Source organism: Rana temporaria, chromosome 8, assembly GCF_905171775.1.
Source record: "Rana temporaria chromosome 8, aRanTem1.1, whole genome shotgun sequence".
Taxonomy (NCBI): domain Eukaryota; kingdom Metazoa; phylum Chordata; class Amphibia; order Anura; family Ranidae; genus Rana; species Rana temporaria.
Window position 1 is genome coordinate 67,129,353 of NC_053496.1, and position 288,358 is coordinate 67,417,710.

The 288,358-nt window shown below is 43.3% G+C and overlaps 1 protein-coding gene across 5 annotated transcripts; it reads left to right on the plus strand.

Moving 5' to 3' along the window:
* Positions 1–114,975: 114,975 nt before the first annotated feature.
* On the plus strand, positions 114,976–243,419 carry FGFR2 (fibroblast growth factor receptor 2). 5 transcript variants are annotated; one of them, XM_040361957.1, is made up of 18 exons: positions 114,976–115,300; positions 164,668–164,880; positions 176,608–176,874; positions 178,218–178,298; positions 181,203–181,372; positions 193,040–193,163; positions 207,031–207,221; positions 210,689–210,836; positions 216,532–216,737; positions 218,838–218,989; positions 219,961–220,082; positions 223,481–223,591; positions 225,596–225,786; positions 227,602–227,724; positions 231,510–231,580; positions 232,680–232,817; positions 240,800–240,905; positions 242,073–243,419. In XM_040361957.1, exons 2-18 carry the CDS (start codon positions 164,736–164,738, stop codon positions 242,232–242,234), a joined length of 2,508 nt encoding a protein of 835 aa, XP_040217891.1. In that variant the 5' UTR covers positions 114,976–115,300; positions 164,668–164,735; the 3' UTR covers positions 242,235–243,419. The 5 variants fall into 5 exon arrangements, with proteins under 5 accessions (XP_040217891.1, XP_040217893.1, XP_040217892.1 ...); XM_040361959.1 differs by having other exon boundaries at positions 216,532–216,731; XM_040361958.1 differs by lacking the exon at positions 210,689–210,836 and adding an exon at positions 211,839–211,983.
* Positions 243,420–288,358: the final 44,939 nt, after the last annotated feature.

Below are 288,358 nucleotides of genomic sequence, written 5' to 3' on the forward strand. Positions count from 1 at the left end.
GCCGAACTGCAGCTCTCTGTGTCCATTCAGACACTGAGTCGCGGCCTTACCCCCACCTTTCTCTCCTCATTGGCTCACTGACTTTGATTGACAGCAGCGGGAGCCAATGGTGCTGCACTGCTGTTTTAGCCAGTGAGGAGGGGAATCCTGGACAGCCGAGTCTCTCATGCAACATCACCGGATCTAGATGGGGCTCAGGTGAGTATTAGGGGGGCTGCTGCACACAGAAGGCTTTTTTATCTTAAAGCGGTTGTAAACCGCATAAACTTTTTTTTTTTTTTTTTAAACCTGCAAAGCAAAAGGCATAATCAGCCAGTATGCACCGCATACTGGCTGATTATGAAATACTTACCTCGGAACGAGGTGAGGAACACTTACCTGGTTCACGCCGAGCGAGATGTCATCTTGCTTCGGCGTGTCTTCTGGGTATCGCCGCTCCAGCGATGTGATTGGCTGGAGCGGCGATGACGTCACTCGCGCGGGAGATTTAAATTCGGCAAGGTTCGGCGGCTGCCGGTCCTTTAGCCGAGGATCCCCCCTGCACATGCGCCGCTGCAATCAGCGGCGCGTTGCGGGGGGAATATCTCCTAAACCATACAGGTTTAGGAGATATTCTTGATACCTACAGGTGAGCCGTATTATAGGCTTACCTGTAGGTAAAAGTGACAAATAAGGGTTTACAACCACTTTAATGCATAGATGCATTAAGATAACAAATCTGCCTTTACAACCACTGTAAAGATTATCTGTGCCATTCTGTTGCTCAACAAGATCCCATAAAAAAGACCTGGTTCACACTGGTACGATTTAAAATGCGATTTGAGATGTCAAATCTAATCTCAAATCGGCGGTATTTGCCGGCAATTGTCGGCGATGGCACCGTCCTAATCGGTGCGACGCCGCATCTGCGGCGCTGCACCTATTTCAAAAAGTAGTTCCTGTACTACTTCGTGCGAAAACAGACTGGGGTAGATTCAGAGAGAATTTACGCCGGCGTATCCATAGATACGCCGCGTAAAATCAAATCTGCGCCGGCGTATCTACTTTCTGTATTTAGAAAGCTAGATACGCCGACATTAGCCTAAGATACGACTGGCATAAGTCTCTTACGCCGTCGTATCTTAGGGTGCATTCTGACACTGGCCGCTAGGGGCGCTTCCGTTGTTGTCGGCGTAGAATATGCTAATTACCTAGATACGCCGATTCACAGACGTACGTACACCCGGCGCAATTTATTTACAACGTTTAAGTTAGACTTTTTCGGCGCAAAGTTGCTCCTGCTATTAGGAGGCGCAGCCAATGTTAAGTATGGACGTCGTTCCCGCTTCGAAATTTGAATTTTTTACGTTGTTTGAGTAAGTCGTTCGCGAATAGGGCTGGACGTAATTTACGTTCACGTCGAAACCAATACGTCTTTGCGTCGTCCGTACAAAACGTCAATCACGTCAGGTCATCATACATTTACATAAAACACGCCCCCCCTTCCACATTTGAATTACGCGCGCTTACGCCGGCCCTATTTATGCTACGCCGCCGCAATTTACGGAGCAAGTGCTTTGTGAATACAGCACTTGCTCCTGTAAGTTACGGCAGCGTAGCGTAAATACGATACGCTGCGCCGCCGTATCATTGAGCGCCCCTACCTGAATCTACCCCACTGTCTGCAAGGGCCTTGAGGGCTGCGCAAAAAGTGCCAAAGGGCTGCAGATTGGACACCAGGGTTCCAACCCTTCACCACTCTATCCCAAAAAAAGAAGAAAAGAAAACACTTGGCTTTAGTAGACTTTAATTATTCATATGACATTTTCAGTTTCTAGTTCTCAGGGTTGGATGTTCCGTGGGATAATGATGTTTACTGAAAGATTAATGTAAGCTGCGGTAGACTTCATATTGTAAAGCCTGCTATGGTCAGTTGGCTTTGTAAAGCTAGCAGTTATGTAAAGTGTATAGGTGTAAGTCATAACTTGCCTGTATATTCTTTAGTGACATGTATGGAATGCTGTAGATGATGGGTATGTATTCACCATTCCAAGCAATGAACATTTTTGAAAGGAAGCACTGAGACTGTAATTTTACACAACCCCTTATATAAATACCAGATTCCCGTGACTATCATGTTGACCCCTCTGGCTTCAAAACTGTCTGGACCAGGGAGTGATGACCATCAAAAGCCAAGCAACTAGATTTTCAGATGGAGGTCAGCCATAGTGACCTATATGTTTTTACACTGTACACTATGCACCTGTAGTATTTACAGCGAGCTTATGGCACATTTAGTGCAAGCTTATGGCGCATTTACAGCGTGTTTGACAAGCATTTATCAAAAATCAATGAGTGGCAAAAACACTCCCCCCTTAATACAAAAAAATCACTTGGATGGCACCCGCGGTTCATTTTTTAATGTGTGTGAAATGCATGAAAAACACATGTTAATGCTATAGGTGCATTTGTCTGCTATAGGCGCATAGGTTTGCTGAAAATGCCCCCCTTGGCTTATACTCGAGTCACCTTTTTGCGCCTGATCTCCCGGACTTTGGGGACCCGGTACCCAAACTTGGCGCACATATAGCCCTACTCTTCCTCTACAAGTGTGCAAAGTTTGTTGTCCTAGGGATCTACGGCCGGGGAGCACCGATTTTCCAAAGTCGGGTACCCCGTACATAGACTCCCATGTTAAACGGTCATTACTCCGGTAACTTTTGGGACCCGGTACAGGCACACATGTAGCCTAGGGTGACCACATTTCCATACAGCCATTCAGGGACACCCCCCCCCCCCCCCAGCAAGCAGCGGTCGGTGACATCACAAGGAGGCAGTGCCGCCATATGACGTGGCCGAGAGGCCCCGCCCCTTACCTATTTAAGCATTTGTTTCATGTATGGAAGCCCAACATTGCAGCCACTTAGATTCACAGAGTGTAATTGTTCTTGCGATGTTGGGCTAACATACATGAAACAAATGCTGTTTATATCTAAGGCACTAAAGTTGTATATAAAACCCTGTACTTTATACCACAAAAGAAATACAAATGACACAAGGGATCTGGGGTAAAAACTGCACATACACTGACCTACCCGACTACTACACTGACCTACTGTACCTGATTCCTACACTGACCTACCTGACCACTACACTGACCTTCCTGATCCCTACACTGACCCAATTGATTGCTGCATTGAAATACCTGACCACTACACTAACCTGATTCCTACACTGACCTACCTGATCATTACACTGACCTACCCGATTCCTACCCCGTCCATTGGGGGAGCATGTCAGATCCTCAGCTCTAAGGGACTAATGCTGGGACCTGTAATCCTTCATTAGGAGGATGAGGCCAGTGGCAGACTGGCAGTGCTGGGGGCATGGGTTAAGTGGCAGTGCTTGGGAAGGGATGGGATCACTAACTCTCACTTGCTGTCACCTGTTAGTGTCCATTTGGGAGGGGAGAGGGGCTTGGTGAGGGTGGGAGAAGGGGTGGGAGAGAGAGAGAGAAGGGGTGAAAGAGAGAGAGAGAAGGGGTGGGGGAGAGAGAAGGGGTGGGAGAGAGAAGGGGTGGGAGAGAGAGAGAGAAGGGGTGGGAGAGAGAGAGAGAAGGGGTGAAAGAGAGAGAGAGAAGGGGTGGGGGAGAGAGAAGGGGTGGGAGAGAGAGAGAGAAGGGGTGGGAGAGAGAGAGAGAAGGGGTGAAAGAGAGAGAGAGAAGGGGTGGGAGAGAGAAGGGGTGGGAGAGAGAGAGAGAAGGGGTGGGAGAGAGAGAGAGAAGGGGTGAAAGAGAGAGAGAGAAGGAGTGGGGGAGAGAGAAGGGGTGGGAGAGAGAAGGGGTGGGAGAGAGAGAGAAGGGGTGGGAGAGAGAGAGAAGGGGTGGGAGAGAGAGAGAGAGAGAGAGAGAGAGAGAGAAGGGGTGGGAGAGAGAGAGAGAGGGGGTGGGAGAGAGAGAGAAGGGGTGGGAGTGAGAGAGAGAAGGGTGGGAGCGAGAGAGAGAGAAGGGGTGGGAGAGAGAAGGGGTGAGGTAGAGAGAGAGAGAAGGGGTGGGGGAGAGAGAGAGAAGGGGTGATGGAGAGAGAGAGAGAGAAAGAAGGGGTGATGGAGAGAGATAGAGAGAAGGGGTGGGAGAGAGAGAGAGAGAAGGGGTGGGAGAGAGAGAGAGAGAAGGGGTGGGAGAGAGAGAGAAGGGGTGGGAGAGAGAGAGAGAGAGAGAACGGGTGGGGGAGAGAGAGAGAAGGGGTGATGGAGAGAGAGAGAGAGAGAGAGAGAGAGGGGAGAGAGAGAGAAGGGGTGATGGAGAGAGAGAGAGAGAGAGAGAGAGAGAGAGAGAAGGGGTGGGAGAGAGAAGGGGTGATGGAGAGAGAGAGAGAGAGAGAGAGAGAGAGAGAGAGAGAAGGGGTGGGAGAGAGAGGGGGGTGGGAGAGAGAGAGAGAGAGAAGGGGTGAGAGAGAGAGGGGGATAGGAGAGAGAGGGGGATGGAAGAGAGAGAGGGGGGGGGGGGTGGTGAGTGAAATTGAACCCCTAAGCTGGCCTGCAGTCCTTCCTGTACCCCCTGTCCCAGCCCCTGTCTGTGGGTAGGTGTGTGTGATGTATGCACCTACCTCCAGACCATCCTTGTCCTCTCTGTCAGCCTTGATGATAGGCACAGCTGGAGCAGACGTTGGGGGAAGGTGTGCAGGCTCTGGGAGGATGTCACTGCTGCTCAGGTCTTCTCTCACTCCCGTGCTGTTCCTTCCAGTCAGCCTCCTGCTTCTCCCCGGGGCTCCACTCTCTGTTGTCCTCAGGTGATGATGCTGCTCTCCCTCTCACATCAGATGCTGTGTGTCCCTCTCTGGTATGTCAGGGGCAGCCTCGGAGCTCAGCTGCTTTGGGTCCCAGGAGGCAGACAGAGCAGAAGCGCGGAGGAGGAAGTGAAATCCTCCCGCGCTTTCAGTTCTGAACAGAGGGGGTGCACTGCAGCTGTGATGTCACTGGTTGCTACAAGCCAAGCGGCTGTAGCAACCAGTGAGCACAATGAAAGTCAGGTGGAGGTGGTTCTGCATGCCGCAGACAGCGCTACCGCGGCTCAGACTCTGCTGAATTCATAATGACTTTACCCAGTGCTTCATTCCGGGACATTGTATTGTCCCGGAATGAAGGCATCCGGGACCAGGGACACAGATGCCAATTAAGGGACAGTCCCGGGCAATCCGGGACACGTGGGCACCCTAATGTAGCCCCAGTTCTCCTCTACAAGTGTGCAAACTTTGCTGTCTGGGGGACTTACGGCTGGGAAGCACTGATTTTTCAAAGCTGGGCACCCCTTCTATATACTCCCATGCTAAATGTAAGTCTAGTCATGGACACAGTGAGGCATGGACACATTGAGGCACAGTGAGACATGCAGATGGACACCCTAGGGCAGGGGTCTTGAATTAAAATTCAAGGAGGTCCGGTCACTAAAATTTTCTTTGGGCCGAGGTCCGAATCTCAAGTCCCCATTTTTCCCCATCACAGCGCCCCTTTATATCAGGTGCCCCATCACAGCGCCCCTTTATATCAGGTGCCCCATCACAGCGCCCCTTTACATCAGGTGTCCCCATCACAGCACCCCTTTACATCAGGTGTCCCCATCACAGCACCCCTTTACATCAGGTGTCCCCATCACAGCACCCCTTTACATCAGGTGTCCCCATCACAGCACCCCTTTACATATAGGGGTCCCCATCACAGCACCCCTTTACATCAGGTGTCCCCATCACAGCACTCCTTTACATCAGGTGTCCCCATCACAGCACCCCTTTACATATAGGGGTCCCCATCACAGCACCCCTTTACATCAGGTGTCCCCATCACAGCACCCCTTTACATCAGGTGTCCCCATCGCAGCACCCCTTTACATCAGGTGTCCCCATCACAGCATCCCTTTAAATCAGGGGACCCCATCACAGCACCTCTTTACATCAGGTGTCCCTATCACAGCACTCCTTTAAATCAGGGGTCCCCATCACAGCACCTCTTTACATAAGGTGTCCCTATCACAGTGCCCCTTTACACCAGGTGTCCCCATCACAGCATCCCTTTACATCGGGTGTCCCCATCACAGCACCCCTTTACATCAGGTGTCCCTATCACAGCACCCCTTTACATCAGGTGTCCCCATCACAGCACCCCTTTACATCAGGTGTCCCCATCACAGCACCCCTTTACATCAGGTGTCCCCATCACAGCACCCCTTTACATCGGGTGTCCCCATCACAGCACCCCTTTACATCAGGTGTCCCCATCACAGCACCCCATTACATCAGGTGTCCCCATCACAGCACCCCTTTACATCAGGTGTCCCCATCACAGCACTCCTTTACATCAGGTGTCCCCATTACAGCACCCTTTACATCAGGTGTCCCCATCACAGCACCCCTTTACATCAGGTGTCCCCATCACAGTGCCTCTTTACATCAGGTGTCCCCATCACAGTGCCTCTTTACATCAGGGGTCCCCATCACAGAGCTCCTTTACATCAGGTGTCCATATCAAAGTGCCCCTTTACATCAGGTGTCCCCATCACAGCACCCCTTTACATCAGGTGTCCCTATCACAGCACTCCTTTAAATCAGGGGTCCCCATCACAGCACCTCTTTACATCAGGTGTCCCTATCACAGCACTCCTTTAAATCAGGGATCCCCATCACAGCGCCCCTTTACATCAGGTGTCCCCATCACAGCACCTCTTTACATCAGGTATCCCTATCACCGCACTCCTTTAAATCAGGGATCCCCATCACAGTGCCCCTTTACACCAGGTGTCCCCATCACAGCATCCCTTTACATCGGGTGTCCCCATCACAGCACCCCTTTACACCAGGTGTCCCTATCACAGCACTCCTTTAAATCAGGGATCCCCATCACAGTGCCCCTTTACACCAGGTGTCCCCATCACAGCATCCCTTTACATCGGGTGTCCCCATCACAGCACCCTTTACATCAGGTGTCCCCATCACAGTGCCCCTTTACATTAGGTTTCCCTATCACAGCACTCCTTTACATCAGAGGTCCCCATCACAGCACCCCTTTACATTAGGGGTCCCCATCACAGCGCTCATTTACATCAGGCATTCCCATCAGAGTGCCTCCTTACATCAGATGTCCCCATCAGAGTCCCCCTTAACATGAAATAAGGGTCATACTGATGGGCACATTTTATGTTAAGGGACACTCTAATGGACAAGTTTTATGTTAAGGGACATCCTGATGGGCACATTTTATATGAAGGGGCACTCTGATGGGCACAAGAAAATGTGCCCCTTAACATAAAATCTGCCCATCAGAGTGCTCCTTAATACAAAAAGGGCCCATCAGTGTTGCTCTTAAAATAAAATATGCCCATCAGAGTGCTCCTTAACAATAAATGTTCCCATCAGCATGCCCCCCCTTAACATAAAATAAGGGTCACGCTGATGGGCACCTTTTATGTTAAGGGGTACTCTGAGGGGCACATTTTATTTTAAGGGGCATGCTGATGGGTATATTTTTAATGTGCACACTGATGAGCATATTTTGTTAAGGGGCACACTGATGGACACATTTTGTTGTGCCCATCAGAGTGCCCCTTAACATAAAATATACCCATCAGCATACCCCTTAAAATAAAATGTGCCCATCAGAGTGCCCCTTAACATAAAAGGTGCCCATCAGCGTGACCCTTATTTTATGTTAAGGGGCATGCTGATGGGAACATTTTTTTGTTAATGGGCACTCTGATGGGCATATTTTATTTTAAGGGGTACGCTGATGGGTATATTTTATGTTAAGGGGCACTCTGATGGGCACAACAAAATGTGTCCATCAGTGTGCCCCTTAACAAAATATGCTCATCAGTGTGCACATTAAAAATATACCCATCAGCGTGCCCCTTAAAATAAAATTCGTCCATCAGAGTGCCCCTTAACATAAAAAAAAAGGTGCCCATCAGCGTGACCATTAATGACAGCACAATAACAAACAAATCTGCCCATTAGTGACAACTAATTAACTTGTCACATACCTTGCATGCTGCGCGATAAGGAGCATGCAGCAGGGGGCGGGGCACACACGTGACGTCACGCCCCTACTCGCGGCCCGTGACTGCTTGTCTTCTCCGCTCTCAGCGTCACTGGTTGCTGGGGAAACCCGCGGCCCCAGCAAACCAACGCTGAAATTTAAAATGATAATGGCGGTCCGGGCAGAAGCGCCACCCGGGCCGGACTCGGACCGCGGGCCGCCATTTAGTGACGGCTGCCCTAGGGCCTAGGCTTATACTTGAGTCAACAAGTTTTCACAGTTTTTTGTGGTAAAATTAGGTGCCTCGGCTTATATTCGGTCGGCTTATGCTAGAGTATATACGGTATATGTTTTTGCTCCATGTATTTAGCGGTTTGCCTGGACTTTAGCTTTAAAACCGGCTTGTGGGATGACATTAAATGTTGTACAGATTAAAAAATAAGTATTTTTTCCAACCAGACTAGATGAAAACAATGTTGCTGTGTTGAGGCAAGTCTGAAACATTTATGTTAGACCCCTTTCATACTGGATGAGTTTTTCATGCACTTTAGCACTTAAAAATAGGAAAAAGCCTTATCTGCAATCCCAGTGTGAAAGCCTAAGTGCTTTCACACTGGGGTGCTGTGCTGGACGTCAAAAGTCCTGCAAGCAGCTGCTTTGAGTATACACCGCTCCTAAAGTGCCCCTGCTCATTGAAATCAATGGGCAGCGCCTGCAAAGCGCTGCTGCGGCCGCTTTTAACCCTTTATTCAACTGTAAGCGGGGGTTAAAGGTGCCCGAAAAGCACTACAAATATGACACTCCGCTGGCAGTGTGAAAGGGCTCTAAATGTACTTTTTTAGATTTTTTTGTACATATAATCAGTAATATTTGCTTTTTATTTATTTTTCCTAAAGAGCTTGTTCCCACTAGCGGTTGAGGATCACTAAAGTCCCGCCCGCGGTTAAGCTGCATTTTTACCTTCCTCCAGCCATTCCCCCTTTAGCTACAGGGGCAGTTTCCAGGGGTGTACACATGCTGCAGCAGAAATTTTACCCAATCACTCTGCAAGAACCCCACGACCGCTTAAATGCATGCAGCTGTGGTGCGCTAGTGCGGGGTTCAAGCAAGGGGTAGACGCAGGCGGGGAGGAGGCCATATACAACAATAGACTTGCAGCAAAAAAAAAGGATTATTTTGGTGTGCAGGCCCTGAGCTATTTTTTCAAGTGCACAGATGTACACAGGTTCTTTCTTTAACGTGGTCTTTGATGACGTGTCTGACGCATCCGGTAAAACAAGAATGTGTAAACGAGGCTTTAGGCCTCATTCACACGGGTGTACCTATGCTGAACGGATGTCTTGGCCCATACAGAATCCACAGGTGTTCCATGCATCACCAGTGCAGGCAATCCAATTCATATCTACTGGAATTCAGCAGCTGCACAGACACACACCCGCACAACTGTTAAATTGGGACCACTGGCTGTGTCCGTGTAGCCACTGCATCCCACTAGACATGAATGGGACTGCTTGTACAGGGATGCATGGAACACCTGTGCAACTCATGCAAGCAAATATGGCCCTTCACACAGGTGTATGGACAGGTACGTCCATGTAGGCTTAAAACAAAAGGTAGTACCATACTGTAACAATTAGACCCAGTTCACACTGCTACGACTTCAAAGTCACGCAATTTTGAAGCCAACATCCCAGCGCAACTTCGGCATGACTTGCATATGACTTCTTTAACAGAAATCAATTCAAGTCGCACCAAAAGTAGTGCAGGAAGGAACCCTTTTCTAAGTCGGAGCAACTCAAGTCGCTCCAATTAGAACTGTTCCATTGCACTTAATGTGGAGCTTGTCATGCGACTTGTGCTCTCAAAAGTCGGAGCGCATGTCGCACCAGTTTGAAATCGGTCTTAGTATGTGTAGCAACCGGTACACACAAACCTGCTAGATTCACGTACAGCCGCCTATCTTTAGGTCGGCGTAGCGCATCCCATTTGCACTATGCCGACGTAACATAGTGAGGCAAGTACTGTATTCAAAAAGCACTTGCCTCCTAAGTTACGTCGGCGTAGCGCAAATGGCCCGGCGTAACCCCGCCTAATTCAAAATAGGCAGGTAGGGGGCGTGTTGTATGGTAATGAATTCACGATTCATTACCATACATGTAAATGAAGCGCCGATTGTACGGCGCATGCACGCGCATGCTCAGTATCACGTCGCAAATACTCCTTGCTTTCGACGTGAACGTAACCTACGCCCAGCCCCATTCTGAATCGGCTTACGCAAACGATGTAAACGACGTGAAATTCGACGGCTGTCCGACGTCCATACTTAAAGCGGGGGTTCACCCTTAGAGGGCACTTTTTCCCCTTAGATTCCTGCTCGTTTTCTCTAGGGGAATCGGCTATTTGTTTTAAAATATGTGCAGTACTTACCCGTTTACGAGATGCATCCTCTCCGTCGCTTCCGGGTATGGGCTTCGGGAATGGGCGTTCCTTCTTGATTGACAGTCTTCCGAGAGGCTTCCGACGGTCGCATCCATCGCGTCACGATTTTCCGAAAGAAGCCGAACGTCGGTGCGCAGGCGCAGTATAGAGCCGCACCGACGTTCGGCTTCTTTCGGCTACGAGTGACGCGATGGATGCGACCGTCGGAAGCCTCTCGGAAGAATGTCAATCAAGAAGGAACGCCCGCTCCCGAAGACCCATACCCGGAAGCGACGGAAGAAGATGCAGCTCGAAAACGGGTAAGTACTGCTCATATTTTAATACAAATAGCCGATTCCCCTAGACCGAACGAGCAGGAATCTAAGGGGAGAAAAAAAAAAATTTAACAAATGGGTGAACTCCCGCTTTAACATTGGCTGCGCCATCTTTTTGGTGGTTTATCTTTACGCCTGAAAATGCCTTACGTGAATGGCGTATCTTACATGCGACGGCCGTGCGTACGTTCGTGAATAGGCGTATCTTGATCATTGCATATTCTCAGCGTAAATCGACGTACACGCCCCTAGCGGCCAGCGTAAATATGCAGCTAAGATACGACGGCGTTGGAGACTTACGCTGGTCGTATCTTAGCAACAGAGAAGCGTATCTCAATTTGAGCATACAGCTTACAGATAAGACGGCGCAGATTCGAACTTACGATGGCGTATCTACTGATACGCCGTCGTAAGTCTTTATGAATCCAGCCCATACTGTTTTCTTTGTAATCTCCTTAAGGAAGCTTCCCTCATTTTTCTATGGATCTCATTCATGAAAGACAAAGTACAGCTCACTGGATATGTCGCCCACAGCAACAAGATTACAGCTGTCATATTTCTAGTGCAGTTTATACAATTATTGAGTATGGGTTTTGTTTCTACAAATGCTATTTTAATAAACATCCCCAGTTCTGTCAGGAAGGAGCTCCTGCCTTGTTTGCAGTGTTTGAAAGCTGTTTTGAGAGGAAAAGTACACAGAACGTTCCTGAATGGCGGGTGTGTTCAGTCAGTGTAAAGGTTTGCAGATAGTGGATGATAATTGAACTTTCCTACATATTGTGTGTCTCCAGAAAGATCCTGTGCTTGTAGGGGCAGCGTTCCCCAGACAGACTGATATGAATTAGGTGTGACTGGGATATGTCTGTGCAGGAAGGGTCCCCCCTGTCAGCCTCCAGAGTGATGAGGTAATGTGTAGCAGAAGCACCCATCAGCCATAGCTAAAAGTGGAGGGGAGGATACAGAGGAGCTCTCATGAAGAGATGAAGTTATTCTTGGGCCTAAGGACTTTTTCACACCAGTATGTTGTGGTAATGCATATGCCATTAAAGTGTGTAACATAAAGGCAGCATATTTATTTTGACTGGGCTGCAAATGCATCAAAAAACAGACACACAGTGGTTTTTACAATGCAGCACGTCGCAACACAAAGGAGGTTCACATCTGTGAGTTGCGGTGTGCTACAATGTATATGATTTGTGGTGTAATACCTAGGTGCATTGGGGGCCCTTCAAAATTAATGGGATTGCATTGCACTGCACTTAGCTTTGTGCATTACTGCAAACTGTGGCAATATGCAGTAAAACTTGCATTTTAGGGGGCCTTAACACCACTGAGGAATTGGAACTTTCTCTGGCTTCAAAGTGCATTCAATTACAAAAACACAAGAAAAAAAAAAAGGCCTAACATACATCAATAATTCATCCCTGGTCACATACTGCCATAGGCGGAAGTACCGCTGAGTGCATTGCCTAATCCTGTCCAAACAAGGTAAGCCTGCTATAATGTGCAAGTATGCTATGCTCCTGGGGATCCACCAGCCACAGCCCCCTCCCTAAAACTGGGACCGGAGTGCAGTAGTACTATTAGCTTAATGTTTCCAGCCCATGTACCTTCTACCCAATGTCTCTGCTACTTACTGAATTTAACTAGTCACGGGTAATAGTGGCTCATCATAGACTTCTATGGCAGGGATTACTTCCTTAGAAAAAAAAAAACAGGAGCGGAAGGCAGAGAGCACAGTCCAAGTTTCAGGAGCCATAAGAGGAGTTGCATCTTAGAAAGGACAGCAAGGATGTAAATGTACGGTAATTACAAATGTCCTCTAAGGCCCCATACACACAAGAGGATTTATCCGCGGATACGGTCCACCGGACCGTTTCCGCGGATAAATCCTCTCAAGGATTTTCGAGGATTTTGATCCGATGGAGTGTACTCACCATCGGATCGAAATCCGCGCCGAAATCCCATCGTAATGACGTGTCGCGCCGTCGCCGCGATGATGACGCGGCGACGTGCGCGACGTTGTCATATAAGGAATTCCACGCATGCGTCGAATCATTACGACGCATGCGGGGATTGATTCGGACGGATTGATCCGGTGAGTCTGTACAGACCAGCGGATCAATCCGTTGGGATGGATTCAAGCGGATAGATTTGAAAGCATGTCTTCAAATTTTTATCCGCTGGAAATCTATCCCAGGGGATAAAAATCCGCGGAAACAGATCCGCTGGATTGTACACACCAGGGGATCTATCCGCTGGAGCCGGTCCGCGGATCAATTCCAGCGGATGGATCCTCTCGTGTGTATGGGGCCTTACACTCAAGGTGAAAAATGCCCAATTCCCCCCTGCACAGGCTGAAAAGGATGGAGCATACATGCACAGAGTGAGCCACTTCCAGTGTAATCATCAGGCCCAGGCTGTCATTTTGACAGCCCAATACTGCAGGGATCACCACAAAGGCTATCCTTGTTTAACTACTGGAGCTCTTCTTTAATCCCTATTCTGCCTGGAACATCTTTGCAGCAATAGAATACAGATCTAACATTTAAACCACACAGGGCACTCTTGCCAACATACTTGTCTCAGTTTCTGATACATTGTCACCCCTGCCAATAGTCCATGCATTACATGGTCCTGCACAGATCACACCCACGTCCTGTGTAGTCCTGGCACTAAATTATGCTGGAATTACCCAATTGCTATACCCCTAGTTAATACCCAAGGTCTGCACAGTGAGAGCCACCCAGGGGCGGACTGACCATTCAGGAACTCGGGCACTGCCCGAGGACCCCATGCCACTAGGGGGCCCCATCAGGGTTGCCAGCCTCAGTAAAACCAGGGACAGTATGTAAAAATCAGTTTTTTTTTTTTTATACATCTGTCCCTGAAATGTCCCTTACTGACATCCTTGTGATCTAAAAATCCCAAGATTTTAACTGCCCCGCCTCTCCAGAACCTTCTCAGTGTATGTATACTGTATGTGTGTGTGTGTGTGTATACTGTGTGGCCCCATAATCTCCTATTGCCCGGGGGCCCCATGAGTTGTCAGTCCGCCCCTGGAGCCACCATTTATATCCATCCAAAGTCAAGGTTTTGAGCTCAGACTTCCACACCCTGTGACAGGTCACCCCGCCAATGGCTAAGCACTGCTCCCTCCGCAATGTTGCCAGAGCCCCAAGCAGGGGAGAGGGGCATGGTGTACAGAAAGTGCAACTGAAAGGCTATGTCACTGGTGGAGTTTGCAGAGAGAAATAAATTCTATGGCGAAGCATCTTTTCACTATTGCAATTACTGCCATTGCGAACAAAGGGACCAGTTTATTCTTAGGCACAATCTCTCAAAACAGGGACTGTCCCTGGGCAACAGGAACTAATGGTAACCTTAAAGCGGAACTTCAGTAATTTTTAAATTTTTCCATCTATTAAATCCTCTGCCCTTGTTGTTTTAACTTTGGATAGTAAAACATATTTTTTCTGTTAGTAAATACCTTATACAGTCCACTTCCCGTTTCTTGTCTGGTAAAGCCTAGGCTTAAGACATCATACACAGCGCTCTCTCTCTCACTCTAGTGAGAGTTTGCCAGGAAGGGAGGGGGGGGGGGTGAGTCATAAGAGGGCCAATGAGAGCTGGAGAGCTGGAGGTGTGTCTCTGTGTGTCCGTGTAAATCCAGGAAGTGAACAGACAGCAGCTTCAGCTGCCCACAGTTAAAAATGGATACAGCCAGACCATACAGCCAGACTCAGTGGAGGGATATTCCTGCAGAATATCTGGCAAGTACAGAAACTAATATGCAAAGTGGTTGGGGGGAAACTTCAGAATGGCAAAGATGTTTTTATTACAGATTATGTGAGCAGACTGCAGTTCCTCTTTATATATACAGTGTAAAAAAAAGTTACGTTAAGGGAAATTTATGGTCACAGCTTATACTTTTTTTTTATGATAGTTCAACATAAACTTACTTGCAAAATCTCCTTTCATGCTGTGTGTTGCATGTCTGCTAGTCATCTCTTTCTAAACTTCCAGGATTCCCAGCATGCTTTGGAACTTCTCCTCTGCTGTTTACTTTCAATTTAGAATTTCTCTTGCTGCCAGCAAGCAGTGATTCCTGTACTGACTCTGCCTCCTGAAACTCCTCCTCTGAGCACCTCTGTAGCTCAGAAGGGCAGGATCTGTGAAATGTGTGACACAGCAGTGCATAGCTACAGGCAATAGTAAGTATGTGTCATAGAAATTTAAAGTGTTGGTTACCCTAAAAAGAAAAAAAAGGATCGTGTTCCTTTGAAGCATGAATAACAGCACAGTGCTTGTGTGGTGTAATTCCCCCCCCCCCCCCAATCACCTAAAATACCTGGCTGATCCTGCCTGGCTATGGCTGCTGAGCCCTGACACAGTGGTCAGTTTACATGCCTCCATCATCTGTAGCTCTCCTCTCTACTCTCCTGTGTCCTCCTCCCCCCTCCCCTCCCTGCCTGTCAGCTGTGTGTGTGAACCGTCCCTCCCCTCCCCTTCTAGTACTGTTCCGAACTGTGCAAACATTACTGCTCACAATCACTGCCAGCCCCTCTGCCAGTATAACCTATAGTATATACTGTATACCGCTTTGTAAAATTCACCTTCTAAATACCTTATTCCTTCTTCCCCATCAGCGGTCACATGAACGCACGTCACTGTCTTCCTCCGATGTATGCACTACAGGGAGGTCAAGTGACTTCCCAGCAAACGTCAGAGGGAGATCTCAGCCCCTCCCTCCCAGTACATACATTGGAGGAAGAGAGCGACTGGTAGTTACGCGACTGCTGATAGTAAAAATATTTAGAAGGTGAATTTTACAAAATGGCATACAGTATATACTATAGGTTATACTAGCAGAGGGCTTGGTAGTGATTGTGTTCAGTAATGTTTGCATAGTTTGGAACAGTACTAGAAGGGGAGGGGTGTCTCACACACAGAGCTGACAGGCAGGGAGAGGAGGGGGAGGAGGACACAGAAGATACTACAGGTTATCCTAGCAGAAGGGCTGGCAGTGTTTGTGTCTGCACTGCCTTAATAACCCCTTTAAGGAAGTAAATGTGTGCGGATCTTCACAAAGTAAATTTACAAAATTCAAGATTGTTTAGATTAATAGAAGTTTGCTAGAAATAAATGAAATGAATATACAAATGAACGAATATGCCTTTTGAGTTTTGGACCAAATTGAATTAAAAACAAATAAACATTTCTGCTAATATTCCTCTGTATAATTATCAGGATGAGGTGGGTGTAGTCTGGAGTGTAGCAAAATGATTGGAGGTGTTTAAGGCACCAAGATTTGTGTGCCTATAGGCTCCTTTTACATAGATCCTGGCTGGGTCTGATGGGAAGCGCCACAGATTAAATTGCATTACCTACACAGCCAGCTATGCGTGTTATGTTGTTTTTAAGTCTGTGCCTTTTGTGTTAATGATTATAATTGCAAATAAAATCTGAAGTAATCAGTGTGTGCACAGTGCCAGCAAATGTACATTCTGAACTTCATCGTAGCTATAAAAACTTCTCATTGTAGCTACATTAGATTTTGTATTGTGATTTATGAAAACTGGAGCCACAATGGAAATGTCTGTAAAAACTTAAAGAATATATTTTTTTTATTTTAAGGAGAAAAGCAGAACGTGTAACTGGATTTGTCTTTGCTGTTGCTTTAAAGGAAAACTCTAGAAAGTGTTACAACTTTTCGGGAGGTAAGCGTATTCTGTAAATTACACTTTTAGCTGTAGCGTTCTTTGCTGAGAGCACTACTGCAAAATGTACGTTTTGTTGGCAATTCACTCATTGATTGTAAGCTTCTGGTCCCGGGGCTAATATGTATGAACATGGCCGCCATCAGGAGGAATTACACAGCTTCAGGCATGGGCCCCCTGGAGCAAAGAACCGGGGGGGGGGGGGTGATGCTGCCGCCTCAAATTGAAAAGCAGGGGGGCTGCCGTGAATTGAGAAGCGGGGGAGTGTCGCCACTAATTGAGAAAAAAGGGGGGTTGCCCTGGGGGACCTCTGGGCCCCTTACAAAAAAAGAGAAATAAAAAAATATATATAAAAAAAATAAAATTATTTAATAAAAAATAAAGGGGGATTGCCTTCCGAGGCCCCGCGGACCTCCGGGCCCTTTAATAAAAAAATATATATATATATAAAAAAGGGGGGTTGCCATCCGGGGCTCTGGGGACCTCCGGGCCCCTTACAAAAAAAAGGGGGGTTGCCATCCGGGCCCCTTACAGGTGTACTGCCTGTACCCCCTGATGTATGAAGTATGAACTGAGTAGGTTTTTCCCATAGAAGTCTATGGAGCCAACCAATTCAAATAACACAGGAGACCTGCAGCCAGTGGCTGGGATAGCAGCAGTGTTTCCTAGAAAATAACATTGTGTATATTGCAAATCACAATTGCCTCCCCGAACTCTGCTGAATAAAGCTTTCTGGTGTTTAAAGTGAATCTGTTTTTCATGGTAATCGGATTCCTTCTTTCATATTGGTTATTTTAAACCACAGCCAAACAGACCCCCTGCTTTGCAGCCCTTTCTATTGTCAGAAATTGAAGGTCAGTCATATAGGTCAACATGAAACTGTTTCTTTTTTGTACACAACTACGACTCTTGGGGCCAGATCCACATACATGTAGGTCGGCGTAGCGTATCAGAGATACACTACGCCACCGTACCTCACCTGGCGCATTTTCGAATCCTCAGCGATTTCGCGCCGTAAGTTACGGCGGCGTAGTGTATTTCTGGCGGCGGATTTCAAATTGGGCGGGTTGGAGGTGGGTTTCATTTAAATGAAGCGCGTCCCCGCGCCGAAGGAAATGCGCATGCGTCGTACAGAAATTTCCCGCCGTGACGTCATTTTTTGAACTTAGACGTGAGTTACGTCCATCCCTATTCATGGACGACTTACGCAAAAAAAAAAATTCAAATTTCGACGCGGGAAAGATGGCCATACTTAACATGGCAATTCTATCTATACGCCCCAAACCAGCTTTAACTATACGCCGGAAAAAGCCGACTACAGACGACGTTAAAAAATGCGATGGCCGCGGGTACGTTCGTGGATCGTCGTAAATCGCTAATTTGCATACCCGACATGGAAAACGCCACCCAGCGGACGCCGAAGTATTGCATCTTAGATCCGAAGGCGTACGAAGACGTACACCTGTCGGATCTAACCCAGAAGCCGTCGTATCTTGTTTTGAGGATTCAAAACAAAGATACGACGCAGGAATTTTTAAATTACGCGGCTATCAATAGATACGCCGGCGTAATTTCTGTGTGGATCTAGCCCTAAGCATGCAAGTAGATGTAAACCGACATACTAAAATATTTTACTAAGATAGGAAAGAAAAGCTCCAGCCGTGCACAGCGCTGGATTGATTGAGGAATCGTCAATCCTCTGATAAAGCCATGTGATGCGTGGCAAAATGCGTTAGATGGGAGTTTAGTGATGTAGGAGCCAAAACCGTAAGTAAGATGAGATTTTAGCTGTCATGAGCTGGAGGTTTTCCCTAAATACCTTTTACCGTTTTTGTGAAATGTAAGTGTCATCTATATCTATTAAAAAAAAATGTGCTGGTTATTTTACCTACTACTACACTATGGTGGTCCCTATGTGGTTTTGAGTACCCACGGTATCTAAGTCCACTCCTTTTTGAGTTTTAACCAATTAAAGACCAGGCTTTTTTTAACAATAATTTTTTTTTAATACTAGAAAATTATTTAGAACCCCCAAACATTATATATATATATATATATATATATATATATATATATATATATATATATTTTTTTTTTTTAAAGAAGAGGTCCTATATAATACATTGGTGGGTTTTGCAATTTTTTTTGCACGGTATTTGCGAAGCAGTTTTTTAAACACAATTTTGGGGAAAAAATTTATTTTTTTGCATTTTAATGCAAAAACACAATACATAACCCAATTTTTCTTGTAAAATATAAACATGTCACACTTTAAAATTGCGCATTCCTTTGAAACAGGGACAAACAATGTACATTTTACTATTAATAGGGGATGCATTAAAAGCCTTTATAGGTTACCACTTTAGATTTACACAGGATGTCTGGTGCTAGAATTACTGCTCATGATCTGACGTTCGCTGCGATATTTCACATGTGTGGGACAATCGCTGTTTGCATGCGTGTGGGACCAACACGCACGTTCACCTTTGAGCGCTAGCGCGGGGGGACAGGGGCACTAATTTTTTGATAATTTTTTTTACACTGTTGCTTTAATTTAAATTTTTTAATCACTTTTATTGCTGTCACAAGGAATGTAATCATCATTTGTGACAGCAATAGCCATGTTACAAGTACTCTTTATGGAGATATCTGGGTCTATAAGACCCCACATCCATCCTCTGCCCTTGAAAGCATTTAAAACACCAAGATCAATGTTTTTTAATACTTTTGATTCTTAAAAAATGGCGCGGTTGACAACCGGCTAAACCGGAAGTGGTGTCATGGGTATGTTTACTTTGGTCAGTACCAGTGTGCAAGGGTATATTTGCTTTGGAAGAATTAATCGCCATTAATGTTGGGTGTCCTGCAATGTGGATGTTGCTGCATTATGTAAAACCATTTGTTTATTCTTTTGCGTTTTAGAATGGGGTACCGCAAGATTGTGCAGAATTTTAAAGGGTGCCTTGACTAAAAAAGGTTGAGAAACACTAGTCTAGGATACCTCTCTGAGATGGAACAGAAGCCACATGTGTGAAAGGAACCTTATACTAATTAGAAATTGCATTTTTAAACCCATTGTTTTTTTTTTTTTACTACTGTATATATCTGCACTGAAGAGATTTCCCATCACTTCTTGTCAAAATGACAGAATGGGACAGGAAGCAATGAAAAATCGTTCTAGTTGGGTCAGAGAGTGATAAGTATGATTTCTCATGTTGTCACAACATGGTTGCACAAAGTTATGTACATACTTTGCAGCAGTTTGCATATATGATTAGTAAAGTCCAACTTTAGTCAAAACAATTTTAGTAGATTGGAGAAGAGTGATAATATTTTGTTCAAAACTAAAGGAAAACATATGGCTGTAGTTTGACTTTATTTTTCATATATGGAAAGGAATGTCATGTATATAGAGTACATATCTATTTATCATGCAGTATGGTACATAAATGGCTTGTGACATAGATGGAGAGGGTGAAAGTATATGTATAGTCCAGCCTGTTTCCCCCTGATAATCAGGAATTGCTTCCTCTAATTGTAGCTGCCAGTGCTTACAATAAAATATAGTCATTGCTTGGATTAATATTGTATAGAGACAAAGATCTATATTATGACTCATTCCTGGGCACATGAGCATTACCTACAAACGCCCAAAGAATTACACACATCGCCTAAAGGCATAGTCCACCTTTTGCAGAAATGAGATTAACGCATCCACATAATTCAACTAAAAAATGTGGGCGTGCTCGAAAGTCAAAGGAAACTACTACTATCATACAATAAGTTAAAGGGGTTGTAAAGGTACAATTTTTTTTTCCCTAAATAGCTTCCTTTACCTTAGTGCAGTCCTCCTTCACTTACCTCATCCTTCCATTTTGCTTTTAAATGTCCTTATTTCTTCTGAGAAATCCTCACTTCCTGTTCTTCTGTCTGTAACTCCACACAGTAATGCAAGGCTTTCTCCCTGGTGTGGAGTGTCAGGCTCGCCCCCCCCCCTTGGAGTACAGAGTCAGGGTGCTCTCTACGTTGCAGATAGAGAAAGGAGCTGTGTGTTAGTGGGCGTCCTGACTCTCCTGTAGTCCAAGGGAGGGGACTGTGTGGAGTTACAGACAGAAGAACAGGAAGTGAGGATTTTTCAGAAGAAATAAGGACATTTAAAAGCAAAATCAAAGGATGAGGTAAGTGAAAGAGGACTGCACTAAGGTAAAGGAAGCTATTTAGGAAAAATAAAAAAATGGACCTTTACAACCCCTTTAATAGTACCTCTCTTTCTATAGGATGTACTCCCTATATATTACTCCTATACTAACTGAAAAGTTATCCTAGAGTTAACGGTACCTATCTATCTAAGGGATTTATTCCTTTCCATATCATCTATACCAATGGTTTTCAACCTCAGTCCTCAAGTCCCCAATAGACCATGTTTTCAGGCAGGGACGGCCTGTCCATTAAGGGCGCACGGGCGCCACCGCCTCTATCCACACCACCTCCTATGTGGTTATTGAATAGATTCATGCATAGCTTGAATATATCCACGGCCGACGTGGCCACCCCCTATTCATGCGTCCAGACCTTTTCAGGACGCCGGGTGCATGAATTACAGCATTGGGGGTGTTTTTTTTAAGCACCTGATTAGAGCCATAGGCTCTGATCCCACCCAGGTGTGTTAGAAAAGCAAATTAATATTTTCTTTTCTAACAATGAATCGCCTCTCCGCCAATCAGGAAGCGCGAGTCTAATACCCATTTCCCGATTGGCTGAAAGGTCAGGCGATCCTATTGGACGCTTAGGAGGAGGGGCGGAGATGCAAGGCAGAAGCCGCCTTCATCTCAGAAGAGGACACAGTAGACACTGCCAGATGTGCCCACCAATCCCCACTGCTGTGTGCCCGCCGCCGATGGGGTACATGTCAGTGGACTGGCACACAGCAGGGGGGGGGGTTTGAGGTGCCACTGTTTTAAGTGTAGCGCCTGGTTACCTAAAAGGTACCGGTGCTAACTCAAATTTAGAGAGGGATCAGAGTGTTAACTGACTCTGATCCAGTCATTATGTTAAAACTGGTCTCTGTCTCAGCTTGGATGTGCTGTGGGCTGTCTATTGTTACTGGGGTGTAGTTCCTACCCCAGGGCGATGGGTGGCAGCAGTGGACTCAAGGTTTGGGTGCTTTTCCCCAGCAGACAATCAGGAGGGTTGAGCCTCGCTGTGCATGCTGGGGGAGGGTATTTATGGGGCAGACGCCATTGTTCTGGGTTCTTCTTTGGAATGGGCACCCACCTTTAGGGTGACTGCGCATCACGGCATAATGGCCTTCCAGGCTGGCGTGCGTGTGCCATGCGGTGTTCCTGTTTCCTGGACCATGTTGGTCCGGAACATTTAAGATGTGGCAGGGAGCCCAGTAGTCGACTGGGTTCCCAATCCTGAAGATCCCAAGCGAGTTAGCTGTTCGGTGGGGAGTCCATCTGAGGGGAGCCAATGAGAGGCTGGTGATCCAATAGGGTCTCGACAAACCACCGGGGATCAAGGTAGCCAGACACTGAGAAACTGGTCACCTCTCAGTCGGTACCTGAAAACTATCTGAAGAAAAGGACAGGAAAAGCGCCTTTAAGTTATCTGGTTTAATTGTAATAACAGGTGCAGGTATCCAACACTTACATTTAAAATAACAGGAACAAGGATTGAAGTGATGGTAGTCAGATGGAGCCGGGCTGTGCCTGCAATCTGTAAGAATCTCCGCTCAGAAGCCGGGGGAGCCGAGTCTGCAGTCGTATGAGAGCGCTGTTAGACAAGCCGCTCGTCTGCTGGGTGGTGACGTCAGAGGGACGGTGGCTGACAAGGTTCACAAAGGTACACAACGCGTTTCAGAGCGTGCGCTGGTCTATAGAGGGTCCTGCGTGCTCCTTTCTCAAGTGACACTTGAGAAAGGAGTGCGCAGGACCCTCTATAGACCAGCGCACGCTCTGAAACGCGTTGTGTACCTTTTGTGAACCTTGTCAGCCACCGTCTCTCTGACATCACCACCCAGCAGACTAGCAGCTTGTCTAACAGCGCTCTCATACGATTGCAGACTCAGCTCCCCCGGCTTCTGAGCGGAGATTCTTACAGATTGCAGGCACAGCCCGGCTCCATCTGACTACCATCACTTCAATCCTTGTTCCTGTTATTTTAAATGTAAGTATTGGATACCTGCACCTGTTATTGCAATTAAACCAGATAACTTAGAGGCGCTTTTCCTGTCTTTCTTTTCTTATGTATGCTCGAGTTGACTTCACTCTTGGAGAGCAGCCCTTGGTTACCTGTTGATATCTGCCTGGTGAATACATCTTATCGGCATGGACTCTTGTACTCACTTTTATGGACTTTAACATTTAATATTATTTCATGAAATGCTGCTGTCATTATACCCTTGCATCTATTTCTCATGTTGATTATCCTCAATGAACACCCTGAGCGCTGTAATCTTGTGTTATTTTTGAAAACTATCTGAAGGAGATCCAGACGCAATTCTATCAGGAGGATCATCTCTGTAATCACAGAGAGGGCCTGTGGCAGAGGCTTTTCCCTGAGTCCATTTCAGGAGGGTCTGTGGCAGAGACTTTTCCTACAAGTTTTAGCAATACCCTGGCCCCTAGGTCAGTGAGAGTGGGCCTGTCCAGGTACGCTATACCCACTCTGGCTAGAGTGGCGAATAATACAAAGTATTGTTGGAAGCAGGACTGTTTCCCTATTGTTGTGCCTAAATCTGCTACTTCTTCTTTTATTTCACCTCTACTCTTCATCACAAGTTTTAATGTTTTTACCCGGCTGGGTAATAAAGAACACAGCAAAAAGACACCTGTCGTGGACATTCCGTTACTGCTATATGCACCCAAAACAAACCAGCAGCTCCTCCGGGGGTAGTGCTACATAAGGTTTTCTGTTACTTTGCGCAGCTGCTTTAAATCAATATCTATGGGGACGTGGTCTGGAGCTACATGGAGTAGGACGTGCTGGGTGAGAGCTCCGCTCGAGACTGACCCTTTCTATCCAATACTGGGGGATATTTACCCGCAAACCTGCCACAGACTTACCCTGCACTGCCCTCGCTGCTCTGAGCCATCATGTCTCCCCTGAAAAAGACCGGCGCCCTCGCTAAATTGGACAAATACCGCCATGGAGAGCGGGACCCGGAGGAGGAAGATGGCGCCGCCATGCTCCCTGAGGCTGAGGAGCGTCGCTCCGGCGATACCGCTCGGGTGCTGGAGGCCATAGCCGTATGTCAGACCACCCTCACCTCCAGGATTAAAGAGGTGAAGGTCGACATATCTCACATCCGCCAAGATATGCACAAACTGCGGGAGTGGGTGTCTGAGGCCGAGCGCCGTGTTGGCCACGTAGAGGAAGGCCTGCATCCACTCCAAGTCACTGCTGAACAACTACAACACCAGCTCAATGCGGTCCTCTCCAAGCAGGACGACATGGAGAATTGCCTTCGGAGGTGCAACTTACGTTTCGTGGGGCTCCCCGAGAGGTCGGAGGGAGCGGACCCCCCCACGTACCTTCGAGAACCTACTGGTTAAAACTTTTGGCAGGGAGGCCTTCTCCTCCACCTTCATAGTGGAGCGCGCTCACCAAATTGCTGCAAAGCCCCCACCTGCTGGCGCCCCGCCGAGGACCTTCATTGCTAAGCTCCTGAACTATCGTGACCGGGACGCTATACTTTGACTCACCTGTGAAAAGGGCAACATCCCCCTTGGCAATACAACCGTCGCTGTGTCCCCGGACTTCTCCGCCGAAATTCAAAAGAAAAGGGCGCGCTTCACGGAGGTTAAGCGGCAGCTTCGTGTGCACCATCTGCCTTACGCGATGCTCTTCCCCGCGTGGCTCCGGGTGGTGTGTGACGGGAAGGCGCAGTTTAGTTAGCATGGGGAGGGGAGTCATTCGAGTTGTTTGAAGGTACAGTTGGCCTTTAGGTCCACTTTAGACCTATGCAAGGCGGTAATGTGTGTTTCATAATGCAATACCTCAATGCAAAGTAACACAGCCCTCAACACAAGTATAGTAGGTGCCAGCAGACCTCAATGCAAGTACCTCTTGATGTGTTGCCTTAAGGTGCAGGTCTGGTTTTTCTTACTGTGCATTGACAGTCCATTCTTGGTGAACTAGCAACATGTGTAAAATACCACACATTAACATCTATGTAGTAATACACTACATAGGAATGATAATGGAAAGGGGGCCTTGACAGTTTGATATGTACTGCTGGCCACGTGATGTGTGGAATATGAGGGGGGGGGGGATTCCCAATATGGCAGGCACTATGTGCTTTCCATATGTTTCAAGAAACTTCCAGCTCATGAAATCTGAGCTGCTTTATTATGTTTTAGATCTCAGCAGATATGTTTTAAAGCAGTTCAGAGTTTAAGAAGTTGGACACTTTTTACTGTGAAAAGAATAGTCATGCTATATATGGAAAAACACATCTATAATTACATTATGATTGATTTTAAAGGGTAAGGAAACTTTTAAACAGCATTTTCTGAACATTTTCTTACAAGCACCCTTAAATGCACTCTGCACTATTAAAGCTGAACTCAGGCCAGGAGAAATAGAATCTTATTTGCAAGTTACTAGCTTTTTTTTTTTTTTGGATGTTTTTTCACTAGTATTTCTCTCCCAAACAGTTCTATATGCAACTCATTTATTGTATATTGCTGTTTTTGTGACTGGGTGCTGCTGTTTTCTCCCAAAGGAGAAATGGCTTTCAGGTGCGTTTTGTTTCCTCCCTTGTGTAGTTTCCGAAGTAGAGTAGTGACATGCTTATGTCATCGCTCCTTATGTGGGTGTGGGCAGGTACCAATCCACACAGCACCGGATCACTACCTGCTCACAGCCTTTAACTGGCAGCTGTCCTAATGACTGCTCACTAGGGGTGGGCCAAACAGAACTCCCGCTTCGGTTCGCACCAGGACATCTCAAAAGGCAAACATTTCTAGCGAACATGCGAACTCTATTAAAGTCTATGAGACACGAACATGAAAAATGAAAAGTGCCAATTTTAAAGGCTTATTTGCAAGTTATTACCATAAAAAGTGTATGAGGACCTGGGTACTGCCCTGGGGGACATGTATCAATGCAAAAAAAAGTTAATTTTTTTTTTTAAAGAAGCAGTGATTTTAATGATGTTTAAAGCAAAACCATAAAAATTAAATATTCCTCTTAATATCGTGCCTGGGGAGTCCCCTTAGTCTACCTTTAAAGTGGTGCATCTGTGCGGTGTATAGAACATGCCGCAGTAACATGTTGCTCCATCTATCCTATGGGAAACACATAGGGCTAGATTCAGGTAGATTGGCGCATCTTTATACTGGCGTAGCGCATCTCATATGCGCTACGCCGACGTAACTCTGACAGGTAAGTACAGAATTCACAAAGCACTTCCTCCCAACGTTGCGCCGGCGTAACGTAAATTTGAAGGTGTAAGTGGGTGTGACCTTATGCAAATGATGGCCTCAGCGTGGAGCAGTGGCTTACGCCCGGCGTATCATCGACGGAGCATGCGCAGTGACGTGGACGTATGATCGCTTCCCTGTGCGCATGCTCACAACTACGCTGGCCCAACTTCCTGGGATATGCCGGCCCACCGGCTTACGCCGAATGCATAAATACGCCCAGACATGCGCCCGTCTGGCGCAAAATTACATCCTGCTTTTTCCCCCCCCTGAGCAAGGTAATTTTGCTGTGCGATGGCGGCTGCTGGAACTGGAGGCAAGGAGAGGAGGAAAAAAACTTTTCCGAGGAGGAGAAGGCTATCATCGTTGCAGGGATAGTCGAATATGACAAGTACCTCCATGGTGCCCTCAGTCAAGAGCCTCACAGTGGCTGTAAAGGCCAATACGGCTGCCATTGCGGAGGAGGGGAGGCACAGGAGGTGCCAGCATCAGCAGACCACCACTCGCCAGCTGCAGATGCAGGCAGAGACCACCGCGGTGTTCACCCACATAGCCCTGGCATTGGAGGGCAGGCAGCCAGAACCTGCCAGGAGTGGCAGACTTGAGGATGAGTCTCCTACTGATGCCCCACCCCCACCTGAAGTTGCCCTCAGGCAAGTGAGGAGCCAGAGACGTGGCACCAGGCAGAGCCTACGACGGGGCAATTGAGTGCCTTTTTTTGATTTTGTTGGCTCCGGTGAGGAGTTTTTTTTTAAATTTATGCTCCGGTGAGGATTTTTTTATATTTATGCTCCGGTGAGGAGTTGTTTTTTTTAATTTATTACTGCACACGGTCAGTAGTGCAGGCTACAGTGTGACTGGTGTGTGAATGTGGGGGTGACATACCTGCCAGTAAGGTATGTCACCCTGGGTCGTCGGGGAGAAGTTATCCCCACGACCGTGTGAATGTGGTATGAATGGTCAGCGACACCATTGGGGCCTTGGCGCGGCGTTGCTGCTCCCAAGTCCTGCATGGTGGATTTGGGCTAATCCAATGTGAAGTGGATGTGGTGTGTGTGAGCTAGGGACCACAGTGGTGTGCATGCGTGCATTCTCCTTGTGCCATGATGAATGTTTGTGTTTAACATGCAAAGATGCCTACCACCAGGCATCTGACTGCTCTTCCCTCAGCAGATGGGCTAGCCTCGGTTTGGGGGGGACTGTGTGGTTCGGGGGTCAGGTCATCACGTATGTCAATCTCCAGACCCTTTCTCATGGCGTAGTTGTGCAGCACGCAACATGCACCGATGATCTGGCACACGAAGTTTGGGGAATACAACAGGGCCCCCCCGGACGTGTCCAGGCATCGGAAACTGGACTTCAGGAGGCCAAATGCGCGTTCCACCACTGCACGGGTACGTATGTGTGCATCATTGTATTTTCTCTCTTCTCTGGTTTCGGGATTCCGGAATGGAGTCATGAGATGGGGCCCAAGTGCATATGCAGAGTCACCTGGAAGGGAAAAGACAGGAGGATGTTAGTCTTGCATGTGCCCCTCGTGATGTCAGCATCACGGGGTCGGACAGTCATGCCTGACTCCCATGTCACTCACCAACCAGCCAGCTGTTCCCGTACACGTTCTGTTCAAATTCTGTTGGGATGTTGCTTTGACGGTATATGTAGCTGTCGTGGCCGGACCCTGGGTGTTTGGCACGGACGTGCCATATGAGTCATTGGGCATCGGCTATCACCTGTACGTTGATGGAATGCCACTGCTTCCGATTGCGGAATATGTGCTCTGTGGCACGGGGGGGCCGTAGTGCCACATGTGTGCAATCAATGTCCCCCACGGTGCGTGGGAATCCTGCAATCATGTAAAAATCCCGCATTGCCTTCTGCCGCAGGTGCTTATGGGTGGGTTTGATGAAGTGGTGGGACATGCATGTAAGGATTGCGGGGATAACCTGGTGCACGCATCTGCTCATGGTAGATTGTGACATCCCAGCCACGACTCCACTTGTACGCTGAAAAGATCCACTTGCAAGGAAATGCAGTGTGGCCAGTACCTTGACCAGTGGCTCCACTGCATGTGAGCGTTGTGTCTTGCTGGTGATGTCATCATGTAGGGTTGTGGCTAATTCCAGGATGGCTTCAGGGCTGAATCTGAAAATGCCAAACACCTCCAAATCACCCATGCCAAAGACGTTCATGCACGGCTGCCATGTGTTGTCCTGCAAGTGTGGTTGCTCAGCTCGTCCGTAACAGTGCTGCTGCAGCTATGCTCTAGCTGACTTGTGCAAGTCTGGTGCAAAGTTACCCCTGCTTTAGGTAACTTTAGGCCGGGCGTACAACTTACACGCACCGCACGTAGCCTGCGCCGGACACGCGTATGTTCGGGAATCGGCGTATCTCCCTCATTTGCATATTTTCATAGCAAATCAATGGGTGCGCCAGATGCGTTCGGCGTAAATATGCGCCTACGATACGCCGGCGGAGGAAAGTTACTTCGGTCAGGAGAAGCCTATTTTCAGGCGTATCTAGTTCTGTGGGTATGGCGCAAAGATATGACGGCGCACATTTAGACTTACGCGGCATATCTCGAGATACGTCGGCGTAAGTCCTACCTGAATCTAGCCCATAAAGTGTATATGAGAGGCAGAATGATAGGGGAAAAGGCTAAAAGGAAGAGAATCAGGCAAGCCCAGAAACAAACCCTACAGGAAGGAATTCAGGACCTAGAACAGAAACATAAAGAAAGACAGGAAGAACAAACTCTGATACTATTAACTGGGAAGAGAGAAAATCTATGGGAGTTAATGGAACAGGAAACGAAGTGGGTATTTGACATGGGAAATGGGAAAAACTTATAGTTCGGAGGGGCACAGGAGGACAGGGGTTATCGAATATATATAGGATATTGATACCGTCAAGGGGATCGGAGACATGGAAAATATTAGAAAATTGGGAATTAGAATTAAATCAATTCATAACCGAGGACAAGAAGAAACAGGTATTTGACTATGTCCATTCTACATCGATAGATGCAAAAGTGAAAGAGATGAACTATAAGCTTCTAACTAAATGGTACTATGTCCCAACAAAACTCCATAGAATAAATAGAGAGACGTCACCCCCATGCTGGAGAGAATGTGGGATGGAGGGAACTCATGCCCACATATGGTGGCATTGCCCCCTGATACAGGCATATTGGAGAGAGGTATTAAGTCTGATAAAGACGATTAGTGGTCTGGAGGTTAAACAAGACCCCTGGTATTGCCTGTTTCATAATACTAGGACAACAAGGAAAAAATATAGAATGTCTTTGGTCCCTTACCTATTGAATGGAGCAAAAGCATTAATACCAAAGAATTGGAAAGAAAAAAAAGCTCCATCAATAGGGGAATGGCTAAGAGAGATAGATAGAACTAGAGTGATGGAGGAGCTACTGTCGATTCAAAATGAATGTAGGTCAAGATATGATAAGATCTGGAGAGGTTGGAGGGAGTTTAAGGAATCAGTAGTCTATCTTGATAGAGTGGGGTAGGAGGGGAGAATAGGTTCTTTGCCCTTGTCCCCCCTATAATTATTCCCCCCCCCCTTTTTTTTCCCTCTTCTTTTTGTTTTCTATTGTTCCTCCCCTGTTTTTTTTTTCTTTCCTTCCTTAGGGCAGAATGGGCCCTCACATATGATTAGGCTGGGAGCCTATTATATATATATATATATATATATATATATATATATATATATATATATATATATATATATATATATATATATATATATATATATAATATTTTAAAAAAATCCTCTTTTAGGGTAGATTGGGCCCTCACATATGATTAGGCAGGGAGTGGGAGCCTATATAATTGTGTTATATATGTATGGGTATATGTACAAAAACACTTATCACTAGAAATTAGTTGGTTATGGAACTATCTTACTGGCACTAGGTTACCCCCTTTTTCTTATTTTTCTTTGTGTATTTTAATTTTCTTATTTATTTATCCCGATTGTTTCCTTTTCTTTTTTTTTCTCCCCCCTTGTTTTTTTTTCTTGATAAATTCTCCCCCTTTCCCCTCCCCCCCTTTTTTTTTAATTATAGACACATATCAGTAGCCACATGCACTTTAGAGAGTATCGAGTGTAGAACTTGAGAACCCAAACACATAATTTCCCTCCCCCTCCCCGGGTGAGGTTTTTCTTTTTTTTGCATCATAGATACAAATCACTTTGCACATGCACTTTAGTGAATATTGATTCTAGAACTCTAGATCTTAAACACACAATATATTAAAAAAAAAAATTTTTTGTGATAGACATATATTATTTTGCATAAGCACTTTAGAGAGTATTGAGTATATCGCTTCCCCCTTCACCTTCTTCCCCCTTTTCTCCCATCCCCCCCCCTTTTTTTTTTGCTCTTCCTTATCCCCTTCCCATCTCTTTCTTATAGGGATTCCCCTAGCTAGCGATATAGGCTATGGGGGCCATAGGACGAGATAGATTTAGCTAGATTCAGGTAGGGCGTCCTAACTTTAAGGCGGCGTAGCGTATCGTATTTACACTACGCCGCCGTAAGTTAGCGAGGCAAGTACATGATTCACAAAGTACTTGCCTGCTAAGTTACGGCATCATAGCGTAATGGCGCCTAATTCAAATTTAGCTGAGGGGGCGTGTTTTATGCTAATAGGGCTTGACCTGACGTGATTGACGTTTTTTTGGAACGGCGCATGCGCCGTCCGCCTACATATCCCAGTGTGCATTGCAGCAACGTACGCCGCACGGGCCTATTGGTTTCGACGTGGACGTAAATTTCTTAATTCCATATTCACGGACGACTTACGCAAACAACGTAACATTTTCGAATTTCGAAGCTGGAACGGCGGCCATACTTTAACATTACTATTCCAACTATTTGATGGAATATCTTTAGGCCTGATAATGCGTTACGTAAACGGCGTATCTGTACAGCGTCGGCCGGGCGTACGTTCGTGAATAGGCGTATCTAGTGATTTACATATTCTACGCTGACCGCAATGGAAGCGCCACCTAGCGGCCAGCCTAAATATTGCACCCTAAGATAGGACGGCGCAAGCCGTCGTATCTTAGATAGGTTTAAGTGTATCTCTGTTTGAGAATACACTTAAACTTAGATCTGTGCAGATTCCGAGTTAGGTTGGCGTATCTACTGATGTTCAAATCAAACTTGCGTTCGAATCGAACATCAGGCCCATCCCTACTGCCCACTAAGTTAGTACAATACTGTCCTTCATAGTCAGTGCATTCCCATTTGCAGGATATGTATTTCCTATTTGTCTTCAAGAAGCAACTTGTGTTGTGTGCCACCTGCCTAAAACCTTCCCCCTTCCTAGAGCCCAGGCACAATAAACTTTATTAAAGGAGCAGATGACATCAAATAGGAGAAAAACCATTACGAAATTAAAAAATAAAGCAATCATTTTTTGTTCAATTAGCGTGTTGAACAGAAAAAAAAAATTCTAATTCCACCCATCCACACATTTGATGTGCATGGGGAATTGCTGTACTATTGTGTTCTGACTCCCCACCAGCACTCATTGTTCAGGAAAACCCTGACAGGCTGGTTGTACAAAAATTGATTGGTAGATTTAATAGAGAAGAAAAGTTTGGGAACAACTGCGCTAAGACGAAATCAAAGATCGGATTAATAAGCAGCAATTAAATTGTGTATAAACAAAAATATGTGAAAAGAAAAAAGGATAATTGCGCTAAACCGAATAGTATAAATATATTAAACAAATCAGTGGGGCCTCAGCCCAAGTGCATATGCTATATATACCTATAATAACACTCTAATATACAAACAATTGTGTTAATCACACAAAGTCAGGGGGCCGGAAACCACCTAACCTTGCGTAGGAAGGTATATGGGACTCTCGGTGACACAATGCTAAGAGGTTACTGCTACCATAAGCATCACATCACCACGGAGCTCCCACAACCAAAATAGTGAACCAAACCACTGAAGTGATCAATAAAGTCCATAAAAGTCCAAAATGAATCGAGGTAAAGTGATAAGTCCAAAAGGTAATCCCAATGGCAGAAAAGACACCCGTGTGAACTGCGGAAGTGATGATATTAGGCACCATACGTGAATCCACCACCAATCGTGCAGCTGCTTACCAGAAATCAGGGTCCTGCCGGACCACTATCAGCATATCATTCAACCATGAAGCTTTAAATGAGTAGCGACTCCTCCACTGGAACTAGAAACTGGTATATCCGTAACCGTACCAGGCTCAGCGGTGGGTATAAAAAACAAAAACAAAGCTCCACATAGCATAAAATCTGGGTGATTTATTTTAAAACCAAAATGTAGCAGGTATACAACTCACATTTAAGTCGATAAAAAACAGCATTGGCCTGTAACGCCGGCCGGACGTATCCAGGAACAAAGCCACTCGTGTATAGCGATGAGGGGGATGGCATCCGCACGTCACTCGCTCCGCCCGACGCGTTTCGTGAAAGAATCACTTTGTCTCAATGCCCCTGGACTTTTATGGACTTTATTTATCACTTCAGTGGTGATGTGATGCTTATGGTAGCAGTAACCTCTTAGCATTGTGTCACCGAGAGTCCCATATACCTTCCTACGCAAGGTTAGGTGGTTTCCGGCCCCCTGACTTTGTGTGATTAACACAATTGTTTGTATATTAGAGTGTTATTATAGGTATATATAGCATATGCACTTGGGCTGAAGCCCCGCTGATTTGTTTGATATATTTATACTATTCGGTTTAGCGCAATTATCCTTTTTTCTTTTCACAGATTTAATAGAGAGTTTTTGTGCCCCGAGTTCAGCTTTAACAGAACAAAGTAATAATGTACATCTGATCAGTATATCGTTTTATAGGACAAGAATTTTTTTTTAAATATATATACACAATCTATAGACAAAATATCACAAAACAAAAAATTATCTTAATAAATGAAAGAAATAAAAATGGCTAATAAAATTGAAATAAAACCAAAAATAACTGTCAAGTTATAACTGACATAATTTGCAGATGGAAGTTTATTAATTTAATCTGCAGATGAGTGAATATAAGTAAATACAAAGTAGTGCTACTTTGTATATCTCCGATTTGAACAGTGTTAACTGCTGTGTCGGATGGTCTGGTTTTGGCAGCAGCAGCAGCTTCTACTACATCTAACAAACAAATGGAATTAAACTGCTTGGTTCCCAGTGCCTACCTTTTTGACAGTGTGCCTCTATCACTGTCTTCTTCTATCTTTTTTTTCTACATCTGTATTTACACAAAAATTCCCCGCTTCCATTTTGAGAGCCAGAAATTGAAAAGTGAAAGTGGGGCCTCGATGCAGATTTTTGGGTGTGTGCCGCACACCCAGTGTTCACAAGTAGTTAAAGTGACACTGTCTCTTTGCCCATGCAGGTGACTTTTTAAAAGGGAAATATATTTGGGATTGAAATTGAAAAAGTATGTGCCCGCTGTGGGATAAAATCAAACACAAGCTGTAGATATGTGGGCCTTCTGCTGACAAATTTAGAAAACATAAACAGAAAGATAAGACAACGATCAGTATTCATACGAAGAAAGTTTTTTTTTTTTCGGGGCATAAATTGCACTGTGAGATTTACAGGTCAGATACTACAGAAAAACTCTTTCAAGCCCAACTATCACCAAAACATTTGTTTTATTAAGCTTTGGATAGTGTAGGAAAGTGTTGCAGCCTCTGTCATATTTTTGTTGCCTAAAGTCTCCTAAGATGGATCGAAATTTGGACAGTTCAGCAAGGACTGGCCAAAATTCAATCCATCTATGGGCAGTCTGGTTGCACAGAAGGTGACCTCTCGATCAACTTCTGTACTACCAGCCTGAAAAATAATGCTCGATCATTGCCACCGGCGATAGCAGGCAGTGCTGATAAGTATATTCTGATGCGCTGTTTGAACAAAAAGAAAATTAATCATACCTGCCTTAAGTGTTCTTGTTGGGAAGGTTTCCCCTCACGTCCTGTCCTGGAAAACTCAGAGCATAGACGGCAATAAAAAAAGCTGACAAGGTTCCAACAGGGCGTGGTCATGAGGTTTTGTTGACAGAAATGGGTATCTTCAATAAAAATATATATAATTAGTTATTTTAGTGAAATAATTGTTACCTCAAACACAGAAGTGTAACTACGAATCATGGGGTCCCATAGCAAAATTTAAAGGAGGCCCTCCAGCTAACTTTCTCTGTGCCATCTGCAGTGTCAACTGGGACCATACCTATCAGGGATCTTAATATAACGAATGCCTAAAGCAGTGGTCATCAACCCTGTCCTCAGGGCCCACTAACAGGCCAGGTTTTATGTATTACCTTGGGGAAATGCAGACTAGAATACGGCAATCACTGAGCAGCAAATGATATCACCTGTGATGTATTTCAGTTATCTTGCAAACTTGGCCTGTTAGTGGGCCCTGAGGACAGGGTTGTTGACCACTAGCCTAAAGGATAGGCTGTTGGTGAGCTTTCAGCCAAGTCGGAATGCTACTAGGGAACAGTACCTTTGGATAAAACATATACATACAGTAGTAGTAGCAATAAAAGTAACCATTGTTATATTTTCTTTTTCATACATCATGGGACACAGAGTTAGGCTAATATTCATTACCTACTGGGTTATACTTCATCTCCAGGTGAATGGACACTGATAGACCAAAGGTCTTTAGACAGGAAGTGATCCCCTATATAACCACTCCCATACTTCAGTTTTTTACCAGTGTCTGCAGGGTGGGTGGCACGTTTGTTTGAGCTCTCTGAGCTCCAGGTCTCTAGTCCAACAAATGGTTCTTAAATGAATCAAGGGATTGAACAATCGGATCAATTTGACACAGGCTCTATATGCTTAGATAAATGGTACTTGAGCCTTGCAAAGAAGACTCAAGATCCTGCAAGGTTTTGCCTGTAATACGACGTTTTGGCGATGAACCCTGCAAAGTGGAATCCTGGACACCACAGCGCTAAGTAATTCCTGCAGAGTGCTGTACAGGTCCAAGGGAGTGGACCCTAAACATGAAAAGGGTACCCAGTCCTTGAAGGTCCTCAGGTGACAGAAACCCGCCGTGATGGATGAAGATTAGGCTCTTAGTTTCTAAGCTGCCCTGCACCTGGACGGGTAAGAGAAACCCCTATTTTTTACTTATTGTGATGTGTCCCAGTGATTGTAAGCTAGCTAGAGGCTGGACACCGGTGTGTGGTGACCATACAGGGGAGTTTTGAGCTAGCTGTGCGTGTTTGCAAAGCGCACTTTTTTTGCTTGTGTCTGGCTGTTTTTACCTGTATGATAGCGCTCTTATCTAAGCTGTGTATGCCAAGCATGCAGTACTTCCAGAAGGCAGCTGTGGGTCACAGAGAAGGCTCTGAACCAGGCATTTGCAGCAGTTGATTTCTCCTTACCCGGGTCACGTCGGTCATCAGGTGTTGCTTGGTGGGCTAAAGGTGCTTAGCAGGATTGTTTCATCAGGGGCTTAGTGAGCCCAATTAAAGGGTCTCCCTTCTGAGGTGTGTTAATACTACACCCAGGTACTCTCTTTTTGTGGCTTATAAATGTCTTCAAAAAAGAGGAGCGGGACTAACACTGCAGGGAAGGGCACATCTATGTCGTCAGTAGTTCCTGATGAACCTAGTCGTATCCCTAGTGTTGTATCCCCTGAAGGACCAGAGGCTTCCGGCAATCTGAGCCAATGCGCCTATCTGGTAGTGTGCCTACAGTCAACGCTACTGCTTCATCCTTTATCACCAAGGATGAACTGTCCTCGGCCATAGCCGGGTTAGAGCACAGGATTGCTGGCATGATTGCCTTTATCCCACAGGGTGGCAAAAAACGTGACAGATCCCCCTCCCCGGAGCCTCCTAGTTTGAAGCAGGAATGCGTTGAGGATGGGGAAGAGCTAAAAGTTTAGGATTCTGTGAAGGGCCTGGGGGATGAGTCTGCTTCTGAGCAATCTGGACAAGAAGATATCCAGTTGATGTCTGCCTCTCAGTGGCAGAGGCTTTTGATCCAGACTCTTACAGAGATGGTTCGTTCTGCCTTTTTAAGTTGCCTCTTACAGAAGTTACTGAGCCTCCCTGGTCCTCTTTGGGGTGCCTGAGGCCTCAAGCTGAACAGGCTTTCCTCTAACACCCTCTGTTGGAACAGGTGGTGTATGCTGATTGGGAACATCCTGACAGGATTTTGTTCCTCCTAATGCCACGTACACACGATCGGAATTTCCGACAACAAGCTCACATCGAACATTTGTTATCAGAAAATCCGACCGTGTGTATGATCCATCGGACATTTGCTGTCGGAATTTCCGACAACAAAAATTTGAGAGCTGGTTCTCAATTTTCCGACAACACAAGTTGTTGTGGGAAATTTCAACCGTGTGTATACAATTCAACACACAAAAATTCTACACATGCTCGGGAATCATTGAACTTAATTTTTCTCGGTTCCTCGTAGTAATGTACGTCACCGTGTTCTTGATATTCGCAATTTCCGACAACATTTGTGTGACCGTGTGTATGCAAGACAAGTTTGAGCTAACATCTGTCGGAAAAAAATCCACGTTTTTTTACCTTTTATATTGCATGGATGAAAGGTTTGTTGAGAAGTGGAGCATGCTAGCGGTAGATGCAGCAGACTCTTCCTTAAACATGAACTTAACTTGTCCGGTAGATAACACACAGGGCTTGAAAGACCCTGTTAACAAGAAATTGGAATCGTTATTAAAGCCTTCCTTTTCTTTGGCCAGTTCAGCTATTCAGCCACCTGTTGCAGCAATTGGTATCTGCCAGTCCATAAAGGAAAGGGTCAGACGGCCTGACAGGCCTAACCGGGAGGATGATCTGGCTGAAAATAAGACAGATATTTCTTGAGCGCTGTGTTTTGCTGTTGATGCCTTAAAGGATTCAATACAGCAGGTTTCCCGTTTTGGCTCTCTGTTATGTACATATGCGGAGACTGTTGTGGCTTAAGAACTGGTCAGCCGAGCTTTCTTTGTAAAAAGTTTTGAGCAGGTTTTCCCTTTCATGGGGAATGTTTATTTGATGATCATTTCGACAAATATATCCAAAAGAATTCCGGAGGGAAGAGTTCTCCACTTCTTGTGAAGAAAAGCACCAGACGTCCCTAGTTCAAAACCTCAGGCACTGCTTCCTCAATTGTCTCAGCGCCAAGGCGGTTCCGCCACCAACAGAGCATAAAGGGGTATAAAGTTCAGGATATACAGCTTAGCCTCACAGATCAGGGTAAACAGCTCAGCCTCACAGATCAGGGTATACAGCTCAGCCTCACAGATCAGGGTATACAGCTCAGGGTATACAGCTCTTCCCACTTCAGGAGAGGAGAAGGAGAGCCCCGCCAGCTGCCAATTCAGCAGAGTAGGAGGAGGAGAGCCCCGCCAGCCGCCATTCCAGGAAAGGAGAGCCCTGCCACTCCAGGGGAGGAGGAGGAGAACCCCGCTACAGAGTGGTAGGTGCCGCTGGAACAGCCACGGGAGGGAGGTGGCAGTGCTAAGCTGTATACCCTAATCTGAGATTCTGTACTGTATACCCTGTGCTGTATACCCTGAGCTGTATACCCTAATATGTGAGGATGTGCTGTATACCCTGAGCTGTGAGGCTGTGCTATATTCTCTGAGCAGTATACCCTGAGCTGTGAGGCTGACCTGTATACCCTTGGCTGTATATCCTAATCTGTAAGGCTAAGCTGTATATCCTAATCTGTAAGGCTGAGCTGTATACCCTAATCTGTAAGGCTGAGCTGTATACCCTGAGCTGTATACCCTAATCTGTGAGGCATAGCTGTATACCCTGAGCTGTATGCCCTAATCTGTGATGCTAAGCTGTATACCCTAATCTGTGAGGCATAGCTGTATACCTTGAGCTTTATACCATAATCCAGTGGTCATCAACCCTGTCCTGCAGGGCCCACTAACAGGCTAGGTTTGCAAGATAACTGAAATACATCACAGCTGATATCATTTGCTCCTCAGTGATTGCAGTATTCTAGACTGCATCTCCCCAAGGTAATACATAAAACCTGGCCTGTTAGTGGGCCCTGCAGGTCAGGGTTGATGACCACTGCAACCTAATCTGTGTAATCAGTGAGGCTGAGCTGTATACCCCAATCTGTGAGTTTGAGCTGTATACTGTGATCTGTGATGCTGAGCTGTATACCCTGAGTTGTATACCCTGATCTGTGAGTCTAAGCTATATACGCTGTCCTGAGATGCTGGGGCTGTATACTTCTGACACTATGGGTGGAATACAAGGGATAGAATGGGTGGATTCTAATTCTATAAGGGATGGGGCTTATGAGAAGTGGGGGGGTCAAAAGGAAGGGGGGGTCTGTCGCCCCCCCCATCCCAAATCTTCACCAGCCACCACTGATAAGTGCTAAGCCACTATGCATTGTAAACATAGGGGCAGGGATGCTTGTGACAATATTGACCTTATACGGCTATTGTACAAAATAAAAGCCTCATGTGCCTTAAAAAAAAGTATTAGGTAGGAAAATGAATCGTAGAATTAGGCTAAAGTCACAATTTCAAGATATTAGAAGACTGATACCGACGCAAACCAAAGCACCTATAGAGCTATTGCACGTTCTGATGCATTTTATGTGCATTTAAAGCATGTAAAAAAAAAATGCACCCCGAACGCCCTCCAAGTATTTTCCTGCTGCGTCACTGGTAGATAAATGCTTGTGAAACGCGCTGTACCAGTACCTGCACCATTCACACCTCGTGTTCCCACGCACGATTTTGTGTGGGTGATTTTCACGTGATTCTGCATGTTACACATAAGGCAGCCTATTTTCTTCAATAGGCAGCCATATGCGCATTTGTTGCCCAAAAAAAGCTCCTACTCTTTTTTGGGCGACAAGCTTCACACGATTTTAAAAGGTGTGTTTTGCTGTGATAGCCGCAACACAATCGTGGCAAAATTGCACAAGGTTTTGGGGGTGCCCTTTAAAATGAATGGCACCCAAACGCCCTTTGCATGGTTTGCAGAAATTGCCATGCGACTTGTAATAGAAGGCAGAATCGCCCGCAAATCCAAATCACCAAGTGTGAACTGGGCCTTAAAGGTAACTTCTGAAATAATAACTCAAAAAGTGTCCTCACCTGCCCTCACCTAGAATTGCACTGTACTTTCCCTTTAAGCGTGATTTCCTTATACAAATTCAGCCTAAAGGATTTTTCCTTTGCTTGTGTAGTAACTTCCCTGTATACATTTGTGAATGAATCAAGGTATTGGGCAAATGGAGGCCACATTGAAACCCGTGTTCTAGTACTGGAAATAAACAGACAGACAATAGGGAGTGTGTTAGGCTTCACATGTACTCTAAAGTACATCAATCTGACACTGAAAGGACAATAGAGCTAAAACAATACTGCTATAGTCCCTCCGTACTGGCAGAATGGAGACCCTGCACTGACTGCCACAAGCTGAACTAAAGACCTAGTGTTCAAAGATTCCTGGCGTTTCTTACAATAACTGCTACTTACCTTGCAGGCTAATTACCAGAACCTACAGTGATTCAACTCCTGTTGCTACTACACCAGAGCTCAGCCTGCTCCTGTTTTCTCAGAGCAGTCTCTTAAAGCTGAATTCCAGGTATGGATGAATTTTATGTCATTCTTACATTGGCCCAGATTGGACCAAAGTAAACATGCATGTTTTATACCTGTGGGATCCATGTGGAAGCTTGAAATCACTGTAGTAGTTGTCATGGTCTTCTGGCTGCAGTGCTGAGTGGCTGCCCTACTGCCTAGTAAATACAAGGGGGTCACTCGCTCAGCACAGGTGCCATTCACAGAACGCCTTGCATTTTACTTAGTAAATGCAAAGCATTATCGGATTGGACGAGGTGGAGATTGTAATATCACTGCCCTGCCCCTCCACCATCCAGTCAGAGAATCTCTAAAAAAATGCATTGCATTCTGTGAATGGTGCCTGTGCCAAGTGAGCGACCACCTGTTGTTACTTTGCAGCAGGGTAGCTGCTTGGCTATTACTGTAGTAGCAGCGACATTTACTCTTTAAATACCGTACACTACTGAATGTTGCAATTGTGAAGTTTTAAGAGGTGTTTACTGAGGAGAGTATTGAGGCTCAAATAACGATTCCTGACAAACATTGGCTTGTAGCAGTAAGGCCTGGTTGACACTGCCACGACTTCAAAGTCGCTCAAAAACCTGACATTCCAAAACGTCTTTGGCATGACTTGCATAGGACTTCTTTAACAGAAGTCAATGTAAGTTGTGCTGAAGTCGGACAAAAAGTAACGCAGGAACCTTTTTCCAACTTAGAGCGACTCAAGGCCCTCCTATTAGAACGGTTCCATTGCGCTTCATGGGGTGCGACTTGTGATGCGACATGTGCTCTCAAAGTTGGAGCGCATTTCGCACCAGTGTGAATCAGGCCTTAACCACTTCAATACAGGGCATTTTCACCCCTTTCCTGCCCAGACCAATTTTTATTTTTCAGCGTCGTCGCACTTTGAATGACAATTGTGTGGTCATGCAACACTGTACCCAAATGAAATCTTTGTTTTGTTTTTGTTTTTCCCACAAATATAGCTTTCCTTTGGTGGTATTTGATCACCTCTGCGGTTTTTATTTTTTGCGCTATAAAGAAAAGAAGAGCGACAATTTTGAAAAAAACACAATATTTTTTACTTTTTGATTTAATAAATATCAAAAAAAATGAAAACGATTTTTTTCCTCAGTTTAGGCCGATATGTATTCTTCTACATATTTTTGGTAAAAAAAAAAAAAAATCGCAATAAGCATATATTGATTGGTTTGCGCAAAAGTTATAGCATCTACAAAATAGGGGATAGATTTATAGCATTTTTATTTTTTTTTTTTTTATTTTTTTTATTTTTTTTTATTTTTTTACTATGCCGGCGATCTGCGATTTCTATTGTGACCATGACATTGTGACGGATATATCGGACACTTTTGACACATTTTTGGGACCATTCACATTAATACAGCGATTAATGCTATAAAACTGCACTGATTACTGAATAAATGTGACTGGCAGGTAAGGGGTTAACACTAGGGGGCGATCAAGGGGTTAAATATGTTTTCTAGGGAGTGATTTTAACTGTAGGGGGAGGGGACTCGCAAGGGGAGGAGACCGATGTGTGTTCCTCTGTACTGGGAACACACATCGGTCCCCTCTCCTCTGACAGGACATGGATCTGTGTGTTTACACACAATAGATCCATGGTCCTGCTGTGATCACGGGTGCCCGGCGGACATCGCGGCCGCCGGGCACACGCAACAGGTCCCGAGCGATGCCGCAGGCGCGCGCGCCCCCTAGACGGCCGGGGAAACCGAGGACGTCATATGACCTCCACCCGGAGGGAGAGAGGGTTCCTGCTGACGTCATTTTACAATGACTCGGTAAGGAAATGGTTAAAGTGTTACTAAACTCAGAACCTGCATTCACTATATCTGGTTCCCACTGTACACACAACATGGAAATGCAATTATTTTAGCAAATACAAACTGATAAATACCTTTTCTCATCAGCAGTATATGGCAGCCTTGTGAATTCTATCCGTTCCTAGTAAAGATTGTAGGAGGAGTTTTCATTCTCCCCTGATCCTCTATCTGGGCATGTCTGGATAGTGCTGATTGGCCCTGTACCGCCGAGCACATGCACCCCCCCAAGAAAAATAAAAAAAAACTCTAGCCATACACACCAAACTGAGCATGTGCAGCCTGTCCCCTGGCTCTGTAACTATCGGAGGAAAAAGAGGATGATGCAAATGATTAACCCCTTAGGTCCCACAGTGAGTATAACAAGCATGCTTTACTGCATATACAGACTGAATTTACTGTTGTGGGTTTAGTAACACTTTAAGCTGGCCATACATGGCTCAGATTTTGACTGACTCCTGAGGGTGACCCTGTCAGCATTGCCCAGCCCCACAAACTCGACTAAAAGGTCAAAGCAGCCAGGTGGTAAATTGCTGGCAAACAGTCAGGCCCGTCGGAACAGGAGAGGCAATGCAAGCAATTGCCTGGGGCCCCGAGCTGGAAGGGGGCCCCCAACTAGGGTGCCCACGTACATTGTCCAGAATAAAAAGAACACGCACGCTGACTTCTGTAGTCTATGGCTGCAGGGAGATTGAGTGGATCTGTCAGGTTGATGTCGGGATGGGCGGGGCCAATATCGGGAGCTCCGCCCCTTTGTTAGACAACCCAGAGCATAGTGAGTGGGAAGTACAGGAAGTGAAGGTGCCTAGCAGCTGACCAGTGTCTCTCTCCCTCTGCCTTTATGCTACAATAGCAGCCGATCCCCAGCCTGGTATTCTCTCCCTGCACTCAGCTCAGTGCTGTGATGTCAGCTCTCCTTCCTGCATGATCTTCTATTTACCTCGTAAGTTTGTTACTCCTCCCCCTTCTAGATACTGGTCCTGCTCACATTCTCCCTTCTTTGTCCCAGTGATTGTGCCCAGAATATGTCTCCATGCAGTCACCCCTGTGCTCTCCTTCTGTTTCACATCACAGTGGATCTCATTCCTCCAACTCACTGTCCCAAAAAGCCTGTGTATTGTTTTCTACTATCCTCCTGACTCAGCCCATCTTATCCAGCATGGCTTCTCACTCTCTTCCAGTGTCATTCTTCCTCAGTTCTGATACAAATCTCCCATCCCCCTATCTAATGTAACTTCTACTCCCCTCTACACTATCATCACCCCTTACACCCCCCCCCCATCCCCCTCTATACATCCATGTATCACACAGCCCAGACACCACTATGTAACCCTTCACTGACTGATCTGGTTAATGTGTCCCATGTTCTATCACCCATAGCTTAAATCTGTCATTATAGGAATCTGAGCAATAGTCCAATTGTATCCATAACTCCAGATCAGTCCTATTCCCTCACCTATAATAACCTCCTCGCTGGGCTCACATGTGTGCGATCACAGACATCGCATGGGATTTGCACCGCATTTCTGTGCACATCATATGCAATGTCTGTGCAATGCAAATTCAGCCATTCAAACTGTATGCCTGAAATCGCATTTACACCAGAATGGTGCAGGACTCTTTTTTTGGTCCTCACTGAAATCAGATCTCATGGGTGTGACACTTCTGGGTGTAAACACCCATGCGATCCGATTCCTGCACCATTTTACAGTTTACACAGCAATCTGAGAACCAATCGGGGGGTGTCATTGGCTTTCTATTGACACTCGCAGCGGTTCGCAGATGTCAGTGTGAACTGTCTGGTGCCATTCGGGAACCTGCACAGGATTCGCAGGCTTTCTCACATCACACCAGTGTATACCCAGCCTTAATCATTTCACTAGAAGGTTAGTATAGGGATCAGGTAGGTCAGTGTAGGGATCAGGTAGGTCAGTGTAGTGGTCAGTGTAGGGATCAGGTTGGTCAGTGTAGGGGTCAGGTAGGTCATGCTGGCATTATTATGCTTCCCACATTGCTTTTATTTATATTTTACCATTTTGTGATCACTTTTATTGGCTATATTTACACTGATTTGTAAGATATTTTTATAAATAAAATTCATTGGTTGATCTACACCCGGCTGTTGGTTTTCTGCTTGCTGTGGTTCTGCGCTGTGCGTGCGGGGGCCTCCATATCCATTTTGCTTGGGGCCCCCTAATTCCTTCAAACGGCCCTGCAAACAGTAATCACAGCCAATTAATTACAGGAAAGGAGGAATGGATGGAGGAATCTAGCTGTGTATGGCTAGCCTAAAACAGATTTTTTTGTGAAAATAAATGACTGTTTTAGGCTTATCAAACAGGCAACTTTGCTGCTAGCGATCCTGCTGATGGCAGCTTGTTGACATCGCCAGTGGCAAGAATGCTAAGAGGCTGCCAGTTTGTCCCTATGGAATTGTTTCCTCTGTAGCTGAGGCAACTAGATCTTGTTCCCATCGCAAAGGACCGAGATTCAGCAGTATGCGGGTCAGAGACACAGTTACATATTGCTGCGTCTGGCTACAAAGGGAGTGCATAATTAGTATGTAGCCAAACAGCTCTGGGCATGGTTTGTTATAGATACATTCATGTCCCTTAATGTGAACTGAAGTGGCTGGAATTCGCAGGGCATTAGGTAGGAGAACTTGTTAAGGAGTGAGACCAGACTTGAGATTATGGTCATACATTATACAATTTTCTTGTACAATTTTCCTTTAGATTTACTAAAACATATAAGTTGAAGTCAAACCTAAACACTTTTGATTTGTATGCATTCAGGCAGGCCCTTGCACTACATAGTTGAAGGTAAATGTAAAGGAAATTGAATAAGAAAATGGTATAATATATGGCAAACTTTTTTATTGTTTTGATTTATAGTGGAGAGAGATGAGTACACCTGTCAGGTATTTATTGCTCTTCATGCCCCAATAAGGCCGGGTTCACACTGGTCCGACAAACGCTCTGACATTGGGAGCTCATGTCGCATGACGTGTGAAAATCAATGTTTCCCTATGAGAGCTGTCTTAACTGGTCCGACACATGTCGGTCCGACTTTGAAAATGCTCCCTGTACTACTTTGGTCCGACTTTGATCCTACTTCAGCCTATTGAATATCATTGAAGTCGTATCAAAGTCGGAACGCCGTCTTACATGATCTGACTTTGGCATGTGACTTGTGCTCTGCTGATCTTGAGGGGGAACTCCACACCAAATTTTAAATAAAAAACAGACATGGGTTCCCCCTCCAAGAGCATACCAGGCCCTTAAGTCTGGTATGGATTTAAAGGGGAACCCCTACGCTGGAAAAACGACGTGGGGTCCCCCCAAAATCCACATCAAACCCTTATCCGAGCACACAACCCGGCCGGTCAGGAAAGGGGGTGGGGACGAGCGAGCGCCCCCCTCCTGAACCGTACCAGGTCGCATGCCCTCAACATGGGGGGGTGGGAGCTTTGGGGCAGGGGGCACCCCCCACCTCAAAGCACCATGTCCCCATGTTGATGACATGGCCTCTTCCTGACAACCCTGGCCATTGGTTGTTGGAGTCTGTGGGCGGAGAGCTTATCAGAATATGGGAGCCCCCTTTAATAAGGGGCCCCCCCACCCTAGGTGAATGAGTATGGGGTAGATCGTACCCCTACCCATTCACCCGGGGGAAAAAATGTCACAAAAAAAACCACACTAGAAAGGTTTTTAAAGTCATTTATTAGGCAGCTCTGGGGGTCTTCTTCCGACTTCGGGGGTCTTCTTCCGACCTCAGGGGTCTTCTTCCGACTTTGGGGGTCTCTTCTTCTGCTCTCCGGTGTCGTCTCCACGCTCTCTTCTTCTCCGATGCCTTCTTCCTTCTGCTGGGCTCCTCCGCTATCTTCTTCCAGCTCTTTTACTAGCACCGGCCCGGTCTTCTGAGTGCCTGATATTGGCAGGGATCCAAGTCGGTTCCCCGTTCATTGAAAGTTGGACATATGTCGGCTTCAAGTCGCAGGGCAAAGTCGGATCCAAAGTAGGACATGTTTTTTTTTAATCAATTAATCGACTAATTTTGATTAATTATAACCGTAATGTCGTCATCTCCCCCACTGTAATATCCACGTCATCTCCCCCACTGTAATATCCACATCTCCCCACATCAACCTCACTGTATATACGATTGTCTTCTTGCTTAACACTACACAAGCAGGCAGATCCACGAGCAGTTGAGGCGGGTGATGATGACGTCAGCGCGCCGCTCACCTAGGCCGCCGCTCCGGAGCTAGGCCGAAGCCACGGCCTTTCCTATGGGCTCAATTTGTGGATCGCGTGGTGTGCTGATCCGCGGAGAGGTGAATACCGATCAAAATTATTTTGATCAACCAAAAAAATTTAGGATTAATCGAGGAATTTATCGTTAATTTCCGCAGCCCTATTATTATTACTACTAGTAATAATACAAATCTTTTAATAATAGCAAGCCTTCAGATGCGGTCTTGATTCGTTTGAATGTCATTTAAGGTGATGCTCCAGTTTTTGAACTTTGCTAATGTTCTCCATAAATGTTGTGTAACACATAGCACACACACAGCACAGACAAGATGTGTTATGCTGTCAATGATGGATGTCATTAGCCATCTGTCATTGCAGGGGCATAAAATTTGTCACATTTGAACATTTAGGGACCTGGCATGTCAAAGATGTTCTGCTTCATAAACAGCTATGTTCCCTCTGCTTTGTTGTTTTAAAAAAAGATGCCAAAGTTAGCAATGCTCAGAGTGGGGAGAAGGGTGGTGGTTGTCAGTCAGTGGGAGACTGAAGAGAACAATGCTGAGATATCTTCCCCACCCCTCACCCAGCAGCACAGTCCCCCACTTTGGAATCTCAAACTGCTCTGGAAATCTGACTTTTTATGGAATAAAAACCGATAGACTGAAATGTTTGAAATGTTTCTTATGTAAGCTCGGGAAACACTTGCCAGCCTGGTACAGAAAGTGTCATTCTGTTCAGACCTTAACTGGGTAGTGCCCGTTACTGAATCTTTAAGCTCTAAATAATGGGAAATTGTAATTGCAGACTTTGAATATTTGAACAATACAATAAGATTTCAAATGAAACTAAGGTTCATCTGTTAATGAAATATAAAAAGCAGTGGTGACGTTGCAAAGTCCAGTTTGTCGAAGCTACATCTGTGAAAGTGTTCTTATAGTGATGAAATCCAAATGTGAATATATATGCACCAAAAAAAAAAATACTAATCTCTCAACTAAAAGCATTTACGTCAAATAAATCGTTAACATTTGTGATCCAAAAGTAGTGAAACAAAAAAAAAAAAACACTTTGGGCACTCAACCCAAAAGTGTCACAAACGTAATGTGTGATTAGAAACTCTTAAAGGTTCATTCAAGTGTCCACAGATATCAAAGCGTTCATAAAAATTCATCCAAATGCTCTTTCAGTGTTACCCAGTGATTACCACATGCAAAAATGTGCTTACCGTCAGAATTTTACATATACAGTGGATGTAAAAATTCTGCACACCCCTGTTAAAATGTCAGGTTTCTGTGATGTAAAAAAATTAGACAAAGATAAACAAATTCAGATTTTTTTTTTACACCTAATGTGACCTATAAACTGTACAACTCGGTTAGATAACAAACTGAAATCTTTTAGGTGAAGGGTAAAAATAAAATAATATGGTTTCATAAGTGTGCACACCCTTACACTAAGACCCTTTTCACACTGAGGCGCTTTCCAGGCGCTATAACGCTTAAAATAGCGCCTGCAAAGCGCCCTGAAACAGCCGCTGCTGTCTCTCCAGTGTGAAATCCCAGAGGGCTTTCACACTGGAGCAGTGCACTAGCACAGTGGTCATCAACCCTGTCCTCAGGGTCCACTAACAGGCCAGGTTTTATGTATTACCTTGGGGAGATGCAGACTAGAATACTGCAATAACTGAGCAGCAAATGATATCACCTGTGATGTATTTTAGTTATCTTGCAAACCTGGCCTGTTAGTGGACCCTAAGGACAGGGTTGATGACCACTGCACTAGCAGGACGGTAAAAAAAAGTCCTGCTGACATATATTTGACTATATTCATAAGGGGTCCTTGAATATTTTATCCCAAGAGAACGGTTTTAAAATCTATTCTAGGTGGTACAGAACTCCTGATATAATTCATAAATTTAACTCCACCTTTATGTTGGCACTGTGAATCTTCCCAAGGAACGCTTCTTTGCATATGTTAGGAATGTCCTTGAATACAACCTTTATGGAAAGAAGTACACCGCCTGGTATCCCTTATTACGACTTATAATCCTGATTTTACAGCTGCTCAATATTTACTACATCACGCATCTTTACCTCATTTAACATACAAACGATCTATCGTATTACATCTTATTAATGCTGCTAAACTTTGTATACCAATACATTGGTTACGTAAGGTAGGAAGCATTGCTGAAATTGAAGAATTAATTCAGCAAGCCAGGGATTCTCCTAAAAAATTTCATGAAAAGTGGGCTTGTTGGATACACTTTACGAAATCTACAGAATATCACCTTTTAACCTCTGCTTCAACGTAGCTTGACCTGATTGTAATATCTTTTTATAATCCATTTCTTGACTCCTGTCAATTTTTTTTAAATCCTCTTTCTTTTTATCCTCAATTTCTCTCCTCTTCCCCCCTTTTGTTTTTTGTTTTTTTTACCCCTTTTTATCCAGGTTTTCCTTAAATATTTAGTTTTATTTTATTCTTTAATAAATATCAATTTCTGTATTAATAATGATCACAATCATATACCCTTTAATGTATAAATGTATGTTTGTTTTCATCAATACAACAAAATCTCAATAAAATCTTTGAAAAAAAAAAAAAGTCCTGCTAGCAGCATCTTTGGAGCGGTGAAGGAGCAGTGTGTGTACCGCTTCTGCCCATTGAATTTAATGGGCACTGCAGCTATACCGCTGGGCTCTGCTACATTCTGCTCTTTTGCCAGCAGGTCTTCTCCTTCTTTTGATGTTGACGCGACACTCTCTCCAGCTTTAATGCTGTGTGCGTGGTGTGCAACGACTTATATTGGCATTGGGATTGGTCACCAGGTGATGTCATTCGGTGACCCCTTTCCTTATGACGTCACCACCCGGGGCATGTTGGGACAGTGAAGTCATAAGGGGGCGGGGTCACTGGACAACATCACACGGTGACCACGCCCCATGCCAATATAAGTCGTTTGCACACCGCGCACATGGCATTACAGCAGGAGAGAGCGTCGCGTCAACATCGACGTCAACAATGGCTGGTAATTGTAGTAATTTGCATATCATAACCTAAATGTTTAGAGTTCATGCAGACAGGTTCCTGGTTGGAATACATACCAAGCACCAACGTGTTGCAAAGCAAGAGAGCTAACCACTCTAGGTCACTGTGCACATTTTGTGTGACTAATTGGCATAATTGCAGGTTATTAATTGCCTAAAAAAAGTGGTGGCTGTTATTTTGAAAACATGAGCAAACAGCAGGGTTCCCGGTTTCATTTTCACAGTGCATGTTGAGAATCAAAGGCTAAATCTCATTGGCTACCATAGGTCTTATTTTCTTTAGTTCCAATAGTAGGTTCAGCATTTAGGTACACTTTACATTGGCTTTATAACAGGCATTTTTTACAGGGATTGCCACATATAAGTGCAGTAAGCAGCATGTGGGCATTAATTCTGATAGTTGACACTTTAATATTGAAGTCATAGGTTTGGCAACCAGTGCCTGGCACATAAGCAGTTCATAGCTGACAAGTGTGCTTGTTTCTGTAGAACAGTCTTCCCATTGTGAAAATGGTCCCACAACGCCATGTCCTGTTGAATGTATTGCCAGTTGGGAGAGTACATGAGTTGTTGTTGCAGATGGCATGCAAAATGTATTGCCATGTTTTCCTTTAATATGTAAGCGTCTTTAGAATTTTTCCAGGAACGCTGGCAACTATAGCAGTGACTCCTGCATGTTGGATATGTTGAACACAATGATTTTGGAATTTGGACACTGTTCTAAGAATCGGCTGCCCAGTGCCTTGCATGTGGGTGACAGCGGGTGTGGCAATTTATTAATTGATTGAGCCATAGGTGTTAGCACAGGCAGCTTGGGCCGCATGATGTAAAACGTGGGATAATTTTCCAACCTGGGAGCCACCAATGCATTATTCAGCTGTACATAGTAATCAATGGCTGTATATGGGAATATACTGGTACTTGGATAAACACACAGGGGCAGATTCAGATAGAGATACGACGGCGTATCTCCTGATACGCCGTCGTATCTCTGAGATCCGACGGTCGGATCTATGCGACTGATTCATAAGAATCCGTTACGCATAGATCTCCCTTAGATCCGACAGGTGTAAGTGACTTACACCGTCGGATCTTATGCTGCAATCTCCCGCCGCCGCTTCCATTTGTATACGCGACGAATATGCAAATGAGGAGATCCGCCGATTCAGAAACGAACGCCTGCCCGTCGCTTTTTTTTTACGTCGTTTGCGTTCGGCTTTTTCCGGCGGATAGTTACCCCTGCTATATGCGGCGTATCCTATGTTAAGTATGGCCGTCGTTCCCGCGCCGAGTTTTTAAATTTTACTTTGTTTGCGTAAGTCGGTCGCGAATACGGATGGACGTAATTTACGTTCCCGTCGAAACCAATGACGGACGTAATTTAAGTTCCCGTCGAAACCAATTTAGCCGGCGGCGCATGCGCAGTTAAATCGGCGCGGGGACACGCCTGATTTAAATACTACACTCCCCCTAGCCGCGGAATTTGAATTTACGATCCGCCGCCGCAAGTTTCGAGGTAAGTGCTTTCTGAATACAGCACTAGCCTCTCAAACTTTTGCGCCGGCGGATTGTAAATCAGATAGATTACGCGGATCTAAAGATCCGCTGATTTATCTGAATCTGCACTGATCAGTGTCATATGGGCCTAAGCATCCACATGCACAAGGTCTTTATCAAATAAGAAAAATAAAAACACCAACCAATGTTTATCGAAATACAGATATTTTTTATTTCAAATACTTTATTTCTACCACCAAGAGCGAGTCCAGATTCTCATAACAATCATATATAAACAGTTACATAACAGATATATCAAAATACTAAATCAAAGATTAATAATCATATCCTTCATAACATCCTCCCTGCACCCCTAGGGAGGATATCCTGCCGATTTTGCATCGAGTGGGTAGACCACCTCCAATCACTGTGTCTGGGATCGCCCTATCCATTTTCCATTTTCTCAGTATGAACAAAAACCCAAAGAAGGCAAAGAGGAAAAAAAGAAAATTCTTAAACAGGGGAGAAAAGAAAGGGGGGGAATAAGGGTAGGGGATACCCTGGGTAGGCGATGGGTAACTAGTTATTAACTATTTTAAATTGTACTACATATAACTGACCTTCATGAATTAAGCAGGAACAAACCTTCTTCAGAAGCAATAAACCTATTCCACTGTCTCCATACCTCCGCATACTTTTCTTGTTGGTTTTGTGCTGAAAGTGTAAGATCTTCCATCTTATTTATCTCTTCCACTTTATGAAGCCAACCTCCAACCGTGGGAGATAGCGTATTTTACAGATATTTTTAGCTACTCCAAAATATGTAAAATCCCTAACCCATGGAGTCATTTAAGAACAGTTGCCCCAAATGCACAACTATTTGGAAAAATACAAAAACCATCAATTCAAAAATGATATGAAATGTTTACTATATATACCCTTCAAATATATTATCATGTTACACATGTTTTGTTGTCTGTTTGTATTTAAATAACTCACTCCTAAGCTAGGGAATGCTCTAAGTAGTTGGTACCACCTTTCTTCTTAATGCTTTAGCCTCCATTCACCATGTACTGTATTCTGCTAGAGCCAGAAGCACTATGATTCTTTGATTTATCTGTTATGATCTGCACCTGTTTTGGATTTACCTTTCTATGATCTTCAAGATGTCGTTTGGATTGAGCTACTGTCTGCTAATTCTACCAAGACTGCAAGTTACAGCTATCTCCCTACAGCTGTATCATTTATAGAGATGAAACTTGCAGTGCTTAGTTTGGAGAGGCAAAACAACCTTGCTTGCAATTAATTATTGCCAAGCAAGGGCAGACAGGGTCTAAATAGTGTGATAAGTAGCAACTATAAATAAAGTTCTTTTAAATTTCAATCATAATTGTAAAATACACAATGCAATCACATAGACTATCCCACAACACACATTTATGATTTCTTGGCAATGTTTTAGAGAATATGAATGATAACACAAAAACATTTCTTTCACTCATTGTCATTGACATTTTATGAGGATAGTTGACTTTAATAGCTATTCAAACCCCTTTGTGTAAACTTGTGTGCATGTTATCAGGCCAAAATCACCAGGGTATGTAAACTTTTAATCAGGGTCATGTGGGTAGTTTCTGTTATGATTATGTTTCAAAAAGAGTGAAAAGATTTTTGTGTTATCATTCATATTCTCTAAAAAAGGGCCAAGAAATCATAAATTCTGCCAGGGTATGTAAACTTATGAGCACAACTGTATGAATTACAACACCTAAATACAAAATCTATCAATACAAAATAAAGGAAACAATAACGGCAGCCACATAAGATATATAAATAAATAGATAGTGAGCACCCATGGTCAACTAGTCACAAGGGGGCCATACATGTATCGATTTGTGATTGCAAACAAGTGATTCTTCATCATTTAAAATACCAAATGATGCAACGCATGTGGTTTTGGTTGAAATAATTATGTATTAGAAATGATCTATTGAAAATGATTGTTTAATTGGTCTATATTACAATCAGTTGTCTGACACACACACATCTACTTGCCAATATTGCAGTTGATCGAAATTTCACTAATTTGATCTAATGGAGGGTCTGTGGTTGTGACTTTAGTCGCATCAAATTATCAATTTAATGATCATATCAATACGTGTGTGGCCAAGGAAGAACAGCTGCTATTTATTTTATAAACAGTTATTAATATATACCACTTTTAGTTGCAATAGTCACCAGAGTTAGGCTGGGTTCACACTGGAGAATGCAGCAGCTCACAGCAGGAGTCCGGTGTGTCATCATTCGCCGTTTCAAATCCGATTTCATCCCAAATTTTTGGCTGAATTCGGACCTGAAACGGACCAAAAGACTCACAAAGCTCCTGTGCAATTCACACCGGAGCCACTGCAGGGATGTGTGAACTTGCTCCATAGAGAGCCAGCCACAAACTCCTGCTATGCAAATTGGAAGTGGAAAATCCACATCCAATTTGCAATAGTGTGAACCCAGCCTAATTGGAGGGTGGAATTTTCCCAGCAGGGGCACATACAATAAAAACATGACAGGGGTTCTAACACTTTAACACTATTCAAAATTATAAAAAAAAAGCTTTGGGTTCGATTTTAGAATAATTTATATAATAATTGCAATTATAACTTTTTCCACAACCCCTTTTGTAAAACCCCAATACTGCAACCATTTGACCTTTGTTTGGCCCCTAAATGGACCAGAGTGTTGCATCCCTGATTTAGAGATTAGATGGTTATCTGATATTTTATTGCAGTGGATGAAGAAATGATTAGTTAAAGCCAAGTGTAATACAACATTCAGGTCTCACTTAATATGTTTTGGTCGAGTAATTTTAGGATAGGGTATTGTTGTTTGTTATGTATTCTATTCCATTTGATTAATTCTTTCCTTTTTGTCTTCTTGCTTTTTCTTTAACTTGCACATATAAACAAACAAGGACTGAAGCAATGTATGCCTCAGTGAATATAGGCTAAAGGGATAGTTTCCATCTATTGTGCCTACTCTAAAGACTCTTGAATACCCAAACATGAAAACAAAAGACCAGTCCATTACAGTATACCAGAATCCCCAGTGCAATCTGAAATGCCTCTTACATATTAAAGACTACAAGTGTTCTTGGTTTGCAGATGACATGAAAGTGAATAAAATTCACTTTAAAAACATGAATACATGGAATAGATCAGCTCTTGCATGAAACCTTGGCATAAACCTTTGGAAATTATTTCATGTGCGGTCTGTTAATGGTACCATTTGTAATCATATAATCAGAAGGAAGAACAGAGTGTGAGGAAAGAACGTCCTTTCATTTATTTATTTGTTAATTGTTATATTATTATAAAGGCCAATAGCAGTTGCATTTCATTTACTGACATCAATTAAATTAATGAAATTCATTTAATGAAGTAAATGAAAACAGGACGAATGTCAATTGTAAATGGCAGGACAGATCCAGAGGCAAAGTAATGTTCCTAAATGAAAAAACCTTTCGGAGTATTTTTTGTTGTGTAGAAACTGAGCTTACTCTATACATGGAATACATATGCCACAGTCTTGTACCCTAAAAATATAATTGCAAGTGAGAGTCTCACAGACACATATAAACCTCAGCACAATATTTTTTTAATATAAACACTTCAATTACCTATGCTTTCCTGCAGACTGAACACTGTATATAACAAGTATTGTGTACGCGCCAAAGATTCTAAAAATCAATCCCAGCTGCTCTGTTACAATAACCCCTGATATTAGAAATGTATAAAATTTGCAGCTCTTAAAGTGTTCTAAAAAAGCTTATGTGACTAGCCTGAATCTCACAGTTCTGTATACTTCTCACTTCCATATCATTAACACTTCCATATTATTTGGTGCTAGATAAAGAACAATCCTATGTAATCAACGAAAATTCAACAACATAATCCTTATAACCATAAGCAAAGATGCTAAAGATGTGCAAAGTTGCTAAATCAATAATCCAAAAAGTGACCTGTGCAAACTAAAACAACAAATGACAATATGATAAAGTGCAAAAATCACACACTGTGCATTTATGAGACATGTCCAGTGCAAACAATCACTTTTGCTTAAGCCAGTTATTATCAAATAAACATTTTACTTGATGACCATAGGCGTGCGCACAGGGTGTGCCAGGTGTTCCTGGGCACACCCTAATCACCCTGTGCTGGGCAGATTTCCCCTGCTGCTTGGTTGCGAGAAAGAGACTTAGGAACCTCTGTCCTCAGTCCCTTTAGACCCCTGATATTTCACCAAAGCCCAAAATGGGGCACCAATTTTTTTTGTAAAAAACAATAAAAAATGATCGTATAAAAATATTATAAAAAATGTAATCATGAAAAAGAAAAAAAAAACACTGACATCAAACTCTGCCCTACTGACATCGACCTCTGCCCTATTGACACTGTCCATTGCCCTATATATTTATAGGACATGTGTGTTTGTGCTTTAGGGTGCACACCCTAATGCAGTAGGCTGCGCACACCTATGTTGATGACATCTGAATAATGAAAAGCGGGGCTAGGTATGTGATGTAATTTCGCACAGAGCATTCGCTCGCATCCAGGAAGTGCTGATGGAGCTGGCATTGTATGACAGAAAATAAAAAAGCACAAAGTGGGGTACTGGAGTTGGTAGAACCACACAAATAAACTTGAAATAAACAGCACTTACATTTTAAAAAAAAAATTGTCTTGCTAGGGATAGATGATGGATCACCATACAGTAGCCTGGATGCATGCAGACATGGGGATCTGGCTAATTACAAAGCAGCAAAAGACAGCACCATAAAGTGGTGTACTGCCAGTATGAACCAAAAGGTGGGCAGACCGGTGGTGTCTATGGCCAAAATCAGAGCGGTTAGCTGTCAAAAACATGCACTTATGTTGTGAATGGGTGGAGTGGGCGGGCCTCTATGCATATTAGGGGCCCAGGCCCCCTTTATCAAGCTGGTCTAGCTGGATCTGCTTGACTGTAGTCGTGTTTAGACATGTTTACATGCGTTTAAACATGTGTTTTCAATACAAACACAGGATTTTTCATGGGCAGGGAACCAACTCTGCTCTGTTTTTATTTTTTATCTAAATACGGTGGCCACACATGCACAGATCTGAATGGCTATATTAGTTTGTATGGTGTTGCATACAGATGCGTGCAGTACACTGCATTTTTAATGGTCATGTGAATGGACCCTTAACTGTAAATACCTTATTTTTTTTTATTTTTTTTTATTCACCAGTCTATAGGCAGTATGCCTGTGCTGTGCATGCACCAGATCTTGTTCCAAGATGGTGGCTCAAGAACAGAACGGAGCAAGGGGAACTTCACCTGCAAGAAGACAACACTGGACTTTATCGACTAATGAGTATGTATTTTTTTTCATTTGCATACAGGGACATGTGTGTGGCATTTACAATGTACACTACATTACCAAACGTATTGTGACGTCTGACTTTACACGCACATCAACTTTAATATCATCCCAGTCTTAGTCCAAAGGGTTCAATATTAATTTGGCCCACCCTTTGCAGCTATAACAGTTTTAACTCTTCCAGAAAGGCTGTCCACAAGGTTTAGGAGTGTGTCTATGGGACTGTTTGACCATTCTTCCAGACTCGCATTTGTGAGGTCATGCACCGATGTGGAAGAGAAGACCTGGCTCGCAGTCTCCACTCTAATTCATCCCAAAGGTGTTCTATCGGGTTGAGGTAGGACTCAGGTCAGTCATGTTCCTCCACCCTAAACTCAATCATCCATGGATTTATGGACCTTGCTTTGTGCATTGGTCCAAATCATTTGGTGGAGGGAGGATTATGGTGTACTGTTGCTTTTCAGAGGTTGGATTTGGCCCCTTAGATCCAGTGAAGGGAACTCCTTAAGGCTTCAGCATACCAAGACATTTTTGACAATTATATGCTCCCAACTTTGCAGGAACAGTTTGGGGATGGCCCCTGTTCCAACATGACTGCGCACCAGTGCACAAAGTAAGGTCCATAAAGACATGGATGAGCAAGTTTGTGGTAGAGAAACTTGACTGGCCTTCACAGAGTCCTGGCCTCAACCCAATAGAACACCTTTGGATGAATAGAGTGGAGACTGCAGGCCTTCTCTTCCACATCAGTGCCTGACCTCACAAATGTGATTCTGGAAGAATGGTCAAACATTCATATAGACACACTCCTAAACCTTGTGGACAGCCTTCCCAGAAGAGTTGAAGCTGTTATAGCTACAAAGGTTGTGCCAACTCAATATTGAACCCTACGGAGTAAGACTGGGATGCCATTAAAGTTCATGTGCATGTAAAGGCAGGTGTCCCAATACTTTTGGTAATATATTGTAATTTAGGATAGGTAGGGTAAAATTCTTCTTGAACTTCCTCCCTTGCCTGATGTTATGTTCGGCCGCTAGGAGCAATGACAAAATATCCAGAACCTCAGGGTATGGGGAAGTATTTTTCTGGAGCTCGGTGATTGGCCCAACGCTGTCACATGAGGGTAGAGAATTAGTCTTCGGTAAACTCCAATTAGAAAACTTGGAGCCCAAACAGACTTCCTTTCTTCTATCCCCATGGCTGAATGGAATGACATTGGAGCAAAGAAAAGAACAATATGTACTGCTGAGGCAAATTAAGTAAGCCTGTTGTTTTGCCCTGCACAGGAAAAGCACTGGCTCACTTTAAACCAGGGATGCTACAGATGCCTAAAGAGATCATTTACAAATTTACACATGAAATATAGTAATCAACCTATGGAACAGCTAACACATAAAAATGTGAAGGTCACTTAAAAAATGTCAACTACTTCAAATCTCTAACTTCAGCATTATGTGCTGGCAACTAAGGGGACAACTGAAGTCTCATCTGCTGTGCAGATATAAAAAATATATATAAGAAGTAAGAATTACAGAAAATTAGGCAATCGTTATCTTAGCCTCTGTTTTTTAGCATCTGAAATCAATACATCTTTCTTGCTTATTGCAAATTCTAGCTGCCTTATTCTAGAGCAGGACAGAAGACTCAGTCAGTTGTTATTGGCAGCACAGACTTCACGTTTTATGCACTTATGCTGGCAGACCCTACTTTGTATCGGTTGTATAATTCAATGCCCGATCAAAATTATCCAAAACACATGGGTTTAATGGAACTGGCTGCAAAATGAACTTGCTGCATGTCTGACAGAGAAAAGTGTGAGGTATTCAGCTACTGGGAAGTGATAGGAAACATCAATTTGCTTTGACATCTTATTGGTTGTAATACCAAGCTTGCGAGCTAGATGCTTACAGATGGAACAAGAGTGGAATAAACTGTTGTCCAGAAAAGTCTGCCATGGATGAGCAGATTGGGTGTTTTTTCCTGTTTGTGGGTGCCATGGTTTGTACCAGGTTAAGCCATCTACGATGAATCCCCAAATCATCTAGGGGGAAATAGAAGTGGTAATGTATGATGAGAAGTGTTTATGTACACCAATATGGCCCCCATACAACCATATTTTAAAAATTACGCCTATATAATAGCCCCCTGCTGGAGGAAGAATCTGCTGTGCTGGACTCTGTGCTGACAACCTGATTGGCTCTGATCTGCTGCCCCCACCATTTGCTGCCTTGCTTCACCTGACTGCTGTAAGCCACGCCCCCCTCCATAGAGGGCTTTTTCTGTCATGGCGTCACCACATCAGTGATCCCCCTGCTGGAGGAAGAATCTGCTGTGCTGGACTCTGTGCTGACAACCTGATTGGCTCTGATCTGCTGCCTCCGCCATTTGCTGCCTTGCTTCACCTGACTGCTGTAAGCCACGCCCCCCTCCATAGAGGGCTTTTTCTGTCATGGCGTCACCACATCAGTGATCCCCCTGTTGGAGGAAGAATCTGCTGTGCTGGACTCTGTGCTGACAACCTGATTGGCTCTGATCTGCTGCCCCCACCATTTGCTGCCTTGCTTCACCTGACTGCTGTAAGCCACGCCCCCCTCCATAGAGGGCTTTTTCTGTCATGGCGTCACCACATCAGTGATCCCCCTGCTGGAGGAAGAATCTGCTGTGCTGGACTCTGTGCTGACAACCTGATTGGCTCTGATCTGCTGCCCCCACCATTTGCTGCCTTGCTTCACCTGACTGCTGTAAGCCACGCCCCCCTCCATAGAGGGCTTTTTCTGTCATGGCGTCACCACATCAGTGATCCCCCTGCTGGAGGAAGAATCTGCTGTGCTGGACTCTGTGCTGACAACCTGATTGGCTCTGATCTGCTGCCCCCACCATTTGCTGCCTTGCTTCACCTGACTGCTGTAAGCCACGCCCCCCTCCATAGAGGGCTTTTTCTGTCATGGCGTCACCACATCAGTGATCCCCCTGCTGGAGGAAGAATCTGCTGTGCTGGACTCTGTGCTGACAACCTGATTGGCTCTGATCTGCTGCCCCCACCATTTGCTGCCTTGCTTCACCTGACTGCTGTAAGCCACGCCCCCCTCCATAGAGGGCTTTTTCTGTCATGGCGTCACCACATCAGTGATCCCCCTGCTGGAGGAAGAATCTGCTGTGCTGGACTCTGTGCTGACAACCTGATTGGCTCTGATCTGCTGCCCCCACCATTTGCTGCCTTGCTTCACCTGACTGCTGTAAGCCACGCCCCCCTCCATAGAGGGCTTTTTCTGTCATGGCGTCACCACATCAGTGATCCCCCTGCTGGAGGAAGAATCTGCTGTGCTGGACTCTGTGCTGACAACCTGATTGGCTCTGATCTGCTGCCCCCGCCATTTGCTGCCTTGCTTCACCTGACTGCTGTAAGCCACGCCCCCCTCCATAGAGGGCTTTTTCTGTCATGGCGTCACCACATCAGTGATCCCCCTGCTGGAGGAAGAATCTGCTGTGCTGGACTCTGTGCTGACAACCTGATTGGCTCTGATCTGCTGCCCCCGCCATTTGCTGCCTTGCTTCACCTGACTGCTGTAAGCCACGCCCCCCTCCATAGAGGGCTTTTTCTGTCATGGCGTCACCACATCAGTGATCCCCCTGCTGGAGGAAGAATCTGCTGTGCTGGACTCTGTGCTGACAACCTGATTGGCTCTGATCTGCTGCCCCCACCATTTGCTGCCTTGCTTCACCTGACTGCTGTAAGCCACGCCCCCCTCCATAGAGGGCTTTTTCTGTCATGGCGTCACCACATCAGTGATCCCCCTGCTGGAGGAAGAATCTGCTGTGCTGGACTCTGTGCTGACAACCTGATTGGCTCTGATCTGCTGCCCCCACCATTTGCTGCCTTGCTTCACCTGACTGCTGTAAGCCACGCCCCCCTCCATAGAGGGCTTTTTCTGTCATGGCGTCACCACATCAGTGATCCCCCTGCTGGAGGAAGAATCTGCTGTGCTGGACTCTGTGCTGACAACCTGATTGGCTCTGATCTGCTGCCCCCGCCATTTGCTGCCTTGCTTCACCTGACTGCTGTAAGCCACGCCCCCCTCCATAGAGGGCTTTTTCTGTCATGGCGTCACCACATCAGTGATCCCCCTGCTGGAGGAAGAATCTGCTGTGCTGGACTCTGTGCTGACAACCTGATTGGCTCTGATCTGCTGCCCCCACCATTTGCTGCCTTGCTTCACCTGACTGCTGTAAGCCACGCCCCCCTCCATAGAGGGCTTTTTCTGTCATGGCGTCACCACATCAGTGATCCCCCTGCTGGAGGAAGAATCTGCTGTGCTGGACTCTGTGCTGACAACCTGATTGGCTCTGATCTGCTGCCCCCACCATTTGCTGCCTTGCTTCACCTGACTGCTGTAAGCCACGCCCCCCTCCATAGAGGGCTTTTTCTGTCATGGCGTCACCACATCAGTGATCCCCCTGCTGGAGGAAGAATCTGCTGTGCTGGACTCTGTGCTGACAACCTGATTGGCTCTGATCTGCTGCCCCCGCCATTTGCTGCCTTGCTTCACCTGACTGCTGTAAGCCACGCCCCCCTCCATAGAGGGCTTTTTCTGTCATGGCGTCACCACATCAGTGATCCCCCTGCTGGAGGAAGAATCTGCTGTGCTGGACTCTGTGCTGACAACCTGATTGGCTCTGATCTGCTGCCCCCACCATTTGCTGCCTTGCTTCACCTGACTGCTGTAAGCCACGCCCCCCTCCATAGAGGGCTTTTTCTGTCATGGCGTCACCACATCAGTGATCCCCCTGCTGGAGGAAGAATCTGCTGTGCTGGACTCTGTGCTGACAACCTGATTGGCTCTGATCTGCTGCCCCCGCCATTTGCTGCCTTGCTTCACCTGACTGCTGTAAGCCACGCCCCCCTCCATAGAGGGCTTTTTCTGTCATGGCGTCACCACATCAGTGATCCCCCTGCTGGAGGAAGAATCTGCTGTGCTGGACTCTGTGCTGACAACCTGATTGGCTCTGATCTGCTGCCCCCACCATTTGCTGCCTTGCTTCACCTGACTGCTGTAAGCCACGCCCCCCTCCATAGAGGGCTTTTTCTGTCATGGCGTCACCACATCAGTGATCCCCCTGCTGGAGGAAGAATCTGCTGTGCTGGACTCTGTGCTGACAACCTGATTGGCTCTGATCTGCTGCCCCCACCATTTGCTGCCTTGCTTCACCTGACTGCTGTAAGCCACGCCCCCCTCCATAGAGGGCTTTTTCTGTCATGGCGTCACCGCGTCCCGCGGTGGACGCGCAGCGGACGCGCCGCTGGCGCGCCGGAGGCGCGCCAGAGGGAAGCCCCTCTGTGCCCCTCCGTGCCCATACTGACCAGGAGGGCCAGATTATTCCAAAGGAAGGTATGCCAGAAAGAAGAAACATAGGTAAGATCATTTATACTCATACCTATTTAAAAAGTCTAAATAACAATAATACAGGGCAACTATCTGAAATGGCCAAAATCACATGTGCTCAATTTGGACTGGCCAAATTACCACATCCCTGCGAAAAACTGTCAAGACAGCTAGCCTCACAAGCTGATGTATTCCCTCTGGACACAACGGGCACCTTGCCCCTGAGCCCCCCTATCCCTATTGATACCATCCCAAACAAGAAATTAAAACCCCCTACTGAAGAAATCCTGAAACTGAGCTATATAAACGCCAGGTCTGCTGTGAAGCACGCCCCGGACATTTATGATATGATTACGTCTGAGCACCCTCATTTATTCTCTATAACCGAGACATGGTTCGGTCCGGGCTCTGAAACAATTTTTGATGAGCTTATACCAGACAACTACAAAATTTTGCATAAAAATAGGGTGGGCAAAAGGGGAGGTGGTATTGCAGTCTTATATGACGAAAAATTATCTTGTACGGAGCTAGTTTTTCCTTCTCCAAAAACCTTTGAAAGTCTTATCATTAAATGCTCAGTCAATCCTTGCTCATCATTTACCCTGGTCACTATATATAGACCTCCAGAATATAGCGGCCATTTTGTCAAAGAATTTAATGAATATATTATGCAACTAACTGCTAACCAGGATAAATTAATAATTCAAGGAGACTTCAACGTTTGGTTAGAGCAGACTGAAGAACCACACGCCAAGGACCTCCTAGAAGACCTGGAGGGTATGGGGTTCGAGCAGAAAGTTCAGGGGCCAACTCATATCCTTGGACATCAGCTTGACGCTATACTCTCTAATGATCTTCAAGTCACAAATCTATCTACAACAGTGACAGGATGGACGGACCACTATCTATTAAAATACACTCTGCCAGACTTAGCCCCCAGAAAAAATACCTCAGGCCCCCCGATGGAAAGATCAAAGCCTTTCCGAAAACGTACAAAAATCAGCGATGAAACCTTTCATTCAGCCTATATTAACAGCCAAGGCAATTCAGAACAGAAGTTAGTCGACATTGAAAATGATTTGGAAAAATTAGAACAGGCCATGGATGCATTTGAACAAAAACTAATAAACACCCTTGACAAAGTGGCGCCCATCACTACGTCATACAATAGGCCTAGGAAATCTAAATCATGCCCTTGGTATTCATCCTCACTGGGAGAGTTAAAATCCAAAAGACGTCAGCTTGAACGCAAATGGATCAGAACTAACCACCCGCAGGACAAATTGGCCTACAGGAACCAGTGCAGAGTGTATAGCAAGCACGTAAAACTTCAAAAAAGAAGCTATTATAATGCCCAAATAGCCCAAGCTATTAATAAAGAGGCTGAACTATTCAAAATCACATCCAGCCTCTTTAACAACAAAAAATACTTTTCTTCCATACCATCTTCAGATAAAATGTGCTCCAGCCTTCTTCTGTCATTTGAAGCCAAAATACAGAAAATCCGGACATCTACCAACCAGGCTATGCGACCCTTAGACCAACCAATATCATCTGGCTTCCATTCAGGTCTTATGCGATTTACAGATACTACCCCTGGGGAGATACTGAAAATTATGAGAGACTTAAAAGCATCATCATATCCGGATGATATCTGTCCCGGGTGGCTCATGAAGGCCAATGCAAAAACATTGGCCCTGGACATTTGCAAAGTTATTAACCTTTCTCTGCAATTAGGCATCGTCCCAGGAAAAATGAAGCATGCCATAGTAACACCCCTTCTGAAAAAGATGGGTCTAGACATAAATGACCCGCTCAATTTCAGGCCCATTTCCGCCATCCCCTTCCTGGCAAAAATCCTAGAGCAAGTAGTCTTCAGGCAGCTACAAAACTATTTTGAGGGGGGTAACCTCTTCCATGACACCCAGTCGGGGTTTCGTCCGGGAAGAGGAACCGAGATATCTGTGCTGGCCATGCGAGAAAGACTATTGACAATCCGTGACGCAGGGGGGTCGGCAGCCCTGATTTTGCTAGACCTCTCCGCAGCATTCGACACTGTCGACTATAATATACTGTTGGACAGATTAAAAAATCTTTTTGGTCTTAACGGGGTGGTCCTGAGTTGGATACGCTCGTTTCTCCATGAGAGAACACAATGTGTCAAGATGGGAACACACCGGTCTACCCCAAGACCTCTGACATGCGGAGTTCCACAGGGGAGTGCTCTATCGCCACTCCTCTTTAACTGCTATGTTCGTCCTCTTGCTGACATCATCCAGAACAATAACTTGGAGTGTCAGCTTTATGCCGATGACACACAAATTCTGGTTGATTCAGCAAGAGGACCTCAGCAGCCAGTTCAGTTGGCGAAATGCCTGGTAGAAATACAGGACTGGATGGCTGGCAATAGGCTTGGACTGAACGCAGCTAAAACTGAAGTTCTATTAATTGGTCCTACTAGCCCCCTATTGCTGGCTGCTTGGCCTCTGTCTTTCGGACCCACACCCATTCCAGCCAAGCAGGTAAAAAACCTAGGAGTCATAATCGATGACACCCTCTCGTTTGTTCCCCACTTCAGAAACATCCTGCGGAATGCCAATTACCATCTAAGGCTCCTCAGAAAAGTAAAACATCTATTCACCCAAAATAACAGATCACTACTTGCCCAGGCTTTTATCCATTCCCGGTTAGACGGGGCAAACGTATTCCTATTGGGTGCCCCGCAGAAATGGGCCCATAAGCTTCAGGTGGTTCAGAACCACACTGCTCGCTTTGTACTCGGTCTAGCGAGAAGAGACCATATTAGCCTGGCCAGGAGATCACTTCATTGGCTCCCTATCGAGCAGAGAGTGATCTTTAAAACGCTCTGTATCTTCTTCCGTGCATACTGGGGACAGGGTCCCAAGTACTTACACAGCTTGGCGGTGCACTATGAACCCTCGCGCCCATTAAGATCCAAGACCCAACATTTAGCCACAGTCATTCCATCTAAACTTTCTTCCATGGGAGGCAAACGACTCCAGAGTAGGGGTGCCATGCTGTGGAATGCCCTCTCCTTGGAACTTAAGATGACATCTAACCTGCTCCTCTTCAGAAAAAAACTAAAGACGGAACTGTTCATCCAGGCCTATGGTTAAATTTATATTCTTTTCCCTCTTACAGTCCGCCCCCTCATTGAAGGGGCCACTTGCCTCTCCAATAACTATGATGTCCTCTACCCCTCCTCTAGTATCCCCACTGTTCCTTTTTTCTTTTATATTTTTTCTCATACACTTCACGGCTCATTCCTCTTGCTCCCCTAAGGGCTGGATACCCTTTCCTTTTACCGCCCTCTCTTCTCTTTTCTCTCTCTTCTTCACCACGGATTGATTCAAAGTTGCATCTCACCAGCGGCGCTTAGACGCTCACTTCACAGTGGGCATTTGGCGCCTAATTAAGCTCAAAAATCAATCAAGTGAAAATATCCCATCCTGAAAAGTTAAAGGGTAACTCAACTTTCGTGGGGGGAAAAATAAAGAATAAATAATATAGCGTATACAATTGAATCATAGTGAAGTCATATTGTAATTGAGTGTTGTTAAAAATTACCTTTATTTTCAATCCAAATGTAATAGAAGGGAAAAAGTTGCGCTACTGGTAGAAAGAAAATGATTAGTGTAGCTGCCTGCACCAACAATGAGACAATATTGTGTACAAAAGTGAAAAGAAAAAAATGCGGCGCTAAGTTTGATATAGTACAACCTATAATCAAAAGAACAAAGTGTATGGGGACATGGAAGTGTCCCTAGTGATAGTGAATATCACTAAAAATGTGTAAATAAACAAAAACAACTAATAGCAGCAATATGCAATGACAGTGTAACCATTCCTAGATAACTGTGTGCATATGAATGTATCACAATGGACTGGACAGGATGGTTCAAATCAAAATAAGCCACAAATAAATGTGAAATAGTTCAACACACAATGGTGGGATAACATCCCATAGGGCCAATGAACAGAAACGTCCCGCTGTGCGACTATGCTGAAGCATTTGAGATGAGTTCCATCATTTCAGAAGTTTGGGAGCTCATTGGTGGGTCCACTATACAATCCAGAGATAGCCAAGACATGTAAGAAATGGATACTCATACCAGACATGTTGGACACACTCGCCAGCTGCGGTATGTCAGACAAGCATAAACAAAATCATCAGGATGATGATATCCACAGGGAAGGTGATAAAACTTCAGGGCTATCGTTGTGGTTCCACGTCCTTGGGTCTTATATATCCAAGATAAAGTAAGCAGCGATGGAAACTCTTCATAGAGGGTAGTAGGAGAATGTACTCATATAAAGGAACGTGCAAAAAATAAAAAGAGGCTTTTCCCGACGACGTCCTTTTGATGACAAAACGCGTAGGTGTGCCTTAGCTGGAACGTCATCACGCATTACCCACGCAATTACCGACGGAGACACGCTACACGGAGCTCAGTAGAAGGGAGACGGCTCAGAGGAGACGCCGCTTCTTTTATATATACACCACGCTTGATTGCCTTCTTAATTGTAAGTGCATTTTATTCTTTGATAAAACCGCTTTTCACACGGTATTACACTATGGGATCCCCCCTTATTTCTTATTCCATGTGAGTCTGAATCCAGCACACCCCTATTGGAACGAGCTTAATGGATCGATTCCCCCAGCACTCTCATCTAGAGATAGTCTGTCCGGGAAGACTTAAAATATCCCTGTGCCTGCTATGACCACTGTAACGGTGGTCATACATTTATGGTAAGGAGACTACAACACACAAGTTGATGGCCTTTTGGTGGTGGAATTCCGTTCACACGAAACTTATTTCTGCCACAGATCACTTCTTATGAACTTCATCATTATTAACCTCTTCTTGGATTAATTTTGGACGTTGTTTATTCTTATTCATTTATTTTTTATATGTTATCAATCATGTTATATTCATGCTGATTAATTTACTGCCACATATATATTGTTTCACTTTATCACTTGCACAGCGCTTTACCTGGGTTGTATGTTTGTTTTTACTTTGGGTATCTTATGCCTTGTTTCCACTGAACGGAACGGTTCGGGTCAGTAGATTTGGAACAGTTTAGAACGGACCAGTCTATTCTCGTGAGCGTTTCCACTGCAAATCGGACCGTCGGGACCATACAGGATTTAGAAAAAATGCCTAGCACGTCCACCAATCAGTGTAATGTATTGCATCTCCGCCCTAATGGAACCGTTCCATTTTCTATGGCCCCACATCTGAACCCAGAATGGTCCGGTACGGTTCAGTTTTATGGCACACTTTCATAATGGAAACACCCAAAATAGCGTACCGAACCGAACCTTACCGAACCGATCCGCTCAGTGGAAACGAGAGTATTGGTACTAGCAGCTCTTTTCCACACACATGTGTGGTCTTCTTTCAATATTATTCTGATTTATTGTTCGCGCAGTGTTTTTTCCTTCTTTTAGAGGGAAAATCTTTTTGTTTTTCTCTTTTAAGCTACATGCATGTTCAAGGTCAGTGATTCAAAGAGCCAGGTAAGTAGTATTTTAAAAAGAAGGTCAGCATTGACAGCCCTATATTTCTTCCAGTACAGATTTTCTTTAAAATGGAAATTACCCCTAGGAAAGTTGGTCTACAGTGCAGTACTGGGATATACACTTGCTCTCAATAAGCAGCCAAAATGTAGACTGAAGTAAATGGAAACAGTGACTCACTATGAAAAATCCAAAGGGTTAAGCAGTGTTTATTTGAATTGGGCACCTCTCTCTCCACCGCACACACAGAATAATAAAAAAAGACCTATTAAAATATTATGACATTTCAGCAGGAAAGCTTTCCCTGAAGTAAGGAATTATGGGTACGTTATTAACCTGTATCATTCGTAAAAGAAGTTCTCAACAGCTAATAAGGAACTACAAGCCTCAGCCTGCCTAGCCAGCCGTCGGCAGTAATTCTAAATCCCAAACAATACAAATGAAATCATTCTCTGCGGCTGTGTTACCTGAGCTGGTAATTATCCCGCCATAGTGTCAGATGCATCAGACTGTGAAAAATATGATGTCAGGGGCTAAGATATAACATGCTTGTTATTTTAAGTCTCTCTTCAGAATTATTTAAACAGGAGCTGCTTTATGTTAAATGGCAAATACTCCTGTCATTAAAGAAGGGGAAAACATTATTTATTGAGTGAGAAAAGCATAATTATATTCATGTACAATATATATGTTTTTAGAGGTGGGCATAAAGTTGTAAAACTTATTTACTTGACAAGAGTTCACGCTGAGAACAGATTATTATCTTTTTCATTTTTTTAATGAAAGTTATTGCACTCTTTTACTTGAAGTCAATTATTTGTTTTTCGATTTTTAATCTGCTTCTATTTTGCCTTCCCAGCCCCATCCCTTCAACGAGCTAATTTCACCTTTAGGGAAAACCCTTCTATTTTCATGATATACCTTATTTTAGACCCAGTAATGTCATCGCTGGGTCTCTGTGCTTCTCTATACATTTTTTATCAGATAATGGCTTGTGGGGGGGGGGAGTGGGAAACAGGAATATGCACCAGGAGTATGCACCAGATATTCCAGGTGCATTTTGCGTTTTTCAGTACACGTTTTTTAACATTGAAGTCATTGAAACCCGCCGTTCTTTTGAATGGCAAGAATGTTTTCTCTGCAGGAAACACTCTGCCGGGAAACCCGAAGGGAAAATAGAGAGCAGGTTTTCTATTTTCCCGTCGGGATTCCCGGCTGTTTTCCTGACGGGAAAACTGCTAGGGAGCATACACACACAGCCGGGATTCCCAGCCAAATGCTCTTCTGGCAGTTTTCCTGCCGAGAAAACCGGTCATGTGTACGAGGCTTAAAGCGGAGCTCCACCCTAAAGTGGAACTTCCGCTCATCGGAACCTATCCTCCCCATCCGGTGTCACATTTGGCACCTTTCGGGGGGAGGGGGTGCAGATCCCTGTCTAAGACAGGGATTTGCACCCACTTCCAGGAATACAGTCTGTGGGGACCTGCGGGCAGTACGTAATTTACCATCCCCCCGTTGTGTTCTGGGAAACACACGGCTCCCAGAACACAGCGGGGACCAATGAGGGTGCCGCAGGTCCCCACAGACTCACGCATGCGCCGTAGGGAACCGGGCAGTGAAGCGTTGCAACGCACGATTGCTTGTCTTCTGTTGCTGACGTCGCAGGACTCCAGGACAGGTAAGTGTCCTAGTATTGAAAGTCAACAGCTGCAGTATTTGTAGCTGCTGGCTTTTAATAAAAAAAATTACGGCGGAGCTCTGCTTTAAGGGCTTGTTTTCGCTATTTAAAGTATAATTTTAAACCCACATCATTAAAACCTATCAATAGATGGTGTGTTACATGCTGTTCATACTCATTCAATCACTATGAGATTCATTTTCTGTGTTCTGCAAAAAAAATGGTTCATCCTGCTGTTCTCTGTCTCCCCCTTCTGTCCATGTCCCCACTAAGGTGAGGATTTTGCAGAGCAGCGTTGACACTTAGTGCACATGCTTAGTTTCCCATGTGTTTTTAGGTAAAGCATGTCCTCCCTATCACATCTGAGCAGCCCATGTGACTATAGAGTCAAACATGTGGGTGTATACACAGTGGTAAATACAGCCCACTCCCTCCCTCCTCCTCCATGCCCACTAACCAGCTAAACACAATGGGGGCATGATATTACATGGAGATTGATGGAAGCCTCACCTTCCTGTTATTCTAAGACACAGGCTGGAGGGGTATGACTGGCATAAGTTCACCCACACCATTTTATTGCCAAAAATAATAATGATTTGTTTTCAAAGATACAGTATATTTGTATGAGGATTTTAAATAATTTATTATTATTAAATATTTATTTTTACTCTGTATTCCAAAGCCAATTTGCAATAGTGTGAAGCCAGCCTTCAATTTTGAACATGTGACCAGCAGTAGAAGACTAGAACCTCCTCCTTATGTTTCCCTGCAGACAGGCTGGAAAATATCTGGGTCACGACTCACGTGACAGCTGTATATAGGTTAGGAAAAAGGTACTTCAATCTTTATTTTTATTAAAATAATTACAGTGCCATTATCCACATACAGAAATAGAAGGGACATTGTAACTTTTAGGCTGCATTCACACTAAGGCGTACAAAATCGCGGCGTTTTGTCCCGCGAATTGCGGCGACAAATAGCAGCGTTTTGTACCGCGATTTGCGGCGACAAAACGCCGCGATTGTGAATGCAGCCTTGACCCCCTCTATGGAGATGGTTCACATCTCCTATGCCGAATGCCGAAAGCCGCCTGAAAAAAGGTCCGGGACTTTTTTTCAGGCGGCAGGCGTACGTCGTTCGGCGTGGAGATGTGAACCATCTCCATAGAGGTGCATGTGTTTTCGTCCCTCTGGCGTCTCGGGGCTGCTGCGACGTCACACTACAGGCGACAAAACGCCTAGGTGTGAATGGGGGCTAACAGTGTGTGTTTAGTATCACTTTAAATTGGAAGCAAACTCCTATGCATCATTTGTGTCTATTGGTAAGCCTATAATAAGGAGATATTTACTGTACATGCAGCCGGTTATGTCATTGGCATATGCACTCTGAAGGAACGACCACCCGGGGGGGATGTCCTTGCGGCTTCGGCCACTCACATAGCTGGAGTCTGTGAAACCGGAAGGAAGACTGGGTAAAGATGGCAGCTGTGACAGCTCGCCACAGGAAGGCGTTTAACTAACGCTTTAGGACAAAAGTTGACTCTAGGGTCACTATACACAGTAGAATCTGACCCTACACTGTTTGTACAATCAGCTTTACATTTACCAAACCCATGTAAAACGAGGACCTAACTAAACTATCCAATTAATTTGTATCTGATCAGGCAGGCCCTTTCAATTCATAGTTGTTTGTACAGCTAAAGGAGATGGTACAATCAAATTGTACTTTGTGGTGAGCTTTAAGTCTGGTGGTGCTTCTAGCAACTACCGTTTTTAAAGCGGAGTTTCACCTGTAACACCCTGGAGTTGCTCCTCAAAAAATTACTTGCCAGGAATAATCCTCTTGGCTAAATGTTAGAGATTAATTGATTTCTCCCTAAGTTTGACCTTGTTGCACTCTTCGACCACTAGGTGGCTGGGTACCTGGTGGTACTAGATATGAGAAGGGCATTGCAAGGTCGGATTATGGGTATATGTGGCATCTCAGCCAATGGGCAGGAGTTTTCTTTAATTTCCTTGGCCTGCTGGGAGAACCTATATATTCGGATGGAGTCAGGTGATCGGTGTTCTGTGCCACCTGGATGGCTGTCTGAGTGGACGTGTGTTGTACTGCCCAGGCTGCTAGGCCAGAGATTGGGCCTAGCCTGGGCACATCTGGCTGCTAGGCTGTCTGAGGGCCTATTCAGAAGCAAAAGTGATGGTCGGAGATCCTGTCGTGGTCAGAGGTAGAAGGGAAGCTGTCGCCACTTAGAGACCAACCACCTTGTTACCAGGGACCACAGTGAGTAACTGAAGCAAGTACCAGAGCAGCATTCTCACCAACCGGGGATGGTGAAGAATTGGGAAACTTCAGTGGGTATCAAGCCAGGGACCCAGCCAGCAGAGGTGACACTTGCAGAGCAGCCTTGTGTGTCAAGCCATGGACCAAGCAGGCTAGTGGGGTGAAGCTTGAGAAGTATCTGTAGTGCCAAGCTAGGGACCCAGCAGAGAAGCAGGGTGATGCTTGAGGAAAATACTAAAATGCAGATTGGAAGAGCTCATGGGATTCGGGGCAGTGAATCATCTAGTCTAGTGAGAGAGACTGGGAGCTCAGTGGGCTGAAGAACTACATGGAGTGATTGTACTGGAAGTAAAGAACTGTTACGCTTTGTGTTAGGAACTGTTAGGATGATGACTGTCTCTGGCACTGGAGGTTCTCATTAGACCGAAGGAGGCCTGGGACCTTGCAACACACCCAAAAATTGAACTTCCGCTATAAGTACTGGTGACCACCTGACATGCCACATCTGACATGTCATTTTTCTTTGGGTGGTGGGGGGGGGGGGAGCGGATACCCAGTTTTGACAGGCACCCAGCTCCCACTTGCTCTCCTGGCACCTTAGCGCTGGAAGGAAGTTCACCTCTCCCCCCTCCATCTCTGCAATCTTCTGAGACACGTCACAAGTCCCAGAAGATTGCCTGGCCATTTACAATGCGCAGCGTGGCTCGTCCGGGTGTGAAGCCACAGCCGGGCGCCCACCGTTACAATGCTGAAACTGCGGAGAGGAGGTGGAGAGGAGCATGGCTTCGGACGCCTGCATTGCTTTTTGTAGCTGATGACTTTTAATTGGGTGGAACCTCACTTTAAGCTGGTTGCCTGTCTCCCCCCCCCCCCCATCCTTAAAGAGTAGCTCCAATTTTATTGATAAAAAACACACTTCCCTCTGGGTGATGTATGTACATTGCAATGGGTTTTTACAAAACCTGTTATCGATTTCTACCTTTTGTTATTATGAAGGAATAGCTGTTTGTGTGTGTTGAGTGAATCTGCATGGGGGTGATTTTATAATTATCAATCAGCTGCTGCACCTGCAGGACTCTAATGAGGAAATTGTCAGGGACTGCATCCCTTTTAGATGTGATTTCTCTTAGGCCCCTTTCAGACGTCCGCTCCGCCTGTCCGTTATTACAAGTCCGTTAACGGACTTGTAATACATCCCTATGGGATCGCGTCCGTTAGCGGATGGAGCATCCGCTAACGTCCGCGTCCGTCGGGATCCGGTTTTCGGACGGAAGAAAACCCTATTTTTCTTCCGTCCGGCGGAACGGAACTGATGCAGACGGACAGACGGTCCGTCTGCATCCGGTTCCCCATAGGGCAGAGCGGAGCTGAGACAGGGCGGTCTCTGCTGCACTGTGTGCGGGGACCGCCCTATCCTCCGACAGCTCAGCGGGGATCCCCGCTGAGCCGACAGACACACGGAGCGGACCCAGAAACGGTCCGCTCCGTGTGAAAGAGCCCTTAGGGAGTATGTCACCAAAAATGAAATTTTTGTTGCAGAGGATGCTCAAAATCTGATTTATGTCTTAGTGTAGACTTTTGGGAAAATCAGTGAGCCAATGACACAAGCAGGAAATTATATTTCTAGGGAATGTTCTGTACAGTACACCTTCAGGTAGCCATATTGCATTTTACAGAGAATGACAGTGCTGCAGATTGAAAAGAAAAGATATGTTGTAATAACATTCAATTACACTATGGCTTGTGTTTTCATTTTATATGCTATATTATTATTTTTTTTATTTGCTTATTTTTTCCCCCCACGGAAGTGGGGTTACCCTTTGAATACATACCTTTTTCCTTAGTGCTGGTTCACACAGGGGCGACTTAGCCGCCTGACAAGTCGCGATCCATTCTGTACTATGGAATCGTTCTAATAGGAGCAACTCAAGTCGCTCCGATTTTAAAAAAATGTTCTTGTACGACTTTGGGGCGACTTGCATTGACTTCAACACAGAAGTTGTTTTGCAAGTCGCCTCTGAAGTCGTGTGCAGAGTCGCGCTGCAAGTCATGCTTCCCCCAGTGTGAACCGCCACTAAAGTAGGGTACCACCGTTTGTTTTTTAACCATGGCCAAAGAAGAGTTCTGTGTGAAGTAGAAATTCTGTCTACTTCTTGGGAAGAAACAGGCACTCAGGCCTCGGTTTTACTGATCTGGCTGTTTGCTGTGGGTGATAGAAGTGGTAGCAATCTGATCAATATTCCTATTGCACACGTTCCTGGTAAAATGGCTAAAAAAAATCGAGTGGAGAAGTGGTAGCAAGGCATTGGATGACAGGACTCTAGGGCACCCCTTGTCAGGAGAGAGGTTTGCATTTTGGAAGGACATGTGACCACAAAAGGGACCAGCTGATCTAAAGTGCTTGTCAATAGAGACACAGTTCTCAAAAATAATGGCACAATATACTGTATGGTCCGGATTCTCGCAGAACGGCGCATAGTTATGCCGAATATACGCTACTGGGTTTCCCCGGCGTAAGCCAGCGTAGGTGGAAGTGGGCGTGAGGCATGCTAATGAGGCATGACCCCATGTAAATGAAGGAATGAGCGTCATAAAGATACAATTAACCTACAGCGCATGTGCCGTCCCGTGGACGTATCCCAGTGCGCATGCTCAGAATAGCGTCGGAACGAACGCCTAAGATACGTCCAATCACTGCCTACGACGTGAAAGTAACCTACGCCCAGCCCTCTTCACGTACTACTACGTAAACAACGTAAAATACGACGGCTGTTCCCTGGTCCATACCTTAACATGACTTACACCTGCTTTATGAGGCTTAACTTTACGCTGGACGTACGACTTGCGTAAACCACGTATATTAATCCGCCGGGCGCAACTACGTTCGTGAATCGACGTATCTCCCTCATTTACATATTTGCAATGAGGCGGCCAGCGTAAATATGCGCCCAAGATACGCCGGCGTAGGAAAGTTACGTCGGTCGGAGGAAGCCTATTTTCAGGCGTATCTAGTTCTACGGGCACGGCGCATAGATACGACGGCGCACATTTACACTTACGCGGCGTATCTCGAGATACGTCGGCGTAAGTGCTACGTGAATCTGGGCCTATGTTCCTATAGTTAATTGATGAGCACTGCAATATTGCAAAGATAACAAATCTTCATTGGATTTTGAATCTGCCTATACTGTATATGGCCCATCTTAAGCCTCGTACACTAGTGTTTTGGATGAAGGGTCATCCGTGTTTTTTGTTTTTTTTGCATGTTAATCTCCATATCATAAATAAAGAGGCTACTAAAGTTACAAAACTTCTTGTATGACAGAATAAAGTTATGTATTGTGTTGTATTCTATTTTTGGACAAAAACTGTTCTGATTAAACGAAAATTGTACAACCTGGTATCATACGAGATACATTTTCGTGTTCGTCCCTTCTGATAATTTTTGGACCAAAGCTGTGTACTCACGATCAGATTATCTTACGATCACTTCGAAGGTTAGAAATTTTCGTACGATTTTCTGATTGTGTGTACTAGGCTTTACACAACTAGATTGAATCAGAAGAAGCAACCCCTCACAATGCACAAATGCCCAGACTCTGGCTGTCCCTTCCTGGCAAGAACGCCATCTTTCATGTCACATCTTTGCCGTTCCCAGGGAGAGAGGGAGAGGATTAATTGTGTATTGTCTCACTTCTGATGGCGTAATCTTGTGTGTGTGTGTACAGAGGAGGGAGGATAGGCTTGGAACAAAAGAATGGTTGGGACGGTTTCGGAGTCTCTCAGTGCTGCCTGGGAGATGCTTTGCGTTAAAGCTTCTATCAAGACAAACACTTTGGCACACGAAATATCAGTGCTGTGAGGCTGGAGCCAGAGCCACAAAGACCCTGAGAACATCCGTTTGAACACAATATAACAAACCAATTCAGAAAGAAAAGCTGTTTTCCTCTGAATTGCCTTCACCCCTCCACTGCCAGAGGGTTTAGCAGTGCCATTCAATTCAGTGGCTTGTCAAACCCCTTTGGCAAGGGAAAAAAATTGGGCTCATCCACCACTTAGCACTTCTTGGTATGCATTATGCATCTTCAAAGATGTCTATAAAATTCACAGTATAACACAGCCCATATTTGGATCAACTAATGTTGTCATTGCAGTCATGCTAGATGAAGAATAAAGGGGGAATTAAAATACAAGCAAATGTTATTTTTCACATATTATAATTTTCATTATAAATGCTTGTTATACCACTCTGCTGAATACACTGTAGGGTTATATGTGACAAACCTAAGGCCGGGTTCAAACCTTTCATGCATTTTTGTTTTATAAACTCTTTTTTTCTGTTACTGAAATGCATAGTATATGTGCATTGTCATTCATTCTTAATGGAACTCCAAAGCACATATACAGTAGAACCAAACCTACCTACGCTATAGAGCAGTGGTCTCCAAACTGCGGCCCTGGGGCTGGATGTGGCCCTTTGCTTGCCTCTATCCGGCCTTGGGGTCACTGTTCTATCCACAATTGACACTAATGATGGGACACTATTCCTCCCACTGACACCAATGATGGGGTGCTATTCCTCCCACTGACACCAAGGATGGGGTGCTATTCCTCCCACTGACACCAAGGATGGGGTGCTATTCCTTCCACTGACACCAAGGATGGGGTGCTATTCCTCCCAGTGATATTAACAATGGGGTACTATTCCTCCCACTGACACCAAGGATGAGGCGATATTCCTCCCACTGATAAACAATGGGGCACAATTTCGCTCTTTTACAAAAAGGATGGGGTGCTATTCCTTCCACTGATATCAACAATGGGGCACTATTCCTCCCACTGATGCCAAGGATGGTGTGCTATTCCTCCCACTGATATCAACAATTGGGCACTATTCCTTCCACTAAAACCAATGATGGGGAGTTGTTTACTTCCACTGAAGCTGGGGAATTTTCTACTCCCACAGGCTACAATCTGGCCCTACTAAAGTCTGAAGGACAGTAAACTGGCCCTTTGTTTAGAAAGTTTGGAGACCCCTGGTATAGAGCATCACAAAGCATTATTGTGAATACCCTCTGCATTGTGGTATGCTTCTTTGCTGAACTAGTGCAGGTACTGATTTATTTTTGTGTGATAAGGAGTATTGGGAGCCCATTTAAACTGGTGTAGGGACTCTGCCTTAAAGCGGAGTTCCACCCAAAAGTGGAACTTCCGCTTAATCCACTCCTCGCCCCCTTACATGCCACATTTGGCATGTAATTTTTTTGGGGGGAGAGTGGGGGCTTCAGGAGGAGTCGGACTTCCTGTCCCACTTCCTCCTTCCGCCGAGGGACTGCATAGGCGAATAGTCTAATCACCTCTTGGCAGCCCCTCCCTGTAGGCGATCGCCTGTGACACGTGACAGGTCCCAGGCGATCGCCTGTCCAATCAAATGGCGCAGCGCCACTCGCACATGCGCAGTGGGTGCCCGGCCGTGAAGCCAAAAGCTGTCACGGCCGGGTGCCCACACTTAGAATGAAGACGCGGGCCCGGAGAGGAGGGGAGAGGAGCGGAGCCCCGGCCGGCGCGTCGCTGGATCGTGGAGCAGGTGAGTGTATGTTTATTAAAAGCCAGCAGCTACACTTTTTGTAGCTGCTGACTTTTAATAAACATTAAAAATTAGTGGAACACCCCTTTAAGCTGAAGTGTCCCTTTACTAAATGTAGTGTTATTACTGGTCTGTAGTTGGCCTTCATTCTGATTGTCTACCTTTTCTGCTCTGTAGGTTTGTACATATTTGGCTTGACCCTTTAAAGGGGTCTTGGTTTCCTCGACACTTGATTGGTGAGGATGCCACAGCGAAAGGATCTTCTTTCTTAGGCCTTCATTCAGACAGGGCTTGTTTTGAGGCGTTTTTTTTACCTCTGACATGAAAAATGAACAAAGCATATCTTCTTTGGTTGTGAGTGTCACCGGCGCAAAAGAAAATAGAATAAAATAAAATATAAACCGTGATCTGCTGCAGTACTGTGTACCCTAGGTAGGGGTTAATTGTGCATAAGGAAGAAAAATTTTATTGCGCTGATCTAATTATCCAGAGGGTTTAATCTCTGGAGGTGTGGACTGTGGACTGATATAATACACCATCAACCATATGTGAGATATATATCAGGGCCACGATGTACCCAATATTGGGTGTAGATAACCTTAAATACAAACAATCTATAAACATATATAAATTTAAATTGTGCAAGTGTGATACAGTAATTTTAAACTTAAATCACAAATATGAATTGGTGTATCGGCATACACATCAATCAATTTGCCACAGTGCTCCTGTGAAGAAAAATGGCTATTATTACTACTACTAGCCAGCTAAATGGTGAAAACAAACAATGCAGAAAAAAATATATATATATATATATATATATATCTGAAAAAAAATTCCAGAAGACAAACACACACTGTGCGATGTGCCAACTGCACCGTGAATTATCCAATATCTAATATTGGAAACAAATAATCCCCCCAAAAAATGTCAAAAAATAAGATAATTATCAAACAACCAGTAAAATGTGCAATGTGCTAGCTGCACTGAAAATAGTCCAATGGCAGGCAATCTTGCTCTTATACAATAGGTTCCAGTAAACAAACGTCAGCTCTCCTGACGACGCAATAGCGAAACGCGTAGAGGCTGTCTGGACACACACACAGAGGGTGAAGCACACCAGCATGCAAGGACCCCTTGTAGCAACACATACGGAGAAAAGCGGGGTACGCACACCTTCTAGGACGCCATTTAAATGCTGGTCAGCGGCTTTTAACGGTTGACACTGCCAAAGACACTCAGTGCCGGTCAGAGGCACTTTATATTGTAAGTGTTATTTTTTACCTTTTTTTAAATAAACATATTTTAATATACTACACCATGATGAGCCCCTTGTTTTTGAGGATTTAAGGATACCTTGTAAAACAGAAAAGGAGGCAATACCGACTGACGGACAAAGAAAATACACCACTTTGGGGCCTAATATTATCTGGGGTCTGGTGAGTGTTGAGTTTAACCATTGGTGATGGTGGCACATCTTTGTCGGGTGGAAGAGATAGCGGCACTTTTCTGTACACAGCATTACCAACATTGAACCTTTTGTTTACTGGAACCTATTGTATAAGAGCAAGATTGCCTGCCATTGGACTATTTTCAGTGCAGCTAGCACATTGCACATTTTACTGGTTGTTTGATAATTATCTTATTTTTTTACATTTTTTGGGGGGATTTTTTGTTTCCCATATTAGATATTGGATAATTCACGGTGCAGTTGGCACATCGCACAGTGTGCGTTTGTCTTCTGGATTTTTTTTTCAGATATATATATATATATATATATATATATATATATATATATATATATATATATATATATATATATATATATATATATATCTTTTTCTGCATTGTTTGTTTTCACCATTTAGCTGGCTAGTAGTAGTAATAATAGCCATTTTTCTTCACAGGAGCACTGTGGCATATTGATTGATGTGTATGCCGATACACCAATTCATATTTGTGATTTAAGTTTAAAATTACTGTATCACACTTGCACAATTTAAATTTATATATGTTTATAGATTGTTTGTATTTAGGTTATCTACACCCAATATTGGGTACATTGTGGCCCTGATATATATCTCACATATGGTTGATGGTGTATTATATCAGTCCACAGTCCACACCTCCAAAGCATATCTTCTATAGTGTGTAGTTCTAGAGTGAGTGCGATTTCTGTCTGCATCCTGGTTACTCTGTTATCTGCATGAATCACACCAGGTGATTGAGGGGGTGGGTAGGTCAGCTCCAGCACACTGCCTATGATTGACAGCCTCGCCTGTACATATTTGCCATGAGAGTGTGTAGAGGGGGGTGCGTGTCACTTCCCTCCACTCGGGTTTCAGATTACACTCAGCTCTCCTCTCTGAGTGGAGCAGTGTGTGGCATTAGATCTTCACCCCCTGCCTGTGGAAGCTCAGAAAAGCTGTATAAGCTTATATAGGAGGATTTGTTTCATTTCTGGGTATCATCTGAGCTTAGTCACTTCACTGGGTATATGTAAGGGTTTACAACCACTCTAAAGGTTTAATCACTTGCTGTCCAGCTTACATATACAGGGAGTGCAGAATTATTAGGCAAGTTGTATTTTTGAGGATTAATTTTATTATTGAACAACCACCATGTTCTCAATGAACCCAAAAAACTCATTAATATCAAAGCTGAATATTTTTGGAAGTAGTTTTTAGTTTGTTTTTAGTTTTAGCTATTTTAGGGGGATATCTGTGTGTGTGCAAGTGACTATTACTGTGCATAATTATTAGGCAACTTAACAAAAAAAAAATATATACCCATTTCAATTATTTATTTTTACCAGTGAAACCAATATAACATCTCAACATTCACAAATATACATTTCTGACATTCAAAAACAAAACAAAAACAAATCAGTGACCAATATAGCCACCTTTCTTTGCAAGGACACTCAAAAGCCTGCCATCCATGGATTCTGTCAGTGTTTTGATCTGTTCACCATCAACATTGCGTGCAGCAGCAACCGCAGCCTCCCAGACACTGTTCAGAGAGGTGTACTGTTTTCCCTCCTTGTAAATCTCACATTTGATGATGGACCACAGGTTCTCAATGGGGTTCAGATCAGGTGAACAAGGAGGCCATGTCATTAGATTTTCTTCTTTTATACCCTTTCTTGCCAGCCACGTTGTGGAGTACTTGGACGCGTGTGATGGAGCATTGTCCTGCATGAAAATCATGTTTTTCTTGAAGGATGCAGACTTCTTCCTGTACCACTGCTTGAAGAAGGTGTCTTCCAGAAACTGGCAGTAGGACTGGGAGTTGAGCTTGACTCCATCCTCAACCTGAAAAGGCCCCACAAGCTCATCTTTGATGATACCAGCCCAAACCAGTACTCCACCTCCACCTTGCTGGCGTCTGAGTCGGACTGGAGCTCTCTGCCCTTTACCAATCCAGCCACAGGCCCATCCATCTGGCCCATCAAGACTCACTCTCATTTCATTCTTGAGATATTTCTTGGCCCAGTCTTGACGTTTCAGCTTGTATGTCTTGTTCAGTGGTGGTCGTCTTTCAGCCTTTCTTACCTTGGCCATGTCTCTGAGTATTGCACACCTTGTGCTTTTGGGCACTCCAGTGATGTTGCAGCTCTGAAATATGGCCAAACTGGTGGCAAGTGGCATCTTGGCAGCTGCACGCTTGACTTTTCTCAGTTCATGGGCAGTTATTTTGCGCCTTGGTTTTTCCACACGCTTCTTGCGACCCTGTTGACTATTTTGAATGAAACCCTTGATTGTTCGATGATCACGCTTCAGAAGCTTTGCAATTTTAAGAGTGCTGCATCCCTCTGCAAGATATCTCACTATTTTTGACTTTTCTGAGCCTGTCAAGTCCTTCTTTTGACCCATTTTCCCAAAGGAAAGGAAGTTGCCTAATAATTATGCACACCTGATATAGGGTGTTGATGTCATTAGACCACACACCTTCTCATTACAGAGATGCACATCACCTAATATGCTTAATTGGTAGTAGGCTTTCGAGCCTATACAGCTTGGAGTAAGACAACATGCATAAAGAGGATGATGTGGTCAAAATACTCATTTGCCTAATAATTCTGCACTCCCTGTATAAACATCTTGCACAAGTGGCTATACCAGTATCATGGTCAACTGCAGCTATGATCCTGGTACAGATTTTTTTCAGCTGCCGATCGCTGTCCGGTAAAAGTGATCCAGGTGTCTTTACAGCTGCCAAATCTCTCTCTGTTCACACCCGCACTCTGTGGACTGGATGTGGTTGTAGGAATTGCACCTGTTCCTGCACCCGCACCGGCAACCAGCAGCCAAATCATGCTGCTATTACGAGATGCGTGGGGTTGCCATTCATTTTGAATGGTACCCCCATGTATCTTAGCCCATAGTGCATTTGCAGGGGGGGCGCAGGGAAATCACATGGTCAAAATAATCATGCAGTTTCCCTGCGGCTGCATTTATAAAAAATTGTGGGGTGGTCTGAAGAAGACCCAACAGCTTCTTATGGCCACGTACACACGATCGGAATTTCCGATGAAAAAAGTCAGATGGTGTGTGGACCCCATCTGACTTTTTTTCCGTCGGTGTTTAGAAATAGAACATGTTTTATTTTTTTCCAATGGAAAAAAAAAAAACAATAGGAAATTACTAACCCACGCATGCTCAGAATCAAGTCGACGCATGCTCGGAAGCATTGATCTTAATTTTTCTCAGCTCGTCATAGTGTTTTACATCACCGCATTTTGTACGGTCGGAATTTGATCTGACAGTGTGTATGCAAAACAACTGGAACAGAATTCAGACGAAAAATTCCATCGGATTTTAGGCCATCGGAAATTCCTATCGTGTATACGCGGCATTAGACTCTATGCCTTGGTCCTTTTAAGAAGTTCAACTCCACTGAGAAAACGGGCATGCTGAGTGGGGATAGATTTCCGTCCAGGACATGCAGCAAGTCCTCTCTCTCTGGCTGCTCCTGTGCAGTAGCCCCCAACAAATCTGAAGGTAAAAGCTTTAATCCGAGCCCCTCTTTGAAAAGCAATTTTTCCAGTTAGGCCAAAAAATATTGGCAGAAGTGGAGCTGTTGGCCATAGCAGCCAAACAAGATTATTTGTTGGAAATATGAAAAAGGATTCTGGTTGCTAAGGGCATCAGCTTAAAGGGTCACTAAAGGAAAACAATTGTTTTGCTGAAATGACTGTTTACAGGGTATAGAGACATAAAAGTTAACTGATTCCTTTTAAAAATGATTAAAAATAGATTAAATTCTATCATATAATGTGCCTCTAGTTTAACTTTCGGTTTTAAACTGGTTTCATGTTTATGTGAAATAAAGAGACCCACAGAACAAAAACAAACAAATCCAGGGCAGTGTTTTGTTTTTAAAATGAATCTGATTGGTTCTGAGGAGTTTTAGACACACAGCTTAGACCACAGTGAAAAGCTGCCATGAGTATTTTCATAAGGAGCCAGACAAGCAGGAAGTGTGGAAATCACAGCAGAATTACAGCTACTTCAAAGCAAAAACGAACAATGAGGACATGAAACCAGTACTGCAGTAAGGTAAAGGAAGCTATTTAGCTAATAAAAAAATTTCCTTTAGTGATCCTTTAACTTTTGTTAGTTTTCTTTTTTAGATATTGATTTATCTACAAAGTTTGCTTCCTATGCATCAATGGTAAACAAATGTACATTTCCTGAGAATCACTCTGTTAGGCAGAGAAAATCAATCTGGAAAACCTACAATCTGATCTGTGCATGATCAATGCAACACATGGTAGGACCAGTAGTGAAACTAGCACTGTTTTCTGGCGTAATCTATCACAGTAATCATCTGTGTTGCTTAGCCATTTATAATAATTAAATGCATAGACTACATTCTTACAAATATTGATTTAAGGTTTTATTAGTTTACTGTATAATACCTAAACATAAAGGTATTAATAATAACAATAATTTCCTGAGGTCATAGTAATAAAACATGAATACTGGTAGTTATAGGTTCCTGCAATCTACACATTGCCCTTTTCTTTAATTAATAATGCAGTTTTAACAGAAGGCAAAGACAGGCACACTAGTAAAGTGATTTGGTGAAAAGGTAAATAAATAAAGTCTAGCTCAGTCCTGTTCCTTTGTTAAAATACACGGAGGAGGGAGTTGGAAAAAGAACCAGCTCACTTTAACAGGCTACAGGATTGTACTTCTCCAAGGACACTGGCTTTACTGGAACAGCGTGTATAATCACATTGTTGATAAACAGCTACCTCCCACCTAGTCATTTTGTGGCCCACAGATTTTCTAGACACCAATACGAATAGCGCTATATACTGTACATGTGTATGTGTGTGTGTGTGTGTGTATATATATATATATATATATATATATATATATATATATATATATATATATATATATATATAAAGTGAGTACACCTCTCACATTTTTGTAAATATTTTATTATATATTTTTGTGACAACACTGAAGAAATGACACTTTGCTACAATGTAAAGTAGTGAGTGTACAGCTTGCATAACAGTGTAAATTTGCTGTTCCCCTAAAATAACTCAACACACAGCCATTAATGTCTAAACTGCTGGCAACAAAATTGGGCCCAATTAGCCATTTTTCCTCCACTGTGTCATGTGACTCGTTAGTGTTACAAGGTCTCAGGTGTGAATGGGGAGTAGGTGTGTTAAATTTGTGTGGGTGTAGGTGCAGTGGTAGTCAGTGGAAAAGTGTGTGTACAATGACAGTCAGTGGAGAAGTGTGTGTGTACAATGTCAGTCAGTGGAGAAGTATGTGGGTGCAGTGGGGGTCAGTGGAAAAGTGTGTGTACAATGGCAGTCAATGGAGAAGTGTGTGCGTACAATGGCAGTCGGTGGAGAAGTGTGTGCGTAAAATGGCAGTCAGTGGAGAAGTGTGTACATACAATGGCAGTCAGTGGAGAAGTATGTGGGTGCAGTGGGGGTCAGTGCAAAAGTGTGTGTACAATGGCAGTCAGTGGAGAAGTGTGTGTGTACAATGAAAGTCAGTGGAGAAGTGTGTGTGTGTACAGGGCCGGCCTTTGGGGTGTTCGAGCTGTGCGGCTGCACAGGGCGCCATGGGCAACAGGGGCGCCGTGCGGCCATCACAGCTTGCAGAATGTGAGTCGCAGTCAGTTACTCACATGATCATCACAGGAGTCCGACTCCTATGAGTCACAGCAGCAGGCGCTGCCAGGTCTCCCAGCGCGTTGCCAGGTCCCCCTGCCCTGGGACTGGGTGAAGAGCAATGCATCGGTTGCGGCACCTGAAAGAAATGGCTGCTGCCGCCCCCGACAGGCACACTGCGCATGCGCCGCCACTGCACGGGAAAGCCAGAAAACGCTTGGCGTCTAAGCGCCGGGCGGCGCCATTTTTAAATGCAAAGCCGCACCGTCCACCGAAAGGTAAGTCAGTTTAGGTGACCAGGGGGCGAGGGGTGAAGATGGGGGGCGCCACAGGATTAGCTTGCACAGGGCGCCTGAACACCTAAGGCCGGCCCTGTGTGTGTACAATGGCAGTCAGTGGAGAATTGTGTGCGTACAATGGCAGTCAGTGGAGAAGTATGTGGGTGCAGTGGGGGTCAGTGGAAAAGTGTGTGTGCAATGGCAGTCAGTGGAGAAGTGTGTATGTACAATGGCAGTCAGTGGAGAAGTATGTGGGTGCAGTGGGGGTCAGTGTAGATGTGTGTGTGTACAATGACAATCAGTGGAAAAGTGTGTGTGTGTGTGTACAATGGCAGTCAGTGGAGAAGTATGTGGGTGCAGGTGGGGGTCAGTGTAGAAGTGTGTGTGTGTGTGTGTGTGTGTACAATGGCAGTCAGTGGAAAAGTGTGTGTGTGCAATGGCAGTCCGTGAAAATTTGTGGGAGTACAGTGGTGGTCAGTGGAAAAGTGTGCAGGTGCAATGGCAGTCGGTAGAGAAGCAGTGGGTGCAGTGGAGGTCATTGGGGATTAATAACTGATAATAATAATCAATGAATACTTGATTAATAATCAATTGGTTAAATAAGGCCAGGTTCACATTTGTGCGAATTGCATGCAGTTTTAGACGCATTTATGTCGGGGGCGCGGCCGCCCCAGAAATGTGTGAACTGGCTCCATTGAGAGACGGTCACATTCACATGTCATGCAAATTTGACTGGCTCTCAATGGAGCTGGTTCACACATGTCTAGGGCGGCTGTGGTTTCCAAAAGGGTCCTGTGCATTTTTGGATCCTGTTCAGGTGCGAATTCAGACACAAATAAAGGGCCTGATTTGCACCTTAACCCGGTGACTAGGGTTGCCACCTGTCCGGGATTCACCCGGACAGTTTGGGTTTGGAATCATGTGTCTGGGCTTTAGATTGCCTGAAACCCGGACACATTATTCAGACTGGACGATGGCTTCCCAGCAGGGTTGCTGGCTGCAGTTGTCTAAGCCAAGAGTGACTGTTGCACTCTCTTTCACACTATTTTTCTAAAGCCAGCTCTAACAACCCCCCCCCCCCCAAAAAACATGCACAAAGACAGGAGAGAAGAGAGGGCTCAATCTGCACCTCTTCCTTTTTGCCCCTATCCCTCTGTGTCTGCCCACATGCCAATCCCCAGTGCTGTGTCTCAGAAAAGGAAAGTGTGGGCTGGAAATTTGAAGTCCATCAGCCTCAGATACATCTGAATGAGAGGTGCTGACTGCCAATGGGTGAGTGAGCACACCATCCATCCCTGTCTGTGACTGAAGTCTCCCCCTACTCTCTCCTGCCTGCCTGTACACTAAGGTAAATCAGGGTTCTCAGAGCACCCCTTACATCAGAGTTCCCCTTTACACCAGAGGCCACAGTGTTCCCCCCTTACATCAGAGTCCTCTCCTACATCATAGTTCTCAGGGTCCCCCTTAAATGGGGGTTCCCAGAGCATCCTTTATGCCGATTACACACGATCGGATTTCCGATGGAATAATATCCGATGGAATTTTGCGTCGGAATTCCGATGAAGCTGACTTTCATCAGTCTTGCATACACATTATCCGACTAAATTCCGACCGTCCAAAATGCGGTGATGTACAAAACGTACAACGGCACTATAAAGGGAAAGTTCAAATCCAACGGCGCTACCCTTTGAGCTGCTTTTGCTGATTTTGTGTTACTGCGTGTTAGTAAAAGTTTGGTGAGAACCGATTCGCGCTTTTCAGTCTCCCTGCTTTTCAGATTGTTTTCTGGTGTTCAGTTTGTGCTTGTGGGTTCGTATCTGTTTTACAGTGCGTTCATGTCCGCTCGTTTCTGGTATTCAGGTCATTCTTTATAGGCCTTGCTGTTCCTCAGTGCGTTCTGTTTAAAGTTCGTTCTGACCAGCCGACCGGTTTAAAGCCATGTTGGAAGTACGTTCTCATTGTAGAGTTCGTGCTGCGTATGGGCTTGGTGTTTTGCGGTTAATACTGTAACCCAAGCTCAGTCCATGAACAGGGCGAGGAGGAGTTCATGGACCTAGAATTGGTTGCTCCAGCGGGGCCAATTATCTCATATGCCTCTGCTGCGGGAAATCCATCAGAATAATCCTGATGACTTCAGGAATTATCTCCGGATGACGGACCCCGTTTTTCGCCGTCTGTTGGATTTGCTGTCCCCTTATATCACGAGGCAGGACACTGTGATGCGCCAAGCCATCACTGCCAAGCAGAGGCTAGTGGCCACATTGAGATACCTGGCAACTGGGAGAAGCCTGCAGGACCGTAATAGCAAAATATATGTATAGTTTATACTATAAAACAAAATTGCTGTGTGCCGCAAAAGTGTTCGGGTTTGACTTGAAAAAAAGGTGGCAACCCTACCGGTGACCAGAAATTCACCCGATCCAGGGCTGCAAACCATGGCTGCACATATGTGAGCCTGGCCTAAATAATTTATAATTTAACAATCAACATTTGTCAGGCAAGGTGGTGCCAGCAGGGCCACCCACAGAGTGATTTTTTGCTGATTTAGCATGAATGTGCCAAAATGTGAGATGTCTATGGTAGCTTTAGGTCAAGGAAGTTAACCAATGTTAGGATAAAGATAGCATCGCAACTGTTGTATTCAAGGCCCCGTACACACGACTGAACATGCCTGCTGAAACTGGTCCGCAGACCAGTTTCAGCGGACATGTTCGGTCGTCTGTACGTCTGACTGGACAATTTTCCGGCGGATCGGACAGGTTTCCAGCGGACAAATGTTTCTTAGCATGCTAAGAAACATGTCCGCTGGAAGCCTGTCCATCGGACATATTCGGTCATCTGTACGACTTACCTGACATGTCCGCTCGGCCGAAAGCCCTCGCATGCGTCAAAGTGATTCGACGCATGCGTGGAAGCATTGACCTTCCAGGGTTGCGCACGTCGCCGCGTCATCGTCGCAAGGACGGCGCGGCCACGTCACCGCGTATCCTGTCCGTAGGGATTTTGGTTTGATGGTGTGTACAACCATCAGACCAAAATCCGGCAGCGGACATGTCCAATGAAAACGGTCCGCTGGACCGTTTTCATCGGACAGTCCGTCCGTGTGTACGAGGCCTAACAGGTAACAAAACTGATATTGTGTTTATCCCCCAGTTGGGTGAATTATGCACTACTTTGTTATAGCTTTTAGAGACTCCAACATCATGATTCCCCAGAGCAGTTTGTGTATCTGTTTTTCCCACAGTGACAAAACAAAAGTGTTTTCTCTTTAGATTTCACCTCTGTTTGTTCTGTAATAATCAGGCTCGTTGTCGTGTAAAGACAGACTTTGGCTTTAGGGGTTCCCAAGCGATATAAGGATCAATCATTCGTTTTGGGTGTAACTGGTCTTGAAAAATACTAAATAATTATTGCTGGATACATGTTACAGATTAGAGAACAGAATGCTGTACTGGTAGTGTGATTGTGCTGTAATTTCAGTGCCAGTAGGAACTGTGCAAGCTGCACAATGTACTCTACCATAATGATGCTTAGAAACCAGCCTTCTAATTAAACAATCTTACTATTATAGATAATTAAAGCACTTTTACATTTGTTTCCAGTGTATCTTGAAGCTAAACCTGATTCTACCATTTTGTCATAGGCAGGCAGACTAGGTGTTCTATTGAAATGCTAATAAACTGACATTAAAATGCTTCACACTGCTGGGGCATCTAGTCCACTTCCACCTCCGGGGTGTCTGCACAGGTAGCTCATCGATCATTTGATCATTTCCAGTTCTGTAATTGTCACCCTATTTTGGTAACAGTCATCCAAGGCTAGCCATAGGTGACCTGATATTTTTAAGCAAAGCTTTCTTTTCTGACACAAGCACGGCAGCATATATGTATGGTAGGCTCCGCCCCCCTACCCTATTCCAGGACAGGTTATACTATATAACTGCAGTGCCTGATTACTTAGAAAGCTGCTAGTTACATTTAGAGAGGGATCAGAGTGTTAACTGACTCTGATCCAATTATTATGTTCAAACTGGGTCTCTGTCTCAGCTTGGCTATGCTGTGGGCTGTCTATTGTTGCTGTGGTGTAGTTCCTACCCCAGGGTGATGGGTGGCAGCAGTGGAGTCAAGGTTTGGGTGCTCTTCCCCAGCAGCCTATGAGGAGGGTTCATCCTCGCTGTGCATGCTGGGGAAGAGTATTTATGAGGCAGATGCCATTGGTCTGGGTTCTTCTTCGGAGTGTGGCATCCACCTTCAGGGTGACTGCATGACGTCGCCCCGGCGTAATGGCCTTCCGGGCCGGGGTGCGCGTCCCACGCGGTGTTCCTGGTTCTGGGACCATGTTGGTCCGGAACATTTAAGCTGTGGCAGGGAGCCCAGTAGTCGACTGGGTTCCCAATCCTGAAGATCCCAAGCGAGATAGCTGTTCGGTGGGGAGTCCATCCGAGGAGAGCCAATGAGAGGCTGGCGATCCAATAGGGTCTCGACAAACCACCGGGGATCAAGGTAGCTGGACACTGAGAGACTGGTCACCTGTCAGTCGGTACCTGAAACCATCTGAAGGAGATCCAGGCACAATTCTTTCAAGGAGGATCATCTCCGTGATCACAATCACAGGGAGGGCCTATGGCAGAGGCTTTTCCCTGAGTTCACTCCTGGAGGGTCTGTGGCAGAGACTTTTTCCTACAAGTTCGAGCGAAACCCTGGCTGCCAGGTCAGTGGGAGAGGCCTGTCCAGGTATGCTGTACCCACCAGGGCTCAAGTCCTGCGGGAACGCGTGGGAACGGTTTTTCTGCACTTTTTTCACAGCAGGAACGCAGTTCACTTTGCAGGACTATAGCAGCCGAGAGCAGCAGAGCCACCCGAGCCAATCGTTCACTAAGCGGCGATGCCCAGCTCGAGTCACTGTCAGGGGCAGGCGAACCTTAGTAATCCTTTATGTTACTGGCCTCTTCCTGTATATGGATTCATCAGGTAGTGTGCGGGTATTCTGTCACTTCCTTGATGCAGCAATGTCTCCTGGGAGCTTTTGTCATTGTTCCCAGGAGACATTGCGGAGGTCTGCCGCGAGTTATCGCGGGATTTAGAAAGAACTTGCGGTTTAGTAATTATGCATATGAGCGTATCATTTTTTTTTTTGGTGGGGGAGTGGATCTTGGGTGGGAGTTCCCACACTTTTTCCCACAGGACTTGACCCCTGGTACCCACTCTGGCTGAGTGGCGAAGAATACAAAGTATTGTTAGGAGCAGGACTGTTTCCCTGTTACGCCTGAGTCTGCTACTTCTTCTTTTACTTCACCTCTACTCTTCATCACAAGTTTTAATGTTTTTACCCGGCTGGGTAATAAAGAGCACAGAAAAAGACACCTGTCATGGACATTCTGTTACTGTTATATTCACTATACACCCCTAGGACGGCGGAGCAGCCACAAGCTAACGTGCCACCCAAAACAAACCAGCAGCTCCTTCGGGGGTAGTGCTACAAAAGTAAGTCTCCTCCCCTAGGAAGTATTCTCCTTTTTTTCCTCACTGCTCAGCCGGTTAAGCTGCTGCTAAGAGCAAAAAAAATGTACCTTACCTTGCCAGATTCATCTGGCCAAGCCGCACAAGTTCAAGCCTCTCCTGTGGCGACCCTGCCGCTATACAGACTGTAAATCTCCTATATGGTCAATACACCCTTTAATCAGAATCAGTGCTCCCAACATTTCAGGGAGAAGCATCAGCAACAGCTCACAGTCTGGACATTGGATCCATCCTAAAATCCTACATAAAATTGACAGCCTCCTTTAGAAAAACAGATAATTTCTTCGTCATTCCAGGAGGAAGCGCCAAGACGTTAGCATCGTGGCTGATCATGGTCATACGGAGAGCTCATGTTGCAAAGGGTCTGGAACCCTCAGGAGAGCTAAAGTATGGCGGCATCGTGGGTGGAATTCAGAGGAGTCACCCCAGAATTGATCTGTAGGGGCCGCAACTTGGGCTACCTTCAATACATTCTAAAGTCACTATAAAGTGGACCCCGCAGCCTTAACTACAGTGCAGTTTGGCCAATTGGTTTTGGAGGGGTCTAGCTACTAAAAAAATATATATATATATATATATATATATATATATATATATATATATATAAAATAAACACTTCAGCATTACCCACCCTTGTCATCTGGTGAATGTTACATCCCATACGTATATGTTGTCATGCTTGTGTCAGGAAAACTGAACATTTTATACTTACCTGATGGTAATTTTCCTTTCCCGATGCAAAAGCATGACAGTGTATAAGTCCCTCCCTAAAGGCTTCACAGTGATGATAGGCTACGAGAATACTGCCTAGGGGAGGCGACTCACCTATATAGTATAACCGGTCCTGGAATAGGGCAGGGGGGTGGAGCCTGTAAAACATAATCTCATATATTTATAAATTTCTACTTTTTTTTCTGGAACTGTAACTCACTGGACCTGCAAGCACTGGTGTGAACGGTGCCACTGGAAACCATATAACCTACTTTCCATTCATTTTGTATGCAGAAAAAAAACACACTGGACTGCATGTAGTGTGAACTGGATCTCGTGCCAGGAAACAGGATACAATAAAGTTGCTACAAGCAAAAAAAGCAATCTGAATTATGAGAAAACACAATACAAATATAGATTTATTTGTTAATGTTGATTGCTAGGTAAGTTGAAAATGCATAAAGCGTGTCTTTTTTCACACAGGATGTTTATAGTCTCATTGATCTTTTTTTCTCTCGAAATTGTGACATGTGGGTATACCAAGGGAAAATCTGGCCATATACTAGTAGAATTTCATAAAAAAATAAAAAACATTTTTGGAACATTTATCTGATTAGTGTGTATAAAATCTTTTTCGACCATAGTGATGAGAAAATGCAAAGGGAAGGATGAAAAATGTTTCTGGAACAAACTAAATTCTAATGCCACGTACACACGATCGGAAAATCGACAAGAAAACCGTGGATTTTTTTCAGACAGAATTTCGGGCTCAAACTTGTGTTGCATACACACGGTCATACCAAATTCTGCCCGTCAAGAACGCGGTGACGTACAACACTACAACGAGAAAAATTAGGTTCAATGATTCCAAGCATGAGTCGAATTGATTCCAAACATGCATGTTTTTTTGTACGTCGGAATTGCATACAGATGATTGGAATTTCCGACAAACTTTTCCCCGTCGGAAAAATTGAGAACCAGCTCTCAATTTTTTCTTGGCGGAAATTCCGACAGAAAGATTCCGATGGAGCATACACACGGTCGGAATTTCCAACCAAAAGCTCACATCGGACTTTTCTTGTCGGAATTTCTGATCGTGTGTACGCGGCATAACTGTGAATGTTGTTTTTATTCAGGAGAAATCGTACATATTGTAGTGGGCATGTTCTAGGCACAAAAAAAGCTCAGGATGAAATTTTTAAGGTCTTTGGAATAAAATGTGTAGAATAAATGATGGCAGGACAATTTTTTTCAGAATTCCTGTATGAATGTTCAAACTAAATTCCACTTGTGCATGGCCAGTTTAATGGTGTGTACACACGGTCGTTTTTCGGCATGAAAACAAACAACGTTTTTAAAAACGTAATTTAAAATGATCGTTTGTGGGCTTCACATCGTTTTTCGGCTTCTGAAAAACGACAAAAAAAAAAATCCAACATGCTGCATTTTTAAATGTTGTTTTTTAAAATGTTGTTTTTTAAAATGTTGTTTTTTAAAATGTTGTTTTTCGGGTTGTAAAAAATGATTGTGTGTTGGCTAAAACGAAGTTTTAAACCTGCACATGCCCAGAAGCGAGTTATGAGATGGGAGCGCTCATTCAGGTAAAACTACCATTCATAATGGAGTAAGCACATTCATTACGCTGTAACAGACAAAAAAGCGTGAATCGTCTTTTACTAACACGGAATCAGCTAAAAGCAGCCCAAAGGCGAATAGAACTTCCCCTTTAGAGTGCCGTCGTACGTGTTGTACGTCACCGCACTTTGTTCATCATTTTTTTTAAACAATGGTGTGTGGGCAACATCGTTTTTAATGATGAAGTTGGAAAAAAGTCGTTTTTTGGACATGCTGAAAAATTTTGTTTTTTTTCATGCAGAAAAACGACCGTGTGTACGCCGCATAAGTCTTAAAAATTCTAGCCTTATAAGTTATCTAATTTCTCCATTTATAAAACTGCAATGCCCAGCACTGCTAGTGTTACACATGGGCAGGGAGCTAGATGTTCAGTTTGCCCTGGCTGTAAATAAATACAATGGATGATGGCTGGGATCTCAGTTTCTGTAAAGACTGTGAAATGTGAAATCAGCAGATATAATTCTTGCATTTCATCACTTGACACAATGCTGCTGAGTAAGCAATCTAGCCAGAAAATGATCCTCATGGTGAAACTGGCCATAAGCTACAATAATGACAGGTATTATCCAACTGTTTGCCTCCATCCCTACTCCAGTTTGTTAGAAAATCAGTCTCACTTGTAAACAATTGTATTGCATGTTATTACCATTATTAGGCTCTGTTTTCACTATTGCGAGCTGTTGTGTGACTTGACACCTGTCAAATCGCATGACAAGTCTAAATCCATGTATTTCAATGGTCCCTGTTCTAATTGGTGGGACTCCAAAAAAGGTTTTTGCACTACTTTGTTATGACTTCGGTGCGCCTTGTTCTCGCATGGATCACACCAGTCGCATGACATTGCATCAAACATCGCATTGCAAAGTCGCACTGTAAATCGTGCAACTTTGGGTTCTTAATAGTGGAAACCTAGCCTTAGCCAGAATGCCAGTTTTTATGAACCTCTCTGAATTAGTTTAGCGCATGTAAAGCACCTGAAAAGCGCCTCCCAAGCCTCCCCAGTGTGAAAGTCCGAGTGCTTTCATACTGGGGCGGTGCGCTTGCAGGACAGGAAAAAAAGTCCTGCAATCAGCATGTTTGGGGCAGTGCAGGAGCGGTGTATACACCACTCCTAAACCACCCCTGCCAGTGAAATAAATCGGCAGCGTTGCCGAAGTGCCTGCAAAGCGATTCGGCAGCAGCACGTTTTTGGGTGCTTTTAACCCCTTCTTTGGGGTTAAAAGTGCCCGCTCTCGCACAGCGCCAGTAAAGCGCCGCTAAAACAAGTGGTGCTTTACCGCTAATGCGGCCCGCACCCCAGTGTGAAAGGGGTCTAAGGGCTTGACTTACTTGGTTTTGTAGGCTTAGCCTTGCTGACCCTCCGATCTTCTGTCCAATGAAAGTGCACTTATTAGTTACTATGGTGCTCCCATTAAACAGGGCAGGGTCGGATTCAGATTCTAATCTCAGGAGGGACACCACCAAAAAATGTGTGGGCAATTTGTAGGGTATATGCAGCCAGGTGGAGATGAGGACATGGTGGGATCAGCCAGGTGGAGAGCAGGACAGGGTGGGAGCAGCCAGGTGGAGGGGAGGACAGGGTGAGAGCAGCCAGGTAGAGGGGAGGACAGGGTGGGAGCAGCCAGGTGGAGGGGAGGACAAGGTGGGAGCAGCCAGGTGGTGGGGAGGACAGGGTGGGAGCAGCCAGGTGGAGGGGAGGACAAGGTGGGAGCAGCCAGGTGGTGGGGAGGACAGGGTGGGAGCAGCCAGGTGGAGGGGAGGACAGGGTGGGAGCAGCCAGGTGGAGGGGAGGACAAGGTGGGAGCAGCCAGGTGGTGGGGAGGACAAGGTGGGAGCAGCCAGGTGGAGGGGAGGACAGGGTGGGAGCAGCCAGGTGGAGGGGAGGACAGGGTGGGAGCAGCCAGGTGGAGGGGAGGACAAGGTGGGAGCAGCCAGGTGGAGGGGAGGACAGGGTGGGAGCAGCCAGGTGGAGGGGAAGTTCTTACCTTGGAGGGTAATAAAAGAACCACCACTAGACAGCCTCATGGTATTTCTTCTCCTCTCTTCCTATTCCCCCTCCCGCTCGGCATGCTGGGGGCTGCAGTCCTCTCAGGAAATCATCATGGGGCCTGCTGGTATCCCTGACTACATGTACCATACTGCTCTAGTTTCTAGTTTACCAGCCATTGGCTTTGAACATAGCCAATAGGAGCAGGCATTGCCAGGCAAATGCTCGGCTCACTAGTTTCTCAGGGGGGGGGGGCAATTGACCCGTTGCCCGCCCTGGATCCACCCCTGAAGCAGGAAGTGTCTGTAAAGTGTAATGCTTTAATGTACACACAGGCCAAATATCAGGCGACTTTGGCCGATTCAATAAAAACCGGCCGGCATTCGACAAGTGTGTATGGAAGCTGGTCCAACAGAAGCTGGCTGGCTCCTGTCGAAGGGACATGACCGAAAAAGGTCTGCCAATCCTCATCCGATCAGTTCTCTCAGGCAATGGCTGAGAGTGCTGACCGGTGTGTTCTGGCAGGGGGGCCTTCCCCTGTCAGAACACAATAGCTCATCGGGGGGAGATCACTGCACTAACATTGCATAGTTAATACAGCAGCTCCTTCCGAGCGCTTCAGGGTAATAGTGTGTACCAGGCTTTAAACAGTGGCATCTGCTGTTACTCCAAAAGGGTAAACAGCTCTGTAAAGCTCACCACACACACACACACACACACACACTACTATCTGATTGTACAATCCCCTTCTACCTTATAGATCTACTGGCAACTATGTGGTACCTGCCTCATTGGATACAGATAGATTAGATCGTTTTGGCAGGTCCCCATATTACATAGTTTTGATAAATCTAAAGTTGATTGTACAGATTGTAATATGTATGGTGACGCAAGAGACACAAAGGATACTGTCTGGACCAGTGTTCTCATTGCTTAATGCTCGGAGCTGGAATCTTTCAATGCGGAGCTGTCAGTACATGGAATAGAATTTGAGACAGTTTCTGCCAGGACACAGAGGAAGGTCAGTTTACTGTTAGAGCTTAGTTTATTGGTTGCACTAAAGTAAGGGCACATGTAGAATTTAATAGACAATAAATGATTTTCTATTGTATATTATTTGCTGCTTTTATATTTTATATTTTCTCTTTTTTTATTTTACCTGGTGATCCTGTCAGCACGGGTGCTTCCTGTTGTAGAGTGACAAATCTGTTCCTCTTTTTTACTGCAGGAGCAGCGCTGTCATCCTGTTCAGTGCGCTTCCAAGAACTATAGGCTAAACTGTCGGACACGTTAGGTCCTTGTTTCCATTCGCACTTATGTGTTTTGTTGCACAATTCCAAAAGCATAACAACATTCAAGATGAAGAATCTAGTTTTTCTCAATGGGCCCATTAACACCTCAGCATTGTGTCACCTGTCACATGAAGCTTGAAAAAAGTACTTTAGCTTCTTTAGGGCATTAATAACCCCCATCATCCTTAGCCTAGCCATAATAATTCCCAACACAGGTATCAGAGGACACATTAATAACCTCCAACACAGATATCAGTCAACCAATTAATAACCCCCAGCACTGATGTCAGTGTATGCATTAATAACCCCCAACGCATGTATCAGAGGACACATTTATAACCCCCAAAACAGATATAAGAGGATCAATTAACAACCCCCAGTAATGATGTCTGTGGACACATTATTAACCCCCAGCATTGGTGCCAGTGGACACCATAATAACCCCCATTACAGGTAATAGAAGATACATTGAAAACCTCCAGCATTGATGTCAGTCGATGCATAAATAATCCACAGCACTGATATCAGTGGACGCATTAATAACACTCAGCATTGAGGTCAGTGGATGCCATAATAACCCCCAACACTGGTATCAGAGAACGCATTAATAACTCCCAGCATTAATGTCAGTGGAAGCATTAACCACTTAAGACTCGGACCTTTAGGCAGCAAAAAGGACCCGGATAGTTTTTTACAATTCGGCACTGCGTCGCTTTAAATGACAATTGCGCGGTCGTGCGACGTGGCTCCCAAACAAAATTGGCGTCCTTTTTTTCCCACAAATAGAGCTTTCTTTTGGTGGTATTTGATCACCTCTGCGGTTTTTATTTGCGCTATAAACAAAAATAGAGCGACAATTTTGAAAAAAAATCAATATTTTTTACTTTTTTCTATAATAAATATCCCCCAAAAATATATAAAACATTATTATTTTTCCTCAGTTTGGGCCGATACATATTCTTCTACCAATTTTTGGTAAAAAAAGTCGCAATAAGCGTTTATCGATTGGTTTACGCAAAATTTATAGCGTTTACAAAAAAGGGGATAGTTTTATTGCATTTTTATTAATTACTACTTTACTACTAATGGCGTCGATCAGCAATTTTTTTTTGTGACTGCGACATTATGGCGGACACTTCAGACAATTTTGACACATTTTTGGGACCATTGCCATTTTCACAGCAAAAAATGCATTTAAAATGCATTGCTTACTGTGAAAATGACAGTTGCAGTTTGGGAGTTAACCACAAGGGGCGCTGAAGGGGTTATGTATGACCTCATCTGTGTTTCTAACTGTAGGGGGGTGTGGTGTGGCTGTAGGTGTGACATCATCGATTGTGTATCCCTATTAAAGGGATCACACGATCGATGATGCCGCCACAGTGAAGAACGGGGAAGCTGTGTCACACACAACTCTCCGCGTTCCTCAGCTTCGGGGACCGATCGCGGGACTCCAGCGGCGATCGGGTCCGCGAGTCCCGCGGCCACAGAGCTTCGGACCGGGTCGTGTGCACGCGCGACCCCACGGCTGGGCTTAAAGAGCCACGTACATGTACGTGGATGTGCCCAGCCGTGCCATTCTGCCGACATATATCGTCGGTAGGGGGTCCTTAAGTGGTTAATAACCGTTCACACAGGTACCGGTATTATTAACCCCCTCTCCAACATTGGTGGTCAGTGACATTGAAATTTAACCCCTCCCATGACCCCCACAAATGCAGAAGGGGGGTGGTGGGTTAAAATTTCACTGCCATCAGGACCAAGGTGGGGGGGATGAGGGGGTCAACTTTCACTTCCATTGACTCCCCCCTCCTCCACCTGCATTGGTGGACATGGCAATGTTACCCCTCCCTCAATTCCAGCCTGCTCCAGTCCCATTTCTCTAGTGCTATAGTGCTGGACAGGGAGCAGGAGCAATGAAATCAAGTACAGTCAGCTGAGCTTATCTCAGCTCACACTCACTCCTGGTAAGCTAATATCTCCCTCTTCCATGAGTGCAGGCAAGCGGGCAGCTGGACAGACAGGCGAGCGGGTTGGCGGTGGTTCAAGAAAGTGGGCGGGCGAGCAGACTGTGGGCTGGATCTCAGAACCTGGCCACATCCCCATCCCACCCACACAGCAAGCCGCCTACACCAGAGCCAGGAAAAAGGTGGAGGAGATCCAGTCCCGAAGCCGGAGGGAGGGGACAAGCAAAATCCTCTTTCCAGCGACCATCGCAGTCTTCGCTGTGTGCTGTTCAGAATGACGGGAGAAATGGCAGCATCAATCCTGTCATTCAGGCAGCTGGAGAGCTGAGCACTCATCGGCTCTCAGCGCTCCCTTTACAATCGCCCACAGCTTATTTCCACTCGCCAAATGCAAGCATGCAAGTAGAACTTTTGAGGGCTGCTTTATAATACAGGGACAATTAGGGCACTTGCACATGGGCATCATAATTTACTGATGTTTACTTGGAAACTTGTGATGCCTGTGTGCAAGGGGCCAAAAACTGTGCGTAAAGACCTGATGTCTGTAATGTTGAGTATAGGCGAGAAAAAGTACGTAAGCATTTAGACGAGTACAATTCTTCTTCATTGCCAGTATTGTAATATACTCATTTATACTTATGTAAACATGCTTATAGACGCGTAAACATGTGTATGCTGGTAAATTACTGAACTCAAATGAAAAAAATCCCATTCTTGTTTTACTGCTCTGTATTTAACACTGTATTACTGAACTTTACTCAACTGTGTGCAATGTCCCCAAGACAACAATGCATCCAATTTCAGATCAATAAAAAACTCAGAATTTTTTATTCCCATGTGCAAAAGGCCTTAAAGCAAGAGTTCACCCGAAAAACTATTTTTAACATTAGATTGAGGCTCATTTTGTCAAGGGGAATCGGGTGTTTTTTTTTTAAATCGAAGCAGTACTTACCGTTTTAGAGATAGATCTTCTCCGCCGCTTCCGGGTATGGGTCTTCGGGACTGGGCGTTCCTATTTGATTGACAGGCTTCCGACGGTCGCATACATCGCGTCACGAGTAGCCAAAAGAAGCCGAACGTCGGTGCGGCTCTATACGGCGCCTGCGCACCGACGTTCGGCTACTTTCGGAAAATCGTGACGCGATGTATGCGACCGTCGGAAGCCTGTCAATCTAATAGGAATGCCCAGTCCCGCAGCCCATACCCGGAAGCGGCGGAAAAGATCTATCTCTAAAACGGTAAGTACTGCTTCGATTTAAAAAAAAAAAACACCCGATTCCCCTTGACAAAATGAGCCTCAATCTAATGTTAAAAATTACGTTTTTGGTTGAACCTCTAGTGGTTCACAGTGGTGTTTACATGTGCTGAAAACTACCAGCATCAAGAACCAAGGTTCTGTGCTTCTGCCTGGGAACGTCCTTGGAACATTCCCAAAATAAGCCTTTCTAGCTGTGGGGCACCCTGTGTCCCATCTCACAGCTCGACTTCCTGAGAGTGATTATTGTGAGTGAAGACTGTCCAGCCTGCAGTTCCAAATGTTCTTTTCCAAGTGACAGAGACATGCCCTTATATTCAAGGGAAAGCTTCAGGCTTCTTCTGTCCTGCAATCTGTCAGAGCAAAATAATTACCAAGCAACTGGTAATGTTTTTATTCAATGTTTTTAATTACAAAAAGCTTGCCAAATGAAACAAGGAGTATGCATTCATTTAGGTGTAGTAAAGCACTGTGAATGCATTTATATTAAAATCTAATGTAATCAATCTGACAAGTTGTCAGGCGGGGAAGTGACACGATTAGCTTTGTAAAGTAGGGATCTATTATCTGTTATGCCGCGTACACACGACCGTTTTTAATGCAGCCGATGATATCATCGGCACATGCGCTCTGAAAGTCTGGGGAGTGACGTCATCTCAACGGTGATATTGCGGTGCAGGAGGGCTTTGTTCTAAGATAGACATGTGCACACTGAAATATTTTGTTTCGGAAATTTCATTTACGTCCGAAAAATTTAATTATTTAGTTACTTCCGAAATTTGTTTTTATTTATTTTGTTTCGTTAAAAAATGCATTCGTCCGAAAATCCGAATTAATTAAAGTCAAATCTGTCATTAACCACTTGCTTACTGGGCACATAAACCCCCTTCGTTCCCAGGCGAAATTTCAGCTTCCGGCACTGCATCGCTTTAACTGACATTTGCGTGGATGTGCGGCCTTGGTCCCCAAACAAAATTGACGTCCTTTTTCCCCCACAAATAGAGCTTTATTTTGGTGGTATTTGATTTCCTCTGCGGTTTTTATTTTTTGCGCTATAAACAAAAAAATAGCGACAATTTAAAAAATATATATATTTTTTTTACTTGTTGCTATAATAAATCTCCCATTTTTTTTAAAAAAAACATTTTTTTTTCTCAGTTAAGGCCGATACGTATTTTTCGACGTATTTTTGTACAAAAAAACGCAATAAGCGACTGGTTTGCGCAAAAGTTTTAGCGCCTACAAAATGGGGAACAGAATTATGATTTTTTTTCATTATTTTTTTTTTACTAGTAATGGCGGCGATTTGCGATTTTTATTGGGACTGCAATATTGCGGCGGACGTATAGGACACTTTCGACACAAATTTGGGACCATTCACATTTATACAGCGATCAGTGCTATAAAAATGCACTAATTACTGTATAAATGTGACTGGCAGGGAAGGGGTTAACACTAGGGGGTGAGGAAGGGGTTAAATGTGTAGCCTGGGTGTGTTCTAACTGTGTGGGGGGAGGGGGGTGACTGGGGGAGGTGACCGATGCTGTGTCTCTATGTACAAGAGACACAGATCGATCTCCTCTCCTCTAACAGCACGTGGAGCTCTGTGTTTACACACAGAGCTCCACGCCCCTGCTGTTACCGGCTGTGTTCCCGACGATCGCGTGTACCCGGCGGACATCGCGGCCGCCAGGTACACGCATCGGGTCCCCAGCGATGCGGCGGCACAGTGGTTACCCGCCGTGCGCCCCCCAGTGGCGCGCGCGGGCAATGCATTTCAAATGACATCCAAAGACGTCCACTTGGCACCTGAGAACCGCGCTGTTGACGTCTTTTGTCAATAGCGCGGGTCTTAAGTGGTTAAAGGCTTATGGTGTCTGTCGAATGTTCTAAGAAGATTCGATGAAGCAGCTAAACTGTACGACGCCGCAATCATACATTTCAGGTCGAATGCTTAGCCCACAAGCTATAGTAGAGTTCTAATGTTGTATTTATTAATTATTATTACTAGTCAACCAACTTTAGAATTCTTCTATAGCCTATGGGAGGAGCATTTGACCATAAATGTCCGCTCGTGGTGATCGTATGTTTTTAGCTGCTTCGTCGAATCTTCATGTCTCTATATTGTCTAATCTTTTCTCTCTATGTCGACTCTTTTCTCTCTATGTTGAATCTTCATGTAAATATAATGTTGAATCTTTTCTCTCCAAGTCAAATAATCTCTGACTAATAGGGTTAGGTTAGGCACATTCAACAGCAAATTCGATAAACACAGATTGCTATTGTCACCGTCATGTCGAATCTTCTATCTGTATCGAACTGTTGTCGCAACAAAACGAAAATAAAGCATTTTTTATGTTGGATCTTTCGGATTTCAGACTCGGCACATTTGTTATCGTTTGTTAAAATGAACGCGAAAATCCCAGAAATTCGGACGAAAATGCATTCAGACAAAAACGAATGCACATGTCTATTCTGAGGTAAGTTTCTTATTATGTGCTATTATGTGATGCATACTACCGTGTTTCCCTGAAAATAACCCCGGGTCTTATATTAATTTTGGCAACAAAAGACACAATAGGGCTTATTTTCAGGGTAGGTCTTACCATGTAATGTGCTGTCTTCTCTCCCCCTCTTCCTCTCTGCCTGTCAAGAATCCCCAGTGTGAACGGAGTTAAAATGCTTGTAAAATCCTATAATTTACTATATTACAGTAGTATATAATGTACAATGTGTGTGTTTATTTAATATAATTGTGCCAAATATCTTTGTATAAGCGCCGCTCTGCACTTCAGTGACCCGCTGGAGCTCTCTTCCCCGCAATTATGTTACAGAAACACACACATTGTACATTATATACTACTGTAATAGAGTGGATTATAGGATTTTACAAGCATTTTAAACTAGGGCTTATTTTCAGGGTAGGGCTTATATGGCAGCCCTCCTGGAAAATAACGCTAGGTCTTATTTTTGGGGAAACACGGTAGCACATTATGACATTGGCTTGCAGGATTTTTTTTAAGCACCAGCAGTCACTCCTGAGATGTGTGCATACCTGGTAACCAACTGCATGAAACGTCCTACGTTTGTGCTTGCCAACAAGGGTTTCTCCACCAAGTAAGTCATGTTTTGCTTTGGGATCAAATACTTATTTTACTCGCTGAACTGCAACTCATTTTATAAATTTGTATCATGGATTATTGGTTTATATTCTGTCTCTATTATTTAACATAGACCTATAATAAAAATGATAGACCCTTAATTTCTTTGTAAGTGGGCAAACTTACAAAATCTGCAGGGGGTCAAATAATTGTTTCCCCCACTGTAGTATAATACAAAAAAAAGTTGTAAGTACAATGAATTTACACTTTTGTAAATATGTGTACCTTGACTTGTTAACCACTTGCGGACCGCCGCATGTACATTTACGTCGGCAGAATGGCACGGACAGGCACATTGGCGTACCTGTACGTCCCTGCCTAGACGTGGGTCGGGGGTCCGATCGGGACCCCCCCGGTACATGCGGCGGTTCCCGTGGCTGTCCGAGCGATCCGGGATGAGGGGGCGGCTGTTCGTTTTTGTCCGCCCCCTCTGGATCGCTCTCAGCCAATCCGCGCGCTCCCCCTGTGTGTCACTTCCTCCTCCTCCTGTGTAAACACAGGAAGAGGGAAGTGATGTGATCTCTCCTCTCTGCGGTATTTTCAACCGCCGCTGAGGAGAGATCACATCACACAGTGAGTCTGCACAACACTACACTGACACCAGTACACGCAGGCACATTTAACCCCTTGCGATCACCCCCCTGTCACAGTGTCACTGAATGCAGTGATCATATATGTACTGATCACTGCATTTAGTGTCAGGCCCCGTACACACGACCGAGTTTCTCGGCAGAATTCAGCCAGAAACTCGGTCGGAGCTGGATTCTGCCGAGAAACTCGGTCGTGTGTACACTTTTCAGCGAGGATCCCGTCGAGGAACTCGTCGGGCCGAAAAGAGAACATGTTTTCTATTTCCTCGTTGTTCAATGAGGAAAGTCGGCCCGTCGAGCTCCTCGGCGGCTTCCACACTGAACTCGCCGAGGAACTCGATGTGTTTGGCACGTCGAGTTCCTCGGTCGTGTGTACGGGGCCTCAGTGTGACAGGCAGTTAGTGTTAGGTCCAGGGTAGCCCCCGTACCCCCCCTAATAAAGTTTTAACCCCTTGATCACCGCCCTAGTTAACCCTTTCACTCCCTATTGCCAGTGTCACTAAGCGATCATTTTTCTGATCGCTGTATTAGTGTCGCTGTTCCCGCTAGGTAGCTATTTTTTTTTATTGCGATTTTTCTTTACTAAAGACATGTGGCTGAATACATTTTGGCCTAAATGTTTGACTAAAATTGAGTTTATTTGATTTTTCTTATAACAAAAAGTAAAAAATATAGATTTTTTTTCAAAAATGTCGCTCTATTTTTGTATATAGCGCAAAAAATAAAAATCGCGATCAAATACCACCAAAAGAAAGCTCTATTTGTGGGAAGAAAAGGACGCGAATTTTGTTTGGGAGCCACGTTGCACGACCGCGCAATTGTCTGTTAAAGCGATGCAGTGCCGAATTGTAAAAACCCCTTGGGTCATTTAGCAGCATATTGGTCCGGTCCTTAAGTGGTTAAAGGATTAAAAAACAACTTTCAGATATTCACTGCCCTCCTTTATAAAGCCAAATTTGTCAGAATGTGGAAATGAATAGTGGCAGTTTGGCTTTGGGGAATTTTAGTGACAGCAGTGAAAAGATAAGAGCAGGTTTGGAGGATGTCTGGAGTTGTGTGTAATTGGAATGCTTTTACAGCCTGACAATAAACACCTATTTCATTACCAACAGAGGAGCAGAGGAGAGTCTAGTTAGTAGCAGATAAGGATCTTGTGTAATGATATCTAGGTCAGTGGGGACCTGGAGGCAAGGAGCTAGCGTTCTGATTATTATTACTAAACATGTCCCTAGATATTACACTCCAGGGTACGTGCCGAGCTTTCGCTGAACAATAGGGCTTTTTATTTACATTGTGGTCCAGGCAATTTAAATAGAATAAAGGATAATAGTATTGCACAAGGACAAGTTGCATAATATCCAGTAGCAATATTTTTGTCACTGCTTTATATTGTTCTATCTATACACCAGGTGGAAAAAAGGATTGGCCGGTATACTTCCTATTGCTCATCGGCGCTTCCCAAATGCCCTGAAGCTGATGACACACGGATGATTTTCTCGCAGCGATTACCCTCTCAATTTGTCACTAAGAAAATCATGAAGATTTTCTATGGGATTATTAAAGGGGTTGTAAAGGTACAATTTTTGTTTCCCTAAATATCTTCCTTTACCTTAGTGCAGTCCTCCTTCACTTACCTCATCCTTCCATTTTGCTTTTAAATGTCCTTATTTCTTCTGAGAAATCCTCACTTCCTGTTCTTCTGTCTGTAACTCCACACAGTAATGCAAGGCTTTCTCCCTGGTGTGGAGTGTCGTGCTCGCCCCCTCCCTTGGACTACAGGAGAGTCAGGACGCCCACTAACACACAGCTCCTTTCTCTATCTGCAACGTAGAGAGCGTCCTGACTCTCCTGTAGTCCAAGGGAGAGGGCGAGCACGACACTCCACACCAGGGAGAAAACCTTGCATTACTGTGTGTAGTTACAGACAGAAGAACAGGAAGTGAGGATTTCTCAGAAGAAATAAGGACATTTAACCACTTCCCTACCGAGTCATAGTAAAATGATGTAGACGGGAACCTTTCGTCCTTCAGACTGGACGTCATATGACGTCCTTGCATTTCCTGCCACTAGGGGGTGCGCGCGCTCCCACTGCATTGCTCAGGACCCGGTGCGTGTGCCAAGCGGCCGCGATGTCCGCCAGCACCCGCAATCATGGCAGGACCATGGATCTGTGTGTGTGTAAACACACAGATTCATGTCCTATCAGCGGTGAGGAGACTGATGTGTGTTCCCAGTACAGAGGAACACACATCAGTCTCCTCCCCTTGTGAGTCCCCCTCCCCCTAAAGTTAGAACACGCTTTAGGGAACATATTTAACCCCTTAAGCGCCCCTAGTGTTAACCCCTTCCCTGCCACACATTTACACAGTAATCGGTGCAGTTTTATAGCACTAATCGCTGTGTAAATGTGAATGGTCCCAAAAATGTGTCAAAAGCGTCCTATATTTACGCCGCAATGTCACGGTCACAATAAAAATCGCAGATCGCCACCATTACTAGTAAAAAAAAAAATGCCATAATTCTATTCCCTATTTTGTAGACGCTAGAACTTTTGCGCAAACCGATCAAATACGCTTATTGCGATTTTTTTTTTTACCAAAAATGTGTAGAAGAATACGTATCGGTCTAAACTGAGGGAAAAAAAACTTTTTTTTTTTTAATTATGATATTTATTAAATCAAAAATGAAAAGATATTGTGTTTTTTTCAAAATTGTCGCTCTTCTTTTGTTTATAGCACAAAAAATAAAAACCGCAGAGGTGATCAAATACCACCAAAAGAAAGCTCTATTTGTGGGAAAAAAAGGGCGTCAATTTTGTTTGGGAGCCACGTCGCACGACCGCGCAATTGTCAATCAAATTGCGACAGCGCTGAAAACTAAAAATTGGTCTGGGCAGGAAGTGGGTGAAAATGCCAGGTATGGAAGTGGTTAAAAGCAAAATGGAAGGATGAGGTAAGTGAAGGAGGACTGCACTAAGGTAAAGGAAGCTATTTAGGGAAAAAAATTTACCTTTACAACCCCTTTAACTTTTACAGCAATCTCTATGCTTAGATACAAATCACTGAAGAAAAACACTTTTTCAGCCTAGGTTCACACTGCTGCGAATTCAAAATCGCGGTAAAATTTAATGTAAATCGCGGCCCGAAATCGCAAAAAGTAGTAAAGGAACTACTTTTTGAAATCGCAGATGCGGCGTCGCACTGATTAGGACAGTGCCATTGCCGACAATTGCCGCCGATTTGAGATGCGATTTGACATGTCAAATCGCATCTCAAATCGTTCCAAATCGTACCCAGTGTGAACCAGGGCTCAATGGCACAACTCAATGCTGTAGCAAATCACCATTGACTCTAGTGATTAAATCACTATCTACAAATTGCTGTTTACAGCTGGCATTTGTGATTTGTAACAGCAATTCATCTCTAACAAAATCACCTGTGTGTCAGCTAATAGTGGTCATACCCCCTTCCATAAATGATTGATTGATTTTCCAGTTGATCTCTTCTAAGGCTTGATTCACACCTTTGCATTTTTAGTGCATTTTGCAGATTTTTACCACAACCCATTTAACATGGTTTCCTATGGAACACGTTCTGTAGAGGAAATCTGCAAAATGCATAGGTGTGAATCCAGCCTAATAGGAATAATCGACTTATATAGGTAGATTCAGAGACGTTGCCTTAACTTTGCGGCGGCGTAGCTTAGCGTGTTTAGGCTACGCCGCCGTAAGTTAGCTAGGCAAGTACATGATTCACAATGTACTTGCCTGCTAAGTTACGGCGGCGTAGCCTAAAGCGGGCGGGCGTAAGGGCGCCTAATTTAAATGTGTGTAAGGGGGCGTGTTTTATGTTAATGGGGCCTGACCTTAAGTTTTTGATGATTTATTTGAACTGCGCATGCTCCGGGCGCCTACATTTCCCAGTGTGCATTGGGGCCAAGTACGCCACACGGACCTATTGATTTCGACGTGGGCGTAAACTACGTAAATTCCCATTCACGGACGACGTAAAAATTTCGAATTTCGACGCGGGAACGGCGGCCATACTTTAACATTACTATTCCATCTATTAGATGGAATAACTTTAGGCCTGATAAGGCCTTACGGAAACGGCGTAAATGTACTGCGGTGGCCGGGCGTACGTTCGTGAATCGGTGTATCTACTAATTTACATATTCTACGCTGACCGCAATGGAAGCGCCACCTAGAGGCCAGCCTCAATATTGCAACCTAAGATAGGACGGCGCAAGCCGTCCTATCTTAGATATGTTTAAGCGTATCTCTGTTTGAGAATACACTTAAACATAAGTCGGCGTAGATTCTGAGTTAGGTCGGCTTATCTACTGATAAGCCTGCCTAACTCTTTCTGAATCTACCTAATAGTCAATAACTGCTTCGGTCAATATACCACAGGCAGGAAAATGGATTTCAATCAATAGTTAACCACTTGCCGCCCGCCAATGACATATTGACGGCGGCAAAGTGGTTGTCTGATCCTGACCGGACGTCATATGACGTCCTCAGGATTCTGAGCCGCTGCGCGCCCCCGGGGGCGCGCATCGCGGCGATCGTTGTTGCGGGGTGTCAGTCTGACACCCCGCAACACCGATCTTGGTAAAGAGTCTCTCACGGAGACTCTTTACCACGTGATCAGCCGTGTCGAATCACGGCTGTTCACGGTGTAAACAGGAAAAGCCGTTGTCGGCTCTTCCTCACTCGCGTCTGACAGACGCGAGTAGAGGAGAGCCGATCTGCGGCTCTCCTGACAGGGGGGGTTCGCGCTGATTGTTTATCAGCGCAGCCCCCCCTCGGATCGCCACATGGACCACCAGGGATGCCCACCCTGGACCACCAGGGTGGGCAAAAAAAAAAAAAAAAAGTCTGTAAAAAAAAAAAAAGCATTAAAAAAAAAAAAGATGCCAATCAGTGCCCACAAATGGGCACTGACTGGCAACATAGCTAAATCAGTGCCGCCCCAGTGTCCATCAGTGCCACCCCACATTGTCCATCAGTGCCACCCTACAGTGTCCATCAGTGCCACCCCACAGTGCCCATCCATGCCCAGTGCCCACCTATCAGTGCCCATCTGTGCCACCCATAAGTAGCCATCAGTGCCACCCATAAGTGCCGCCCATGAGTGCCCATCTGTGCCGCCTATGAGTGCCCAGTGCCGCCCATCAGTGCCCATCAGTGCCGCCCATGAGTGCCCATCAGTGCCGCCCATGAGTGCCCATCAGTGCCGCCCATGAGTGCCCATCAGTGCCGCCTATGTGTGCCCATCAGTGCCGCCTATGTGTGCCCATCAGTGCCGCATACAAGCGCCGCCAATCAGTACCACCACATCTGTGCCCGTCAGTACTACCTCATCGATGCCCATCAGTGCCATCTCATCGGTGCCCATCAGTGCTGCCATATCAGTGCCCGTAATTGAAAGAAAACGTACTTATTTACAAAAAAATTAACAGAAAAAAATAAAAACATATTTTTTTTCAAAATTTTCAGTCTTTTTTTAGTTGTTGCGCACAAAAAAAAAAATCGCAGAGGTGATCAAATACCACCAAAAGAAAGCTCTATTTGTGGGGAAAAAAGGACGCCAGTTTTGTTTGGGTACAGTGTAGCATGACCGCGCAATTGCCATTCAAAGTGCGACAGTGCTGAAAGCTGAAAATTGGGTTGGGCGGGAAGGTGTATACGTGCCCTGTATGGAAGTGGTTAAGATGCAATTGCAACTCTCAATCATAAATGATCGGTTGTATCATGTAATCTCATAATCTGATTATCGAAATATCCTAAGCATAAAAAAAAGTATCTTGATGCTGCAGACTGATGCAAAACGCTTCCTGCTGATTGATCAGATCTGAGAAAACTGATTTGAAATTCAGTCTAAAGGCTTGTACACACAATTGTATTGTCATCGGACAAAGCGTAGGACTTTTGTCTGAAGGGCGTTTGTCAGGAACTTGTATTGCATACAAACAGCAAAGAATTGTTGGCCAACAAACACAAAACGGCATGTTTTTTCAGCTCTTTAGCGCCCCCCTTTGGGCAACTTTGACTAATGTTGTATTTTGATGAGCATTGCTTCTGAACATGCGTGTTTGTACTTTGGAGAACTGTCCGATAGACTTGCGTACACACGATCGGATAATCCGACAGCACACATTTGTTGTTGGAAAATTTTAAAGCATGTAATCCAACATTTGTTGACGGAAAATCCGACAATTGTCCGATGGAGCATACAAACGGTCAGATTTTCCGACAACAGCCTGCCATCACACAATTCCCGTCGGAAAATCCGATCGTGTGTATAAGGCTTGATGCTGTCATTTGTATAGAGCAAGAGCATCTCAGGGTTTCCTTTTATTATGCAGAGGTATCTCAATGTAGGAGAAGTATCTCAATGTATCCTTTTATTATTGTATCCTTTTGTTACTTTTGAGTAATTTTTGGCACAATATCTCAAACATGCAGAATAAAGACATTTTAAACTCTAACACTCAGGACAAATTTAATACACATGACATATAAAATAAAAACCAAAAATGATATTTTCTTCTACACAATTCAGTGGTAATTTAACCCCTTCCTTACCGGGCCATAATAATATGACGTCGACAGGAACCCTCCCTCCCTCCGGGTGGACGTTGTATGACGTATTTTCTTCAGGGCCATCTAGGGAGCGCGTGGCACTGCTCGTGACCCGGTGCGGGTGCCTGTCGGCCGCGATGTCTGCCGGGCGCACGCGATTGCCGCCGATCACGGTAAGGCCTGAATCACACTAGTGCGTTGCGTTTTGGAGCTCCGTTGTCTTTGCGAATTTCTCTATAAGGTGTTCTGCAGATCAACTGCGTTTTAGCTGCGGATCAGGTCCAAATTTGGAGACCTGGGAGAGGGGAGGGGGAGGGGGGAAGTGTATTGAGTTGAATGAGACAAATACTGAAGAGAAATGAACACATCTGCGAATTCAGCTGCGTACCGCAAGACATAAAGACCCGACACGGTTTGGAGGCAATGCACAGTGCGAATGCATCGCACATATGTGAACCAGCCTCATTGAAAACAATGGATTTTGAAATGTCCTGCGAATTGGATGCGGTTTAAGCCGCACTCAATTCGCATAGGTGTGAACCTGGCCTAAGAGTGTGGATCAGTGTGTGTAAACACACAGATCCACCTCCTGTCAGCGGTGAGGAGACTGATGTGTATTCCCAGTACAGAGGAACACACATCGGTCTCCTCCCCTTGTGAGTCCCCCTACAGTAAAAATCACTCCCTAGGGAACATATTAACCCCTTCAGTGCCCCTTGTGTTAACCCCTTCCCTGCCAGTCACATTTACACAGTAATCAGTGCAGTTTTATAGCACTAATCGCTGTATAAATGTGAATGGTCCCAAAAACTTGTCAAAAGTGTCCGCAATGTCACGATCACACTAAAAATCGCAGATCGCCGCCATTACTAGAAAAAATAATAATAATAAATTTAAATGCCCTAAATCTATCCCCTAATTTGTAGATGCTATAACTTTTGCGCAAACCAATCAATATACGCTTATTGTGATTTTTTTTTTTATTATGTAGAAGAATATGTATCGTTCTAAACTGAGGAAAAATTGATTTATTTATTTTTTAAATTGTGATATTTATTAAATCAAAAAGTAAAAAATATTGGGGCAGATCCACAAAAGGATTACGCAGGCGTATCTCTTGATACGCCGCGTAATTTTAAATTTCCCGCGTCGTATCTTTGTTTTATATCCACAAAACAAGATACGACGGCATCTGGGATCGATCCGACAGGCGTACGTCTTAATACGCCGTCGGATCTTAGATGCAATTTTTCGGCGGCCGCTAGGTGGCGTTTCCGTCGAAATCCGCGTCGAGTATGTAAATTAGCTATTTACGGCGATCCACGAACGTATGTCCGGCCGGCGCATTTTTTTACGTCGTTTTCGTTCGGCTTTTTCCGGCGTATAGTTAAAGCTGCTGTTATGAGGCGTACTCAATGTTAAAGCGGGAGTTCACCCATTTGTAAAAAAAAAAAAATTTCTCCCCTTAGCTTCCTGCTCGTTCGGTCTAGGGGAATCGGCTATTTGTATTAAAATATGAGCAGTACTTACCCGTTTTCGAGCTGCATCTTCTTCCGTCGCTTCCGGGTATGGGTCTTCGGGAGCGGGCGTTCCTTCTTGATTGACAGTCTTCCGAGAGGCTTCCGACGGTCGCATCCATCGCGTCACGAGTAGCCGAAAGAAGCCGAACGTCGGTGCGGCTCTATACTGCGCCTGCGCACCGACGTTCGGCTTCTTTCGGAAAATCGTGACGCGATGGATGCGACCGTCGGAAGCCTCTCGGAAGCCTGTCAATCAAGAAGGAACGCCCATTCCCGAAGCCCATACCCGGAAGCAACGGAGAGGATGCATCTCGTAAACGGGTAAGTACTGCACATATTTTAAAATAAATAGCCGATTCCCCTAGTAAAAACGAGCAGGAATCTAAGGGGGAAAAGTGCCCTCTAAGGGTGAACCCCCGCTTTAAATATGGCCGTCGTTGCCGCGTACAATTTTGAAATTTGTACGTCGTTTGCGTAAGTCGTTCGCGAATAGGGATTTGCATAGAATGACGTCACCGTCGTAAACATTGGCTTTTTCCGGTTTCATTTTGCGCATGCGCACTGGGATACCCCCACGGACGGCGCATGCGCAGTTAAAAAAAACGTTGTTTACGTCGGGTCACGACGTATTAACATAAAACACGCCCCCATTACATCCATTTGAATTCCGCGCCCTTACGCCGTCAGAGATACACTACGCAGCCGTAACTTACGGCGCAAATTCTTTGTGGATTCGAAAAAAATAAATAAGTTGCGGCGGCGTAGTGTATCTTAGATACGCTGCGCCCAGCGTATTAATGCGCCCAGGTACGTGGATCTACCCCATTGTGTTTTTTTTTTTTAATTGTCGCTCTTCTTTTGTTTATAGCACAAAAAAGATGATTAAATACCACCAATAGAAAGCTCTATTTGTGGGGGAAAAAATAATAAAATTTCATTTGGGTACAGCATTTGCATGACCGCGCAATTGTCATTCAAAGTGCAACAGCGCTGAAAACTAAAAATTGGTCTGGGCAGGAAGGGGGTAAAAATGCCCAGTATGGAAGTGGTTAAACATGTATTTAAAAAAAAAAAAAAAAAAAAAACCAGTAGATCATACAATTTTTTTAGTTTTTAAAAAATAAAAGAATTTTTTTTGTTTTTATTATTAGACTAGAATTCCCATTTCACAGCTATAGGTGCGGCCAATTTGTTTTGTACATAAATTCACTTCCTCAGTGACAGGGTTACAAGATGCCCACTATTTCCATAGGATACAATGTAGGGGCCAATACACTCTAAAACATAATGAAGTTTGTAAATAATGTTTTCACGTGGCGCAGAGATTATTGCATGAACGCACACGCCCCAACCACAAACATTACTGAGCACTTCCATGCCATAAGTAAGGTTAGCAGATAGCACAAAATCAATACTAATATACGCTCCAGCGGGAGAGCGTTCAGGTGAAAGGATTCTACAAGAGGGAAAGGCATAGTGACACGCAGGATTTAGTACCCCCCATTAAGGTTGCCCATAGATGGCGCTTTGTTTTTTTGTTTTTAAATCAGACAGTCAATCTCCTATAGATTTACCACCATGATGTAATATGAGGACCTACCTAAACTATGCATTCCATTTGCATCCAAGCAGACAAACCCTTGCACTACATAATTGTCGGTAGATCTAAAAGAGATTGTACTATTCCATGTTATGGTTCATGGTCCACTTAAAGGGGTACTAAAACCTTTTTTTATATATAAAAAATAACAAACATGCCTATACTTCGCTACTCTGTGCAATCGTTTTGCACAGAACAGCCCATATCCTCTTCTTCTGGGGTGCCCTAGGCCCCTCCTCTTGACAGTGGGGGGGGAATGGATGACCCCACGGAAAGCCGCTTTTCCTGGGGGCACCCATGCGGCCCCCCCCCACTCTTGTGTCACTGGATTTGATTGTCAGCAGAGGGAGCCAATGGTTCCTGCTGCTATCAATCTGTCCAATAAGGAGACAGCGGCTGGAGCCACTGCGTTCTTGAGGCTTTAGGCTAGGTACACACTGCTGCAAATTAAAATTCGCACAGGACCCTTTTTTCCCGCAGCTTATATTCGCAACAAACTAATGGAAAACAATGTTATTTTAATGACTTGCGAATTTGAGCAATTGCAACGGCTCAAATTCGCAAAAGAATTCGCAGCAGTGTGAACCCAGCCTAACAATCACTTTAAGGCTAGGTTCACACTGCTGCGAATTCAAAATCGCGGTAAAATTGCGATTTTGCCGCGATTTCGGCCGCGATTTAAGAGACATCTGTGCAGGGTTCAATGTAAATTGCGGCCCAAAAATCGCAAAAAGTAGTACAGGAACTACTTTTTGAAATCGGTGCAGCGCCGCAGATGCGGCGTCGCGCCGATTAGGACGGTGCCATTGCCGACAATTGCCGCCGATTTGAGATGCGTTTTGACATGTGACATCGCATCTCAAGTCGTACCCAGTGTGAACCTGGGCTTAGGCTAGGTTCACACTGCTGCGAATTCTTGTGCAAATATGAGCCGTTGCAATTGCTCACATTCGCAAGTCATTCAAATAACATTGTTTTCTATTAGCGCCGTTCACATCAATGAGTTGCTAATTTAAGCTCCGGAAAAAAGGGTCCTGTGCGAGTTTGATCCGTGTGCGATGGGAATTCAGCTCTATAGACTGGCATTCCCTGAAATCGTGGCAAAATCACGATTTTACCACGATTTTGAATTCGCAGCAATGTGAACCTAAATCACGCAAGCGATTTTACCGTGATTCGCCACAATTTTAGGCAATACCAGTCTATAGAGCTGAATTTGCATCGCACACGGATCAAACTCGCACAGGACCCTTCTTTCCCGCAGCTTAGATTCGCACCGCACTGATGTGAACGGCACTAATGGAAAACAATGTTATTTTAATGACTTGCGAATTTGAGGATCGCAATGGCTCAAATTCGCAAAAGAATTCGCAGCAGTGTGAACCAAGCCTTAAGCTGACAGTGGTCCATCTTGGGCCAACGTTAAGAATATGCAAACTCCATGTACATATTGGGAGTTATTTACTAAATACAAATCCACTTTGCACTTGGAATTAAAGTCGCTGTAGATCAGAGGGGGACATGCAACGAAAATAAAAAACACCATTTTAGCTTGAACATGATTGGATGATGACATCAGCAGAGCTTCCCCTCATTTCATATTTACCCCTTAGATTTAGAGCGACTGCCCTTCCAAGTGCACTTGCAGTGCAAAGTGGATTTGCCTTTCGTAATGAACCCCTATAGTCCTGGCTGGGATTATAACTGAGAACCCCAGTGCTGCAAGGCAAGAAGTGCCAATCGCTAAGCCCCTCTTCACACCAAGTGCGACTTGTGTGACGTGAGTTGCAGCGACTTTGAAAAAAGCGCCCTGCACTATTCTTGTTGCGATTTCATGTGCGACTTGCATTGACAGCTGTGTTTGAAGTCGCACAGATGTCAACAAGCTACACATGAAGTTGCACTGATCGGGGGCTGAATCTGGGCTTTAGGCTGCATTCACATCTGCACAGAATGCGTGAAAAAAAACGTGCGTTACACTTATTGCTGCCATTTGTTGTCACTGGCACCCCAAATGCGCACTTTTTTTTTGCATGCATCAAAAGCATGGATAAAAAATGTGCAAAGCTCAATGCCCAAAAAGGTACGTGAGCTTATTTGGCACGCTTGTTGCTTGTTGAGCATCCCATTGAAATATATGGGCTGTCCTATACATCGGGCATAGGACAGCCGGGCAGCATCGGGCAAACATTTTCATCCAAAGGATTTTCGTATCGTTTGTACACAACTTTCGACAGCCGATTACGACTTTTTGTACGCAAATTCCCGAAAATGTTTCTCGTACGGGAACAGAACTAACGATTTCATTTTAACGTGTACCGTTTTCATACAAGAAAAATCTGAAAATAAAGGGCCAGATCCACGTACCCTGGCGCATATTTCCGTCGGGCGTAGCGTATCTAAGATACACTACGCAGCCGTAACTTACTTTTTTTTTTTTTTAATCCTCAAAGAATGTGCGCCGTAAGTTACGGCGGCATAGTGTATTTTTGGCGGCGTAAGGATGCGCAATTCAAATCGATGTGATGGGGGCGTGTTTTATGTAAATACATTGTGACCCGACGTAAACAACGTTTTTTTTTTGAACGGAGCATGCGCCGTCCGTGGGGGTATCCCAGTGCGCATGCTCGAAATTAAACCGGAACAAGCCAATGCTTGTGACGTCATTCTACGCAAATCCCTATTTGCGAACGACTTACGCAAACGACGTAAAAAATTCAAAATTCGACGCGGGAACGACGGCCATACTTAACATTGAGTACGCCTCATATAGCAGGGGTAACTATACGCAAAAAGCCGAACGCAAACGACGTAAAAAAATGCGCCGGCCGGACGTACGTTCCTGGATCGCCGTATCTAGCTAATTTGCATACTCGACGCGGAATTCGACGGAAGCGCCACCTAGCGGCCGCCGGAAAAATGCTCCTAAGATCCGACGGCGTACTAAGACGTATGCCTGTCGGATCGAGCCCAGATGCAGTCGTATCTTGTTTTGTAGATACAAAACAAAGATACAACGTGGGAACTTTGAAATTACGCCGGCGTATCAATAGATACGCCAGGGTAATTCTTCTGTGGATCTGGCCCAAAGAGTGCGCATGATCAGGAACAATAAAAAAAAAAAAAAAAAAAAATGTGTTCATTGGTTCCGATTAGTAAGTAAGAATGGAAGAATGGAAGTTCCTGGAAGAAAAGCCTCACTTTCTTGTCACTGCGGCTGGTAACCAGAAGAAAATGGAATGTTCTGAAAAGAAAACATTTCAAACAAATTCCTGTTAGTGTATGATGAGCCACTGAAGCCACTATCATGACCTTCTCCTTTATTAGGGGTCCAGAGACAGGTGACGTCACAGGGAGCTCCTCTGACGTCACCCAGGTAATGTAGCTCACCTCCTCCTTGCAGCAAGAAGGGGGAATCATAGGGGAAGGAGATGGAAAATAGAGAGCCAAGGCACACATAGCATAGTAATTCCAATCCAAACAAACCATCCCTGTGTGCAGCGATGTGTGCCAGAGAAGGGGAGGAGGGAGGGGATGGGAGGGGCGCCGGCAGGAGGCGGGTGATGGGATTGGTGGAGGGGAGGAGTAGAAGGTCAGCTTTCAGGCAGGGGGGGTGTGTCTTGGGGAGGAGTAAAGGGCTGGCAGTGAAGGGGGGAGGGAAAAGTCTCATCCACTTTCCATTGCTCCTTATACACGGGACGTGCGCGGGTCGCCCCTCTGCTCTCTGTACACGTTGGGAAGTCTCAGTCCTGTGGGTTATGTGGCCGCTGTAATCAGAGGGGTGCACGGCCGATCGGGGATGATACATCGCTCGCTGTGGATTGTAGATACTTGGATTGCAGCTCTGACACTCTCACCCTGGATGGGGGGATCGGGATTTCTCCCCTCTGCTGAAGCTGGGCCCCACTGTGTGAGGATTACACCGCTGGGCTGACTCCGAGGGGACCCCCCCCCCCCCAATTCTATCCCATCGTCCGATCTCTGCACACTGACAGGTAATCGTCATAGTGATGCTTCCAGCGATCTCATCCCTCTGTGTGTGGGAGAGGGGTCACTCTGACATGGACATTCCCTTCATACCTAACATCCCCCCCCATACACTCTGATTGTACAATCACATCATCCCCGACCCCCCCATACACTCTGTACAATCATATCATCCCTGACCCCCCCCCCCCCCCCATACACTCTGATTGTACAATCATATCATCCCTGCCCCCCCATACACTCTGTACAATCACATCATCCCTGCCCCCCCATACACTCTGTACAATCACATCATCCCTGACCCCCCATAGACTCTGTACAATCATATCATCCCTGACCCCCCCCCCCATACACTCTGATTGTACAATCATATCATCCCTGCCCCCCATACACTCTGATTGTACAATCACATCATCCCTGACCCCCCATAGACTCTGTACAATCATATCATCCCTGCCCCCCCCCCCCATACACTCTGATTGTACAATCACATCATCCCCGACCCCCCCATACACTCTGTACAATCATATCATCCCTGACCCCCCCCCCCCCCCCATACACTCTGATTGTACAATCATATCATCCCTGCCCCCCCATACACTCTGTACAATCACATCATCCCTGCCCCCCCATACACTCTGTACAATCACATCATCCCTGACCCCCCATAGACTCTGTACAATCATATCATCCCTGACCCCCCCCCCCCCCAATACACTCTGATTGTACAATCATATCATCCCTGCCCCCCATACACTCTGATTGTACAATCACATCATCCCTGACCCCCCATAGACTCTGTACAATCATATCATCCCTCCCCCCCCCCCCCCATACACTCTGATTGTACAATCATATCATCCCTGCCCCCCATACACTCTGATTGTACAATCACATCATCCCTGCCCCCCCATAGACTCTGTACAATCATATCATCCCTGACCCCCCCCCCCCCCAATACACTCTGATTGTACAATCATATCATCCCTGCCCCCCATACACTCTGATTGTACAATCACATCATCCCTGACCCCCCATAGACTCTGTACAATCATATCATCCCTGCCCCCCCCCCCCCATACACTCTGATTGTACAATCATATCATCCCTGCCCCCCCATACACTCTGATTGTACAATCATATCATCCCTGACCCCCCCCCCCCCCATACACTCTGATTGTACAATCATATCATCCCTGACCCCCCCCCCCCCATACACTCTGATTGTACAATTACATCATGCCTAACCCCCTACACAAACTCTAATTGTACTATCATACCTAACCCCATCCATACACTGATTGTACTATCATATCTAACCTCCCCCATAAACTCTGATTGTACTATCATATCATATCTAACCCCCCCCCATAAACTCTGATTATACTATCATATCATATCTAACCTCCTAAACAAACTCTGATTATACAATTGCATCATCCCTGACCCCCATACACTCTGATTATACAATCATATGACCCCATACACTCACTCTGATCATACACATTGCAACATCACCCCATAAATCTATTCTAATTGTACAATCCCATCATACATATCAGTTGTAGCTAATCGATTGCCCAATACACTCATCAGTTGAATTGCATATATTATATGATCACCACATACACTCAATCTTATTGTCATACTTATCAGTTGTACCAATTATTTAATCCCCCCCCCCCCCCCCACACACAGTCTGTACATTACCTTCATCCTTATCGCTTGTATTTCAGAGATTATCGAATTGCCCCATACACATAGTCTGAATATTGCAGTCAGTTGTTGTAAAGCAATTTTAAGATTAGCCAATCGGCTCAGGGGTCGTATCCCTTCAATGATATGGTTACCCCCATACACTGTTCAATCGTCTTTAGGATCTACTGTCAGCTGTGTACTACAAGGGTCCTGCCTGGTTTACATAGCTTTGTTAAAGTTAAAGCAGATTGTACAATCAGATTGTATAGTGTTTGGCCAGCATTTGCGTGGTTGTACATTACTATGATACTTATTAGTTGTATCTGAAAGATGAGATGAACCCATACACATTCTTATCACAGTCCTGGATGTAGATCGTAGTCGGCTGGATCTGAGAGAATAGAATAAATATGTAATATTGCCCCATACACTCTGATTGTATGCTCCATCAGTTGTATGTGAGAGAATAGAATATATAATATTGCCCCATACACTCTGATTGTATGCTCCATCAGTTGTATCTGAGAGAATATCGAATTCCCCCGTACACATTCCATCATCGTTTATCATCAGTTGTATGTGAGAGTTGAGATCATCCTCCGCTGTATCCCATATACTCCACGTTTTCCCCAATATGATTGTACGTTCTGATCATACGATTCCATTGTATCTCAGAGATAACGTTTCCCTGTAAACATAATCTGAATATCTGTTCTGATCATATGTACCAGTTCTATCCTTCATATTGTAAGATTCCCCCATACTTCAACAATATTTATCTGGTAGATCTGAATCCTATGATTGTGCCATACACACAATCTGATTGTACAGACTCATTAAGCCCCCCGATACCATCTGTACCCATCACATTCCTAAAACCTCCAATCCAGTGTTCTTATGTTGTGAATGTTTGATATTTAATACGTAATCTCTGCCACCTCATGTCCAATCGTCGTAATATAAAGACCGACCTAGAGAACGTTATAGAATTGTATGATTTCCATTGTCTGTGAAGACATTGTCATCCCCAATCATGCGTTGATTTTATTTTATTTTTTGTAAAGCGCCATGAACTGCGCCTTTCATACAAGCCCATCAAACCGAAGACTCAACGTTTGTCTTGTGTGCCCAAACGATTTTTGTCTAAAGCTAGCCATACATTATACAATTTTCTTCTTCAATTTCTTTTATATTGACCTTTTTTCTATGTGATGTAAAGCGCTGCCCCTGATGTTGTAAAGTGCTGCGCAAACTGTTGGCGCTATATAAATCCTGTATTATAATAATAATAATGTAGTGCAAGGGCCTGATTGTATACACGTGGAAAGTGTTTAGGCTTGACCTCTTATTATATGGCCAAAGGAAGATTGTATAATGTATGGGCAGCCTTGGTGAATTGTACAATCCGGTAGTAACGTGTGTGTGTGGTCAGCATTCTGATGATCTCACCAGCCTGGCTTCCTCCAGAGGGATTTGTCCTTGTAGGTTGGAATCTGCCATTGGATTAGCAGTCCTGGAACACACGTTATCACTTGGAAGAAATATTAATATTAGACAAAGGGGGGCGACGAGGATTTGCTGGCGATGTCGGGAATGACAGAATCCTTGTCGCTCTGGTCGTTGCTCCATCGTTTTCTCGGTGAAAGCTTGGCATGGCGTTTGTATGTGGCGTAGCAGAAGTTGGGTTGACCTACCTGGGCACGTTAACCTGACTGTTCTCACGTGGGCGACTTATTTGCTGAAAAATGGAACAATGGCGGAGGGAGGACCCAGGTTGTCATTCTTTAAGACTCCGCTTTAGATCTCCTGCTTCACTAGCTTTGCCTTTTGTGCAGAAGCTTTATTTTCTCCTATGGGACAGGCTGGATGTGTTTTGGCTGAAGAACAAGTTTTTTTGTTACAAGTAAAAGAAAAAGTTCCAAGGAGAAGCAAATAAGTGAAAACGTTAAACAGTTGTGTCCCTTCTAGACTGTCAGATAGAAGTGGCTGCTTTTGTTTGTGTTTGTCTTTAAGTATCTAAACCTAAACATTTGTCTTTGTTTTGGGTAGAGAAGGTGAGGATTAGAACCTGCTCAGGTTTCCACCTTCTCCGTTTTATCCCGGTGACCACTGTCAAGGGAAACGTGATGGCAAATCCCACGTTTTTTGGAGTTGTCACCAGACCAAGGATAATCTTCCATGGGGACACTTGTTCTGGTGACAACTGTTGAAGATTTTACTCACTTTGGAGAGGTTTATTCTTACTTTTCGTTGTGTTTCTTGTATGGGACGTAAATGTCCTCAAGTGGGACATGGCAAAAGAAAAGTTTCTGGCATTTTCTAACTCTTCTTTCCTTTCCCACTCTATAAAAATAGCTTGTGCTATAGTTTCATTTTTTAAAAAGGTATTAAACCCATAAACAAAATGCATTCTATTGCAACTTATTAATGTCTAGATGTGGTGGCTGCATTAGTATAATAGTTGGCACTTCCGCCTAGAAGCACTAGGGTTGTCAGTTCGAATCCCAACCACAGCACTACCTGCCTGGCGTTTGCAGGTTCTCCCTGTGCGTGCATGGGTTTTCCCCGGGGTTCTCCTGGTTTTTCCTCTCCCCCGGGTTCTCCTGGTTTTTCCTCTCCCCCGGGTTCTCCTGGTTTTTCCCCTCTTCCCCCGGGTTCTCCTGGTTTTTCCCCTCTTCCCCCGGGTTCTCCTGGTTTTTCCCCTCTTCCCCCGGGTTCTCCTGGTTTTTCCCCTCTTCCCCCGGGTTCTCCTGGTTTTTCCCCTCTTCCCCCGGGTTCTCCTGGTTTTTCCCCTCTTCCCCCGGGTTCTCCTGGTTTTTCCCCTCTTCCCCCGGGTTTCTCCTGGTATTTTCTTCTTCCCCCGGGTTTCTCCTGGTATTTTCCTCCTTTCTTCCGGGTTCTCCTGGTTTTTTTTTTCCTCCTTTCTTCCGGGTTCTCCTGGGTTTTTTTTCCTCCTTTCTTCCGGGTTCTCCTGGGTTTTTTTTCCTCCTTCCCCCCAGGTTTTCTCCAGTATTCTGGTTTCCTTCCACACTCCAAAGACATGCTGGTAGGGAAATTGGTCCTATTATGTGTGTGTATGAATGTGAGGTTAATAATCTTAGATTGTAAGCTCCTTGAGGACAGGGACTGATGTGAATGTTCAATAAATATGTAAAGCGCTGCCTAAATTAATGGCGCTATAGAAGTACCTGTAATTAAAAAAATAAGTGTTCATTTTTTTTTAAAGCTCCCTTTTAACAGAACAAGCAGTCCAGGAAAAGTGGCAGTTAGGGAGTTAAGACAAACCATTTACCACAGGCAGGGGTGCTTACAAGGGTAAGGGGGAAAAGGGAACTGCTTAGGTTTTAGGTGGAGTTTGGCTTTAGATCATTAGTCCAGTCTATCTAAACCTGTTAGTACATCTAGCACACCTCTCTAGACTGACAATGCTGCTGTCCAAAGGTGTCTCCGTTGTGCCCCCATTCAGAATTCCATAATGGAGACAATCTAAGACGAGAAGTGTGTTAGTGGCCGGATCATCAGGGTAAAATATAGAAATAAAACAAATGCAGCCATCGCATGTAAGAAATAGTAACCTACAATATGTTACTTTTTTGTGTTTTAATAAGACTTTAAAAGTTTTGGATTAAAAAGTAAATAGAGGTGAACTTTAGAGACTATAACCCTTGTCAGATTGTGTCTGTCTTTGTGACCGTCCTTTTAAAACTGCTTTTTTCTTTCTTTCACAATAGTTCCAACTTTCCCATCAACATGGTGCATTTTTTTTCTTTTCTGCCTAAAGGGTTAAGTGCCCTAGGGCAGCTGCATATATTTCATTCTTCAATTCAAAGTTAAATGAAAAGTCTTGGGCTGAATAGGTTAGACTGACTGGTTATAAAACTGTCTTAACCAGTGACAGATTTACACAGGCTAGGGGTGAGCTGGTGGAGGATGGCTGGCCTGGACCCTGCTAGGAATGTCACATCTCTGTGTAGTGTAAACCCATATTTCACCCTGAGAGGCCTTTTATGTTCTTCATTATAACAAAGGATCTCTCTCTGGTACAGTGAAAGTCACCAATCACTCTTCTGTTAACTGTTTACAGTCAAAGGTAAACTTCAGCCCGAGACTCAGTCAATGGATGCATTGATACGGGATGAAAGCAAGGTCAGAGAGGCATTGGGGGATCGTGACATATTATTGAACAGTTTTCTGTGTATAAGCAAACACCACTCCCGTCCTTCAGTTGTAGATATGTTGTTGGTGGCCTACGCAGGCAAATTGTTCTTGGATAGCGATTGGTGTGCGTAGTGGCTGAGATTATTGGCTTTTTGATTTTACAAAATGTGTAGCGCAGCTTTTCTCAACGAGGGTTCGTCCAGAGGTTGCTAGGGGTTCCTTGAGCAATGAGAGATTTTTGCCTTTCAGAGTAACCACTTTATCTTTTTGGCTCTCTGTAAAAGGGGGTGTCTTCCCAATGATCACAAATGTATGGAGTATTCTTCGTACTAATGTACAGTGAGCTATAGTAATTATTGGTAGGGGGTTCCCTGGTACCAAAACAGTATTTCAAGGGTTCCTCCATGTTAAAAAGGTGGATGTAGGTGTCTGTCTATCACATGTATTAAAAGAGATATCTGTTAAAACTAAGCCCTAGGGCAGGGATCCTCAAACTACGCCCCTCCAGCTGTTGCGGAACTACACTTCCCATGAGGCATTGTAAAACTCTGACATTCACGGACATGACTAGGTATGATGGGAATTGTAGTTCATGAACAACTGGAGGGCCGTAGTTTGAAGACCCATGCCCTAGGGAAAGGAAAAATACGCCCCTGCACTGCAAGGGTTAAATACTTGTCTAGGTCTAAGAGGTGCCCAAAGCAGCACTTTTACTTATCCAATCTGGTTGTTAGATTGCTCCCTACAACCTCTTCTGCCTTATGCTCCGGCAGTCGCAGGTCCTCTGACGTCATCAAGTCCAATGCAGAGCCTGTAGCTCAACATTGGATATAAGAATGCTGTGTAGAGTGTAGAGTCTCAAACTACAGCCCTCCAGCTGTTGCAGAACTACACATCCCATGACATTCACAGACATGACTAGGCATGATGGGAATTGTAGTTCCTGAACAACTGGAGGGCCATAGTTTGAAGATCCATGGTGTAGAGCAGCCATTCTCAACCAGGGTTCCGTGGAACCCTAGGGTTCCTCCAGAGGTGGCTAGGGGTTCCTTGAGCTGTTACTGATTTACCTCCTGTTTGATGGTGCCTACATAGTTCTGAGCCAATTCCACTTGGAGGAGCCAGTGGTATGACACCAATGAGCTTCATAGTTCTCTGTAAGGGGGCCATTCTTACCACCACTGTAAAAAATTGCATTCTTCTCACTGACCACCAAAGTAAGGGACATTGTTCCCACTGACCCCCAATGAATGGGTTTTATCAGGGGTTCCCCGAGACCTGAAAATTATTTTAAGGGTTCCCCTGGGGTAAAAAGGTTGAGAAAGGCTGGTGTAGAGTGTAGCCTGCAGTTCCTGGTGACTAGACCCAAATGAGTCTAAAAAAATAAATAAAAATTGCAGTGTGGGGCCAACCCCACAGCAAGGGAGGTTTTTTCCTTTCCCGGAAATGGGCTTTACGTAGCAATAGTTTTTTTTTGGAATGGCATACATTTTCCAGCATGCTGAGAGATCTTGGCAGCTGTGCCATCAGTTTGTTTGCTAGCATTTGTTAAACTGCTTGTTTTTGACTTTGGATAGCTATAGGCATTACATAGCTGTTCCCCCATGTTTCCTCTCTATGTGGGAGATTTAATAAAACTGGATAGTGCAAAAGATTATTTAGCTCTGCATATAAACCAGTCAGGTTTTATTTTCAAAGAGTAATTGAACAAGCTGAAGTTAGAAGCTGATTGGCTACCATGTGCAGTTGCACCAGATTGAGTGCTCCAGTTTTAGTAAATCTCCCCCATTATGTTGGTTATTTAAAGCGGTGGTTCCCCCTTAAAAACAACTTTTTTTTATTCCACTGGCCCCCCACATTACAATCGAATTAAGGCTATTATTTTTTTTTTTGCTGCTGTACATACCTTGATACAGCATCTTCACCCGTGCATCCGGGATGCGAGTCCCGCGGGAGTGGGCGTTCCTCACATGTGTTTGATTGACGTTTTTCGGAAAAACAAGCTCCCCCCTGTCGCGTAAGCCGCGTCACGGTTGGCGAAAGGAGCCGAACGGCGAGTCGGCGCTATACTGCGCATGCGCATCGCCGTTCGGCTCCTTTCGCCAATCGTGACGGGGGGAGAGCTCGTTTTTCCGAAAAACGTCAATCAAACACATGTGAGGAACGCCCACTCCCGCGGGACTCGCAACCCGGATGCACGGGTGAAGATGCTGTATCAAGGTATGTACAGCAGCAAAAAAAAAAATAGCCTTAATTCGATTGTAATGTGGGGGGCCAGTGGAATAAAAAAAAGTTGTTTTTAAGGGGGAACCACCGCTTTAAGGTTTCTGTGGTGTAGAATGATCAGGCTTATTCAGTATAACTGTGCAAAGAACAGGGAAAACATGGAAAGTGCAGTTACCCCATAGAAATTGGGGTCCATTTACTGTAGTTGGCTCGGAGGTGATTTATGGCGGCTCTGGGTTGCTGTACTTTGGACAACCTCGTTGCTCTTTGAAATGCGTTTCTGAACAAGCCCCATGTTTGTTGTGATTATTCAGCTCCATTACTCTCTCCAGGTACAGAAATGTTGTATTGGATAACTGTCATCTAATGCCTATAGGAACCTGTATAGTGACAAGGGGAAATGAGACCAGTTGATAGGCAACCTGTGGCTTTCTTTGCATGTCCAATCGGCAAACACTGGGATGGCTTCATTATGATGCACCTCAGGAGTTGAGTAACATATGCCAACTGCTGCAAATCTTTAGCTTTATAATATACTCAGTGTTCAGATTCCTACAAGGTTCTAAATGGTCCTTTCAAGCTCCAATCTGAAGTGTTTGGGGGGCAGAAAAGTACTATCTAATTAAAGCAATTATCAGCAGTATCTGAACTCGAAGACCAGAGTGTTTTGCTGTAAAACCAGAATGTCTTTGTATGAAGCACGTATTGTGCAGTAGCTGCTGAATGTACATTGTGTGTTGGCATCTGCAGAGTGCCGTTGTATGTTCGTGTGAAATTTTGCATTCTTAACCTGCATGGTAACGTGTATGTCATGTCTCTAGTGCCATTCAGGTCTCATTGTAACTTTTAATGGGGGATGCAAAAGCTCCTCGATTTGGAAGCAGTGAGTGACTAAGAAGGGGTTGCCCCCTCTTCTTGGAATGCCAATTAAAATGCAGATTAGGACTGTTTTGTGATCTCTCCAAAGCTTTAGAAACAAATCTATGGTGGGGTGTTGAGGAAGGAGGCCAGATCCCCTTGGAGCTAAAATGAGAAATTCTATATGGGATTTGCAAGCACAATTAAAGATGATGAAGAAGAATTGCCTTCGAGGGATTTAGCGAAGGCAATAGAGCAGGGGTTAAACCTTCTTCTTTTTCTTCTTCTTTTTCTTTTTTTTTTTTTTTTCTTTTTTCTCTTTTTTTTTTTTTTTATGGAAGTTTGAAAACCCATTGGGTATTACTGTGTTTTTAAAGGAGCACATTGTGGAAGAAGGTGCTGTTTTAATGAGAAGCAATGTGCTTATAATTGGGGTCCTTGCTGTAGAAAGTGACTGGCTCAAGTACTGGACTTTATTATAAAATAGTTGTATGGATGAGAGAACTTTTGTCCTGTCCAACGTCAAAAAGAGAGGGGTGCCCAGTTAAAGGAGATGTGCCCATTACAGATTTTCTTTTCTGCGCAACTGGAAAGAAATTAGTTGGTAAGAATAGGCACTTTCTTCCGAGTGTCTTTTGTCTCCTTACAGCAAAGTTCGGACAACATTTATTTTCTGCAGGTTTTGTTAAATTTACATTTTATGGTTATTCCTGGGCTATTTAGGTCAAAGAGGGGTTCTTTGTCCATTGAGTCACGGCTAGATTTGTCTTGGGAAAATCTGTTAGTCCGAGTGTGGCAGTACTTTTTTGACATTTTATGCAAAGCAGCATAGTAGACCTAAAAACCCTGTATAATATATTAACCATCCTGTCATAGAATACCTAAATTGTCGATTTGAGTGAGAAATCATACATTTTTGCTAATTGGTTCGGTGAAATTTGCAGTCCCTTATTTCCATTTGTTTACGGAATGTTCATGTAGACGAGTCTGCATTCCATGAACCTATGATTCCCTCAGGGCAACAACGAAAGTTGAAACATTACCCTTTGGACATAGTGGTTACTTCCAAAGCCTGTATGTGCCTAAAGGAACACAATAGCTAATACATGTAATCTACAAGTTGATTATTGTAATTCCAAGTTTATGTGTAACGTTGCCGTTGTTTCATCAGATTAGGTGACCCGTCAGATTTTGTAACGGAAGTGACGTTCCATTATGGCGATCTTGCTACAACCCGCACTCGTCCATAGTAAGGATACAGTGAGCAAGCTGACATCTTGTTACACCCACCGGAGTCTTGCATTTTGCACTTATTTTTAACAACAAACTGAGCTTAATATAGTGGAATACAGTATTTTGACATTCGTCTGAGTGTATTAAAGTTACATTTTCAAAATTCATCGTCCAAACAGTCAGACGGATTTAAGAATACTGTATTTCACTATATAAGCTGTTTACTGGTAAAAATAAGTGTCAAATGCAAGACTCCGGTGGGTGTAACAAGATGTCTGCATGCCGCTGCCTTAATGTGGACGAGCAAGATGGCCGCCACCGAATGTCACTTCCGTTACAAAATCGGACAGGTCGCCTAATTTGACAAAACACTGTGGAGCCAACGATTGCCTGGCCATGTTTGATTCTTGTCAGCTCAAGAGATGTACTTTTGTGAAGTATGTTAATATTGTGGTTTGAAGCAACTAACTGTGTATAAGCAGTGAAGTCAACCAAGTTGCTTAAATAATTGCAGCCAATGTGTTTGTTAGCTTGTCTTTTATTTGATAATGGTATTCTTTAATTGTATCAGTTGTCTGTTGCCACTTGATATATTGAGTGTCATTTTGTATAATTTTTATTAAATGTTTTTTAAAGAATTTTTTTTGGGTTTGGCAAATTTTTTATATATATATATATATATATATATATATATTAATTATTTTTTTTTTGGTTCTCTGTGGAAAAAAGTTTATGGTAAGCTGACCTCTCAAAGTAATTTTTGACATCTTTGATTTGTTATCAATGTTTTTTTTCTGGGTGCAGGGACATTAGCCACAAATTACTTTTGCAAATGATTGTGGTTGTTGTTCAGTCGTTTAGTTGTGTCCGACTCTTGGCGACCACGTGGACCATAGTACGCCAGGCTTTTCTGTCCTCCACTGCCTCCCGGAGCTTGCTTCATGATAAATGTCTGCAAAAAAATATTTTTTTTATTACTAAAGATTAAAATAATTTTACAATATTCCTTTTAGTTTTAGCACAGTCCCTCAACATTAAAGGGGTTGTAAAGGTTCGTCTTTTTTATTTTTTAAATTGGTTCCTTTTAAGCTAGTACATTGTTGGTTCACTTACCTTTTTCTTCGATTTCCCTTCTAAATGTTTTTTTTTCTTTGTTTGTTTGAATTTCTCACTTCCTGTTTCTCTTCAGTAAGCTTTCCACCATCATCCGAGCGGTGGAAAGTCATTTAGAACAGCTTACTGAACACCTTACTGAGGATGAACAGGAAGTGAGAAATTCAGACAAAGAAAACAAAGAAAAAAAACATTTAGAAGAAAAATAGAAGGAAAAGGTAAGTGAACCAACAATGCACTAGCTTAAAGTAAACTATTTAGAAAATAAAAAACAAACCTTTACAACCCCTTTAAATTGAAAGAACTTCAAAATGGATCTTTATAAGGGAGTATGTAGAAGAGTCAATATACTTGTCTTTCTGATGGCTTGTGCGTTAAAAAGCCACCACTTGCTCCCCAGCCTCTGCATGCATTACACTCCTCTGGGAGTGTAGATTACCTCCTTCTCCGATGCGTGTTTTGGTCCTTCTCACCAGCTAATATGTTGCCGCCATCGGGAGGAACCACAATGTGCAGCAGGAATTCAACAAAACCTTGCGCAGGGGTACAATGAAGCAACAGATTTTTAATTCAAGGATATTATCCTTTTATTTTTTATGCAGACAACCTTGTGTGTAGAAGTGACTCTTTGGTGACAGGGATACTTTACCTTAGCCTAAACACAGTGCCTAAAATGTAAGCTTGTCCTTTTTTTTTTTTTCTATGTAAGGCAAAGTGACAGGTTCACTTTAATGGTATCTCCATCAGAAGCACAAACACGGCTTACTTTTGCTCCCTCAGCTAAATCTTCGGCCAGCAGGAATGAAGAAAAATTACCTAGTACTTCTAAGTATGAAGATCTTGGTGGGTTTTTTTTTTTTCCCTCTTATGTGCTGATGCTTGGTAATTGGACATTCGGCACTATCATGAGGGGTGGAATGAGTTTCAAGCCCTGTACACACGGCCAGGAATCCCGCCGGGAAAAAAAGGTTGGTTTTCCTGATGGGATTCCTGGCAAGCTTGTCTTGCAAAGCCGTGCATACAGATGGCCACTCAAAAGAGCCACCGTTCTTTTAAATGGCAAGAACGCGGTGACGTCATCGACTACGATGAGCCGGCGATCATCACATTCGATGCCGTCGCCGCCATCTTGCTACACGCCACACTATGCCTTGTATGCGTCGAACTCTTATTGAGCATGCGCAAGTTTACCTCGGACGGGTAAGTATACAGACGACTGGTTTTCTCGGCAGGAAACACTCTTCCGGGAATCCTGACAGGAAAATAGAGAGCAGGGCAGTTTTCCTGTTGGAAAAACTGCTAGAGATCATACACATGGCTGGGATTCCCGGCCAAATGCTCTCCTGGCAGTTTCCCTGCCGGGAAAACCGGTCGTGTGTACAAGGCTTCACTCTCTATATTCACTCCTAGAAGCCAAACACACGGTAGCAAAGAAAAGGTGAGTGTGCAATTGGGGTGGTAAACATTTAAACAGGAATTATACTAATTTCTTGCAACAGTGATGTGATGTCCATGAGCACCTTCACCGATGTCCTTCCTCTTCTTGCCAGCTTCATTCGTCCATGTTCATGATCTTCAACCACCATGATTGGCCAGGCAGGGATTTAATAGCTCTAGCACATGCACACAAAAATCATTTCATCCCACCACCTTTCCGATTTAAAAACTTCTTGCTCGCAAATGTTATATTCTTCCCCAAAGTTCCACTTAGTAAACATGTGTTGTTACCCTGCATTAGCAAATCAAAGCCTCCCTTTAAATGTAATATTAAGCTGCATGTAGCCCAAACTGTTTTGTAGAGAATGGAACCCCTACCAGTAAATTATTTTTGTTTCTGGCTCATTGGGGAAACTTCCTTTCACTTCCTGGCTCATTGGGGAAACTTCCTTTCACTTCCTGCCCCAAAGCTGCAACAGGAAGTGAAAGGAAATCCCTACAAAGAGTTTCCTTTACAGGGAGTTGTCACCCAGACTTTTTTTTTCTTCTTATTTATTTATAATCAGAACAAATGGAGATGGCTAATCTACCCAGTGGGGACACGGATGGCAATTTAACCTTGGATTTAAAACCTTTCCTAGCTCTACGTATTTTTTATTTTTTTTATTCCACTCAATCTCAGCACCAGAGTTCAGTAGACCAATTCCCCTGTGCTCAGTCCTGCACCCAAACTGTTACACCACAGATCCTGATCCCCTATGCCTTTGTTTTTCCCATTTGAATGCAGACAGTTGCAGTAATGGTCATTACACAAAGGAGCTGCAAGACTTTTATTGTGCTAAGCTCATCAGTACCACAAAACAATACATAATGAGGGGTGGGGTGCTGGATTGTCCTCTGTTTTTTGTTTTGGCCTTTTTTTTTCTTTCTTGATGCCGTAATGAAACTGGTCTAATTTTATTAACGGTTCCCTTTTGTCTTTTTATCTGATTTAAGTACCCTTTCTGCCAAGAGATCTTTTCACAGATTATTAGATGGCTTTTGAATTTGATTTTCAGCATTATCCAATACAAAGATGTGATTTGCAAGAAAGTCTTGTATGTGTTGGCATCTTTATAGTATTTTGTCATGCATGTGTGCACTTCCTATGGGTTTAATGGAGTGTTCAGGATATTTTAAGAAAAAATATTTAATAGTTTGTTTAGTTTTGTTAAAGTTGATGTAAAACCAAACCAAATGACATTTAGTTTGTTAAAGCACATTGTAGCATTAACAAGTATCTTTAAAAAAACAAATAGTTTCTTTTGACCCTTTGTTAATCTGAAGCATTTTGCAGACCCTTATATACATACATACATACATACATACATACATACATACAAACAAACAAACAAACAAACAAACAAACAAACACAAACAAACATGGACTTGAAACAAAGGCTGCATTGAAGGGTGGGCTTCCTGATGGCTGGACCATGCCTGTGTAATGTGTGTTGAAATAGCCACTTGCAGTTTTAAAGGAGAATTACAGCCAAAGCTTGTTCGTTCCGCACTCCTGTGACAATTTTCAGCAGACGGTAGCGTGTTTTATTTAAATCGTGGCAGTGAGCAGGGCTAGAAGACCCCCTTCATGCTGCCAAAACAAGGGATCTAGTTGGAGGTTGGTACAATTGTGACATGTTACACCCTGAATATGGGTGTAACGTGTTACAAAAGGTGAACTTATACTTTAATTGGAACTACATTTTAACTGGTGACACAATGCAAGAGCACAACTAAGGGACAAAGTGTTTGTTGCCCTGTGACCACATGTGGCTTGATCGAGGACCTTCATGGTAGGATTACCAGGAAAAGCGGCTGGTTAAGGCTTTGTTTACCCTTTTTATTGGGGGAGGGGAGTTGGATGGTAAAAATATTAGGTTGAGCTGCAACTTTACTGCTCCTCCTTAAGCTGCAAAGGCCCATGTAGATAAGCCTTAAGGGCAGATATACATGGTTTGAAATTTGGCTGGTTCCTGCTGACTTTCTATCCATGTATGGGCAGGGAGGTTGTACAAAAGTGGATTTACTGGTTGACTTCTGTACAACCAGCCTGTCTGGGTTTTCCCAGACGATTGGTGCTGCCGGCTATAGCCATCGGCACTGATCGGTCTTTTCTAATGACGGGCAAGGTTCCCTGCTGTAAGAGTTTAAAGGCAGAAGGTTTTTAATCTTAATGCATTCCATGCATTAAGATTAAAAAACCCTTTGTGTGTAGCAGCCTCCCCAGCACCTCCCTAATTACTTGCCTGAGCCCCATCTCTCCCCAGCAACGTCCATGAATGTCTAAGCCATCCGGGACAATCCTCTTGATTGGCTGAGACACAGCAGCGGCTTCATCGGTGTGAAACGCACCTGCTTACCCTCCGTGGGTTGAGTATGTGTGCCATGTTTTTTGTTTTTGCACAATAAAAGGAGCGGTTTTTATTTTCTGTAAGTGCTGCCATCTTTTTCTTTTCTACCTGTCAGTCAGCCAATCGGGGGAGAGAGCGGGGCTGGCTCTGGTCGGAGCTCTGTGTCGGAATGTGCACACGGAGCTGTAACTCTGCTCCAGTGCCCCCATAGGAAGCTGCTGACTGTGGGGGCACTCAATAGGAGAGATGGGCAAGGAGCAGCAAAAAGGGACCAGAGAAGAAGAGGATTCGGGCTGCTCTGTGCAAAACCACAGTACAGAGGAGGCAAGTAATAACAACATAACTTGTTTTAAAAAAAAAATACTTTACAATCACTTTAACAGCTCAGTGGGAGGATTCCTCAATCCACATTTTCGTTCACTATGTTGGTGGTTGAGCGAGAAAAAGATTTAATGTATGACCAGCCTTGGGGCCCTTTCACACGGGACTGTCCGTGTGCAGACTCTGCTTTGCTCAGCAGGGATCACCCGTCGATCTCCGCTGAGCAGGCAGATGACAGGTCTGTCTCTGCACACTGCAGGGACCGACCTGTCAGAGTGTCGATCTCCCCTATGGGGGTTTGGCTGACGACGGACCGTAGAGTCCGCTGTCATCCGATCCGCCAGACCGAAGGAAAAATAGGGTTTTCCTCCGTCACACTTTGGCGGATCGGAGTGGGTCGGATGTCAGCGGGCATGTCACCACTGACATCCGTGGCTCCATAGAGGAGCATGGAGCGCCCATTCGGATCCGCCTAAATAACTGGCAGGCGGACCTTAATGGTCCGCCCGTGTGAAAGGACCCTTAGTGTGAAGTCTCTGTACTGGAGTTCCCAGTTCCACCTACTTGCTGAAGCAAGTTCAAGGGCACCTCAATCTTCCTATTGGATCCTTTGTTAGGTTTGAATTGCTTTCTTTAGAACCTTATGTGAGAGTGGGGGAAGACAGAGGAATAGAGGGAGATCTCAATTTCAGCTTTACCAATCACAGATGCGATGGCATGTAATATAGTCAATTAGTGTTTTATAGAGTGAGATTAAAGCAGATTTACAAAATTTGTCTGGGTGTTAAGCTTACCATACATCGTCTGACCTTCTGTTCAGCTCTTTGGGCTGAGCAAGAAAAAAATCAGTTGATTCCCCCATTCCTGCTAACGGCATGGATGGAGGAATCTCTACTGCCTATTGTATTTTGCATTGCACATGCAATTCCCTAAATACAGTGGCACTGCCAAACCTGTACTGTATATGATAGAATGCAGTCAGCTGATTATTTTCTACCCTATATCAAGTCGGATGTGCTCGCAGGGTCACCCAATGTGCAAATATTGGCAAATTCACCAAGAATCCACTGAAATTCATGCCATCTATGGATCCCTTTTGGCACTGGGTTGCCAGCGATCTTTTCTTTCATCCCAAGGGAAGTAAATAACATTGTTAATCAACTATGTTTAGTGAATTATGAACCCATTTAGAAAATAAAAAAACAAACCTTTACAACCCCTTTAATTACAATACATAATTTTTAGAGAATATGGGCCAGATTCACGTAGAATTCCGGCGGTGTAACATATTGCATTTACGTTACACCGCCGCAAGTTTTATGGGCAAGTGCTTGATTCACAAAGCACTTGCCTGTAAACTTGCGGTGGCGTAGCGTAAATCCGCCCGGCGCAAGCCTGCCTAATTCAAATGGGGCATGTATCATTTAAATTAGGCGCGGTCCCGCGCCGAACGTACTGCACATGCTCCGTTTTGAAATTTCCCGCCGTGCTTTCTGTGAAATGACGTCGCACCGACGTCATTTTTTGAACGTCGACGTGAGTTACGTCCTTTCCTACTGACGGACGACTGACGCAAAAAAAAAAAATGTGAAATTCGACGCGGGAACGACGGCCATACTTTAACATGGCAAGTCTATCTATACGCCACATGATACCAGCTTTAACTATACGATGGGAAAAGCCGACAAGCGAAGACTTAAGAGAATGCGACGGCCGCGCGTACCTTCGTGAATCGCCGCAAACAGCTAATTGGCATCCCTGACGCGGAAAACGACGCAAACTCCACCCAGCGGGCGCCGAAGTATTAGGCTTCATTTCCACTGGCGTTTTTACAGCCACTTTTCTGAGCGTTTTTTACAGCTTAAAAACGCCTGTCCATGTTATTCTATGGCATCATGCCCACATAGAAGTTTTTGAGCTGCAAATGGCATAGGCGTTTTTGAGCTGTAAAAAAAACGCAGGACCAGGGCGTTCTGAAGCTCCAGAGTAGAGCTGTAAAAACGCCAGACGGTAAACGCTCAAACGCGCAAAAACGCGACCGCGGCATTTTTAAAGCTGCAGCTCACAAAACAAATTTTTTTTTTTTTTTTTTTTTTTACAAAATAAATATGGACAGGCGTTTTTAAGCTGTAAAAAAGCCTAACAACAGTGGCTGTAAAAACGCCAGTGGAAATGAAGCCTTACACCTACGATCCGAAGGCGTACGAAGCCGTACGCCTGTCGGATCAAAGCCAAAAGCCGTCGTATCTTGGTTTGAGGATTCAAACTAAACATACGACGCGGCAAATTTGAAAATACGCCGGAGTATTGGTAGATACTCCGGCGTATTTTTTCTGTGAATCTGGCCCTATATCCTTAATGATAAACTCCTGGCAAACTGCACAATATACAGCTTAAATTTGTATATTGGAACGGTTTTCTCCGCCAAAAGATTTTAATCAATTTCTGTCCGTTCAGTCTTGAAATTTACACTCCCTGTCAAACAGCAAAGTCAGATTGGTGACCTGACTTTTCTGTTGATATGCAGCTAGATTACCTTGACTAGCAAGAAGATTGTTGTATGCAGATATCTACAAACGTGCTAAGAGTCTTACTGAAAGTGAGAGGTGTTCCTTTCCAATTCTAGTTGCTCAGCAATAGCAGCATAAATGTCGAACGTCTAAACCATTTCTGCCGTGTCTGTCTGTTTCCCTGTTGCTTTCTGGCTGAACTGCTTTATGGGAAGAACCATTTGGCAACTGCTTGCAAGTCACAAATCACTGCCTCGTTCTCCTACATAAATGGCATATATCGTCATAAAAGTATGTAACGTAATCTAAAGTGCATGAATAGACAGGGACGGCCTTCAGGCCTCTAGCTAAAAGGCATGCTTTGACTTGTACTTCCTCAGGATATGCATATGTTATGTTGTTAAAACCTATGCAATGTTCACAACTGTAGGGTCCTGTAATCTTAAAATTCCTGAAATGTAGAATAAAATCAGCATGGTTACCTCCTTCCCAACTATCTGAGATCGGAAAGCAAGATATTTATTATTTTTTTTTCTGGTCATAATACAATCACTTAAAGCGCAACTCCTCTATTGAGAAAAAAAAAACATTCCCCCTCTGGGTGATCTATGTATATTGCAAGAATTTTAACCACTTATGGACCGCCTCCTGCACATATACGTCGGCAGAATGGCACGGCTGGGTACAGGTACGTCGCCTTTAAGAGCCCAGCCGTGGGTCGCGCATGCGACACGGTCCGAAGCTCCGCGGCACCGATCGCCGCCGGTGTCCCGCGATCAGTCACACGAGCTGAAGAACGAGGAGAGGTGTGTGTGTGTGTGTGTGTGAGTGTAAACACACCTTCCCTGTTCTTCACAGTGGCACTGTCATTGATCGTCTGTTCACTGATATAGGGAAAGACGATCAATGATGTCACACGTCCAGCCCCGCCCCCCTACAGTTAGAAACACATGTGAGGTCACACTTAGCCCCTAAAGCGCCCCCTAGTGGTTAACTCCTAAACTGCAATTGTCATTTTCACAGTAATAAATGCATTTTTATAGCACTTTTTGCTGTGGAAATTACAATGGTCCCAAAAATGTGTCAAGTTGTCCGATGTGTCCGCCATAATGTCGCAGTCATGAAAAAAAATCGCTGATCGCCGCCATTAGTGGTAAAAAAAAAAATTCTTAATAAAAATGCAATAAAACTGTCCCCTATTTTGTAAACACTATAAATTGTGCGCACCCCAATCGATAAACGCTTATTGCGATTTTTTTTTTTTTTTTTATACTAAAAATAGGTAAAAATACATATCGGCCTAAACTTAGGGATTATTTTTTTTTTTTTTTTTTATATCTTTTTGGGGGATATTAATTATAGCAAAAAGTAAAAAATATTGCATTTTTTTTTCAAAATTGTTGCTCTATTTTTGTTTATAAGCCAAAAAATAACCGCAGAGGTGATCAAATAGAAAGCTCTATTTGTGGGAAAAAAAAGGACGCCAATTTTGTTTGGGAGCTACGTCGCACGACCGCGCTATTGTCAGTTAAAGTGATGCAGTGCCGAATCGCAAAAAGGGGCAAGGTCCTTAAACTGCATATTGGTCCGGGTCTTAAGTGGTTAACGACTTTTATTGCAGATTACTACCTTTATTTTATTTTTATTCAGAAGAAATCCATGTGTGTTTGTGCCTTTGTGCTGAGTAGGTCTAATGGGAGTGGTTTCATAATTGCCTGTCAGGTGTGCAGCTGCAGGGCACTTATGAGGCAATCTGCTGGGCCTGCATCCCTTTAGACGTGCTTTTTTTTTTTTTTTTTTAAGTATCTCTCCAAAAATGACTTTTGTTGCAGAGGGTGCCTGAAATCTGACTTGTATCTTAGGCAGACTTCTGGGAAAATTGATGAGCCAATCACACAAGCAGGAAATGTCTTCAGAGTGATCAGTACACGCTCTGTGTACAGAACAACTCCATGTAGCCATATTGCATTCTCAGGAAATTACAGAGCTGCAGCTTTAGAAAGGTCATTTTTAATAACATTAAATTACAATATGATTAGTGTCACAATTAAATGTGCTATATTTTTTCTTTGTTATTTTTTCCCCCCCACGAAAGTGGAGTTACCCTTTAAGATTAAAAAATAAAGTTGGAACAACTTACGGTTTCACAGCCGTGTACCCACTGCACGCAAGCAAGCCACGCTCATCTGGGACCTGTAACATGTCTCAGAAACCCTGAGGAGGAAGGGGAGAGGAGAACTTCCAGTTAGATTGCCTTGGCCTGTCAAAACCAGGTGCCCCCTTTCCCTCCAAAAAAGTGCCATTTGATGTGTTTTTCTGTGCGTGTATCTTGTACTAGAAAATTGTAGAATGTGTGGCCAGTATAAGACCTCAATGTGTGTCGCAAAAAGGAAAATTTGTGGTGGTGCCTCCAAAACACTTCCAACCATTGCTAAAGCTTGAACCTTAAATGGACATTAGATGGGAAAAAGGAGGTATTTGGAAAAAGCAGAAGTAAAATGTCACCTTTTTGTTTTCTAGTACGTATTCTAGGTATCCATTACCAACATCGTAAAACTATCTATATAAACTTGCCGATTGGCTAACTGTCTTGCAAGTAGCTCTCAAATCTTTACCATTGCTTTGATGACCTACGGTAAATAGGCAAATTAGATTCACAATTTTTTTTAGCAGCTCAACCTAACCAGCTGGCCTTGAAATAATTAAGTTTTTTTTTATGTTGGCAACCAAAAATGCTCATTGTATATCTTGAGATAATATTTAGTTTGGATTAACAATAATGGCTTTAGTTTGGACTTTGCCACGCAGGGCCATGAAAAGGTTAGATTTCTGTTATCTTGTCCCTTTAGGGTACTCCCACCAAATCTAACCACCGCACTCTTGTTTCTGTTTAGACAGAGCTGTGATAATGGATGACTAGTGACTGGCATGTGTTAATTGCTCTTGTCCCCTTAAGAGCTCTTCCGAAAGGGAAAAAAACAACAAATGGTTATTTTGCAATGATGTTTAGGTGTTAAAGCACACGCACAGAATATAAAGTAATTAATTAAACAATTGACACCCAGTTGCTCATTATCACTGTATAGGTTACCATCAATGTGTGAAATTTGGCATTGTACAGAATGCCTAATTTATAGAATACTTTCAGATAAAGCATGAAATGTTGTTCTTTTAATACACTATATTTTCCCTAAGTATTGTATAGAATACCTAGGCATTATACAGAACAAGTACTATTGGATAACGTATACGCAATTGCTTTTCAGTCCCAGGCTAATGTGTTTTGTAGGTACGTGTATGTAGAAGTCAACTGAAATTTGGAGCTACGCTCTGTAGATTCTAGTGTGGCTGAAATCTCCATGTGAGATTTGGAATCCTCAGTTTTTTTTTTTTAGGTTACTTTACACCCCTGCAAGACAAAGGCATAATGAGCTAGACAAAGGCATAATGCATAGCATACTAGCTCATTATGTATTACTTTCCTCAGATCGAAGCCCCCCACAGCGGTCCTCGTCTCCCTCTCCGGCCGCCAACATGTTGTCCCGGAGTTACTTCCGGGTATTGCAGCTCCGGCGCTGTTATTGGCCAGAGCCGCGGTGACGTCACTCCCGCGCGGGAGCCACCGGTTACGGCACGGAGACTACAGCAACGGCACATAGGTGCTATTGCTTCAGTTTTCCCCAGTGCGCAGCAGGGGATATCTCCTAAACCGTGTAGATTTAGGAGATATTCTCGTTGGCTACAGGTAAGTCTTAATATAGGCTTACCTGTAGCATAAGGTTGTAAAATAGGGTTTACAACCGCTTTAATGTTAGCAGAAGGTTGAAGGTTAAAATGTATGTCCAGTCAAAAATAGGTTATAATGAAGGATTGAAGTTGACTAAAGAAAAAATTAAAATCTTCCCTGTGCAAGGTAAAGTCCGAATGACTCCCCTTGAAACAAAGCCCTCCACTGTCACTGCTGCTTCCATCTTCACCCTGTCTTCCTTCTGGGTTCACGGGGTCCGGTCATTTGAATGGACAAGCCGTGATTGCGTCACTCCCACAAGTGTGCGTCACTTAACAGCACAGTGCTCTGAAGGAACGGCACGGGCATGCCATTTCTTTGGAGCACATGAGGCGGTGCTGTCAGACACTGAACATCTAAATGGTGCATGTTTAGGAGATATTCCTTGTATCTAAAGGTTAGCTTTTTTTATAAGCTTACCTTTTAGGTAGACGTGTCCAGTGGGTCTTTACTACCAGTTTAAACTCCTGTCAGTTTTTTTACTGCTATCTGAGGATCCATTAGAGAGATTTATTCTCACCTCCTGTCCTGCTTACAATGGCTTTACCAGGAAAAGAAGAAAAATATGCTATGGGGCCACAGACCAGAATAAATATCTGACAAGGGTTTATTAGGCCTACCCTTTTGTACAAAAGAAAATTATTTTTAATTCTGTCTCTTACTGTTGGCGAGTTCCACAAGAACTGTCAGGTAAAATGCTGTAAACGGCACAGGAAGTGAAGACAAATCTCTAAAACCACAGGAAGTGAAGACAAATCTCTAAAACCTAGCCCTGAATAGCAGTAAAAACTTTACATGGGTTCCAATTCTTCCCTGCTCAATCTAAAACAAATTGCTTGAGGTTTGCAGCATCTGCTATGTTATAAGGGAAATCTACTTATGTTAATTGTGCGGAAGAAGTAACGTGATTTTTTTTTACTTTGTCTGAAATTCTTCTAGCAGTGCACTTCCTGGTATGAGTGCGCCTACAGCCTCATAAATGTATAATTACTGTCAGATCTTGGGCGCTGCTCTCTGACTGCTAGTCTTGGGAGATTTGGCGTAAGATTTGAGGATGACACTACTGAGTTGCTCACTTTTCTCCTCCTTGCTGGAGGCTTTGACATAAGAAAGCAAGGCCCGGCTGAGCGTCATCTTCCACTTGGAGACATGGAGGAGAACAGGGTATGGTAGGTTGGTAATGGGGAAAGATTTGCTGCACAAGCAATACTGGTGACTATGCCCTCAGTTTAGTTCCTCTTTAAGATTTAGGTCTTGGGCAAATGGAAGCCATTTTTTTTTAATCTTTTTTTTATTTCTGGTGACACAACCCTTGCACTAAGAAATACTATACCGACACTAACAATCAACCAGCAAATAATGCATCATTGCTACCATGTGTTTCAGCAGACTTACATTTTTTTTATTTTTTTTTATTGAGTAATCATGTTTTTGCTTATGTGGGCATTCTTTTATCCAGAGCAACCAGTTACCCAGTCAAAAAGTCCTAAGCCTTCTGAATAAGAAATTCCATACCTACACTTATTTTCCGAACGGTTATTATTCGTATAACCATATTTTTATAATGTTGTAATGTACCACAGTGAAGGAAACGTGGGTTACGAAAAAAAAAAACATTTTCAGAAACCATTGACCTAAAGCTTGCATCTAACAATGGCCCCAGTGTCTATGTTCTTGCATTTAAAGTGGGTGGTATTGTATGTGGGAATAGTTATCATGTTTTGCTAATAAAGTTTCTGTTGTTATAACTCAAATGTTAACATAGAAGTTGAGTAACAAGGGAATGTATTGAGCAACTGCATGACCAGCACAATACAAACGTATTGTTATCGTCCAGACCACCGCGCAGGGGCCATGATGTCACTCCTTTTTTTTTTCTGTTGTGGATATATTTGGCTCTGTTCCCTGCCAAATCTCCTTGGTCTAATTTTCCTACTTGAGCCAAGTCCTTCTGGCATAGTCCAGTGTGCGCGCTGTGTACAGGCAGGGAGATGGAGAGAAAGCAGGGTTTATGATTGTGACTATAGACCCCTGCTTGTATTGATGTAAGTTTAGCAGCCTGGGCTTGAATGTAATTAATCACTGGCAGGTTGACAGCTCAGGCCTGTGGTAGACAGGGAGCTGGCACTTGGGGGATGAAATAAAACAGACCCTTTTCTAAGGAGGGAAAGGATTCTGCAATTAGGGCAGACAGGAGCCTGCAGCAGGTTTACGGAAGTAGAAAACAGACTAGTCCTAGAAAGTTAATAATAAAATAACAGATTCAATTTTTGGTTCATGGAACTTTGCTGTCTCTTTGAAAATTATTATGCCTTTTTTGTATTTGGCTTATCAATTTAGACTGTTTACCTTTAACTTGTCAAAAAGCATATTTGTTGTTTGTTGCTTTATCTACACTAAACTGAGGTTGAAAAGTGAAATGTGGTTGCTATTATTATTATTATTATTATTCAGGATTTATTTATCCCTAGTTTGAACAGTGCTTTACAATATAAAGGAAGACAATACAACAACAATATAATTAAATTAAAGAGGCATAGGAGGGCCCTGCTCCTGCGAGCTTACAGCGTAATAGGGAGGGGCTGGTGAAACAAAATGTAGTAACTGTGTGGGATGGAACTGATGAGGGAAGTAGAAGATTTGGTTGTTGGCTGAAGGCTGCCCTAAAGAGATGCGTTTTCAGGGATTTCCTAAAAGATGACAGAGTAGCTGATAATTGGACAGATTGGGGGTAGTGAGTTTCAGAGGATGGTAGAGGCTCTAGAGAAGTTCTGGAGAAGAGTATGGGAGGAGGAGACAAGGGAGCGAGAGAGCAGGAGGTCTTGGGTGATATTTGGAGATAAGATTGGTGATGTAGCTCGGGGCAGAGTTGTAAATAGCTTTGTATGTTATTGATATGAATTTTATTTGTTGGCCAATGGGAAGCCAGTGGAGGGATTGGCAGAGAAGAGTGGTGGACACTAAACGATTGGTAAGGTGGATGATTTTTTGGCAGTGCCATTCATGATGGATTGAAGAGGGGATAGCTTGAGGAGAGGTAGGATAGTGAGGAGGGAATTGCAATAGTCAAGGCGAGAGATAATAAGGGAGTGAATAAGTTGCTTAGTGGTTTCAACAGTTAGAAAGGGGCATATTTTTGGAGATGTTACAGGGGTGACATCTTCAAGATTTGGACAGCAATTGAATTTGGGCCTGAATGGTCAGGTCAGAGTTGGGATTACACCTAGTACCCTGGCATGAGTGGAGGAACTGGTGGTTGTAGTATTGATCTTGATGGGGAAGGGGCACGGGCCGGAGGAAAATATGAGCTCAGTTTGGGTAAGATTGAGTTTAAGGAAGTGGTGTGACATCCAGCCTGGTATGTCTGTTAGTTGGTAATGTGAGAGGAGACTGAAGGATAGCACAGGGAAATTGAAGGCATAGCTGCACCAGATTTTTGCACTTAAGTTTTAGTAAATCATCCCCATTGACTAACAAATTAAAGACCAACTCTGGCTTACGCTTTTAGGTAGTTAAATAAACAGGTTTTAACTAAATTAATAACAGTTGACCATTGTAAGCCCCCCCCTGTCCGTGTTAAATGGTTTGTCTCACTTAACTTATCTTTTGCTGGACAGCTTGGTCTTTTAAAGAAGTGTAAAAAATAACAGCAGGATTAACAGGTAATACACATAACTTACAGAAGGGGCTAAATACTAGTGACAGGCTATATCATTGTCTTTAGCACCACTTTTATTACTGAGGGATAAAAGGTGAGGACCAACCAAAAGGTTCTTTTGGTGTGTATTTGTGTTTTGAGCACCCAAGAAACACTAGAATTGTAGGTGCTCTATCATGGTAAATTCCTGCATCAGAGCCCTATTTTCTCTCTGTGCAATGTGCTAGACTTTCTAGCAAATAGAGCTAGGCTTGCAGAGAATTGGAGAACTTCAGCCAGAGCTCTGACAACTGATCTCCTGGATTAGTATTCTTATGTCCAGCTCCGAGCTTCCTGGACTCTGTATACTAAAAAGAGAAAATGCACAATGGTCGCTGTTTTATTATGGTGTACATGTTTCACAGGGAATCTGCTTCATCAGGACCTCATCAATTTTCCAAAGTAGTTGCTCAAACTTGGTCTTCCAAAAAACTTCTTGCAGACACATTTGAGGAAAAAAAGGGAGAGCATGCAGAGTTCCCAGTCAATCTCTGGGAGATAGTTTGAGTCAAAAAGTGCAAAGAAAGTATAATACCAAACAATATACAGGTTTCCCACTTGCATATGAAAATTCAAAGCGAAAAGAATTTTTAAAAAGTTGAGCTGTTACAATCAATCCCCTTAGTGTTACCTGAGGAAATCCTCAGGTACTAGATATGTGGCTCCTACATGGGTAATGCTGTAAATGTTAAATGCCTTCCTAATAGTAAAATTTCTTTCATTTGCAGGCTCAAAATATGTAAGGCGAAAAAACATAATTATACAAATATAATAAAAAGCCTCTTTATATGAATATTTTTTTCAATAATTTACATTTTAAATGTTGACACCGGCTTCTTCTAGTCTCTAGCTAAGACAGAAAATCAATCTTTGGTGCATGATCTTAATTTTATAACCTTATTCTACCTTTTAGTAACTGCAAACCATCTGTGCTAACTTTCAAAATGCCTTCAATTTTCCTGTGTTACCTGTTGATATGCTATCATATCGCGAGAAAATGCTGCTTGCAAACTACTAATGATGACCTTTGTATTGCAGCTGGCTCTGCATATATCTCGGCTTCTTCTGGAATGCATTAGGCCTTTCACAAGTCAGGCATTCCTGGAGCACAATTTATGTCCTCGGGAGGATGTAGTTGGTGAAGTTAATGAGCACTAATAGGCCTGAACCTAAGACGTCTGTGGTAGACACCAGTTCGACAGTCAGTTCTGTGCATCCTCTGCATACTAAGAGCCATGTCCTTGTGCTCTCTGTGCTGTAGCCACGCCAGCCCATTGATGTGGGTATGGCTCTACCATGTGTCGCAGACTACCCCGGCAGATGTTGCATATGGAAGATAGAAATCTTACTTTTCTTCCGTTGGATCCGTTTAAGGATTTGGCCTGCTTAGCCTTGAAAGGTTTTGTAAAACATATTGGAATTATTTCCATGTGAGTTGAACAATAGTCAGAAAAACACAGCAGCTTATTTTTCTGTTATGGCCGTATGATTTTGTGTTAATTAGAATTTTATGGTTGTGTGAAAACCGTTGCCTTTTGTGACTTTTTTTTTTTTTTCATGTGGCAATTTCAGACTGGCTATTTAATTGTGCACAGTTGGCATGCATTTATACCTACCTTTTTGAAAATAAATATTGCAGTGACAAACCAGCTGACTTTCCAGGTCGACTGTCTTTGCTTAAAGGAGTTCTCTGACCTAAAACTTTTAACCCCCGCTGTGCCCGGGCTGTAAAACTATACAAAATAAACTTTCACTTACCTGCCTACGATCCCCCGTTGTTCCGATATCGCCGTCCCGTTCTCCGGTCCCGGTCTCTTCCGCTTCCTGTGTGTCGGTGACTCATAGTGCGCTCAGCCTATCAGCGGCCGCAGCAATGTCCTGTCGCGGCCGCTGATAGGCTGAGCGCACTATGAGTCACCGACACACAGGAAGCGGAAGAGACCGGGACCGGAAAACGGGACGGCGATATCGGAACAACGGGGGATCGTAGGCAGGTAAGTGAAAGTTTATTTTGTATAGTTTTACAGCCCGGGCACAGCGGGGGTTAAAAGTTTTAGGTCAGAGAACTCCTTTAATAAGTGGCTATATCTGCCACAGGTTAGCTCAGTTTAGGGATGCAGGGTGCCTTTTTAAATTCACTTTTTTTTCCCTCCCTACATTTTCCTGTTCTAGTGAAAACAATGTATCCAAGTATGGCTGTGCAGTTCAATTGGCACCAGAATATGACCACACTTGACTATTCCCCCTGCAGCTCTTAACTTGAGTGATCACTTGATTCCTGATCACGTAGTCCTCGGTCTTCACAGAGCAGAGAGCAATAATGTTCAGTCACAGGCTCTGACGGGAAAACTGCTTGTGTGTACGGGGCATTAGGTTTGTAAAGCAATACACACATTGGCCTTAATTCACAAATCTAACACACCAGGACCCTTATGTTTTTAGCTGAGACCATTGAAATTTGAAAATTGTCACATGGCTAAAATAGTCTTATTGTGTTTTGAGCTTTTGTGAATTGAGCCAAGCATCTTCAGAGCCTGCGATATCTGCCACTTCCATGGTTCAGTCTGCTCTTTGGATTATTGGGGAACATTACTATACTGGTGACACAAACTCTGCTCTGTCAACTGATGAGTAATGCACAGGTAAATGGGTAAATATATATACTGATTTCTTCTTTACAGGGCTGTATAGGTTAGTGTTAAATCATGGATGTCTGTAGATGCAGGGATTTTAGTGTTAGGCTGGACTTCTACTTTAATAACCAACATGTCATACTTACCTGCTCTGTGTAATAGTTTTGCACAGAGCAGCCTCGGTCCTCTTCTCAGGTCCCCCGACGACGCTCCTGGCTCCTTTCCCCTGATGAGTGCCCCTACAGCAAGCCTATGTCTCCCACAGCTGTGCCTGAGCCAATGAGGAGATCCACTGCTCTGGTGCACATTGCTGGATTGAGATCAAGCTATGGTAAGTATTGTGGGGGGATGCACACAAGTGTGTGTGTGTGTGTGTGTGTGTGTGTGTGTGTGTGTTTTTTTGTTTTTTTTATTACCTTCATGCAGAGAATGCATATAGGTAAAAAAGTCGGCTTTGGAACCACTTTCAATTGGCTTATTCCATCTCTCAGCATAAAGACAAATGCAACCTAGTTTTTTTAAAAAAACAAGTTTTATGATTTTCCAAAGTATTTTAAGTGATTCAGAGGGAGTTTTTAAGTATTTGCCTGGAAATTTTACTCCTGTATCCTTCATCTAGTTGGGTAAGGAGCTATAAAAAGGGGTTATTATTTAGTGTAATACAGACCTCAATTATTAGAAAACACTTGACAATGAACTAGTCGTAGGATCGTAGAAGAAATAGGTAATCCTTTAAGCCTATTAGAAATTAAGTTAAATTGCCTAGAATACCAATTACACATTATCGGATATATATAAATAAAATCCTTTCTATTCATTAGATGGCTATGGTTTGCTCTTCAGCTATAAGCCCATGGACAGAATTGAAGCATTGAGTTTAGGTCCGCCGGAACAAGTCCATGTTCCTAGATATTATGGAAATATGAATCCATATAGACAAGCCAAGTACAAAACTACCTTTTCAACCTGAAAAACTTGGTGACTTGGCACTTGCAGTGATCTGTGGAGGCCAGGGTCATGTTACACATGCTCTCAGCAGTTAGGTAATACTTTACCATTCTTTATGAGAGAATCCTATATACTTGTCAAGCTGATAGATTTTTATATGCACATCCTTTGCGTTTATTGGATCATATAAACGGTTTCAACTGTGGATGTTGCAACACGCCATGTGGTCTGTACAGAGAGTTTACAGCTTTTTTGGCATTGTGTTGGATTGAAGTACCAGCATTGAAACTTTTTAAAAGGATGCAAATTAAACCAGTCAATTGAATATACTATTCAGCAAACCCGACAATCTTTTTGAGTAAACTTTTCCTTGTCCTGATAGAATTTGAAATATTTGACTTTATGAGTGTCTTTTAGTATGATGCATTAAATGGGCCATTTAAAGGCAGAAGGATAACAATGGTCACCCTCAGTGCTTTGTAATGTAGATGCACCCACAAACACTAAGAGGCCATTTTCCTGATATGTTGCTTTCTACCACAATGGGGAGATGGATGTCTTTAGATTCAGGCAGGCAACCCTGGCCAGTTATGCTTGGCAGAGGGTTCCGGATGGTCAAAGACCATAGACCATGTTAAAATTTCTCAGCCATTTGCAATTGTTTTTCTAAGATGAGACCTGCGCCATGAACTGAAGATGTCCACCTTACATTAATCACTTTTTGCATGTTTTGTTTAAAGGAGAAGTCCAACCTGAGCTTGTTTGGCTGGGCTTCTCCTAAGGGTCATAGGCGTGCAATTCGTTTTGCACTCATGTGACCCGTTTTCAGCAGAGAGCTGTCTGAAGTCCTGTCTCTGCTGACGTCACAGGAATCGGTCTAGGCACTGTGTCATCCCAACTCTGGGAGTCTGGATTCACCAGGTGCTTGGACTGATGGTCGTCTCAACCTCTCAGCGAGCCGCTGAGATGGCTGATCCACCCCCCCCCCACCCCTCCACAGCTCAGCGCTCCAGTGAGTGTGGAGGAGCAGAGCCATCTGCAGTGTTCAATGGCTCGGTTCTCGGTGCAGAGATGGCGGGGAACAGATGCAGCATCGGACTGATGCTTCTTCATCCACCTAGGGAAGTAATGATTATGGGAAAAAAAATGCCCATACTTATCTTTTAAAGTGGTTGTAAACCCTCTCTGACCGCTTGCACCTACAGGTAAGATTAGTTTAAGTCTTACCTGTAGGTGCATGAAATATCTCCTTAACCTACATGGTTAAGGAGATATTTTCAGAAAGGACTGCACCGATGTCTACGGCGCATGTGCCAGTTTTATCAATGGGATAATGCCGGAAACCACGAGCATGCCGCTCTGGCCAGGCACAGAGGAACTCGTAGGCAATATGGCGGAGGGGAACGAGGAGCGCTTCAGGGGGCTTCGCTCTTAGCGCTCAGCGCTAACTCATAATGAGCCCCCCTGCTGGAGCAAATTGGGTCATGCTTTGCTGGGGTTATCAGACTTCCTCTGGAATAGGATTGTGTATATTGCTGTAAAATATATAATAATATTATCCATCTATATAGAGATATAGATCTCTCTCTCTCTCTCTCTCTCTCTCTCTCTCTCTCTCTCTTATTTATTTATATATATATCTATATCTATATCTATATCTATATCTCTATCTCTATCTCTCGATATTTTTAACTTTTTAGGTCTTTTAAATTTTGTAGACCTGCAAATGTAGGTATGACTCTATTAGCATAAAGTATATTTAAATCCAATCACTAAAATCTTTTTAATATGCTGGTTTCATTAAAATTATGCTAGTAATCCAGTCATGAAGGTTCAGACACTCCCTGTTATGGGGTGACAACTGTCTCCCCGTTGTGCTTCTACTTTTTCATATTATAAGATGCCTCGCTGGTGGAGACTAAGATGCTATGCCAACACACATTGCGCAGGCACGATCAACCGTTTTTACTTTTGGAAAGGCAGTCCGGAACAATCAAGTGCAACATGTAGATAGGAAGTGGCAGAAAGGGATGGTGATCGGCAGCAGTGTGATAGGAAAAAAAAGTGAAAATTGCATTTTATGGAACAAGAATCCTGACATCGGATTATGACACAGGATTATTTACTAAACCTGGAGAGTGCAAAATCTGGTGCAACTCTGCATAGAAGTCAATCGGCTTCCAGGCTTTTTTTGTCAAAGCTTATTTGAAGAAGCTGATTGGCTACCATGTACAGCTGCACAAGAGTTTGCACTCTCCGGTTTTAGTAAATCAACCCCACAATGCTTTAACAAATCTCTGTGGCTCTTAACTGTAGCCTGCATTCAACAGATAAGTGCAGAGTACAGCTTTGCTTTTGGAAAGAACATAACCAGTTTTGCCGCACTGACTTGTATCTTTTTTTTTTTTTCTTTGCTGCCTCAGGCATCCAAGTAAAATTTTGATAACCTTTACCCAGCAGGGGCATAGACAATGGAGTGTTTTCAAGACCTTTCTAATTGTTGGTACTGCAGAAAAATACATTAGGCCGGTCAATGACAGGCAAGTCTGTCAAGAATTGTCCTCAAATACCACTGCAAGTTTAGTTTTTTTTTTCCCTGACTTTGTTGGAAACTTTCATTTCATCTGTGCACAATTGGCCATTGGGATGTTTCATCATTCTCGAAAATCTCTGCAACAAGAGATTTGTGACAATGATTTTGTATTCTTTACATGGCCGGAGTTGTGTAAGCAGTCACACTTGTTGCAAGCCATATTTTAGTGTTAAATGTGTATAGGGCAGCCATCAGGGAGGTACAGGCAGTACATCTGTAAGGGGCCTGGAGGTCCCCAGGGGCCCGGATAGCAACCCCCTTAAAAAATAAAATAAAAATATATATATATATTTTTTGTATTTCATTCTTTTTTATTAAAGGGCCCCGGATGGCTACTCCCCCTTTTTTATATATATTTTTCTTTATTCTTCTTTTTTTTGTAAAGGGGCCCCCCCGCTTCTCAATTCGCGGCAGCCCCTCCCCCCCCCCCGCTTCTCAATTTCTCAATTTCAGGCGGCTCATGCCTGAAGCTGTAAGGGACCCCATAATTCCTAATGGCGGTCCTATAGGGCATCAATAAAATAATTAGTTAACTGCTTTTACTAAATGGTGATTGTGCCTTTTAAATAAAATATTGCATGTGCATTGTGCTATTTAATTTGTGTGTTGGGGTGCCATAAAAAAAATGAATGTTTATTTGTTCTGCAATGTGTTCTTGTCATAAAATAAATAAATTTAACGCAAGCACGAAAATGGCTCAGATCCAAAAGTGATCCAATAGTGAGATCTCCCTTTCATATTTCCCAATTCTATTGCCATTCAACACCATCTGTTCTATAAGGTCAACATTACTTCCTGAAATGGCCCGTCCACTTAAATGATATTTCGGTTATGGCAGGGGTGTGAAAAACTTTTGACCTTCCTAGACCACTTTGGAAGAAGAGGGATTGTCTTGGGCCACACAAAATACACTAACAAGGATGGCTGTTGAGCAGAAAAAGTAATGAAAAGAAAACCTTTTTTGTAATACTTTTTATTTATAAAAGTAAGTGGGCAACATAAAACTAGCGCGATATTTGACACTGCTTTTTGAAAAGCAAATGCATCAATATCTGATTTGATGGATTTGGTAGCAATTCTCAAGGCGCTCATCGGATATTTTGGTTCCAATTTTACCCTTCATGTGCTTCATCCTTGAAAATGCTCACAGATGTAGATGCTGCTGAAAACTGATGACATGAATAAGGTGTGATTGTGAAGAGTGGGATATTTTTCTCTGGGAAGTCAAAGCTTATAAAAGAGCAGTAAAGAGATGCTGTCAATTTTTTCTTTGGCCGCATGTGTTTACGAAGTGTAAATGCATTTTTCCAAAAAAAAAAAGAAAAAACATTAATTGTTCATTAAGTTAAGTAAATTTACAATTTTGTGTTGGTCCACATTTATATCCATCGTGGGCCACATGGACACCCCTGGTTACAGGTAGATTTTAGTAGGCTAAGCCCCAACCATATGTTCAAGCTATGTTCTCAACCACCTCCTGTTGCAATATATAGAATCTAAAATATTTGAACATGCATTTAGACACCCCAAAAATTTTAACATTTGTAAAAATATTCTATTCCTTTTGGCTCAATTTTCAACCCCAGCATGTCCATATAGTTGGGTGCATATAATTCAGAAATACCGACTGTGGACGGAATTTTCTACTTTGGTTTTATGCAACTGAAAGCAGCACAAGATAAATGAGCAAGAAACTGCTAGGTGCATGTGCCCATAATGCGCAATACTGCTACATTCAGATCCATAAAGTACTATAAGTTGTATGACTCTGAATTCAGTTTGCTTTTTAAGCCTGTGTGCATGAGCCCTAAATCTACAATCCAGCTGTTAAATAGTGACGGGTAGTAAAGTGCAGTTCTTATCAAGTGTAGCCTAAACGTGTCTAGCAAGGTCAAAACTTGATTAGCTGTAGTGTGTGTGTGTTTATCAAAAAATGTATATTTTAAAATACATTTTTGCTGAATAACATAAAAAAAATTGAGTATGCCTGTACTAGTGCATTTTTAGAAAATAAATAAAAATTGGACAATATAAGGGTTGATTTACTAAAAACGGAGTGCACAATCTGGTGCAGCTGTGTAAGGTAGCCAGTCAAAAAAAAACTGGCAGCTGATTGTTTTTTGTGCAGAGTTGTGCCAGATTTAGCACTCTCCAGTTTTTGTAAATCAACTTTCATAGTGTATATGTATTTACCATTAGAGCTGGCAGGTGGTGCTATAGGGGCGGAGCCCCTGAGTACATTTCTGCGCACAAAACACGTTGAGTGGAGCCCTATATGCTGACGTCACGCCGCCAACTCCGTGTCTGTGGAACAGCGGCTTTTGGCTTAAGTGCTGGTCGCATTTGTTTGTATAGCCGTTTTAAACTGTATCCATATGAACATTTTATGTGGTCTGAGCTTTAAAATACTGCACTATATGCTGCAATTTTGAATCTGGGTTGTGACCTTTTCTCTATTGGAATGGATATCAGGCAGCCCTGTGTATTAAGAGGACACCATTGATCTTCTGAAAGGGTAGATTACACATACAGGCTAATTACTATTGGCCCACTGGTGAGTGCATTGTGGTGGAGGATTCACACTATTTGATATGTGGATGGATTTGCACTATTTTCTCCTTGGTTTCATTGCAATAAGTACTTTATTAATAAGAGTGGGAACACATTTTTGGAAAGTGGACTATCTGTATGGACTCACTTTTCTATGATTTAACAGAGCATCTTCATTTGAGCATGGTATTGTATTGATTTATTTGTGTTAATCTAAGTGATATTAAGTAGATGAACTCTATGTACCTTTGCACTATTACAATTTGGTTTATACAACGTTAATTATTTTCTGGGGCTGCACTGTTTGTAATAAAAAAGATTAGCCACAACAATGATGATTTCCATGTAGGGGATTAATTGTCAAAGTCCAGGTAATTGTAATTAGAACTTCAGGTGAAAAATACTTTATAAAATTAACCCCTAACTCCAGATACAAGCTACAAATTGCAGGTGGCCATCCCTGGAGTGCATGGATGTAGACGACAAATGGCTGCAAGAGCTTAGCAGCACTAAATTGTAACAAAAGACAAAAAAAGGATACATTTTTTTGTGATTGGTATCAATAATTGCCAATGTTTATCGCAAACTAAGACCCCATACATGCTATTAGATTATCTGCAGATTTTTATCTTCAAATTTTCCAAAACCATATAATGAGGTCAAATCTTTAATGCCGCTTACACGGGATCGGTTAAACCGATGAGGATGGTCTGATCGTGTGTGGGCGCCATCGGTTAGTTAACCATCAGTGGAAAAAAAAGACAACTTGTTTTAAAATTAACCGATGGATTCCTAACCAATAGGACAAAACCGATCGTTAGTAGGCACGACTATCGGTTAAAAATCCACGCATGCTCAGATTCAAGTCGACGCATGCTTGGAAGCATTGAACTTTGTTTTTTTCAGCACGTCGTTGTGTTTTACAACACCACGTTCTGACACGATCGTTTTTTTAACCGATGGTGTGTAGGCGCGACGGACCATTGGTCCGTTCTCATCGGATGGACTGATCGCGTGTATGCGGCATTAGAGTTTCAGTTTGTAGGCAGGCCCTTGCCCTACATGGTTTTGGTAAATCTGAAGACAAAAATCTGTAGAAAATGGTGTGTATGGGGCTAACGGCTAGCCTTACATTATATAATTTTATTTTTCCATTTCCTTAAAGTGGCGTTCTACCCTGAAATTTTTTTTTCTTTTACTTACCCTAAATAGCTGTTGCTATGCGGAAGTCCCGAATCTGCCTCTTCATCTTCCGCGGTGGATTCTCTTCCTCCTCCTACACTCGGTTTCTTCTTGTGAATGGGGCGCGCTGCATTCTGGGAACTGTGTGTAACCCAGAAAGCAGCCGGCCCATTCACAAAGCGCTGCGCTGCTCGCACATGCACAGTAGGAAACGGGCAGTGAAGCCGCACAGGCTTCACTGCCTGTTTACCTTACTGTGGATGGCCGCGCCTGGAGCTGCCAGGATCAAGGATCAGCCTCGGCGGGGGCTGACATCGCTGGCGACTAGGACAGGAAAGTGTCCTTATTAAAAGTCAGCAGCTACAGTGTTAGCAGCTGCTGACTTTTTAATTTTTTTTTTTTTTTTTTTTTCGGACCTCCGCTTTAAGATTTACCTTCAACTATGTAGTACAAGGGCCTGCCTGCATACAAATTGAAAGTGTTTAGTAAGAAAATGATATAATGTATGGCCAGCCTAAATGACATTCAGTTAGTGTTTACATCTCAAAGTGCTGCTTGAAAACAGGAAAAAATGGGCATCAAACCATAGGGTGAATGAGTCCTAGAAGAATTTATTTGTTCCTAAATCGATCATAGAAGAAGTTTTGGGAACACTACTTTCCCTTCACCAATGCTACAAAACCGACATGAAGCATTATAAAAAAAATGTATTCATACATTTCTGAATAAAATAATATAGAAAGTGAACCCATCTATATAATCTGTACAAAAATTGGTGAATTGGTATATAAAAATGAGAAGATGAAGATGCGTAAAATGGACCAAAAAATGGCATAAAGACCTCAGCGTAAGATTGCCAGGTTAAAAATTAGAGGCTGTAGGCTTGGTTGAGTTCAAATGTAAAATTATATTGTATGCATTTGGCTGGTGCATACCCTTTTTAGCGGGTAAAAACTTACATAGGTGCCTGAAGATCCGGTGTACTTATTCCAGTGTATAGGAGGTTAAGGTTCCCCCTGCAGGGTAGAGGGAGAGGCCGCTGCCTTCAGGCTCGATCTTGGGTGCAGTTACATGAAAGAATCTGGAACTTTCGGATGAAGTGTTGAAAGGTGTTTTATAATGAATGAGATGGGGACCTTTACTTGACTTATTTACACTTAAAGCGGATGTTCCACCCCCAAAAAATATTAAAAGCCAGCAGCTACAAATACTGCAGCTGCTGACTTTTAATACAAGGACACTTACCTGTCCTGGAGTCCAGCGCCGTCCGCAGCAGAGCACGAGCCATCGCTCGTCACCCTGCTGCTCCCCCCGCCATCCACGCTGAGGGAACCAGGAAGTGAAGCGCTGCGGCTTCACTGCCCGGTTCCCTACAGCGCATGCGCGAGCCGCGCCGCGCCTGCCGATTGGCTCCCGCTGTGTGCTGGGAGCCGAGTGTTCCCAGCACACAACGGGGGGGGGACGGGATGTGACGGAATGCCCGTCTTTTGCCCGTGGGTGCAAATACCTGTCTTTAGACAGGTATCTGCACCCCCCTCCCCCCTGAAAGGTGTCAAATGTGACACCGGAGGGGGGAGGGTTCCGATCAGCAGGACTTCACTTTAGGGTGGAGAACCGCTTTAATGTGTGTGGCTTCCTTAATATAAAACATGAGATTTGATATTAAATATGTAATCCCTGTTCCAAATGCATCCAAATGTAACACAATTTATTCCGCTTATGTATTAGAAGATCTCTAGTGTATCTAAAGCCAAAATCTTCTTTTTTTCTCTAGTTTTGGATGGCATGGGTATTGACACACCCAGTGAGAAGGTAAAACCCCCCCAAGTTGTCGAGGCAGAAGCCCAAATTTTACACTGCTCACCAGGACAGAGGAAATCTTCCAAAAGGGTCTTATGGTCATATTGCTATAGAGTAGTCGGCTGTTAAAGATGAGCTTTAGGCCTGGTACACACGACCGAGTTTCTCGGCAGAATTCAGCCAGAAACTCGATCGGAGCTGTATTCTGCCGAGAAACCCGGCCGTGTGTACACTTTCGGCCGAGGAAACCGACGAGAATCTCGTCGGGCCAAATAGAGAACATGTTCTCTATTTCCTCATTCCTCAATGGGAAAAGTTGGCCCGCCGAGATCCTTGGCGGCTTCACAAGAAACTCGACGAGCAAAACGATGTGTTTTGCTCGTCGAGTTTCTCGGCCGTGTGTACGGGGCCTAAGGTGCATTTCTGACTATTGAAAGGTCTTTATAAAATTAAGCTGCTTGGAGACACAAGTACGCTGCAAACAGTTACTGAGTCAAAATTTTGTATAGGTGCTAATATGTATCCAAAAGCCAAAACCTTCCTTTTAGTTTTGGGGTAGACTATGGAAGGATCAGAACATATTGCAGGTTATTTTAAGCCATCTGTGTACCTAATAAGGAGATTCCCCTTCTCTTGCCCGGTTACTATTGTTTTTCCAGTAGGTACACTTCTGCTGACAAACAACCAAGAGGAAAATCCCATAAGCTGGCCATACATCACTAAACTAATTTTTGTTAGTGACGGGCCAAAATGTGATCAGTGTTTGGTCCTGTTGGCACCAATCTGTCCAACACCCTTCAAGTTGAAGAAGCAGCTTAGAAGATTGTAGGCTGAGCGGCACCTGAGTCAGCTGCATGGTTTAGCATGGATGGAGGAAGCTTGGATTTCTTTCATTCAGCCATGGGTGTATGGCCAGCATTACTTAGCAGAGATTTCATCTCCCTTCCTGTTAGGTCTACAAAACAGGAAGTGAAGGTACATTTTACCAAGGGGGGGGGGGGTTCTCAGGGACGGGTTCCTTTTTGATAGAATTATTTTTATATTGTGTATCCACATTGATTTTTAGTTGCTATGTATTTCTACGTGTTTACTTTAAATGCATTCTGAGTTCTTTTGCGTATTCCATGTGTGTGGCATCCTTTTTTTTTTCTTCAGGTTTGTTTACAAAAGAAAATGGCATAAAAGCTAGCTTTACAAAATGAATTTGGCCACAAAGCATCTCTCTCCCAAGCAAGGAGAAAGCACAGAGATAAAGTTCTATTTACATATATAGCTTACAAAAGCCATGTCTCCAGAGACGGTGAACAAACACAACCACCTGGGCACTTACATTCCGTAGCGTTTCCCCCTTTCACCTTCTCACAAAAGAGGCTTTTGACTATTGTAACACACAGGCCTTTGTGCCTTTTGTGGTCGATTGCTGAAGCATGTTGTGTGTTTGTGGAGGTGTGTGTATGTGTGTGCTTAGTGGTTGGAATGTGGGTAGGTTCTTACAATGACAATAAATTGCCTCTATTCTCCATGCAGTTATGGCAGTTCATTATTACACATCCATTATATAAACTTGCTCTCAATCTATATCTAATTGACCTTTTCTAGACTGTCTTAATCGAGCACAAAGCCTGCTCTGTGGTTAACAAAGTCAAATATTTCACACAATTATGTAGTGATACATCTGTCAGGGGTAGAAAAACGAATCCTGTCTATCTGTTCTGGATGCCAGCAGACAGTTTATAGACCTGAGCATTGCAACTGCATAGGGTAGGTGTCACCCCCTGCTATTTTGTATGAATTGTATGCATTTTACATGCCTTACCATTTAACTCTGCCATGCTTGTTTTCCTGGAATCCATATTAAAGTGTTACTAAACCCAGGACCCTGCATTTCCCTGTATCTGGTTTCCCACAGTACATGGAAATGCAATTATGTTAGTAAATATAAACTGCTAAATGCCTTTTCTCATCAGCAGTATATAGCAGTCTTGTGACTATCAGTGTCTGGTTAAAGCTTGAAGGAAAGAGTCCCTAGAAAAGCCAAAAAACGAATATATTGTGGCTTACCAATCCTTATAATATATTTAAAGTATATGTAAACCCACACCTTGTGTTAAAAAAAAAATAATAATAATTCAGTTTAAAAAAGAAATAAAAGGCAAAACATTTTATGTTTACATATGAAAACGCATAAATACTTCCCCCTCTTATTATAAGTGATCACATTCCCTCTGTTCTCAGCTGCATAAAGATCTCAGGGGGAGAAACAGCAGTACACTGGTCATTCTAGTGAATGCAAATGGGGCATGTCGGCAGACGTCACTGGAGAAGAGCAGGCTTGGTTCCAGCACAGCCAGAAAACTGTTGTTCCCAGCTATCCCCGCCTGTGTTATATAGTCCTAACACCCTCCCAACCTCGATATAGTACTTAAATTGGTAGCTGGAGTTCGGTTTTTATTTATTTAAACTTTTTTTTGTCAAGTACATCTAAATGTGCTAGTACAGCTAACACTACCATCTTCACAGGTTGGAAATGTTGCCCTTAAGCCCTGTACACACGATCAAATATATCTGATGGAATCTAATCCGATGGATTTTTTCGTCGGATATCCGATGAAGCTGACTTTCATCAGTCTTGCTTACACACCATCAGTCAAAAATCCGACCATGCCTAAACGCGGTGACGTAAAACACTACGACGTGCTGAGAAAAATGAAGTTCAACGCTTCTGAGCATGCATCGACTTGATTCTGAGCATGCGTGGATTTTTGACCGATCGAGTTCCACACAGACGATCGGATTTTTCTATCGTTTTTTTTTATCCATAGGAAAAATTTAAAACGTTTTTTTTTTTTTTCACCGATGGAAAACAAACCGATGGGGCCCACACACGATCGGTTTGTCCGATGAAAACAGTCCATCGGTCTGTTTTTATTGGACAAACCGTTCGTGTGTACAGGGCTTTAGAGTGGAGACACTTTAATACAGGGAGTGTATTACAGGCTTAAATTGCTACTTTCTGAGCACTTGAAGCTGTAGTTGTTAAACAGCTTTTTTTATTTTTATTTAAACCTGCAATGCAAGGTTATAATGTGCTAGTATGTCACCTCTGATGGGGCTTTCATCTTCATCCGGTCCTCCTTCCGTGTTGGTGGGCTCCGGTCATTTGATTGGAGCGCATGCATCGATGACGTCACCGGCAACTTCACATGTAAATATCTCCTAACTTTGCATGTTTAAGAGATATTTGCCAACCTATAGGTAAAAATCATCCATTACTCCCACTTAATTGGGTTGGACTGCCTATCGGATAAATTTTTTTTAATTTTATTTTTGTATGTGATTTTTATCCCTATTGGGAAGATTGTTCTTCACTTCCTGTCCTGGGCATCATAATAGGAAGTAAGGGTAGGACCAGGACAGGAAGTGGGAAGTAAGGGTAGGACCAGGACAGGAAGTGGGAAGAACTCTCCCTAAAAAAGCAATATAGACAGCAAGCACACGATAAACATTTTAACCCTTCTCCGTTCAACAAAAACATATTTATTGCTACGTTGACACTAAACAGTGTCAACGTAGCAATAAATATGTTTTTGTTGAACGGAGAAGGGTTAAAATGTTTGTCGTGTGCTTGCTGTCTATATTGCTTTTTTTAGGGAGAGTTCTTCCCACTTCCTGTCCTGGTCCAAGCTGAACATTGGGTCAAAAAATTAGGGGAAGTCCCCACCAGTGGAGACACAGCTAGCAATTGGAATATGTGGCCCAGATTCTCGTAGAGCGGCGTAAATATAAGCGGGCGAAGCGTATCGTAGTTACGCTACGCCGCCGCAACTTAGAGAGGCAAGTGCTGTATTAACAAAGCACTTGCGTCTAAAGTTACGGCGGCATAGCGTAAATGTGCTGGTGTAAGCGCGCCTAAATCAAATGAGGAACGGGGGACGTGGTTTATGTAAACTAATCATGACTCCACGTAAATGACGCTTTTTTCGAACGGCGCATGCGCGCACATGCTCAGTATCACGTCAAATAAAATTACGCCCGCTCAATGCCTAGTCGACGTAACTCGCATCCAGCCCCATTCACGGACGACTTGCGCAAATGACCTAAAACGTGAAAAATTTGACGCTGTTCCGACGTCCATACCTAACATTGGTACGCCTCATCTACGCCTAATAGAGCAGGGGTAACTTTACGCCCAAAAAAGCCTTACGTAAAGGACGTAAAAAAATGCGCCGGGCGCACGTACGTTTGAGAATCGGTGTACCTAGCTCATTACCATATTCTACGCGTAAATCGACGGAAGCGCCACCTAGCGGCCAGTGTAAATATGCAACTTAGATACGACGGCGTAAGAGACTTACGCCGGTCGGATCTAAGACAAATCTATGCGTAACTGATTCTAAGAATCAGACGCATAGATACGACGCCTCACACTCAGAGTTACGACAGCGTATCTGGAGATGCGCCGGCGTCACTTTTTTGAGAATCTGGGCCTGTATCTGTATCTCTAAGGCCTTCACCCTCTCTATCTAATCCAAGTAATTCCTGGCTGTAATTTTTACCATTGCAGTTATAAACATCTAACTAACTGAATATTGTTTAGAAAACAACTTTTTTTACTATCTTCTATTCTCTTTTTAACTCTCTTTAACTCCCTGTAGCGAAGAGCTGTACCAGCAGGAATAAGTAGAAGGAAAATAGTGGTGTGCAATGTTAAACACAGAAATTCCTCTCTCCTTCGAACAGTCAGGATCTTTTTGAAAAATGGTTCCTGTAAATTATTGGCGCAAGCTGCAGATATGTTTTTATAGAGGCAGCAAGTTTCGGCAAGAGAATGTGTAAAGGGAATGTTTGTGTAAGTGCTGTTTTTATAGGGGAATGTTTATTTAAGAATTCCATAGTAAAGGCAGTGGGCTTTGTGAGAGGGGTGTGTATGCTGTTTTCTTCCTGGAATGCCAGCCCTCACTCAGGAGCTGGGGGTGCTGCACACAGAACCCTGATATTGTAATTCAGCTCAAATTCTGGTTGACCATGATAAAATACAAAAAAGCACAGAGTGTGTGTGTGTGTGTGTGTGTGTGTGTGTGTGTGTATATAGTATACTATTAGTGATGATGTTGTAAAGCTCTAATAGGTAGAATTTTAGCTATTTACGTTGATGGCTATAAGTCGGCAACTCGGTGGACCCAAACGTTGAAAATCTTTATTGGCTACACAAGAACATCCAGTAAAATAATGCTAATAATGTCTCAGCCACTGTGACCCTACTCATAGCATTGTTCGTTAGGCTAAGAACCCCAATGTTTTAATGTGGCTTAAATTGTGGTTGTCCATGATGGATGCAAAAACGCCAAATATGCCTAATTTCTATTATATAATTTTATTTTTATTTTTTATGTGCACTATTTCTAAGCATTGATGTTGTAAGATCTAGCACAGGGGTCTTCAAACTTTCAAAACAAAGTGCCGGTTTACTGCCCTTCAAAGTATAGGTGGGCCGGATCATAGCCAGTTGTAGTAGAAATTGCCCTGGCATAAGTGGGAGTAAACGATGCATAGGCTTGGTGGTCGGTGGGAGTAAAAAATAGTGCCCCATCATTGGCGTCGGTGGGAGGAATAGTGCCCCATCATTGGCGTCGGTGGGAGGAATAGTGCCCCATCATTGGCGTCGGTGGGAGGAATAGTGCCCCATCATTGGCGTCGGTGGGAGGAATAGTGCCCACTATTTGGTGTCGGTGGAAGGAATACGGTCCCAAGGGCTTAATAAAGCACATCCGGCCCGTGGGCCACCGTTTTGGAAACCCTTGATCTAGCAGATATGTTTCGCTATTCTTCATGTAAAGCACATCTGATACATATTGCATCCATTTGTTCAGTGTTCTGCCCACTCAATTATGGAAAACTAAACCTGGTTGCTGCGGGTTACTGCTTTTTGCTTCATGTGCTTAATTATTGAATAGGTTCCAGTTGGCAAATTCCTGTACAAATAGGTTATTCAGTCGAAACAAACATAGTAAAATTTTTCTATCAACTTTTCTTCCATTGCCACAGCTAAGTTATGATAAAAATCACATGGATGATATAATGGGGTGTTTGACACACATTATGTAATTAATAATTTCTTATACTCGAAGGTGACATCATTACTCTACTAATGGGACGTGTCGCTTAACCTTGAATGAATGGTCCTATTTTGTGGGTAATATGCATTCTCTGTAAATACCCCTTGCTTATCCAATCTCCGGGAAGAATGTGTCATGTGAAATGGTCATGTCATGATTGTTCCAACCGCAGAGTTGTAAAAAGTTGATCACCTAATGATCCAGTTTTGGGTTGCATGTCCTGCAGCATGCACTTGGATGTTTGCGTTCTTAAACTTTATTGGAAATGACCTATGACCTTGGCAAAAAATGTGTGGAGCTACTCTGGGTTAGGTGTAGGGTTGCTACATCCCTTTAAAACCGAACACACATTAATTACACCGGTTCTGTGGCTGATTAAGGTGTTAATTAAGCTCACTTGGTACCTTCTCTGCATTTAAATTAGCCGCAGAACCTGTGTAATTCATATGTGTTCGGGTTTAAACGGATGAAGTAGCAACTCTAGTTATGTGACCTAATGGCATTCCAGTTTCAGGTCATGTGATCAGTTACCGTCCAACCACAAACACCCAACTCTTTTTACAACTCTAGGGTGTTTGTTTTCTTTGGTGTTTGTATTACTACCCTCAGCTCAGCCTGACGATTTAATGGTTATCTCTTAAATCAGAGCTAATTGGCTTAAAGTTTTTAGGTCTGCTTTAAATGGCTGCAACATATTTTGTATGGTGTTTTGAGTGCAGGTCACATTCCATATCCCTGTTTATTTATAGCCAGATAAGGGTTATCCATGTTACTACAAGTTGAAGCTTTCTAGAGTTGTAAAAAAAAATTATGCAGTGAAAGTGTTAACATTCCATTAACACATGTGCGGGTCCAAAGTAATTTTTTTTTTCTTCCTTTCATGCCTGCACTTGCATTCAGACTTACACAAAGGTAACTACACACCCGTCCACTCTGGAAAGTGACGTTGTGTATTCCTAGTGGGGGAAGTTCGGAAATGCAGCTGTAAAAACTTAGCAGTGTGAGTGAGGAATCTGCAAACAACCCTTCATACACCTCGGCAGACTCCGAAAACCTCCTGGAGCTCTGCCTGGCCCAAGATCGCTCAAATTCAACTTTAAGTTATAATAGTAGGGATTAAGATTCACGATTTGCCATCTGTCTCTGATTTCCAGGGATGGTCCTAGGTATTGGAGATCAGTCTGGAAAATGTCTGTCTGATGTGAGAGCATGGAGCCGCTTCTCAATAAAATTCCTGCTCTTAGAAAGGCTATATTGAATTCTTGTGGTCTCTCCATGTTATCTGTACTTTATAAACATACAATCTTTTCCAGTACCAAAAGCTACCTGCTGAGCGAGCCTAATTTTGCTCCTGTCATTCATCTTGTACAGCTGTTGGGCCCGCTTGCTAAATTTTTCTGGTTTGCCAGTGTCCTAACTGGCCTGTAGAAATTTCGAGCCTGTGCTTCCAGTTTATAAGCATGTTCTTCTGTAATATGCAAAATAACATTATAGCACAATTATGTGACAAGAGGTGCTACCGCCAGAAGCACAGTACAAGACTTATTAGTTGGTTGCACTTAAAGTAGAAGGCAAGTCAAACCCAAACCAAACTTAAATGTACTCCCACCCCCATTCTATGCCTATTCTATCTACCCTGTATCAGGAAAAATGCCTATGATGACTTATGTTACAATTTCATTCTGTTTAGCATTAGAACATCTTGAATTGATTTCTGTTGTCACCTAACAAAACAGATGGTCTGTACTTAGAAAATGTGCTGTGTGAATGTAACAAATGATCCTTGTAATTTTGCCTCGTAATTCCGTCGGCTCCATCTAGTGGCTACAATGTGGTATTTTCATGATTGATGTATTTCAGAAAAATACCGCAAAATGCCCACCAGATGTAGCTGAGGATTATAGGAAATAAACGTATTAGCAAAGTATGGGGATTGTTGATGACGGCTATATGATTTCTTTTTTTCACCTTGGGTTTTCTCTTCCTGCTCCTGAACCTCCTGTCGATATGGGTACCCACTTGCAGCTGTTAAATGCCACAATTTTACTGTAGTGAGTACAGTAGGCTGGGCCAGCACACTCTGCATTCATATGGCTGCTTTTAGTTTAACTCTGGAAAGTACAGGATACGGTGACAGCCATGCAGCTAAACTGCATAAGTGTTGTCACGCTAGGAGAGGAAATGTATTTTGATGCACCTTTCTGCTATGAATTGCCTAAAAGCAGCACAAATAAAGAATCTTTTATGTTTTATGTCTTTACATTAAGGCCCTTTCACGCGGTCGGACCGTTCAGGTCCATCTGTCAGTTTTGTCTGCGGACCTGACAGATCGTCTGGAGCGTCGGATGTCAGTGGAGACATGTCTGCTGACACCCGATCCAATCCGCAAAAATCGGTGTTCTTAAACTTTTTTCAGTTGTGGCAACCTTTAAAATTTTGCAGAGTCTTGAGCCAACCCATTAAAAAAAAAAAAAAAAAACGCGACTAATAGTTTTACACATTGCAGCATTATCCACGCACGTAGGATACGCAATATTTAAAGGTAATCTATTCTTATAAAGCAAATACAGTTGCACGCTGGTACTGACTAGTGCTTCAGTATTCTTTCCCTCTATCAGCTAATGTGATTCCAGTGCTAATCATGAGGGGCCAACAAGGGTTTTGTGCAGAAGTCCTTAACTCATGACGTCATTGGTTGTTGGGATGCTGGCCCACACAGTGCTCAAGGTTGTAATGCACAATAAAAACATGTCTCCTTTTGTAACAAAAAAGGCAATCTTGATTCAACCACTGGCTTGTTGACCATTTTTGGGCAGTTTAGAGCAATTTTTAGGCATTTTACCAAGGCACCCTGGTTAAAAAGGGCTGGATTAGGCGACATGCCTAATTGAGGTTATTTGCAATCAAGAGAAGTCAGACTTTGGATGCCGAGAAGATGGGAAAGGCTAGTGCTAAGCTTGCCTGTTACATGGAAAGTTAAGATTTGCAGATATTTTAAGCCACGTGCATCTCTACATCTGCTGATGGTTTTGACATACAGTTTCACTGAAGGTAACCCTTGCTTTTTTTGCTGTGTAGTCAGAATTGCCCAGGTTTATGGTAGTAGTTTCTTTCATATACAGTATATGCCTTTGAGCCTGCCAAAGAATTGACATGCAATGCAGTTTACTAAATCTTCCATGATGAGATTGTAATGAAATACTGTGTTCTGAAAGCGTATAATGAATAGTTTAGTTCCTTTGCACACGTGTAACTCCTACTCTTCCACAGGGTTGTACTAATCCAAATTGCTGGGCAGCCAATGTGTTTAAACAAATCAAAGTTCAGCATTCGGAGCCTTGGGAGCCGTTGAATAGATGCATGTTTTCTTTGGCTTTTTAAAGAAGGAGCAGGACCACATTAATATTTATCAATGTTGTCTGTGTTTATTGAGTTGAGTGACATATGTGAAATATCTCCAGGGTGTATACTTAAAGTAAAATTGCACTTTTTTTATACGTTTACGGGATTTAGCAAACTTTACTACCACTTTAATATTCTTCATCTTTTCTGTAGCAGTTGAGACAGGGCATTTCAATGCACTTAATAAAGTCTTCAGTAGAAAGTCCCTTTTTTGCTATAACCACACAATTGGTCCAAAATTAAGGATAAGAGGTAGTGCACCATGGTATCTCTTTAGGGGTTCAGCATTTAACTAAAAATGTAAATATTTAAATTCTCATTGCAGTGAACTAAGCAAAAATGTAACGTTCCAATCTGACCCCAAACTGTACATTTGTGAGAAAGGCATTGAAACCATTACTGAAGCAGGTGGATGGAAATTCCGAGACATCTAGGCTACAAACACACTATTTTGATTGTATCTTAAGGAAGAGGCATTGAAATTCTGGGCGAACGTTTGAAAAATAATGACGGCATGTAGACTTAAATTGTAGAAAAGAAATGGAATTACTTTTTCTACAGATATGGCTACTTTTAACTGGGGCTTGGGTAATTGCTTGTGGTTACTGTGCTTTGCATATTGCGTGTATGTGTATATGTATGCAAAATGGTTGCGGTTTGACCTGGTGGATTGGATGGAGCTAGAGTTTATTATGAGGGTTATTTAGTCTTTGTTTGCATAGGTACTCCATGCATCTCCAATATTGAGAGGTCCACCACTACTGCCATAAACATTAATTGCAGAAACCTCTTAATCCTGGTACACCCAGCTGTCGGAATGGAAAAAAACGGAGGCGCTCGGGGGGAGCCCTCTGTACTAACAATCCGAAAAAAGTACAGCGATCTCCCCACTGAGTTATTGTGTTCTGACAGGGGGACACCCTTGGGTGAGAGCGCTGATCGGGTGCCAACCGGCAGAACTTTTTCGATCATGCCCCTTTAACAGAAGTTGGCCCGGCTGCCGTACACACAGGCTGAATGTCGGCGGTTTCTATTGAACCGGTCGCTGCCTCCTGATATTCGGCCTGTGTGTATGCCCCTTGCATGTATGTAGCCCCTCTCTAAATTGTTTTACAGGAATTTAATATTAAGTGTTCTGCAGCCAATCGCGCCCATTTTATTTCAATTGAATGATGGGAAACCATGTATTTACCCTTTAATTGGCCTTGGCACATTGCAGCTGAACCCCTAGGTTTTCCTTCCTTTTATTTCGAGAACTTGGCAGACAAGGAACAGTTATTTTTAGTTTGTAATTAACAAAGTTAAGGCTACTACCTACAGGATTATCAACTTCCTTTTGTGTGTATGTATATCTCTCTACCTTCTTTTTCTGTGTTGCTTCTTTACGAGTCCCCTGTGAACATTTACATTGTAACTGTCCTTGATTATACATGCTATACACCCATCCCTTTCCTGTATCAAACCATAAGTAGAACCTCTGCCTGGCAGTTTTAAAAGTATGCAAAAGACAGTTCATAGTGTAACTAAATGATGCCTTTTCATCTTTGGCCTACTCGGTCTCAAGTTTTTTTTATTTTGGTTCTTCAACACATATATTTAGTGAAGCTAACCACACTTAATTTTCCCATCACATCTCCATATTAAAGCGTAGGTCCATAGTTTTGGAGAGGAGGAATTTTTATCACTGAACTGTGGCAATAAGCTGTTCTTCGTGTGGTTACTATGTTTGCTTGGTGTGCAGATTTGCCTCCTGCCATCATAATAAAACTAGATTAAATGGAATGCATAATTTCACATTTTATGGAAATTGAGACTAAGGGGGCTGAAATACAGCTTTAATATGTTTTGCACTGTGAAAACTTGTATCACAGATGGACTTTAGTGTGATGACAAAAACAGACATGGCTGTAACGAAAATGGCTAATTTTAAAAGCCTAGTTGTTGATTTTATCGCATATTTATTTGATTAAACTCTATAGTGCCAACACATTTCTCTGAACTTTTGTAGAGTACATACAACCAGCCACATCAGTACCTGTCCCAGCAGAGTTTATAGCTTAATGTCCCTACCACAGCCCCACAGTTAGACACAAACACACACTAGGGCCATTTTATGTTTTGGCTTTTTAACATGCCGACATGTTATTTGTACTGTGGGAGTTAATACAAGCAGATAGTTTTTCTGGTTGGCTTTTAATCTGTGATCCTAGGCGGCAAGCAAATGCACTGCCCAAAATGTGTTTTGTAAACCTATTACCCATTTCAAAGGTAGCGGTCATCCACAAAGAGCCCAAAGCAATCACTTTGTGAGTGGAAACCAGCCCATCATTTTGACGGGAACTATTGCCACAGTGATGTCTGTAGTTCCAGTGAATCCATATGTAAGCTAGTGATAAATTGAGTTGGTGGGAAGGGGTTTAATCAAAACTATTTTTTAAAGTCAATACATCCTTGACTCTATTGTGAAATGCTGCAAGATATATTTCAATGTGATGTACAGTATGCAAGCAAACTTTCCTTCAATAAGACAATTTTGAAGGCACAGCAACCTAAAACTCTGACTCGATACAATGGAAATCTCCCACTGATATTCCTTCACAATACTTGTGTTGATTACTGTAGGTTATTGCTTTTTGTATATTACTGTTCTGGGTATTGGTTTACTGAATCACCCAAAAAATGTATACATTTATATTTACCCTGGTATTAATCTTTTGCAGGATCTCCCACGCAGACTTGTGAGCCACATAGTGGTACGTTCATCTCATGCTTGCTCACAGCCAGCTGGATGGGGTCGTTCATGGTGCGGCACTCACGAAAAGCATGGGGCGGGTTCACTGACAGCATGCTTCTTCTTTGCTTGTTCTCGGTCAGTTTGGCAATTGCCCGGCCATCTTACAGTCACGTAGAGGAAACCACTGTAGAACCAGAAGGTAATCAGAATACTGTGTTCAAGTATTATTTCCTTATTTCCAGAATGTATTGTTACCATTCCCAATCCTGTGATTTTGGCTACATATTGGTGGCTGTGTTTGGTTGGTCTAGCAAAAATAATTTGAATGTAATTCTTACTCTTAAGGTAATGACCATGGATGTACATATACACAATAGCTGAATATTTGTAATCCAGCCATCAAGCAAACTTTTTAGACATGCATGCTTGTATGAGTGTACATGTATGACCGATTCAGTTTCAGTCTGCAGCTATCTATGACTAGTGGCAAAAATTTGCAATTTTTTTTCTTCCTTTCTGTGGTGATATTTAACAAATTAATATATATAATTTTTTCCCCCCCCCAGAATTCTTATCCCAGTCTAATAAAATTAGGCTTACTGCATTTTTCATTTGGTTACATGTATGTGAAAGGGATCTTAGGAGTGAAGTGTTATAATACTGAGGATGATCATGTGATTTCAGCAAAGCCATATATTTCATCTAGCTCTGGATTAGTCTACCTCAGTATACAGAGTAGTAGACTGAGGCATGTGGGAATCTCCACTGGGACCACATGTACTAATGCTAGCATGCATGTGACAGAAGACTGGAGTCACTGCCTGGTCACTACAGACTGACATTTTTGATTCCGGCCCTTTTTTTTTTTTTTCATCATCTTTACCATTTAAGTTATTTGTCATAGGTTTAATCTTTAATTAATTAGTTTACAGTCCCCAAATAGTGTATAAGTGCTTTTATCTTTCTACCTATGGATATAATGTATTCAATCGGGAATGTCTAATGTCTCAGTCAAATATGGCTGCAGTATTCTATTGCATTACATTCACATCCAAGGGCCCATAATTAAGCAAGAACTTGTACAAAGAGTTACCCCATGATTACTGTGATAGACTTGCATGCCAACTTATGTTTATATGTTCTGTTTAGCAGTGGAATTTGCCATTCTGTTTGTTAAAGTAATTGTAAAGGGTAATTAAAAAAAAAAAAAAAAAAAAAAAAAACATGTTATACTTGCCTACTCTGTGCAATTTTTTGCACAGAGCAGTCCCAATCCCTTTCTTCTAATGTCCCCTGCCGGTACTCCTGGCTCCACCCCTCCTCTGATTTTGAATCTCTTTATAAATTGGTGTCACTGGCTTGTCAGGCTGAGAGTGCATTGATTTAATATGGATTAGTACACGTTGTAGGTCGGCTTTAACTTTTAAAAAACAAAACATGCCTCTAGTACAGTGTTTCCCAACTCCAGTCCTCAAGGCACACCAACAGGTCATGTTTTCAGGATTTCCCTCAGATGAAACGGCTGTGGTAATTACTAAGGCAGTTAAACTGATCAAATCACCTGTGCAAAATAATGGAAAGCCTAAAAACATGACCTGTTGGTGTGCCTTGAGGACTGGAGTTGGGAAATACTGCTCTAGTATCTAAAGGGCATGGCTGCTGTGGTTGGCTGCTCTTTGTGCAGGCCTACCTGTTTCATAAGTATAAAGACTAATGCAACTAGAGGACTTTAGTTTAAGTAATCTGGTGCCTTTGCAAATGCTTGACGGGCTTCAAGTGCTTACCACTTCTTTAGGATGTGCAGTGAAAGATTTAAGCCTCCCTGTACAGCACAAGAATGTTTCAAATATCTAATAACACCTGTCTACTAAAGGGAAACTCCCTTGCACTTGTAAAAAAAATAGAGAAATTAAATATGTTAAAGTAAACCTGTCACAAACCAGTACAATGCTAACTGACCATTAAAATACGTGAATGGAGAATCTCGTGGTTCCAACCGTTCCCACCTAGTATCAAAAGTGAGCTTCAACAAACAGGAGTGTTTGGCACAATCTAGAGACTTATGGGTTAAAAGTCAAGATTTGCTAGAACTTCAGCTGCCAATATCTATGGATAGACTGACTGTTCTGACCCATAGTTTCACTGAAGGTAACCTCGGTGTATGCATTTCTTTCATTATATGCTCTGCTTGGATTAACTAGGTTTATCTTAAATTGGATGCTCCCTCTTCCCCTAGCACCTTCAAATTCAGATACGAAAGGACTGATGCATGGGAATTCCCAGCCAACACCAATGCAGTTAAAATGATGTCATAGTTGATTTAAAAAAAAAAAATTGTCAATATGTAGTAGAGTCTGCATTTTATGCATATTTTTCCATCACATTGTTTATATAGAAAGGTATTGCTCTATACGCAGCCAAACTACACCTCCACATTTCTGGTGAGAAAGGTTCATCACTCATCTTTTTGCCCTTTAAGTTGGCCTCCTTTTGAGAATTTCAGGTCCAGGTTCTTCCCTTGCCCAGGGGTAGCCTTTGTAAGGCCTTTATGTTGAATGTCCTGCAGGGGACACTTAGACATAAGATACATCAGAGTGTATGGCTATCTGTGCACTGTAGATTCCAGGCTGACAGTCTGTCTGAGACGTGAAACTAAAAGGTATGGGAGCAATGCAGCTCAGCCTGTCTGTAATGTCTGTCGAGAAGAGCACCACACCTGAAGCTGACAAATTCTCCCTCCAGCACTGCACAGATTGAGTGATCAATTCCTACCACTGCAAATAAAGTAGTAGTGATAACGATCACAACTTAATTTAAATGGGGCGTGCATGTTTTTGACAAATCCATCATTTTCTGAATGTTTAAATGCAACATTATTTCGCATTTATCTTTTTAAAATACATCAACACCTTTTTCAAGCAAATATAACCTCATATCCCTGTTCCCTCTCTTTTTTTTTTTTTTTATGTGCTTGGAAAGTTGGGATTACAGGCCAAGACCAATGTAAACATTACATAGTTTAGGTTCAGCCGATCGACACTGTTGATGTAGAGCAGGGGTTTACAAACTTTCTAATGAAATGGCCAGTTTACTGTCCTTCAGATTTTAGGGTGGACTGAATTATTCCCAGTGGGAGTAAACAATGCCAGATCTGGAGAAATAGTTGGTGTCGTTGGGAGTAATAGTGACCCGTTTTTTTTTGTCAGTGGAAGGAATTATTCCCCATCATTGGTGTCAGTGGCAGGAGAAATGCCTCAGGGGTCAGATAAAGGCAAGCCAAGGGCCGCAGTTTGGCGACCACTGCTGTAAAGTGAGAACATGGAAGGCTTTGTATACCTGTTTTGATTAAAGTTCAACCGAAATTTTTTTTTTAACCTTAGATTAATGCTCATTTTGTCAAGGGGAATCGGGTAGTTTTTTTAAAATCTAAGCAGTACTTACCGTTTTAGAGAGCGATCTTCTCCACCGCTTCCGGGTATGGTCTTCGGGACTGGGCGTTCCTATTTGATTGACAGTCTTCCGACAGGCTTCCGACGGTCGCATACATCGCGTCACGAGTAGCCGAAAGAAGCCGAACGTCGGTGCGGCTCTATACGGCGCCTGCGCACTGACGTTCGGCTACTTTCGGAAAATCGTGATGCGATGTATGCGACCGTCGGAAGCCTGTCAATCAAATAGGAACGCCCAGTCCCGCAGCCCATACCCGGAAGCGGCAGAGAAGATCGCTCTCTAAAACGGTAAGTACTGCTTAGATTTTAAAAACACTACCCGATTCCCCTTGACAAAATGAGCATCAATCTAAGGTTAAAAATTAACTTTTCGGGTGAACCTCCACTTTAAGTCTCTTAAACTAGAACTGAAGGAAAAACTATTTTTTTTAGTTTTGGATAGAATTGAACACCTGTCAGTTTTTATTGCTGTCTTTGCTCCCTGTTAAGGAGATTCTCCCTCTCTGTTTGTCCTGTTTACAATTATCTTTAAAGCAAAAGTAAAAAAAAAATCCCACATTTTGGGTGGGTTGTGCACAGAAAGGTAATGGAGGGGAAATCTTCCAATGGAAGACACTAGTTCTGCTGACCTGGGGGTCCCCAAAAGATTCCCTTAATTTGCAGGAATTTCCTTTCACATCCTGTTTTGCTATGGAACAGGAAGTAAAGAGAAATCTCCCCAATAAAACAAATAAAACTTACAACCTGCCCTTACTCCATCCAAAACGAACAAAAATGTTTTGCCTATAGTTCCACTTTAAATTCCTTTTCAGTAGCCCAAAAAAATATACCAATAGTACAATACCCTCATGCAATTATTAAACACAAACTGGCAGCTTTCAACAACATAGCCAATTGTAACTTGGTATGTTGACGTTGATTTGAAGGGTAAGGAAACCTAGACTGTAACTTAGTTGATACAAGAAGGCTTTGTGTTTGCTAATATTTATGTGTAAACTTTCAGTGTGAGTAGTATGGTTAGATATGTTTGCAGTGCAATGGTTTCTTCATTATTAAATTAAAAGTTTTGATTAAAAAATAAAAAAATGCATAGATTTATCCCTGCATTTAAGACTCCCATGTGTTGTAAGTCTGAACTCTGCTCTCTTCAAGCAGTATAGTTTTAAGCAAAGTCTTTATCGTCTACATTTCTGGGAGTTTTAAATTACATTCCCTGCCTCCTGCCAGCCTTTGTCACTGCAGGCCTCAAAACTTATGTAGTTGCCCAATAATGCCTATTGCAGGAGCCAGCTACTACTAGAAAGTTGGCACTTTAACTTACCCCACCTACCTCTGGTGTCATGTTGGCGGATACTGAGGGCATCCATTACATTTGTTTGTAAACGGCAATGCAGGGAGGATTGGAAGGGATGGCTTAAAGCTGTTTTAAGTAGAACTCCCCCCTGATTTTTGGTTTCAGAGCACCGTGGAAGAAAGCTGACTCTGCAGGTTAGCACGGGAAAATCTAGGTGCCAGTTTATAGAACCTGAGGCTAGTGCAGGTTTACTTTTAAATTGGTTTGTGCCTTGGGACAACAGGCGACTACAAATTCCAGAACCTTATCTTTGAACAGCCCTGTTTTGTTTTTTAGGTGTCAGGAGTCCAGCTCCCACCTTACATTGTCCTATTCATTATAATGGAAGGTTAGGAAGTTATGTCCACTGTTTATTAAAGGATTCAATCGTAGCAGAAGTATTTTGAGCATATTCGACTTCGGTTCCTTTTAAAATGTAATTGTTTTGGTCTTCTCACCTTCAGGCGTGTGTGGAGCACTTATGTTTTCCTATGAAACCTCTCAAGTAGAAATATGTTGGCCTGAAAGTTATTAGTGATGCATCTAGAAGAGTATGGAATTCCTCAAGGAAATGAGAAAATAGAAGCCAGAAGCTCAGAGTCCTGGTGTTTTTTCTTTGTATCTACCTTCCCTATGAATGAGGGGAGTCACTGCTACCGGCCACATCAATTTTGTTCTGCGTTTACTGCATAGGACTGGCCATAGCTTTCATATTTTTGAGGGGCATGGGCTTCCTAATTTGGTGCTCGTTTTTACTCGAGTTGAAGAAAAATGTGGCTTTGGATGCACATAATGAAAGGCAAATTGCAGTTCATACTTTACATTCATGTAGGCAACATTTCCCAGCATGCCTTGTGAGCCAGATGAACAGTGCTGGGATTTGTGACTCCAGAGTTGCCAGAAAGCCACAATGTGCATTGTTTGTGAAATCCAAATGTGAAATAACCTGTTATTTAGAAGAGTGATATCCCTTGTAATTGTCCCTTTTCCAAAGCTTATAAAATTGACTATTGTTTAAAGAATATAAATAGCAGGGAGGTGCTGGCAAACAGTTTTTCTGGTGCTGTCCTCCAAGAACAGCTGCCATGCAGACACCTTCGTTGTAAAATGACCTAGTGTCAAAATCATGAACACAAATAAAATAAAAAATGAGTTATTGGATGTGGACTCAATTTGCTTGTATACCAGAATGCCAAAACAAATGTGTTCTTTTTCCCCAAGCTTCTTGTATTGGCCTTCTCTTTCCAAATTATGCATACTATCCATAGTTAAATGTCCTGTCATTTAGCAATTGCTGCATTGGCTTGGTAACCATGCTAGTGTAATACGTTTTACTTGTAAAAAGTTTTTTAATTTTTAATGGGCAATTTAAAACATAAACAAGAAAATATCAAGCCCAATGGGAGCTATTTGGAATGTAATTTTTTATTTTTAGGCTTCATTTCCACTGGCGTTTTTACAGCCACTGTTAGCCTTTTTTACAGCTCAAAAACGCCTGTCCATGTTTGTTTTGTTAAAAAAAAAGCGTTTTGCGCGTTTTTGAGCGTTTTTTAACGTCTGGCGTTTTTACAGCTCTACTCTGGAGCTTCAGAACGCCCTGGTCCTGCGTTTTTTTTACAGCTCAAAAACGCCTATGCCATTTGCAGCATAAAAACACCTATGTGGGCATAATGCCATAGAATAACATGGACAGGCGTTTTTAAGCTGTAAAAAACGCTCAGAAAAGTGGCTGTAAAAACGCCAGTGGAAATGAAGCCTTATACTACAATATTTTTTTAAATCCTAGTCTACCCAGTCAAGGCAAGCAAATCTATCAGGCAAGTGTTTGTGCTGCCTTTATGAACCTGGATGTCCTCTCTCAGCTTGACCACACACAATACAAACTGATTTGACAATCTCCTTACCAATTTTGCTTAAAGGATAAGTTCACTTTTTAGAAAAAAAAAGAAGGCACATTTTTTTGCAGGTAACAAAATGTGCATTTCTTTTTCTTTTTCTTTCTTTCTTTCTTTTTTTTTTTGGAGCCTGTAAAGCATTGCACCAGCAATTGGCAGATAACTGGTACCATGCAGGTCTCCTTCAGATCTGTTTGTGTATCTGTGTGCCAATACATCTCGTACGAGCAGGCAGATACAATCTGTCAGGAAAAATCGAACTACCACAGCGCCATCGTATTTCACTGAGAACTACAAGCTGACAGCCGCAAAGGATGAGGAAAAGATGATCCGCACTCCGGTCGTTGCTCTTAAACAATTGATGTATTTATTGACAAGCCACAGTAGACAAACGCAAATAGGAAAGGTTGCTGTGTTTCAGCCTATAAGGCCTTAGTCCTAACCACCAAAGGATGTCGGGGCTAGTAGTTCATTCACACAGCGGTGTGACGGAATGATGCGGCTGTGTGGGCGGAGCCCTTAACGGCCACGCTGATTTTAAAAAGTCAGTTAGTATGTCCTTGTACTTCTGTCACATCAGGCAGCAGCTGCAGCATTGCGAACATGTTACATGTTCTACCATAAAACCAGGTGGAACATGTAACATGTTCTCAAAGGTGACCGTATCCTTTTAAAGTGTAATTTTAAGGCAAAACCTCTTCTTCCTTTTTTTCCTTTAAGTTTTGGATAGAGTGGAGAAGTATTAAAACAGCAGTCAGTTTTTTTTTTTTTTTTTTTTATTGTTGTCTGTGCCCTCATTAGGGACCCCCCCCTCCTTTATCTGTCCTGTTTACCATTATTCAAAGTAAAGAAAATCCCAAGTTTTAGATTGTCCCCAGAAAAAGTAATAGAGGGGAAATCTTACAATAGGGACAATAGTTCTGGTGACCTGGGGATCCCCAAGGAATTCCCTTAATTTGCAGTGTTTTCCTCTCACTTCCTGTTAATAAGTGGTGAAGAAAAATCTCTGCAATGGGACACAGATGGCAAAAAAGAATCTTACAGTGGTAATAACCCTCCCTAGCTTTATCTGAAATGTGGGGGGGGGGGGGGGGGGGTTCTGCCTATAGTTCTACTTTTAAATTTAACAATTGCTATATAGTCCTAAGGCTTACGTAAATCATTGGTTTAAGTTTATTCCGACACGTAGGCCCTCGAACTGCATAGCTGGTAATAAAAGGAGATTGCAAAGCTGGTTTTAAAATGATGCCATCTTTATCTTGCAATAGAGAGGGAGAAGGTATTTGGAGGCTATGACGCTACTTTGACAGGCCAGGTAAAACCAAATTCTGCATTGGAAAGCTGATATATAGTCACTCTTGTCCTGTTGCTCAAAGTAACCAGTCGAGATCTTTTGATTCATTTTAAAAACCTGCACTGCACAAATGACAGTTGGAAGGTGATTGTTGCTTTGGGAAACCATAAATATTGTGCATTGCATCCATTTTTTACGCATAAGCCGCAAAATGGCTGCAAGTATCTGTGGCAGCTAGATATAAAAGGTAATGTTGGTGAATTTGAAATACCTGCTGGCCTGTAGAGGCTGTGTAGCATTTGTGCCTGAACTTGTAAATGGGGGACGTGGTTTGACACAGACACAGCACCAAGCCCTGTGTAAACACCCTTATGTAAACATTGTCATATTATATAGCTGGCTTCTCACTGCATTCAGAGCAGGCCAACCATGACCAAGTACAGCGTGTACAGGTATTTTCCTTGTCTTGGGATGCTACCTTGATTCTTAACTGAGACAGAGGGCGTGATGATCTTCTTAAAGGGAACCTGTGCTAAAAGAAAAAAGTGGGCTACCATTGCTGGCTTCATTCTGGAAATACTTGTTTCCTGGCCCTCTCTGGCTTCCAAGTCACTAATGAACAAGGATGCAGATTAGAAATCGGAGTGTAACCTTAAAGCGGGAGTTCCCCCGAATTTTTTTTTTTTTAACATTCGATTGATGCTCATTTTGTCAAGGGGAATCGGGTAGTTTTTTTTAAATCGAAGCAGTACTTACCGTTTTAGAGAGTGATCTTCTCCGCTGCTTCCGGGTATGGTCTTCGGGACTGGGCGTTCCTATTTGATTGACAGGCTTCCGACGGTCGCATACATCGCGTCACGAGTAGCCGAAACAAGCCGAACGTTGGTGCGGCTCTATACGGCGCCTGCGCACCGACGTTCAGCTACTTTCGGAAAATCGTGACGCGATGTATGCTACCGTCGGAAGCCTGTCAATCAAGTAGGAACGCCCAGTCCCGCAGCCCATACCCGGAAGCGGCGGAGAAGATGCATCTCTAAAACGGTAAGTACTGCTTCGATTGTAAAAAAAACACCCAATTCCCCTTGACAAAACGAGCCTCAATCTAATGTTAAAAAAAAAAAAAAAGGTTTTTGGGTGAACCTCTACTTTAAAGCGGGGGTTCACCCAAAAAACTTTCTTTTAACATGACATTCAGCCGAGTTGTCAGAATGACAATTGGCTGTAATCTGCGGGACTGGGCGTTCCTAATTGTTTGTTTGACATCCTTCCGACCGGCGCATACAGCGCGTCACGAGTTGCTGAAAGAAGCCGGACTGCGAGTCGGCTCTATACGGCGCCTGCGCACAGACGTTCGGCTTCTTTATACAATTCGTGACGCGCTGTATGCGCCAGTCGGAAGGATGTCAATCAATTAGGAATGCCCAGTCCCGCAGAATACATACCCAGAAGCCGCAGTGAAAATACGGTATGTACGGCACTGAAATAAATAAAAAAATGTCATGTTAAAAATCTTTTTTTGGGGTGAACCCCCGCTTTAACTGACAATCTGCATTCCTATTCCACGTATATCAAGTAGAACCTTTTTAAAAGCCAAGGGGTCAACTTGACAGGTAAGGGTGCATTTTTTTTTTCTGAAGCAAAGAAATACCTGCCTAGTGATCCATTTTCTGGTAATAGAATTGGCATAAAGTATACATTTTAGTGGCCAGATTGTTGCCAGTTAAGCCAGTTGGCAACCCCACAGCCAGACCACTACTCATTTAAAAATTGCAGGTCAGTAATGGCACACAAGTGGCCACTACCCCCACCTATAACTGGCCTTTGCAACAAGGAGCATATGGAAAAACATGGTGGGTCTTGGATTATTTGTCACCCTAAAAACATTATTTTATATATACCCTTTTCTATTTCTTGTGTGTTACAAGGTGCGAGCTTCACACTCATCTCTGTCTCCTTCTATGGGCATGCATGCAAATTGGGAACACCATTCTCTGCTATTCTTCCACAATATAGGGAACGTCACTTGTGTTGGCTGGAGATAATTAAAAAATTGAAAGCCTGTATTTCATGGCTGCTAAGGGTTAATGTGAAAGCGAGAGCTTTAAGAGAAAACAATTTCAGCTCACAAATATGCAGCATTGTATAGCTTTAGCAAAGGCAGGCTCGTGAAAGCTTGTCATTCCTGCAGTCAGTTTAATTTGGAACCCAAAGATGATACATCCCAGGTTCTCATTACATTGCCCATATAACCAAGCCAGATGGTCCTTTTAACTAACGTGCTTAGCAGGAGGCAGGAGCAGCAGAACTGATAACTGCGGTGATGTAATGCTGGTCTTTACATGTTCACAGCGTTTGTTGATAATGACAAAAGAGCTATTGGTTACCCACGCTACAAACAAGGTTTTTTTTTTTTTAGCATTACATTGAATCAGACGTGGAGTTTATACTGTTTTTGCCAAAAAGAGTTGTTGCTTGAGTGGCAGAAGTTTTTTTCCAGAAAGCCAGACCCATCTGCCATAGTTACTGCAGAGAATAGAAAATGAAAGTGGTAACAAAACTGGAGGAGTCGCACATGGCAACCAATAGTGGGCCCCACTTTTTATTCTGGGATGATAAAACTATGGGTATTGTCTTCATCTTTTGTTACGTTTTTTCTTCTCCACCTATTATTTTTTTTTTTTATTAATTTGGCTACTCAAAAGGGTTGAATTGTGACATCTGGTTCCCATGGGTTACTGCTCATTGTTGCTTTCAGCATCTTGTTTAGAACGGGCTAAAATGTTTTTCTGTGCCATAGTGGAAACATGGATGCAGTGCTTCTGCATAGTCATATTAATGGCCACTATGCCACCCACTGAGATCGTTGTAGAGTTCCCTCTTGCAATAAGTGCTGTATTCAGACCTATATAACTGTTACCATATTGTAGGCATATATGCAGGTCTGCTTTTAGAAATCATGGGACCCTGTACAGCCTACCGGACAGCTTCCCCCCTAAACATGTGAACAACCCCTTTAAGTTTTCTTTCAATTATTTCTTAGATTTTTTTTTTTTTTACTTATTGATTTAATTTTTATTCCCTTTGGTGCAATATTGGGAGTCTAAACAGACCCCTAATGTCTTCTCACTCTTGAGACCGAGAAAGGACATGAGGATATAAATACCTCAATTCCTTTCTCTGCTGCATAAGCTGCACTGCACAGTGAATGAATGGGAAGTGCTTTGTGCTGAGCTGCTTCCTGTTCATTCACAAACTGAAGCATAATAAACACACTTGACTATCCTTCAGTAATTGATGGACATGGGAGTTATAGAACACGGTGAGCGATCTGTATCATTCAAGAAAAGAAGGACTTATTTACCTGCCCCCAATCCTGAAACCGCTCCTCCTGTTTGCATGCAGCAGCTGCCGGCAGGAGAGGAGGGAAGCCGTCAGAGTTGCGGAGCAGTGGCACACGGTGGGGGCATTTCTCCTGCTCGGCAGGTTCCCATGCCCCCCCTTTTGAACTTGTGAAGCCCGGTAAAGTAGGCCTGGCTGTATTGCCTCATCAGCGGCCCTGCATATATGACAGACAAGTGGTCAATTGATAGGTGCTGCAGAAGGCATCACTCAATGGCTTACCCACAGAGTACTATTGGCAGTAAACATTGGATAAATGGGCAATCTGCCTGCACATAGGCATCTTTAGACCAGCGTTTGCAAGTAAAAGAAGGCAGGGCAGAGCAATCAAGTACATCTTGACTAGTCAGAAGGATTGTGTCCTAACCTAAGCTCTTGGTGTTGCTTCCACTGTAATGCATGATGTGTTTAACCTCACTAATATTTCTGCGTAGCTTGTATATCAGCAAGTCAGGTCTTTACTGCTTGCTGAGAGTGGATTTGCTATGGGTGCTTTACTGACATTTGGTGTCTTTCCTTTTTTGTCTTGCCGCTTCCCTTCTATCCTTCCACACAGAACCTCCAACCAAATACCAAATCTCTCAGCCAGACGTTTTAACGATCACTCCCGGCAAGCCTCTTGATCTGCGCTGTCCATTCAACGATGCTTTCCTGGTGACTTGGACTAAGGATGGGGTGAAATTAGAATCCAGCAATAGGACGGTGATTGTCATGAACTACTTGCTGATAAACGAGACTCTCCTCAGGGATTCAGGGCTGTATGCCTGCTTAGCTCATAAAGGCGCCCAGAGCAATACTCATTTCTTCCTTGTGAATGTCACAGGTGAGTGACTGGAGAATGGAAGTGTAACCTATCAGACCATAATGCACCATGTGTCATCATCATTGTGTTCCAAACAATGGGCTGTATCTAGCAATTTGTCTTTAGAGAGCTGCCAGGAGGCATAAAAATCAGCCCTCTGGCTTCTGTTTATTCCAGGAGTTGAGTAAAGATTAATAAGCTATTAAGAATTTGTTCTGGCAAACACCAATGCCTGGTAGGATATCCCAGAATTTTCTCTGGAAACCCGAACATTTTGCAAAGCATATAAATGTTCATAGTATAAATGTTTTTCTTCTTGACTGATCGTTTTTTTTCTTTAAAAATCCTGTTTTTTTTTCACCATTCGGATAGTAGTTGCCTCCTTTTAACCACATAAGGACGGGACGCATTTGCCCCCTTAATGACTAGGCCATTTTTTGCAATACGGCACTGCGTCGCTGTAACTGACAATTGTGCGGTTGTGTTGCGTTGTGCCCATACAAATTTTTTGTTCCTCCTCCCACAAGTTATGTTTTTTCCCCACAAATAGAGCTTTCTTTTGATGGTATTTGATCAACACTGTGTTTTTTTTATTTTTTGCACTATAAACAGAAAATGCAACAATTTTGAAGAAAACAAACTATTTTTTACTTTTTGCTATAATAAAATATCCTAAAATAACAAAACAAATTTCATCAGTTTAGGCCAATATGTATTCTACATATTTTTGGTAAAAAGATCGCAATAAGCACATATTGATTGGTTTGCGCAAAAGTTATAGCGACAAAATAGGGGATAGATTCATGGCCATGTTTTTTGTTAAGGACTGCGACAGTGCGGTGGACAGATCGGACACTTTTGACACTTTTTTGGGACCAGTGACATTTATACAGCGACCAGAACTAAAAATAGACCCTAATTTACTATATAAACGTCACTGGAAAGGGAAGGGGGTTAACAATAGGGGCCGATCAAGAAGTTAAGTGTTCCCTAGGCAGTGATTCTAACTAGGGGGCGTCCGAAGTGTACTGACTGAAGGGGGACAGATATCGCTGTTCCTGATCACTAGGAACAGCAGATCTCTCTCTACTCCCCTGTCAGAATGGGGATCTGTTTGTTTACATACACAGATCCCCGTTCTGGCTCTCTGTGGAGCGATCAGCAGTGGCCGGCCACGCACATCAGCTCCAGTGGCGCAAGCGCCCTCTCTATCGCTCTTAAAGTGGCCAAAGTACACCTATGGTGATTTGCACAGCTGTGCCAACCTGCCACAGTATAATGATGGCAGCTGGTCAGCAAGCGGTTAACCTACTATGGTTTCTGTGATTGTAGACATTTTATTGCCTTGTGTTTATTTGTTTCAGAGGCAAGTTCTTCTGGAGATGATGAAGATGACAGTGATAACGATGTCTCTGAGAATGTAATCATTGACAACAGCAATATAAGTAAGTGGATCAACTGTGACTCTGGGGTGGAAATTCTAATAGTGGTAATAAAGTAGTCATGAACATACTATGTTAAAGACACTAATACAATTATAACTATGCAGGCACCATGACTGCTTTTTGCCTAGTTTCAGAAATGTGCTTGAGCAGGGGATGTGTTCAAGAAGCAGGCTGTGATTGGGAGGGTATGTGTTCAAGAAGCAGGCTGTGATTGGGAAGGGGGTGTGTGCCAGAGGCAGGCTGTGATTGGGAAGGGTGTGTGTGCCAGAGGCAGGCTGTGATTGGGAAGGGTGTGTGTGCCAGAGGCAGGCTGTGATTGGGAAGGGGGTGTGTGCCAGAGGCAGGCTGTGATTGGGAAGGGGGTGTGTGCCAGAGGCAGGCTGTGATTGGGAAGGGGGTGTGTGCCAGAGGCAGGCTGTGATTGGGAAGGATGTGTGTGCCAGAGGCAGGCTGTGCTTGGGAAGGGTGTGTGTGCCAGAGGCAGGCTGTGATTGGGAAGGTGGTGTGTGCCAGAGGCAGGCTGTGATTGGGAAGGGGGTGTGTGCCAGAGGCAGGCTGTGATTGGGAAGGGGGTGTGCCAGAGGCAGGCTGTGATTGGGAAGGGGGTGTGTGCCAGAGGCAGGCTGTGATTGGGAAGGGGGTGTGTGCCAGAGGCAGGCTGTGATTGGGAAGGGGGTGTGTGCCAGAGGCAGGCTGTGATTGGGAAGGGGGTGTGTGCCAGAGGCAGGCTGTGATTGGGAAGGGGGTGTGTGCCAGAGGCAGGCTGTGATTGGGAAGGGGGTGTGTGCCAGAGGCAGGCTGTGATTGGGAAGGGGGTGTGTGCCAGAGGCAGGCTGTGATTGGGAAGGGGGTGTGTGCCAGAGGCAGGCTGTGATTGGGAAGGGGGTGTGTGCCAGAGGCAGGCTGTGATTGGGAAGGGGGTGTGTGCCAGAGGCAGGCTGTGATTGGGAAGGGGGTGTGTGCCAGAGGCAGGCTGTGATTGGGAAGGGGGTGTGTGCCAGAGGCAGGCTGTGATTGGGAAGGGGGTGTGTGCCAGAGGCAGGCTGTGATTGGGAAGGGGGTGTGTGCCAGAGGCAGGCTGTGATTGGGAAGGGGGTGTGTGCCAGAGGCAGGCTGTGATTGGGAAGGGGGTTTGTGCCAGAGGCAGGCTGTGCTGTGCTTGGGAGGGGGTGTGTGCCAGAGGCAGGCTGTGCTTGGAAGGGGGTGTGTGCCAGAGGCAGGCTGTGATTGATCCAAGGATGTAGTGGCTGAATACATTACCCAATACAGACATGTGTGCATGGCCAGCCAAAGAATGCAAACTGACCACTCGAGTACAGATCAGCTTCTGTGCTTTCTGGGGTCAGTTTAGAACACATAAGAAATGTGACTGGTAGGATCAACCAGGTACTTCAGATAGAAGAAATACATGATGGAAACCATGATTTCTAAAATACACATATGTGAACACGTGTACAGATTCCTACATTGCTATATATAGTGAACTACACTCCAGGGACCCATTGGGTATATTATAAAAGTCTGTTGTAATGTTTTGGAGGGCTTGTTGGTTTTATAAATAACAATAAAAACCTAAACATCAATAGACTGTAGTATATGAACACTGCTTATATAAATATAGGCTTCACTTGTGCAGAGAGTGTTGCTGGGTGTATAATGAATTTTAAAGCGGAATCCCACCCACAAGTGAAACTTCAGCTTTAAGGACTCCTCGCCCCCTTGACATGGCACATTTGGCATGTCATTTTTTTGGGGCGGGAAGAGTGGGTACCTAGTTTTGACAGGTGCCCAGCTCTTCCGCTCGTGCCACCTCAGCGACTCGGGCCCCCCGCCCTGCAATCTTCTGGGACACGCCTCAGGTCCCAGAAGATTGCTTGTCCATTCAGAACGCACAGCGTGACTCATGCATGCGCACCCGGCTGTGAAGCCGCAAGCTGTCACAGCCGGGTGCCCACACTTACAATGCCAGCGCCGCAGTGAGGGAGAGAAGCAAAGCTTTGGGTCGCTGCATTGCTGGACAGTGGGACAGGTGAGTGTGTGTTTATTAAAAGTCAGCAGCTACACTTTTTGTAGCTGCTGACTTTTAATAAACAGAAAAATGTGTGGAACTCCCCTTTAGGAGGCCAACCAACAAGGCACTGTACAATACAATTTCTTAAAATGGTTTTAAGCCTTACGTTTTTTTTTTTTTTTTTTTTTTACCTTCATGCATTATATGCATCAATGCAAAACGCCTTCTCCACAAGAGGCTCCCCCCAGCCCCCGTTATACCTTGAGCCCAATCTCGGGCAATGTGCACAAGAGCAGCAGCTCTTTTGTCTCTCTGTCCCTCCTCACTGGGCAGATTGATAGCAGCAGCAGAGGATTCGGGAGCCAGGTGTCACTTCCTGATCACTCACCCAACCCTCCTCTTAAAACGCTAATGCACATGAACGCAATTGCCAACATTATAAAATTGTCTCTAAGCCTCCTGAAATGTGTCATGTGCTTCCCCGCAGTCTGCGGGCTGGCTGAGGGTTACATCATTCTCGCTTAGGCGAGGACAGAGAAAGTGGCTTCCGGCATCAAAAAGGTATTCGCCCCCACCACACAACTTCGCCCTCCCCCTTTCTAAAAAAAAAAAAAAAAAAAAAAAAAAATGCAGAGGGTAGGATTAGAATTATCTTTAAATGGAAATGTATAGTAGTATTGATATGACTTTAGCTTCCCATGCAAGCCATAGGAAATATCATATTTACCGTCTCTCCTACATTTCCACTGACCTGAATATACAAATAATTTAGCAATGTATTGATCCACTTAAACATTATGGTCTCTTTACATCTGATTGATATCATGAAGACTGGCTTAGTCACCATTTCTGTTTTAAAACTTTGGGTTCGTTTTTTTTGTTTGTTTTTTTAGGACCTCCTTATTGGACGAACCCGGAGAAGATGGAGAAGAGACTTCACGCTGTCCCAGCTGCTAACACAGTAAAGTTACGTTGTCCAGCTGGTGGAAACCCCATCCCTACCATGAGGTGGTTGAAGAACAACAAGGAGTTCAAGCAAGAGCATCGGATTGGCGGGTATAAGGTAAGCAAAACACATTATTGGCTTCATCCTATGAGGAAGAGTGCTCAACTCCTCCTGAACTTGGGAACCCCAATATTTAGCGTGTTTTTTTTTGTTTTTTTTGTAATTGCCTTAAAATGATAAGCTTTGTTACCTAACATATTGGTTAGATTAGAGCACTCAGTATTCTTTGAGGTTAAAACGCTAGATTGCTAATTCCCATTTCATCTGGAGAACCTTTTAAATTCCTATCGCTCAGTTTACCTTTAAAGAAATTTGGTTTTCTTCAACGTCCCCCTTCCCCATCAGCACATAATTGCATTTCCTTCTCTCCCCTACAGCTCTATGGAGCTGCTGTAAATAAAAAAAACTCTTCTATCTGGTACTTCTGGAAATGGAGGTACATGTCACTTGGCCCCCTTTCTCTTGTCGTTCTCCTTGTGTAAGCTGCAATTTGTGACTTGTAACTTACACATGGCTTTTTTTTCCTTACTAAGTGGAGCAGAGGGATAGGTAGGTAAATGGTGCAGGGGAGGGGGCCATCTAAGTCAACTTGTTGCTTTTGCGCTTCCACATTGATTAACAGTACTTTCTAGATCACTGACCAATAACCAGTATAATGATCCAGAGTTAAAACATTCCTTATCTGTATGCTTATCATGGATCAGTCAATTAAAATATTAAGACCAGAGAAAGCCAAGAAACTAGCATTTTCAAGAAGAACTGCAATGTTGTCATTTCCCACTCTACACCAACATGCAGACCATGCTTTGTATATACACAGATTAAAACATTTTTAAGATGGGTTGCAAGTGCTTATGTACAGCGCACAGCATTACATCATACCTCTACTACAAGGAATTCATTGGGATAACTTGTTAGGCAAATGGGTCATAGCAGTTACTAGTCCACTGACCTTTTACCCCAATTACTCCTTGTTTGAAGAGCAATTTATAGACCTACCCTTAGATGCAGCTGCTAAGTTTCAGATATGTAGAAGTAAGGGGTTTGTTTTTCAAATCCATATGCCAATGTAATAAAATTGTTTAAACGTTGCTAATCTAACAGGTTGTCAGGCAAATTAAAGGGCAATTTAGAGGTGAATTGCTGTTCTTGCAATATATTTTCCATGATATTGAGATACCTGAATAAAGCTTTGTTGTGTGGGGATAATAAAAGGCACCAGGTGCAGGCTTGTTATCGGACCAAAACAGTTATTAACATGTGCAATAACTCCTAATCGCAGTAGAAGCTGGAGATATGATGTGTGTTTGGGTGTATTGCAACCTTCTCCTGCGTAACTTTACTACAGTGCAGTAGTTGGGAGTAAATATTTTGCGTGATCGACTTTTTATTATTTATTTTTTTCTAGTGTTTCATTCCACCACGCTAGATGAAAACGTACAATCAATGCTGTAGCCACAATACCATGAGTGGCACTTCCTACTGACGTGCTGTTTAAATGCCCAGGAAGCATTAAAGACTTTCAAAGTCGTGTTGTTGGTAGTCAGGATGTTACAATGGCTTAAAATAATCCCTAAAGTCACATAGATTCCCATGACTGAGGACTTTTCCTAGTAATGATTAAAACGCCAGCTGATCAGGCCGGAAAGAATAATCTTGGGAGATGGCAAGTCAATAATAATCAATTTTGATCAGGCAGAGGGACATATTTTTGACAGTGACCACTTTTTTAAACCTGAAACACTTGCACAAAAAAATAATACAGTGATTTATTTTTCGTATTTAATAAATTCCTCTGTAATAAAGGTAAAGTTGTGAGACAAAAGTACAAAGTATGTGACGTGCCAAACATTGTCATTTTGTTATCTCTTTAAAAGATCCTATACTTGGAGAAATATGGTGGCTGCCATTACTGTTTTCTGCTAAAAATGCTGGTTGTCTGACTGCCATCTTTTTCAGTTTAATAACTACTGGCTGAGAACAAAAATGTAGACCAGATGTTATGAGTTCACTCTGACTTGTTGCATTCTTGTTCCCAGGTTAGTGGCTGAGGAGGCATGGAAGCAACAGACAGCAAGCAGTTACTCTGTATTTATTTTTGTACAGGTTTCCTAGCATCTGCCCATGCTTGACTGAGAAGCTGGAAAGCTGTGTTTTTGTGATAAAAAGGAATTACTATTGCTTCCAATAGCTACAGCTCAGTCCTCATCTGATAATTGCAAGGGTTAATTGGTTCAGGGGCATTATCTGAAAGCCGTGGGCAAGATTATAAATTGGGCCCATTGACCAAGAAAATGTGGCACACAGCATGCCTCTGTAAAAAGTGGCCATGTTTGCACTGAATATTGAGCGTGGCTTAAAGCGGTGTGGTTGAATAGTTTGAGTTGACTTGCATAGTAAAGAATTGAGACATTCTCGAATATAGAATGTACAGCACAGTATCTATGGAGGTACATTGGAAGGGCCAGGGTCCAAGATAAGTGGTCGGGGCATCTGTTCAGGGGTTAGTAGTAAGTGATTTGCTACTGACCCCTGAACCCTGCATCACTTACTACTGACCCTTCAATTATGCGTTGGTTACTACTGACCTTTGAACTCTGCGTCACTGACCTCTGAACCTCTTGTCGCTTACTACTGACCTCTGGGTCTCTTGCTACTGTACTGCCCTCTATACTCTGTGTCACTACAGTTCAGGAATAAGGGACCTGTAGTGCAGAGGTTAATGGTAAGTGAATCTGTCTCACAGTACAGTCAAACAGCCCTTCTTTGCACAGCTAATTGCTGTCTGTCCTCAACCTGGACTCATCACTGAACTCCCAGTAGTTTAGCTCTGGCTGGCCGCCTATTCTCTTCCCTGGTCCAATAGATTGGGCTAAATCCACAACCCTGGCTTTAACCCCCCCCCCCCCTTTTAGCACATATCCCTAGCATAAACAAAACCTTAAAATTGCTGCAGCAGAGACACAGAAGGGGGAACTAACGTGCCTGGCACACATTGCGCTCATGGAGAATGCACCACTGCATTGGCTTAACAAACTGGGCTGCTTCACTGCCTGTATGTAATTTATAGATGAGAGATGGTTGCTGCTGGATCCTATTGATAAGCGTAACTCTAGCCAAATTTTTTTTTTTTGTGGGATAGGTTTGGATTTGTCCAAGTATTTAATACTAGTCTGGGCACCATCCATTTCTATCCATGTCCCTTTTGGAAATGTACCCTTACTTTTTATGTCTGGTGACTCCATTGGCACTGGGCTAGTAAGTGGAGGGAAGTCTCTCCAACGGAGATCAGGATAGTATTAAAATCCAATGGGGTTAAAAGTTCTAATACTCTCTCACCCTTGGAAAAAACTGTTTTGTGTTAATGTTTGCATGTGCAGTGTCTCCTATGAACCCCTTGAGTAACTGATCTCAGGGTAAGTATTTATGGTCTGGATCGATGGTAATCAATACCGATGGCAATTGGTCAATAGATTTTCCAGACAAATTGCAATCGATCCACCAGAGTAAGCCAGCACCAGGGGTGCTGCTACCAGTCCCGTTGCCACTATCATTTAGGGAAGTGATCCCTCAAAGGGGAAATATTCTAGCTGCTGTTACATGTCTTTGGGTACCTTCAGTGTCTTTTCTGTTCATTTAAAATAATAACTTGCTGTTCAGTAGCTGTGTGAGCACAGTGTACTGAGAATTTCAACTCCAGTACCACTTTTTTTGCTTGGCTCACCTCTCAGCATACCTTTTTCTTGTGCTGCAGGTTGTGTACCGTACGCGGCTGTTTTTTCATGTCCCTTTGTGTGTATCTCCTCATACGTGAGCTTTCTGTCTGTTGCATGTTGGTACTTGTGATGGTGCCTATGTGTTTTCACTATGAATTTTTTTATTGCAGTATGTAAGTGCCGATCCTCCCTCCCCTCCTTTTTGGCTGCTATCTCCCTCCCGCTTGTGGTGTGTACGCTAGTACTCCTGGGCGTGCGTTCAGTAGCTGTTGTGTGTGTATTCTCTTGTGTAAATTACTGTGTTGGACATGTTGCTTTTCATACCACTCTGTTTAATGTGCACACGTCTACCTTTTTATTGTGTTCTATACGTATGCTATACATGCATATGTTTAGAAAGCCTACCAAAAGAAAAAGCAAGTTATTTTTTAAGACTTTCTTTCTCTGTGTAAACAGAGGAATTCTATTGTGCCTGGGACTTTGCAACTACACTGCAATTCACCATACATGGGGAGATATAGAAGTGTTATCTTTCCTAAGAGGCTGATCTTGGGATTATGAGAAGCCTATTTAGAGGGAAAATGTATAGGCTTTCCAATTATTATTATTATTTATTATTTTTTTACATTAAAACATATAAAAAAAATGGTTTGAGGGACACAGGTTTGAGGTGGTGGTTTGATCTCCATATTTTTAAAATGTCAATCCAATCGAACATCTGCGGGATATTCTGGAAAAACAAATCCGAGACATGGAGGCCCCAACTCGCAACTTACAGGAATTAAAGGATCTGTTACTGACGGTTTGGTGCCAGATAGCACAGCATACCTTCAGAGTTCCAAGTGGTGTCCATGCCTCAAGGGTTATACTGGGTGCTCATAATGTTATGCCTGATCTATGTGTGTGTGAGACCAACACAAAGTGGCACCTAATTGTGAAGTGGTATGAAATGATAAATGGTTTTCCAATTTTTTTTACAAATAAATATCTGAAAAGTGTGGCATGCATTTGTATTTAGCCCTCTTTACTCTGATACCCCTAACTAAAATCAAGTGGAACCAATTGCCCTCAGAAGTCACCCAATTCGTAAATAGAGTTCACCTGTGTGTAATTTAATCTCAGTATAAATACAGCTGTTCTGTGAAGCCCTCAGAGGTTTGAAGAGAACCTTGGTGAATAAACATCATGAAGGCCAGGGAACACACCAGACAGGTCAGGGGTAAGTGGCACATTTTAAAGCAGGCTTTGGCTATAAAAAATATCCCAAGCTTTGAACATCTCGTGGAGTAAATTATCCGAAATTGGAAAGAGTATGGCACAACTGCAAACCTGCCAAAACATGGCCGTCCACCTAAACTGACAGGCTGGGCAAGGAGAGCATTAATTGGAGATGCAGCCAAGAGGCCCATGGTAACTCTGGCGGAGCTGCAGAGATCCACAGCTCAGGTGGGAGAATCTGTCCACGGGACAGATGATAGTCTTGCACTCCACAAATCTGGCCTTTATGGAAGAGTGGCCATTTGCAGTTTGCGAGAAGCCATGTGGGGGACACGGCAAACATGTGGAAGAAAGTGATCATGTCAGATGAGAGCAAAATTTTAGCTTTTATGCCTAAAAGCGATGTGCAGTGTTGGTTTTCCGCCACACATCACCCTGAATACACCATGCCCAAAGTGAAACATGGTGGTGGCAGCATCATGTTGTGGGGATGCTTTTCTTCGGCAGGGACAGGGAAGCTCGTCAGAGTTGATGTCTGCAAAAGACTTGAGACTGGGGCTGGGGTTTTCCCTTTCAGCAGGACAGTGACTCTAAACATACAGCCAGAGTTACAATGGAACGGTTTAGTTCAAACTTATTCATGTGTTAAAATGGCCCTGTCAAAGTCCAGACCTAAATCCAATTAAGAATCTGTCGCAAGACTTGAAAAATGCTGTTCAGACACTCTCCATCCAATCTGACAGAGCTTGAGCTATTTTGCAAAGAAAAATGGGCAAAGATGTCACTCTAGATGTGCAAAGCTGGTAGAGGCATCCCCAAAAAGACTTGCAGCTGTAATTGCCGTGAAAGGTGGTTCTACGAAGTATTGACTTCAGGGGGCTGAATACAAATGCACGCCATACTTTTCAGATATTTGTAAAAAAAAATTGAAGACCATTTATCATTTTCCCTCCACTTCACAATTATGTGACACTTTGTGCTGGTCTATCACATAAAAATCCCCATAAAATATATTTACTTTTTTTGAATGTAACAACAATTTAAGGAAATTCTAAGGGGTATGAATACTTTTTCAAGGCACTGTAGATGGATAGTGATATATATATATATATATTCAAATCAAAAGTCTGTCTTGTAAAAAAGCACCCAGGCATACATAATCCTGCTTACACCTGTGAGGCTATAGTTGACCCCAGTAAGGGGGTTTAGGTACAGTTGAGCGTGTTTAGCATGCACTTTACATATGCGCTGAATGCCTTTATTACACCTGTGATCATAAGACCAGCGTTCATCTTGCCCCTCCCAAAAAGCAAATTTGCTTCTAAGGAAAGCAGGTTTACCATTAACAGGATGCTGTTCCCACATCTGCTGGCCCCGATAAGTTGTTTTCGCCACAGCCCTATCTACACAGTTAGGTTGTTGAGAATAAATAGAGGACTGAGCAAACAGTTCAATCTCTGGGAATTGGCTGAGTACACAGCGCTGATTGTAGATGAGATGACTGCTGTGGAATGAAGGGCAAGTGTCCTGGAATTTAGCTGTCCACAGCAGACCTGTCTTAATGTGGCCTTGAACCGACACACTTGTCTGCTGTCCAGTACTGGCTGAAACCTGTACAGGTTTGTGTTCCTAGCTGTCCAATAGCAGAGAGAGGGGTAGAGGCGGGTGATGTAACTAAACAGAAGCTATTTAGGCTGATGTTGACAAAGCGTTAACAGAAATGGCACAGCAAAAAACTGACTTGGTAGGTAAGTTTAATAATATTTAGAAAGATTTTTCTAAAAATATAAAAAAATATTTTGTTTATTTTGCTTGTAGCGAGCACAGCGCAATTCATATTCTACAATGTTCAGAAATTTGTTGAGCTCGGTGGTACTGACAAGGCCACCTCTGGCTTAAATTTCATCCGATTTTATCAGGAATTGGACAACGTTTGAGTCATGTATGGCTAGCATAGGACATTGGCAACAGACAACGTGCATAAGTGACCACACCCAGTGGCAATAAAGTTATCCAATATAGTTTTCCACCAATTTGTTTCCAAATGTGCCAATTTGCTGCTCCCTAAACCTTTTCTCAAGTGCCACCTGCAGTTCACATTTTGTTAACATCCACATGGGTAATTTAAAATTAATTTCTGAAGCTGTTTGAGCTTTCTCTTCATTTGCTCCCTAAATATTATCAGTTAAGAAGAGACTCCCTGAATATTTAAGATTTGCAAATGCAAAATGAGCCTGACAGTTTATCCTGTCTTGGCCATAATTCCTTGGAACCCTCTTTCCAACCCATAAATGCTTTGAAAAGAATGACTTTCTAAAAGTCGACATTAGAAAGACACCCCCCCCCCCCCCCCCCACATGACATTGTTGGAGACTGGTGAGTGCTGTACTGTGAATACGTTCAAGTTTGGCCATACCCACAATTGCCAGAGTTGGCAGCTTGGTGTATATCGTCAACCATAGATTGCATTTGTAAACCAAAGGACTAGTTTATTTTAATGAAAACAATGTCTTTAATGGTAATCTTTTAATTACCTTGTGTTGATGTACATATGTAGACACAGTTTATCGTATTTACTCAAATCAGTGAAGCACAAGGCACATTTTTAAGGAAAGTCAATGGATGGCACAGAGGATGGAGTTTCATTGAACGCTGCCAGAGTGTCATTCTGCATAAACCTTTGCAGCTTGGGTTATTCTTAGTATGGGATACAATGCTCCCTTCACTTGGCCTGTTCTCCTAGCTAATCGTTTCACAGCAGCTGTTAACAAGGATGCCGATTGCGTTGTCTAAAGGAAGTAACTGAAAACGGAATGCTTACAAATCTGCATAAGAAAACCTGGCAGAACAGGCAAGTAATATGAGAAACTTGTCAAACATTTTAGGAACAACAAGCATGTTTAGGAAAACATTTTTTAAGAGTCGGGATTAAACAAGATTGCTGTTGATTGACAGCAAAAGGCATTAACGCATTTAATGGTAAAAGTAGCTGCTCTGGGAATTAGAACACTTGTCATTTGGACTGTCAGGGCATGTAGGGTTCCAGCCTACCAGAGTGATTTGGTTTCTTGATTTTTGCATGCCTGGGCGACACAGGTGGATTTATTTTGAGTGACCCTTTAGCTAGAGATTAGCAAAGAAGCTCTGGAATGCAATTTTACCATGGAATATTACTGACGCTCAGTTGAAGGTTTAATCTTCTAAGCACTTGTACCCTTGTGGTAATCTGTTTTATTACTCCCTACTGAGGTCTACAGTCTGCTCGGGAAATCTCTTAAAGGAACCTTTATGTGGTTTATCACCAGTTCTGTTTACAGCTTTAGGAATGATGATTTAAATTCCTTGATAAAATGTAACGGTTATAAGTTAGACTGGACAGTATGCCTTCCGCTGTGGAAATGCTAATCTCAGAGTGTTTTAAAGTAAAAGCGTCACCTAGAGAAGAACGCTGGTATTTGCAGCTGGTCAATTGTTGGATAAAGTACCATGTTTTCTCAAAAACATTTAATGTCAGAATAAAGAGTACACTAGAGCTTCTAAACTTGAGTTTAGGAGCTTTTGGCATTTTTTTGCCAAAGCTCATAAACTCAACCCCATAAAAGCCTATTAGTCCATGTCCACCTAGGCTTTTACAAGAGTTTCGAAGCTGCAGCGGTTAGGGCAGGTTCAAGCTCCCCCAACCCTCCTCTCCTGAATCGCATTCAGGATAGGAATGTTTTGACCGCCAGCCATAAAATCACAGCACGCCATGCTTTGCGTTTTCCCACTGCCGCCGGTCAACCTAGTCTGTGTGTACATGAGCCCTTTAATGTTAATCCTAGTTCACTCTAGGTGCAGCCGTTTTGAATGTTCATCTGCACTGATCAGGCACAGAGACTGTGACTTTATGCAACTCTCAGCTCCTAGATTTATGATTTTTAAAGCCAAATTTGGAACTGGTGGCAAAAATAACTAATGAAAGCCCCTACCCCACATATAGATCATAAAAGGCTTGTTTAGTCTACATGGCTTTAAAATATATGAATGCTTACTTTACACCTCAGTGCCACTGCAGCTGGCGCTCTAGTCTTCTCCTGTCCTAGCTCTCGAGAACCATGATGATGTCATGATGGCCCAAAAGTAGAACTGTATCAAGGAAGAAAGCCATTGAATATGGTAAGTAATGCACTCTGATAGAGAGCCCCCTAGACTAAAAAAGCATCAAAACCAATGCAGCATTTAAATGAACTCTGTATGGTATTTATCTACATTGTGCTCTTCATTAACACTAAAAGTAAACATTTTGGGGGGAGGAAAAAAACCCAACCCAACTCTGTATTGTCCATTACTAACCCAAATTGCCGCCCCCCCCCCCCCCCCCCAGTCTTATGTGGGTCTGACAAATGTATCATTATAGTAAGCAGGCCATGGCTTGGTAAAGGCAAATCTAGCCACTGAAGTGGGCCTACATGAAGTTGGGTAATAAGTAATACTTCAGTAGCTGAAATGCTAGTTTTTTTTTTATTTATTTTTTATGGAAACCATTTAAAAAAAAAAAAGAAATTATATTAAAGAATGACGTTGTAAGCTGCTTGAAGGCAGGGACTGATGTGAATGTACAATATATGTGTAAAGCTCTGCGTAATACGACGGTGATATATAGTTTCCTGTAATAAATAAAAACAAATAACTTGGACAATCCTTGGGTCTCGGTTAATAAAAACAGAATTCTGAGTGCATTTGTGTAGAAAGCAGCGTTTGTAAATAAATTGTTAGATTATGTAATGACTTGAAATGTAGAGCATGAACAGAGAAGAACATCTCACTTCAGCAAGAAAACCCTGCAGCGCGTTAGGTCAGTTGTGAGATTCCATCGCAGAGAGAACGATGAGCCAATGCATAGTCTGGATTCCCCTGATCACAACAGTCCCTCATCACCCCAAAATGATTTCACAATATGAGCCGCTGACAGAGCAGAGGTCTCCACTGAATAGGACTTTGTGTGCTCTGAAAGGAGGCTCGTTATTCCATTAAAATAAAGCGATACCTGTTCTCCCCTCCCCCCACTCCATGCCTTCAGCCTCTCCGCCTCCCCTCCTCTGCATTCCTCTGACTCCAGCCCTCTGCAATGCTTTCTTCATAGATAGAAGTTCCCCCAGCCTGTAATTATATTTGGGACCAGTAATGGGCACCACATTTTTTCGTGTAGGGTCAATACATTCGTAGGAGATAGTGAAGGAGGCTGTCTTGGAATCTGTTTAGATTGGAGAATTTTCAGTGTCCTGGTGTGCAATTTTTTGGTAGATGATTAAAAACAGACAAAAGACACTGTAAATTTGCTTAAATTGTAAAAAAAAAATACGTAGTATATTTCTTTAGAACAAAAAACTCAAACCTGCGGTATGTTATATTTCTGCCGACAGTTGCTGTTTAAGTCATTGATATTTACTGTACAGTTTGCTGGCCACGAATAAGGTTTAGAATGTGTGTATGATTATTTATGAAATATATATATATATATATATATATATATATATATATATATATATATATATATATATATATATATATATATATATATATATATATATATATATATATATATATATATATATATATATATATATATATATATATAATCGGTCTGTCTCCAGTGTGTCTGTGTAAATAAAATGCGTTATCTTTTTCTGTTACCCTATCAAAGAACACTGTAGAGCTAATAAAAGCAATTTCTGTCTTAGGCTGGCCATGCACAAAGCAATTTCCAGGCAATTTCAACTAGCTTTTTCGTTGTTAATGTAATCAAAGGTGATTGAAAGAACTATGGCATCTTTTCATCAAGCAGTTTGACTTTGATTATGTTTATGGATTGAAACTGATTTGATAGGCTGAATAACCTTTTTGGTTTTGGCATTCTGATAGAAAGCAAATAGATTGTTTTCCTGCATTCACGTTTTTTTCATCTTGATAAAACAGTTGTTTGGAAACAGTCGATTCATTTAACCACTTACGGACTGCCCACCGTGTATGTACATCGCTACTTTGATGTAATATACTGTAACGGGGGTTATGGCAGCAGATAGTTGCTATAAATAACCCTGGTATATTTTTACACAGCAGACGATAAACGTTGTGTAAAAGTGGTCCCTGCAGTGGTCTCCCCCCCTCTTGCTGCTTTCTGGTCATTTTCCGTGCTTACAGGAGCCGTCGGTAGCTGTGAAAATGATCTAGTGTGCTCCACGGATGGGCAAGTTGGCCCCCACTAGACACTGTCCTTGGAGGATCGGAGCGACGTCAAACGTTAAAGGGCTGATTTTTTTTATAATACGGTGTGACACAAAGTATTGCTATGATCTCCATTTTATTCTCTAGGGTCTCTGCTAATATATAAAATGTATGTATGTGTTTGGGGGTAAGTAATTTTCTTGCAAAAAAAATAAGTATTTTTTTCATTTTTTTGAATAATCTGGCTTGACTACACATGCTATAGCATGCAATAAATATCTACAGTGGTCTTTTGGATCTCAGATTGCTAACTTTTTGCCCTATGTCCGTTTCTTGCTGTAAATGCAATATTAAAGAAAAATTAAAAGGTACCATTTTCTGGTTTCATACACCTTTGCTTTTTAAATAAAAACTCCCATTTTCTTTACATATAAAATGGGACATGTCGAATTTGAACAAATGGCAAAAAAAGTTTTGTTATAACTGGAAAGTTAACACCAGATGAGTTTATTTCTGTTGGCTGAATTACATTTTCTTTGTTATGCAATTTACCTTTTTGTTTTACGTGTGTTTTGTTTTTTTCTAGGTCCGTAACCAACACTGGAGTCTGATCATGGAAAGCGTTGTCCCATCTGATAAAGGCATATATACTTGCATTGTGGAAAATGAACATGGGTCAATCAACCATACTTACAGTCTTGATGTCATAGGTAAGATGCACACCTCCATCTGGTACCCAGTGTTTTACAGAAAGACTTGTACACGTACGGTATATTGTCTGATATAGAGGCAACGCTTTCAATAGATGTGACATAAAATCCAGGAAGAGCCTGTTTTTGAGGTTAACTGAAGCTTTGGTTTCTTCCCCCACCCTAACCAGTTTACCTTACAAATATTACTTTTCTGAACCAATCGGCCATTACATTTTCCATCGTCCTGAAAAATTCCTGTTCTTGGTGCTAAGGTTATATCGATTCCTTGTTTACTATGTGGCTATTTCAGAATGCTTAAAATAAATTTGCAGATTAAAGGAAATCTGTCGTAAGAGAAATTTGGAGGCCATCTTTGACTTCTAGCTAGTTGCTTGGCTGTCATGGTAACCCCATTGCTTCAATACTTTGAAATGTCAGTGACCTTGAAGACTTCAACCTCCATTGGGAGCAACAGCCAAGAACCAAGCATTTTCAAAAGGACCAACTTTTAGTTTGAAAGGTTGGGAAATTTGTACTTGATGAAAAAATATTAGTTCCTATGGTCTATTTTAATTTTCCCTTTTGCACTAGGAACAATCACTAAAATCTCATAAGCTGTGCCATATTAATGTAATTTCTATTTCAGTATTGAAGTTTCAAAACATTATAACAATAATGTGTATATCATTCAAGTGCAAACTCAAAGTGGATACCCGTAGCACAGGCGGGAAGAACATTTAAGTAGCACATGTAAAAGACATTGAGTGTTTGCATATAGAAGTAGCTCAAAATATAGGGTAAAGAAAAATCATGCAATTTTAAGGAGTGTGGGGTTGATTTACTAAAGGCAAATAGACTGTGCAGTTGCTCCAGAGCTTAGTAAATGAGGTAAACCTTCACTTTGCAAAGAATACCCAATCACGTGCATGGAATTTTTTTTAAAAAAATGCATTTTTGCTTGCACATGATTAGATGATGGAAGTCAGCAGAGCTTCTGCTCATATACTATGCTCTAGTCTAGAGCAACTGCACTTTCAGAGTGCAACTTCACTTTGTGTAGCACTACCCCCGAAGGAGCTGCTAGTTTAGATTTGGGCCTGCCATTACCTTACTGTTCCATACGCTCGTTTCAGGGGTTGTCCTTGAAGAGTTGGCCATAAGAATGTCTACACCAACACAAAGTCTCTTTCAAGGGTTTTATTAACAAAGTTCTCTAACAGAGGGGTAGAGGGACAGGGAAAGACTCAAACACTTTCGCTTTGCGGATCACGGATATCTCTTAGATCCAGACGATTAACCCCGCTCCACACTGGATTGTAGCAATCGCCAGATAGGCCTACTCTCACCGGCCTAGCAGCTGATGCGAAGCTTGACAAAGTCTCTGCTACAGACTTGATAAGTGTCGTCAGGCCACAAGATCATGTAACCGACTGTACACTCGATATAGTTCCAACAAAAGTTACACGACTCACGATGCCAAGAATCTTTCAGCCGGACCGACAGCACAGTGAGGTAAATCCGCCAGGGTACGTCCATCAATTGAATCCCACTGGTTCAGCTTCCTTCCCTGCTTTTTCATGAGATGGGATATGCACATACCCGTCTTTTGGAGAGACTCGGCAAGATTGTCACCAACACTCCAGGCTTGAGGCTCACCCTTTACACAGTAGTTGTATATCCCTGTTTTCGGAGTAAAGAATGTTTACGCAAAATGCTTTACTGTAGAAAAACGTGCATGACTTTCTGGTATAACAGCACTTCTTTCTCTGTACAGCACTTAACACCACAGTTCCTTTAATCTTTACAGTGCATAGTACAATAGCTTCAGAAATGCATGTTATTGAACAAGAGCCGCTTTCCCAGGCACTCTATGATAAGGTCCTCTATTGTGGGTCATTCCTTGAGTTCTACTGGCAAGCTCAGGCCCTGTAAGCCTCCACGCTTCAGACTACAGACCTACAGGATGAAGATCAGGGGATGCTGATTTCCTTTCCTGTTTTCTCTCTTGTGAGCCCCCCTAACATGGAACCTCAACTCAAACCTCCTGTCAGTCCTCTCCCATGGAAGCTCTCTTGCACAGATCAGACTTGCATTATGTTGGTCAGGGGTGTCCTGTCTATGCTCCCTCCTGACTCTGGCCCTTTTCACAGCTGGTAATAAAAGGGCACATACCTCACCCACTAACGTCACCAGGGGAGTGTTATCACTAAATGGGCACTACAACCTGCCAACAAGTATCTTTATGAAAAATAAAATGTTTAAAATTACAGCAAACTGAATGTCTTGTTGAGGTCTGTATTTACATTAAACTGGCACTTTTTTTTAATGAACATCTTTGATTAATGGATGGATGACCAACACTATTAAAATGACAGTTTTGGATGGAGTTGGTCCCTTAGGAAATCTCCATGCAAATAAAAAGTAAAGCTCTTTTGTTAAATGGCCAGAAGCTGTAAAAATAGGTTAATATAGGCCATAAACACCCCTCCCTATTTTCACCAGAATTTATCAGTGCTATGTGAAGGAGTTAAAAAAGTGTGTTGCAAGAATCAGTTGTTCACTTATGAGACAAGGTGGTATCAGAAACAAGGTTTAGTGTAGGAAACTGTACACTTCACCTTGAACATAAGTCTTGAGTGCCAGCATTGTGTGTCCTGGTTTTTTTCAATAGACTTTGATAAGGGCTGTGTGTTTAATACAAGCAGGGCAGAAAAACAGGGGCAGAACCAGCCAGCATGATTTATTATGATCTTCCACGGAGTATGATAATGGATAAGCCAGGTGTACTGCTGTGGTACTTTTGCCAACTTGAGAAGCTTATGTTAAACCTTTCCTGAGTTGAACGCAGACAATAAAGGACAGGATACGCAATGAAGACCTGATATTGTACATGAAAGCAGTATGCTGCTGACCTGCAATGCTCTGCAGATTTGAATTTTAAAGAAGTAAACATCTGCAGGACAGGGGTTCCAGTAAAAAAAACATTAAGAATACTAGATCTAGAAATCTGTGTTTGCTCTCCTGCCCCAACTTGTCTGTCTGGCAGGCAGGGGAGAGGTTGTTGACATACATCAGGTTTTGTTAGATGGGTTGGAAGTTGAGACATGACTGTGCAGAGCCCCAGGAGCTGGCGGCATCCCTTGCTCTGTGACTTCTGCTGCTCAAAAAAAAAAATGTTTTTATCCTGTCAAAAGTGCCACAGATACATGGGTAGTATATACTTATTCTGGTCCGGTGAGTAGTAATTCTTAACGTATTAGCAAAGATGATCATAAGTGACATAATGTGGGATATTGTTTTAAACTGCTGATAAAATTGCTAATTTAACCTTTTTCATCAATCTAATGGCATATCAGATAGTACAACCCCAATTCCAAAACTTTTGGGATGCTGTTAAAATCTATGTAAAAACAGAATGCAATGATTTGCAGATTTCATAAACCCATAATTTATTAAAAAAAAGAAAATAGAAAACATGTCAAATGTTTAAACTGAGAAAATGGACCATATTGAGAAAATAAATAGATTCTTTAGAAACTGATGGCAGCAACATGTCTTGAGGTTTGCATAGGGCTACAAAAAGCTGGTGCTAGCAAGGAAGAGCTGGAAGAATATTTTGTAACTAATTTGTTCAATTGACAACAGGTCAGTAACAATGATGAGTATAAAAAGAGCATCTTAGGGAGTCAGAGTGTCTCAGAAGTAACAATGGATAGAGGTTCACCAATCTGTGAAAAGCTGTCTCTAAAAATTCAGACGGCACTGCATTTAAAACAGGCATGATTTTGTGATGGGCATGGGTGCAGGAATACTTCCAAAAAAACGCTCTTTGAACACAGTTTGTGTACCATCCAAAAATGCAAATTAAAGCTCTGTCATGCAAAGAAGCCATATATGAACATGATCCAGAAACACTGCCATCTTCTCCAGGCCAAAGATCTTTTTTAAAATGGTCTGTTATAAAGTGGAAAACTGTTCTGTGGTCAGATGAATCAACATTTGACCACCTTATTGGCAACCATGGTTGCTGCATCTTCTGGGATGAGAGGGAACTTCCAGGTCATCAGTGCTGAGTTTTAAAGCCTGCATCACTGATGGTATAGGGTGCATTAGTGCTTATGGAATGGGAAACTGCCACATCTAGAAAGGCAAGATCAATGCTGAAAGATATGTCCAGGTTTTAGAGTAGCATATGCTCCCACCTAGATGACCTCTTTTTCAGGAAAGGCCTTTTTTATTCCAGCAGGACGAAACTAAACCACATACTGCATCTATGACAACAGCATGGCTTCGTAGTAGAAGAGTCTGGGTGCTTAACTGGCTTGCCTGCAGTCCAGACCTTTCACAAAATTGAAAATATTTGGCGCTTCTAGAACTGTTGAGCAGTTAGAATGCTTTCTTAGCAAGGATGGGGCAACATTCTTCCCCCAAAACTCCAACAAGTGGTTTCAATTCTCAGACGTTTACAGAGTGTTAGAGGAAGTAAAGCCTCCTGAAAAAATAAACCCTGCAAGACAAAGGCATAGCATACTAGCTGATTATGAGGTACTTACCTGAGATCGAAGCCCCCGCAGCGGCCCTTGTTTGCCGCCTCCGTTGCCGCCATTACTTCCAGAGTGACTTATGGGTATTGCTATTCCGGCGCTATGATTGGCCGAAGCCGCGATGTCACGGCATGATCGCCTTCACTAACGGCACGCTCGGTGCGCCTGTGCCATTGTCTACGGCGCGCATGCGCCATAGACATCGGTGCAGTCTTCTACAAATATCTCCTAAACCGTGTAGGTTTAGGAGATATTTCTTGTACCTACAGGTAAGCCTTAATCTAGGCTTACCTGTAGGTAAAAGTGGTCTGTAAGGGTTTACAACCACTTTAAAAGAATAGGATGGTACATCCTGACAAACAACGTCTTTGAGATGTGTTGCTGCCATCCACTTCAAAATGATCCTTTCTTAACGTGGTTGTAAAGGTTTTTTTTACCTTCATGCATTCTATGATGTAAAACCCCAAATACCTAATCCAGCGATGTGCTTGAGGCTCCTCTGGGTCTCTCCTTCCTGAATGCCTGAGATGCAGCAACAGTAGTTATTGGCTCCTGCTGCTGTCAATCACAGCCAATGAGGGGGGGGGGGCTGAGCTGCACTCTGTCTTACGGACGCAGAGACCTGGCTCGGGAGCGAGCATGCACGAGTTCTCCCACAGCAAGCGACTTGCCATGGGGGGCACTTGGCAAGAGGGAAGGGCCAAGAGCGCCAGTGGGGGACCTGAGCAGATGAGGATTGGGGCTGCTCTATGCAAAACCATTGCGCAGAGCAGGTAAGAATGACATTGTTTTTTTAATACAATTTTAAATGGTAAATTTTTCTCAGTTTAAACGTTTGCTATGTTCTATTGTGAATAAAACATGGGTTTATGAGATGTGTAAATCATTGCATTCTGCTTTTTTTTTATGTAGATTTTACAAAGCATCCCCAACTTTTTTGAAATTGGGGTTTGTCTGTAAGATAGTACCTATCCAGTATTTAAAACAGAAATAAGCAAGTTACCACCTACTCTATATCATCCAAGTGGTATTTACAGCTCGTATGGGGCAATGCTCCTCATTGTATAACCATAAAATCGCATGTATAAATGAATGGCAATTCAAATTCCTCCACATGTACATGGGTAGAGGCTGGGGACCAAGGATTAGCTCAGGTGTGTTTGCAAGTCCACGTGCCCACGCCCGCCATGAAGCTGATCCTCCAGTGCTAATCACAGGTAGTGAGACATTTCCCGATCTGTGCCGCGGATCGGGAAATGTCTCACTGCCTGTGATTAGCGCTGCAAAGTGTCAGCTTCCTGGCGGGCACGTGGACTTACTATTTTTAGTACAGTTATGCCGCGTACACACCGTTTTTCATGATGTGAAAAATGCTATTTTTTTTAAATGGTCATTAAAAACGATCGTGTGTAGGCTCCAGAGCATTTTTCTTGACGTGAAAAATGGCCATTAAAAATCTAGAACATGCTCTAAATTTAGCCACCCTACAGCCCAAAACCACTGAAATATTGGCCACACAAAGATTTTCTAAATAAAAGGGGCAAAGACTAAAAATTTGGTACAGCTTTTTCATTTAATGTATATACTGTATCTGTGAATATAATCAGTAGATCTTTCAATTAGGTGATCACATTTTATCACATTTGTTACCCTTTTGTATATCTTCCTCGCCATAATAACATTTTACTATTTACGCTATTCTACTTTGTATATAATCTCTTTGCTTTTGCCACGTATTAAGATACAATGTAAGGAAAGTAACAGGATACTGATTTACGTAGAAGCACTGGATTCGCAGTAGTAAACAAGCTTAAAGTTCACTATGATCATCCTATTAATTACGTGAAGTACGACTTGCAGAATCACGGATCAGAGCTGTTAAGTGCTCCATGAAAGCGCACGAGGCTGCCCGGGTCAATGTGGCCATTTTTGGTGTTGTCCCAGCCTGGCCTAGTATGATTTCCCTTGCTGGCCCCCTTGCCCGATGTGCTGCTAGGGCAAAGGAAATGAAATCCTGCTGCTGAGCTCTGAAACCCTAAGCTCGGCGAGCGAAGAAAAAGCAAGAAAATAAGACTTGTAATAACACCGTGGCTGCTCCCACAGGAGGCAGAGAGAGGCTTGTGGGGGAGCTGTAAGGTTCCAATTATGCAGGAATCATGTGCAGAAATCAGTCTTTTTCGTTTTCTTTTTTTTTAACAAAGTGAGCTTCCCTCAAAAAAAAAAAAAAAAAATTGACGGAGAAATGAAAAGGCACATAGATTCCAAGCTAGGCAGGACTTTCCAAGCACTCTCTGGCATCTATGAATTCAGGGTAGTGGGCACACATTAAGCCTGTTTGTTAAAAGGAATGGATGAAAAGCACACTTGGTTGACAGTGTGTCTTGATCAGTGCCAAAGGACAAGAAAAAAAAATCTAGAAAGGTTTTCCAGCAGTCAGCCTATTTCCTGCAACCACAAAAGATGTATATCTTGTTTTGGTGGGGATTAAAAACTTGCAGACCTCAAAATATATTCACATGTTGAGTCTAAACGCCTTTTTTTTTTTCTTGTTCTTTGCAAATTCTATGGCATTTTAAAAGGGTCATTAAAAACCTGAAAAAAATTGTGGTTAATGTTTGTTTCTACACAGACATAAGAAAAGTTTTTAAAGCAGAATTTCCATAAAAAAAATAACAAGATAAAAATAGCAACTAAAGATAAAATGGCACCATACACCATCAATACAGAGGTTTCCCCCATTACTTGTTTTGCCTCTAGATGCCCTCAGTCTGATGGCCGTCGTCATTTTAACCCACTTCTTTTGAGCCAAAATGGTCCTGGACTTGCCCTAGTCTGTGGACAATAAAGGATCAGAAGTACAGTGATTAACTTAACTGTGATTCTACATATTTTTCCAATCCTGTCAGCAAACACACACAAATTAGAGCCTTTGTTCGGCTTCTTCCATTTGCACTCCAGCCCTGCTGTGCAGGGACTGCAAGAGGCTGCTACCAGGCCAACCTGCATTTATTAAACATATTTAAGTATCTTAAAGCAGAGGTTCACCCAAATAACATCTATATCAGACCGTGTGTACGCGGCCTAAGTGTTGGAAATGCTGGTTTTCGGACTAATCTATTGGTCTCCCCATACTCTAGATTTTGTAATCGGTCTATTCAACTGTGCATTGTTGACCAGGTTAGCATCTCTTCATTGGTCAGTGCCGACACCTGACCTTCAATAATCCTATTGGCAGAAGATATATTGAACACATGTAGTCTTTCTTCCATACAAGGTCGTGCTGGCTCCTGGATTTGACTGTATTTTAAAGTTTTGTGTTATTTTGTCCAGCTCCTGTTTGAACCTCATTCATTTAATGAAGCAACTCCTATCCTGAATGCATCTGCTTTCATGTTTGACAAAACAATGTCAGTATGCAGCAAAGAATGTCCAAGGAAGTAAAATCATTGTGTTGTCTGCCACTAATGACATGACCATAGTGAGACTTCACTTAGCAGAGGGTTAATGGAATAGTTTTACTAAGAGCTTGTGCAGGAAAGAACCCTGAAATAGTCTGGGCTGGGTTAATGGATGTAGCCTTGATAGTGTTGTAGGAGGTTGTGCAGCTGTCCATCTGCCACCATCCTCAAATTATATTGCAAGTCTTTCTGTAGACAGGGAAAAGGTCCCAGTGGGATTGTTTAACTCACCCTTCACTCAACCCTTTTAGCCCCCCTCTTTTTGTTATAAATGTATTGTTTGTACTCTGCAGCTGGATGTCTACCTCTTCTTCCTGGCAATTTTTTCTTTCTTTAAATCTTCAGCAGTTTGCAGATTGGCTTGGGTAAATGTGTTGGTTTAGTTGAACCTGTGTCTTAGCGGTGGCGAAAAATGGCTGAACAAATGATCTTATAATTACAATCCATTTGACTTTCAGCAACACCACTCCCTATCTTTTGTATTTTTGTACACTTTTTGCTCCTTGGATCCCAAAACTATCTAATTTTGAAAGAAAAATCTAAGCAACAAGGATTCATTTAAATTTCAGATCTTCTCGGCACCACATTTCGTAAGGCTCAGTAGCTACTTCTGTTGATTACTGTATATTCAGATGAAAGCTTTACTAAAAAACAGAACTTTTACGTACTTCCGAATTTGAGTAAAAGACTTCCTTTCCATCACTGCGAGACTAATATAGAATAATTGAATAGCCCTATGTTGCATCGCTCCCAGCCTTTGTTTTTTTGTAAGGCAGAAGAGATTCCTGAACCCAATAAAACAGCAACAATTATTTACTGGCCTCACTAATAACTCTATACACTACTACAGAGTAAATGAAGAACATGTAACGGCTCAAATGGTCTTTGCTGTTTAAGTGAAGCCAGTTCCCAGAGGCTCATGCCGGCCCATATATAGTTTCTAGGATATCAGCACTTACAGCACATGCCAGAGACTCCAGACGAACAGTCTGGGACGCTGTGCATGTAAATATTTCATTACTGCAAATATGATGACATAATTTTAAGTTGGCTGCGGTTACATCATTACAGAGCCAGAAGCTACGTTAACTCAGGTACACTATTGGTAGTGCTAATTTCCACACTTTTAAATAAACACACTTTCAGGTGTTCTTGTTGCTTACATTCATTAAGTAATGCATCTTATAGGGGTTAAAAAACTGACGAATGGGTGTAGTTAAGGTTGGTTGTAACACTCTGCTACTAGCATTACATTCAATATGCATATATGGGTCTATTTAGATTCACACAACGTTAACCTTGGATTCATACTTTTTTTTTTTAACTGAATCCAATAAATTAGCCAATCTTGGGTGACAGTTGTGAGAATTTTGGGTGAAAATATTTCTAAATGGACCCCATAGAGCTGTATCTCAGCTCTGCAGTACTTACATCTAGCTTTTCGTAAGTCTATGTTAGAGAAACTTAGCTGTTACTATGTTTCTACATACTATGCACTATTTATTCTCTGGCCTTAGTCACCAGTGCCAGACATGATGGATTGGCTGTATATTGTATGAGTGACTCTTTTCTTGTGACTTCAGATGAAAAAGGTTGATGAATGTATCTTTTAAAAACACAAATTAGCGTTGCACAGCAGTGAGAGTGCAGAGTGATCACTTCAAGTGTTTCTTTCTTTCTCCCCTCTGCCTGCTTTTTAATAACTTTACTGCAAGTAAAACAAGGTTGGTGCTTATGGAGTGGCTGCCAGCATTACGTCAGCGTACCAATTCCCCGCAGAGTGCCAGGGAGAGCAACCTGCATGAAAGCCGCCTTTGTTCCAGGGAGGTGTGCTAGCTTTACATGAGGCTGCTCTCTGGACGTCTGTTTGTGAAACAATTTATTGGAACATGGTATGTGTGTGTAAGACGCTCCCAGAGACTGAATGCATTCAGGACTTTTAACACCTTCCTCTCAGAAAAGGTTGGAAGGCCATAAGTGATCATACGCTTAATATTAAGAATAGGAAAAACTACAATTTTGAATTTAAGGAAAAGAGAAAGTAAAGGGGAACATGAGTAAATAAAACAAGTATAATTTTATTTAGAACTACGGAAACATTTAGCTAATCAGGTGTTGGCTTTCTATTATCTGTACTGGGGAAAGAAAATCAAACCTAATCCTAATACAGATTGCCTTTTTTGTCAACTGTGTGGTTAAAGGTGGGAAAAAAAAGTTTAATATCCTGTAATAACCAGTCTGGTTTCTGATTGGTTGAGACTAGTTACTGCTCATTGTTCTTACCACATTTAAATTCACTCCCAAAATATCTGTCAAGATATAGATTGTTACAAACACAACTAGGGGTCATATGTTGGTGTTTTGACTGTGAAATAACAATTGAAAAAGGGCAGATATAAACTAAGTTACACTTGGAAGATCGCCATTGTAGTTGGGGGCAACCTGATTTAAACTCTGCCTGCTTGGTATGTTCTAAGAGTAATAGAATAGCTGACCGAAAAAGTTTATAAGTTGTGCTACAATGTAATGGACAATGATATCAGGCCAGCAAAGGCTGGTTATCGGATGAATTTGGCAGGAGACTGTAGAAAACTTGGCAACACTTGGCATCTTATCAACTTTGCACTTTCCTGTCCACAAGTTTTTTTATTTATTGGCCTGACTGCAAATGCATAGTAAGTTGACACTTTCTGTAGTTCTTTAGAAAATTTAGCAGACACTTTTATATGAATAGTATTTACCCTTTCTGCCTTTTATACTAGGGCAAATTAGGTTCTAGAAGCACAGGGGTTAAAGGGAACATTCCTGTTTACAGGTGACCCACAAATGTTGGCACCCAGAAATGGCTAGAGATGACGACTGGAATCCATGCTCCCTTAGTTTTTTTGTGTCCTGTATAAACTAGCATGTCTTCTATTGTCCTCCTCCTAGCGGTATCTTTTGAAGCTTGAGCTCTTTCCCTCCTCCCTCCCCATTACTTACAAATACACATCTCCCTCCCTTCTAGCTTGGCACTGACTTTGCTGCAGGGACTAGTGCCAGGAGCTTAACGGGTTTACAGACTTGAGTTATTCCCCCCCCCCCTCTCCTTGGCGTCTCTTCCCTTATTTATTTTATAACATGTATAACTCAGAATATATACGATTGTATAGCGAATGTGTGACCTTTACGAAACCTAAATGCAGTCCGTTGAAATCCTTGCAAAAATGTTTTGTAAACTGCCTGGATATATGTATAGCACTAAACAGAAAAGTTCTATTCTAATGTTGTTCCAATGAAAATTGGGGCACAAACTGTGACAAAGGTCGGCCTTCTGCTTTTAGCAATAGTCAGTTTTTTTTTTTTTTATAAATAAAACTTTGAATTTGGGGCTATGGGTACCAGCCTAGGTGTTCTGAATAATTTTCTAGGGCAAAGCAATAGCAAGTCCCAAGTTTCACAGTGGCTTCCTCGTAGAGGAGACTGCTGTTTCTGTAGACTCTGCCAGTACCCATGAGAATTTCTCTTTTTGGGGATTTTAGTTTGTGAAATCATCCTTTTTTGTGGTTTTTGGCCGTTCTCCAATATTCTCGTAGTTACAGAATTAAGCCAATCAATAATACTTTTTGCCTCCTCTAATGTAAATAAGTGTAGAAGTTTAATTCTTTCTGACGTATTTAAAGCTGGATTAATTTCCCGTTATACCTACCAAAAGGTTTGTTTGGCTTCCATTCGCTTTTCTAGTCCTGAGATTTACACTTCTTTACAGAATGCACGGTTAGGTTGGTGACCTAATTTTTTTTTCTGTTGCAGTTAAGCAATACAGACAGGTCTCGCTCTTCTCCTCCAGCCTGTGATTAGATAGTGAAAGAGCAGCAGCACACTGAAGAATTAGCCTATCGGCTCACTCTTCATTCTCTTCCTGATTGTCCCCTAGTGTCTATTATGTTCTTAGTCTGAGAGTTGCTGTATGGGAGGAGGCTGATATAAATTTAAAGTTGGGTACTTACACTATTTGGAATTTAAAAATAAATTTTAAGTGGTTCTAAAGCCTAAACATGTTTTTCCTTAATGCATTCTTTGCATTAAAGCTGAGTTTTTTTTTTTAAAGTCCGCAGCTACAAATACTGCAGCTCCTGACTTTTAAAATATGGACACTTATGTGTCCAGGGCACCTGCGATGTCCTCACCCAAAGCCAATCTGTCCCTTGGCTCTTGGGTGGAGGTGCTGCCACCTTCGGTAGGGGAATCGGGAAGTGAAGCCTTGCGGCTTCACAGCCTGGTTCCCTACTGCACATGTACGAGCTGCGCGTCCTCACTGGTCCCTGCTGTCTTCTGGAACCTGTGTCTCTCCCAGAAGACAGCGGGTGTTGGGGGAAGGATGAGGGACTGGACATGGCATAGTTCCCCACGGAGCCTGCGGCGATCCATGCCCATAAGTGGGAGCAAATACCTGGATTAAACAGGTATCTGCTCCCCCCTCCCCCAGAAAGGTGCCAAATGTGACACTGGAGGGGGTGTGGGTTCCAAAAAAGCCGAAGTTCAATTTTTGGGTGGAACTCCGCTTTAAGGTAAAAAATAATTGGACATCGGTATTGCCCCCGCTTTTTTACTTACCCGAGCCTTCATTCAATCCAGCGCTGTGCTTGTCTCCAGCTATTCTCTCCCATCGGTTCCTGGTCTTGCAGCTTTTGCGGAGACAGCAGGAGCCATTGGCTCCTGTTGCTGGCAATCAAAGCTAGTGACACAGGGGGCAGGGTCGAGTCCTGCCTTCCGTATCCATAGACTCAGACAGAGAGGCTCAGGCGTGAACCTGCACGCGTGCCCTATAGAAAGTGTCTTTCTACGGAGGCACTCTCCAGAGAGGAGTGCCAGCAGGGGGACTCAAGAGTAAGTTCATATAGGGAATTATAACCCTGTCGCGGTATTAAAAAAAAAAAAAAAAAAAAAGCATTTCAAGTCATTTTAAAAGTGCAGCATTCAAAGCTCCCTGCTATATCAATTGCATGGCCACACATCTGATGCCATACACTTCCTTACCTGGCGCGTTGTTTTAAAAACAGTAGTCCCTATATGGGTCTGTAGGTTGGCTGGAAGTATACCACATGTGTGTGACAGTGAGAGCCAAAGTGCTTCTGGACTTTTTATTAGTATTATTATTATTATTATTATTATTATTATTGCAGTTCATGTGCAAAAGTGAAAATAATTTCATTTTTTCCCCTTTAAAAACTGTAATACTTCTTTCATCCTAGATCACTATTATCTTACAAATTATACTATTTGACATTACAATATGTTGTGTACAGTGTCAACATGTTTGTTCGTTCTTCGTATCTAGTTTGTTGTTCCCTACATTATTTCAAACTGATTTATTATTGCAATTACATTTATTAAAGGTAATATAACATCTTTTTAATGTTTTTAGATAAACAAGCAATAAAGGAAGATCAGTTTAATGTAAACACTGTTATCAACGTGTGCCTAACGCTTCGATAACTTTTTTGTTTCTGTTTTATAATGTATAGTATACACTGGCTCTGCTTCTTGCTTTGCTATGTAGTGATAGTGCTTTACTGCTCCTCAACACAATTCAAATATGTGTCTGAGTTCATTGGGGGAAAAAAATGACCTTCCCGTTTGACTAATAATTTGTCCAGAGTTGTTGGAGATAAAGTAATAGCACTAAGCGGCTGAGAGCCCCTGGTGGTTAATGCACAGATCTCTTTAATGTGGTAACAAAATATGGATGAGCAAGCTTTAAAAGTGTTAGTCATATAAAAATATAAATTGAAAGTATACAATGCACTAAAGTCAAAATATGTGCTCACTAAAAAATTTCTGTACTTTTTTTTTTTTTTCCCATTAATGATTATCAACTGTTTTTCTCTATTCTGCCACCAGAGCGCTCGTCTCACAGACCCATACTGCAAGCTGGTCTCCCTGCAAATACCACTGCGTATGTTGGAGGCGATGCTGAATTTGTGTGCAAGGTGTATAGCGACGCACAGCCCCACATTCGCTGGGTGCGCTTTGTAGAGAAGAATGGGAGCCGATTTGGGGTGGATGGGATCCCATACATGAAGGTTTTGAAGGTAAGAATTGCTGGCATAGCTAAAGTATGTCTATTGAGGCAGCAGTTTGTTAGACTCCAGTACAAACTGCCTGTGATGCTCCAAACCAACTAATCGCAAATACCATTTTTTATTATGAACCTCTGAAGCTGATTAATTGCTCTGGGTTACATACACAACCCTATTTACAATCCCCTGTCATAAGGTTTATAGAATTCTGTGTGATTATGACCATTGATAATATAAAAAGAGAATAATACAGTTTAAAGTTGAACCTCATTTTGTCAAACAACCCATTCAATTTAAAATAAAAATGAAATGATTATCCGAAATCTGTGCTTAAATTAGAACCATAGGCAACACTTTTTTTTTTGGATAGAGTAAGGGAGGGTTATAGTCCCAGTCAGTTTATTTTTTACCATCCCTGTCCTACTGCAGAGATTTCACTTCCTGCCCCATAGATAAACAGGAAATGAGAAAAAAACTGTGCAAATTAAGGGAATCCATTGCCCCCCCCCCCCAGGCCCTCGGAACTAGTGTCCCCACTCTGAAATTTCAGGGTGGCTCTTAAACAGCAAGGGGTGTGGCCTTGACAAGAAGGTGGGTGGGTCATATTTAAATTAGGGGGTGCACAAGTTTAGTCAGGCCTAGGGCAGCACAAAACCTAAATACACTACTGGGTACAGCGGGCACATATCAGGAATATGAAATGTTAAGGTAAGGGTTTTGCAAATGATGGTGCATAAAGCTACAAAGCTGTGGCTGTTTTGTATTCTCGGTTTTTTTTTTCTCTTCTGTTAGCAAGGTGGCTCATAAAATGTGTACCCTACATGCAGTATTCTTCCGATACTCAGCGATCTAGAAGATAAACCATTGGTGGTCTTGTCTAGAACCCCCACCAATCTGAGGGTTTCTAATTGCCACCCGAGAATAACGTTTCTTAATGGATGCTTCCATGATCACTGGCTTGGCCTCACCCTTTCTCAGCTCTTTGTGCCTCACTGTTGGTATAAGAGGCTTACCCCCATAGTGAATGACCAGTAGTAAAGCTAAATAAGTGGGAGTAGCCATTGCTAATCAGACGCTAGATGCTGCTTCTAGAACATGAACCAGGTTTGTGGAGCACCAAGGCACTCTGCAGGACTACAACACTGTCTTTCACGTTACTGACTTTGTCTAGCCTTTAGGGTATTTGCTACTTTATATTTTAGTTGGCCACTGGTTCATGTTAAATCCATTGCAAGTATAGTCAACAAATTGTCAAACAAAAAGAGTGCCGCTGATTTTACAGTCCTGCCAGGTTCAAAAATTGAAGGGAAAGATTTCAATATGTCAAGTTAAGAAATATAAACCAATGTCATTAGAAACCTTAAAGTTTTTGTTTAGATGAGAAATCTCTATTGGCCTTTTCATGACAACTGCTTCACCTGCAAAATAATGCTTTCAGTGTGTTATAAATGAGGCATGAATCTAAAATAGTAGTTTCCAATTTTCAACACTACATTCCCAAAGTTTAAAATGTAACATTATTTCCAAAATATCTGGAGTGCTGAGTGTGGCAACAAATGCTTTGATTAAAGGGTTTGTAAAGGTAAAACATTTTTTCCCTAAATAGCTTCCTTTACCTTAGGGCCCTTTCACACTGGTGTGTTTTTGCCGCGTTTTCGCGGTAAAAATAGCGCTATTAAAACGCTCCCCATGCCCCTCTCCATTGAAATGAATTAAAAACGTGGTAAAATCGCTGTGTTTTACCGCGATTTTAACGCTCCGTTTTTACTGTGTTTTTACAGCGTTTTTTAATTCATTTCAATGGAGGGGGCATGGGGAGCGTTTTATGAGCGTTTTAATAGCGCTATTTTTACCGCGAAAACGCAGCAAAAACGCACCAGTGTGAAAGGGCCCTTAGTGCAATTTTCCTTCACTTACCTCATCCTTCCATTTTGCTTTTAAATGTCATTATTTTTTCTGAGAAATCCTCACTTCCTGTTCTTCTGTCTGTAACTCCACACTGTAATGCAAGACTTTCTTCCTGGTGTGGAGTGTTGTGCTCGCCCCCTCCCTTGGACTACAGGAGAGTCAGGACGCCCACTAACACAAAGCTCCTTTCTCTATCTGCAACGTAGAGAGCATCCTGACTCTCCTGCTCGCCCCCTCCTTCCTCAAGGGAGGGGGCGAGCATGACACTTCACACCAGGAAGAAAGCCTTGCATTACTGTGTGGAGTTACAGGCAGAAGAACAGGAAGTGAGTATTTCTCTGAAGAAATAAGGGCATTTAAAAGCAAAATCGAAGGATGAGGTAAGTGATAGAGGACTGCACTAAGGTAAAGGAAGCTATTTAGGGATTTTTTTTTTGCCTTTACAACCCATTTAAGCTGCCCATACATTATACAATTTTCTTATTCAGTTTCCTATAGATTTACCTTCAACTATGTAGTGCAAGGGCCTGTCTGATTGCATATTATATGGATTTAGTTAGGGATTCACCAATGCCAAAATGAAATTTCATTGCTTGTGAAGGACGTGGCGACCCTGCTCCTTAACTACCAATAATTGCCGGCATTATTTTCTTTACATTTCAGCTGTTGGCAGGGACATCCCACTGACAGCCGAAAGAACTGAGCCAGAAGGTATCGGTGCATTTGCACGAGTACCAATCCCTGCGCAAATGCCTAGTATCGGTATTGTTGCAACCCTAGTTTTAGTAAATCTAAAAAAAAATTGTACACGAAAATTTCATAATTTATGGTCAGTCTTCAGTTTAACAGTGGCTAGCCTCAGTTCAGTTACTGAATGTCCAGGGGCTATTCTGGACATTCAGTAACTGAACTGAGGCTAGCCACATCAGATCTAGTTGAGGTCAATTATGGCCCAGAAAATATGGACACATAGGGGTTGGTTTATTAAAACTGGCGAGTGCAAAATCTGGTGCAGCTCTGTATAGAAACCAATCAGCTTCCAGGTTTCATTGTGAAAGCTTAACTGAACAAGCTGAAGTAAGAAGCTGATTGGCTTCCATGCACAGCTGCACCAGATTTTGCACTCTAGTTTTAGTAAATCCACCCCATAATGCCAGACTCTCCTCCAATTTGACTCGCTGTACACGATGCACAATTTTCTTCTGATTGCAATATCTTTAGCATAGTTAAGTGTCAGGTCAAATGATGCTGGTCAAAAATGTTTCAATAGCAGAGTGTTTTGTACCTTGTGAAGGGGGTCATGTTGGAGGGTCTGTAAAACTGGCATGCTGCTGTCATTGTTGACTGGCTAATAATTAAAACTGTAGGAAAAATTATGTAAACCAGTTTTGTGTTTTTTTTATTTTATCTTTATCCGATCAGGAAAATGTAAGTTTAGGTGGGTAGCTGAGCTTTCTACATTGCTCAGATTTGCAAAAAAAAAGCCTAGATTTAAGTTTGTAGTTTTGAACCATTTTGTCCTAGATTACAGCTCTGTATGTTAATCCCATATGTTGCCTACCTGTTTTTAGCACTCGGGAATAAACAGTTCCAGTGCTGAGGTGCTGAATCTGTACAATGTGACAGAAGCAGACGCGGGGGAATATGTCTGTACCGCCTCCAATTACATTGGTGAGGCCAACAAGTCAGCCTGGCTCACGGTGGTGAAAAGAGAACCAGGTAACGTCTCCTCCTGCCGTGCACGGGAAGCAGATGGGCTTTTGGTGCTTCTGGCGAAGGTGGCGTTGGACAAACAATCTGGGTTTGGTGTTTTGCTGCACTTTGGTGCCGCCATGGAAAAATGCGCACAAAGCTTGAGGATTTCACCAATTGTTTTTTTCCCCTTCTTTTTCTTCCAATGTTTTAAACACTTCCAATGGTTCTAACAAAGCTTTTAACTTTTTTTTTTTTTTTTTTTAACGAATGGAACCTACTTGTCAAAATTTTATTGACTATTTGCAGCAGTCGGAAGTTGTTTAAACAGCACATGTCCCAGAATGGATCATGTGACTCAACTGCCTTTTAGCCTGTTTGGACTCCTTTCTCAAGCATGCTTTTAAATTAAATTGATCTGACTTATGCATGCTGTCAGCCTTAGACCAGTTGGTTTTATTAAAGTCCCCAACATTTATTACAGATAGCCATTGTGGAGGCTGCACAATGATTCTGGCTTCAGTAGGAAGTCAGAAATAACGTTTTTACCATATTGATTTGAAAATGTCTGTAAAATAGGCCGCAGGTATATAATGGCTTTCACCACTGCAGGAAAGGGATATGTGGTTATCGGCCATCTGCTAGGGACTGCCTATGGGTAAAGCCATATACTAATGTATGCCCCTTCTATTTTGTATGGTATACTCCCCCTTTATTATAATAGTATACCAGAAGGTGAAATCCTTTTTTGTGAGTCTTGTTTTTCCATGTAATTTGATTGCATGCATTCATGGTGATAAATCCTGGTGAAGGGTCATGTTCAATAATCTGCACCTTGCATTTCAAAATGTTTTTCTTGGTGAAGCTTTGGTATGTTGGGTCTTTTGGAAAAGGGCAAAGGAGATCTGCAGAGGTTTGTATGCCTCTGCAAGCATATGCCATCTCCTAAGCCTGCTCCACATGTATCCTTTTCTCATTGGGTGTTGCTTTTTCTCTTTTTTTTTCTTTTTTGCCTTTCCTCTCTTCCAGGCTGCCGGTGTTAACATTACAGATGAAGAGATAGAAGTCTTGTATGTCAAAAATGTTTCTTTTGAGGATGCTGGGGAATATACTTGTATAGCTGGAAATTCTATTGGGATTTCTCAACATTCTGCCTGGTTGACGGTTCTGCCAGGTATTATGCTACTGCCTTGGGTTTCCGTCTCTGTCTGTGGTATTGCAAGGTCAACTGTAAACACTGTGCTTCTATCTCATTGCCCCAAAGTCATTTGCAACCATCCTCTTCTGTGTATAGTTTTCATACCAATAAAAGTCAATATATGCACAAGTCCTCAAATTTGATTATTCAGCATATCTAATGCTTAGCTATATCCACATTTATAGAAGTTACATGGGACTTTTTAAATAATTTCCTAAATGGAACCTTAAATTAAACGACTTTATAGAAGAATGACATCAACTCTCCATCTTCCAGAATCATTTGTGTGCCTAGAACAGCATTTTTCAACCATTATTATAATAATAATTATACAGGATTTATATAGTGCCAACAGTTTCTGCGAGGACTTACTACAACTTGGGTGCAGACAGTACAGTTGCAATACAATTCAGTACAGGAGGAATCCGAGGGCCTTGCTCATTAGCTCTTACAATCTATGAGGGAGGGTCAAGTGATACAAAAGTTAACTGTGGGGAGTGAGCTGATGGGGAAAAAAAAAAAGTATGGTTGTTGGGTTTGGGCAGGATACCTAAACATTTCCCAAAAATTGTATAGAAACTGTCTTAGTTGCACAAAGCCATAGATTTTCATTGTGTACCATTACAACCTTGTAGCTGCCAGTGTCCTAACAACTAATGATGTCATTGGTTGATAAGGACATCAGGTGCCTGCATAGCATCCTTGTTTGCCCCCTTCCTTGCTCCTCTCCGTTAGCACTTGGGTCACATTAGCTGAGTGAGGGAGAGAAACTGAGGTAAAAGAGGAACACTAAGGCCCCGTATACACGTCCGAGGAACTCGACGTGCCAAACACATCAAGTTCCTCGTCGAGTTCAATGTTGAAGCCGCCGAGGATCTCGGCGGGCCAACTTTCCTCATTGAACAACGAGGAAATGGAGAACATGTTCTCTATTTGACCCGACGAGTTCCTCGCTGAACTCGCTGAAAAGTGTACACACGACCGAGTTTCTCGGCAGAATCCAGCTCCGATCGAGTTTCTGGCTGAATTCTGCCGAGAAACTCGGTCGTGTGTACGGGGCCTAAGGCCCCTTTTCACACAGACTTTATGATCAGGTCAACCGTCGGGCAGATTGCCTGCGTGAAAGGACCCTAATACTAGTCAGTACCAGTATGCAAAGCTGTATTTGATTGGAAGAATAAATCACCTCTGATGCGGAGTGTCCCAACTGTGTGAATATTGCTGCATTTATGTTAATCGATTTATTTATTTTTTACATTTTTTGCAATCGGGTTTCTACAATTTTTCTGAAATTTTAAAGGGTGCCTTGACTGAAAGGTTGAGAAACCCTGTCCCAGAAATTATACATGACTGTTAGAAACCATAAAAACAACCAAATCCCAAAGTTTAAAGGTAGAATTTATTCATAAATAGATTAAAAAGTTATTCCGTAGTAATCCATGTAATATTTTTTTTTATCTTCGTTTTTATGATATTTAAAAAGTCCCACATCTATTGGGTTTTAAAGTGTGTTTTTTTTATTTTTTTGTGGTATGCATAACACATTGTAAGATGAGAAATGATTGGCTGCTGGAGAATCATAACCCTTTTAACGTTTTGCTGCCCAGCGATCAGCATCACCTATCAAAATAAAAACAAAAAAGCTACATATCCCATAATCCTAGTGTCATCAGTGTTACATGTTTACCTTTGCATTTACTTTTATGGTTCCCAAATTGCATAGCATGTTTTTTGTGCAATCTGGGCAAGATGTTTTACATCCATTTTGATTTAACCCCTGATGCTCCAGGAAATAAAAACATGGCAAAGGGTTTAAATCATTAAGGAAAAAACATTACTCTCTCTATATATATAACTCTGTCTTTGGTGGTCTGTCCAATCTCTTTTGACTTTTCAATCAATCTTTTCTTTCTTTCTTTTTCTGCTGCTATAATAATTTGGGGGACAGACAGCTACTTACAGTAGAAAGGTAATACTGTCCCTCTTTTTTGAGGGTAGCCGGTACTCACTATTCAGCTATATTGGAGCCATGTTTGCTGTATGCATATGGGGGAGAGTTATGGCACGCTTGTGTATTGAGTGATATGTGTGCTTTCATGTTTTAAACCGTCCATCAAAAAATTCTTCTTCTTTGACAGATGAAGGGTGTCTGTTGATGTCTTTGATCTCTTGAAGATTTGGTCTTGATCTTGGAGTTTTTGGTGATTCTGTTCACCTTTGAATATTCCCAGTATTACTCTTTCCATAATAGAAAGTATGTTTAAAACCATTAGGGAAAGTGGGGCCTGCTCATTAGGCCTCCTAGATGCTGTTCCCTCTCTGGGTACAGAGATCTATTAGAATTCAGTAAGTGGTTCAGCTCTCTAGCATCCACCAAAAACGTAACGTGGTGGACTAGTGCTTTTAATTGTGTTTTTTAAATTTCATTTTAAACCTGAAAATAGGTTTTATACATTATCCTGTCAACCTAAATATAAAAGTATTTCTAGTTTTCACTTTACGCTATATATATTAGATCTGGATTAAACCTCACAACTATAGGACAATTGCTTGTTTAAAAAAGTGAAACATTTCATTTTTATTTGAGCTGGATTATAATTTTTTCTAACCATCACACCAGTTAGTGTGGGCGTCTTTCTTTACCTAAACTTTAGGCTGATGTCAAATCAGGTCAGCGTGGCTGAGTCACGACGGTGTGCTGCCCACTGTTGGGTATCCTCATCACCTGCCAGTACTAGCAATGCATGATTGCACTGTGTTCACATACAGCCATCGCTCAGTGTCTTGGTTCCAGGATGCAGAGGTCAGGTGTTCAAGCTGTGTGTGCGGAGCTATCGGTCCGCAAAGTCATTAACTGCAGGGAGCATACTGTTGAAAAAGGCTGCTAGATGGAAGTTCCTACAACAAGGTAAAAGGTCAAGGCTGTTGTCTTGTAGTTAGGCAAGGTCCACATACTTGTCATGCATGCACTCCTTTGGGTGGGTTTCCAAGATGTAGCAAGCCGTTAATTTATTTTACCGCAGAAGGGTTGGTGTAGAAAGAACCAATACAAATTTGCAATCTCTCAATACCAACTGCAAACTATTTATTTTATATTCGGACTTGTGACAACTTGCTGTTTCATAGTAAAAAAAAAAAAATGTTCTTTTTATCCAAAGTAACACATCATAATGTGTGTTTACAAACCAGCTCAAACCTGTTTTATGGTTTTAAATTCAGAGATTAAGATTATTGAGTTTACATATATCATTTTTAATACCCTATCACAGTATAAATCTACCTTGGTTTGCTAATGAACCAAGTATTAATCATGTATCCCTGCATCCTTAAAGTGTATGTAGAGACACAATTTTTCTTTAGTTTTGTATAGACAGCCGAAGGGTTAGAATGATTTTTATTGCTGCTTGTTTTTTAGCCTTGTTTTATATTGCTGCTTGTGTTCCCCTTGGGAAGAATCTTCCTCCCTATGAGGATAATGGAGAAATAAAAAGGTGAATATCCCCTTGCTCTGGAAATATCTCTTCTTGCTTGCTGCTTTGTCTCTAGGACAGAAAGTCTCCCTGACTGTGACCTATTGATAAGGAAAAAAAACTGACCAGACTATTAACCATTTTCTACTCTAATGCCTTGTACACACGACCGGTTTTCCCACCGGGAAAACTCATGTTTTCTTTTGGTGGAGAAAACCGGCCATGTGTATGCTCCCCAGCAATTTTCCCGAAAGAAAAACTGCAGGGGGGAATTTTTTTTTTAGAACTTGTTTTTTTTTAATCATCGTGAATCGCAGCGTTTTTTCCTCCAGTTTTCCCATGGGGAAACACTGCTCTGGAGCATACACACAGCCGGTTTTCCCGACCAAAGCTCTCAGGCAGTTTTCCTGTCGGAAAACTGACCAAGCCGGTTCTCGGTTTTCTCGTTGGGTTTTCCGGCAGTCTTTTGAACGCCGAGAAACTCGATCGTGTGTACAAGGCATAAAACTAAAAACACTTATGTCCATTCAGGACAGGTTTGAGGCAGCTTTTTTTTGTCCCAACTGTTTTGAACATCGCAAGAGTTGCTTCTATTTCCTTTTATGTATGAACATACAGATCTTTTTAATGGGAATAATATAACTTTGCTACCCATTATTTTGGTGGAATGGGTAGAAATTTATACTTTCTTTTAAAATACAGTGTCATAGTTGTTGTAAAACATAAAACAAATTGTGTAAGAATGTCAGGTTACATCATCTTGCAGGCAGTGATGGAAATACCAGACTAATCGTATGAAATTAGCAGATAAAAATATTATAGGATATCCATTCTCAAGGTTCATTATTCAAGCAGTGTATGTGATGTGGATTTAGTGGTAGACTGAAATCGCGCTGAGTGTGTGTGTGTGTGTGTGTGTGTGTGTGTGTGTGTGTGTATATATGTATATGTTTGTCAAATTTTGTGTGCTATAAGATTTTGAATTGTTCCTCTGACTCCTATACTTTTACCTTTTTAGCCACAGCTCACATTTTCCCCCCCACGTCATTTTCAGGTACAGAACCCCCTATGGAGGATACCTCACTGCCTTACTACATGGAAATAGCTATATATGTTGGTGGAGGTTTCCTTATTTTCTGTTTTATTGGAATTTGCATCATATTCCAAATTCGGCAGGGAGCTAAAAAGAAGAAATCGTTAATTGGGCCACCCGTTGTCCATAAGCTCAGCAAACGAATACCACTCCACCGCCAGGTAACAGAAAGTAGATAAAGAGTTCAAAAAACCTTTTTACTTGTTGTCTGTCAGCTGCCATGTGCCGATAGGTATTAGATGAGGGGGATGAAGTATAAAAACATCCTGTGCTATTGGATTAATGCTATGTACCAGTGATATGTATTGTTACATACTGTACAATTACTTCCGTTTCCTCCTGAGTATAGATCTTGGGTTTATATCCTCATAAGGATTTTTTAGAAGGTTCCTCTTGCTTTAGGAGGTTCATATAAAAGACAGTAGCCCAAGATAGTTTGGATATTTTTTTTTTAGCATCTATGGTGCACACCGTACTGGACAGGGTATTCCAGCTCCCAGGGCAAGGATCCAGCATTGCACCCCTTTCCCCACTATTAATACATGCCATAGAATGGGTGTACCTTTTTGTCCATTTTGTGCTCCTTTGCCTCACTGCACCCCAGGGCAAATTCCCCTCCTGCCCAACCCTTGTAACAGCACTGGGTGCTCACATCATGCAGTGTAGGTGTAGTATCTCTGCAGCGTTGGATAGATTTGTATGTATCTAGTGGTCAGGTGTTATATGTTTAAAGAAATAATAGAGAATTTTGTCATTGTGTCTGGTGATCAGTTGATGTAGGATGTGGAATCTTCCAAGTATGTAATTGCATCAACAGAATTTTTTGCTTTCTTTATCAAAAGTAATCAGGGGAACATTTGATTTAAGCAATCAGTCGTGCTTCTTGGAAACCAGTTCAGTTTCTAATATTGATGGTTGGAAGATGAGTTTTAATCTGTCTGTCTGCCATCAAGTTACATGGACTGTCCCAAAATACATAAAGATCTATATAGTTTTATCAGTATTAAAGTCATAGGTCTTAACTGGTTATACGCGGCCAGATGTCTCCAAGAACATGTAGCCGGAAGACATGAAGCCATGCCCTACAGTTCCGGGACCTCCCACTACACTTTAAAATACTGAAATATATTGCATAGATTTATCTCCATCCGGTAACTCTTCTCATTGAGATCAGGTAAACAGTTTGGAAAATCTTGGTGAGCTAATTGTTTCCAGTAAAAAGTGCTTACGATGATTACCCTTTGGGTAGGCTTCAAAAGCTTGATCCTCACCCAGGTGTCAGATCTGTAGGGGAAGGGCTGTTCGCTGACTCCCATAATCTACATTGACCAAAGCTAATACAATTTATTTTTGTTTATTTGGCTAAACGGCTAAGTGCTTTTGGAATATTCATTTGGTATTTTGGAAGATTAGAATTTGTAAGGTTTGGGAGTCCCCTTTCATAATTCATTGTCATTTTATAATGTTAATATGAAACGATGGAGTGTTTTATCCTACAATGTCTAATCCGTTTCCCTGGAATATTGGCATAAAGTTTCACTTCCACTACAATGCTGTCTAGTCTGCAACCTAAGTCATGCTTCACGTGTGTACCTGCATGGTTCTGTTTTGGCCTCATGTATCAGATTTAACTTTTCATTGTAATGCTGTTTTTCTTTTTAAAGGGCAGCAGTAACAGGTAATATGATTCTAACTTGAGATGCCTCATTACATTCACCCAGTTTATCCAGTGGGATAGTATATGCTGTAGCAGAGTTTTTTTTTTATGTAATTTAAAAAAAAAAATAGATACAAAATAATTATAGAACATAAAAAATGTAAATGCTTTACAACCTTTTTTAACAGAATATTACAAATAAAAATAAATTTATAAATACAATCAGAAATTTGCATGTAGTATTTTACTGTAGTCCTACTAATGAAAGCCAAGCTTTGATTGGCTGATATGTCTGTACCATTAAAGGGAACCCATAACCTGAATTGGGTGTTCAATAAGAGTCAGTTTAATGTCTAAAAATGGATGGCAAAATTTTAAGTTAATAAATTTTTTTTTATTTTAAAATACCCCTAGATTTTATATTTCCACTTTTTTATTAACTTATTATGACTGATAAAGAGCTGTCCTTTTTTTTTTTTTTTTTTTTTTTTTTACATTGCTTATCCAATGAGAGAACGTCAGTCTAGTTTGCACATGGGGAGCTGACTGTTGGGCTTTTCTTAATGCTTTTGCCAGTGGGCATCTATCACATCACCTTTTCCTCTTACAGGTGTCAGCCGATTCAAGTTCCTCTATGAACTCCACAACACCTTTGGTGAGGATTACTACACGCCTTCTGTCCAGTGCTGATACAGTCCTGTTGCCCAATGTATCAGAGTACGAACTTCCTCATGACCCCAAGTGGGAATTCTCGAGAGACAAGTATGTAATTGTACCACTTTCTTCCTATGTGTTCCAAAGCTGTAGGAATCCAATGCATTAGGTATATAATTGGGGCTTAACAGATCTGGATATCACGCCAAGTTTGTTCAGCCATTTGTTTTTGTTTTTTAGATATGCTTTTTACCTGTGATTCTAACTGAAGTGTAATCTTCAACTGAGCTACATGCCATATATCAAAGGCCTGCGCCCTGTGCGGATCACACTGCAGGCATGATGAGAGCTAAATACACACATTGGGGATTAACATATACAGGCCTGGCACATATAGATATTTTCATTCTGATAGACAGATAAAAAGATGTTGAGGTTAATTATTTTTGGTAATCAACTAATTTCAGTTCATGAAGCCAGTAACTAAACACACAACAGTCAAACTTCTGGTACGTTATGCTGGCTACAGGGCTAATGTGTATTTCAGATATGATGAATCGCATACTATACAGAAGCCACTTGCTCAGCCTTCATATATATATATACCAAGAAAGGCATACTATGCAAACAATACTTGAATGGCCTTCATGTATGTAAAAAAGATGTATTTTTATGAAAAAAGTACTACATTTAGAGTAAAGCTAGCCTAAAATATAGGTGGTTGCTATTACTGACCTACTTCTGAAAGTGTCATTTGCCTAGCTGTTATTTTGACCTGCTTGTTAGAAAGAATTCAAATTCACTAACCTAAAACAAGGATGCACAATAAGAAAGTCAAAAGGAAACAAATAATACACATTTTGTGTAGAAGATGCCATCAGCATCTGGAAAAATGTCAGTTGATCGGTGGCTGTGGGTGCACCAGACACCGGCAGTCCCTTCTGTCCATGCTTGTTTGTTATTGTACATATTTTCACATATCATCTATATTTTAATTAGCACATTAAAGACAGCAGCAGCCCCCTTTCCCATACAGCTGCTGTTCATTGCATGTTAATAATCTGTGTGTACTTCCGCAGGCTGACGCTGGGAAAACCTTTGGGTGAGGGTTGCTTTGGGCAAGTGGTCATGGCCGAGGCTGTAGGGATTGATAAAGACCGGCCTAAAGAGTCAGTGACTGTTGCTGTAAAGATGCTAAAAGGTAAGCAAGGAGGGGTTGTGGGTGTTTTCTCCCTTCTCTGTGGGGGGGGGGGGGGGGAGGGGGGTCACGGGGTCACATTCCTGACCTTGAAGTTAAATCAGAAGCTCTGACATTTTCGCTGCCCCTCTCTGTGATTTAAAGACTGCAGCTTTGGAAAGAAGTGTAATTTAGTGATTTGTGTCCTTTGAATTATGCAATCCTTTCGCCACCATCCCTATGTGTGATTGCTCTGTCTCCAGGGCTGTGTGACTGCCTTTTTCCATTAAATGCTGTCTGCTCTTGCGTTCCTCGCCATGAAGCCTTAAAATATCTACTAATCAGCAACATGCATTCTTGTCCAGCAGGGTACAGCCACTATTCTGTATATACAGTAAGTTGTATATACTGAAATCTGTGCTGTGCTTATATGCAATCATCGTGTCTAAAGCTATGCTGTTAATGAAACCATTCAAGACAAGTGTATAAAAACGTCATTTAACTCACATAATATGTTCTTTCAAAATTCACAAAATTATTTTGTAGCGTAATGAGGGTAATTACCTGAGGGTATATCTTTAATAAGTTGCCACACACCAGAAAGGAGAAATAATGTTTTCAGTGGAAATGTCTGCTCTGTATGCTAGTGAGTTTACAGAAGGGAGGGAGTTTGGGTTGGGGTCACTAGTGTGATTATGTTCCTTTAAAAATCAAAAGCACTGCAGAGTCTTTTTAAAAGAAAATTATATTTACCCATTATCACTTCCATCACAAATCCAAAAATTACTTCTTGTCAGGATATGGGGCAGAGCCAAGAAAATCCTTTTATGGTATGGGCCAACGCTGCATCCAGAACTGCTGGTTTATAGCACAGATCTAGCCTAACCATTTATTCCATGCTAAATGTTAAAGTAACCTGCTGGAGCAGTGGCAAAGAGTCTGTAGAATAGCAGGCTCAAAAATGAAAACACCCCGCGCCCCCCCCCCCCCCCTTGTGCCATGCAGACAAAAGTTCAGGCATGTGTAGATCACATAGCTATTGCAAACCTTTTGACTGTTCAATGTGCTATAGTGATAGGACAAGTCCACTTTTGTAAAATGTGCTCTAGTCCCTAGCTTCTAAACCTAATGTTATCTAGAAAGCCCCCACCCAGCTGAAAACTGTGGCCCTCGCTGTTGGCTACGCCTGCACAACGAGAGTGCTAAACTTGACTATACACTAATATATTTATTTCTTTCAGCCTGCTGGTTGAACTAAAAAAAAAAGCAAATTCCTAGCCGACTGATCTCTTCACAGTGACGAAATGCTGAGCTCTGCAGATCATGCTGTTGTTTTTTTGTTTTTTTTTCATAAACTTTACTGAGATGTCAAACAGACACTTTGTAAAGTTCAATTGCCGGCCACGCAGTCCAAGGCAGTGGCTTGCCTTGTACTAGACTGCGCAAAAAAAAAAAGAACGGCATGCAGTACTTTTTCCTCGGCGCAACATGCCCAAACATGACCAAAGCACAGCTGTGTGAACTGGGCACATAGGAGACAACGCATTTTGCCTAGTCCATGCAGTAGGACTGAGCTGCAATAGCTGTCCAACACAGTCCCACTGCAGCTAGTGTAAACCAGCCCTGACAACCGCTCACATCAGCAGTCAGAAAACCTGATCAGTGCCCACACCTGCTTAGCATTGGTGGCAGGCATTGTTCAGCCGACAATTTTTGACCCTACTCCAAGAAGTCGTTTAAAGCGGGGGTTCACCCAAAAAATTTTTTTTAACATTACATTCAGCTGAGTTGTCCTAATGACAATCGGCTGTCCCCCCCCCCCCCCCCCGTACATACCGTATTTTCACCGCCGCTTCCGGGTATGTCTTCTGCGGGACTGGGCGTTCCTATCTGATTGACAGGCTTCCGACCGTCGCATACAGCGCGTCACGAGTTGCCGAAAGAAGCCGAACGTCGGTGCGGCTCTATACGGCGCCTGCGCACCGACGTTCGGCTTCTGTCGGCAACTCGTGACGCGCAGTATGCGATGGTCGGAAGCCTGTCAATCAGATTGGAACGCCCAGTCCCGCAGAAGATATACCTGGAAGCGGCGGTGAAAATACAGTATGTACGGGGAAAAAAAAAAAAACACAGCCGATTGTCATTAGGACAACTCGGCTGAATATAATGTTAAAAATTTATTTTTTGGGTGAACCTCCGCTTTAAGTAATCAACTTTTGTCAAGCCAGCATGGCCACCCACTGTTATTACAGTGCATGGCTGAGGTGATTGTATCTGTATCAGTGCACTTGCAACTAAAACAGTTGAGTACTGCCTATACTCAATGCATGGGTGCATAGCCAGCTTTAGACTTGAATGGGGTTGTAGACATGCAGTTAGAGTGTGATCCCTGGCTACAGGGACTCATTGCACAGATATGGCCAGCACTGAAAATTTCCACCCGGGGTGTATACAACAGAGGAGGCTGTGGCTGTTAAGGTAAGTTATCAGCTGGTTAGGGAGGGGTAAGTTCTACGTTTAGGTTAGGAATACTACAGAGGGGCACTAGTTCACTTTTTATGAAGGACCTGATAACGCTACAAAACTGTGAGCTTTAAACTTTTTTTTTTTTCATTGAGGTATGTTGCGTAAAACAAACCCTTTTGGTGTCCTAAGGGAAATAATGGCGGCTAAAGTCTGCTTTCTTTTTTAACTTGCTGATTGGACAGTTAGGGAGCAGCAGTCTATTGATGAAGTCATCCCTTTGCTCACTCTGCTGTGTTTTCCTGGCAGCATGTACACTACATCAGAGCCCGATTGTCTTCTATTGCTACCCTTCCCTCACCCAGTCTGATGCCTTTTCTGTTTGGGATTACAAGTGGCTCAAGACAGATTCATGTTCAAATGCTTGGTGTATAAACAAATACATTTAAAGATTTATTGTAAAAACAAAACTGGTTTAAATGCTGCTTTTTAATACATTTTATGTAGCTATTTTTATTTTAACACCATGGTATAGGGTGCAGGCATATTTGTTATTTATTACAAGCATTTATATAGTGCCAACAATTTGCGCAGAGCTTTACATGTATTGTATATTCACCTCAATCTCTGCCCGTTGGGAGCTTGCAATCTAAGGTCCCTACCTCACATGCAAACACATACTAAGACCTATTTAGACAGGGGCCAATTAACTTACCAGCACCTCCTCGGCATGTAGGAGGAAATCTGAGTACCTGGAGTCAGTCAACGCATACAAACACAAGGAGAACATGCAGGTGGTGTGGTTGGGAAATGAACCGCTGATCCTAGTCCTGCAAGGTAGAAGCGCTAACTATCAAGCCACTGTGCCATTATGCCAGTGAAAGGGCAGAACTTGCTTTTTTAGTGAAATCTTAGACTGTAGTTTTTATATGGTTAAAATTTGGATTATTTCCACACAGATGATGCTACTGAGAAAGACCTGTCTGATCTGGTCTCAGAGATGGAGATGATGAAGATGATTGGAAAGCATAAGAATATTATCAATCTGTTGGGTGCATGCACACAAGGAGGTGAGTCCCACAGCAAGGTGCTACTCAGCAATTCTTTAATTGCGTCTTCGCTAATGAAAGGACCACTACAACTCATTAGGAGGGAGAGTGTCAGGCAGCCCTGTAATGACCAACATTCCCACCCTGCAGCTGACACAAGAATACTTTCCTCCACTCTAACCTCTTAAGACTGACTTCTGTGACCTCTGGACTTTACCTCTGTCCTGTTATTAACATGCCGATTCAATTGGTGAGCTTACTGACCGTCTGTGTCGTTTTTAATTAGTGAGTTTAGCGACTGTCTATGCCATGTTAATTATTGAGTGTAACCACGGTCTATGGTTTAAACAATGTAATAAAGGCCTTTTAGTAACCTCCCTAGTATTTTAGTAACTTACACTCAACTTAAATTACTGTTAAAGGTTCAGTAACCTTTGAAAGTCTTTGCTTACGTTTTTTCGGTACAGGGAATATTCAGACTCAAGACTGTTTTGCAGACTTTCTACTGTTATTTTGCTACATTTTTTTTTATTATTTTTATTTAGAATGCCTTCGCCACAGAATTATCACTTCCTGCCCTCGTGATATAGCACATAATGTATGTTGTGATCTTTTGCATGCAAAGACATGCTGGTAGGTAAATTGGATCTCGCCCAAATTGGCCCAGTATATATGTATATATGTGTGTATGACTGTGTGTCCCTAGCGTGTCATGATCCTACGGGGTAAAAATGACCGCACCAGCTAAGCAGATTCTGGCTGGAAAAAGCGCCCAGAGGCGATTCAGTTCGCATGCGTTGCGCTATACAAGTCATTCATTCATTCATTCAACAAAACACAGGGCCTTATTTACTAAAGTAACCTATGTTTAGATATCTAGTGTGATGCAACAGGAGCTCTATTTTTAAAATCCCACCATACCCGATTGGCTGTTTATATGAACTTAACTGTTTTTCACCTTAGTTCACATGTTGCTAAACTAAAGTGGATGTACATTTACATGTACATTTACATGCTGCGTTTAGCAGTGTTTTTTCGCGTTTGCATTTTTTTTTATTATTATTATTATTATTTTGTTAAAATTAAAAAGTCTGTAAATTGCTTAATGCAAGTTCCTGCGTTTAGCAGCGTTTACAGGCGTTTGGCGCTTCAAATGCCTTTGAACATCCATCCTGAATGCATTTTTTTTTTTTTTGCTTTCCAAAATATGCGTCTAATCTCAATTACCTAGAAACGACTATAAACAACCTTGTGTACATGTACTGATAAGATAACAGAGGAGAGTTCAGGTGCAGCTGGAAAAAAAAGCCAAACTGCTCCTAAACGTCCTTTTTACCAGCAGCAGTGTACATGAGGCCTTATGCCGTGTACACACGACCGTTTTTCATAACAAGAATTTTTTTTTTTTTTTTTTAAATTGGTCATGAAAAACGATCGTGTGTAGGCTCCAGAGCATTTCTCGTTTTTCACGTTGTCGTTTTTCTCGTCTTGAAAAACGGTCGTGTGTAGGCTTAGACGGGGGGGGGGGAACGTTCATTGCTCAGAAGCAAGTTATGAGAAGGGAAATTTGCATAATCCAAAGGGTGGCTCCATTTGAATGGAACTACCCCTTTTATAGTGCCATTGTACGTCGCCACGCTTTGCTCGAGCATTTTTAATCACGATCGTGTGTATGCAAGGCAGGCTGGAGAGGAATCGCGTCTAGAAAAACTTTGTTTTTTTTCCATGACATGAATAACGGTTGTGTGTACGCGGCATTAGGATTGAGAGAGAGCGAGATCTCATGGCTAGATGTAGTTCTGCTCCCCATCTCGCCACCCTGCTTATGTACAATGTCTCCTAGCGGGAGATCACCACGCTCCAGGCATGCGGGACTGGGGTGGGGATGATGAGGATTACAAATTGTTATGCAACGGTGAACTTAACCTTTAAGTTACACTTTAAACCAATGCCATTTACATATAAACCTGAAAATGTTCAAGATGCAGTATGTGACTGATTTTAACAGTTGTATTTTGTTTGTAGGTACCTTATATGTAATTGTAGAGTATGCTGCTAAAGGGAACCTTCGTGAGTACCTGCGGGCCCGGCGCCCTGTTGAAATGGATTACTCCTATGACATTAATAGGGTGCCTGGAGAACAAATGACTTTTAAAGACTTGATATCGTGCACTTACCAGCTGGCCAGAGGCATGGAGTACTTGGCATCACAGAAGGTAAAATAAGAATAGTGAATTGTATTGGGCGTTCTTTGTTTCACGCCCCTTACCTCTGTAATATAAAGGACTTTTAGTAGAGTATAGTTATTACTTTAATAATAAGCAATTGGAGCTATTCATTCAGTAAATTGTATACCTTTGTAATATGCCTAAAGCATAATTCCATCATTCAGAAAAAAATATATATGAAAGCAGGGCAACAAAATTATCAAATTTCTAATTAGTATTTTTTACTTTTTTGCCCGCTAATATACTACAGGGTTTTAAAGTATGCCTTACTAGTGGATATTGTTTTCATTTTGCTTCTTACTGTGAAGGATCTGTAGAGTTGCATAAAGGCCTTCTGTGTTCTGGGCTACTACCATCGGCTCTGCCTGCAATACCTCATTGCAGTGTTTTCTTTAGTTAAATAGTGTACCGTTATAAAATAGAAAGCGTTTGCTAGGTATGTGTGTTGTTTTTCAGCAGACCCTACAAAGTGTGTTCTTTGGCCATTTCTCTGAAACGTGTGTAAACATTTAACGAGCAATCCCATACCTTTTTTTATTTAAAGCACACAAAGTACTGGTATTGTGCTAAATGTTTAAACCTTGTTCTTGACAAATGTGCCTCCAACCGTACCGCCAGCAATACACAACCATAGGAATTTAATATTTAAAAAAAAAAGTCCACTGTTCTTTGTTTCAACATTACACTGTTGAAGCTAGAGTTAGTGATTGTAAACCCTTACACACCACTTTTACCTACAGTTAAGCCTATAATAAGGCTTATCTGTAGGTACCATGAATATCTCCTAAACTTGCACCATTTAGGAGATATTTACAGTATCGGCATGTGCTGACGTCATCGGATCATGCACACTGAAGAAACGGCTCGCTCGTGTCGCTTCTTCAGCTGCTCTGCCATTACCACCGGCTCCCACATGCATGTGCGGGAGTGACATCATCGTAGCTCCAACCAATCACAGCGCCAGAGCCTGCGATACCTGGGGGAAAAAAACTCCAGGAGATATATCGCAGGCCACAGCAGTGTACGGGGAACGCTGTGGGGGCTTCGATCTAAGGTAAGTATTTCATAATGAGCTAGTACTCGGCTCTGCCAATAGAGTGCACTTCAGTGTGACGGCAGCAAGTAGTATTTTATGGCACAAACCCATCACAGAGCATAACCTGTGTATGGATAAAGGACTAAAAGGTCTGCGACTTTAAGGATGCATTCACTGGGGAGTTTAGCACACACTGCTAATTCCAGAGGCAAGAATCTGCAAATTCCTGCTTTTGGAATCACAGGTGTGTTTGAAGAGCTGCAGCTGCTCAGCCCATATGAAACAATGACAGGCTCTTGGCTGCTGCAGCTATCCATCACAGTTTGCAGCTGTTCTTACAGCCAGTGTTCATCTGCAGCACACGGACTGCATCCAGCTGCGATCATCTTTCTCCAACTGTAGGTATTCCCTAGCTGTCAGCCTGTCATTGTTTTGTATAGGCAGCCACAGCTCTTCACACACATATGTGATGCCAAATGCAGGAATTCGCAGATTCACGTAGCTGAAATTCATATTATGTGCCAAGCACCCATGTGAATGCACCCTAAGGCTGAATTCACACCTATGCATTTTTGGTGCTTTTTGCATTAGATTGTGTGCCATAGGAAACAATGTAAAATGTTCTGTAGTGCAAATCTGCAAAATGCAATAAAACTGCATAGGTGTGAATCCAGGCTAATTGGGCATTAAGCGTTAGAATTATTTTTGTTAATACGTTTTACATGGTTGACTTTAAGCACTAATGCAGTTGTGGTTCTGTATTGTAGTGTATACATCGGGACCTTGCAGCCAGGAACGTGCTGGTCACAGAGAACAATGTTATGAAGATTGCAGACTTTGGTCTGGCACGGGACGTCAACAATATTGATTATTATAAGAAAACAACAAATGTGAGTATGGGGAAGAATTTGTAAATCGTTTTTCTGAATGTGGATGCACTTTATGTTCGAATTTTTTTTAGCACTCCTCTAACAAATTTTGCAGATACAAGTCATAAAATGTGACCTTGGTAGTATTTAAAAAAAAAAAAAAGCCTACCTGTAGGGAATAAAGACTTACTGCTTAAAGGGTCCCCATTACTCTAGCAGTGAGGCTTGTGAAATTTTTTCAGAAACTGACCCCCCGTCTCAGTATGTCCTAGCCAAGTAGCTCCAAAGAAGATAAAGTTCTCATGATGCAATGGGAGCTTCCTTTGTTTCAAAAATACTTCATCTGAATAAACTGCCCATGCTAAATGTATTTAGGCACACAAACTTACCAATTCGAACATGCATCTTTCTTTGATGTCCCCGTTCTTACAGGTCCATCCCACCTGGCTCCAAATCCTGGGCAGCCATTTCAATTTTATTTTTTAAGTCACCAGTGGCCAGGTTCTTTCTCTTTATTCTGTGCTGGCCCACTGATAATGGCACAACAGATCTTGCACATGTGCCATACGAGATCTTGGCCAGGTTGTTATTCAAAAATAACAAGCCCCATGATCTGGGGCAGCTTGTTATTAACTAGATCTGGCAAGATTTCCCTGAAAGGCATTGGTGGCATGGTCTTCCCGCGGTGCACCTGTGAGGCCGAGGCTCAGAAAGAACAGTAGGAAAGCAAGTTTCTCAAAGTATTGTAGTTTACAACACATTTTTATGGTGTTTTTAGATTGGCATGTAGTGCTGCATGCACCATAGCTGTTTGGGGGTTACAGTGCACTAATGTAAATGGCACTAAGTCAGCATTATGTAGTAAAAAAAAATGGTCAAAGATAATACATTTTTCAGTGTGTCTTGACCTGGACAGCAGATTTGATTATTCCTCATTGCAAGGGATGGATGTGAATGTGCAGAGGCCTATTCTCCTGCTTAAACTTTGAGGTTTTGGCAGTTGTAAAGCCAGCCATAGATGGCTCAAATTTTGACTGGTTCAGTAGGGACTGGCTGAGATTCGGTGCATCTATGGGCAGGCTGATTGTACCCAAGTCGATCCATCAATTTATTTTGGTAAAACCAGCATGTTAGATTTTTAGCATGCACTAGCAATAATCCTTGTGTTCTCCCTGGTGTTCTGCCAAAATTTCGAACCTGGCAGAATGAGCAACCCGCGCTACTTCCATTTTCTTTAAACCATCATGAATTGCAGATTTTGAGGAATTGCTGTTTATTTTCACAAATTGGTGTTTGGACACAACATTGGCAACTGAATAGAGTACGGCGCACGATATGAGTGGACATTGTTACTCCACTCTGAAACTAACCAATAAAATGGCTGCTTCCGAGGCGGTGACAACTTTGTCCTCGTTGGCCGCTGTGAAAACAGAAAAATCTTCCTCTACCAGACTGTAATCAGTAGCCGGTATTGTGTCCAAACACCAATTCATCCAAATCGGCAATTACTGATGGTTTAAAGAAAGCGGAAGTGACATGGTTCGATCGATCAGAGACCAAGAAATGAAAATTTCACCTTTTACCAGATTTATCAAGAACATGTGTCCTCTGGAAGTTTTCCCTTACCTGCCTCACTAGTCACAACCATATTGTTTTGAAATCCCCCCTCAATTTTTCTTTTATTGAGAGTGGTCATCAGGACAAACAGTGTGCATCTCTCCAGTGGGCTCACGCTCCCTGCAAATCGGAGCGCTCATACTCAGCAGGGGGGCGTGTAAGATCTCTGCCAAGAGAGCACTGCTTTTACTCAGAAAGCAAGGGTCATCCTCTGCATCATGTTGACAGTGGACAGGACATTCTACTCTGTGGCTGCTTTTTAAAGAAACACACTGTCAGACTTTGACCACCTTTTTCGTTTTAATGCACCTGGAATGTATTTAAAATGAACTTCAATTGGGCTTTAATTAAGCACATGTGTGCACTTGCATTTTAAGGATGGAACGTGCAAAGAACATCCTTGTAAAACTAATGGCTGTTGTCACCTCAATTAGAACTGGAGCCTTTTTTACTATCAACCTTTTTGTATGCCTCTGACAGACACACCCCGTGTCTTTTAGTTGGATATGTGTTGATAGAAAGCAGATGACACCCAGTTAAAGAACTGCAAAGTAGTAATTCAGTCAGCTGTTGCAACTAGTAGTTTATATTGATGCGAGTATCTCAAAATGGTTCTCAGGCATGCAGCTTAACATTGGAAGCTGTGAGGATTCAGTTGTCTTTTTTCACATTTTATTGTATAAATGGATGGCCCTTTTATTTATTTATTTATATATATATATATATATATATATATATATATATATATATATATATATATATATATATATATATATATATATATATATATATATATATATATATATATATATATATATATATATATATAATATATATTCCAACATGTTTCACTGATGGCCTGTATTAATCACGCATATTTAGGGTGTTTTGGTTGCAAATAGAAAATAAAATTGGTAAATGAGCACACATCACAATGATTCTAACAAAGCTTAGCAGACTCCTAAAGAAAGGTTCCTGGTTTTGAAGCTTGGAAGCAGTCATTTGTTTGTTGGCCAAGATGATCCACAGCAGAATACTTACTAGGAGCCCCGGATTCCCAAGGACAGCTAGAGCGCAGGGTGTTTGAAGAATTCTCATTTATTTGTATGTGTACCTAAAGCAACTGTACACACGATTGGATATCTGATGGAATCTAATCCGATGGATTTTTTTGTCTGATATCCGACTAAGCTCACTTTCATCAGTCTTGCCTACACACCATCGGTCAAAAATCCAACCATGTCCAAAGCGGTGACGTAAAACACTACGACGTGCTGAGAAAAATGAAGTTCAATGCTTCCGAGCATGCGTCGACTTGATTTTGAGCATGCATGGATTTTTGACCGATGGACTTCCACATCTTTCTATCAGTTTTTTATCCATAGGAACATTTTAAAACCTGTTCTATTTTTTTCACTGATGGAAAACAAACCGATGGGGCCCACACACGATTGGTTTGTCCGATGAAAATGGTCCATTTTCATCAGACAAACCAATCGTGTGTACAAGGCTTAAGAGTTGGAATACTACTGGTATTTATACATCAGTTTTCATGAACATGCCATAAATGGTGTGCTTTGGAGCTATTGGAAATAATGCACTTGGTTACACTGTCTAAGCAGAAACTTGCTTGTTTGGTATACTAGTTAAAGAGAACAGACAAGTGCAGTTTGACATGTTCACTTTTACTCCACTGAAATAAAATAGAGGAAAACAATACTTTTCTTCTTCCCTGTACTATTAGAAATGTTTCAGAAATTTTCAGCTAAGCTCCTCCCATCTCTCCTGACCCCCGAGGCCCCATTCCAGAAGTTCTTTATAGGCTGTAAGCCAGCTTCTCTCCCTGAGGTCGGCACTGAAACATTTCAGCTTAATTAACAGAATTCATGATTTCTACCCAACTTCAACAGCATGAGTTTTACTCGTGTTGGACATCTTTATATATATATATATATATATATATATATATATATATATATATATATATATATTTATTTATTTATTTATTTATTTATTTATTTATTTATTTATTTATTTATTGGATAGTTGTTTTGCATTGCTTATGTATGATATGTAAAAGAGCATCACCTATGGAACTTATAAGCAGAGTGCATTCTGAATTTGAAATGATTTTGAAGCATTGTGTTAGTCACTACTGTTGTATTTATTAATGATTTTGCTTGTTCTAGGGTCGGCTCCCTGTAAAGTGGATGGCTCCAGAAGCGTTATTTGACCGGGTGTACACTCATCAGAGCGATGTGTAAGTCACATTTGACATATTATTGTATAGTAGGCAGTACATCAAGGCATTGAGTAAATCCAAGCCTTCAATAAAGTCAACCAATTGCAGTAATGCCCTAAAAAAAAAAAAAAAATCAACAGTAGCCCTGAGCCTATTGTGGCCCACGTTTTTATGCATGCACAGTATATTTTTGAGACAGATAGCTGAGCAGACAAGGGGGACAAACGGAAAACATGCTTTGTAGAGCCAGCACCATAAAACAAAACTATAGTGGTCTTCTGGTCGGGAATAGATATTTTATCACTGGATGAATGTAGTGTCAAAACCTGGTTCTTTCCAATTGGGTTTCATACTGCCGAGTTAGACTGCTTCCTTGTTTGGCTCAATGACCCACCAAGTAAGTATGCATGTTCGTGTATGCAGGGACTTGAAGTCAATGCTCGATTAAAGGCATTTGTATGCAATCTCACTCCTAGTAGGAGTCAGTCAATTATTAATTTGACGCAGAGTTCCCTTTAGCCTACAGAGTAGCTGATTTCTGAAAAGTACAGTGCAGGAAAATAAAGCAGCCAATAAGATTTGTGCTTTTCCCAGTACAGTTTAGACAATAATAGTTAGCAGCTGCGTTTTATAGTGGTCAACAGATCTACTTTTCTTTGATCCAGTGTAGACTGTTGCTCCTCAAAGGTTGATATGTTGCCTACTGTAATCATTTTGTTTCAGCCTTCTGTTATTGGGATAATAAAACAAAGAATTGTATTGCTTGCTCCAGGGTCCACATTACCTTTAGACTATTATTGTATTGTATATCAGTTCTTTGTGGCTGCAGTTGCCCAAATCCGTGGGTCCTCGTGGCATTATATGTTGTTTTTGGATAATCAAACATATGAGTCCTAATTGCAGTGGATATGTGTAAACCACATTCATGACTTTTACAAAATCCTATATAGAAAATGTCATTTGGTGGACTAAGAGTTTCTGTACTATGTACATATTTATTTAATAAGCCTCAAAGTATTCTTTCTTTCTTTTTTTTTTTTTAAGCCCTTGCCTTGTTCTATAAATGTAGCCAGGAGTTCTAGCCTATTAATCTAGTTTTTGCTTTTGCTTCCAATAGCTGGTCATTTGGTGTCTTAATGTGGGAGATTTTTACTCTGGGAGGCTCGCCATACCCTGGCATTCCAGTTGAGGAACTTTTCAAGCTGCTGAAAGAGGGTCACCGGATGGATAAGCCAGCCAACTGCACCAATGAACTGTAAGAATTAGCCTCCTGTTTTCTCTCCTTTACTTTTTTAGATTCGTAAAAAAAAAAAAAAAAAAACTACTACTTCCTTCTATTAGTGCTTCAATTATACTTGTCTGCTAATCTTTGGTGATTTTTAGTGTTTAATGTGAAACATGGAGCACCATCCATCACTGCTGAAGTCTGCTTCCCATGCAACTAATTTGCATATCTGTAACCTCCTCCCATCGAGCCATTTAAAATTATGTAAATCATTAATTAATAATTGCTGATTTAGGCCTCTGTCACACCTCTACGACTTGTCCCACGATTTTTGATGGCAAAGTAGCAAGTCGTTTCCATGATTTCCAATGACAACCATTCATATTAGTACGACTTCAAAGTAGTCCCTGCACACGAAATCGTGTGGCTTTGAAGTCGCAGTAATGTGAAAGGGGCCTAATGGTTGTCCTAGAAGCCGAATGCTTGATTACTAATGTTTCATTGAATTTATTAGCTTAATTGGTTATCATGGATTTACTTTATATTGAAAGTCTGATGCCGCATACACATGACTGTTTTTCATGAGAAAAATGAAATTTTTTAAATTGGTCGTGAAAAACGGTCATGTGTATGCTCCAGAGCATTTTTCTCGACGAGAAAAATGGGCGTTAAAAATTTAAAAACCTGCTCTATTTTTTCTTGTTTTCACGTTGTTCTATTTCACTTCGTGAAAAACGGTCGTGTGTGCGCTTTAACGAGGGGGGGGGGGGAATGCGCATGCTCAGAAGCAAGTTATGAGACGGGAGTGCTCGTTCTGGTAAAACTAGCGTTCGTAATGGAGATGGCACGTTTGTCACGCTGTAACAGACTGAAAAGCACGAAGACTGAAAAGCGTCTCTCACCAAATTTTTACTAACATGCGGTAACACAAAATCAGCCCAAAGGGTGGCGACATTCGAATAGAACTTCCCCTTTATAGTGTCGTTGTACGTCACCGCGCTTTGCTCAAGCATTTTTTTTTTCACGATCGTGTGTATGCAAGAGAGACTTGAGAGGAATCATGTCGAGAAAAATGTTGTTTTTTTCCATGACATGAATAACGGTTGTGTGTACGCGGCATTTCTGCTGTTTCCAGTTTTGCTCTAGGGTAATAATCGTGTTTTGCTTCTGTTAGTAGCACACTTATAAATAAGTTCATTAATCTTTTCACCATATAAATAACTACATGATTTACTGGATTGGCTTTTACTTCCTTATTTTTTTTTTTTTCACCTTCAGGAGATTTATAGAAAATAAAAAGCAGAAAGTAGCTTATGTAATTGCTCATCTCCTCTAGAACATTTAGTAGTTAAATTGATTTGTTTGTACGTAATAAATAAAAATAATTGTATTGTGCTGCATTAGCGAATCAAAAGTATTTTGTTCTTAAAAGGAAACATAGACAAAATAATGCCATGTGTCATACCCTTCAAATGGCTAAAAATATATTTCTAAACCTCAAGCTTTAAGAACACTTTGGTTCCTTCTACTGGCTAACATCATAATGTGATGCAGCCTGAAGAAAGGACCAAGAAGGCCTAAGAGCTTGCTGATTTTATATTTTAAGAGGGATCCGTCTCACTTTTTATCTTTCGTTTGTTCTTTTGTTTTGTTTTTTCCTTCTCGAAAATGTTCTAAGTTTCCACATGTACTGATACACATCATACAATCTTTAAAATTCAGGGATAGAAATAAAAGAGCTGCCATTGTTAACTTGTTTTTGAGGGAACATGCTTAAAGGGTAAGTCCACTTTTGTGGGGAAATAAATGTTGAATAAAGAAGAAATTACTATAGCGTATGCAATTGCGACACAAGTCATGTTGTAATTGAATGTTAAAATTTACCTTTCATTTCAATCTGCAGCTCTGTAATTTTCTGAAAATACAATGCAATATGGGTACCTGGAGGAGTTCTGTACACAGAATGTTTACAGAACGCCCCCCCCCCCCCCCAGAAACATAATTTCCTGCTTGTGTGATTGGCTCACTGATTTCACCAGAAGTCTGCCCTAAGAGGCAAGTCAAATATCAGGAATCCCCTGCAACAATAATGTAATTTTTGGTGTTCTACTCTCATAAGGAAATCATGTCTAAGGCCTGGTTCACACTTATGCAGGTTGCAGTTTGCATATTCCAGGTGCATTTAAAAATGTTCAATACGTACTTTTGAACCATTAAAGTTTTTGGAACCAAAAACTAGAAAAAAAGTCCCTGGCCCTATCCATAAAATGCACAGATGTGAACTACATCCATAGGAAACCATGTTAAATGTATTAAAGCGTGTTTCTGCAAAACTGTAGACGTACAAAAAAATGCATAGGTTTGAACCAGGCCTAATGGGGGATGCAGGCCCAGCAGCTTTCCTCATTGGCGCCCTGCAGGTGCTGCAGCTGATTGATAATTATGAAACCACTCCAAGTAGATTCACTTTCCCATATGGACACAGACAAGCACACAGATTTCTTCATAATAACAAAAGGTTGGAATCTGCAACAAAGTATTAAAATCGCTGCAATGTACAACGATCACCCAGAAGAGAATTTTTTTTCTCAACAAAAGTGGCCTCTCTACATAGTAATTAAAGTCAGGTTATATACACTTAAACAGTGTGAGGATACTGCGATACTAAGCTAAAGCAGGGCAATCAATAACTTATCCGCAGGGTGTGAAAACCTTGCAAGGAGATCTGAACAAATTAATTGGGTGGGCAACTACATGGCAAATGAGGTTTAATGTACAACATAATAAAAATAATGCATTTGGGTGGCAAAAATATGGATGCAATCTACTCACTGGGGGGAGAACCTCTGGGGGAATCTAGGATGGAAAAAGACATGGGGGTCCTAGTAGATGATAGGCTCAGCAATTACATGCAATGCCAAGCTGCTGCAAGCAAAGCAAACAGAATATTGGCATGCATTAAAACTCCAGAGACATTTTTATTTCTCCCAATCTACAAGACTCTGGTCCGGCTGCACCTGGAGTATGCCATCCAGTTCTGGGCACCAGTCTTCAGGAAGGCTGTGCTAGAACTGAAGAGTGTTCGTAGAAGGGCAACAAAACTAATAAAGGGACTGGAGGACGTTAGTTATGAGGAAAGGTTACGAGCACTGAACTTCTTCTCTCTGGAGAGGAGACGCTTGAGAGGGGATATGATTTCTATGCACAAATACCCTACCGGTGACCCCACAATAGGGAAAAAAACGTTTCCACAAAAGGGAACTTGATAAGACACACAGCCATTCATTAAAATTAGAAGAGAAGCGGTTTATCCTTAAACTGCGTAGTGTTCTTTACTGCAAGAGCGGTAAGGATGTGGAATTCTCTTCCATAAAAATTCTTAATAAAAAAAAAAAAATATTCGATAAGCGCCTAAATGACCACAACATACAGGCATAAACAATGTAATACTGGCATATAATCACACACATGGGTTGGACTTGGACTTTTTTTTTCAACCTCGCCTACTATGTAATTATGTAAGAACTGTTCTATACATTGACCTTTTTTACAAACATCATTGCAAATGTTTACTTGTTTCTGTTATGTAGAAAGCATGCAACTGCACTTCCTTAAATTGAATAATAAGTGGGATAGTCTACCTGCTATAATATTATTAGTAGTCCCAGAGTTGTAATCCTAAAACACTGCACATAAAGTATTTGTCTGGGTATAAAGGCCAGCATGTCTCTCGAGATGAAAACTTGCTGCAGAAAAGTTGAGTATGAAGGGAATCCCAGAAATTCCACCTCCAAGCTCTGTGCAGATTTCTGGAAAAAGCAATGAGCCAATTCATGTAAAAGGAAATATGAACATGCAAAATAAAGAAAAAGAAGTGGGACTTATTCCGTGCCTAAACACAGGAATACAATTACAACCACAACTATTAAGAGTATAACCTTTTGTTGTATACAACACAAAATAAAATGGTGAGCTATATTTTTGCTATTCCCCTGTATCAGGCCTCAAATATACAGTATGGTAAACTCCTAACAGACCAGACCTGATCCAAATCGGTATGCATCCATATACTATAACGTATAGCAGAAATAGAATACAGTAATCTTCGAAACCTGGAGGTTCTGTGTCTGTAGGAGGTAGATAGAGAAATCCCACTGGTCACAACGTGTTTCACAATATATGTCTTTTTCAGGAGACCTTAAAAACTAGGGAATACATACATTTATTAATAATTGGAGAAGTTACAGCTTCTATTCATTCATATCATGACATGGATTATATACTCACATACTGAAACACAAGAACTGTCTATAAATGATACTGCATGTTAATCATGGCCAGGGACAGACACCCCAAAGACCATGAACCAAAAGTCAAAAAAATTGAGTGGTTGTTCTCAACTCTTCTGGGAAGGCTGTCCACAAGGTTTAGGCATTTAACTATGGGAATGTTTGACCATTCTTCCAGAAGCCCATTTGTGAGGTCAGGCACTGTTGTGGACGAGAGAGCCTGGCTCTCAGTCTCCACTGGAGTCTGGAGTGGGGTTGTTTTTTCGGGGGTTGGGCTTGGTCCTTTAGTTCCAGTGAAGAGAACGCTTAAGCATACAAGGCACTTTTGACAATTTCATGCTCTCAACTTGGGAACAGTTTGGGGGTGGCCCCTTTCTGTTCCAACATGACTGCGCACCAGTGCACAAAGCAAGGTCCATAATGACCTGGATTAGGGAGGAGAAACTTGACTGGCCTGCATAGAGTCCCGACCTCAACCCGATGGAACACCTTTGGGATGAATTAAAGTGGAGACTGCGAGCCAGGCCTTCTCGTCCACATAAAGTGCCTGACTTTGCAGATGCGCTTCTAGAAAAATGGTCAAACATTCCCATAGACACACACCTAAACCTTGTGAACAGCCTTTCCAGATGAGTTGAAGCTATTCTAGTTGCAAAGTGTGGGCCAACTTAATATTGAACCCTACAGACTAAGACTGGAATGCCATTAAAGTTCATGTGTGTGTAAAGGCAGGTGTTGCAATACTTTTGGTAATATAGTATGTGTTAATAGATTATATCTATCTATATATATATATATATATATAGATAGAGAGATAGAGAGATAGAGAGATAGAGAGATAGAGAGATAGAGAGATAGAGAGAGAGAGAGAGAGACTCATTCAAAAAGTTTTCTTTATGTTCATGACTATGAAAATTGTAGATTCACACTGAAGGCATCAAAACTATGAATTAACACATGTGGAATTATACATAGCAAAAAAGTGTGAAACAACTGAAAATATATTCTAGTTTCTTCAAAGTAGCCACCTTTTGCTTTGATTACTGCTTGGCATTCTCTTTATGAGCTTCAAGAGGCGCAGCACCCCATCACTCTCCTTCTTGGTCAAATAGCACTTACACAGCCTGGAGGTGTGTTTGGGGTCATTGTCCTGTTGAAAAATAAATGATGGTCCAACTAAATGCAAACCGTATGGAATAGCATGCCGCTGCAAGATGCTGTGGTAGCCATGCTGGTTCAGTATGCCTTCAATTTTGAATAAATCCCCAACAGTGTCACCAGCAAAGCACCCCCACACCATCACACCTCCTCCTCCATGCTTCACGGTGGGAACCAGGCATGTAGAGCCCATCCGTTCACCTTTTCTGCGTCGCACAAAGACACAGGGTTTGGAACCAAAGATCTCAAGTTTGGACTCATCAGACCAAAGCACAGATTTCCACTGGTCTAATGTCCATTCCCTGTGTTCTTTAGCCCAAACAAGTCTCTTCTGCTTGTTGCCTTTCTTTAGCAGTGGTTTCCTAGCAGATATTCTACCATGAAGGCCTGATTCACACAGTCTCCTCTTAACAGTTCTAGAGATGTGTCTGCTGCAAAAGGTGGCTACTTTGAAGAACCTAGAATATGAAATATATTTTCAGTTGTTTCACACTTTGTGTTAATTCATAGTTTTGATGCCTTCAGTGTGAATCTACAATTTTCATAGTGTGTGTGTGTGTGTGTGTGTGTGTGTGTGTGTGTGTGTGTGTGTGTGTGTGTGTGTGTATATGTATATATATATATATGTGTGTATATATATATATATATATATATATATATATATATATATATATATATATATATATATATATATATATATATATATATATATATATATATATATTCTCCCCAAAAAAAAAAAAAAATAGTTGACTATGGTGCAGCCCTGCATATAGTTATGTGCAGAGAACAAAGACATAGCCTACCCGAATCTGAGAGGTGTTAAAGATAAATGGCCAAGAATAAATAAAGTAGCTCAGAGTGTGTTATATAGAAGTTGCTGAATGCGGAGACAGCGCTCCAATAAAAATAATTGGTGGAGCTGACATAAGGGCACCATCTTTGTGTGTGGGTTTGTATGTGTGTGTGTTATATATATATATATATATATATATATATATATATATATATATATATATATATATATACACATACATACACACGTTTAAAGGAACACTAAAGGCAAGATTTTTTTTTTTTTAAATAACAAATAGGTTATACTTACCTCCGCTGTGCAGTTCGTTTTGCACAGAGTGGCCCCGATCCGTGTCTTCTGAGGTCCCTCGGCGGCGACTGTCTGTGCTCCTCCTCGCAAAAGCTTTCCACCTTCATGCGAGCTTCCTCGCATGGTGGAAAGCTTTTGCGAGCGCGCTCCCGTGATACAGCGGCGGCCATAGCGGCCGCTGGCTGTATCACTCGGCCCCGCCCCCCGTCATCCGCTGTGATTGACAGCAGCGCCAGCCAATGGCTGCGCTGCTATCAACCCATCCAGCCTAGCCAATTAACGGCCAGGCTGGGAACCGAACAGGATGACGAGAACGCGCCCGGGACTTTCGAGGGGTGAGGTAAGTAAAACGGGGGACTTGGTGCGGTCAGATGTTTTTTTACTTTAATGCATAGGATGCATTAAGGTAAAAAAACTTTTACCTTTACAACCCCTTTAATGCAGCCCCTCTCCCTATGTGGTACCTATTGGCCTTTTGGATCTTCATTAAGATAATCTCTAGGTTATATCTTTAAGGTAAATTATTTTTATTGGCACTCTTCCACCCCACTTAGATTCTCATACCAATTTGGTGATTCTGCCATCTTATTGTATCTTTGAGATTGTATGTAAAAGGGAATGACATTTCTGGGACATACTGCGCATATAGTTTTGCTGTAAGACGGGAAGAGCAGGACTGTATGAAAATGTGTTTATGGAAAGAGCAGAGGAATAATGTCCCCAATCTGCTCCTGCTATTTCCATGTCCAGTGCGTAGACTGGTGGGGGAAAAAAATTACCACTTTATTCCATAATTGTAAGAGGCGTTATTTCAATAGCTGTGCTATGTGGCAGAGTTGTGTAAATCTCAGAACTGGGTAGATATAGAAATTTTAAAAGCTCAACCAAATGTCCTTGTTTGGATATCATTTGTGGAGTCCAGTTTTAAGAAAGCATCTTCAGTTGTAAGCAGCCCAGCACTAGTTATGGTTTCTGCTTTCCATGTTGTAAAAATACCTCTGCAGTAGCGATCGGTGATATAAGTTTTTTTTTTCTTCTATAATCACATCATCGTGCATGTCATTTTCTTTTTGTCATTACTGTATGCGAACGCTGTTTAGAAAGATGCATTTGATTCATATTTCCGAACCTAGCAAGCAGTCATTTAAATGTTTTCCCATGCGGGCAGAATATATTAAAAATCCCAATTTTTTTTCTCATGTTTTGTGTTGGCCGCCTGGCTGATATTAAATCATTCTGATTAATGACACTTGGAATCAAAGCTGGGAGCAGCAGATACATCTGTTATCTCTGTTTCCTCTATATATAATTTTACTGAGCATTTCTGGGCTCATTGATTAGTGTCTCTTAATACATTACCCGGCTTGGCACATGCTGATGATTTACTGGTCTTTATGTCCTCATGGAGTGCTTGCTGTCTGACTACCAGACCTCACAATGGCGCATCTTGTTTTCTCCAGGTACATGATGATGAGAGACTGTTGGCAAGCTAATCCCTCAAACAGGCCTACCTTCAAACAGCTGGTGGAGGACTTGGACCGCATCCTCACACTAACCACCAACGAGGTTAGTAGCAAAAAATCAAAGTTTGCTCATGCATGTCAAAGACTAGCTAAAGAGTCTGTTATAATAATCCTGTAAATCTTTTATGTCTAAATCACTCAGTATAAAAAAAAGTTAAGATTGAGAAAAAAAAAAATGTAAGAGATAAGTTCACCTTTGAAACATGTTCCAGCACCTGTAGCCCCATGACGGGCAGGGGATCCTCTCCCTGCACCTACTACCACAATTCAAAAACACTGTGGCTGTACGGGGCTCCGCCCCCCACAGCAATGTGCAATAATGCCTACAAGTACCCTCAGGCATTGGGGCTGATGGCTTGTAGTTGTCAATGAACTACAAGGGTGCTGGTGAGCACTCTCATAGTCTATTGATCTTTCTGCTCCCTCAAGTAACTGCGTAAGAAGTACAAGCAGACCGCTTTGGTGAGAGTCTGCAGGAGCCTGAGATTGATGTAAAGGCACTTAAGAAAAATAAATGCAGGCAAACTTATCATTTAACTTAAAGTGGAGGTTCACCCGGAACTAACATTTTTTAACCTAAGATTTCTGCTCATTTTGTCTAGGGGAATCGGCTAGTTGTTTTAAAATCAAAGCTGTACTTACCATTGTAGAGAGCGAACTTCTCCGCCGCTTCCGGGTATGGGCTGCGGGACTGGGCGTTCCTATTTTGATTGACAGTCTTCCGACGGTCGCATCCATCGCGTCACGATTTTCCGAAAGTAGCCGAACGTCGGTGCGCAGTATAGAGCCGCACCGACTTTCGGCTACTCATGACGCGATGGATGCGACCGTCGATCAAAATAGGAACGCCCACTCCCGAAGACCATACCCGGAAGCGGCGGAGAAGATCGCTCTCTACAACGGTAAGTACAGCTTCGATTTTAAAACAACTAGCCGATTCCCCTAGACAAAATGAGCATTAATCTAAGGGTAAAACATTTTTTATGGGTGAACTCCCGCTTTAATAATCCAGTACCGGGCACATAATCCTCAGTCTATAGTTACCCATGTTTTTGCTACTGGAGTTTATGGTTGTGGCATAGTAGGTGGGTAGTTATTATGGGTAACAGAATACCTGAGTGGTTATGTGCAACAAAAACAGTTCTGTGGTCACAGGCTTCCATATCAGGTCAGTTGTTCTAACGGGTTCCTTTCTCTGTTTCCTCCACAGGAATACCTCGAGCTCAGCGCCCCTCTGGAGCAGTATTCTCCAAGCTTCCAAGAGTCTTCCTGCTCTGCATCGTCTGGGGATGATTCGGTGTTCTCCCCTGACCCCATGCCACATGAACCCTGTCTCCCCAAATTCCAGCACGTAAATGGGGTAAAAACATGAGGCATCTTGCGTTCTGCAGGCCACTTTAACAGACTGCTGATAAGGCTGACAGATTCTGCAGAACGCCGAGGAACAAGGACCTCTCTGTAGAGGAGAAGGTATAAGGCAGGAGAGGTTACAGGGCAGACTCCACAGTATATTCTCCTACCACTCCAATGATGGGAACAGGACATTACAGGAGAACCTCATGGCTCACCAACCCCGGACCAAACGCGTGCGAAGAGACAGCAGGAAGATTCTGCCTGGTCGGCGATAGGGGGGAAAGAAGTCCGTCACTCCGGCTGTGGCAAAGCCAGATACACCGTCACTGCCTCACCAAGACTGCTTTCAGTGGACTCAAGGCTAAAACACTTATATTTTTGCCTTTCTTGTTAATTTTGTAATATTTTGAGAAAATATATTCCAGCACTCAAATCCCTTCCATTCTTCACCAGAGCACATATACAGCATTATCGCTGTTGGATATAAATGTAAATATATTCAGAATATGTATAAATATATATTATATATTTACAATGAATTATTTTTTGTATTGATTAAATAACTAATAAAAAATAAAAAAAGAACAAACAAGCTCTTCTATGCTGGATAGGAGGACCTTTTATATTACTCTCCATTCTCTCCTATCTAGCAGAGAACAGATATATATATGGTTGATCTTTGGGATTAAAAAATCCTTTTTTTTTTTTTTTCACTGAAACAAAGTTTCAGATCTTGGGGCCACCCAAATAACCTTTAATGAGAACGTCTTTACTAAGAATTTGTAAACATTCCAAAATGAGTTTATTAACCCTTTAAATACAGAGAAATCCATAGAACATTCCAGAGGTCTCTGGATTCAAAGGTGTCAAATTTTGTACAAGCGGTTTATATGACATTTAAAAAAATAAAAAAATTGTGTAGAATGAGACCTATAGAGTAAAGCTTATGACGATTGTATTGTAAAAAGATTTATATGATATTTATGCTGTAAACAGAAAGGAAAGATTCTTTCTTTAAAAAAGTCTATTGGTTATTTTTCACTTCCGAATAAATGTAAGATTGTGAATGGGGGACGAGGGGAGGGGGGAGGGAGAGAAAGTGAGAATATCATGAATCTGTAAATAAAATGGCTAACCTAATGCTCTAGTCTCTTCCAGGGTTTTTACCGCTGGTTGTGTATGGCGATGGCACGCAATGGGGCCACAACACTGTGATTGTTAATGCATTAACGAGATATTCTAAACCTTACCAATCTTGTTAGACTAAAATGGTTGCAACCGTCTGTAACTTGCCAGTTTGGTATATTGTAGAAGGGTTTAAAGCTGAACTCCAGGCAAAGGGCTTAAATCAACATCAAATACATATACAAGAGCTGTTTTACCCATAATATGGTTTGTAGTTCTGTCCAACCAGTCCTGAAATATACACAGCTCTGCGACACAACACATCCTCATCCCGCAGGGCAGGCGACCTGTGTTTTTTTCCTCTACTACAACTAATTAAAGGGGTGGTTCACCCTAAAAACTACTTTTTTTTTATTACAATGGCCCCCCACATTACAATACGATTAAGGCTATTATTTTTTTGAAGCTGTACATACCTTTGTACAGCATATTCACCCGTTGCGAGTCCCGCGGGAGTGGGCGTTCCTCACATGTCTGTGATTGACATTTTGACCAAAAACAAGCTCCCCCCTGTCGCGTAAGCCGCGTCACGGTTGGCGAAAGGAGCCGAACGGCGAGTCGGCGCTATACTGCGCATGCGCATCGCCATTTGGCTCCTTTCTCCAATCGTGACGCGGCTTGCGCGACAGGGGGGAGCTCGTTTTTGGTCAAAATGTCAATCACAGACATGTGAGGAACGCCCACTCCCGTGGGACTCGCAACGGGTGAATATGCTGTACAAAGGTATGTACAGCTTAAAAAAAAATAATAATAGCCTTAATCGTATTGTAATGTGGGGGGCCATTGTAATAAAAAAAAGTCGTTTTTAGGGTGAACCACCCCTTTAACATTCACAGGTCTTGCCCTTCCCCAGCCTGTAATTGAACAGTGAAATGTGAAGAAGCAGATTTATGTCTCATTTCCCTGTCACTCTTCTCTCTCCTCCTATCAGTATGTATCTTGTTAGCATATGATCACCACAGCACACCTGTTTGATTACTTGTCCTTTTCCTCCCTCTCCAGTCTTCACCCTGCTGTATAGTAAACTGTAAGAGGCTAATGTCCGATTCTTACACTGCTTGCATTAAAAAAAAAAATATATACACACACATACATACATACATACATTTAACGACACATTAATAAAGAGCTGCATTAATTTATGACTTAAATCTGCCTGAAGTTCATCTTTAAACAAAGAGCATAAACTTTCACCCCTTAATTTACCTCTGATACGTTCTTTTTGCAAAACAAAAAAGGTGTTTAAAAAAAATGATCAAATTGCAGTAAAACCGTTTTTTTTTACAGGAGTTCTTAAGGAAGAATTTTATTCTAATAAAAAGTCATCCTTACAAAAATGTTTCTTTTATTTCACTTTTATACTGGTGGAAAGGAATAAATATAAAAAATGAGCTTCTGTCTTGGGGCCCTATGCACATGGACATTGTTTAAATATTTGCTAAATGCTAATCTGAAAAAGGATCAGGTTTAGCATGCATTTGCCCTTAAAGCACCTTCAGCTCCTCGGGTGTGTTGAATACAGATCTCAGTGAGTGGCGGCTCGAACTTTGACAAGCTTTTGGCAAGCTCTAGAATGAGACCGACAATGCAGTAGTTACAACCCAACCTACAATGCATATGTTTTTATATTGTTGTCACACTTGGACAGATTGACAGCAGCAAACCAGCCAACTTTAGGCCAAAAACTACACAGACGGGATCTCTCGTGTGAGCCATGTGACTAAAAATTGGCAGCTATTGATCGTGGCTTGCCATGACTAATCAAGTTCAGAGCCAGATTTGTAATTGCTTGGGCCAAACCTTCATTCCCTGGTCCACTGGTTGGCCTTTATATCACACACACAAAACAAAGATCTGACATAATAGAGAAGCTTTGCCCACTCTGTTTTATATTTAAACAGCAGGGCAAACTGTTACCTTACTCTGTTTGCAGTTCATATCTAGGTTTAGCAGCCTTAAGTGGATGAACACATTGCAATAGTTTACCCACAAACAAGTTTGCAGGTGCAGGCTAACGAAACAGAATTTAGGCTAGGTTCACACCTATGCAGGTCGCACTTGATATGTTTATGTGGGGGGTTTTTTTCATGTGTTTTTCGGATGGGACTGTTGTCATGTGGGCCAAACTAGCAAAAGCACAGTAGAAATGCATACGCTGTATTTCCATTGAAAGCTACAGACCCAAATCACAACCTGCTAAAGGTAAAAAAAAAAGTCCCCAACCCTTCCCAAATAAAAGCACTGGTTGAAAAATGCACAGATGTGAATATGACCCATCAGGGATGGACTGGCCATTGGGACTACAGGGAGTTTCCCGGTGGGCCAATGGCTCAGTGGGCCGGCTTCAGTGACAGCGGACCTCCACTCCTTTGTCTCTCCCTTCCCACGGCACTCTCCTCCTCTCCCTCCCCGCAGCACTCAACTGGGGGGAGCAGAGAAGCAGGGGGAGGAGCAGGGGGGACGACAGGGGAGCATGGGGGGGAGGGGACAGACAGCTGACTCAACAGCTATGGCCTGGGAGTTTCTCACTTCTGCCTATTCTTGTCCCATAAAGGGGGGCACCAAACTGATTCTTTCCCCCGGGCGAAATAACGTCTAGCTTCCCCACTGGTACTGCCTATAAGAGTACCAGTACCAGCCATTCTACTCTAATAAAGTAGAACGGCTAGTGAAGGTGGAGAGGGGGCTTGGGTGGCCGGGGGGGGGGGGGTGCGGGAGTTGTCCGGCCACCATGGGAGAGACCTGTCAAAGTGGGCCAGTCTGGATGAAGTCCAGGGCCACATTTTTGTCCCAGTCCAGCCCTGTGACCCATAGGAAATCATGTTAAAAGGTCTGTTGTGAGGTCCTGCAAAACTGAAAATGCGTAGGTGTGAACTTGGTCATAAAGCCTTATTCACACCTATGGAAAGAAAAATAAATTGCGCTGACCCCCTAGCCTTGTGATATAAAAAATAAATTGGAAAAATAAATCACCCCAAAAATTTATATGTATATACCCAAAACCAGGTTAGTGATAAACTTGTGTCAATTGACAAACAATTCCCTTAATTTAAAAGGTGATGAACGTGAAATTAGAATTAATAGATTAGTAATGACCATTAAATATGATTCAAAAAGATTCCTAAAAATATATATATATATATATATATATGTATAGTCCATAAATGATTAATAATAATGAACACCAGTGCTTAGTGCAAAAAAAGTCCATAAGTTGATAAACTATTGTGTCCAAAAACGTGATGAATTCTCCACCAATCGGCAGAAATGACTTCTTACCAGCTTGCTATGTATGATCCCCCTATAACGGAGGATCACTATGTGCATGTAATCGAGATTCTCACGCCAGAAAACAGCCAAAACAAATCCAATTCTTAGGCAGTAACACTTGTCCAATAGTGAACAGGAATCATCAGCAGATATAAAAAATCATAGATGCGCCACATAGTGCGTTAAACGTATACAAAAATGTATTAACCACTTAAGACCTGGACCTTTAGGCAGGTAAATGACCTGGCCAGTTTTTGTGATTTGGCATTGCGTCGCTTTAACTGACAATTGAGCGGTCGTGCAAAGTGGCTCCCAAACAAAATTGGCGTCCTTTTTTCCCCACAAATAGAGCTTTCTTTTGGTGGTATTTAACCACTTTTGCGGTTTTTATTTTTTGCGCTATAAACAAAAATAGAGCGATAATTTTGAAAAAAATGCAATATTTTTTACTTTTTGCTATATATCCCCCAAAAATATATAAAACATATTTTTTTCCCTCAGTTTAGGCCTATACGTATTCTTCTACCTCTTTTTGGTAAAAAATAAATAAATATATATCGCAATAAGCGTTTATAGATTTATAGCGTTTACAAAATAGTGGATAGTTTTATTGCATTTTTATAAAAAAAAATTTTTTTACTACTAATGGCGGCGATCAGCGATTTTTTTTTTCTTTTTTTTGTGACAGCGACATTATGGCCGACACATCGGACAATTTTGACACATTTTTGGGACCATTGTCATTTTCACAGCAAAAAATGTATTGTTTACTGTGAAATGACAATTGCAGTTTGGGAGTTAACCACTAGGGGGCGCTGAAGGGGTTAAGTGTGACCTCATCTGTGTTTCTAACTGTAGGGGGGCGGGCTGGATGTGTGACGTCATTGGTCGTGTTTCCCTATATCAGGGAACACACGATCGATGACAGCGCCACAGTGAAGAACGGGGAAGCTGTGTTTACACACAGCTCTCCCCGTTCTTCAGCTTCGGGGACTCCAGCGGCGATCGGGTCCCGCGGCTGCAGTCACAGAGCTTCGGACCGGGTCGCGGGCGCGCGCCTGCGACCCACGGCTGGGCACCTAGAGGGCGTACAGATACGTGCTTGTGCCCATAGCTGTGCAATTCTGGCGACATATATCTGCAGGAGGCGGTCCTTAAGTGGTTAAAAAGTTGGTAATGCACTTACAGTATTGCAGATCAAAATAGGCCTATAGTCTTCAGGCGTTTTGCCTCAGGCTACAAAACGCTCAGATGTGAACAGAGGCGATTTAAATTAATGGGATTTTGCTTGTTGGACGTTTTTTCTGGTTGTTTTTCGGGCGTTTTACGAGCTGTAAACGCTCAGGTGGGAATGCAGCCTAACCTTTGGGTGTGCACTAGAAAAATGAAGCCATTCTGAAACCTATCACTTCCGTGTGTTCTGCACAATATGCTAGCCCTTATACGCAATGAAGCTTGATCCAACATCTAACATCTTATCGCTAATTTTCTCTGTAAATAGTACCAATTATTACAGATACTGCTGCAACTCGCACTTGGATTAAAAAAAATGGCAATGGTCCTTAAAGTGGAACTTTAGTCAGAAAATTAAGTCCTGCTAGATCACTTCAGATATAGCTATGTAAAACCTTAAAAATAAGTGCCTATACTATTTAAAAAAAAAAAAACACAGTAATATACTACCTCACCCTGCTCTGCACATGCTCAGTTATGTTTAAGCACTGCACCGAATTTGTAGAGGCCGATCTGCTGACAGTCTAAAGATGTACTGCTGTTCAGGGGCTCCGGGCTTTAGCAAAATGGCTGCCTTCAGCAAGCAGAAACAGGAAAAATGCTTGCGGTACATGGTAATTTTTATAGCATAATTATTAATGCGGAATGGTATGTATGTTACTACAGAACATTTTTTTTTATCTAGTTGTTATGGGTAAAGTTCAGCATTAAAAGAGAAGTATGTGTTTGTTTTTATATTCATACTTACCTAGGTGGATGCAGCATCGGACCGATGCTGCAGCTGTCCCCTGGCGTCTCTGCACTGAGAACCGAGCCACTGAACACTGCCAATGGCTCGGTTCTCACTTCTCCCTGAGCAGAGCCATGCTGACTGTCAGTCAGCATCTCTTCTGCTCTGCTTCTCCACACTCATTGGAGCGCTGAGCTGTGGAGGGGCGGGGAACTCAGGCTGGACTTCTCCTTTAAGGACTTTAAAAGGTACCTCAACGCCCCCAATGTAAACACAATGTGGAAGCATAGAGTTTCCATTTGCTTTTATGGAGTGATCTGTAATGGCATCTGAAGCCCAGGAACTGATCATTAGCTCTCAATGAAGTCGGTCACTGACTGCTGGTGGTTCCAGACTGAACCCCCACACGAGCGGCTGATTCCTGGCACCGGTTTAAAACGGCACTGAAACAAATAGCCGTTCTCCTAGTGCCATTTAAAATGGCTCTAGGGCAGTGGTTCTAAACTCCTGTCCTCAGGACCCATTAACAGGCCAGATTTGAAGTATTACCTTGGGAGATGCAGACTAGAATACTGCAATCACTGAGCAGCAAATGGTACCACCGGTTATATATTTTTAGTTATCTTGTAAACCTGGCCTGTTGGTGGGTTCTGAGGACAGGAGTTGAGTACCACTGCTGTAGGGACTCTCTAGTGCAGGGGTGTCCAACCAGTGGCCCGCGGAGCCCTCTGATGTGGCCCGCGACCTCCTGCTCTGTAATGGTGGGTTGGCAAGCCCAGATCGCAGGTTGCTGACCCGCCATACCACAGCATCAGTGTTGTGAATGAAGCTGGTGGTAGAGGAAGAAAGTGGCTGCGGAGCAGAGTCCCATAAGCTGATGCTTATGCAACGGTACCCTTTCGTCTGGGCGGATCGGAGGGCAATAGCGTAGCTGGTTACCATGTTGCTTAAGTGGCCCTTGCTCCTCAAAAGGTTGGGCACCCCTGCTCTAGTGGTTAAGCTAGCGACGGCTGGTGCTCGAAATGTTTGGGGGGGCGCAAACAAACTGGGGAAAAAATAAACCTCAAATGGAGCCACAGTGCCATAAATTGCCGCCACTGTGCCATCAAACGCAGCTAGTGTGCCCATCAATTGCGGGTCACGGCGGCGTCCTGCACGCTCCTCGATGCCTTCTACCGTCCTCTCTATCAGGCGTCCAATCACATCGCCTGTCGTTTCAGCCAATCAGGTGACGGGTAACAGACCTGAGCAGGCAGTTCAGTGTTAAGAAAGCGAATATTCATTTGTTTTCCTAACACAACGCTGAGTAAACTGCGAATGCCCAGCATGGCGCCTGCTGTTCAACTGTCTGACCGCCTATTAGAGCCTATGGCTCTAAATCAGGCGCTTCCAAAAAATACCCAGCCGCTGTAATTCAGGTGCAATGCATGACTATCTATGGTGATAGAGCAGTGGCAGGAGAAAGTGTGCCCCTTACGACGCACCACCACTGTAACCATACATCTTGCAATCTGTACAATCTCCTTATACCAAAAACTGTAATGCAGGGCCCTTTTTTTTATTCTGATTGAGGCTCGGTTTACACTTATACGATGTGGGAACTCCACAAATCCACTGCGGGTTCCCGCATTGCGCCCGACCTGCATGGCAGTTCACACTGCCATATGCAAACTGCAAGGTGTGTCAGTAAATTGTTAACAACGCCCTCATTTCAGCTTGAATATAACACTGCGAACTGTCCGTTCACACATGAATCGGATCACATGGGTGCGGACCATACTATCTGTATGGCTAAAATCGCATCGCACGGACATTGCATGTGATTTGCGGGGCGAATCGCATGCGGTCTCGCAGAGAGCAGTAGTGAGAACTGGCAATGAATGGGTGCTTAGGTAAGCCCATATTACATAGTTGTAATAAATCTAAAAACAAATTGTACAGCTTTTGCATTCTGATTGTAATGTGTGGCTACCGGAGAGATGAAAAGGGGATGGTTAGAGCCCCAGTAACATAAAACAAACTTGCGGTGGACTAAGATTTTAATTGACGTACGGTAACTGCTTTGGATGGCTTAAATCTGTATATTTTGTGCCCCACTGCATTCAAATAAAATGACTCGTGTTCCTAGCAGTAAACCTAATATTCTATTGTTGAGTATTCGTATTGGTGCCAATTCTTTGTAGTTTATACGTTGCTATTAATGCAAGTCCAAAGCTTATTTGTACAAAGTTTATCTCCATTGTTCTGCTACGAGCCTCTCCCTGCCTGCAGATCTAGCTAGTCATCTCCAGGCACTAGAACAGGAGGGAGGAGATGTGGATTTATGGAATGGCTTCTAGGTTTTTGCAAGGCGGGAGAGCTTGTCTAGACACGCTTACCTGGCAGGCTGGGCACTCTATTCTGAAACTGTTTGTGAAATCAACATGTTATTTGAGGAGAGGCAACCCTTGTTATAGTATATTAACGTGTATGTTAAAAAAAACACAACCACCTTGTAGTACATTTGTGCAACACGTGCAAGTTTCCCAGTATTTTATTCCTTTATAACCCTGCATCTACAGAAAAAAAAAAAACAGTTGCCCTGCATGCAGATCCCATTTTTTCATTGTGGGCGGAAAAATACACAGCATTTTGTGGACTAAGTGGTGTCAGCCCTACCCAATTTTATTTTGCTAAACCGCATACATAGTGGCCCAGATTCACAACGGAGTTACGATGGCGTATCTCCGGATACGCCGTCGTAACTCTGAGTTGCGGGGTCGTATCTATGCGACTGATTCATAGAATCGGTTACGCATAGATTTCCCTAAGATCCGACCGGCGTAAGTGTCTTACACCGTCGTGTCTTAGGCTGCATATTTTAGGTGGCGCTTCCGTATATTTCCACAAGGAATATGCAAATTAGGTAGTTACGCCGATTCAAAAACGTACGTCCGTCTGTCGCATTTTTTTACGTCATTTACGTTAGGCTTTTTCCGGCGTAAAGTTACCCCTGCTATATGAGGGGTATCCTATGTTAAGTATGGACGTCGTTCCCGCATCGAATTTAGAAAATTTTACGTTGTTTGTGAATAGGGCAGTACGTAAGTTACGTTCACGTCTAAAGCATTGATGACTTGCGGCGTAATTTCAAGCATGCGCACTGGGATTTTTTTCACGAACGGCGCATGCGCCGTTCGTCAAATACATGGGGTCACAGTGAATTTAAATAAAACACGCCCACATCATCCACATTTGAATTAGGCGGGCTTACGCCGGACCACATACGTTACGCCGCCGTAACGTATCTGAGATACGTTACGCCCCGCCGAAAGATACTCCAATGTATCTGAATCCGGCCCATTGTTTTCATCTCAATGCCTGCCTGTACCTTTTTGACATCAGGAGCATCTCAGGTTTCTGATATCCTGTGCTAATTTTTTTCTTGTGCCAACAAAAGTAGAAATTTGGCCTGTTGCTACACAATTTCCGATTCTTTAGAATGATAGGCAGACTTCAAGAGCAACTGAACTCTAACAGGCAGGCAAGGTCAAATGACTAGTCACCAGTATTGCCTATAGCAGTGATGGTGAACCTTGGCACCCCAGATGTTTTGGAACTAATTTTCCCATAATGCTCAGCTACACTGCAGCATAGTTGAGCATCATGGGAAATGAAGTTTTAAAACATCTGGCGTAGGGTGAACAGACGTCTCTGGGGACAGTGCCTGGATTGAGGACACTGTCCCTGGATCAAGTCTGTCCCCAGATTGGATTTGAACAGGGGCTAGGGGAATTTTCAAAGACAGTCAGTGCCCCTTTCTGATTATCATGTGCTGGTCGGAGCGGAGGAAATATTTCTTCATGCCCATTCCGCTCGCATGCCTTGGCTCAAGTCCTGGCCAGCCGCCTGCCTATCTCCTTGCCTTCCCTAGCAGAGCGATCTTCCTCTGCTCCCCGGACTGTAAGACTTGGTGGCTGTGAGGCAGGCGGCGACGGGCAGAGAGTCGCTGATTGCCGCCATTACTAGTAAAAAAAATATATATATGTCCCCGGATTTCATTTTAAAAATCTGGTCACCTTAATTTGGGGGTGCCAAGGTTTACCATCACTGGCCTATAGTCTCTCTGAAGCAGATCTTTCCCCTATTTGCTGAATAACCATGGCATGTTCTGCTCAGTGTGAAGGCAGCCATATTGCTAGAGGTAAGGCTGTGCTTTCTCATGTCAGAGCCTCCACCATGGAGAACAGTGGGAAGCACAGCAGTGATGCCACCAAATCTAACCACAAATCTGATGAGATCAGCAGTTGGAGGCAGCCGTGACATAGGTATTGCCATAGGTGTGCGCAGCCTATTGCATTAGGTTGTGCACACCAAAGCTCAAACACACATGCATGTGTAATATACCGTATATGGCAGTGGGCAAGTCAGTAGGGCAAAGATTGGTGTCAGTGTCTTTATTTGTATTATTATTTTTTTTTTACAATTTTATTTGTATTATTTTTTATATATATATATATATATATATATATATATATATATATATATATATATATTTTTTAGGAGCCCTGTTGGGGGGCTTTGGTGAAATATCAGTGGTCTACACAGACCCCCTGATGTCTAACTTTTGAGAAAGGGACTGAGGAAAGAGATTCCCCAGTCCCTTTCTCTGCAGCCAGGGGAATCTGCACAGTACAGGGTGATTAGGGTGTGCCCAGGCACACCTTACACCATATTAGCTGGATTCAGGTAGATTGCCGCATCTTTCAGGCGGCGTAGCGTTTCGCATATACGCTACGCCGCCGTAAGTCAGAGAGGCAAGTGCTGTATTCACAAAGCACTTGCCTCCTAAGTTACGGCGGCGTAGCGTAAATGGGGGGCGTGTTTTATGTAAATTATTGGTGACCCGACGTGATTGATGTTTTTTTACGAACGGCGCATGCGCCATCCGTGTACATATCCCAGTGTGCATTGCTCCGAAGTACGCCGCAAGGACGTATTGGTTTTGACGTGAATGTAAATTACGTCCAGCCCCATTCACGGACGACTTACGCAAACTACGTAAAATTTTCAAATTTCGACGCGGGAACGACAGCCATACTTAACATTGACTAGGCCAGCTATTTGTTCGACTAACTTTACGCCGGAAAAAGCCGTACGTAAACGACGTAAAAAAATGCGCCGGGCGCACGTACGTTTCTGAATCGGCATATCTAGTCATTTGCATATTCTACGCCGAACTTAATGGAAGCACCACCTAGCGGCCAGCGTAAATATTGCACCCTAAGATACGACGGCGTAGGAGACTTACGTCGCTTGTATATTAGCCTAATTTAAGCGTATCTGGTTTCCAGAATACGCTTAAATTTGCGACGGCGTAGATTCAAAGTTACAACGGCGTATCTACCGGCGTAACCCTACGTGAATCTAACTATATGTGCGCACGCCTATGGGTATTGCGCTGCAAATAGCTATGATGCTGTAGGCCAGGGGTCACCAAACTACGGCCCTCCAGTTTAAGTACTACAATTCCCATCATGCCTAGCCATGTCTGTGAATGTAAAAATTTTACAATGCCTCATGGGACGTGTAGTTCTGCAACAGCTAGAGGGCCGTAGTTTGAAGATCCCTACTGTAGGCACACTCACATGGGAAGTACACGGATATTCTTCAAGAGGAATTCAAGGCATAAATTTAAATTTTTAACATACAGCTTGAGCACAACAAAAATGTCTAAAATAACAGCGAATATTCACTTTCTGCATTCCGGTCCAATGAGGGAAAAAAGTGGGGTGCCAATCTAGCCCTTGACTTTCTTGGGAAAAGTTGAGAGTTGCATATTAGAGCACTTGGCGCCTGTATTTCATTCACACTGCCACTTCAGAGACATTATAGCAAGGAAATAGTTCTTTTAAAAATACTACATTTAAAAGGTATTTATAAAAAATAAATCACTTCATTGTAATTGTCCTACACTAGCTGGATTCTAAGTGCTGGATTTGGAGCCAAATGGCAGCCCTACAAAGCCCACTAGGCAAAGAAGAGTTCCCACATCCCAGTATTAACAATTCCTTCGCACTTTGAATGCTTCGAGGTCTCTTCCTGTTGTATCTCCCAGACTTGATACCGCTGCCAGGCAAAGGAAACGGATGGAGCGTTGTTCTGGAACAAGTTACTATTTGGTTTAGGGGCTTTGTATTGTGATGCACTCAGTTGTGTGAATACCAAACAGGGAGACACCGATGGTCATTTGTTAAATATATGCTTATATTTACCAGGTGTGTAGGGAATAGAGTAGTAATTAGTAAGAGAGACTGTCTTTCCTAAGAATGCTGGGTATGCGTTTTTATTTTCTTATATTACATTACAAGTACAGATCATCCTTGAGAAAATATTACTTCTGGCATACTGCCTAGTCACTACCTGCATGTGCTTGTCCTACCAAACTGATGAGGGCCAGACAAGGAGGGGAGAACCTGGTCTAACCCCGTTCAGAAATGAATAGCGTTGGAACGTGGAATTCTCGCAAATGTTTTGTATCTCACCAGGAACGTAGAAGTGATATGGATTTTTAGACTGTTATTTCAGGTGTGTATCAATCCCACAAACGACAACCTCTTTCTGCATGGAATGCTAATTGGCAAAATAACCATTAGGTCATACCCATGTCGGAATTTGTAGTTCTTCTGTAGCTAGAGAAAGACAGGTGTGCTATGTTTTGAGTAAGGTGACCTGATTTTTAAAATGAAATCTGAGCAATGGCGGCTGGTGCTCCAAATTTTTGGGGGGGCGCAAACAAACTGTGAAAAATAAAAATAAATTGTAGCCACTGTGCCCATCAAAAGCGGCCACTGTGCCAATCAAAATCGGCCACTGTGCCCATCAATTGCGGCCACTGTGCCCATCAATTGCGGCCACTGTGCCCATCAATTGCGGCCACTGTGCCCATCAATTGCGGCCACTGTGCCCATCAATTGCGGCCACTGTGCCCATCAAACACAGCCAGTGCCATCAATGGCAGCTACTGTACCCATCAATTGCTGCTACTGTGCCCAAATGCTGCCAGTGTGCATCCCCCAGCCGGCCCTTTACCTCTCTCGTGGGGCGGCGGTGGCCTGCATGCTCCTTGATGTCTTCTCCCGTCCTCTCTATCAAGCGTCCAATCACACCACCGGTCATTTCAGCCAATCAGGTAACAGACCCGAGCACTTGATTGGCTGAGAGGCGGTTCAGTGTTAGGAAAGCAAATATTGATTCGCTTTCCTAACCCAACACTGAGTGAACTGCGAGCGTCCAGCATGGCACCCGCTTTTCACCTTTTTGGATGTCTATTAGAGCCTATGGCTCTAATCGGTTGCTTCCAAAAAATACCCCGCCGCTGTAATTCAGGTGCCCGGCGCCCAAAAAACAAGAGACCGGGCACCCGAATAGGGGGTGGCAGCAGCGACCATAGAGTTATGCAATGCATGAATCTATCTATGGTGATAGAGCGGTGGCAGGAGAGAGGTGGCTGCGCCCCTATGGATGCACTGCCACTGAATCTGAGGACACCCTACTGGAACAAGGATGAGTGGGGGTTGGGGCTAATGTATATCCTGCCGTGCCAAATGATTGGTTTGACTAAATTGAGCCAACAGTATGAGGGGCTTAAAGGGGTATGGATAGAATAAAAAACCTGGGCGGCCATAGATGGAGCTATTTTCTTTCTTGCAAACACAGTACTGATGAGGGAATTCCTCCCACTGAGCCATTGTGTTCTCCTTGCGGCTATAATAGCTGCTAGGAATAATCAAATGTAAAATTATTTATACATGAATCGAACCTTGGCTGGTACCTGCTGAACCAGGCACGATTCTAGTTGTCTATGGCCGGCTTAAGCCTACTCTGCTCTGGGTCAGGGGTGTGTAGTGGTCAGAGGAAAATAATGCAAAGTGCAGGGGTTAGGAATGTGTAGACACAGGGGCCTAGATTCACGTACGGCCGATCTACGTTGCGCGGGAGTAGCGTACCGTATTTACGCTACGCCGCAACTTAGAGAGGCAAGTGCTGTATTTACAAAGCACTTGCCTCCTAAGTTACGGCGGCGTAGCGTAAATGGGCCGGTGTAAGCGCGCGTAATTCAAAGTAGGCTGTAGGGGGCGTGTTGTATTTAAATGAGGCTTGACCCCATGTAGATGCATGAACGAACGGCGCATGCTCAGTATCACTTCGTATTTACGCCCAAAGATACGTTGGCTCAATGCCTGTGACGTGAACGTAATTTACGCACAGCCCTATTCACGTACGACTTACGCAAACGGCGTAAAAAGATACGCTTGTTCCGACGTCCATACTTTGCATGAGATCCGCCACCTAGAGACCAGCTTTATCTTTACGCCGGCGTATCTCTAACGTAAACGGCGTAACTAATTGCAATGGGCGCACGTACGTTCGTGAGTCGGCGTATCTAGTCATTTGCATATTCTACGCCGAACTCAACGGAAGCGCCACCTAGCGGCCAGCGTAAATATGCACCCTAAGATACGACGGTGTAGGAGACTTACGCCGCTCGTATCTTAGCCTAATTTAAGTGTATCTGGTTTCCAGAATACGCTTAAATTTACGATGGCGCAGATTCGGACTTACGACGGCGTATTTATTGATACGCCGACGTAAGTCTCTGAGAATCTGGCCCACGGTGTTTTATGCCTCACATTTTTCTTACATCACTATGGTTTCAAATTTAAAGCTCAGTGTTGAGATCCATCGCCCTGCTAAAGAATCTATCCGGAAGACCTGGAAATTACTCAGTAAGGCTGTTTTCACACTGTGGAGTTTTTGAAACACTTTTGCATTAAGAAAAGCTTAAGAAAATTGCTACCCATTAAATCCTATATATGTGTTCACACTGGGGTGTTGCGAAATCTTGCTTGCCGCATTTGTGGAGCATTCTTGGTCAGTAAAAAAACGCACAAAAAAAACGCAAAGCCATGCAAAATTTGGCAAAACCACATCCACAATGCGTTTGAGTCACATGTCCTTTAACGGAACGCACCCCGAACGTGCGATCAGTGTGAAAGTAGACTAAACTATATTTCCTATCATACTTTTGTGATTTTCATATAGTGTGTTAATGGGAGTAGTTATACATGACGTGGACACCGTTTATGTCAATAAACACATTGCGGTTGAAATGGTGTGCCCCGGTGATGTCACTTTATCGCCCTGTAGATCTTTCCAGAGAAGAAGACACAAATGCTGACAATGGAGTACTGTTTAAGGGTTCAGAAGCATCATCATTTGACTAAAAGAAGTAATTAAAAGATTAGGATGTGGGGATTAAAAGGTATATTTTTCAATTTAACTGAGATATTAATAAAACGGCTTAATAGTGTTGCTGAGTTACATTTCTTCATCCCTTAGGTTCTGCTTTAAAGGCCTAAATATGACTGTGCAGTGTAAATGAGCCCGGACTTAGGCTCATTTCACACCTATGCGTTTTTTTATGATTTTTGCAGAAACACACTGCAGTCCATTTAACATGGTTTCCTATGGGACACGTTCACATCTATGCTTTTTTTCAGCCGCTGCCTTTTTGGAAAGGGCCAGGGAACTTTTAAACGCAAAACGTTGCGCTTTTGGTTCAATAGAGAGGCTACAGAAAAGCAAGTAGTGCATTTTTGCTTTTTTTAATTCACCCAACAACAAATGGACAAACAAAAAAATCTAAAAGATGCAAAGCCTTCAAAAACGTGCGTGCAAAACCACAAAAGCACTGCAGAAACTGATCATAAGCAAAACTGCATAGGTGTGAACCAAGCAGACCCATTGCAATCAGTAGTGTAACAGACCTTGTCAGACACACTTCCTCTCCTTCTCTGCAACGTACGTTAAGCCGCGTATACGCGTCAATTTTTCATGTAATGAAAAAAACAAAGTTGTTCTCTACGTGATTTTTGTCAAGCTTGCCTTGCATACACACGATCGTGAAAAAAAAAAATGCTCGAGCAAAGCGCAGTAACGTACGACGGCACTATAAAAGGGGAAGTTCCATTCGAATGGCGCCACCCTTTGGGCTGATTATGCAAATTTTCCTTCAGAGCATACGTGTTTTTAACCTGCCGTTAAAAATGTACACATGACCGTTTTACACAACGTGAAAAACGACTAGAAAAAAAATAGAGCATGTTTAAATTTTTAATGGGCATTTTTCTTGTCGAGAAAAATGCTCTGGAGCCCACACACGACCGCTTTTAACGACCAATTAAAAAAATTTAATTTTTCTCGTCATGAAAAACAGTCGTGTGTAAGACACATGTACCGTTAATACAGACAACTGCAGTGTGAGGGCTGGAACAACATTTTCATTGGAAGAAAATTGATAATTTTTGGGGCAAAAGGTTAGCAAAAAAATAAATACAAATTTATAAATTCTACAGGATATTCAAAAGTTTAAAATATTATTAGTCTTTACATCAGAGTTTCTCAACCAGGGTTCCTCCAGAGTTTGCTAAGGGTTCCTTGAGCTAAGAGCATTTTATACATCTCAGATAAGTTCCCACTGCCACCATTGATCTTTTTGACTATCTGTAATAGGAATATTCTTCCCAAAAGCCATAAGTGTAAGAAGCATTCTTTAAAGTGAGCATTGCACGAATGTATCATGAGTTGTAGCCAGGGCCGGACTGGGAGTAAAAACCAGCCCTGGAAATAATTTCATACCAGCCCCATAGCATTATAAATGCCAGCTCAACAGCATTATGTCATCATTTGATTTTAATTTGAAAAAAGGGAAAACCATGCATTTTAAAGCACATTTGAAGAGTGTATTATACCTGCGCCTATCAGTGCAGCCTCACCAGTGCCCATCAAATCCAGCTGATCAGTGACCATAATATGCATCCTGATCAGCGCCCATGAAATGCATCCGATCAGCAACCATGAAATGCAGCCTTACCAGAGTGCCCATGAAATTCATCCAAATCAGCGCCCATGAAATGCATCCTGATCAGCACCCATGAAATGCATCCTGATCAGCACCCATGAACCATGAAATGCATCCTGATCAGCGCCTATGAAATGCATGCTTACCAGTTCTCATGAAATGCATCCAAATCAGCGCCCATGAAATCAGTGACCATGAAATCAGTGACCATGAAATCAGTGACCATGAAATGCATCCAAATCAGCACCCATGAAATTCATCAAAATCAGCGCCCATGAAATGCATCAAGATCAGCGACCATGAAATGCATCAAGATCAGCGACCATGAAATGCAGTCTAACCAGTTCTCATGAAATGCATCCAAATCAGCGCCCATGAAATGCATCCCGATCAGTGACCATGAAATGCATCCAAATCAGCGCCCATGAAATGCATCCAAATCAGCGACCATCGACCATGAAATGCATCCAAATCAGCGCCCATGAAATGCATCCTGATCAGTGACCATGAAATGCATCCCGATCAGTGACCATGAAATGCATCCAAATCAGCGCCCATGAAATGCATCAAGATCAGCGACCATGAAATGCATCAAGATCAGCGACCATGAAATGCATCCAAATCAGCGACCATGAAATGCATTCTAACCAGTTCTCATGAAATGCATCCAAATCAGCGCCCATGAAATGCATCCCGATCAGTTACCATGAAATGCATCCCGATCAGTGACCATGAAATGCATCCAAATCAGCGCCCATGAAATGCATCCAAATCAGCGCCCATGAAATGCATCCTGATCAGCACCCATGAAATGCATTCTGATCAACGCCCATGAAATGTAGCCTTACCAGAGTGCCCATGAAATGCATCATGATCAGCGCCCATGAAATGCATCCAAATCAGCGCCCATGAAATGCATCCTGATCAGCACCCATGAAATGCATCCTGATCAGCACCCATGAAATGCATTCTGATCAACGCCCATGAAATGTAGCCTTACCAGAGTGCCCATGAAATGCATCATGATCAGCGCCCATGAAATGCATCCAAATCAGCGCCCATGAAATGCATCCTGATCAACGCCCATGAAATGTAGCCTTACCAGAGTGCCCATGAAATGCATCATGATCAGCGCCCATGAAATGCATCCAAATCAGCACCCATGAAATGCATCCTGATTAGCACCCATGAAATGCACCCAAATCAGCGCCCATGAAATGCAGCCTTACCAGAGTGCCCATGAAATTCATCCAAATCAGCGCCCATGAAATTCATCCAAATCAGTGCCCATGAAATTCATCCAAATCAGTGCCCATGAAATTCATCATGATCAGCGCCCATGAAATGCACCCAAATCAACGCCCATGAAATGCACCCAAATCAACGCCCATGAAATGCACCCAAATCAACGCCCATGAAATGCATCGAAATCAACGCCCATGAAATGCACCCAAATCAGCGCCCATGAAATTCATCCAAATCAGCGCCCATGAAATTCATCCAGATCAGCGCCCATGAAATTCATCCAAATCAGCGCCCATGAAATTCATCCAAATCAGCGCCCATGAAATTCATCCAAATCAGCGCCCATGAAATTCATCCAAATCAGCGCCCATGAAATTCAACCAAATCAGCGCCCATGAAATGTCTGTCTATCACAGGAGTCGGGTCTAGGAGGCGGGGGCTTTGTTACGGCGGCCGCTGTTCTGTTTGACAGAACACTGCCGATAACTCCCTGGGAGATCGCCGCTGTATGACACTGAGGTACATAAGGAGGAGGGAGGGGAAGACTGGCACTGAAGTCTCAATTCCCTCCCGCTGCCTCTGCCTGCGGCGCTCGGATCAGGCCAGGTGCCTCTGAAGTAGCCAGCCTACCAGGAAATTTCCCGGCATCCCGGTAGCCCAGTCCGGCTCTGGTTGTAGCTATAGACATTTTTGCAGGGGTTCCTTGGGACCAGCAAGTATTTCAATGGTTCTTCTGTGTGTGAGAATGGCTGGTTTAAAAGGAGTTGTAAAAGAAAATGTTTTTTTCACCTTAATGCAATCTATGCATTAAAGTGAAAAAACATCTGATACTGCCAGCCCCCCCCCCCCGAGCCCCCCTTATACTTACCTGACCCCTCGAAAGTCCCGCGCGCGGTCCCGCCATCCACTTCACCACTCAGCCTAGCCACTGATTGGCTGGAGTGGATGGATTGAGAGCAGCGCAGCCATTGGCTGGCGCTGCTGTCAATCACATCCATGATGCGGCGTGCCGAGGGGCGGGGCCGAGTGATACAGCGAGCGGCTATGACGAAGTGATTCTTTCACGAAACGCGCCGGGTGGAGCGAGCGGCATTCCTGTGTCATCCCCTCTCAACTGTCTACTCGCTACGAGCAGTCCTGTTGCCTGTCAGCGTCCGGCCGGAGCTGCATGGCAGAAATGTTTTACTGAATCTTCTGAAATGTGAGTGTAATATCTGCTACATATATTTTAATAAAGTCACATGTGGTTTTATGCTATGGAAGCATTTCCTTTCTTCTTTGTTTGGCTTATGTGAATATCATTGTGGAGTCTGCCTGCATCTGGATACCAACATCGCTTTTTTGAGGAGCTACATGCTGGGCTTGGTCCGTAGGGACCTTTTAATCTGGTAAGCGGCTTACGATCACTGGTGGTGGATTCACTTTTGGATAATCTATCTCACGGATAATCGCATGGTTAACAATCTGCACGGGTGTTTTCCACAGCCCATTATGGACTTCCTTTTTTTCTTGGACTATTCACAAAATTAATCATTTATGTCACAATATCCGTGTATTGTGCAATATCACTTACTGCAAAATTGGTGATAGATTGATAGCTGTGACACACTGTTACGGTCATTTATTTGTTTATATTGGTTTCTTTTTTCACTTATAGATTTGGGCATCCAGGGCCCTGGAACCCAATCGTTTAGTATTTAGTCACTTAATTACTAATAGGCCACCGTTTTGTGGCCTGTACTTTTGATACACACTTGGGCACCTGTCCATTGTATTTTTATAATCACAAGATCTGTACATTTTTTGTACGTTTCTGGTTTAGCGCAGTTATCTTCGTTTTTAGTCCACAATTATGTTATAGTAAATCTCTTCATTAAAATCTTTATGAGAAAAAAAGTGTAAAGTAAGATAATGGACACCATTAAAGAAAATTATATGTCCAAGAGAAGTAAACCTGAGCAATACTTAACCCTGATCAGATAGATCAAATTGTGTATCTTCACAAACAGTACCTCAAGATTAGATTAGATAGATTTCACTGGAAGATACACAAATGTCCAACTTCTTTAAAGCCCCATGTACAGTACATTTATATGATAACAATGAAATTGCCTAATATTCACCAAGTTCCCTAGCTGCAAAATTGCTAATCCAGAAGAATTTTCCCAGCACGGCTTTCTTCTCACTTTGGCAGACAGGAGAATCCCAGACACTCGCTCTCCTCACTGTGCTGATGGGCCAAACCTTATTGTTTATTGTCTCAGAACTCTATGTTCTCTCTCCAAAATGTACATGCGGCCAGTGGAGAAGTTTCCCTTCAGCACCAGACAGGCTTTTTTTTGTGTTTATCTGGAAAAGAAAACAATCATCAACACGGATCTAACCAGGCAAACTGGCATCACAGTTTAGCTGGGCATAAAGTACCTGATTTTTGCTAATAATTTGATGATAATATTGGCAAAGGGGTAACTACCCAGTCCAGCAGGTCCACTGGAAGACTGGAGCCTGGGCCCTGAGCCAGTGAAGATGGTTTGTGTAGCCGAGAGTGGGATACAGTTATCTGACACAGCAGACGTGCCCTCTATCTTCCTAGACTGTCTGTATTCACCTAGTGCTGGGCTCAGATTACATACATCATACTCCTGAGCCAAGAAGAGAGCATTGTGGGAACTGTAGTCTTCTGAACAGACATTCCTGAACTGCAGAACTATCCATGAATTTCACCTCCCAGCAAGCCATCTGCTCCAGGGGGAAAATTATGTGAGAGGCTATAAAGCAGGGGTCTCAAACTGGTGGTCCTTCATCCGTTGCGAAACTACGAGTACCATCATGCCTCTGCCTGTGGGAGTCATGCTTGTGTAGCACTACCCCCGAAGGAGCTGCTGGCTTAGATTTGGGCCTGCCGTTACCTTACTGTTCCATGCAATCGTCTAAGGGGGTTCTCCTTGAAGAGTTATCCATAAGAAATGTATGCACCAACATAAAGTCTCTTTCAAGGGTTTTGTTGAACAAAAAGTTCTCCAACATGGGGGGTAGAGTGATGGGGAGACTCAGAGGATTAATTCAGTTCCACGCTGGATTTCAGCAACCACCAGATAGGCCTACTCTCACCAGCCTAGTAACTGGTGAGAAGCTCGCTAAAGTCTCTGCCACAGACTTGATAAGTTCGTCGGGCCGTCTCACGCTCTTCTGCCACAAGATCATGTGACTACTCACGCACTTTGTAAGAATTTCAATAGAGTAAACGACTCACGGTGCCAAGAATCTTTCAGCCAATCCGGCAACACAGTGAGGTAAAACTGACAGGATAAGTCCTTCAAATGAATCCCAGTGGTTCAGCTCCCTTGGCGTAGGCGAGACAGGACCCTCCCTTGACTCGTAGGCCCCAGCAACCTCTGGGGCCTACTCTCAGTTACGAAGCCTTTGGGCCAGCCGGCCCCCAAGACCATAAGACAGCTCATGCATCACCTGAGGCCAGGAGGGCCATCAGGTCAGGATCGGAAGACCCCGCCAAACCATTGTCTGTTCCTTAAGTACCCTCCCCCAAAATGCACAGCGGGTTGACCACACCCCCTGGGCTGCTTCTGGAAAGAGGTACCCAATGCATCCAGCCTGTTGCCTTTCCAACCTTGACCTGCGGCGACAGCGACACTCACCGCCAAGGGGAAAATCATGCAACCCAGCTGAATTGAAACAGAACTGTCAATTTACCATAATCCCTCTGAGCCAAACTACCGCTCAGACAACTATAATTTAACACATAGCGCCTGCTCATTGGGAGCATGGCGCTACACTTGTAACTGTCAGCCTTGCAATGCCTCATGGACTTGCAGTTTTGCAACAGCTGAAGGGCCGCCAGTTTGAGACCCCTGCTATAAAGGGATCTGCGGACCAGGCCCAAGATCTCTTGCTTCCCGGGTCTCATCAAGTAAGCACCCATTCACCATTGTGTGTGAGAGGACTGCGGCCTACTACGCGGTATACAGCTCTTGTAGCTCCATCCCAAAGGGGTCAGATGCCGCCCGCTACACAAGGGGGCATCACCAAAGCATCTTTGAATGCAACAGAATCAGACGACTCACTGTTTCAGCAGACAAATCCCCATATCAGCCCGCCCGCAGTAAGAATAATCTACTTGGATGGCTCTTCAGGAAGTTCCTACAAAGTTCGCAAGGTTGATGAAAGGGCACCTGCCCACAAATCCAGTTACCAGCTACTAACATATTCCACTGGACACTGTATACAGACACCCTACACTTGGATTGCCATAAGGATTACTACTGGTCAGACTCAGCTGCTTTGCCTTGACTGCATATGAATGTACCACACTTTGAAATTCTTGTTTCCTTGAGCTCCAACTGTTAGATAAATATAAATTACAAGGCCTTGCATTCAGAACACTGCTATTCTATTGCTTTTTAAGGGAACACACCACTAGCAGGGATCAAGTCCTGGGGGAAAAAGTGTGGGATCTCCCACCCAAGATCCACTCCCCCACCAAAAAAAAAAAAAAAATTATACACTCATATGCATAATTACTAAACCGCATGTTTTTTTTCTCTCGATCCACTGTACCTTAGTAATCCTTTATGTTACTGGCCACTTCCTGTATATGGATTCATTGGGTAGTGTGTGGGTATTCTGTCACTTCCTCGATGCCCCAATGTCTCCTGAGAGCTTTTGTCATTGTTCCCAGGAGACATTGCGGAGGTCTGCCGTGAGTCATTGTGATATTTACAGTAGAAAGAACTTTAAGCAAGTTCTTTCTAAATCCCATGATAACTCGCGGCAGACCTCCGCAATGTCTCCTGGGAACAATGACAAAAGCTCCCAGGAGACATTGCGGCATCGAGGAAGTGAGGGAATACCCGCACACTACCCGATGAATCCATATACAGGAAGCGGCCAGTAACATAAAGGATTACTAAGGTTAGCCTGCCCCTGACAGTGACTCGAGCTGGGCATCGCCGCTTAGTGAAGGATTTGCTCAGGTGGCTCGGCTGCTCTAGTCCTGCAAAGGGAACGGAGTTCCTGCTGTGAAAAAAGTGCAGGGACTCCGTTCCCGCAGGACTTGAGCCCTGACCACTAGTACCTATATTACTTAATCTCTCATTAGTATTAAAAGGTATAATAGGCCAGTCTGGGGTTTCCCTTTAGCAGTAGTATTATACACAGGAACCAATAGTCTTCTTAGAAATCCATTCACTTATTGTTTATTACTGTGTGCATTGATTTTATGTATCTGTCATTTGTAATTGTCATTTAATTGCTTTTGTGGACTATTTCAACTGAGTCTTGGTTGTATATCCAGGACTTGGCTCAATAATACCCTGTTAAAGACTCTTCTCTTGATTAGGTAAATCTGAGAGAGCTAAAACTATCTGCATTGTGTCAGGGTCTTATTTAAAGGTATACACATATCTGAACCTAGAGTGTCAGAAGGGCTGGAAAGTTCACAGGGTCAAGGCTGTGCAGAAGAACATGCAATTCTAAGCAACCCCTCAACAGGACCACAGACTGCAGTGAAAAACTTAATTTAACCCATCTAAAAATAATTTTGGTTAGGGTTACTCTTAACCACTAGCCGACCAGCCGCCGCAGTTATACAGCGGCAGGTCGGCTCGGCTGCGCAAAATCACGTAATTATACGTCATTTCGCATTTCAGCCATTAGGGGCGCCGGAGGCTAGCGCACACGCCCCCTTTTCGCCCCTGGGGCGCCCCTGGGGCCGACGCGCGTGCCCGGCACCACACAGCTCCCGGTCCTGTCAGGGGGAGAAATGACTGTTCGATGACATGCGATTTGTCATTTCCCAGAGTCAGTCCCACCCCCTTCAGTTAGAACACACCTAGGGAACATAATTAACCCTTCCTCGCCCCCTAGTGTTAACCCCTTCCCTGCCAGTGACCATTTGTACAGTAATCAATGCATTTTTTTAGCACTGATTGCTATAAAAATGCCAATGGTCCCAAAAAATGTGTCAAAAGTGTCCGCCATAAGGTCGCATTACCAATAAAAATCACTGATCGCCGCCATTACTAGTTAAAAATGTATATATTAATAAAAATGCCATAAAACTATCCCTATTTTGTAGACGCTATAACTTTTGTGCAAACCAATCATATTTTATGAAAAATATGTGGAAGAATATGTATCGGCCTAAACGGAGGAAAAAAATTGTTTTTTTATATATTTTGGCGGATATTTATTACAGCAAAAAGTAAAATATTCATTTTTTTTGTGCCCATCTCCAGTTTAGGTTTACCTTTGTTACTGGGTCTTTATTGGCCGTGTGTCCTTACTGACCATGAAGGCATTGTTCAGTGCAATGATTGTTGGCAGTGCTTAGCCGTGACGTCAGGGAAAGTCAGATCCCAATAACACAGTGAAACAAAAAAAAAACTGATTTGGACTCTGTACAGACTTTTTTTTGGTTTATAAGGTATTGTACATCTTGTGGTTTCTGATGTTAGGCTGGATTCACACCTATGCATTTTTGGTGATTTTTTTTGCATTTTGCATATTTGCAGAACGTGACCCATAGGAAACCATGTTAAATAGGTTGTAGTGCAAATCTGCACAATGCAAAAAGCACTAAAAATGCAAAGGTGTGAATCCAGACTTAGGATACAATTTTAACCACTTAATAACTGGCCCATAGCCAAGACGGCTACAGGGCGGTTTCTTAACTCTGGGAGGATGTCCATGGAGGACCCGGCGCATCACGGATGACGGTAAATGTCCGCTGATAGCGGCCGTTTACCACGTGATCGCTCTGTCAAATGACGGAACAATCACTTGTAAACAAACCGGCGTCATGTCATAACGCCGGTTCCTCTCTCCCTTCTCTGTACCGACCGTTACAGTGTGAGAGGGGAGAGATCCATCCATTCCTGCTTAGCCATCCCTGCCATACTCTGCAATACCCTGCAATACTCTGCAACACCCAGCCATACCCTGCAACACCCAGCCATACCCTGCAACACCCAGCCATACCCTGCAACACCCAGCCATACTCACTAATGCTCGGCTGTACTGGGCCTCTGTATGTGGCCAGGCTGTGGAAGTCTCACAGATGTGGTATCGCCATACTCAGGAGGAGTATGAGAATTTATTTTGGGGTGTCATGTTTGGCATGTACATGCTATGTGTTAGGAATATTGTATAAATGGACAACTTTGTGTTAAAAAAAAAAAAAAATAGTTTTAACCACTTCCTTGACTTTGTGTGGGTATATCTGAATGATGAGTGCAGCTACAGGCATCATTCAGATATCAGCTTTTTAAGCCGACGATTCCCTACACCATAAGAACAATCATAGCGGCTGTTCCACTGCTTGATCGTCTTACGGGAGGCGAGAGGGGACGTCCCTCCCTTATTGACCCCATATCTCACTGTAAAGAGGACCTGTCATGCCATTATCCTATTACAAGGGATGTTTACAACATATAATAATTTTTGGCCCTATACCTCCTCTGTAACTCAAAACATGTAACCAGTAAAAAATATTTAACGCATAGCCTATGGGGATTTTTAAGTAACGAAGTTTGGCGCCATTCCAAGAGCTGTGCAATTTTGAAGGGTGACATGTTGGGTATTTACTCGGCGTTACTTCATCTTTCACATTATGCAAAAACATTGGGCTAACTTTACTGTTTGTTGTTTTTAAAGCACAAAAACAGATTTTTATTCCCAAAAAAACACGATACAAAAATTGTTGCGCAAATACCGTGCACGATAAAAAGTTGCAACGACCGTCATTGTATTCTATGGGGTCTTGCTAAATTATATATATATATATAATATAAATATATATATAATATATATATATATATATATGTTTTGGGGTTCTATGTAATTTTTGAGCAAATAAATGAGTTTTTTTACATGTAGGAGAGAATGTCAAAATTGGCCTGGGTGCTCCAGAATAGTGTTGCTCACGAATATTCGCATTGCGAATATTCGACTCGAATATAGCATATTCGAGAAATCGCGCTATATTTCGAATTTCGCGGTGAATATTCGCAATTCCGAATATTCGCATTTTTTCAATTTGATTTTTAAAACAGATCACATCCTATCGACGTCTAAAAGCATTGCTGGTATGATTAGAGAACCTGGGCCGAGTAGCTAAGCTGAGGCGATCCTTTTATGTTGCCAAATGAAAAAAAAAAAAATTGCGATTTTTCGCTATTGCGAATGCGAAAATGATTGCGAATTTTTCGATAACTGTGGTAGGGAACTCTGATTGTCTCTGATGCAAAAGGGGGGGGGCTTTGTGTAGGTTTCTGTTATGATATTTGTATGTTGATATTATTTTTTTTGTAAGAAGGAAAAAATTGCGCATACCTTAAAAAAGGGGAGAATACAGCAGCAAACTCAAAAATGTTATACAACATAAATTAATACAAGACAGAAAATGGAGTCGCTCTACAAGAATAAAAAATATGTCTAGTGACAAGACATGTGGGCAAATTATAAAATAAGCAAGCGCAAAATAACTTGTGAAATTACACAGTGAAACAAATATATAAAGAAATATAGTCCCAATAATAGAAAAATAATCTTTCATAAAATGTCTTTGATATGTGAAGTGAAAAAAAGTCCAAAGCATGCAGCATGAACGTGTTCAATCTTCAAGGTGTTTGATTGACAAACGGCTGTGACAGATGGATAGAGTAAAGAATCACCACCAATGCAAAACACTTTTTATTTTCTATTGTAAAATATCAAGAATATTCTGAGCCAATCAGAGTGCTCCTTCCGCATTTGCCGAATATTCGCAATTATTTTGTATTGTAAAATATCAAGAATATTCTGAGCCAATCAGAGTGCTCCTTCTGCATTTGCCGAATATTCGCAATTATTTTGTATTGTAAAATATCAAGAATATTCTGAGCCAATCAGAGTGCTCCTTCCGCATTTGCCGAATATTCGCAATTATTTTGTATTGTAAAATATCAAGAATATTCTGAGCAATCAGAGTGCTCCTTCCGCATTTGCCGAATATTCGCAATTATTTTGTATTGTAAAATATCACGAATATTCTGAGCCAATCAGAGCGCTCCTCCAGCATTCTCGAAATTGCGCAATAAATATCGCATTCGCATGTTGCGATATTTCGATTAAAATATCACGAATATTCTGAGCCAGAGTGCTCCTACCGCAGTTATCAAAAAATCGCAATTATTTTCGCATTCGCAATAGCGAAAAATCGCAATCATTTAATTTCGATAAAATATCACGAATATTCGAATTTAGCGAATATATCTAGAATATTCGAATATATATTCGAGATATATCGCGAAATCGAATATGGCATATTCTGCTCAACACTACTCCAGAACACCTGAAGGTGCTCCCGGCATGTTGGGCCTCTGTATGTGGCAATGATGTGTAAAAGTCTCACACATGTGGTATTGCCATACTCGGGAGTAATAGCAGAATGTGTTTTGGGGATTAATTTGTGGTATACATATGCTGTGTGTGAGAAATAACCTGCTAATATGACAGTTTTGTAAAAAAAAAAAAAAATCTTGATTTTGCAAAGAATTGTGGGAAAAAACTTAAAAAAACTCACCATGCCTCTTTCTAAATACATTGGAATGTCTTCTTTCCAAAAAGGGGTCATTTGGGGGGTAATTTGTAATTTTCTGGCATGTTAGGATCTCAAGAAATGAGAGTACTTTAGGTGTGATACAGTTTCAGATATTGGCACCATAGCTTGTGGACTATAACTTTCACAAAGACCAAATAATATACACCGTAACACCGATTTGGGTTATTTTTACCAAATATATGTAGCAGTATAAATTTTGGCCAACATTTTTGAAGAAAATTTACTAATTTGCTAAATTTCATAATAGAAACAAAGAAAAATTAATTAATTTTTTTTACAGAATTTTCAGTCTTTTTTCTTTTATAGCGCAAAAAAAAAACAACGGTGATTAACTGCTTGCCGACCAGCGCACGACTATATACGTCGGCAGCATGCACGGACAGGCAGAAAGGACACATTGTATATATATATATATATATATATATATATATATACACACACACACACGTCCCCGGGAATTGTGGACGCGCCCACCGCAAGCCCGACCGCGGACTCGATCGGGATACCTGCGATCGTCTCACGGAAGGAAGAACGGGGCGACGCTGATGTAAACAAGCATCTCCCCACTCTGCCTAGTGACATGACCAGTGATCACCGCTTCCTGTAATCGAAAGCGGTGATCACTGTCTTGTCACATGTAGCCCTCCCCCCTAAAGTAAGAATCACTCACTAGGGCACAATTAACTCCGACATTGCCACCTAGTGGTTAACCCCTTCACTACCAGTGTCATTTTCACAGTAATCAGTGCATTTTTATGGCACTGATTGCTGTAAAAAATTACAATGTCAGTGCGCAATCCCCATCTGGCTAGTGACATCCCCATCTGGCAAGTGACAGTCCACAACTGGCAGCAAGTGACAATCCTCATCTGATGGCAAGTGACACTCTCTATCTAGCAAGTGACAAGCTACATCTGGTGGTAGGCGATGGTGACAAGTGACACACTCAGGGTTCCCACTGATTATGCATTATGGTGAGTTGAACCATTTCTTTTTTATGACAATGTAATAATAGAAATTATGCGTTTCAATCATCCTGACACCATATCAACTAGGAGTGCAACGGATCAAAAAACTCACGCTCCGGATCGTTCCTCGGATCAGGAGTCACGGATCGGATCATTTTTCGGATCGGCAAAAAAAAAAAAAAAATTCTCCCCCACTGTAATATCCACATCTCCCCCCCCACTGTAATATCCACATCCCCCACTGTATATCCACATCTCCCCCCCCACTATAATATCCACATCCCCCCACTGTAATATCCACATCTCCCCACTGTAATATCCACACCCCCCCACTGTATATCCACATACCCTCAGGCAAGACAGCCCCCACCCTCAGGCAAGACAGCCCCCCCCTCAGGCAAGACAGCCCCCCCCTCAGGCAAGACAGCCCCCCCCCTCAGGCAAGACAGCCCCCCCCCTCAGGCAAGACAGCCCCCCCTCTCAGGTAAGACAAACCCCCCTCTCAGGTAAGACAAACCCCCCCCTCAGGTAGTACAGAGTCACTTCCAGCGGTATGTCCGAGTGCGGGCTCCTCCTCCTCTGTGGGTGTAAACAGAGGAGGAGGGGCTGCTGCCGGGTTGTACCAAGATGGCCGAAGCCGCGGCCTTTCCTAATGTTTATTGCCGCGGCTTCGGAGCTAGGGCCGAAGCCGCGGCCTTTCCTAACGTTATAAGCCATGGCTCCGGAGGTAGGCCAAAGCCGCGTCCCATAACTTTAGGAAAGGCCGCGGCTTTGGCCCTAGCTCCGGTGCCGCGGACATAACATTAGGAAATGCCGCGGCTTCGGCCTAGCTCCGGAGCCGTGGCAATCCACGGATCACAGTGTGTGCCGATCGGAAGGGCGTGACCCGTTCGGATCACGGATCACCTGTGATCCGTTGCAGCCCTAATATCAACCATGGTGTTGTGATGATTGAAACGCCAACACCAGCCATTTCCCCAACAAATCGCCCATGAAAAAGCACATCCCCCCTCCCTGGGCCTTAGCATAATTTTCTTCCACGCAGCCGGTCCCCAGTGTCAAATAGGTTGGGGACCGCTGCTTTAGGCCCGAGGGCTTTCACACTAGAGCATTGCGCTGGCAGGACGGTAAAAAAAAGTCCTGCTAGCCGCATCTTTGAGGCGCTGTAGGAGCGGTGTATACACTGCTCCTAAAGCGCCCCTGGCCCATTGAAGTCAATGGGCAGCAACCGCCAGCAAAGCGCCGCTGCCCGCGGGGGTTAAAAGTTCCCTGCTAGCAGCCGAAGAGCGCCGCTTTACCGCCGACGCCCTCTGCATGTTAAAAGAGAAGTATGGGATTTGGTTTTTATTTTTGAATCATACTAACCTAGGTGGATGCAGCATTGGTCCCCTGCCGGCTCTTAGGCCTGGTTCACACTGGTACGATTTGAGATGCGATTTTGATATGTCAAATTGCATCTCAAATCGGCGGCATTTGCCGGCAATTGTCGGCAATGGCACCATCCTAATCAGTGCGACACCGCATCTGCGGCGCTGCACCGATTTCAAAAAAAGTAGTTCCTGTACTACTTTTGCGATTTCGTGGCCGCGATTTACATTGACATCTGTGCAGAAACCTGCCTACCTACCTGAAAAACTGCCAGCGGGAGTGAAATCGTGCGAGTTCAGCTGAACTTGCACGGCTTCACTCCGCAGCCCAGTGTGAACCTGAGCTAACATTGAGAACGGAATGATCAAACACCCCCGATCGCTCAGTTCTCACACCTCCCTGAGCAGAGAGCTGGTGACTGTCAGTGCAGGGAGCGGGAGTAGCCGGCTCAGACGCTCATCGGTCACAATCTTGCCTGAGCATGGACCTGAGCCTGACATCAGCCGACAGCCTGGATTCAGCCCGTTGTCTGCTGAAAAATGTGTCACAGGAGTGCAAAATGAATTGCACTACTGTGATCCACATGAGAAGTATAGTTAAACGAGCTATGGGCTGTACTTCTTTGATGAACAACATTTTTTTGTGATGAGCTAAAGCACCATTTATCAAGAATGACACCCCCTGTATACATTATACAGATAAGAAGCTGAGATTAGGAGCACTACCTTGAGGCTGGGTTCACACTAGTGTGGGTTCTCCACATCCAATTCGGCAATAGAAGGAGATTGTGACCAGCTCTTTATGGAGTCACTCACACATCTCTGCTGCGGCTCCGGTGAGAATTTGCACCGGGTCCTGTGCATCTTTTGGTCCTTCAGGACCGATTTCAGCCAAAAATTCAGGCTGAAATGGTGTACGGGGGGCGCACCGGACACCTGCTGTGAGCTGCATGCGGCTGAGGCCGGGTTCACACTAGTCTGACATACGCTCCGACATTGGGAGCTCATGTCGCATGACGTGTAAAAAGCAATGTTTCCCTATGGGAGCCGTCTTAACCGACTTTGCAAACGCTCCCTGTACTACCTTTGGTCCGACTTTGATCCTACTTCACTCTATTGAACATCATTGAAGTAGGATCAAAGTCGGAACGCAGTCTTGCTCGCTCCGACTTTGGCATGAGACTTGTATTCTACGGATCTTGAGGATATTCTCCATGCAAATTTTAGGCAAAAAAACGGCATGGGTTCCCTCCAAGAGCATACCAGGCCCATGGGGTCTGGTGAGGATTTAAAGGGGAACCCCTACACCAAAAAAATGGCGTGGGAGTCCCCCCAAAATCCATACCAGACCCGTTATCCGAGCAGCAGCCTGGCCGGTCAGAAAGGGGGTGGGACGAGCGAGCGCCCCCCCTCCTTAACCGTGCCAGGCCCGCATGCCCTCAACATGGGGGAGGTAGGTGCTATGGGGCAGGGGGGCGCACTGCGGCCCCCCCACCCCACAGCACCCTGCCCCCATGTTGATGAGGAACAGGGCCTCTTCCCCGACAACCCTGGCCGTTGGTTGTCGGGGGTCTGCGGGCGGGGGGCCCCCTTGTTAAAGGGGGCTCCCAGATTCCGATAAGCCCCCCCGCCCGCAGACCGCCGACAAACCGAACGGCCAGGGTTGTGGGGAAGCCGCAGTGCGCCCCCTGCCCCATAGCACCTACCTCCCCCATGTTGAGGGCATGCAGGCTGGCACGGTTAAGGAGGGGGGGGGGGCGCTCGCTCATTCCCCACCCCCTTTCCTGACTGGCCGGGCTGATGCTCGGATACGGTCTGGTATGGATTTTGGGGGGACCCCCACGCCGTTTTTTCAGCGTAGGGGTTTCCCTTTAAATCCACACCAGACCCATCAAAGATTCATATCAAACAGTGCCTGATATTGGCAGGGGATCCAAGTCGGATCCCCACTCATTGAAAAGTCAGACTTTCAAGTCCAGACAAAGTCGGATCAAAGTAGTATCCTGTTCATTAAAGGTCGGATGGATGTAGGACCAATGTAGGATAAATGTAGGACCAATGTAGGATAAGTGTAGGACGAAAGTCGTGTAGTATAGTGTGAACCCAGCCTAATGCCTCGTACACACGATCCGAATATCGGTACAACTTTTTTTTCACTTAATGGTCGCAAGTAAAATGAAATAGGTTATTAAAGTCACGAAAATTCTCGTACGACAGAAAAAAAAAAAAATCGGAAGTGATGTCATGTGTTGTAATGTATTGTATTGTATTTTCGGACGACAACTATACTGACTAAATGAAAATCGTACGATCTGACATTGTACGAGGAAAATTTTCGTGCTTGTCCGATCAAATAATATCGGATGAACTGTCATGATCGGGCTCTCGAAAGTAGTGTACACACAATACGAAAATCGTACGATTTCTTCCTCGCATGATCGTTTTTTTGTTCGATATTCGGATCGTGTGTACAGGCCATTAAATGTGAGACCTAGTCTCAAAAGAGAGTGCTCCTAATCTCAGCTCCTTAACCACTTAAGGACCAGACCAATATGCAGCTACATTGACCCAAGGGGGTTTTTACAATTCGGCACTGGCGTCGCTTTAACAGACAATTGCGCGGGTCGTGCGACGTGGCTCCACAACAAAATTGGCGTCCTTTTTTCCCACAAATAGAGCTTTCTTTTGGTGGTATTTGATCACCTCTGCGGTTTTAATTTTTTGCGCTATAAACAAAAATAGAGCGACAATTTTGAAAAAAATTCAATATTTTTTCTTTTTGCTATTATAAATATCCCCCAAAAACATATATATATAAAAAAAAAATTCCTCAGTTTAGACCGATACGTATTCTTCTACCTATCTTCTACCTATCTTTGGTAAAAAAAAAATTGCAATAAGCGTTTATTGATTGTTTTGCGCAAAAATTTATAACGTTTACAAAATAGGGGATAGTTTTATTGCCATTTTTATTAATTTCTTTTTTTTTTACTACTAATGGCGGCGATCAGCGATTTTTTTAGTGACTGCGACATTATGGCGGACACTTCGCAACAATTTTGACACATTTTTGGGACCATTGTCATTTTCACAGCAAAAAATGCATTTAAATTGCATTCTTTATTGTGAAAATGACAGTTGCAGTTTGGGAGTTAACCACAGGGGGCGCTGTTGGATTTAGTGTTCACCTAGTGTGTGTTTACAACTGTAGGGGGGTGTGGCTGTAGGAATGACGTCATCGATTGAGGTCTCCCTATATAAGCGCCATAGTGAAGCACGGGAAGCCGTGTTTACATAGGCTCTCCCCGTTCTTCAGCTCCGGGGAGCGATCGCGACGCGCCGTTGTCCCGGATCGCTCCCCGAGGGAATCCGACCGCCGCATGTTAGCGGGGTGGGGGGTCCCGATCGGACCCCCCACCCGCTAGAAGGCATGGACCGTATATATACATACGGCGGTCGGGAAGGGGTTAACTGTATAGAAGACACCTGGGAGAACAGAATTCTTGCTGATGATAGCGGATCAAATGCTTATTTCAGTCATTAAAATGCAAATTAAATTTATTACGTTTTTGAAATGTGTTTTTCTGGATTATTTTTGTTGCTATTCTGTCTCTCACGATTAAAATAAACCTACCATTAAAATTTATAGTCAGGTCATTTCTGCGACAGTAGGCAAACATACAAAGTTAGGCAGGGGATCAAATACTTTTTTCCTTTGCTGTAGTAGATGGCATCATACCCAACTGCTGCACTCTTGGCATGCATTTTGGTGCACTTTGTCACAAAAGTACCTTTACAAAATGCACATTAATAAGTGAAATACTGCAAATTATTATGTGTGTGGTAATGAGTTACACTGGAGCAGAAGAGCATAAAGGGCCTCTAAGGCCCCTTTCACACTTGTACGACTTGTCCTATGACTTGGGACTGCAAAGTCGCATGACATGTCGTTCCCCATGATTTCCAATGATACCTTTCACATTAGTACGACTTCAAAGTTGTCCCTGCACTACTTTGGTCCGACTTTGATGCCAGTTCAGGTTCATAGACCTCAAAGCTCCCTGAAATCATGGCAAAATCGCGGCTGCAAAAACACGGTAAAATAGTGGCACTTTGAAGTCGAGGTAGTCTGAAAGGGCCCTATACTGCAGTGCGGTTTGCAGAGAGCTCCCAACAAAAAAAAAAATGTTTGGTCTGAATGCCTGGATAGTAAGGGCCATATTCACAATGTACACATTGCTTTTCTCCCATGGATAAAGGCAGATAATTGTAATGACACATGGGGGTTGTTTACAAAAGGCAAATCCACTTTCCACTGCAGTGCACATGGCAGTGCAGTCACTGGTAAGCCTAGGTTCACATTGGAGCGATTTGTCATGCGATTTGAGAGATCAAATCGCATGACAAGTCGCAGCCTATTGGCGGCAATGGCACTGTTCCAATCGGTGCGACACCGATTTTGCGGCTTCGCACCGATTTGCAAAAGTAGTTCCTGCACTACTTTTTTTCCAATTTCAGGTGCAATTTCTATAGACATCTGTGTATGAAGCCACACAAATGTCTATCAAGTAGCACCTGAAATCGCGCTGACCTTGCTACTTTGAAATCGCGCTAATTCAAGTAAAAGTAGCACGATTTCAAAGCAGCATCAGTGTGAACCAGGGCTTAATCTGAGGGGTAGATCTGAAATAAGGGGAAGCTCTTGCTAATTTTATCAACCAATCATGTGCAAGCTAAAATGCTGTTTTTTATTTTCCTTGCATGTCCCCCTCAGATCTACAGCAACTGCACTTCCATTCGTAGTGCAAAGTGGGATTTGCCTTTCGTAAATAACTCCCACAGAAAACAATAGTGTGTCATGTTCACACCAGAGATGCAGTGTTTCCTTTGCAGTCCAGAGATGTGCAATATGTTTGCATAATGGATCATCACTGGATGGCGCAAAGCACCGTGCTGCTGTGCTGTTACATGCATAAAGTGTCACTTTGGGGTTGATTTACTAAAGGTAAATAGACCTGTGCACTTTGCAAAGTGGAGTTGCACTCTAGAAAAGCCCAGAGCAGGGAACGCAGTGGACTCGGTGGAGGGCTGGCATGACTGACGTCACAGGGGACAGCAAAATTAAATGGTTGGCTGTCAGGACCCGGGGGGGCGGGGGAAGGGAGTTTATTTAATGTTTGGTCCCCGCCCTCCCGGGCAACACAGCGCGGAAGAAAGTTCAGTGAGGATGTCTGAAGTGCAGCTCATGTTGGATCAGCTGCAGGCGGAGGCGTCGCGCACGGCCCAGAGTTGGCTTCGGGACCAGCTGCGGCCTATTTTCGGTAGGTCGGCAGCTATTGAGGACGCGGGGGGGAGGGGACTCAGGACTCGCCGGCGTTCTCGCCCCGCCGGAGCGCTTTTCCCCGGACACAACCCCCAGGGCCCAAAGAAGACAAGGGAGCCCCCCGTTCCGCGGGGCCCCTCCGGGCCCCCCCCGCCAAGCGCGCAGCACTGCTCACAAAGGGGGGGAACGGGAGGAATCCAATCGGGGCCGTGGCGCGGCAGCCGGCCGTTCGGTCCAGCCCTGGAGCAGCACCTGGGCCGCGCGGCGTACGGATGGGTGATTCGGCGGGCCCGCGCCACCGCGGGGGGTGCGGCGCCTCAGCGTGGGAGACCTAGAGGCCCGGCTGCTGGGCTTTCCATTTCCTCGGCCCCACAGCCTTGCCGCGGTGCGGATTGAAGGGGAGGGGGACCACCGGCGACCTTAGTTGGGGGCAGCAGGGATGGGGGAGACCCCCCCCAGGCCACGGGAAAGCGGCGCAGAAGTCGGTTGAACGGGTCGGGCGCGCGGAAGGAGTGACCAGGCGGACGCCAGGGCCCACGGCAGCCAGGGATCCTTCCCCTGGGGTGCAATCAGCAGAAGAAGAGGATCCATCCACGCTACGGTCGGAAGGGGAGCTGACGGATTCGGAGGACGACAACCATCCAGGACGGTAGCAGCGGCGGTGGAGACGGGACGATCGGCTGGTGGGTCATCACCTAGGCAGCCCGGTAAGTCTTTTATCTTTGCCTCGTACTGTGGGGAGGGGTGTGATGTCTGCTGGGGGCAGCGGGGGGGGGGGGTGTCAGCTCGGGGGGGGCGGATACACGGGCAGGGGCTCTCAGACTGTGACACCGGGCGGGGGGGGGTGTCCCTGGGGGGGGTGGTTTTGCAGGTTTTTTAGCAGGCATAAAAGAGCTGGTGGGCAGATTTGAGGGCTCAGATGGGGCGACGGCGGGCCCGGTTGCGGCTTGGGTCCCCCCTGCGGTTCCGGTGGGGGGAGGGGTGGTCGCTACTTAACACTCTGCCGGCGGTGGTGACGGCTGGGCCGGTGGTGGCATCCGCCCCCGCGGTGAGCGGGGGTTCGGGAGCAGCTGCGGCTCCGGCGGCAGCAGCAACAGTGGAAAAAGGGGCGGTGGCAAGTGAGGCGGCGCGACAGGAAATAATCCGCCTCGCTGACGCGGCAAAATGTGAGGTGTACTTATGCTATGAGGCGTCGCTGGGGACACATTTGAAGGCAGAGGTCCGGGAGAAGATATGGAAGGGTGAGTATGTGGAGATTTTCGCGTTACTCCCATTAGAGAAGTTCAACCTGGACAGGGGGAAGCCGGATGAATCCAAGAAGGAGGAGGAGGAACGGCGCAGGTATCGCTTGATTCCACGGACGTTTACAATTGGCTGCAGGCGTTCAGCATCCTAGCGTGTGTGGTAGGGGAGAAAAAGCCGGAATGCTGCTCAGGGCTCTTCATATATCAGAATGCGATAGGGGAGGCACACAGGATCTACGGAGGATCCGCTTGGCTGCGATATGATGAACAATTCCGACAGCGGATGGCGGTGCGGCAGGACCTGCGCTGGAATCAAAAGGATATGAACCTTTGGCTGTGTTTGATGACGGCGGCGAGGGTTCCGGGGCAGTCCTTTCAAGGGGGGGCCGGGGGTCCATCTTCCCTTGGACAACCGGCCGGTCGGGCAAAAGGGGTGTGTTGGCAGTTTAGCTCCGGCACTTGCAAATTCGGAGGCACCTGCAGATACAAACACGAGTGCTCTGGTTGCGGAGGCTCCCACCCGTTGTCCAAGTGCTTCAAGCAGGGGAAGGGACGTTCCGGAGATTTTGCGAACAAGAGGGACGACACCGGTGATGGTGGAAAGGATGCGGCCGTTTCTCGGTAGGTATCCGGACAGGGGGGCGGCTCGGGCACTGGAAAAGGGTTTCTCAGAGGGTTTTCAAATACCGTGTGCGCTGGGGGTGGTACCCCCGGTCCCGCGCAACTTGCGGTCTGCGCTCTACATCCAGAAGTGGTTTCGGAGAAGCTGCGGAAGGAGGTAGCTCTGGGGCGCATGGGAGGTCCTTTTTCGGCGGCACCCTGGGGGGATCTGGTAGTTTCTCCGCTGGGGGTGGTGCCCAAAAAGGAACCAACAAGTTTAGGCTGATACACCACCTCTCCTTCCCAAAAGGGGGGTCGGTTAATGACGCTATAGACCAGGAGGCGTGCACAGTGAGCTACACGTCATTCGATGCGGCTGTCCATTGGGTGCGACATTATGGGCGGGGGTCCTTGATGGCAAAATCGGACATTGAAGCGGCTTTCCGCTTATTGCCAGTGCACCCGGACAGCTTTCGGCTGTTGGGGTGTCATTGGGGGGGGCAGTTTTATGTGGACAAGTGCTTGCCCATGGGGTGTTCCATTTCGTGTGCACTGTTCGAGATGTTCAGCTCATTCTTGGAATGGGTGGTTAGGGACGTGGCCGGGGTGAGTTCTATCATCCACTACCTGGATGACTTCCTGTGCGTTGGACCGGCGGCGTCACGGATCGCGGCGATTCTGCTGGCAACACTGGAACACATGGCGGAGCGCTTCGGGGTCCCCTTGTCTCCCGAGAAGACGGAGGGCCCAAGCACGGAGATGACTTTCCTGGGCATAACATTGGATTCCATGGCAATGGAATGCCGCCTGCCGGAGGACAAACTTGAGGCGATGAAGGCAGAAATCAGGGGCATGCTGGGGGTCAGGAAAGTGAAGCTGAGAGCGCTACAGTCGTTGCTCGGTAAGCTTAATTTCGCGTGCCGTATTTTGCCCATGGGGCGGGTGTTTAGCCGACGGCTGTCGGCGGCGACCGCGGGCGTGAGTTCCCCTAACCACTTTGTCACGCTCGGCAGGGTTCTTGGGGAGGATCTGAGGGTGTGGCACTCCTTTTTGGAGTCATTCAACGGCCGGGCATTGTGGATGGCGGGACCGGTCAGTAACTTTGACTTGGAGCTGTACACGGATGCTGCGGGCTCCACAGGCTTTGGAGCATTCTTTCAAGGCAAGTGGTGTGCGGGTCCTTGGCCGCAAGACTGGGTGGACGCGGGTTTCACTAAGAATTTGGTGCTATTGGAATTTTTCCGGTGGTACTGGCGGTTGAGTTGTGGGGCTCGGAGTTCAGGGATCGGAAGGTCAGGTTCCATGGGGACAACCTGGGAGTGGTTCAGGTCATAACAGGGTATCGGCTTCATCACCGCCGGTGGTTCGGGTGTTGCAGCATCTGGTTCTACGGTGCCTACAGTTGAATATTTTTGTCCATGCAGTTCATCTGCCTGGGGTTGAGAATGTTATTGCTGACGCGCTGTCTCGATTTCAGTGGGACAGGTTCCGAGAGTTGGCCCCGGAGGCGGAACGACACGGAGAGCCTTGTCCGGATTGGCTGTGGAGGGTTGCATTGGCGTGATATCAAAATGGCTCAGGAGGTCGGTGAGTGAGGCAACTTGGGGGGCGTATAGCAAGGTGTGGTTGGAATGGGAGGCTTTGGCAAGAATGGTGGCTGTGGACCCGTTCGGGTCGGAGACACGATGGCTGGTGTTGTACTTCGTGGCTAGGAACATGGAGGACGGCACGTCTGTGGCCACGCTGAACAAAAAGATGGCAGGTCTTGCGTTCCTTTTTAAATTGCGGGGTTGCCAGGACTTCACGAAGGACTTCTGGGTGCGGCAGGCGCTGAGAGGTTATAGAAAGGCAGGAACGACAAGGGACTCCAGGCGCCCCGTGTCGTTTGCTCTACTGGAAGGAATGCTGAAAAAATTACCGGTTATTTGTTCTTCGGAATATGAGTTTTTGCTGTTCAGGGCGGCCTTCACGTTAGCTTTCTTCGGGGCTTTCAGGATCAGTGAGTTGGTCAGCCCGTCTACCAAATGTCAAGGGGGCTTGGGCTCTCAAGATGTGGCTTGTGGGCAGGACAGGGTATCTATTTGGCTGCCGAAGTCAAAGACGGACCAGGGGGGACGGGGCAAGTCCATACAGTATTTACAATTACGGGTTCTCCTTTATGTCCGGTGCAGGCGGTGCGGGCCTTCGGGGCCGAACGGCCTGAGGCGACGGGGTCGTTTCTGGTACATAGGGACGGGTTGCCGTTGTCAAAATATCAGTTCGGGGCTGTTTTTAGGAAGTGTTTGTTAGCCATGGGGTTGGATGGCAAGGGTTTTTCTTCCCACTCCTTTAGGATAGGGGCGGCCTCAGAGGCGGCCCGTTGGGGATTGGGTACGGAAGCCATACAGCGTATAGGCAGATGGGAATCTAGGAGGTTTCAGAGTTATGTCCGTCCCCACCTATTGGATGTTTAGGACGGTCACGTCAAGTGGCGGTGGGGAGGGGGTCTGGGGTGTGGTGTTATCTGTTTGAGTGTTGCTGGGTTATGCGGTGGATTACCCGGTGCAATTGTCTTTTTTCTTTCAGGTGGGACCCCGGCACTAGTATGGATAATGGGACATTCTTATGTCTTTTGGGGGGCAAAACGGGCTGAGCTTAGACATAGCGGTCGGCAGTTGGGTTTCCCGAGGGAAGAGGCAAGCGTGCACTGGTTAGGGATTCCGGGAATGCTCTGGGGTAGGGTGGTTCCGGAAGTGCATCGCTTTGCGCGGCTGGACAGGCCCCCGACGTCTTACTCTTGCACGTGGGGGGCAACGACCTAGGGGTCAGAGCAATGATGGACATCACTCGGGATATCAAGTTTGATATCTTGAGACTTCGGATGGCCTTTCCGGATATGATCGTCGTGTGGTCCGACATTGTGGCTCGGACTGCATGGCGTATGGCTAGGTCGGTAGCGGGAATCAACAGGGCCCGGAGAAAAATTAATAGGGACGTGGCCAAGTTTGTAGGAGGAACGGGGGGTTGGTGGTACGCCATATGGAATTAGAGGAAGAGACCTGGAGGTATCTGCGAGGAGATGGGGTCCACCTTAGCCCAGTTGGGATTGACATGTGGGTATTGGGGTTACAGGATGGGATTCAGAGGGCCATTAGGGTGTGGAGGGGCACCCAAGGGTAAGGTTTTACCTTTGGGTGCTGGTGGCGTTGGTTGGTCCCTGCGGGTAAGGAATAGACTTTGAGAATGGAAATTAATGACCTGTCGGTGACAGGCGATGATGAGGGTGATGCCAGTTAACGGAGGTTAGCTGGAAGAATGGAGTATGGAGCACTACGGTCGTGAGACGCCTTTGAGCCTGTTCGGCTTGAGGCCTGCAGAGGAATCCGAAGACCGGAGTGCACAAAAAGGGCATATATATATATGTTTATATATATATATAGATATTTTACGGAAGGATAGAGGCTTTGCCTGCGGGGACCAACTTCAGGTAGTTTTAAGTTAGCAGATGTTCTTGCTTAGTTTGTGTTAAAATATATTATGTTAATAAATCAGGCTGCTACGGCCTATTTTTCCCCAACAAGCAATGGTGTGGTTTCAATTTAATGGGCAGAGGTTGGGGGGATACTAAGGTTTTGGTTAAGGTGGTAAGTAAGTGAAGTAGGACATCTGTTGTACTAAAGTCAAGAAAAGCCCAGAGCAGGGGAACGCAGTGGACTCGGTGGAGGGCTGGCATGACTGACGTCACAGGGGACAGCAAATTAATGGTTGGCTGTCAGGTCCCGGGGGGCGGGGGAAGGGAGTTTATTTAAGGTTTGGTCCCGCCCTCCCGGCAACACAGCGCGGAAGAAAGTTCCCGCCCACCCACCCCTTATTGTAGTGGTAGAGCATCATGGGGGTTGTAGTATGTGTGATTTGTGTGTGTGTGTTTGTTTTCTTTATATTTTGTTACAGGTTCAAAAATGGGTTGTCGTGGCAGCGTTGGTTGGTCCCTGCGGGTAAGGAATAGACTTTGAGAAGGAAATTAATGACCTGTCGGTGACAGGCGATGATGAGGGTGATGCCAGTTAACGGAGGTTAGCTGGAAGAATGGAGTATGGAGCACTACGGTCGTGAGACGCCTTTGAGCCTGTTCGGCTTGAGGCCTGCAGAGGAATCCGAAGACCGAGTGCACAAAAAGGGCATATATATATATGTTTATATATATATATAGTATTTTACGGAAGGATAGAGGCTTTGCCTGCGGGGACCAACTTCAGGTAGTTTTAAGTTAGCAGATGTTCTTGCTTAGTTTGTGTTAAAATATATTATGTTAATAAATCAGGCTGCTACGGCCTATTTTTCCCCAACAAGCAATGGTGTGGTTTCAATTTAATGGGCAGAGGTTGGGGGGATACTAAGGTTTTGGTTAAGGTGGTAAGTAAGTGAAGTAGGACATCTGTTGTACTAAAGTCAGGAAGTGGAGTTGCTCAAAGCTTAAAAAAAAGCAAAAGTTCTGCTGACTTCAATCACTTGCGAGCAAAAAATTTTTTTTTTTCTTTGCAAAATTAAGCTTTAACTCATTTACTAACATTTGGGGCAACTGCACTTTGCAAATTGCATGGTCGTTTTGCCTTTAGTAAATCAACCCCTTTGTGTACTTCACATAAAGTTTAGAAATAAAAAGGGAGCTGTGTGATACAACAAAATGTGCATCGCACCAATCCGAGTCGCACGTTGTAAACCAAAATGGACTGCTGCCTGCACACCGAACCACTCTGTTTAGTTAGCGGTCCATTGCAACCAAAGGATATATACTGTATATGTGGTGCACTAGCAATTATACTGCAGGAGTGATTTTGGTCTGTTGTGGTTCATTAACCATCCCATTTATATGAATAAATTGGCCTTACCACAATGAGCGAACAGCCTGGCGTAAATAGTCCTTGATTCCAGAGAGAAAACCAAAAAATGTTGTGACAAAACAAAAATGTACACGCTTTCCAATAGGTAGTGGAGATAACCACCTGAGACACAATTGTGTACTATCACATCACTGTCTCTTGTGATTTTCTGATTGACTTAGTAGAGAGGTTACACAGGTGCAGGCGATGTTTCTGCTGATTGTCAGCTCTTCCATTCTCAGACTTGCACCATGTGAATTGGAGGTATGTAATGCACAGTGAAACATTCATTGCTGTAAATATTTGACTAGAACCTCTCAGCTTGTATATAAGTGTTGTTATATTACATATTCTGTTTAAACAATGTTCATGTTATGATGTTTTTCTAAGCTACTTATTCTGAAGTTAGATAGTATGACTAGTGTGTTGCTGCATATGCCAGTATTGGCCAGTCTATGCTATACAAACAACTCATGCCATACAGTATCACACTAGGGAGGAGTAATGGGAGAGTGGTATGCGGTTCATACGGCAGCTCTTCACAATATATTGATTATTCATTAACATTACTACTTATATTTAGTGGCAGTTGTGTCTTTCATGTAACAACCTATATATTACAATATAAAAACTTACACACTCCGAGGAAGATGAGCTTGTGAATCTTTGAAACCCCAAAATAAACCTGAGCACTTGAGTCAGTGTTCACCTTTCATGCCCCGTGGGTGCCATCTTATGTTTTGAATTGTATGTATCTTATGCTTTGCTGAGCCCTCAGGCCCCTTTCCTCTCAGATATCAGTGCAGTGGCAGCCACTGGATTATACATACCTCATATCTTTAGTTTCTCGTATACATATTTCAAAGTTTTAAAAACACATCTACGGAGTTTTGTCTTTTTAATATATGGGATTTTTATATTTTGAGGTAAAAGTAAAGTATTCCCAGAATGACATTACCCTTTGCTATAGGGTGACCACATTTCCAAACTGCCATTCAGGGAACACCTTCACCAAAAAAAATGAGGTGGGGGGGGGGGGAATGTAGTCCTGGGTTGATGGGGAATTTGGCGGCTGGTTACTTGTCAGGTGAATGTGCCACTTGCCACCAGATGCAGTGCTGCTGTCACTCCCTCTGCATGAGCCACGTGCATTGAAGGAAAGGAGTGGCATCACTATCTGGAGAGTGAAGATCACACCAGTCCCTGCTGTTTGCCACTTGGTGCCAGGGAAGGAGGAGGTGCCGAGGTGGGTGGGGACAGGCAGCGCTGCACTAGGCACAGGCCTCACTCCCGGTCTCACTGTCTGAAAGTAAATTGTCACTGGTTGCAAGACCAGGCAGCACCGACCCTAGCAACCAGTTTCAGAAATGTAGTTATTAGTTAGTAGGGGGTGGTTGTGACATCTATTTCATTCCGGGACACTGTATTGTCCCGGAATGAGGGTGCCCGGGACCCGGGACAGACATGTCAATTGCGGGACAGTCCCGGGCAATCCGGGACATGTGGGCACCCTACTTTGCTATTGTTCTGAACACAGTGGGCCTTGTGGATGATTATCAATGCCAATAGAAACATGTTGCTCATAGCTGTTTCAGCTGAACTGTAGGCAAAATGGCAGCTAGAACATGTCTTTGTTTGAAGCAACAATTCTCAGTGGTTTCTCACCAAGGTTCTGCATGCATGTCAAAGGCAGAGCTGACCTAATTGTCCATATGGCTGTTATACACAATCTGAATAGCAAAAATACCATTAAAAAGTAAGGATGAGCTCTGGCGTGTTCGCATAGAACACGTGCAGAGCCCGCCAGGAAGTGTGCACGGTGCTGCGCTAATCACAGCCAGGGAGACATTGTCCCGATGCTCGGCTGCAGGGATCGTGAAATGTCTCCCTGGCTGTTATTAGCGCAGCGCCGTGCACACTTCCTGCGGGGTCTGCACGTGTTCTATGCGAACACGCCGGAGCTTATCCTTATTAACAAGCAATGAATTATGACTAAGGATGAGCTCTAGCATGTTCGCATGGTACGCGTGCAGGGCCTGCCAGGAAGTCTGCACGGCGCTGCGCTAATCACAACCAGGGAGACATTTCCTGATCTCTGCAGCCGAGCATCGGGACAATGTCTCCCTGGCTATGATTAGCGCAGCGCTGTGCAGACTTCCTGGAGGGCTCTGCACGTGTACCATGCGAACACGCCAGAGCTCATCCTTAATTATGACCCACTTGATAAAAGAACAAAATACTCCTGACCTTCTCTCAGTGAAATCCTGCAAAGGGTCTGTCAGGTGATTTGAATTTAGAAAGGTACAGGAAATCCCAGGAGGGGAGTGGGTCATTTTATTTATTTATTTATTTATTTATTTATTTCAGGTACTTGTATAGCGCTGTCAGTTTACACAGCGCTGCAGCTGTCCTGCGAAAGAGGAGAAAGATGGCGGGTCACATGATCACAGATCTGCGCTCTGTGCTCTGTAAACAAGGTATATAGCTGCATTTTTTTTTTTTTTTATAAAGCATAGTCACAGGGGGACATTAGATTCATCAACCAAGAGGATAATGTAAATTGTACCCTGTGGATTAAACACTTTAAGGTCAAAGGACACAAAGAGGGGAGGGGGGTACAAAATCTCACATCAGAGAGATTTGACATGTCAAATCGCAGCCTATTGCCGGCAACGGCACAGTGCCAGTCGGTGCGACTCCAACTTTGCGGCACCGCTCCGATTTCCAATAGTAGTTCCTGCACTACTTTTTGCGACTTTGGGGTGCGATTTCAACATAAATCTGTTCATGTACCTGCACAGATGTCTTTCAAATCACCCCTGAACTCGCATCAAAATGTGGGTTTGAAATTGTGAAAGTTCCGCTGAACTCGCAAGATTTTAAACCCGCCTTTTGTGTGAATGAGGGTTAAAACCTAAAAGCCGATTGGTTATTATTCACGGCTGCACCAGATTCTGTGTACACCAGTTTTAGTAAATCTTCCCCCCAAAGTATACTTATACTGACATCAGACAGGAACATTTTTAGCATTGGACTGAGTGGGCCAGATTCACAGAAAAAGTACGCCGGAGTATCTGCTGATACTCCTGCCTACTTTCAAATTTGCCGTGTCGTATCTTTATTTTGAATTCTCAAACAAAGATACGACGGCATTTGGCTAAGATCCGACAGGTGCCCGCTGGGTGGAGTTTGCGTCGTTTTCCGCGTCGGGTATGCTAATTAGCTGTTTACGGCGATCCACGAAGGTACGCGCGTTCGTCGCATTCTCTTACGTCGTCGATAGTCGGCTTTTCCCGTCGCAAAGTTACGGCTGCTATTTCAACCATTTGAATTAGGCGGGCTTGCGCCGGACGGCTTTACTCTACGCCGCTGCAAGTGTACAGGCAAGCACTTACGCTGAAAACTTGCGGCGGTGTAACGTAAATGGGATACGTTACGCCGCCGGATTTCTACATGAATCTGGCCCAGTTTTTTTTTTTTACGGTTGTATTTTTCACACTGCAAAATCAGGCAAGTGCCACATAAAGTTGTTCATTAAAAATACCGGGGGGGGTAAATGCAAAAGAAAAATACCCAAAATAAACAAAAAATATATAA

What these genes read in the sequence shown, in the direction of transcription:
- FGFR2 (XM_040361957.1), top strand. Translation starts at nt 164,736, where the DNA reads ATGGGGTCGTTCATGGTGCGGCACTCACGAAAAGCATGGGGCGGGTTC. An exon ending in CTTCCTTGTGAATGTCACAG is followed by an intron (nt 176,875 to 178,217) that starts GTGAGTGACTGG and finishes TATTTGTTTCAG; the next exon opens with AGGCAAGTTCTTCTGGAGAT. An exon ending in TGCTGTAAAGATGCTAAAAG is followed by an intron (nt 220,083 to 223,480) that starts GTAAGCAAGGAG and finishes ATTTCCACACAG; the next exon opens with ATGATGCTACTGAGAAAGAC.